We start from the raw sequence: 245257 nt of genomic DNA on the forward strand, positions 1-245257 counted from the left end.
CTTGGTATGTTTACCACTCCATTGATGTCATTGCAACTTTACTGTTAATTTTACTTTTTGTGTCATTTACTTTCATTTTAACTGTACGGTTATTTTTTAAGATTTTTTTGAAGAACAAAGTGAAAGCAGAATGACATGCTATGAATAATTAAATGCCGGCTGTGTCTGTGAAATTCTCTTTTCAAATTTCAACAAAATAATTATATAATCAATCTATGTAAGAAATTGGCCTTAACTGATCTATTGCAGTGTTTTTGCTTTGTACAGTGTGTGAAAATGATCATTTATCATAACAATAAAACAACTGGATTGTCTGTTTCCAAATCTATTGACACATAGTTAAAACACTGAATATGAGGTACATTGATTTTGTGTTATCAAATCAAAGTGTAAAATTTTCATGTCTTCATACAATTTTTGAAAAATGTTTTTTAATCTTCAAGAGAACACGACATTTCCTAAATTAAATAAAACAGCAAAAAGTCCAATACCTAGAGCCCAGATGCTTGATACAGAGTCACGCAAATTAATTCTTTATTTGTTTGTGCTTCAGTAATAACCATAAAATACAGTTCACTTTGGCCTTAACATTTGATCAATTCTGTCCCAAACTGAACTTTGTCCTTGACTAAAGCACAGTCCTACCATCATAGTGTGGTATGGTAGGTCAATGCAACAATTTCCTAAGATTTTCGTGCTAAAATAGATTTTCTTGCTGTTTTGGATTCAATATGAACCCGACTGTCAGAAAATGATGACAACTTGAATGACAAGTTGTTCACATTGTCTCATAGGATCCAAAAATGTAGTATTTTACAGTGTGGGTCATTTGGTTGGATAATTAAATGGCAAAATGTATCATGGTCTATGGGGATCACCAAGACTTTCCTGGATGTTGCAACGGGTGCTATCACCAAATCAGTTAAAATGCATTTTCTGCTTCAGTATGACAAGAGGAAGTATTTGACACCACTTTCAATAACATCTGAATATTTAGCTCAGGATGACCTTGAACCTTAAAGCCCTATGCCTGTGTAACTATTGGTTCGAACCTAGACAAACTATACCTTATTGTGATCCTCGCAACACAATGGATATATTGGTGTATATTTTAACATAATTTAATTTGATTTTCAGTTTACCCCTGTACTAACGTTTGCCCCCTTGCAGAAGAGAAGCAGGGGTCTGGAAATTGGAACCCCATCATTTTCTGACAGTCTAGGCCCTATTGAAACCCAAACAGCAACAAAATCAGTGTTAGCATGAAATCCTATGAGAGTACACATCCTATTGCACTATCATGTTTAATCTACAGTCACCAAGTTTGACCTTTCAAAGTCACCCAAGGTTAAAGGTCATGTGACCAATCGAAAGAAGACATACATTTGCAGCCTACTCAATGAAATATTTGTAGTAAAGTGTGTGGAAAAAAATGCACAAAATTTTGTACGTATTCATACATATTTTGAGCTGAATTCTGACATATCCATATTCTTTGGCTGGGAGGCTGTGATTTCAACAAGTTGACATGTCATCTGAGCGAAACAAAATGCTTGAAGTCATTGTGTACTTATCATTATTGCCATCCTAAGCCAAACCCTAACGTGCATTTCTGAATGCTAATGTAAAACGTGATGTGCATGCATGTGGAAATTTGTGGAAATTCACAAAATATTCCACTTAACTTTTAGTATGTTGCATGAAACGCATCATGAGAATATGTTGACATTTGACTTCATATTAGTGTTTAATAGTAACCATAGATGTATCTTTGAGCAATTACTTGAAGTTATCCTAAAGATCTCCTATGTATAGGCACTGTGGCAAAGGTTTGACAGTGGTGTATGACCTTGACTTTTAACCCATTTTTCTCAAAGCCCAGTTATTTTGTTCTTGGCTGAACCACAATCATTCAACCAAAACTGGGCCAAAACGTTTCAAAACCCATTAAGTCATGTTGTTCTCTCTCTCTCTCTCTCTCTCTCTCACTCTTTCTCAGAGGATGTAAAACAATATCACTGGATGCTCAGTGTTTGTACAGTCTAAGAAATAAAACACAGGGGTTTCAAATGTAATTAATACTATTATTTTCAATATACTTGCAGTTGTTAATTTTAGGGATTTAAGTAATAATGTTTCATTTGATTTAATTAATTTCAGCTACAATATTGTTTTGCACTTAATTGACAGTGTTATGTGGAAAAAGTTACCTTATCAGTTAAATTCAACTTTTTATTTCTTAGAGTATACTGTGTCGTTTGCAGACAAATGTGTACAATGTGGATCACTCTTTGTGACTTTGTGGACTCTACCATTGGAAATGTGTTTGTGTGCAGTGAAAGTGTTGAAATTTGTAGAGATATTCTCTTATTTTAGCAGTAACGTTCAAGTCTCTGGGTCCTCTGCCTTTGAAAGCATGAGAAGCCTGGGAAGAGCTTTACGGAGTCAGGAGATCACTGGATACAGTTGCTTGGTGATGCTGATATCCTTGCAGAAGAACGAAGATGCAAGAGCACAGATTTGTGCTTAAACTTTGTGCATGAACATTTCTCCACAAAGTATGGAATTTATCAGTTTGTACTTAAAGTGCATATCTCACTCCAGTCAGTGCTTTTTTTTTTTTTTTTTAAATGTACCAGATTATAAACCATTTCTTCTAAGTCTTTAACTTGTGCAGGTCCTGACATAGCTGATAAAAGTGCCTCAGTAGAATACACAACAGATTAACCCTCTGGAGTCCAGGGTATAATTGGCCGTTTTTGACTACTTTTGGTTTTACCTTTATAATTTATCTTTAAAAAGTGTTTACCTGGCCTTGTTTGGTGTCATTTTTTCAGCACAACCTCATTTTTGTGGCTTTACAGTTTCTCATTCATTCTGACCTACTGTATTAACACAATGTACCTAAAATCACACAAAAACATACAGTCCAAGTAGAAAAAAGTTGTTTTTTTTACTGTGAAAATCACAAACTTGTTTAACTAACTATTTTCGTAACTTAAAATGTAAATATAAATAGTAAATTTCAAAAAACGTACAAATGTAGCAAAAAAAAACAACAACAACAAAAAAACAAAGTTAAATACAACTATTTACATAAATGCAGGAAATGCTTCAGAAGTTTTTTTGTTTGTTTGTTTGTTTGTCTGTTTGTAGCCCTGCGACAGACTGGCATCCTGTCCTGGGTGTACCCCGCCTTGCACCCTATGACTGCTGGGATAGGCTCCAGCCCCCCGTGACCCTTAATTGGACTAAGTGGTAGAAGATGAATGAATGAATGTACAAAACAGCCAGATTTCACAATAAGATTTAGAATGTAAATATAAATTGTACATTTCAAAAACATATAGTGCAGGAAATGCTAACGCTAAACTATTTACAAGACAATCAGATGTCAAAATAAGATGCAACCCAAATTATTTGTGCCACTCAAAAAAACAATTCCTGTGCAATACAACACAGAGGGTCACATCACAGGCCTGACACTTCCATGGTGTGTCACTCCTCTTGTTGTCCACCTGAAGGCACTGTTGCCACCTCAGTCTGCCTTTTGTGGCTTTTGGGTGAGGATCTGTGCCTGTCACAATTGGCCCAGGAACGTGGTTCTGGCGCCTGTTCTGTGGGACACCTGTTTTGTCTGTGCCACACAGTTGACACACCAGCTCCACCATAAAGTCCTTGTGTGTCATGGGCTGCACGTGACACTGCTGATCTCACGATGCAAGATGAATGCATTTGTGGTTGCAATGTCAAGGAAGTGCAGCAACACTATCATGTACCAGTGTGCAGTTTTCCGATGAGTGGAGTAGTACTGGATGAGCTGGTCAGATAGGTCCACTCCACCCATGTTTTTATTATAAGTGAACACTGGGGTAGGAAAGGGAATGTCTTTCACCGTCCAGCGTCCATCCTTCACCCTTCTCTGCACTGTCTCACCCGAAAACGCATGATGGATGGTGGAGCACACCGACACCTCTTGTGTGTCCATCCACTTTACAAACACCAGAGGCCCCTCTCTTATCCATCTTATAGATCCTCTTTCAGATTTTTTTGTGAGAACATTTGCCCTCCCTCTGGGGCATCCTTGTCTGTTCTCCCTGTATGTGCCACATGCCACAAACTTCATGTTATGCAATGGAGATACGCACATCCAAAACACGTAAAAAGGCGTGCAAGACCAAGAAAAATATACCAAAGATAGAAATCAAATGATCCGCACAGCCACAAGGCTCCAATATAAAAAGGACTTTATTTAACACAACATGAAGGTAACGTTTCGGGCGACCAGCCCTTCATCAGATGCAGCTGAGACCCTTCATGTTTTGATAAATAAAGTCCTTTTTGTATTGGAGTGTTGTGGCTGTGCGGATCATTTGGTTTCTATCTTTGACAAACTTCATGTTAGCCAGGTCCATGAACAGTTTGGGACTTGTGTAAAAATTGCCCATGGAAATATGGTACCCCGTACCAAGCGAAGATGGCTGGATCAGGTTCATGACCACATTATATGGCAGCCCATGTTCACTTGTGGTCACAGTCTTGCCAGTGTAAATGGTGAACTTGAGTGTGTAGCCATTACTTGAAACAGCCAAAACAAAAGTTTCATGCTCCATTTTGTTGGCTTGTCCTTCAAATATTGAGTCATTCCAGTTTTTGCCTTTGTCACCACCATCCTTTCATCCACTGCCAGCTCCCTCCTCGGGTGGTAATAAGCCTGGCAGGCAGTGAGGATGTCATCATAAAGAGGCCTAACTCGAAACAGTTTGTCATGACCTGGTGTTCCGTTTTATTCTATTATTTTCTACATCCTCATCTGGATCACTTAGGTCAGGGGTGGGGAACTTCTTCCAGAAGGTGCCAAGAGGGTGCAGGTTTTCTTTCCACCCACTGACTTCACCAGGTGATTTCACTGATTAATATCACTTTGAGCAGATGGAATCAGTTAATCAGTGAAATCACCTGGTGGAATCAGTGGCTGCAAAGAAAACCTGTACCCTCTTGGCCCTTTCTGGAACAAGTTGCCCACCCCTGACTTAGGTAGATGTGCCAGAATATCCGTCTAAATCTGTCTCTGGACATTACTTTCATTGGAAAGGGCAGAGACAAAATATGACTTTGTTTCCAGTAGTCCTGGAGACTTGGCAGTGACACCAACGCCATGTATATCAGAAGTCCCAAAAAAATTGTACAGATCGTCTATTTCAATGTCTGTCCAGTTGTATTTTTTCCCTAATGCCTTTTTTTTTTTTTTTTGCAGCAGCAGCAGCAGCAGTAGCAGCAATTTTGTTGATGTTGGTGCAGATTGTTCTAATTGTAGAGATACCCTCTCTACTTTTAAGATTAGCCTTAAAACTTTCCTTTTTGCTAAAGCTTATAGTTAGGGCTGGATCAGGTGACCCTGAACCATCCCTTAGTTATGCTGCTATAGACTTAGACTGCTGGGGGGTTCCCATGATGCACTGAGTGTTTCTTTCTCTTTTTGCTCTGTATGCACCACTCTGCATTTAATCATTAGTGATTGATCTCTGCTCTCTTCCACAGCATGTCTTTTTCCTGATTCTCTCCCCTCAACCCCAATCCAGTCCCAGCAGAAGACTGCTCCTCCCTGAGCCTGGTTCTGCTGTAGGTTTCTTCCCGTTAAAAGGGAGTTTTTCCTTCCCACTGTCGCCAAATGCTTGCTCACAGGGGGTCGTTTTGACTGTTGGGGTTTTTCTGTAATTATTGTATGGCTTTTGCCTTACAATGTAAAACGCCTTGGGGCAACTGTTTGTTGTGATTTGGCGCTATATAAATAAAATTGATTTGATTTGATTTGAATTGTGTCAGCTGCAAAAAACAAAAGAAAAAGGTCTTTTGGACTTTGAGTGGAAAGTGTATCAACCTGGACTCCTGGTGTTGTCCGAGGCTGAAATCTGCTTACTGCTGGACCAGTGTCTGCATCCTCCTCCATGTTCCAGCAGTCAGCGCTGGGGCATGTCTCTGCTGCGCATCCGAGTGGAGATCTGGATCTGGAAACAGAAGTGCAAGCTCCAACCCTCTCTTCAGATCTCCGTGCACACGTTGGTGGATCCACCTGCTTTGGTTGCTCCTCCAGAACAAAAGAAGGATCATCTCTTTCATAACCAGAATCCTCACTGTCTGTTTCAGACTCTGATGATGCGCTGCATGCTCCATCTTCCTCCAGTTCAAAAAAATAACTGAAGCACTTCCTCCACATTCATAAAGCACCTCATTTCTGCCAAAAAAACAAACAACAAAATGCTAACCACATATGCTTTCCACCAGTAATAAAGAGAAAGCAACCACACAATCAGACCCACGTGGGGTGGGTGCATGGCCTGTGATCAAACACATGTGGTGTTAGTGAACACATGTGGGGTTAGTGACATCTGGTTGGTGTTAAATTCATGAGCCAGCCAACCAATGAGGAAGGAGTCATATTTCTTCCCACCGCTGTCGCTGCTGCAGTAGAGAAGGAAATGATCATTTTGGTTGCGTGTGTGTACATAAGCATGCAGCGAGAAATGACAATAATATTCATAAAAATGCATGCTGTAAAAAACACAAGTTATACTAGGCCTATTAGCAAAATTTAAAAAGTGCTATAAAGGTTGAAGTCTCCATGTTCAACACGCATTTAAAGGGAGCCTCAGAGTGCAGCAGATTGTTACATCCGCTTAATTAGGTCATGTGACTTTTTACACGGCGCATCATTTGACTCCAGAGGGTTAACTGACATTTTTATCCATAATCATTACATAACCTTGGGGACAGACTTTTAGCTGCCTGAAAGTCACTCTGCTTCGCCAGCATCCAGTTAGTTTCATGCTCGGCTTTACGCCAGTACGTTAATCCGGGTTGCTTTTAGTATTCAGACCCTCTTCCCCCACCCCATCAAATACATCAAAATAAGACTGTAAAACACACAGTATTAATAAATACATAGACTGAGAGATGCATCCAGCTGAGTTCTCCTCCTGTTTTCATACACAGCACCCATGTAGAATCTCACCTGGTCTGGTTCCAAAGCTGTTATCGCTTTTCAAAAAAACAAAAAAATTACAGGAGTACATGGTGGTCATTAAAGATCGGATCACCGATTGTCATGTTTGTGTTGCTTCCATCTGTCAAATTCACAGTCATTGATCCGGTAAGAAGGTAACACTGTTAAACAGGCTGGTCTGGAGTCCACAGCGTGTCTCTCGTGTTAAGATTGTAAAAGCAGTTACTTTATCTCAAAGTCTTCATGTTCCTACCTTTAAACACAGATAAAATCAGCCCAGCCTCACGTTTTTTTTGTTGTCCTCCCGTCACGAAATGATTCAAAGTTTCCTGACATGGTTTTTTTTAAACTCACTATTACTACTAACTCTACTTCTACCCCCAACCCTAACCTTAACCACTCCGACCCCCCCCCCCGCTGCACTTTTGATTACATGCAGCCATCACGGAATGAATCAGAATGAATTTGTGCTGCCATGTTGAAAATTTTGCACTTTTTGTGACAGTATGATGAACCAACAGATTAATGTATATTTCGTGCTGCTGAATCACGACAATCTGTGAGACTGGGTTGATCCTTCATTCTCTGCTACTCTGCCTCAAAGTAGTTTTTGAAATGCAATTCTCACTTAGCTGACCTACTTAAACCCTACGTACTGGCCTGGGTTCTGCGTTCTCAGGGTGCAGGGCTACTTTGCATCCCTAGGGTGAATAAAAAGTCTGTGGGTCACAGAGCTTTCTCTTATCGTGCACCTGCTTTGTGGAATGATCCCCCTGCGTCAATAAAACAGTCAGATTCTGTAGAGACTTTTAAGTCCAGACTTAAGACGCACTTATTTTCCCTTTTGTATGGCTAGCATACTGGCATAGTATGTTACTGTGCTTCCTACCCTTTTAATTAATTTTATTAATAAACAGAGTGGGCTGCAGCCTCAACTTTATGTAAACTTTGGGTCTTTTAGTGAAGCTTAGGGCTAGTGGCCAGCAGTCACCTTAGTATTTCTTCTGTTTGTTTTTTGTTGTTGTTGTTGTTGTTGTTGTTTAATACTGACAAATTGTACCTTATTTGGCTGCAGGTTGAGGGAACATCTCAGGGCATTTCAGCTTGTGAAGGAGCTCCGGTTTCATGATGACCGCTTCCAGGTGTATTTTCACCTGAGCAGGGAGCAGTTTGACCAGCTGCTGAGGGAGTCTGTTCTTGGATCTCCATGATCCAGACAAATTTTCAGTCCAGGGGAGCATCAGGCAATTTGTCTGAGGTGGGTATGAAATTTTAAAAGATCATTAGTGTATTGGCAAACGCTTGCGTTTCTTTTTGGGCTAATGTTAGCAGTAGCATGCAAGCTACACACGCTGCCTTGAGTCAAATTGGGCTCTAAATATTTTGTTTGTCTTGAATTCTGGGACTTTGTTTGCACTGTATGGTTTAGACTTGTAAACATTTTATAGACTGTTTGAAAACAGCACATACTTTGGCTTGATTGGAGATTTTGCGATAGTATTTATTTATTTTTTATCCAAATGAGCCAAAATGCGCCACTTTTTTGCGAGAGCGATGTTAAAACAATGTTTTAAAAAAATAAAACTAGGTTACAGTAAATAATTCTCTGCATTATCTGAAAATAGTGGTGGAAAAACCTTAAAGACAAGTCTTGTATCAACAATATATTCTTGTGGCTAGTTTCATTCAAATTCAGTAAACGGTGATTTATAAAATACATCTGAAACGTGACATGGGAAAGTTGCAAAGTGTGTGTGTGTGTGTGTGTGTGTGTGTGTGTGTGTGTGTGTGTGTGTGTGTGTGTGTGTGTGTGTGTGTGTGTGTGTGTGTGTGTGTGTGTGTGTGTGAGAGAGAGAGACTAACAGTTTGGGGTCTGTAATAGGTTTTGTGGTATGTTGGTGATTTGGGTAATTAAATGTTAGGTGGCATTACATTGTGGCTTTTATCAACATTTTAAAATGTATTGATATTTTTTAACTGTTCCATGTTTCTTGATATTTTAAGAAGTATATTTCTTCACTTGTTCCACATCAGGAACATTTCACCATTTGCTGTGCAGAGAACTTAAATACAAATGCACTTCAAAAACTTCAGTGATGGAGCGGAACACCAAAACCTGAAGGCCAGACAGAAGAAGATAACATCTCTGTTCTTCAAAATGTGAGGAAAACATCGCTAAAAACTCCACCAGAGGTTGAAGCTGCAGAGAAGACCTTCAGTTGCTTAAATGTCTGAGGGTCCAGCTCACCAGTGAGTGTCCAGCTCACCAGTCGTCTCTGAACACCTGCTGCTGCGCTTCTACATAAAACAAAGCATCTTTAAAGAGCAACTGTTTTACTCACTCATCCGGGATCGGATCGCGGGTACAACAGCTCCAGTAGGGGACCCCAGACTTCCCTTTCCCATGCCACATTGACCACTGCTGACTGGGGGATCCCGAGGCGTTCCCAGGCCAGTGTGGAGATATAATCTCTCCACCTAGTCCTCTTCCCCGGGGTCTCCTCACGGATGGACGTGCCTGGAACACTTCCCTAGGGAGCCGCCCAGGGGGCATCTTTACCAGATGCCCAAACCACCTCAGCTGGCTCCTTTCAATGCGAAGGAGCAGCAGCTCTACTCTGAGCTCCCCACAGATGACCAAGCTTCTCACCCTATCTCTGACATTATCTCCTGTTGTTTTTATAATAAATATTTATCTTTATTTATGGTGTCTTTTGTCCTGGTTGAAATGCAGATTCAAATGAATGAATGTACCAGACTTAAAAATGTATACATTATTTTTCATGCTATTTTGTCTAAAAAATAAATGCCCAAGGTTCCTTATAATGTTAATTAAGAAATAATCTCATCTGAAACAACAGGTAAGTTATGGTTTTAATATTCAGATGAACAAAGATTTCTAAAGAATCTTTTTTTTTTTTTACTTAAAACCATTTTAATTACAAGTTTTATAATGTAAGAAAGGCTTTTTAACTTCAAAATGTAGAGAATTAGAAAATCGTGAGGTAAACAAAACATTTGTAAGGATTTTCGTCAGAAAACTGCTGTGCATAAATGAGCATGATAGTCTCTAGTCTTCTTTGTTTTGAACTTGCCCGCGGCAGCTTGACAACAAGCGGCAATGCGTGCTCCCGGTGGAGCGGTGTGCCAGCTCGGTTTTGTCAAAAACGCAATGCTTCACTCACTGGCGGTCCTAGAGTGATTTACTCCCCGGGCGAAACCCCCAGCGTGCCCCCCCCCCCCCCCCCCCCCCCCCCCCCCCGCACACACTAACATGGCCACCACCTCCGCCCCACCACCCATGAAAACACTAACTTCGTCCAGAACACCCACAATCCCACAAATTAAGTCACAACAGCTATTTTCAAGAACAAATTTCCGGTTTTAATGACTACTGCAATAACAAACACAAAGAAATTGGCACAGTCTAATGTGTCATCATCCATGGACTTATCTGCAATGATCATCTCAAACGTTTGCAGGAGGGCATCATAATTGTTTGCCCCAGTGCTCACTATCCGTGATGTGAAATTCCATCGAGTAGGAGCATTTCTGGGCAACCTTGAGCAGCCTGCAGACTCAAGAAAAGACATCCTCTTTGTGGATTTTGAGAAAAATGTGGCAAACCCAGAGAGTGATGAAAAAAATATTCTGCACTCAGATAAGCATTTAGCCCCCTGAGACAGAACCAGATTCAGTCTGTGTGCATAGCAATGCACAAACATTGCACTGGGGGCTATTGCTTTAACTTTGGCCTGCAAACCATTGAGAGCTGAAGCCATGACAGCAGCCATGGCTTCTTCATAAGGAAGACTATCAAATGGCTTCGCCAAAATCCGGTCCACAACATTCAAATTGTCTGCCATTATGTGCAGCTTGCTACCTAGCTAGCTCGCTAGCTGGGACTGGCGCAAGGTTAGTGTGAAGTGTGTCCGTCTGTGAGTGCTTTGTGACGGTGGAGAGGCTCAGCAGCACCCGCTGCTCGGTAGGGACAGAAACTGCGATAGAAGTCAGAAAGAGTGATAGAAGTCAGTCTCCAAACACAAGCAGCTACAAAAAAAAAAAAACACCAGAAATAGAAGCTCGATTTGTCGCTAGTCGTTTTTAACAAAGAAAATGCCGCTAAGAGGATTAGGAAAGTCTCCGGTTCAACTCAGAAAAGAATGAAAATGCTCCCACGGATGTTTACACCAAAAGATCACTGATTCGCTCATTTCGCTGTCAATCAAAAAGGGATTCAGCCTCAGACAGATCATCCAATCATCATGCAGAAGCTGAGCGTCCCGGCCAGCCGAGGCCAGCCCACTGCCCCATAGACCCCCAGACACGCTGAGCGTCCAATGGGCGGGACAAAGCCCAGCATTTATCCAATGACTCGTTTCGTTTCGCTGCAGTCTTTGCTTCGCTACTGTTTATAGCACTGTGAAGCTGCAGGAATGAGTGAGAGGAAAGCCGCCATGGGACAGGAAGGTGGGGGCGCCGCTCTGCCGTAACGTAACGAAACCACAACCCCCCCACCCTGTTTTTTTTTTTTACCGTTTTTTTTTTTTCCGCACGGTCGTGCCACCCCCCTCTGCGATGCCACCCCGGGCGGCTGCCCGGTCAGCCCGCCTCCAGGACCGCCCCTGGCTTCACTCAGGGTCACCACAGCAGATCTAAAGTGGATCTGCATATTGATTTGGCACAAGTTTCATGCCGGATACCCTTCCTGATGCATCTCTATATTACATGGAGAAATGTGGCAGGGGTGGGGTTTGAACTGGCAACCTTCTGCATTGAAATCAAGTGTACTACTAACCACTTGGCCACCACCCCTGCTGAAAATATCGTCAGTGACCCTGGGAAAGGTTGGTAGATGTGTCGCTAGTTGCGTTTTGAAAAAAAAGTCATTACCGGGGTCTGAATACTCACTATATCTGTATTGGAGTCAGCCTCAAGTGGCCAATCAAGGAACCGCAACATCTTCCAATTGTAACAGGGCTGCTTCTGAGGCCATCGAAGTTTGCTGTTAAAGAATTTCTGGGATTATGTTCAGAATAAATCAGAGGGTGATGACAGAGCAATCAGGAGTCAGATGTGTCCATGCAGAGAGATTTATTTTTGGTTGAAGCAGTTATACAGATGCATCTGGAGAAGTCCCCGAAAGATACAGCATGCAGTGTATCGCCAAGAGCCTTCTGCCTTTCCCATTTCAGAGACCCCTAAGAAGGACCACTGCCATAACAAAATAAGAATCATAATACAAATATGACCTTTAGCCTGTCAGGATTGTGACTAGATGTTTAGTTGTAAATTGGAGCAACACAAAATGTGAAATCAACAAGGAGAGGGATGGCCCTGAGCCGAGTACAGATCCTCCTGCTCTGCAGACATGGGGAAAACAAACATTTTTCCCCAACATTTACCACTTGGGACCACAAACCCATAAACTGCATATACACTGGACAAGACCTGCATGATGTCACCCAGACATAGAGACCCAGAAGAGCCCGGAAGCCCAAAATTTGCTGCTCGAGATGTCACCATGTTGGCAACACTTATTTTGCATGTCACAACAAACCCATATTTGAATGAAGAGGTGTGGGTGATCATGTATGACCTTGGTGATAAGAATGAAGACTGAAAACACCGCAGCCCCCATCTTTGACTTACTGACACCCTAAGCTAACAGGCCAACCTTGGTTTGGGTGTGTATTAAATCATATTTGTTTTTGGACTGAGCATTGGTTGTCATAATGATTTGAAAGAGTGTGTCTTAAAGTTTTTGCTGCAGAGAAGACACGCACATCCAAAACACATAAAGGGTGTGCTGGATCAAGAAAAATTATACCAAAAACAGAAAGATCTGCACCACCTCAGACCTGAATCTGATAGAACATCTCTGGAGAGATCTGAAAATGTTTGTGCACCGACGCTGCCTATCCAACCTGATGCAGCTTGAGAGGTGCTGCAAAGAGGAATGGACAAAACTGCCCAAAGATAGGTGCACCAAGCTTGTGGCATCATATTCAAGAAGACTTGAGACTGTAATTTCTGCCAAAGGTGCATCAACAAAGTATTGAGCAAAGGGTGTGAATACTTATGTAAATGTGATTTCTTAGTTTTTTTTTATTTTAATAAATTTGCAAAACTTTCAAAAAAAAAATTTTTTTTCATGTTGGCATTATGGGGTGTTGTGAGCATAATTTTGAGGGTAAAAATGAATTTACTCCATTTTGGAAAAAGACTGTAACATATCAAAATGTGGAAAAAGTGCAGCACTGTGAATACTTTGCAGATTCACTGCAACTGTAGTGCCCTTGCAGGCAACCAATCACATAGAGTATCTTCATGAAGGCAAGAACTTTGTTTTTGGGCAACGTTCTGCTGTGGGAGGGTGAATATCAGTACATGCGAGACAGTGAGCGAAGTGCAGAGAGGAAGAGTTTTAGCTTGAGTGTGGAGCAACAAGTTTGGTGAAAAACACAGCTGTCAAGCCTCCTTGTCTCTCACTTCCGGTGCAGTACTGACAGTACCATCAGTTAACAGCAACATGCACACAACGTGTCATAAGCAGCAGTTGCTGGGAACAATTATACTGATGCCAATTTAAGCAACAGGCATCATCACAGACAAAAGAAATAATCAAAATTCAGTAAAAAGTGACAATATATGAATACATTGAATAAAAGTCATGCATATGTGCATTTAAAAAAGAACCTGATGTGGAGAAACTGCAGTGACGTTCAGAAGCAGAAATCACATTAAGCACATGAAAACACTGTCCTGTTATTTTCCTGTTGTGTTCAAACACTAACTTCTTAAAGCCAACAAGAGCAAAGCCCAGAAATGTATTTGATGCAAATGGGCTTCTTTCAAATTCTTCTTTCACTTTATTGAACAGTGTTTTTTTTTTTTTTTTTGCTTTCCAAAGCAAATCCTCCAAAAAGAAGAAAGATAAATAAATCAGAGATGATGTGAAATATTTTCTTTTTGTACATGTTTGATAACTGTTGGAAATTAATAGTCAGAATATTTGTTGTCATTGTGCTATCATTTGGGAGGTGATGACCTCCAGGATAAAGTGGTGGACTTTAGACCAGAGGATCCTCGGCTCAAGTCCCCATCAGACTGGGAAACTACTAAGGTCTTTAACCCCCTGGAGTTGACTGACGTTTCTCTGTGTCATGAGTCACATAACGTAATTAAGCAGACCAAACACCCAATCCTCTGACTCTCCCTTTGAATGAGTGTTGAACGTGCAGGTGTCAACCTACATATTAGTTTTAAATTTTTTTTATAGGCCTAGTAGAACTTGAGTTATGAATATTTTACGCAATGCGCTTTTGTGAATATTGTTGTCATTTTTGCTGCGTATTTTTGACAGGAGTGTCATTTCTTTGTGAAGCAAAGGCAGAGGCAAAGGTGGAAAGAAACATGATTCCCTCTTTTTCATTGGTGGAAAACGCAGAAGCTAACCAATCAAAAGTCACTAACTCCACATGTGTGTGAGCTCAGACCACCAACCCCACGTGGTCTTGCTTGTGGGTGCACGACAGGTAAAAAAACAAAAACAAAAACAAAAAACGACAAGTTAAAAAAACAAACAAAAATTTCTATTTATCCTTTTTGGAAAACAAACTACATAAGCCAATAACACACACACACACACACACACACACACACACACACACACACACACACACACACACACACACACACACACACACACACACACACACACACACACATCTTCAACCGTTTTGTCCAATTAAGGGTTTTGGGGGGCTGGAGCCTATCCCAGCAGTCACAGAGCAGGACAGGACGCCAGTCTGTCACAGGGCCATAAACAAACAAACACATGCACACCTATGGACAATTGAAAGATTCCAATTCACCTAACCCGCATGTCTTTGGATGTGGGAGGAAACCGGAGCACCCGGAGGAAACCCAAGCAAACACGGGGAGAACATGCAAACTCCACACAGAAAGGCCACAGGTGGGAATTGAACCCATGACCTTCTTGCTGTGAGGCAACAGTGCTAACCACTAAGCCGCCATGCTGCCCAAGCCAATAACAATGATACCCAATCCATGTAATTTTGTTGCTGAGGGAAGGAATAATGTGGGTGATTTCAGTGAGAGACAGCGATCAGAGTTTCGGTTTTTGCGAGATATTTGGTGTGTTTAGAGTGTGTATTAATCTGTGGTGGAGTGCATTTAGTGTGTGTGGTGTTTCTTTGTTTTGTGTGTCAAAATGAGGCATTTTATGGTTGTGGAACAGGCTCGCCAACTTTTTTTTTGAAATGGAGTAAGACTGTGCACAGTGCATCTTCAGAGTCTGAACCAGACAGTGAGGATTCTGATGATGGAGGGAATGATCCCTCTATTGTTGTGGTGAACAACCAGAGCAAATGGATCCACCGATGTGCACACGGAGATCTGCACAGAGGGTCGGCCCGAGAGCTTCTGTTTCCAGATCAAGGTCTCCACTTGCACACACAGCAGAGCTACGCCCCAGCTCTGACTGCTGGAACATGGAGGAGGATGCAGACACTGCTCCAGCAGTAAACAGGTTCCAGCCAAGGAGAACACTAGGAGTCCAAGTAGATACACTTTCACCCCAAAGTCCAAAAGACCTTTTTCTACTGTTTTTTGCAACTGATACAGTCCGGACAGTCTTCATCAACACAAATAAGAATGCTACAAAAACAAGGAGTTAGGGAAGAAATGCAAATGGACTGATTTTGAGGTGGAAGATGTGTTTCTTTGGGATTGTGATGTACATGTCATTGGTGTCACTGCCAAGTCTCCAGGACTGCTGGAAACAAAATCATATTTTGCCTGTGTCCCTTCCAGGTAAAATAATGACCAGAGACAGCTTTAGATCCATATTTTGGAATATTTGCCTGAGTGACCTAGATGAGGATGCAAAAAATAACTGAAAAAAATGGAACACTACTCCATGACAAACTATTTAGAGTCAGGCCTCTTTATGATGAGATCCTCAGTGCTTGCCAGGCTTACTGGGCACTGCAGTCTTGTTTAAGGGCAGGTGCTAAAGGGGTAAAATATCACACATATGATGTAATTTCTCCACTTCCGGGGACAGAAACATTGCCCTTTCTCTGAGATTCTGGGCAAATTACAAGCAAACAAAGTGAAAATGCAAAGAAAAATTGACAGTGTTATGGGAAAGTGGACATGTGATTTTTTTTTATGACCCGGAGCACAAACATGTCAAGGTGGTTTTGCAAGCAAGAGAACATAGCTACTCTGGTTAGCTGTGCAGGCTAACACTTGCAGACACGACCTCTCCCATTTGCCTCATCTTCCCTTCTCCCCTGGGAACTGAACAAAAAAAAAAACCCACTTTTTGCAGCTGCTTCAGTGATTGCAGCTAAAAACAAAACAGTACACCATTTTTCCAAACCGACTCTCTGTGAAGGATAGAAGAGGTGAGGTAAGTCAGCAGTTACAACCAATATCCTTCAAAAGACACACACCATCAGCAACACATTCAGGTCTGTATTTTAAGCTTTATGCAAATGAGCAGCCTCTCACAACAGGTGGAGGATCACTTGTCCGCACGCCACAGCAGTGAGAAGCGAGCTGCACAATTCTTATCACAATTCAAATCTACTGCGTAACAAAATACCAAGTTACTATCAACAAGTAGTCAAACAATTAATCACCTCTGATGTGTGCTGACAGCATGTGTCCCTCACCCTTCCTGCTTCACAGGCACGATGTGTCAAACCCAGGCGCGGTCCTCAGCGTCTCACAAACGAACATCACAAGGTCGAGTTCCCGGCAATTCTGCTTGAATCACACATGGCTTAAATGCAGAACGCCATCTAATTATCTGCTTCAGCTGAAAGTCTTTAAGGTTGCATGTGAGCACCATCCACAGGTGCTGCACATGATGTTGATGAGGGTGAAGGACTCTTCAGCCAGCACCTTCTCCACAGACAAATCAGTTTTCATACCACCTGGAGAGCAAAGAAAAGAAAAGAACACCAAAATGTCCAGCCACACCCCCCCAACACACAACAAGTAGATTCAGTAGATTCTCACAAATCCAACAAGACCAAGCATTCATGATATGCACACTCTTAAAGCTATGAAATTGGGCTATTAGTAAAAAAAAGTAGAAAAGGGGGTGTTCACAATAATAGTGTGGCATTCAGTCAGTGAGTTCGTCAATTTTGTGGAACAAACAGGTGTGAATCAGGTGTCCCCTATTTAAGGATGAAGCCAGCACCTGTTGAACATGCTTTTCTCTTTGAAAGCCTGAGGAAAATGGGACATTCAAGACATTGTTTAGAAGAACAGCGTAGTTTGATTAAAAAGTTGATTGGAGAGGGGAAAACTTATATGCAGGTGTTATATGTAGGCTGTTCATCTACATTGATCTCCAATGCTTTAAAATGGACAAAAAAACAAACAAACAGAGATGCGTGGAAGAAAACAGAAAACAACCATCAAAATGGATAGAAGAATAACCAGAATGGCAAAGGCTCACCCATTGATCAGCTCCAGGATGATCAAAGACAGTCTGGAGTTACCTGTAAGTGCTGTGACAGTTAGAAGATGCCTGTGTGAAGCTAATTTATTTGCAAGAATCCCCCGCAAAGTCCCTCTGTTAAATAAAAGATGTGCAGAAGAGGTTATAATTTGCCAAAGAACACATCAACTGGCCTAAAGAGAAATGGAGGAATATTTTGTGGACTGATGAGAGTAAAATTGTTCTTTTTGGGTCCAAGGGCTGCAGACAGTGTGTGAGATGACCCCCAAACTCTGAATTCAAGCCACAGTTCACAGTGAAGACAGTGAAGCATGGTGGTGCAAGCATCATGATATGGGCATGTTTCTCCTACTATGGTGTTGAGCCTATATATCGCATACCAGGTATCATGGATCAGTTTGGATATGTCAAAATACTTGAAGAGGACATGCCCTTGAAATGGGTGTTTCAACAAGACAATGACCCCAAGCACACTAGTAAAGAGCAAAATCTTGGTTCAAAACCAACAAAATTAATGCCTCGCAGATGTGAAGAAATCATGAAAAACTGTGGTTCTACAACTAAATACTAGCTTAGTGAGTCACAGGATTGCTAAAAAAGCAGTTTGAACATAATAGTTTTGAGTTTGTAGCATCAACAGCAGATGCTACTACAACCCCTGGCAAAAATTATGGAATCACCGGCCTCAGAGGATGTTCATTCAGTTAGTTTTGGGGATGAAAATTTACAGGGTGATTCCATAATTTTTTCCTCAGAATTGAGTGATTCCATATTTTTTTCCTCTGCTTGGTCTAAAAAAGTAACTGTTACTGACTGCCACAATCTTTTTTTCTTGATTTCTTATAGTGTTTCTTAAAGCCAGAAAGTTGCCATTTGAAATGACTTTAGTTTTGTGTCATGTCTGTGATCTGCTTTTTTTCTACAAAATTAAACAACTGAATGAACATCCTCCGAGGCCGGTGATTCCATAATTTTTGCCAGGGGTTGTATTATTGTGAACACCCCCTTTTCTACTTGTTTTTTTTTTTTTTTTTTACTATTAGCCCAATTTCATAGCCTTAAGAGTGTGCATATCATGAATGCTTGGTCTTGTTGGATTTGTGAGAATCTACTGAATCTACTGGTACCTTGTTCCCCATGTAACAATAAGAAATATACTCAAAACCTGGATTAATCTTTTTAGTCACATAGCACTACTATTATTCTGAACACTACTGTAGATGGACACATGGGAGGTGTCTGTGTGCTCCACCATATATCCTGCATTTTCAAGTGAGACAGTGCAGAGAAAAGTGAAGGATGGAAAGGATGGATGTTGAATTTTGAAAGACATTCCACGTCCTACCCCAGTCATGGTCTAATAAAAACATGAATGGAGTCAACCTGTCCGACCAGCTCATCCAGTATTACTCCACCCTTCAAAAAAATACAGGACAGTGTTGCTGCACTTCTTGACGTTGCAATCACAAATGCATTCTTCTTACACTGTAAGATAAGCAGTGTCAAGCAAGTGCAGCCCATGACACACAGAGACTTTATGGCGGAGCTGGTGTGTCAACTTTACGGCACGGACAGGACAGGTGCCCTCCCAGAACAGGAGCCAGAATCATGTTCCTGTGCTCACTGCAACAGCCACAAATCCTCGCCAAAAAGCCATCAAAGGCAGATTGAGGTGTCAACGCTGCTTTCAGGTGGACAAGAGTGACACACCCTGAAAGTGTCAGGCCTGTGATGTGCCCCTCTGTGTTGTGTTGGAAAGAAAATGTTTTTTTGAGTGGCACAAATAATTTGTTTTGCATCTTATTTTGACAACTGATTTCCAGAAGTCCATCGGGGTGGTGCTTATTCCTGAAAACACAGTGTGAAGCTGATGTTTGCCTGTGAATCCCCCTGGATGGGACACAGTCTTAGGTTACTTCACCAGCCTAGGCTGGGACCCTTTTACATCTGGGAGTCCTGGGATGATGCAGATGAAGTGCCAAGTTGCCTGACGTACACACCTGGAATTGATCCCCAGTCTTATTTGTATAATTCCTAGTCCCACATCAGGTCAAGCACAGTTATATAATATCATAGTAAGTACTTTGAAATTCTCCCTTTTGTTACATAAGTTTGTCATGTCCAAAACACACTTCAATAGAAAATTTGTCCACTTTAACCACTTGTCTTATTACATTTTCAGCTAAAGCTTCATAGGCTAAGAGTGTGTTAACTCATCACGTCAACAGTTCAAGCTTGAACTGGAGTTGTGAGCTTTTCAATATCATCATAATTCTCAACACAGTCATTATAGTTTTCTCCACTAAGGTCTGACTGTTTCAATGCTTGATATTTTGGCATAGTTTGTTGGAAAGCCAGATTACACTGTACAAATGTATTTGACACCATTCTGCCAACCATTGTTTTGATACAAGGGATCACACAACACATGCAAAGTCCAATCAGAATTAGGACTATAATAACTGGTGTCACCATTTTCAATAGTAACTGCCACCATGGTCCTGAAGTCAACCAGGACCAGGGATTCCACCGGTTCACGGCTAGGGTGTCTTTATGCATTGCATCACGAAGTTTATTCAGCTCTTCCAATGCGTCCTGCACATCCACTGAATGAATGGAGTCTGGGATGAAAGTACAGCATGTTGTGTTCAGCAGAACACAAACTCCTCTCTGTGAACCAGTAAGCAAGTCTAAAACCATGCGATTTTGCATCACCATGGTACGTAAAGCATCTATTTCAGTGTTTTGAGCTGCTACTATTTTCTCAGTTACATTCATGAACAGACCCAATCGATAATTCAGAGTTTCAATCATTAATGAATTTTTTACCACTCCTATCCAGGGGAACAGTGAATGTGCTATTTTATCTCCTACAGACCACAATTTTTGGTCCTTTGGTACATCCGAGCCCCACATGTGATCATGTGGTAACACATCTGGGTATATCGATCTCCTCCGTCTGGTGCTGCCATTCTTCTCTGTGGAGGTCCTTGGCACTACCACATATGTATGGTCAGTCACCTGCGTAGGTGCACACACACCACCCCAATTTGGTGGGAGACTCATGTACAGTCTGGAACCACAAAGCCAATAGATGTCATCATACACCGGAGTACCATTTACAGGTGGTAGCAAAACTTACTAACATAAGCACATGATTCATCCGTACCCCATGGACAGGAGCCTGTATAATTACATCCCCGTCCAATGTGATGAAGATAAGTACCATCCACATATTATGTTTTGGTTAGGCTTAAATTATTTGATAAAACATACGTTTGGGTACACAGACGTTTCTTAATTTTACCTACAGTTTTATTCCCTGTCCCGTAAAAGCAAATCGGGAATGGCCGTTGTGATGACAATTTAACATGTGATGATATTTTTGCGTTTCCCTTCAGTCTAGTCAATGGAGCAGCACTTGGGCACGCTTGCACGTCTTCTGTTGAAATCCCTATCATATAAGTGGTTGCACTGAGGCAAGTGGTGTTACATCTTATCAGATTTGCTGAGAACTGCTGCCCCCGAAATACAGTTTGATTATGCATCCGTATGATAAGACATTCTGTCACCCTAGCAGGGTACGGTTTAGCTGTCAGAGCTGGGTGTGTTGAGGATATAGGCATTTGCGAACAAACATAACAATTAGTAACATGTAATTCCATAGCCAATAAATGAACATATCTGTACCACATATTAGTATGGTATATATGAGGGTGTCCATCTGTTTCATTCACATTATGAATAAACCTCTTCTGACGTTGCTTGCGTTGTTCTCTGGCTCGGTCCACAGTGAGCTGCAATTCCATCAAAGGCAGATTGAGGTGCCAACGCTGCTTTCAGGTGGACAAGAGTGACACACCCTGAAAGTGTCAGGCCTGTGATGTGCCCCTCTGTGTTGTGTTGGAAAGAAAATGTTTTTTTGAGTGGCACAAATAATTTGTTTTGCATCTTATTTTGACAACTGATTGTTTTGTAAATCGTTTAGCGTTACCATTTCCAGAAGTCCATCGGGGTGGTGCTTATTCCTGAAAACACAGTGTGAAGCTGATGTTTGCCTGTGAATCCCCCTGGATGGGACACAGTCTTGGGTTACTTCACCAGCCTAGGCTGGGACCCTTTTACATCTGGGAGTCCTGGGATGATGCAGATGAAGTGCCAAGTTGCCTGACGTACACACCTGGAATTGATCCCCAGTCTTATTTGTATAATTCCTAGTCCCACATCAGGTCAAGCACAGTTATATAATATCATAGTAAGTACTTTGAAATTCTCCCTTTTGCAGCAGGGCACCACCAGGGAACCAACTTAATTTATCATCAATAATAATATTAAAATTTCAAACAAATTTGCTTGGTTGTTACGTGTTTTTTTTTTAAAATTGTTTTTATTCAGTTATATAGTTTGTATGAACAAAAGAAAGAGAAAAACACACAGAACCCCCTGCCCAGAGAAAGAAATAAAATTGCACACGTCAATGCCCAAAAAACAAGAAAAAATGAAATACAGGATGCATCATCAGAATCGCTGCATATAACATAAGGTGCCATTTACGCGGTGTCCCACACGAAAGTCATTGAATGATCACGCCAATTCCAGGTGGGAGAGGAAAGATTCACAAATGGCAGCAAACCGTGTGGAAGAATCCATTCTGGAAAGTCTCAGGTTCTTCATCTGTATGACAGATATCATGTCCACAAGCCACCTTTTTAAAAGATGGAGAAGTTGGCGATTTCAACTCGTAGAGGATGAGCCGTTTAGCGACCATCATGCCTAGCCCGAGAGACCACTGTGTAGCTTTAGGAAGACTCATAGAGGCCTTGGAGCAGCCAAGAATAGTAAATTCAGCATCAGGGGAGATGGAACACGTATAGGCCTTTTCATACCAATCAAATATTTTGGACCAGAATCCTGTCGGATGAGGGCAAGACCAAAATGAATGAGACAATGTGCTCTTAGAGACTTTGCACCTGTCACACAGTGGGGAAACAGCAGGATAGATTTTATGCAGCCTAACCTTTGAGTAATGAAGACGATGGACCACTTTAAACTGAATTAGGTGGTGCCTGCTGTTAACAGAGCAAGACTTTACTGTACCTAGGCTGGGTACCCTGGGAATATTTTGAGACTGTCTTGTGGATTACCAAGAAGCTGTTAAGTCAGCAAAAGCCCAGTTTGTGTCAAATTTTATTGCAAATAACACTCACAGGCCTCAGGTCCTTTTTAATGTACTGAATCGTCTTATTAACCCAGAATCTAAATCTGGTCTTGTGCTGTCTGACTCACTGTGTCACAGCTTTTTGTCATTCTTTGTTGAAAAAGTGTCACAAATCAGGGCTTCGATCTCAGTATCTCACTCTAATGATTTTAATTTAAACACTGAGTGCACTTCAGCCTTTGCTGAGTTTCAGCCTCTAACTTTAACTGAAATGCTCTAAGTGGTTCAGCAATTAAGACCTTCCAATTGTCTTCTTGATTCTGTTCCCGTACGATTTTTAAAAAGTGTTATTTCTATCCTTGGGCCATACATTTTAAATGTTATGAATGTTTCTCTTTTATCTGGTTGTGTTCCAGGAGTTTTAAAACATGCTGTAGTTCAGCCTCTCCTCAAAAAGCCCACCTTGGATCCTAATATTCTTGCCAATTATAGGCCCGTTTCAAAGTTGCCATTCTTAGCTAAAATCCTTGAGAAAACTGTCTATGATCAATTTCAGTCTCATTTGGATTCTAATGGCATTTTTGAAAAATTCCAGTCTGGCTTCAGATCACTTTGTAGTACTGAAACAGCACTGTTGAAGGTTTTTAATGATCTTTTAATTGTTGACTCTGGTTGCTCTGGGATTTTAGTTTTGCTGGATTTGACTGCAGCCTTTGACACGGTTGATCACTGTATTTTACTGTCCCGTCTGGAGTATTATGCAGGTTTTAAAGGCACAGCACTGGAGTGGTTTAGATCTTATCTTAGAGACCGTAGTTTCTCTGTGGACCTTGGGCCACACCAGTCCAGCTCAGCACCCTTAAATTATGGTGTTCCACAAGGCTCTGTTTTGGGTCCTGCTCTTTTTTCACTGAATATACTGCCACTTGGTACCATATTCAGAAAATACAACTTGGCCTTTCATTTTTATGCTGATGACCTGCAAATCTATCTGCCACTTAAGCTCCCATCAAATTCTCTGACTATTTTGGTAAATTGTCTGCAGGAAGTGAAAACTTGGTTGGGTCAAAACGTTCTAATTCTCAATGAGAAAAAAACTGAAATAGTTAGTTTCGGCCATGCATGGTCATCTGGCTAATATGATGTGCTTGGTCCTTTGTCTTCCTGTGTGCATGATTCTGTCAGAAATTTGGGGGTCATTTTTGACAGCTCCTTCAAAATGGACAAGCAAATTAATTTTGTGGTAAAGGCAAGTTTCTACCAACTTAGAATTTTGAGAAAAGTGAAGGCTTACCTCCCAGCGTGTGATTTTGAGCGAGTTATTCATTTGCTTATAACATCTCATTTAGATTATTGTAACTCACTCTACTGTGGACTGGACCAGTCATCTCTAAAGCATCTGCAGCAGGTTCAGAACGCTGCTGCACGACTGCTCACGGGGATGAGGAAACGAGAGCACATCACCCCTGTGCTGGCCTCGCTCCATTGGCCCCCAGTCACATTTAGGATTGATTTTAAGATCCTGCTGCTTGTGTTCAAGTGTTTAAATGGTTTGGCTCCCGAATACCTCTCTGAGCTTTTGACTCCTTATATTCCGGTCAGATCAGTGAGGTCAGAAAGCCAGCTTTTATTAAATGTGCCCAGATCTCGATTAAAAACTTGAGGTGATCAGGCTTTATCGGTGGCTGCATCTAAACTCTGGAACAGTTTGCCTATGCACATCAGAGCTGCTCCATCTCTAGAGTCTTTTAAATCTGTTCTTAAGACTCATTTTTATGCTTTGGCTTTTAATACAATTTAAGCTGTGTGTGTCTGGTTTTATGTGTTTTTGTATATTTTGGAATTTTAATGCTGTGTTTTGGTGGTATGGTTTTTGATATTGTTTTTACTGTGAAGCACTTTGGGCAGCTGCTGTTGTTGTAAATGTGCTATATAAATAAAATTGACATTGACATTGACATAGGCTGTTTTCCCATAGCTTGTCAGAGATGTTGATACCAAGTTCTTTTAACCAGGTGTCTTTAATTTTACGACTGGATACTGGTTCACACTCTTCAAAAGCGTTCACAAACTTGGACACTAGATGCCTAGAATCTGGGGAATTTTGCAGAATATCAAAAAATTGTGCTCCCTTTTGAGAGTCTCAAAGTTGGGTATTTTATATTGAATGTAATGCTTAACCTGCAGATAGCGAAAAAAAATGGATATGTGGCAAACTAAACTTCTCCCTCAGTAATTCAAAAAGATGTAAACTGTCCATCTATGTAAAGGTGTTTAACAGAAATCAGTCCTCTCTCTCTCTCCAGGAAACAAAAACCTTATCAGACCATGAAGCTAGAAATGAATGATTATAACAAACTGGTGTTAGGACAGAGGTCTCAGGCAAGTGCAGGACCTTCCTGAGCTGAATGAGAATCCTGACAATGTTTCAATACAAAGCTCAGTCTCTTTAAAACTCTTTCCTTCTCTAGTTTAGAAAACAATAACAGAGGTAAAGAAGAGTCAACAGCAGAATTTGCCTCCATTTTTAGCCACAGGGGGGCACCAGCAGTCAGATTTTCGGGGGCTCCCCTTTGCCAACACATGAGGGCCCTGATGTTAGCAGCCCAGTAATAGTGCCTATAGAGTGGCAGACCAAGCCCACCCTCAACCTTTGGCTTCTATAGATGAATTTTAGAAATCCTGTGGGTTTTGTAGTTCCAAACATAGGATAAAATTATGGCATCCAACTCTTTAAAGAGGGCAGACATAAGAAAAATAGGTACAACCCCAATTCCAATGAATTTGGGATGTTGTGTAAAATGTAAATAAAAACAGAATACAATGATTTGCAAATCCTCTTCAACCTATATTCAACTGAATACACCACAAAGACAAGATATTTAATATTCAAACTGATAAACTTTATTGTTTTTGTACAAATATTTGCTCATTTTGAAATGGATGCCTGCAACATATTTCAAAAAAGTTGGGATGGGGCAACAAAAGACTGGGAAAGCTGATGAATGTTCAAACAACACCTGTTTGGAAACAAGTGAGTGCCATGATTGGGTATAAAAGGACCATCCCCAAAAGGCTCAGCCGTTCACAATCAAAGATGGGGCGAGGATCACCACTTTGTGAACAACTGCATGAAAATAGTCTGTTGGGTTTGCACCCTGTTTTTAAAGAAATGAGAGGCACAGATACTGAAAAGAAACCAGCCAGAGAGAGACAAATATATATTTTTTGCTCTGCGCAGAGGAGGAGAACAATGAAGCAGCTTGTAAGTGCTCAGCTACAAAGCTCTCCTAAAATCTCCTCCTCTGGCCCAACCTTTTATTTAGTTCAACATGAGAAAAAACAAACAAGGACAGTCGGGAGAGGTTACACGAGTCATGTCTGCAAGAGGGTGATAGCAAAGTGAGGTAACAGCTGAAACCTTCCATTCCTGCAACATGAGCCTTGTGGCTCGTCAAAGCAGGATAAAGCAAAATTAAAAATAGTTTGCTCAATCATGAAGAATGCAGACAACAAGTCTTTCTTTCTAAAACCTCCTCTTCTCACAAAGAGGAAAAATAATAAGCATAAACTAAAGAAAATAAATGATAATAAGAGCATGAACTATATAAAATCCTTGACATAATCCTCCCTGTTTATCGTTTATTTACATAAGTTTACCATGTCCAAAACACACTTCAATAGAAAATTTGTCCACTTTAACCACTTGTCTTATTACATTTTCAGCTAAAGCTTCATAGGCTAAGAGTGTGTTAACTCATCACGTCAACAGTTCAAGCTTGAACTGGAGTTGTGAGCTTTTCAATATCATCATAATTCTCAACACAGTCATTATAGTTTTCTCCACTAAGGTCTGACTGTTTCAATGCTTGATATTTTGGCATAGTTTGTTGGAAAGCCAGATTACACTGTACAAATGTATTTGACACCATTCTGCCAACCATTGTTTTGATACAAGGGATCACACAACACATGCAAAGTCCAATCAGAATTAGGACTATAATAACTGGTGTCACCATTTTCAATAGTAACTGCCACCATGGTCCTGAAGTCAACCAGGACCAGGGATTCCACCGGTTCACGGCTAGGGTGTCTTTATGCATTGCATCACGAAGTTTATTCAGCTCTTCCAATGCGTCCTGCACATCCACTGAATGAATGGAGTCTGGGATGAAAGTACAGCATGTTGTGTTCAGCAGAACACAAACTCCTCTCTGTGAACCAGTAAGCAAGTCTAAAACCATGCGATTTTGCATCACCATGGTACGTAAAGCATCTATTTCAGTGTTTTGAGCTGCTACTATTTTCTCAGTTACATTCATGAACAGACCCAATCGATAATTCAGAGTTTCAATCATTAATGAATTTTTTACCACTCCTATCCAGGGGAACAGTGAATGTGCTATTTTATCTCCTACAGACCACAATTTTTGGTCCTTTGGTACATCCGAGCCCCACATGTGATCATGTGGTAACACATCTGGGTATATCGATCTCCTCCGTCTGGTGCTGCCATTCTTCTCTGTGGAGGTCCTTGGCACTACCACATATGTATGGTCAGTCACCTGCGTAGGTGCACACACACCACCCCAATTTGGTGGGAGACTCATGTACAGTCTGGAACCACAAAGCCAATAGATGTCATCATACACCGGAGTACCATTTACAGGTGGTAGCAAAAACTTACTAACATAAGCACATGATTCATCCGTACCCCATGGACAGGAGCCTGTATAATTACATCCCCGTCCAATGTGATGAAGATAAGTACCATCCACATATTATGTTTTGGTTAGGCTTAAATTATTTGATAAAACATACGTTTGGGTACACAGACGTTTCTTAATTTTACCTACAGTTTTATTCCCTGTCCCGTAAAAGCAAATCGGGAATGGCCGTTGTGATGACAATTTAACATGTGATGATATTTTTGCGTTTCCCTTCAGTCTAGTCAATGGAGCAGCACTTGGGCACGCTTGCACGTCTTCTGTTGAAATCCCTATCATATAAGTGGTTGCACTGAGGCAAGTGGTGTTACATCTTATCAGATTTGCTGAGAACTGCTGCCCCCGAAATACAGTTTGATTATGCATCCGTATGATAAGACATTCTGTCACCCTAGCAGGGTACGGTTTAGCTGTCAGAGCTGGGTGTGTTGAGGATATAGGCATTTGCGAACAAACATAACAATTAGTAACATGTAATTCCATAGCCAATAAATGAACATATCTGTACCACATATTAGTATGGTATATATGAGGGTGTCCATCTGTTTCATTCACATTATGAATAAACCTCTTCTGACGTTGCTTGCGTTGTTCTCTGGCTCGGTCCACAGTGAGCTGCAATTCTTGGGTCAACCACCGGGCCAGGAATCCGAGGAGCACAAAACACACTAAGATCACAACGCAACCGGCTGCCCTACCAACAGTCCGGCAGCGGCGGCGCTGAGCACGCCGCTCCGGGGTCTGCTGTAGTTCAGTCATGATTGCTAGGATACAGTGTTGTTAACCAACCTCACCTTATAGTGCAAGGATCTCCCTGCTTCACTGGCATTGAGACAATCTATTGCTAATTAAATAGACTCCCTTTGTAGCCAGACTTCCCCTTACACTGTGGAGGCAGCCAACACACGCTGTATCTTACAGTGACTTAGATGTATCCACGTTGATCTCTCCGCTATCTTTACTGCAGTTGGTGTTGTTAACAGCACTTGGTATGGACCTTCCCAATGAGGACTGGACCAGTTCTTCCTCTTAATCACTCTGATGAACACCCAGTCTCCTGGCTGGACTACTGGAAGGCCGTCCTGTGGAAGATCAAAATTATTCGGCAGTAAATGTGTTTAAGTTATCTCTTTCTGTGTTAATGTCTTTTTCATAAAATCTGCTAATGTTTGTTCCTCATCTGCTGTTTTAGTATCCATGTCAAAAATTGGTAGACGATATGGTCGTCCATAAAGTATCTCAAATGGTGTTAAACCTGATGGTGTTGGTGTTATTCTCATATACAATTTTACTAGGTCCAAACATTCAATCCAGGTTCGTTTTGTCTCTTCCATACATTTCCTTAATCTTATTTTTATTGTGCCCTTTGTCCTTTCCACTAATCCTGCACTTTGTGGGTGGTAAGCACAATGATGTTTTAACTTAATTTTCATGTGTTCTGCTACTCTTTGTACAACTTCATTTACAAAATGTGTTCCATTATCACTGTACAATGTCTCTGGTATTCCATAATACAGAATAATTGTCTTACACAATGCTTTTGCTACTGTTAAAGCATCTGCTTTTTGTGATGGAACAATTTCTACCCATTTTGAAAAGGCATCAATTAATACTAGACAGTATTGATAAGGTCCACATCGATTTAGTTCAATAAAGTCCATATGAACAATTTGAAAATGATACTATGGTTTTGGGAATTGTCCTCTCCGGGGTCTTATACTTCCCTGTGGGTTGTGTTTCAATCAGGTAACACAGGCTTTACAAAAATTTTTTTTGAGTATAAATTAAATCCATAGGTAGTAAAGTATTGGTCTACCATATATACCATCCCCCCTGTTGACACATGCGTTAACCCATGCGTCGCAATTGCGGCTGCTTTGAATAAGCTTTTGGGTAGGATGGGTTTGTTATGTACACAATAAAGTCCTTTGGGGTTTGGGGTTGCCCCATTTTTCAACCACAAATGTCGTTCCTGCGCTGGTGCCTGTTTTTGCATATCCAATAAAAGGTCAGAATCTATTAATGGTTCATTGTCTGTCTGAGCTGTGTAAATAGAAGAAGTACCATATCAACCAGCTGCTGCTTCTTTCGCTAATTTGCAAAGAACCAAATTGTTGAAAATGCATATTGACTACCTGTATAGACTGTCAGTTTCTGTCCTTTAGCCAAGATACAAGCTCTGGTTAATGCAATGAGTTCTGCAGCTTGGGCTGATTTAAAATGATCAATCTGTTTTGCTTCAATAACAGTATTTGGTAATTGATCAACAGCATAGCCTGTTAATGTCTGTCCTTTCTGATCTTTGAAACATGAGCCATCCACAAAGTAATGTAGTCCATCTGTAAATGGTTCGTCTGTTAAGTCTGGTCGAGGTAATTGTTGTTTCTGTGTGTCTGCCAAACAATCATGCGGTTCACCGTCTGTCTCAGTAGGTAGGAGCGTGGCGGGATTCAAGGTGTTGCATCTTTCAATGGTAATATGTGGCTGAGACAATAGCATTGCTGTATAAGCTATCTGTCTAGCAGGCGATAAGAATGTCATCTTTGTTTGCAGGAGTAACACACTGTGTGTGGTACTTTAACAGTCAATGGGTGGAACAAAACAACATCTGCTGTACTTTCCACTGCCATCGCCACTCCGCATACTGCTTGGACACAGGGAGGTAGGCCCTGTGCCACTGGATCCAAACGTTTGGAATAATAGCCAACTGGTTTCTTTTTATTACCATGTTGTTGTAGCAAGACTGCACACATGAATCCCTATTTTGTGTCCACCATGAGAGTGAATGGCTTGGCATAATTGGGCAGAGATAATACTGTGGAACTCACAAGTTCTTGTTTAAGAGCTGTAAACTGTTCTTCAGCTTCTTTATTCCACTGTATTTTGTCACTCATATCCATTGGTATAGAGTGTTGTGGCTGGCGTGCCTGGCTGGCTTTTGTGTGTCTTCTGTTTCTGTCTTTTGGTTTTCCTCCCAGGTGGTGCGCATTTGGGACTGAGTGGCTGTGTAGCTGAGTTTATCAGGACCTCACCCTGATCACCTGAGGCTGATCACGTGCAGCTCGTCAGGACTCACAGCTGTGGTGCATCTACACGGATTGGAACATGGTGGCATTTAAGTCTGGAGTGCACAGTGTGTGTTTGCCAGAGACCCGACCTTGTGACCAGACGGGTGAGATCGTCGTCTCTAGAGCCATCTCCCATCAGTGGATGCAGAGAACGTCCAGGTTTGATGCATGGTCTGTGAAAGAGGAGGGGGTGAGGTCTCACGCTCGTCAGCACACTTCCTGAGGTACGTTTGGTTTTGTGACTAACATTTATACAGTCAGTAAATGTGGTGTCCCTCACACCTTATTATATTGAGCTGTATGTTAGTCGTTTAAATCAGCTTCCACTGCAGTGGAGTTTTGTGAACGGGGTGTTCTATGCCTGCAGGGTGGGAAGCTGATTTGCAATTAAGCCAGGAAGTGTTTGCTGTTTGTACACCTTTGAGTGGTCTCTCTGTGTGTTGAGTGTGGACTCACATAATGATTTCTTCTTTCACAGACTCGGTTTGTCGCGGCCACCTGGGGGGTGTCGGCGGGGTCCTTGGGTCCGAACAGTTTTCTGGCTCCGGACCGTTAGCGCTGCTGGGAGCGCACCGCAATCCACCACGCCAGACCGCGCACTCTTTTGTTGTTTTCGTATCACTTCACTGTTATGTTTATTAAACTCTGTTATCATTTGTACCGTGCTCTGCTTATTTCATACTGGGTCCTTCAAACGCTGGTCGGTTCTCCGGGCTGCGTCCGACACATAACAGTAGTCTCTGGCCAAACATCACGGACCCAGCGGTAGCAGAGACGGTAACGCGCCGGGAAGGCGGCAACAGACGTTCAGAAGGTATCCGGATCAGTTGCGGGTGCTCTCCGCCCGGATGGTGCGTGTTTGAGAACCCATTACTGAATACTGATTTGTGCTCTCTTGCAGCCGTGTTTCCTGTGTTTGTGCCTTATCCGTGGGTCGTGGTGGAGTGTGACTGGCGATGGCTTCGCGTCACGCTCCGACCGGATAAGAGGTTTAAACGGGAGCTGCAAGAGTGTGTCTGTAATGGGTGAACACGCACGGCGGAGCTCTGTGGCACGGGTCGCTGAGCTTCCCGTGTTACAGTTGTAGCCCCGTTTCCCCGGATGAAGATAATTACTGCGTCTGTTGTGACAGCTCCGGCGTTATTTAGTTGAAACACATTTTGGTTGTGTGTTACACACAGCTGCGCACAGAAAAGCAGCTTGAGTTTGTTTTCTCTGTCGCCAAAGGGGTTTTTATTTTTAGCACTCTGGCTCCCTCTTTTGGTGACTGAGTCACATTACCGTTAAGCTCTTAAGTTGGAACAGGTGTGTTCCCTTTGTTTGAGCTTGACGGTATAAATCACTTATTAGTTTTGTGTTAGTTCATTTTGTGTGGGTGTTTTTTGAGTTGGTTTTTGTGTGGGATTATTTTTTACACTATTTAGTGTCTGGGGTCGTGACCCTGCAGTTCTGTTTGGAGCATGAAAAGGACCCAAGCAACTTTATGTTAGTCTGTTAGTCTTTCTTTTTATTTCTTTTAGTTTCACCTCCCAGGGTTTGATGGGACGGTCCCCTGGGGGGTGATGGGGGGGTAATTGGGTTGTTTTTTCTTTTTTCTTTTTTTTGTTTTGTTTTTTGTTATGCCCTCTCTTCTCCTCTGACTCCAGCCGGGTGAGCCGTAGAGTCGGCGTTGCTGGAGTGGTGCAGTTTGGTTATGCTGGGCGTTTCTCAGGTAACCTCTGCACCCGGGAGGGGAGGGGGGGTTTGGGGTATTTTCTTTTTATTCCCTCTCTTCTCCTCTGGCTCCAGCCGTGTGAGCCGTAGGTTGTCAGCGTTGCTGGAGTGGTGCAGTTTGGTTATGCTGGGCGTTTCCCAGGTAACCTCTGCACCTGGGGGGGGGGGGGGTGTTTTTGTTTGTTGATTCCCTGTTCCACCTCTGGCTTCAGCGCGCCTTTGAGCCGTTTGCCATCGGCGTGGCTGAGGTTTGGGGCAGTGGGATATACCCGCAGCTGGTGGCTGGTTTGGAAGTCGGAGGAGTGGCGCCGTTTTGTGCCATCTGCCATAACCGCTGTTCCACTCCTCCCGGTTGGCTTCTGGGGTATAGTCATGGTTGGTGACGCTGGACGTGCTTCCAGTTTCCACTGCGCCAAGGGGGTGGGGTTGGGGTTGTTTTGTTTGTATGTTTTTTTTTCTTTCCTTTTGTGTTTCCCCCCAGTTTCCGCCCTCAGGGTGTGACTGTGGTGTCCTCTGGGGGGGAAAGGGCTGTGGGTCCATCTAGCCATAGACGGCCGGGGCTGGGTCCGTTGGTCATGAGGGGAGGCGTCTCCTGGGGTTGATGGAATGGTCCTCTGGGAAGCGCTGGGAGTCCCCGTGGGTGACGTTGGATCCCAGAGGGACCTCGGCCGTGGTTATTACTCCTGGAGCTGGCGGGATGTCCTCTGGGGGGTGTTGGTCCCTACATGTCGTTGGGGGGGGGGGGGGTGTTAGCATTTTTATTTGCAAGCTTAAATTTGGGTTGTTTTTCTTTTCTCCCCTTCCCGGGGTTTGATGGGACGGTCCTCTGGGAGGGGGGGGGGGGGTGGTTTGGTTGTTTGTGTTTGTCTTTTTTGTTTTATGACTAATCAGACTGAACATGGTTGGACAAACGCTGACCGCACAGGTTTAAGAACTCCTGGCCACACCTGTGCTAAGTGACTGACAGAAACAAAGGCAAAGATGCAGCCAGAGGAGAAGACATCAACCGTTCTGTTAAATGAAGATTCTGTTGGAAGACGAATGCAGATACGGTTTCCAGCCATGGTCCCTGGAGGGGGGTGTTTCTCCTGGGCCAGGTTTGTGTGGTCGCCGGGAGGCTTCCCGTGAGGGTGGGGTGCTGTTGTGGCTGGCGTGCCTGGCTGGCTTTTGTGTGTCTTCTGTTTCTGTCTTTTGGTTTCCTCCCAGGTGGTGCGCATTTGGGACTGAGTGGCTGTGTGGCTGAGTTTATCAGGACCTCACCCTGATCACCTGAGGCTGATCACGTGCAGCTCATCAGGACCCACAGCTGTGGTGCATCTACACGGATTGGAACATGGTGGCATTTAAGTCTGGAGTGCACAGTGTGTGTTTGCCAGAGACCCGACCTTGTGACCAGACGGGTGAGATCGTCGTCTCTAGAGCCATCTCCCATCAGTGGATGCAGAGACGTCCAGGTTTGATGCATGGTCTGTGAAAGAGGAGGGGGTGAGGTCTCACGCTCGTCAGCACACTTCCTGAGGTACGTTTGGTTTTGTGACTAACATTTATACAGTCAGTAAATGTGGTGTCCCTCACACCTTATTATATTGAGCTGTATGTTAGTCGTTTAAATCAGCTTCCACTGCAGTGGAGTTTTGTGAACGGGGTGTTCTATGCCTGCAGGGTGGGAAGCTGATTTGCAATTAAGCCAGGAAGTGTTTGCTGTTTGTACACCTTTGAGTGGTCTCTCTGTGTGTTGAGTGTGGACTCACATAATGATTTCTTCTTTCACAGACTCGGTTTGTCGCGGCCACCTGGGGGGTGTCGGCGGGGTCCTTGGGTCCGAACAGTTTTCTGGCTCCGGACCGTTAGCGCTGCTGGGAGCGCACCGCAATCCACCACGCCAGACCGCGCACTCTTTTGTTGTTTTCGTATCACTTCACTGTTATGTTTTTTAAACTCTGTTATCCTTTGTACCGTGCTCTGCTTATTTCATACTGGGTCCTTCAAACGCTGGTCGGTTCTCCGGGCTGCGTCCGACACATAACATAGAGTGTACTAAATCCTGCAATTTCTGCACCTTCTCTGCATAACATGGAATCCAGGCTCTGCAATAATTACAGATACCTAAAAAAGTCATCATTTCCTTTTTCTGCTTCAGGTTTTAATGGATATTGTTTGATCCGTGGTCTCCAATCAGATCGTGGCTTAATTTTGACTGGCGGAATATTTTTCAACAGTCCTACATCTGTGGGTGCATTCACCCAGAGATGAGGAGGCAGTTTGGCCAATAAAGTCTCATCTTCCTGTGTCAACAACACAGATGTTGTTAAATTTCAATCGTCCAGATCTACTTCATGTATCACCGGTGTTGTCCAAGCACTTACAAACATGTATTTCCGATACAAGCCTGTGGATGGACTGAAATCCCACACCGACACTGCATCTGCTTCGTGCCAATCAGTTGCTTCCTCAGCTATTTTAGCAATTCCTCCAAGGTCCTTCCAGGACTGAGTGTCTGCCCTTGTCAGTGAAATATGCGGCACAGCCTCAGGTTTTCCTCTGTACCATTTGTCTGCACTTTGGGTCAGCACTACACTACACACAGAGGTGGTTTTTTTTCTGTCTGTGTATAGGTGTGCTACTGTCTGTAATTCTGATGGAATCTTCAGAAATCCTGCTCCATACCTTTCATCCTTTTGTGGAGTGAATAGCATAATTATGTGTAGATCTTTTGGTGACATCATTACTACATGTTCTCTGTTTTCACAGGTCATCAGACCTTCCTCCAATAATTGTTCAGTTTGTCTCAACTCCGGCAGATCCAAAGAGTACTGCCAGGCCTGGGCCAAATTTGTATATACAGTAGCGGGCTGCCTCACAGCTCTCATACCACCTACTGTTGGTGTGACTCCTATAGATAAGGCAGTCATCAAATCTCGTCCCAGTAAATTTACTGGACAATGGGGCGAATAAACCACAGAGACACAAGCAGTTTGGTTCGTTTCAGGATCTTCAAAATTGACAAACTTCAATATTTTCTCTGAATTCACCTGTCCATTTGCAGATTTTACCCAAACGACTTCTTTTGCAAATTTAGTTCCGGGAGGTCTGTCTGTTATCACTGTCCTACATGCTCCTGTGTCACAGAGAAAATCCATGTCCTGTCCATTTACCTTTAGAGTCACCCCAGGTCTTTCTTTCAGGAGTGGTAATGACCATGCTCCATGAATATCCACTGTGATTGTTATCTGTTTTTCTGGTAACTCATAAATGTTGTCACTTATTGGTGTGTTTGTTGTTACGTCCAGTATCTTAATCATATCATCTGAGTCAGTGGTCACATTGTGCTTTCTAATCCATGCACTAATTTCTGGCTTCAAACCATTCAGGAGGGCTTGTTTCAGCTGATTGTGATATGCTCCCGCTTGATCATCATTATGCGGTATACCGCTGTTTGCACGGAAAACTGTCCCTAAATGCTGATTATAATCATCCACATCCTCATCTGCCTTTTGTTTACACGCATTTATTTTACCATAGTCCGCTTTCTGTTTAAACTTGTTTTTAACTCTGGTCATTAGATCGGTTATTTGAGCCTGTAACGCCGCTGCCGGATTTTCCTCATTCCCGTATGGCAGGACCGTGCCGACTGCAGCACGTCCTGTAAATCCCTCTCACGGCCGTCTCATTATCTTCAGGTTTTACAAACATTACTTTCCCCTCTGACTTTCCTTTCTCATCTTTCTTCCTCTTTATGGCCTCTACTCTCATCCGTGCTTCACTGAGCCATAAAGCTTTTGCACTTTCTCTCTCTCCTTCTTTTCTTACTTTCCTGTTACCCTTTTTATTTGCTGCTGCTGCTGTAAGCTTTAACACCAAACCTTCACAATCTGGCATGACCAATTTACCTGAAAAGCCATATTTCTTTTTTCATTTAGTTATGTACTTCAGATTTTCCGGATTGCGTTTGTGCATGTATTTTTCGTCGCCCTGAAATAGGGGCTTATTTTCTGTGCATGTGTTTGCCATGTTGGTCACCTATTCCCCTTCACTCTGCAAAGTTCAGGTCAAGCTTCTACCCCGTGGGGCGGACCTTCCTTGGAATCCCCCTCTTTGCAGACTCGTCGGGAATATGTGAGTGTGGTGCATATGGACTTAAAATGACCTACTTTGCAGACAACGGCTCCACTTTTATCCCCTGATAAAATGGGATATCAAGCTGTCCGTGCTTCAGTCACTCACAGTCTCATTCTTTTATCATTACTAAGGAATACTCAGTCAAACAATACCACACATACAGTCCGACACTGTCACACACACACACACACACTCCCACAACCGCTCCAACTCTCACACATATACAAAATAAATTACAGATTTCATCAATGATTGCAATTACAGACAAGCCCTCATCTAAAAAAAAAATAATAATAATAATAATAATACATAAATAACACAACAAAATCCTTACAACAAAACAACAAAAACAGAATTTTCTCTCATTCATACCACAAACACACTTAGTTTCACTTTTGAAATAATCAATTAATTCGCGTCTCTCTAACTGCTTCTCCTGAAATTTATTCTTACTCCTCCTGTATTTCTCAGCCGGATGGGGACTCTAACCCCTCTGTCACCAGTGCCGGCAGGACCGGAGACTCTAACTCCCTCCCCCGCACTTTATTCCGGATGGGGACTCTAACCCCTCCGCCACCTGTGCCGGCAGGACTGGAGACTCTAACTCCCTCCCCCGCACTTTATTCCGGATGGGGACTCTAACCCCTCCGCCACCTGTGCCGGCAGGACCGGAGACTCTAACTCCCTCCCCCGCACTTTATTCTGGATGGGGACTCTAACCCCTCCTCAACATATTTTCCTCACAGGCAGGCAGTAATTACTTACGTTAATTTGTTGCGCCCCTCATTTGGTTCGGAGGCGTCGTCAATCTACTGCGGCGAGCGGAGGTGGACGTCTATAGTCACCGGCCCGACGGAGAATTCACTCCTCAGGACTTTCCTTCGATCCCTCTAGTGGAATCGGCTGTGCACGGTCTGCGGCGTGTCTCCCTCCGTTCGCTCGAGAAGATCTGTCGACGCCCCACGTTGGGCGCCAAGAAAAAACTGTTGGGTTTGCACCCTGTTTTTAAAGAAATGAGAGGCACAGACACTGAAAAGAAACCAGCCAGAGAGAGACAAATATATATTTTTTGCTCTGCGCAGAGGAGGAGAACAATGAAGCAGCTTGTAAGTGCTCAGCTACAAAGCTCTCCTAAAATCTCCTCCTCTGGCCCAGCCTTTTATTTAGTTCAACGTGAGAAAAAACAAACAAGGACAGTCGGGAGAGGTTACACATGAGTCATGTCTGTAAGAGGGTGATAGCAAAGCGAGGTAACAGCTGAAACCTTCCATTCCTGCAACATGAGCCTTGTGGCTCGTCAAAGCAGGATAAAGCAAAATGAAAAATAGTTTGCTCAATCATGAAGAATGCAGACAACAAGTCTTTCTTTCTAAAACCTCCTCTTCTCACAAAGAGGAAAAATAATAAGCATAAACTAAAGAAAATAAATGATAATAAGAGCATGAACTATATAAAATCCTTGACATAGTCCAACACTTCAAGAACAATGTTTCTCAATGTTCAATTGCAAGGAATTTAGGGATTCCATCATCTACAGTCCATAACTTAATCAGAAGATTCAGAGAATCTGGAGAAGTTTCTACACATAAGTGGCAAATCCGAAAACCAACATTGATTGCCCGTGACCTTCAATCCCTCAGGCGGCACTGCATTAAAAACTGACATCATTGTGAAAAGGATGTTACCACGTGGGCTCAGGAACAGTTCAGAAAACCATTGTCAGTTAACACAGTTCGTCGCTACATCTACAAGTGCAAGTTAAAACTCTACCATGCAAAGCGAAAGCCTTATATCAACAATATCCAGAAACACCGCTGCCTTCTCTGGGCCCGAGCTCATTTGAAATGGACAGACACAAAGTGGAAAAGTGTTCTGTGGTCTGATGAGTCCACATTTCAAATTGTTTTTAGAAATCATGGACGTTGTGTCCTCTGGACAAAATAGACCTTCCATATTATTATCAGTGCAAAGTTCAAAAGCCAGCATCTGTGATGGTATTGGGGGTATGTTAGTGCCCATGGCATGGGCAACTTACACATCTGTGATGGCACCATCAATACTGAAAGGTACATCCAGGTTTTGGTGTAACACATGCTGCCATCTAAGCAACATCTTTTTTAGGGTCATCCCTGCTTATTTCAGCAAGACAATGCCAAGCCACATTCTGCACGTGTTACGACAGCGTGGCTTTGTAGTAAAAGAGTGTGGGTACTAGACTGGTCTGCCTACAGTCCAGTCCTGTCGCCCATTGAAAACATGTGGCACATTAAGAAGCACAAAATACAACAGAGACCCCGGACTGTTGAACAACTGAAGTCGTACATTAAGCAAGAATGGGAAAGAATTCCACCTACAAAGCTTCAGCAATTAGTGTCTTCAGTTCCCAACCGCTTATTGAGTGTTGTTAGAAGGAAAGGTGGTGTAACACAGTGGTAAACATACCACTGTCCCAGCTTTTTTGAACCGTGTTGCAGGCATCCATTTCAAAATAAACAAATATTTGCACAAAAACAATAAAGTTTATCAGTTTGAACATTAAATATCTTGTCTTTGTGGTGTATTCAGTTGAATATAGGTTGAAGAGGATTTCCAAATCATTGTATTCTGTTTTTATTTACATTTTACACAACGTCCCAACTTCATTGGAATTGGGGTTGTATTACATCATCAGCATATAAGGTGATACGTGTCTCTACATCTCCCAGTTCCAGGCCAGCAATGTCAGCATGTTCACTTATTAGGGATGTTAACGCGATCGCAAAAAGTGCAGGCGAGAGAGGACAATCTTGCTGAACTGAGCGCTGAAGTGAGAATGCTGCTGATCGATCCGAATGAGTCAAAACTGAACAGTTTGGCCTGGCATATATTAATTTTACCCATAATAAATGTGTATTGACATAAATGTTTCTCCAAACCCAAAACTGCAAAGCAAGTCAAATATATGAGGCCACCTGTTCAAAAGCCTTATGGGCATCCAGGGAAAGAGTAGCCTCACAGGAAGTTTTCTGTCCTTCGGTGTACATCGTGTTAAGGAGACCTAATATTAAAAAAGGAATGCCTGCCAGGGATAAATCCCATTTGATCAGGATGTATGATGGATGGCAGTTGTTATTTAGTCTGCCTGCCAGTATCCTGGTGATTATTTTCCGGTCCACATTCTGGAGTGCAATAGGCCTATAGCTAGCTGGATCAGTTTCTTCCCTCCCCTTTTTAAGAAAGAGAAAAATGTTAGCCTCATACAATGTTTCAGGTAAAAAAAAAAAACTATTATTTTTGGAGTTTCCAGTTATTCTCAACTGAAGTGGGGCAAGGATGTCACAAATTGTTATGTAAAATTCGCAACCAAATCCATCTGGATGAGGGGCCTAGGCTGAAGGGAGTGAATTAATGGCTGATTGTATTTAATTTACTGTGAAGTCTGAGTCCAGTTCATCTTTGGCTACCTGACTTAGTTTGGGTTCAAAAAATTAAAAAAAAAAAAAAAAAAAAAAAAAAAAAATCCAAATCTGACTGGTCAGAGCAATATTTTGATGAGTACAGTTCGCTGTAAAATTCTTTAAAACAGTCATTAATTTCCTGAGGGTGAGTTAATAGGGTGCCTGTCCTGGATTTGATGTAATGGATTGACCTAGATGCCTGTGCACCCCCAAGCTGCCTTGTCAAAAGTCTACCGGGCTTATCCCCAAGTTCAAATTGTTTTTGTCTTAGTTTCAGGAGAGCATTTTTAACTTGAGCTCCCGTGATGCAATTGTACTCATATTTCAGTTTCATGATCTTGATATATTCTTCAGAGGATCTTGAAGCTTGGTATGCTGATTCCAAAAGTGGGAGGTAATTTTCAGTTTCAGATAAACGCTTTTCCCTTTTCTTTTTAATAGTTGACTCATATGAAATTATGTCTCCGCGGGTGACTGCCTTAAGAGTCTCTCATAATATGGAATCGGACACCTCATCATTATCGTTAATCTACAGGAAATTCTCCATTTTGTACTGATAAACTCTACAAATTCATTATCTGTTAATAGGGTGGGAGTTAAATGCCAGGGGTAGAACCGCTTAGGAAGGCAAAGATTTAAAGATATAGTTACTGGACTGTGATCAGAGATGAGTATATTGTGATATTTTGTATCAACGACATTGCAAATTAGCCGTGAATCCAATAAAAAGTAATCTATCCTGCTATAAGATTTGTGGACATGAGAATAAAATGAATAATCCTGATCAGTTGGGTGTTGAACCCTCCAGATGTCCACTAAGTTTCTAGACTTCATCAGATTATTCAGCACCTGGACTGAGGCAATGTTTGGTGGTGAACATGAAGATAACCTATCTAAATAAGGGTCTAAGTAACAATTAAGGTCTCCGCCAATTAAAATATAGGAGGGATCAGAGTCTGGCAGCAGGTGAAAGATTTTCCTGAAAAAACCTGGATTACCCTTAGCAAAAAGAAGTTTATTCAAGTGTACTATGAGTATACATATTTTTTACTAAAATTGAGGAAGTATACTTGAAGGTGACTTTTTATAAACTAGATTTTATATACTTAAGAACAGTATAGTGAAGTATACTTGGCTTATACTTAAAAGTATAAACAAAAGTCTAAGTCTAAGTACATTAATACTAAGACTTAAGTCGGGTTCACACGGCAGGATAATTAGGCCGATATCGGACCTGATCTTCCCCTTCCGACAATCTTAAGGACGCCCCGACAATCGTGACAACACTAAAGATAATCTTATCAGATATTCCTGCCGTGTGTGGTGTGTTCAGAGTGCTCTGATCTGCTCAGAAGGGCGTCAGGAGCGCTCCGATTGCAAATCGGGGATATTCAACATGTTGGATTTTTTTTGGCCCGATATCGCAGTGTGTGTCATGTCCTCCAAACAAAATGAGCTCACATCCTGCTGAATGTGACGTTCAGCCAATCAGAAAGTGAGGTGACGGATGCACGGAGCGGAAAATAAAATCAAAACAGCTGTTCTGATTTACCAGAAATTTTGGTGGTTGTGCTGTCTCCACTCCTTTAAAGAATGCCTTTTCTTTTTCCTTTTGTACTGTTTTTTTCCCTCTGTTTTAAATAGTCCACAAAGTACCTCCGTTTGTTTACTCTGAAGTCACATTTAATCTCGAGAGATTTTGCGAGATTTCCTGTCTGAGCTGTGAATGTCCGTGCGTGAAATCTGTTCGTGTGTGGTGGTGTTGTCCTCACCGTGTGGCTGAACACCACACGCTGTACGACCAAACCTGTTAGATCTATGATTTTTTATCTTCACGTGTATGGTCTCTCAGGTTTTGGAAACCTAAAGATAATTTTAAAATCCTGTCGTGTGAACCAGGCTTTACACTTATACTTTAATGCTAAAACTTACACTTTAGTATACTTTTTACATCTTTCTGCCACAAAGTACTAACACTTATTATGCACTTGGAGCAAGATATACTGTACGTGTTAATTTTGACAGCAATAACCCACAACTATTTCTCATCATCATGACGCAAGAGGGATCAATAAGCGGCCTAAACGTAACCTGCTGTTTTATATCGTTCTCACTTACCTACCTACATACCTTTTCCTCCGGTGAAATTCCCTGAACGCTCTGTCCCTCATCAGGTTCAACTTCCACCTGGTTCTGAATAGGGATGGGTATCGATAAGATTTTATCGATATCGATACCATTATCGATTCCGCTTATTGATCCGATTCCTTATCAATTCCCTTATCGAGACCGCTTGTGAATTTTTTGTGTACTAAAAGTAGGCTTTACACGTTTTCTATGTCAGTGGGTCAGAGAGCTTTTTCTTATTGTGCACCCGCTCTGTGGAACGGTCTTCCTGCGACCGTGAGGCAGTTAGAGTCCGTGGACATTTTTAAATCTAGACTTAAAACCTATTTTTATTCTCTTTCTTAAACCTATTTTAATTCTCTTTCTTATGAATTGTTTTTATTTTGTTATCTGTTTTATTCTTTTACTTCTGTTTTTAATTATGTATTTGACATTTTAAATTTGTATTTATTTATTTTAATTTTTTATGTTGAACTGTTCTATGTGAGGCACCTTGAGATGGCTTTTGTTGTGATTTGGTGCTTTATAAGCCGATTAAATTAAATTGAACAACATTTTATTGAGTTTTAAGTACAGTCACTTGCCCAGTTCCGGATCACTGTTGTAGCATTTGCGCCGCCGTTTCTTGTAATCAGCGCGAATAAGCTAATACCAATGGAAAGACTGATGTTTTGTCTACAAACGACCACAAGCTTGACCAGATCCAGCCATCTTTGTGATCAGCAGAGGAATCAAAACATCCGGTCTCCGTGGTGTGTGCGCGTTTTCTGACTCACTCATTCGTGCAAGTGTGAAAGTGACGATCTCTATTAAGTAGCAAAGGTGAGTTAGCCATTCTGTGTTTTTGGTTCTAGAGTGGGAAAATGCTTACTTACTTGGGTAGAAAATGTCAGTGTGTTACGTCTTGCTGTTTAATTGCTGCACATATTTATCTCCGACGTGAAAACCGTGCCGGTTGTGGATCACCGGAGCAGTAGCCTCGTGTCAGTATTTGTGAGTCGTGTGTGCTTTTGGCGTCATCTCAACATCATGAATGGGCATGAATGTGGGGCTTTTACTTTTTAATTCGGGAGAAATCTCACCTCCACACATTTAAAGCCCTCCTTTGCTCTCCATCTCTAACAATATAAGGTGCGAAATGATAGCAAGTTGGGGCATCTTGTGCTATCCTGACCCACTTCATTGAGGTAAAAGCTGAAGGGGAGATGTCAAAATCCAAGAATGTTTATCACCACAGATTTTATTTTATCTTCATTTATTAAGGAATGCCACCTAATTTGAGTAAACACTTCATTTTTTGCTTGTAAAAACGTATAACAGTGCCTTTTGAAACTAAGTAAATTCTCATTTAATAAGTATAATATCATTTTGTGTTCAAAACACATTCTCTGGCACAGTGTGTAGCATTCTGCATTAGAAGGGCTCCAGCCAGATGCCAGAAATGAGTGTCGTGATCCAGAACCTGGCAAAGTGATCCATTTCCGGCAAGTATTTGCATCACACATAATGTGGCTTCACACTTTAAGTAGAAGGGCTACCCCATCCAGACTTTTTCAGCTAAATAACATCCAAATACCCAATACAACAATACCCAATAAAGGATATTCAATTGCATTATGGCTTCGTATAGTGGGACTTTCAAAAAAGTGATCCAGAACTGGGCAGCTGACTGTAAATAAATATGAAATTGCTCACTGCATCCATAAACTTTGGACATAATAAACTGTACATGGTGGATCCTTGATCGCTGGACATAAATAGAAATAAACAAAATCTGTAGTCTTTGTCAAACGCATTTCCTTTCAGACATTATTGGCATGAATGTCTTTCCATACATCTGAGCTGAGCTCTTGCAGCTGTGCTGCACGTCAGGATGTAATTTATAAAGAATGCAGCACATCTCATTTTGCGAGGAAAAAAACATTTTAGTCGATTATAGTTTCTTTTCTGTATTACAACATTTGTAAGAGGTGTCATTTTATTTAAAGCGGCAATTCGTTTTGAATTCCGACCGGACTCTGTCTCAGCAGAGAGCCGTGCAACGTTTGGAGATGTGCCAACAAAACGGAGGACGATCCTCGTTTCTTGACTGCAACAAGACAAGAGTCCCAGTTAGTGACTTTAATCCACACAAAAGTGACTCACAATATTTTAATGGCTTTGAGAGGGGTTAAGAAGCAGACTTGCTGTTTCTGAAGAGCAGTGAATCAAAGAACCAACGAGCTAGTGGATCAAAGCATTGCTTCAATGGTTCACGCTTCAAAGTGGAGTTGCGCTGCAGAAACGGTTGATTACAGAACTGCTGCAGGGTCTGTAATCAATGTAGAGGAATGATCATTTTCCCGACAAACACACTCAAAAACAACGGCTGCTCTGAAGGACCAATAATGGAATCGTTAAGCAAAAAGGCTATTGATGTCGGTGGATAGAATCATTTCTTAACATACTCAAAAAGAACTGGTTCTCGATACCCAACCCGAGTTCTGAATCTTGGTCAGTGATTTAGTCCTTTGGACAACATTGCCATCAAACACATTACTGCTGCTGGCACCAGCTGCACTGCAGCCAAAAACTTATGTGAGCTTTTTACATTTTCATTTCATTACATTATGCCTTCTTTTATTTTAACTTTTCTCATCCACTTTAAACTGAAACCTCTGCCGAAACTAAACTACTCACTCTTCTTTGTTGGCTTTTAGGCCGGAATTTATGCTTGACAATTGACAAATTATCGTATTAGCGCCACCTGCTGACAGCAGGCTGCTGTTAGTTGATTATTGAGTAGACTGGACAGCCGTTCTGGACATTTCCAGAATGCACAGATTACTAGTCTGTCCCTGGGCACCACAGTAGATCCAAGATAGATCTTTATGTTGATTTGTGTAGTTGTTGAAACAAAATAGACCTGTTTCAAATTTATCTTTTAAGTACTAGAAAAGGTGATTGCTCAGGGCCCCATCACACTTAGCAAGAATGAGCATGAATCAAATGTAAAAAAAATCCACGTTAAAAAAAATGTGGCGAAGTGGAATCTATCTAGCTTGTGCTAGAGTTATTTGTTTGTTTATTCTGATTAGAAAGGAACTATAATCTAATTTCTATTTTGGAGAGAAGGGCCGACAACGCCACCCGGGGATATGGCCCCGGGACCAATCAAAGCCCAATTTGTAACAAACGGCTGCACAAGATTTGCTGCAGCCTGTGCGGTCGCAGAGGCAAAAACTCGGTCTGGGAGGAGTTCGGAGAGGCCATGGAGGAGGATTATTGGTCGGCCTCGAAGATATTCTGGCAAACCGTCCGACGCCTCAGGAGGCGGAAGCAGCTCTCCGCCAACACTGTCTATAGTGTGGGTGGGGAGCTGTTGACCCTGACTGTGGATGTTGTTGGGTGGTGGAAGGAATACTTCGAGGATCTCCTCAATCCCATCACCACGTCTTCCGAAGAGGAAGCAGAGACTGGGGACTCAGAGGCAGACTCGTCCATCACCCAGGCCGAAGTCACCAAGGTGGTCAGAAAGCTCCTTGGTGGCAAGGCTCCTGGGGTGGACGAAATCCGTCCTGAGTACCTTAAGTCTCTGGATGTTGTGGGACTGTCTTGGTTGACACGTCTATTCAACATCGCGTGGCGGTCGGGGACAGTACCCCTGGATTGGCAGACTGGGGTGGTGGTCCCTCTGTTTAAGAAGGGGGACCGGAGGGTGTGTTCCAACTACAGGGGGATCACACTCCTCAGCCTCCCCGGTAAGGTCTCTTCCAGGGTGCTGGAGAGGAGAATTCGACCAGTCAAACCTCGGATTCAGGAGGAGCAGTGTGGTTTTTGTCCTGGTTGCGGCACACTGGACCAGCTCTACACCCTCCATCGGGTGCTCGAAGGTTCATGGGAGTTCGCCCAACCAGTCCACATGTGCTTTGTGGATCTGGAGAAGGCGTTTGACCGTGTCCCTCGAGGCGCCCTGTGAGGGGTGCTCCGGGAGTATGGGGTCCTTTGCTAAGGGCTATCCGGACCCTGTACGACTGCAGCAGGAGCTTGGTTCGCATTGCCGGTAGTAAGTCAAACCTGTTTCCAGTACACGTTGGCCTCCACCAGGGCTGCCCTTTGTCACCGGTTCTGTTCATTACCTTTATGGACAGAATTTCTAGGTGCAGCCAGGGTGTAGAGGGGGTCTGGTTTGGGAACCACAGAATCTCATCTCTGCTGTTTGCAGATGATGTGGTCCTGTTGGCTTCGTCAAACCAGGACCTTCAACATGCACTGGGGCGGTTTGCAGTCGAGTGTGAAGCGTCCGGAATGAAGATCAGTACCTCCAAATCTGAGGCCATGGTTCTCACCCGGAAAAAGGTGCTTTGCCCTCTTCAGGTCGGTGGGGTGTCCTTGCCTCAGGTGGAGGAGTTTAAGTATCTCAGGGTCTTGTTCACGAGTGAGGGACGGATGGAGCGTGAGATCAATAGACAGATCGTTGCAGCATCTGCAGTGATGTGGTCGCTGTATTGGACCGTCGTGGTGAGGAGAGAGCTGAGCTGGGGGGCAAAGCTCTCGATTTACCGATCGATCTATGTTCCAACCCTCACCTATGGTCATGAGATTTGGCTCATGACCGAAAGAATAAGTTGAGGTGGCTCTGGCATCTTTTCCGGATGCCCCCTGGACGCCTCGCTGGAGAGGTGTTCCGGGCACGTCCCATCCCCTGGAGGAGCTGGGGGAGGTGTGTGTGGATCGGGAGGTCTGGGCGGCTTTGCTCGAGCTGCTGCCCCCGTGACCCGCCCTAGGATAAGCGGAAGAAAATGGATGGATGAATGGAAGGTTGCACAAGGTACAAGAAACAGAGAGGTCTGTTTATCACAAGGTAGATTTATTCGTTCAAATTTATTTAAAAATATAAATAAAACGTATCACAAATTACACATTTCATGGCACTGCTTTTCACATTCACCTTATATTGCACAGGCTTAAATTGTTCACCTTCAACCAGATTTTATATTGCACTTATCACAGAGTTAAATTGTTCAGTTTTCAACCAGATTAATATTGGGTGAGCAAGGGCCCAACTCAGGCATGAAGGAAAATAACATACAAATTAAATACAACAAACACTGCAAACCAAAACAACATAAAACAAACCAACAAAAGAAGCAACCAAAACCTGCATAAAATTAGGCAAAACTCGGCCATGGAGGAATAAACCCCACCATATTAATCACATCAGGTGAAGTCAATCCCATGTAGTGCACCAACCCCACCAGCAGAGGGCCCCCTCTGCAAAGCCATGTACACAGCTGTTGACGGCCAAAGAAAATGTGGACAAAGCAACGGCGGCAACTCAAACGTACACTCCGCGCACCGTGGTTCCTTGTGTCTAAATGAGAAACGCAGGGATAATTATAAACAAACAACCACATTACTCAGCCTATGTAGTTGAAATCTTACCTGCCAGTGTAGGCGCAGGCACACGCACCCGCAGACAGCAGGGGGAGGAGGGGAAAAGAGCCCACAACAACTCAGGCTTTAAAGCAGAATTTGACATTAGCTGTGGCACAGCACAAAAAGCCAGCAAGACAGTGAACGAACTTACCACAGGAGAAAGCCCCAACCCCACGATACGTGCCCGACAGCACGCACTCCCAACAACCAGGAAGCAAACATACACACACACACACCCCAGCCAGGCTGCTGGCTCCAAATGACAGACACAACCTCCACAATAGCTAGCAGCCGCATCGAGTGACCTCTATGACCCCTACAGTCATAGTGAAAGACGGAGACTTTTCAGCTCAGCAACTGTCACTCAAAGCAAACACATCACCAAATTTACAGAACCTTATGGCTTAAACATCTTAAATTAAGAAGTTATTAAAATGTTCACCAACCTTACAGTTGCCATGAAGGCGGAAACTATCTATAAAGACCAAAACTGTTTTGGTACCAGGCTGTAAACATGTTTATTTCTGTTCTAAAGTTGTACATTTTAACACAGAAGCCTATAGGAATGTGCCCTGTTTTGGAGGCAGCCTCAAGTGGTCAGTCAAGGAACTGCAGCTTTTTGTATTTCCACTGAGGCTTCATGTGAGGTTTATCCAAATTTATCACTTGTGAGAAACAAACATTTTAATTTATTACCTGTAGGGTTTTCTTTTTCTTTTCATTGTAACATTCATGAGAGCACCTTTTTATTTTATTTTGATCATGAATGTTTAGTTATGGCTGTTTGGCATGGTCCTCTGGCATGCTTCCTGGTAAATGTTTGTGTGTTTCTTCATGTTCATTAAGAAGTTTAAAAAATGTATCTGTATCATATTTAATTTGATTCGAACAGGCTTTATTGGCACGGGAAACATACATGGACTACCAACAAACTACCAACTGGGACATCTTCGCACAGGAGGACCTCACGGACTACACATCCACTGTACTGTTTTATATTAAAACGTGCATGGATAATGTCACGGTGGAGAAGAGGGTTAGACATTATCCAAATAAGAAACAGTGGATGAACAGTGAGGTCAAGCAGCTGCTGAGAGACCGGGACTCTGCTTTCAGGTCTGGGAACATGGAATTGTACAGGTCAGTCAGATCCAACGTGAAAAGAGGCATAAAACAGGCAAAGGCAGCATATGCGTATCTGGCAGGGCATTCGTGACCTTGTTAACTTGAACACTTCCTCTTCTAATGCTACCAACACCAGCACAAGCCTAGCGGAGGAGCTAAATCGGTTCTTTGCTAGGATTGAAGTTAGTGAGGAGGGGAGTGTCCCCATGCTGCCACCTGCTGACAATCTGGCCTTTACTGTCCAGGGGAGGGTATTGAGGGGCTGTGCAGACCAGCTGGCATAGGTTTTTACTACCATTTTTAACTCTCGCTGGCTGCCTGCACAGTCCGGAGCTGCCTAAAATCTGCCACTATCGTGCCCATCCCCAAGAGACAGTCGGTCAGCAGTCTGAATGATTACAGACCTGTGGCTCTCACTTCAACTGTGACGAAGTGCTTTGAGAGGCTGATGCTGAGGCACATAAAATCCTTACTGCCTCCCAGCCTTGATCAGCACCAATTCGCATACAGAGCCAACAGGTCTACAGGTGATGCCATCAACACAGCCCTCCACACAGTGTGTTAACATCTTGAACAGTCTGGCAATTATGCAAGGATATTGATCGTGGACTTCAGTTCTGCTTTTAACACACTTGTTCCAAGCAGACTGATGTTCAAACTGCACAGTCTAGGCATTGGCAAGCACACCTGCAGATGGATCAGAGACTTTCTCACCAACCGTCTGCAGTCAGTCAGGATGGGGTCCCACCACTCCTCAGTGCTGACAGTGAGCACTGGGGCCCCTCAGGGCTGTGTGCTCAGCCCCATGCTGTACACTTTGTACACCCATGACTGTGCACCAACCCACAGCAGCAACATCTTTGTCAAATTTGCGGATGACACTACTGTGGTTGAGTTGATTCACAACAACAATGAGACAGCCTACAGAGAGGAGGTCCTGAACCTCACTACTTGGTGCTCCCTGAATAACCTGGCACTTAACTCCTCAAAGACAAAGGAGATGGTGCTAGATTTCAGGCAGAAGAGGGAGGACCCCCCCCCCCTTCTCATTCAGGGAGACACCGTAGAGAGGGTGAGTGACTTCAAGTTCCTGGGAACATACATTTCTCAGGACCTTACATGGGGCACCAACACCAATGCCCTTGTAAAAAGGGCACAACAGCGTCTGTACTTTTTAAGGTCACTGAAGAAGGTCAACCTGTCCCAGGAACTGCTGCTGTCCTTCTATAGGTGTTCTGTAGAGAGCGTCCTCACCAACAACATCTTGGTGTGGTACAGGAGCTGCTCTCAGGCTGACAAGAAGGCTCTGGAGAGAGTCAGGAAGTCAGCACAGAACATCATAGGAGCGCAGCTGTCCTCTCTGTCAAACATCTATAACACCAGATGTCTGCGCAGGGCCAGAAGCATCAGCTTCGATGGTTCACACCCCGGGCACAGCCTGTTCTCACTGCTGCCCTCAGGAAAGAGGTACCGGTCCATCAAGGCCCGTACATCCAAACTCACCAACATGCTCTACCCAAGTGCAATACGGGTATTGAATGCACATTAGCCTTCAGTCTGCACTATTCATTGCATTTATTTTTTATAAAGGTGAATGCAATGAATAGTACAGACTTCTATTTATATACACCTACTAGCTCCTTTGTAAATACATGTATATATTCTTATTTGTCTTTTTATATTTACTTTTTATATGTTGTGTGGGCCGCCGAAGAGGAGGTACTGCTGGCCCACCACCAGAGGGCGCCCTGCCTGGTAGCAGGTTTCAGGCACCAGAGGGCGCAGTGGCCAGGCCAAATCCACCAGGTGCACCCGAGGCTGTCAGCAGCTGTCACTCATCACCACTATCCATAAAAGCCTGGGAGAGACAACTCTGCCGAGTTATCTGCTTAACTTTCAGGTAAACCAACTCAGCCGTTTTGTGTCGTTCGCACATTCATTGTTACTGAAGTCTTTGCAGTTGTGACTTATACTTGCAGCTTGTAGCCGAGTTTGTGGAAGTTGGAGGAGTTGGCGTCTCCACTCCTCACTTCTGACTTACTGAGTATAACCATTGACACTGCACGTTCTCCAGTTTTCCTCTGCACTCTGGGAGTATCTGGATTATTTCCTCCAGGAGGATTTCTGTGAGTTAAGCCGTGGTCACAACCCGCCGTACTTGCACGTGCGTGCAGTCTACTTGCAAAAACGTGGGCTGAATTTGGAGATCCGTACTTCGTAAGTACTGCCTCAGTACGAATTTAGGAACACGCAGACACACGCAGACACGCTGTAGAGGTTTTAGTGCATGCAGAACTTTCGCTGCGGTCAGGCTGCGGATTCACCAGCAGTGCAGATGACGCACGTTGTGAGTACTGCCTCAGTACGGATTCAAAGCAGCACATTTTCATTCAATTACTATTGAATTAACCAAATCTGTACGTAGGCAGTACGGATTTGGAGGCCGACAGACTTGCATGCACAACGCAGCTTCACACTTGAACTTGGACTTTATTTCCAAACGTCAGCAACACACACTCCACATCTTCAGTCTGATAACTCGCTTTAACTTTTCGAGGCAAGTAAACACTCGTACAACTGACCGCTGCAGGCTGGACATGCTCATGCATTGCCGACGCCGAAAAACACCTGCCGCTCCGGTCCCGCTCATAAAAAAGAAAAGTGACCCCCCCCCCCCAACACACACACACACACTGCATTATTGTCATCTCTCTTTATCATTACGCTCCTAGAGACGTGCGTTGAACGTACTCCCTCCCTCCTCTTGCTACTGCCTCCGTACGTTTTCACAAAAACGTAGTGGCCATGGCATCCGCAGAAAACGTACGCAGAAAAAAACGCACGGTGGGTTGTGACCGGGGCTTTACTGACTGTTTGCTGGGTGTACACCCACCCACCTTAACCTGTGTTTGTTCCTGCCAGCAGTACCGGGTCTGACAGCTGGAGCGGTGGCCACCTGGGGATTCAGGACTTGGCGGCTCTGGTGTGTTGCAGGTCTCTGTTGGCAGTGGAACTTCATGGGTCCCGGCTCTTCTCTGGATAGGCGTCTCCTACCCTCGGGCCTGCCCACGCGGCACTGTTTTGTAATTGACTGTCTAAAACATATTTGGGTTTTTGTGCACATTTGCAGAATAAATTATTTATTCGGAAATCCTATTGGCCGTTCATTTACGTCCCCTGGCGTGGGTCCGTGTACTTCACTTTCCCAACATTATACCTTTGCACTATGGGAGTTGTCTTTTAATTTCGTTGTACCTTGTGTATAATGACAGTTAAAAGCATTCTGTTCTATTCTATTCTATTCTGTTCTATTCTATTCTATTTTGCCAAAGCAAGTGTTCACACAAAAGTCAAATAAAAAAAATAAAATAATAATAACTACAGTATCTATCTTAGGCAAGATGAAGAAGAGGTGGATAACGTCAGACACAAGTGTCAAAGGTAAAAAACAAAAAAACGCTTCACCTGATTTATGCAACTAGTGGAATATAACAATTAACAAAACCATTTTTATCAAATAATTTGAGGCAATAAAAGATATAAAAAATTTTTTAAAATGTATGCGTGTGGGTGTGTGTACATATATATTTATATACATAAAGGGCTTTGTCTGTCTGTCTGTCTGTCTGTCCGGGATAAACTCCCAAACTATAATATATAGCCCTAAAAACTATATATATTCTGAATCCTCATGATATGGGGAACAAACTGCTACCATTTTTTAAAAAGTTGAAGTGAAAATTACCCCCAAAATAGCCATTTATGTAAGACCATACAGTGTTGTACCATGTACTTTTTATGCTGCCACTGTTGTGTGGGCCGCTGAAGAGGAGGTACTGCTGGCCCACCACCAGATGGCGCCCTGCTTGGAGCCACTGGGAGTGACAGCTGTCGCTCTTCATCAGCACCAGCTGTCACTCATTCAACCCATCACCATCACCATAAAGGCCGGACTGCAACTCCACCTCCTCGCCGAGAAATCATCTACCATACAGGTAATTTTCTCTGCTGAATCTAAACCGAACAATAGTCTGATCTCTTTTGCAGCCGTTTTCCTGTGACGGATTCCTTGTCTGCTGTGTTGGCGTTTGGTGTGGACTGTGACGGCTTCGCCTCCCACCCCACCCAGAAAAGTGGTTGTCTCAGGAGCTGCACGAGTGTGTGATTGGAGTTGGAGGTGCTCCCTCCTTACTGAACACAGACTGGGGGATTACTGAGTGTGCGTACTGTTGGGTATTTTCTCCTCCAAACATTTTTAAAACCTTTAACAAGACAAACAGAGTCAAGAAACACCAGTGAGACAGAAAGTCAAATTTTACGCGCGGAGTGCGGCCAGGCTGTACACCAAGGCTACACTAAAGTCTGGCCTGCTTTTCCGCTCTTTTTATTAAGAGACGCCCTCATCACATAAACAAAAAACTTGTCCTAAGGGTGGGGGTGATGACGCAAGACAAGTTTCTTCCCGTAACATAAACGCATACGTCAATAAGTGCAGCTGTAAGGAAGGACACTTTCTTTTACACAGGTCAGCACATCTCGTTCGTCTGTTGCAGTTATCAGCTGTTCTGCATCTGCCTGAAGTGTCCTGTCCTTCACACTCCTTCACACTAAGCACCACATCACAACAGTCAAAACGTTCTCTTACTCCCAGTCGTTAGAGGCTGCGGTAAACAAGTTATATTATAATAATAAGTACATCCAGCCCTTCATTCCCAGCTCAGATTGACCCCAGAGTGCTAAAACAAAATTGAATTCTCAGGCTTGGTTAAGACAGGTGCAAAACAGCACAACACCGTTCTCATGAGAAAGAAGACAAAGCTAAAACAAGGTTGAATAACACATACATTCTCAGGGTGAAGTGCAAACAGCACAACACCGTTTTCATAAGAAAGAAGACGAAGGTACAAATGTTTAACAGTGATAACATATATATATATATATAAAATCCTTAACATTTCCCACCTGTTTATCACCTGTTAAACATACAGTAGGCATCACCCAGCTTAGTTAGTTAGTTTATTAACTTAATCTATTCTGTCCACGTTTTTATTAATTGAACACCACCAACAGATGGAAGATTCGAATCCAGCTGCTATTTGATCAACCAGTTTATACTCGTCAGGCACTCCTCTGGGGACTCCTATTGCGTCAATATATGTTGGATTTCCTACTCCTTTCCAATCTCTTTTTACTCTATGTCTGGCTATGCCTTTCTGCCAATCCTCAGGAATAAGAGAGGCTGCATATGTCGTAACGTCTTCAGGGGTCATGGGTAACAATAATGATATTAATGCACAATAACCGACACATTCGTGGCAGTCTGTCAAAGATTCTGTTATCACCACACCACCACCATACATCACTCCTACCGACTGGTATAAATGAACTGTTTTTTCTGTATTATTCGACTACACCACTTGTCTTATTACTTTTTCAGCTAAAGCTTCATAGGCTAAGAGTGTGTTAACTCATCACGTCAACAGTTCAAGCTTGAACAAGCTCAAACTGTTTCTGTTTCTGCCAGCAGTACCGGATCTGACTGCTGAAGACAGTGGCCACCTGGGGCGCAGGGCTTGGCGGCTCCGGTGTTCTTCAGATCCGTTGGTGGTGGAAGCTGTGGGTTCCGGCTCTTCTATCACCAGACGTCTTCTATCTTCGAGCCTGCCACACGCCACCTTATGTATGATTGACATTCCGCAATATTGTTATTGTCTGTACTTCGTTGTGCGCTTCACAACATTAAATTGTTACTTTTTGGCTTATCCATTGTCCGTTCATTAACGCCCCCCTGTTGTGGGTCCGTGTCACGACACCTTCCCAACAGCCACTTCTGTCTGTCTTTCTGTCTGTCCGGGATAAACTCCCAAACTATCATATGCAGCCCTATATAATCTGAATCCTCATGACATGGGGAAGAAACTGGTACCATTTTTTAAAAGTTGAACTGAAAATTACCCCCAAAATAGCCAGCTGTGGGTATGACAAGGCAGATTCAAATTTCCAGCCCTGTATATGTGTTGGCCATCTCTGTTTATTTAATCCCATTCTACAGCACACTCAGCACAGCACAGCCACATCACACTCAGCAAAACAACAACATGCTTAGGCTGAGGCTGTGGGTATGACCAGGCAGATTCAAATTTCCAGCCCTGTATATGTGTTGGCCATCTCTGTTTATTTAATCCCATTCTACAGCACACTCAGCACAGCACAGCACATCACACTCAGCAAAACAACAACATGCTTAGGCTGAGGCTGTGGGTATGACCAGGCAGATTCAAATTTCCAGCCCTGTGTATGTGTTGGCCATCTCTGTTCAGCTACTTTGTTCTCATTTTTTTGTTTGTAAAACTGCAATGTAAAAACAGTGGAATACACCACTACCTCAATTTTGATTCATTGATATTTACTGTTACCTACCTTTTGTGTGTAATTTTGTTATAAATTTGATTGCAAAACAAAGTCTGCATGAAGGACTTCAAATGTGTTTGTCTTTTAACCAAGTATTTCCACTTAGTTTGGGGAGTCCACCTCATAATCCTGCTGGACAAACTTTAGCCCATTAACTATTACAAATGTAAAAAACAAATGTTGGGCAATTGTTTTGATTAAAATGATTGGTATTTGGCTTATGTCTAAAACAGGTTAACCCGGGCAGCGCCGGGTACCCCAGCTAGTATATAGTTTATGTGTGTGTGTTTGCCTGTTTGTGTGTGTTTCTGTGTTTCTGCATTGGGTAATACATGCAATGGAGTGTAACTAGCCAACTGAAACCACAGATATGTACTACTGGACTAACTTAATCGGAAAATTGAAAATTGTCTAAAAAATGTCTGTGGCGTCCATATATATATATGTATATTATATAATTTTCAGTTTTCTGATGCAGCCACACGCGGCTCCTGAGCTCTTGACTGTGCATGTCAGAGCACAAATCAAGCATGAAGTCAAAGGAATTATCTGTAGACTTCCAAGACAGGATTGTCTCGAAGCACAAATCTGGGGAAGGGTACAAAAACATTTATGCTGCTTTGAGGATCCCAATGAGCACAGTGGCCTCCTTCATTCATAAATGGAAGAAGTGTTGGGAAAGTGTAAGTACACGGACCCACAACAGGGGGCGCAAATGAACGGACAATGGAATAGGTCAAATAACACACTTTACTGTTGTGAATGTGCACAACAGTACAACAGATTACAATAATGGACAAAGTCAATTCACACAGGTGTCGTGTGGGCAGGCTCGAAGATAGGAGACGCCTCTCCAAAGTAGAACCGGAACCACACGGTTTCCTCCGCCACCAGACCCCGGGAATACTGGAGCCGCCAAGTCCCGAACTCCCAGGTGGCCACTGCCTCCGCGTGTCGGACCTGGTACTGCTGGCGAGGAACAAAGAACAATTAAAGGAGGGCGCGTTTGCACCCAGGAATCCGAACGGCAGGTAAGCTACCTCCACCTCTCGTTGGAAAGTACTCTCCAGAGCAATGCACAAAATCCAAAGGATACAATTCGTCAGCTGAGAGACGTTACCTTCTCGGTAGAAACGATATCTCGGCAAAGAGGTGGAGACGTCGTTCTACTGATATACTCCTGCCGATCAGATGATTGGTAACAGCTGTTGCAGGTGATGCGTGACAGCTGTCACCTTGGCTGCTCCTGTGAGGCGGCTGCGCCCTCTGGTGCCTGGAGCCCGCACTCCAGACAGGGCGCCTTCTGGTGGTGGGCCAGCAGTACCTCCTCTTCTGGTGGCCCACACAACAGAACCCCCCCCCCCTCAATGGGCGCCTTCTGGCGCCCGACCAGGCTTGTCCGGGTGGCGGCGGTAGAAATCGGCCAGGAGGGCCGGGTCCAGGATGAAGCTCCTCTTCACCCAGGAGCGTTCTTCAGGTCCGTACCCCTCCCAGTCCACCAAATACTGGAAGCCCCGGCCCATCCTACGGACATCTAAGAGCCGGCGCACAGTCCAAGCCGGCTCGCCATCGATGATCCGGGCAGGAGGTGGTGCCGGACCGGGAGTACAGAGGGGTGAGGTGTGATGGGGCTTGATCCGGGACACGTGGAAAACGGGATGGATCTGCAGTGAGGCCGGAAGCTGAAGCCTCACTGCGGCTGGACTGATGACCTTGATGATCTTGAACGGACCAATATACCGGTCCTGCAGTTTAGGGGAGTCCACTTGAAGGGGTATGTCCTTAGTAGACAACCACACTGCCTGCCCTGGCCGGTACGTAGGGGCCGGGGTCCGCCGACGGTCTGCATGGGCCTTCGTCCTCATCCGGGCCTTCAGCAAGGCAGAACGGGCGGCACGCCACACCCGACGGCACTTTCGTAGGTGGGCCTGGACCGAGGGCACACCGACCTCTCCCTCAACCACCGGAAACAAAGGAGGTTGGTACCCCAGACACACCTCGAAAGGGGAGAGGCCGGTGGCTGCCGACACCTGGCTGTTATGGGCATACTCGATCCAGGCCAGATGGGTACTCCAGGCCGCCGGGTGCGCGGCTGTCACGCAACGCAGGGCCTGCTCCACCTCCTGATTGGCCCGTTCTGCTTGCCCGTTGGTCTGGGGATGATACCCGGATGAGAGACTCACCGTGGCCCCCAGTTCCCGGCAGAAGCTCCTCCAGACTTGCGAGGTGAACTGGGGACCACGATCCGAAATGATGTCCGATGGTATCCCATGCAGCCGGATGACGTGGTGGACCAGGAGGTCCGCTGTCTCCTGGGCCGTCGGGAGCTTCGGGAGGGCCACGAAGTGGGCCGCCTTGGAGAATCGGTCCACTATCGTGAGGATGGTGGTGTTGCCCTGGGACGGCGGGAGGCCCGTGACAAAATCCAGGCCGATGTGGGACCAGGGGCGATGGGGCACGGGCAGCGGCTGGAGCAGTCCCGAAGCCCTGCGATATAATCCCGGACGTCGGCCTCTAGGGACGCCCACCAGAAGCGCTGCCGGACAACTGCCACGGTTCTTCGCACCCCTGGATGACAGGAGAGCTTAGAGCCGTGACAGAAGTCCAAGACTGCAGCCCTAGCTTCTGGTGGGACGTAGAGTCTGTTCTTCGGCCCAGTTCCGGGGTCCGGGCTTCGTGCCAGGGCCTCCTGGACGGTTCTCTCTACGTCCCAGGTGAGGGTGGCCACGATAGTGGACTCCGGGATGATGGGTTCCGGTGGATCCGACAACTCCGTTTTGACTTCATCTTCATGTACCCGGGACAAGACATCCGATTTCTGGTTCTTGGTCCCGGGACGGTAGGTGATCCAGAAGTCAAAACGGCCGAAGAACAGTGACCAGCGGGCTTGCCTGGGGTTCAGCCGCTTGGCAGTCCTGATATACTCCAGGTTCCGGTGGTCAGTGAAAACCGTGAATGGCACGGACGTTCCCGCCAACAGATGTCTCCACTCTTCAAGAGCCTCTTTCACCGCAAGGAGTTCTCGATTGCCGACGTCATAGTTCCGTTCGGCCGGGGTCAACCTGCGGGAAAAATAGGCACACGGGTGAAGGACCTTATCGGTCTTCCCGCTCTGGGAAAGCACAGCTCCTATCCCTGAGTCCGAGGCGTCCACTTCAACCACTAACTGGTGACTAGGATCGGGCTGCACCAGAACGGGTGCAGACGAGAAGCGCCGTGTCAACTCCTTGAACGCGGCATCGCAACGATCCGACCAGGTGAAGGGGACTTTTGGTGAGGTCAGGGCTGTCAGGGGGCTAACTACCTGACTGTAGCCCTTAATGAACCTCCTGTAGAAATTTGCAAAGCCGAGGAACTGTTGCAGCTTCCTACGGCTAGTGGGTTGGGGCCAGTCTCTCACTGCCGCAACCTTGGCCGGATCAGGAGCGACGGAGTTGGGGGAGATGATAAACCCCAGGAAGGACAAAGAAGTGCGGTGAAACTCGCACTTCTCGCCCTTCACAAACAGCCGGTTCTCCAACAACCGCTGCAGGACCTGACGTACATGCCGGACATGAGTCTCAGGATCCGGAGAAAAGATGAGTATATCGTCTAGATATACGAAGACGAATTGGTGCAGGAAATCCCGCAAGACATCATTAACCAATGCGGTGGAACATCGCGGGGGGCGTTTGTGAGGCCGAACGGCATGACCAGGTACTCAAAGTGACCTAACGGGGTGTTAAATGCTGTCTTCCACTCGTCTCCCTTCCGGATCCGAACCAGGTGATACGCATTTCTAAGATCTAGCTTCGTGAAAATTTGGGCTCCATGCAGGGGCGTGAACACTGAATCCAACAGAGGCAATGGGTATCGGTTACGAACCGTGATTTCGTTCAGCCCCCTGTAATCAATGCATGGACGTAGTCCGCCATCCTTTTTTTCCCACAAAAAAGAAACCTGCACCCATCGGGGAAGTGGAATTCCGGATCAACCCGGCAGCTAAAGAGTCCCGGATGTAGGTCTCCATTGATTCGCGCTCAGGTCGTGAGAGGTTGTACAGCCTGCTGGACGGGAACTCAACGCCTGGAACCAAATCAATGGCACAATCGTACGGACGGTGGGGGGGAAGGGTGAGCGCCAGATCCTTACTGAACACATCCACAAGGTCATGGTACTCCACCGGCACCGTCCACAGATTGGGCGGGACTCTGACCTCCTCCTTAGCCTGGGAACCGGGAGGAACCGAGGAACCTAAACATACCCGATGGCAGGTCTCGCTCCACTGAACCACTACCCCGGACGGCCCAACGATCCGGGGGGATTGTGTTTTAACATCCAGGGGACACCCTAAAATCACACGGGAGGTAGTAGGAGTCACAAAAACTCGATCTCCTCCCGGTGATTTCCTGACACCACCAGAGTTACTGGTGGTGTCTTATGTGTGATTGGTGGGAGTAGGGAGCCATCTAGTGCCCGCACCTGCACAGGCGAGGTAACGCGCCACCAGAGGGAGCCCTATCTCCCTGGCCCATCTGCTGTCTAACAGATTCCCTCAGAGCCGTGTCCCCCCAGTGCTGGGCCTTCAGGGTTAATCCTCATAAAGGATTGTCACTGGGAGTCGTGTGGCAATATGGGTATGTCCCACGTGAATGTTTTGGCCCACCCCTAACCCAGTGTTCTAGGGGCGGGCGTGGTGTTTTAACCGCTCGGGGCAGTCCCTTACTTGATGCTCTATTGAGCCACAAACAAAGCACGCTCCGCGGGCCAGCCTCCTCTGTCTATCTGGTGCCCTAAATTTGGCCCTGCTCGTGTCCATAGCTTCGTCAACAGGGGAGCTGTCACCACACGGAGCGTAGAGGCCGTGGAGCGTGGGGAGGGCGGAACTCGGTCGGAACCGGAAGGGAGAGGGACGGCGCGTGCCCGGCCACGCCCTTCGTCTCGTTCCCGACGGCGTTCTTCTAACCGATTGTCTAATCGTATAACGAGATCAATAAGCCCGTCTAAATCCCGCGGTTCGTCCTTGGCCACCAGGAGCTCCTTCAGGACCAACGACAGTCCGTTTACGAAGGCGGCGCGGAGGGCAGTGCTATTCCAGCGGACCTCGCAGCCGCGATGGCGGAAGTCGCTGCATAAGCAGCTGCGCTCCGGCGCCCCTGTCTCATTGACAGCAGCACGGCTGAAGCGGTCTCTCCTCTATTTGGGTGCTACGACACTGTTCTGAACTCCCTCACAAACCCATCATATGTCAGAAGGAGCCGTGAGATTTTTGCTCCCAGAGCGCTGTAGCCCAAGCGCGTGCCTTGCCGCGAAGCAGATTAATTACATAAGCTACCTTACTAGCATCAGTCGCGTACATGACAGGACGTTGTGCGAAGACGAGCGAACACTGCATAAGGAAGTCCACGCACGTCTCCACACAACCTCCGTACGGCTCTGGAGGGCTTATGTATGCTTCCGGGGAAGGTGGGAGGGGGCGTTGAACGACCTGTGGAACGTCACTGTTACGCACAGGGTCGACAGGAGGGAGAGCCGCAGCAGCGCCCTGAGGGCGTGCTTCCACCTGCGCGGCGAGAGCCTCCACCCTGCAGTTAAGGAGGACGTTCTGCTCGGTCATTAAATCCAACCGAGCCTTGAAAGCGGTGAGGATCCACTGCAACTCACCGATCATTCCTCCTGCGGACGCCTGTGCGCCCTGATCTTCCATTGGCCGTTCAACAGCCGGTTGATGCCCCTCGGGATCCATGACGATGGCCGAGATATCCTGTTGGGAAAGTGTAAGTACACGGACCCACAACAGGGGGCGCAAATGAACGGACAATGGAATAGGTCAAATAACACACTTTACTGTTGTGAATGTGCACAACAAGTACAACAGATTACAATAATGGACAAAAGTCAATTCACACAGGTGTCGTGTGGGCAGGCTCGAAGATAGGAGACGCTCTCCAAGTAGAACCGGAACCACACGGTTTTCCTCCGCCACCAGACCCCGGGAATACTGGAGCCGCCAAGTCCCGAACTCCCAGGTGGCCACTGCCTCCGCGTGTCGGACCTGGTACTGCTGGCGAGGAACAAAAACACAATTAAAGGAGGGCGCGTTCGCACCCAGGAATCCGAACGGCAGGTAAGCTACCTCCACCTCTCGTTGGAAAGTACTCTCCAGAGCAATGCACAAAATCCAAAGGATACAATTCGTCAGCTGAGAGACGTTACCTTCTCGGTAGAAACGATATCTCGGCAAAGAGGTGGAGACGTCATTCTGCTGATATACTCCTGCCGATCAGATGATTGGTAACAGCTGTTGCAGGTGATGCGTGACAGCTGTCACCCTGGCTGCTCCTGTGAGGCGGCTGCGCCCTCTGGTGCCTGGAGCCCGCACTCCAGACAGGGCGCCTTCTGGTGGTGGGCCAGCAGTACCTCCTCTTCTGGCGGCCCACACAACAAGAAGTTCAGATCCACCAGGACTCTTCCTAGAGCTGGCCTCCCGTCTAAACTGAGTGATCAGGCTGAGAAGGGCCTTAGTCAGGGAGGTGACCAACCATCTGATGGTCACTCTGTTAGAGTGCCAGCAATTCTCTATGGAGAGAGGAGAACCTTCCAGAAGGACAACCATCTCTGCAGCAATCCATCAATCAGGCCTGTATGGTAGAGTGGCCAGACGGAAGCCACTCCTTAGTTAAAGGCACATGGCAGCCCACCTGGAGTTTGCCAAAAGGCAGCTGAAGGACTCTCGGACCATGAGAAACAAAATTCTCTGGTCTGATGAGACAAAGATTGAACTCTTTGGCGTGAATGCCAGACATCATGTTTTGAGGAAACCAGGCACCATTCCTACAGTGAAGCATGGTGGTGGCAGCATGATGCTGTCCTTTAGTGGTCCAGCTAGATCTCAGACCTGAATCTGATTGAACATCTCTGGAGAGATCTGAAAATGTTTGTGCACTGACGCTGCCTGTCCACCCTGATGGAGCTTGAGAAGTGCTGCAAAGAGGAATGGACAGAACTGCCCAACGACAGGTGCGCCAAACTTGTGGCATCATATTCAAGAAGAGTTGAGGCTGTAATTTCTGCCAAAGGTGCATCAAGAAAGTATTGAGCAAAGGGTGCGAGTACTCTTGTAAATGTGATTTCTTAGGGTTTTTTTTTTAATTTTAATAAATTTGCAAAACTTTCAAAAAAAAAAAACTTTTTCATGTTGGCATTATGGGGTATTGTGAGCATAATTTTGAGTGTAAAAATGAATTTACTCCATTTTGGAAAAAGACTGTAACATATCAAAATGTGGAAAAAGTGCAGCACTGTGAATACTTTGCGGGTTCACTGCAACTGTAGTGCCCTTGCAGGCAACCAATCACACAGAGTATCTTCATGAAGGCAAGAACTTTGTTTTTGGGCAACGTTCTGCTGTGGGAGGGTGAATGTCAGTACATGTGAGACAGTGAGCGAAGTGCAGAGAGGAAGAGTTTTAGCTTGAGTGTGGAGCAACAAGTTTGATGAAAAACACACCTGTCAAGTCTCCTTGTCTCTCACTTCCGGTGCAGTACTGACAGTACCATCAGTTAACAGCATGTGCATGTGTTCAACATGCACACAACGTGTCATAAGCAGCAGTTGCTGGGAACAATTATACTGATGCCAATTTAAGCAACAGGCATCATCACAGACAAAAGAAATAATCAAAATTCAGTAAAAAGTGACAATATATGAATACTTTGAATAAAAGTCATGCATATGTGCATTTAAAAAAGAACCTGATGTGGAGAAACTGCAGTGATGTTCAGAAGCAGAAATCACATTAAGCACATGAAAACACTGTCCTGTTATTTTCCAAAAGTATTTATTTTAGATCTTTATCTAATGTATTTGTGTTATGTGTTCAAACACAATACGTGACTGAGGAGGGGGAAAAAATACAGGATAACTTCCATCACACTAAAATGATCTCCAGTCAGAATAAAAATGCAAAATTCAAAGTTATCAGGCTGCAACTATACGTTTTATTTATGTCAAAGTGAGTTACCTCTTATTTCATTAAAATATATTTATTTTCCAAAAATATAGGGAATCAAATCAGCCTGTGTTGTTCTGTCAATTTATTTCAAGGTATGACTGCACTAGTGTATTTTTTACCCTTCTTTGTGTGTGTGTGTGTGTGTGTGTGTGTGTGTGTGTGTGTGTGTGTGTGTGTGTGTGTGTGTGTGTGTGTGTGTGTGTGTGTGTGTATACACTCAACAAAAATATAAATGCAACACTTTTGGTTTTGCTCCCATTTTGTATGAGATGAACTCAAAGATCTAAAACTTTTTCCACATACACAATATCACCATTTCCCTCAAATTGTTCACAAACCAGTCTAAATCTGTGATAGTGAGCACTTCTCCTTTGCTGAGATAATCCATCCCACCTCACAGGTGTGCCATATCAAGATGCTGATTAGACACCATGATTAGTGCACAGGTGTGCCTTAGACTGCCCACAATAAAAGGCCACTCTGAAAGGTGCAGTTTTGTTTTATTGGGGGGGATACCAGTCAGTATCTGGTGTGACCACCATTTGCCTCATGCAGTGCAACACATCTCCTTCGCATAGAGTTGATCAGGTTGTCAGTTGTGGCCTGTGGAATGTTGGTCCACTCCTCTTCAATGGCTGTGCACTAATCATGGTGTCTAATCAGCATCTTGATATGGCACACCTGTGAGGTGGGATGGATTATCTCAGCAAAGGAGAAGTGCTCACTATCACAGATTTAGACTGGTTTGTGAACAATATTTGAGGGAAATGGTGATATTGTGTATGTGGAAAAAGTTTTAGATCTTTGAGTTCATCTCATACAAAATGGGAGCAAAACCAAAAGTGTTGCGTTTACATTTTTGTTGAGTATATATATATATATATATGGGCTGTGCTATCTTTATTTATTAATTTTAAAGGCCAAATGTATTATGCGTATTAGCCTGTTTTATGATGTTTTAGTTTTCAATGGTACTCCAGAACAATGTTTGAAATAATTGTTTCAAATTTTACGTAATGTTTCAAAGCAGTATTGCAGCTAACAGTACTTTGCAGTAATGACAAAAGTTTTGACACTGCGTTGTCTATTTTGTCTTTAATTTGCTGACATACTCCCTCCCAGAAGTTCCATCTTGGTCCTAGCATGACGTATTCTCTTCCAGAAGTTGGTGGGTCTCTGAAAGAGCAATCACTTCTATAAAAAAGAAAAGTGTGACATTTTGATCACAGTTCATCAGACAATGTGATACAAATTATAGAACAATCTTTGTGATAATGACAGTTAAATCTTGCTTTAAAATGTTTTCTACTTTTAACAAAATAATAACCAAAATCTACATTTGACGATAGACTATCCAACATGAACACTATTTTATTTCATAATATACAGTAGTGTTCAGAATAATAGTAGTGCTATGTGACTAAAAAGATTAATCCAGGTTTTGAGTATATTTCTTATTGTTACATGGGAAACAAGGTACCAGAAGATTCAGTAGATTCTCACAAATCCAACAAGACCAAGCATTCATGATATGCACACTCTTAAGGCTATGAAATCGGGCTCTTAGTAAAAAAAAGTAGAAAAGGGGGTGTTCACAATAATAGTAGCATCTGCTGTTGATGTTACAAACTCAAAACTATTATGTTCAACCTGCTTTTTTTTAGCAATCCTGTGAATCACCAAAACTAGTATTTAGTTGTATAACCACAGTTTTTCATGATTTATTCACATCTGCAAGGCATTAATTTTGTTGGTTTGGAACCAAGATTTTGCTCGTTTACTACTGTGCTTGGGGTCATTGTCTTGTTGAAACACCCATTTCAAGGGCATGTCCTCTTCAGCATAAGGCAACATGACCTCTTCAAGTATTTTGACATATCCAAACTGATCCATGATATCTGGTATGCGATATATACAGTGAGGAAAATAAGTATTTAAACACCCTGCGGTTTTGCAAGTTCTCCCACTTAGAAATCATGGAGGGGTCTGAAATTTTCATCATAGGTGCACGTCCACTGTGAGAGATATAATCTAAAAAGAAAAATACGGAAATCACAATGTATTATTTTTTTAATAATTTATTTGTATGTTACTGCTGCAAACAAGTATTTGAACACCTGTGAAAATCAATGTTAATATTTGGTACAGTAGCCTTTGTTAGCAGTTACAGAGGTCAAATGTTTCCTGTAGTTTTTCACCAGGTTTTCACACACTGCAGCAGGGATTTTGGTCCACTCATCCATACAGATCTTCTCTAGATCTTTCAGGTTTGGAGTTTCAGCTCCCTCCAAAGATTTTCTATTGAGTTCAGGTCTGGAGACTGGCCAGGCCATTCCAGGACCTTAAAATGCTTCTTACGAAGCCCCTTCTTAGTTGCCCTGGCTGTGTGTTTAGGGTCATTGTCATGCTGGAAGACCCAGCCATGACCCATCTTCAATGCTCTTACTGAGGGAAGGAGGTTGTTTGCCAAAGTCTCGCAATACATGACCCCATCCATCCTCCCTTCAATACGATGCAGTCGTCCTGTCCACTTGGCAGAAGAGCACCCCCAGAGTATGATGTTTCCACCCCCATGCTTCACGGTTGGGATGGTTTTCTTGGGGTTGTTCTCATCCTCTAAACATGGTAAGTGGAGTTGATTCCAAAAAGCTCTATTCTGGTCTCATCTGACCACATGACCTTCTCCCATGCCTCCTCTGGATCATCCAGATGGTCACTGGTGAACTTCAAACAGGCCTGGGCATGTGCTGGCTTGAGCAGGGGGACCTTGCTGCCCTGCAGGATTTTAAACCATGACAGCATCATGTGTTACTAATGTAATCTTTGTGACTGTGGTCCCAGCTCTCTTCAGGTCATTGACCACATCCTCCTGTGTCGTTCTGAGCATTCTCAGAATCATCCTTACCCCACAAAGTGAGATCTTTCATGGAATCCCAGACCGAGGGAGATTGACAGTCATCTTGTGTTTCTTCCACTTTCTAATAAATAATCACAACAGTTGTCTTCTTGCCTGGTGTCCTGTAGTCCATCCCAGCCTTGTGCAGGTCCACAGTTTTGTCCCTGGTGTCCTTAGACAGCTCTTTGGTCTTGGCTATGGTGGACAGGTTGGAGTGTGATTGATTGAGTGTGTGAACAGGTGTCTTTTATACAGGTAACAAGTTCAAACAGGTGCAATTAATACAGGTAAAGAGTGCAGAATAAGAGGGCTTCTTAAGGAAAAATTAACAGGTCTGTGAGAGCCAGAATTCTTGCTGGTTGGTAGGGGGTCAAATACTTATTTGCAGCAGTAGCATACAAATAAATTATTTAAAAAAATCATACATTGTGATTTCCGGATTTTTTTTTTTTTTTTAGATTATGTCTTTCACAGTGGACATGCACCTAAGATGAAAATTTCAGACCCCTCCATGATTTCTAAGTGGGAGAACTTGCAAAACCGCAGGGTGTTCAAATACTTATTTTCCTCACTGTAGGCCCAACACCATAGTAGGAGAAACATGCCCATATCATGATGCTTGCACCACCATGCATCACTGTCTTCACTGTGAACTGTGGCTTGAATTCAGAGTTTGGGGGTCGTCTCACAAACTGTCTGCGGCCCTTGGACCCAAAAAGAACAATTTTACTCTCATCAGTCCACAAAATATTCCTCCATTTCTCTTTAGGCCAGTTGATGTGTTCTTTGGCAAATTGTAACCTCTTCTGCACATGTCTTTTATTTAACAGAGGGAATTTGTGGGGGATTCTTGCAAATAAATTAGCTTCACACAGGCGTCTTCTAACTGTAACAGCACTTACATGTAATTCCAGACTGTCTTTGATCATCCTGGAGCTGATCAATGGGTGAGCCTTTGCCATTCTGGTTATTCTTCTATCCATTTTGATGGTTGTTTTCTGTTTTCTTCCACGCGTCTGTTTTTTTTTTTTTTCCATTTTTTTTTCCATAAAGCACTGGAGATCAGTGTAGATGAACAGCCTATAATTTTTTGCACCTGCGTATAGGTTTTCCCCTCTCCAATCAACTTTGTAATCAAATTACGCTGTTCTTCTGAACAATGTCTTGAACGTCCCATTTTCCTCAGGCTTTCAAAGAGAAAAGCATGTTCAACAGGTGCTGGCTTCATCCTTAAATAGAGGACACCTGAACACCTGTTTGTTCCACAAAATTGACAAACTCACTGACTGAATGCCACACTACTATTATTGTGAACACCCCCTTTTCTACTTTTTTTTTATTAATAGTCCAATTTCATAGCCTTAAGAGTGTGCATATCATGAATGCTTGGTCTTGTTGGATTTGTGAGAATCTGCTGAATCTACTGGTACCTTGTTTCCCATGTAGCAATAAGAAATGTACTCAAAACCTGGATTAATCTTTTTAGTCACATAGCACTACTATTATTCTGAACACTACTGTATTTTGGAGGTGATTTACAGTAGAACTGGTCAGATGTTTACCTCTTGGAGCTTCTGCACCTGGATCCCTGCCTTCTTCAATGGGCTGTTCATTTTTGCTGGTTTGGCCCTTATTTCTGCACCACACGCAGATTTTATAAATGATAACAATCAATACAACTACAAGGATGATAACAAGTCCAGTGAGCTAAACAACAAACCACAGAAAAAGAGCAGACAAGGACAAACGTGAAACCACACTGGTGACCATATTGTTACAGCAAATATTCATGTTTACTGACATATTCCAAAATGAAGCATTTTTAACACATCCAAAGTTTGCTCACCTGAGAAGCAGAATACCATTTCTGGGTTGACATCAATAGATCTGGTGGTGGATGTGAAGTGATATTTGGGTTGCACATTTTCTGTGGTTCACTGTCATGAATGATTACAAACTGGCCCCTCCAACCTGTCATTGCACAGGTAACGTATCGGCCGTCCAAGAAGAGCAGGGTGATCCATATAAGACTGGGCACCAAACGAAGAAAAAGTGCCTTCAAGAGCTCTACCACACTTTTGCAGGTAATGCCTTCGATGAACGTCATCAACAGAAAAATTCCAACTGCAGGAACCAAAAAAAAAAATACCACCAAACAAATATTTAATATTTGTTCACAAGGGCATGCAAACTCCATCTCCACTAACTTCTCAAAGCCAACAAGAACAAAGCCCAGAAATGTATTTGATGCAAGTGGGCTTCTTTCAAATTCTTCTTTCACTTTATTGAACAGTGTTTTTTTGCTTTCCGAAGCAAATCCTGCAAAAAGGAGAAAGAAATAAATCAGACAATGTGAAATATTTCCTTTTTATACGTTTGATAGCTGTTGGAAATTAACAGAATATGTGTTGTCATTATGGTATCATTTGGGAGGTGATGATCTACAGGTTAAAGTGGTGGACTGTAGACCAAAGGATTCTTGGCTCAAATCCCCATCAGACTGGGAAATTACTAAGGTCTTTAATACCAAAGTTGCACCCGGTGTGAAGAGTTGAGCACCTCGCATGGCAGCACACTGACATCAGCATGTGTGTGCCTGTGTATGGGTGAATGTAAAGCATCATTGTAAAGCACTTTGAGATTCTGCTTCAGATGGAAAAGCACTGCAGAAAAGCAGCTCATTTGCATTGATGATGTGCTGGAGGTTGTGGACATGTTAGCACTGTACAACATAACTTCATTGTCACAGCAGCAAAATTAATTGAACATCATCAGGATCATGTTTGCATGTTGTCTACTCCCTGTTATGACACTTCCCATATTATTTGTGCTCGGAAAAACATAGGTAATACTCACCTGTTACATTTGGAGATTTGTCTTTCAGCATTTCGAGCACCATGGTTGGTTGGTCAACTGCTCCCTGCAGACTGCAGGCAGTTCTTTCACTTTTGCCTTGTCTTCTTGAGGGTAGGGTGGAGCTTCCTTTTTAGCAAACATGAAGCACTTCGTAACTTTCAGTTCAGACAAGTTACAGAAGTAAGTTCTATGCAGACTCAGAAGTCCATCAGGGTGGTGGTTACTAAAAGCACAGTATGAAGCTGATGTTTGTCTGTGAATCCCCCTGGATGCGACACTGTCTTAGGTTACTTCACCAGCCTAGGCTGGGACCCTTTTACATCTTTGAGTCCTGAGATGATCCAGATGAAGTGTCAAGTCACCTGGAGTACACACCTGCAATCGAACCCCAGTCTTATTTATATAATTCCTAGTCCCACATCTGCTCCACAGGGCAAGCACAGTAATATAATAGTAAGTACTTTGATATTCTCCCTTTTGCAGCAGGACACCACAGCTGATCCAAGATGGATCTGTATGATTATTTGTGTGGTTGTTGAAAAAAATATAGACCTGTTTCAAATTTATCTTTTTATTTTTAAAGTGCTAGAAAAGGTGATTGCTAAGGGCCCCATCACACTTAGCAAGAATGAGCACGAGTCAAGCTGACCCAGGCAGAATGCCAAAAAAACAAAAAACAACCAACAACAACAACAAAAAAAAACAAAATTCATGGCACATCTGGGGGGAAATAAGAGTTGTGGTAGACGGCCTTCGAACTACTCAGACTACACCTCGACCCACCACGAATGATTCATGCACATGCCGTGCACATTAAGCCTCCGAACGCAGTACAAATGTTGGTGGAACACATTAGGATTACCCAGACAGCTGTCAGAATGCAGTGACAATATGACGAATGCAATTACATTGCCTTACGAGTAGGGTTGGGTATCGAGAACCGGTTCTTTTCAGGTATCGTTAAGAAATGATTCGATCCACTGACATCAATAGCCTTTTTGCTTAACTATTCCCTTATCGGTCCTTCAGAGCGGCCGTTGTTTATGAGGGCGTTTGTCGGGAAAATGATCCTTTCTCTACGTTGATTACAGACCCTACAGCGACTCTGTAATCAACTGCTTCTGCAGCGCGACACCGCTTCGAAGCGTGAATCAATGAAGCAGTGTTTTGATTTGCTGCTCTTCAGAAGCGGCAAATCCGCTTCTTAACCCCTCTCTAAGGCATTTAAAAATGTCAATCGTGAGTCACTTTGGTACAGATTAAAATCACCAACTGGGACTCTTGTCTTGTTGCAGTCAAGAAACAAGAATAGTCTTCTGTTCCATTCACACAGCTTCAAACGTTGCGCCGCTCTCTGCCGAATCACGTTACAGTCCAGCCGGAATTAATAACTTCAAAGCGAACTGCCGCTTTAAATAAAACGTTGTAATACAGACAATAAAGTACAATCGACTAAAATGTTTTTTCCTCCCAAAATGAGACATGCAGTAGCCAGCTGCAAAAGCTCAGCTCAGACATATGGAGTGACATTCATGCCAATAATGTCTGAAAGCAAATGCTTTTGACAAAAACTACTGATTTTGTTTATTTCTGTTTATGTCAAGAGTTTAAGGATCTAGTGACCAATTTCATATTTATTTGCTTTAAGACTCAATAAAATGTTGTTGACATAGAAAACCTGTAAAGCCTATTTTTAGTACACAGAAAACTCACAATAGGTACTGGTAAGGGAACTGATAAGGAACGAGAAGTGGAATCGATAATGGTATCGATCTCGATAAAATTTTATCAATACACATCCCTACGTACGAGTGAGGTCCGATTGCGGGTGGAGGAAATATATTCCAGCAGCACTCGAGGTGCGCTCATGGTGTGTTCAGGCACAATCAGGACATTCTGTCAGGATCCGAAATGGCAGATCATTTCGAACTGCCCCTTGAATGTGATCAGAATACTTTGAATGCCTCTTTCATGCTGTATGAATACTTAGATTGCAGTCAGACTGTGGTCAGACTGCACTCTGACCGCCGTTTGATATTTTTCCACCACAACTGCACCTCCGGGCGGCCACAGGAATTTCCAGACTGTTTTTCCCGACTGCTCTCAGAATGCCATCCGATGTCGACGAATGCACCTTGACACTTCTGGAGTGTGGGTCCAATTTTCATTCGGACAACATTTGGCCTCTAGTGTGATGGGGGTATAACCAACTCCTTGCCTATCTCTCTGAGAATTATCTTTCTGAGCCCCTACAGTCATCTTTCAGGGATTATCATTCCACGCAAACTGCAATTACTAGGGTGGTGAAAGATTTGTTGATGGCTATGGATGTGGGCTCCACTTCAGTGTTGCTGTTGCTCTTCTGATCACAGCTTTTATTACATTTCATTACAGTTTTTTGTTGGAGAGAACTATTTGGCTGTTTCTGGATAGGTGCTTTCATATTTGTTGGGCAGATTGCAGTGTGTTTATTATAACAACATATTTGAGTTCTCAACTATGAAATATAGATTACCTCAGGGTTCAGTTCTGGGACCACTATTGTTCTCTCTCGATGTTCTACCTCTTGGTTGGTCAAATTATATGCACCCATGGAATTAATTTCACTGCTATGCAGATAATCTTTCAGATGTATGAGATGCAATCATTCAAAAAATATCCAACCTTTGGCTGTGAAAAATACAATTACTCACCCACAGGTCTGAAGTGCTAATCCCTTTCAAAGTAGTTCCCTTGGGACTAACACTTCTCCCAGTGGTTCTTCCATTGTTGGGAACATTTCAGCTGGGCCACTGTGAGCTACATGATTTCTTGTCACGTCTCAAATCGAGTCCATTTTAGTGTTGTTTTGATCTTGGAAACAGTCAAAAATCAGAGGAGAGTAGGGAGGAGAGAAGGGAGCCTGACGAATCACAGTAGTGTTATATTTGGCCAGGAAAGTCTGAATCACCTGAGAAGCATGGGCGGATCCATTGTCATGATGAAGCTGTCAACATTTGCGGCACAAAGCATCACAAAGGTGATGTAGGAACTCTGGATTACACTCTTTATAAATTTTTGGCCTTCTGGTGTGTACTCTTTATTAGTGTAGCAGCGCCTCTGTGGGCTCTTGACCTTCGTGAAATATATAAAAAAAAGGGGAGACGGGACCACGGTGGACCGTTCAAGCGCAGCAACAGTGTGGCTCCTTTATTGCACGTTCTCGCGCGCGTTCCCATACACACACACACAAAAGCGGGAGCCCTTCGCTCCTGCCTCCCGCCTACGGCAACACAACAGTGCCAACATTAACCCTGTGCAGCTTCACAGTAAATAAAGGAAATAAATAAAGCAAAGACAAGTCTGTTACACACGTCCCCCCCTCAACACGAAACGTCCTCGTTTCTGGTACCACTGTAAACAAAGCACATACATCATAATAAACAAAAAAAAAAAAAACAGTATAACAGACTCCTGAATAATTGGATGTAATTAGCATCCACCAATCACTGTAAAATCATAACAAATGCGCTGCACTGGACTTAAAACCTAATAAAGTCTTTGAGGTGCGCCGGAGGTCGTACCTCTCTTCCCCCACGAGATCGAGTGGGCACCGATGCCCCCAAATCCCCCCAGAGTCCGTAATCTCCACTCGCAGCCTGAGACTGACCCTCCACATCCGGGGCCTTGACGACTGGCCGGATGGCACTGCAGGCCAGAGGAGCAGCAGGAGGCGTATGCGTCGGCAGCGGCAGAGTGTATGGCTTGAGTCTGTCATGGTGAAAAACCTGGGCTCGTTCCATCAAGTCCAGAGGGTTAACAATGCGATATGTCAGGGCATCTTCCCCACCTGAAGCTAACACCTGAGCAATCTGACAGGGGCCTTTCCAGTGTGGCGCCAATTTGGTTTGGTTTTCAGTGGGATTATTCAGCCACACCAGTGCACCCACACCATAGGCGCGGTGACAGCCACTTTCGTCGTAGTACAGTTTCTGCCGATCATGAGATTCTGCCAAATTGAGCCGAGCCAAGCCGAATGCGGACTTCAACCTCTCTGCCATAGATGACACATACTCCGCCTGCGTCCCCACGCCCCCGCGGTCTCGAATACCTGATGGTACATGCACGTCAGCTGGAACCCGCGCTTCATGCCCATGCATGAGAAATTAGGGGTGAACTGGGTACTGGAATGCTTAGAAATGTTGCAGGCAAAAGCCACTTGCTTCACATATGAGTCCCATTCACCCCCATGCGACAGCAGCATTTTAGCCAGTTGACCATTCAGAGTCCTATTATGACGTTCCACCATGCCATCAGATTTGGGGTTGTATGCTGTGGTGCGTGTTTTCTTCATGCCCAATCGCTGACACAGGCTCTGAATCACTTCTGCCTCAAACTGGTAGCCCTGATCACTGTGAAGGACTTCAGGGACCCCATGCACCAACACATAATCCTCAAACAGGCAGTGAGCCACCGTCTGCGCTGTCTGGTTTGGCAGGGCGTACAGATTAACAAATTTGGAGAAGTAATCCTCCACCACTAGAACGTATCTGTTCCCCCTGGAGGTCAAAGGTAACTCCAAAATGTCTGCCGCCATCCTCTGTAGTGGACGGGCCGCCTGAGACCCCCCCATAGGTGCTCTCAGTCTGGGAACAGGGCACCGGCGGGTCTGGCAGGCCTCACACTGCTCGCACCAGCATCTGATGTCTCTCAACATGAAGGGCCAATAGTAAGACCGTCGGGCCATCTCCCACACTCGCTCCGCCGAGAAGTGGGCCGCTGTAGGCTCCCCATGTAATTGTCGCAGGAGCTCAGGCACCATAGATGAGGGGACCACCACCTGAATTTGGTCCTCCCCAGGTGCTGTCGGCCGCACAGTCCGACACAGCAGTCCACCTACCATTTATAGGCGGCTGAAATCTGTACCAAGTTTCCTCAGTTTGGCAGAGGACCCCTTGAGTAGCCGACGAGGTAGTTTAGCCGCGTTCCGTTCCAACAAACCCACTATGGTGCTAATATCTGGGTCCTCCTGTTGCCGGGCCCGGAGCTCAGAGTCGCTTCCCGACAGGGAGTAGGCAGCCTCCGGACCTGAATTGGACACCCCAAGAGGTGATGAGCAGCCCGACTCTCCCACGGAGGCGACCGTGAGCTCCTCAGCCGGCTATCTGGGTCCCCTCGGGGGGAAGAAGCCGGTCGGCGCAACAGTGCATCCGCGTTGTTGTGCTGGACACCAGCCTTGTGAATCATGACCCAGTTAAACGGATTCAGCTCTAAAATCCACCTACTCCTACGACCCGTTGGGTCACTGTCCATAGCCATGTTCCTGATGCCCAACAGCGGATGATGGTCAGTTATGATAGAGAAAGTGGAAAGCCCCACATAGTGTTTGCACTCACGCACGGCCCACATGACCGCCCACAGTTCTCTATCAAAAGTGGACCACCTCTTCTGTGTTTTTGTGAGGGACTGACTGGCATATGCCACTACTCTCTCAACCCCCCCCTCATCCTGCGCCAACACCACACCCACTGCCTCACTGGAGGCATGGGTGTAAACTTTAAAGGGGAGTGTGAAATTTGGCAGTTGTTGTGTGTTGGGGGGTGTGGCTGGACAGTTTGGTGTTCTTTTCTTTTCTTTGCTCTCCAGGTGGTATGAAAACTGATTTGTCTGTGGAGAAGGTGCTGGCTGAAGAGTCCTTCACCGTCATCAACATCATGTGCAGCACCTGTGAATGGTGCTCATGTGCAGCCTTAAAGACTTTCAGCTGAAGCAGATAATGAGATGGCGTTCTGCATTTAAGCCATGTGTGATTCAAGCAGAATTGCCGGGAACTCGACCTTGTGATGTTCGTTTGTGAGACACTGAGGACCGCGCCTGGGTTTGACACATCGAGCCTGTGAAGCAGGAAGGGTGAGGGACACATGCTGTCAGCACACATCAGAGGTGATTAATTGTTTGACTACTTGTTGATAGTAACTTGGTATTTTGTTATGCAGTATATTTGAATTGTGATGAGAATTGTGCAGCTTGCTTCTCACTGCTGTGGCGTGCGGACAAGTGATCCTCCACCTGTTGTGAGAAGCTGCTCATTTGCATAAAGCTTAAAATACAGACCTGAATGTGTTGCTGATAGTGTGTGTCTTTTGAAGGATATTAGTTGTAACTGCTGACTTACCTCACCTCTTCTATCCTTCGCAGAGAGTCGGTTTGTCGTGTCCACCTGGGGGGTGTTTGGCGGTAACAGTGAGTCTAGAAGCACTGGGCTTCGATCCTTTTGGGCGCTGGAGAGCGTGCCAGCCTTCACTCCACCAGAATGACGCTGTTTTAGTTTCTACACTTTATTATGCACCAGAGGGTGAAAAAATAAATTGTTTTTGTTATTGGAACCGCTTTCTGGTTATTTTAGCGCTGGGTTCCGTCAGACGCAGGTCCGCTCCTCAACCCGCGTCGACACATAACAGCAGTGTTACCACAGGAGAGGAGGTCAGGACCCGCTTAAAGTAGGAAAAGGCCTCCTCACACTCAGTTGTCCATTCAAAAGGCACATTCTTACCCACCAGGTAACTCAGTGGGGCTGCATGTTTTGAGAAGTGGGGCTGCATGTTTTGAGAAGTCCTTCACGAACCTCCTGTAATACGAACATAGGCCCACAAATGCTCTCACCTCCGCCGAGGTACCTCACCTTGTCCGTATTACGGGGATCCGGTTGGAGACCCTGCCGAGAAACCACGTGGCCCAAAAAACCACATGATCCCTCATGAAATGGCATTTGCTTGGATTCAATTTCAGCCCAGCCTGCTGTATCCTGGACAGAACCTCCTCGATGTGGAGGAGATGATCGCCAAAGGAGCGGCTGTAAATCAGTATATCGTCCAGATATACCATGCAAATGTGCCAGGGCAGACCCCTCAGAACAAGCTCCATCATCCGCTGGAAGGTGGCCGGAGAGTTTGACAAACCCATCGGCATGGCCCGCCACTGGTAGAGGCCCCTGCCGGTTGTAAAGGCTGTCTTCTCATGGTCCTCCTCAGCTACCTCAACCTGCCAGTAACCATTAGAAAAGTCAAGTGTGCTGAACCAGGCCGAGCCTGCTAACAAATCAAGGCTGTCATCCACACGTGGTAGAGGGTGTGAATCTTTAATCGTCACCGCATTAAGGCGATGATAATCGATACAAAATCTCCACTGTCCCCCTTTCTTCCTCACCAACACCACCGGGGATGCCCAGGGACTGCAACTCTCCTCTACCACTCCGTCTGCCAGCAGGCTAGCTATTTGGCACTCAATCTCAGCCCTTTTCTCGGGATATGTGCGATAGGGCCATTGTTTAATGGGGGGATGGTCACCGGTTCTAATGTGATGCGACACCAATCTGCACTTGCCCGTGTTCCTGTCAGACAGGTTGAAAACATCTGAAAACCTCAGAAGGAGCTCTGAGAGCTCCTCCTTCTGCTGCATGGTAATGGGTGACTCATCTAAGATGAAGGTGCTCCTCGTTGGCGGAGGTGAGGCGCCCCCAACATTAGCAATACCGGGGAGGGCTACCAGGTCATCTCTCTCCACCGAGTGGAACTGACCCAGGTGCAGCCCCCGCTTCACTTCCACGGCTCCCCCAGATGGATTGAGAACACGTGATAATGTGACCCCATCTTTCACACTATTCACAGAGTGAGCTACCACAAGCCCTGTCGACTCTGGGGCATTGGGTTCCAGATACCCTTCAAAATCCTTAGCAGGCAACATAGCACCACCAAGAGAACCAATCGTCACTGGCACTAGGGCCTCACTTAAGGGGGGTATAGTCACAACATTCGCCACTGTCACGTTACAACAGTCGGGGGTGAGCTCCCCCCCTCGCAGCAGTGGCACCACGACATCCCATAATTGCAGTACCCCTCGCCCCACGTCCAGCAATGCACGGTTCCTAGTCAAAAAATCAAGCCCCAGTAGAACACTCTGAGTCGACTCCCTCAGTACATAAAAGTTATGCTGCCAGCAGGTCGGACCCAATCGGAATGTCACTTCAATAGACCCCAGCGTATCCAATATTTGCCCATTAACTGCCCGAGAACTAACATAGTTCTTTTTCAAAGGCTGGTTCCTCAAAGCGGAGACCGACATTCGAAAATCTGCACTGATCAATGAGACATTAGCTCCCGAGTCGACTAAAATAGGGATCTCGCAGCTTTCCACCACACCCCTGACGTAGGATGTGGGATGATCACAACTGTCCACAGTAGTGGTGCTCTCAGTCACGTCCTCAGTCATGTCATGCCGTACAGGGCCCTCGGTCTGAGCGGCTGGCGTCCGGGCCTCAACCCCAGCTACTGTCCGTTTCCCTGGTGACCGCCTTTCACAGATGCTTGTTGTGGAAAGAAAAGCACACCGCGTCTCCTCGACTCCTCCTCTCTGCGGGACCTCCAACCAGGACTGGGACTCCTGCCCCAGGATGGCCTGGCTGTTGGAGAAAAACCTCTGTCGCGAGGATAATCATGAGGCGGGCGGTTGGGAGAGCGTCCCAAGCGTCTGTCCTCAGACCCTCTGGATTGACATCCGGACTTCCCACAAGCACAGCTACAGCGCCCCCCAGATGAAGAGCGAGGACCACGATCTGTCCTGTTGGCATCTCTGGCTCTCAGTCTCTGATTCTCTCCGTACAACTCCCTCATTTCCATTCTCATTACACACATGTCCTCATTTAACTTCTCCACGGCCCTCTGAAGGCCATCCGTCACAGACACAGACTGGACAGTTGCACTCTGACCCAGGTAAACACCTGTGCTTGAACTCCCACCATCTCTCTGTAGTGCCGCCCTGGCATCCTCACAGCGCTCGGCCACAGTCAGGGCCTCATCAACGTCTGTTGCGCCCTGTTCCAGGCACTTAGCTTTCAACGCTGGATCTAGGCCGGCTAAGAAACGCTGAAACTTCTCTTCTCGCCGTGCATTGCTGCCGTAGTCTGGGAATGCTTCCGCCACCAGGCGGCTCACGTCCGCTGCGTACACCTCCAGGCTCTCCCCCGGAGCATGCACTCGAGCAGAAAGGCTGTCTCTGAAGCGGTCCAAGAGCTGTCTCTGCCCAAATGCTGACCCGAGCTTATCTTTAACAGCAGAATAATCTCTCTTCACCACATCAGGAAAACTGTCCCACAGCAAAAAGGCCGACTTACTGAGGCGAGTAGGCAGAATGCGCGCCAATTCATCATTACAGTCTCTGCCGACAGATGTCTCCCCGATGGCTACCTCCAGCTGCCGTACCCAGCTGTGAAAGCTCTGGCTCCCATCACCAGCAAAAGGAGCAGGCAGGTCCACTCTAACTTCTCCACCAAGTGAGCTCCTGGTGGTCCACGCCGTATAAGGCTTTGACGGGTCCTCATCCCCAAACCCCATGTTGCAGAAGCACTGAGCTCGTTAGCAGGCTAGCTAAACTGAAGCACTAGCTAACAAGGTTAAAACTCAAAATAACCGTTCAGCACAAACGCCAACACATGCAACAACCTGCACAAGCGGCCACCGCTGCCACCAATGTAGCGGCTCCTCTGTGGGCTCTTGACAGGCGTGAAATATAAAAAAAAGGGGAGACAGGACCACGGTGGACCGTTCGAGCGCACCAACAGCGTGGCTCCTTTATTGCACGTTCGAGCGCGCGTTCCCATACACACACACACAAAAGCGGGAGCCCTTCGCTCCTGCCTCCCGCCTACGGCAACACAACAGTGCCAACATTAACCCTGTGCAGCTTCACAGTAAATAAAGGAAATAAATAAAGCAAAGACATCAGAAAGTCTGTTACATTAGTTTTTGGCCTTCAGGTTAACATGTGATCTGACCCTCATGTGGATGTACACCAACGCTAAAAGTCATACTTTTGTGCATTGAAAATGCTTTTGCTCACAGTGTTTAGCTTTATTTTTTTGAGTGTTAAATTGTCTTCCAATAGTGCCTGTACTGGCAGGATGGTACGCATAATCCTGTTTAAAATCAGGCATGAAAATAAAAATTAAATTGACGAGGAAGAAAGCACATTGTGCATGATCAGTAAAGTTTTTCCAAGTGCTATATGCAAGAAAGATTTTTTTTTTAGCTGAAGAAACACTTAAAGATGTACAGCCTTGCAAATGTCACAAAACTGACAAAATTCAGTTTCTACCGAAATCCTTTTGTAACATGCTGCAAAATTTCAGCTCATTTTAATGGAGAGAACATATTTATCTGGGGGGGGGGAAATTTCATGGCAAATATTGTCTTTTCCTGCTAATTTTGTCGTGCAGACAGGTTGCAGGAGGAAGAGTGTATGCACATTAGGGATGCACCAATCCAGATTTTTTTCACTTCTGATATGATCCTGTCAGAGACCTGGACCCAAAAAAGTAGGACAAAATTGCGAGACTCTCTCATAAGCATTGTGTATAAAAAGCGTTTTACTGAGGATTCGAGCAGAGGTCATTACACGGGAAGGCAAGCCAAAATCAGCAACAGTTTCCAAAACATGAGACAAAAATTAGGTAAAAAACAGGCAAGGGTTTGAACACGGCTAAGCAAAAACAGACTAGATCAAGAGCAAAGAATAAGGCTGGAACAATGACACAAGGAACAACGATGTGTATGACTGGTGTGTATGACTTCTCTGGCAAGGCATGGTGTGAACAAAGGGCTTAAATAACAAGAGTGATTATGGTAAATGAAGAACAGGTGTGGAGGAACAACCAGGAAAAGGGCATGGCAAACAAGGTGAAGAAGGCACACCCAAATCTCAACCACCCGACAAGAAAGCACAGTTAACAAACCACCAAGTAAACCACCAACTGAACATAATGACCAGACATAGCATGAACATAATGAACAAACATAGCCACCCCACATGAGATGTGCAACCATGGTTGTCGAGGTACAGAAAGGGATGCTAATAAACCTGATGAGCTGTGAGTACTAGACTTATACATAGCACATAGTTGACAGGCAATTACATAGTCTCTGACACCACCCCACATTCCCAGCCACCAAAATTGCTGCCGCACTACAATAATGGTTTTATTTATTTCTGGATAACATGATAACTTATTTATGTGTGCTCATTCAATAACCTCCCCCCTGAGTGAGTCCACTACAAACAATTTATCCAACACACAACCACTGGGAGGCATGAGTGCCCCTACAGCCACTTTAACTTTGTCCTCTAGCGTGAGAATTGAGACAAAGCACTTCTCAGGAGGGATTGGTTTGGGTTTCCGGGAGTTCTCATCTAAGCAAAAACAGCGGGAAAGCGAATCAGGCTTCGTATTCTTTGACCCGGGCCTATAGGTCAGAACAAAATTGAAGCAATTGAAAAATAATGCCCAATGGGCCTGCCTGGCATTAAGATGTTTAGCTGACCATAAGTATTCCAGGTTTTTAAGATCAGTCCAGAACAATACCAGGGTTTGTACACCCTCCAGCCAATGCTGCAACTCCTCCAGGGCCACCTAGACTGCCAACAGTTTGCGGCCTCCAATGGCATAATTTCACTCTGCAGTGGTTAATTTTCTGGATAGAAATGGACAAGGATGAAGGTTGCCATCGGTGGGACTCACTTGAGATAGGACTGCCGCAATCACACTTTGGCTCCCTCTAGTGGCTCGAAGGCCGAAGCAAGCAATGGGAGGGGGTATCTATTTTTTACAGTAATGTTTACTCCTTTATAATCGATACATGGGCGTAATGTCTTATCCTTCTTCTCAACGAAGCAGAATCCTGCACTGACGGGTGATGAAGATGACTGAATCAATCCTGTGGTGAGTGATTCCTGGATGTACACGTCCATGGCTTGTTGTGGCCCAGAGAGAGAATATAACTTGCCCCTAGAGGGTGTGGCTCCAGGCAGTAGGTCAATAGCACAGTCATATAGGCGATCTATTGGCAAAGACTTGGCCTTGGCTTTGCTAAATGCTGTGGCCAAATCATGATAACAGACAGGGACATAAATGAGATCAGGATTAGCTGGTGTGTATGACTTCTCTGGATGAACCTGCCAGGTGAACTGGCAAGATGGACCCCATGACTGGATCTGCCCTGTGGCCCAATCAATACCAGTACTGTGTTTTTGCAGCCACAGCAGCTACCCCAATATAACAGAATGAGATATTTTACCAAAAATATGAAAGCTTGGTGACTCTTGAGTGTCCATCAGAAAATACCAGCTGCACCGACAATGAGCAGATCTGTCCTAATGCGCTGCCATCCACAGCATCAACCTCCATCTTGCATGGTAAAGGGTGCAACTTAAGGCCCAGACTCCTGGCAACAGAAGGGTGCAGAAGATTAGCATCTGCAAAATTAAAAACTTAAATTTAAGCATGCAAATACAACTGTCTCGTCAAAATTCTTATATTAGGAGACACTACTTTGAACTGGTCAGGAAGACCCCAGTGTCATTTTCCTTGAACAAGAACCGGAACATAACATGCTGACTGAGTTGTTTTTAATTGCTGAAATGTCAACTGTAAAGGGCAGAGAGCATCCTTCTGCAGAAATGTATGTGTGTGTGCATGCATGCAGATGTGTGGGTGTAATTTCCTGTGCACCAGGAACACAGATACTGTTTGATCTTTGCTCTTTTCCTGTGCACTTGCAGTAGATGCACTCTCTTTCATCTGAATTGTGTTTCTGTTTGAGTTGGCTGAAGCCAAGGGCTTTGGCCTCAGTGGCTCAAGTATCCTTTAGCTGTCGGGAGAGTGAAGCCTGTTGACTACTATATTCACAATGGCTCCTGCTGGCCTCCATCATACACTCTAAACCTAAACAAGTTTTAAAGTTGATGAACTCAAAATTCAAATATTCCAGAGCTTAAATATTTGGAGTATGTGTTAGTATTTTCAGTTTAATAAACTCAAAAGGACAATGAAGTCACAGTCATTTCAAATATTTGTGAGTAGATTTTTTTCTTCCTTTTTCAAAATTAAAATTGCTGTAATGAATCTAATTATTTTGAGCATTTGGATTATTGTAACAGTGTGATAGGAAGTGAAATAGCAGGATTAAGTATGGTTGTAATCAGATTTTGGATGTCCAATTCATAGGATCGCACTTTTTAATCAAGCCAAGTCAAGTCCAGTCACATCTGGGAGCATGCGCTGGTGCTGTGCTTTGCCACATCCACAACGCTACAGAACCACCTTCGGTCCTCGATGGCAACCACCTAGGCAGACAACCAGCACAATCTCACATCTCTAAAATAACCATCTATCTGCCTCACCCAGGTAAAATGTGGGTGTCCCCTTGGCCTTCTCCAACTACTAGGGTCCTCAACACTCAGGCACCTGTGTGCTGGATCGTGCACAGAGATACGGGCCACATGGCTGAAATGCCATACTTGACCTCACAATACAAGTGATACTCTTCATCTTAGTCTCTCTTAGTAACTGCTTGTTTGATACAATCATTCCAGCTAATCTGTGACCTATATTTGGTACTAGGTGTCTTTGAAGGATCCTTGGGTACTCAAGGATCCTTCAAAGATACCTAGTACCAAATATAGGTCACAGATTAGCATCCAAGTCTCTCGACCATACAGCAAGACAGGCAGCATCAGGACCTTAAAGACTTGGACCTCCATTCACTTGCAAAGACATCGGCATCACCGAACACTCCTGTCCAGCAACCTCAAGACTCCATATGCTCCTTCTAGGTGCCTCTCAATTTCAAAGGCTGAGGACCCACAGACATGTATGTCCAGTCCTCTGCGAGACTGCTGACTCTCCATGTGCCGCAGTCACAACTCAAACAGAGAGGTGACAGAGCTTTTGCAGCTGCTCCCCACAATTGTGGAACCAGCTGCTTTCAGATGTCAGCTGTGCCCCCCCTCCCCCCTCCATTTCTTCCTTTAAATCTAGGCTAAAAACCCATCTGTATTCTCTGGCTTTTCCAGCTCCCCCAATCTTTTAGTTTCTTGTGCCATTCTATGATTTCAATTTTCAGTTTATTTCGTTTATAAAAGCGCCATATCACGACAACATTGCCCCAAGGTGCTTTACACAAAACAGTTCAAAAACAGTTTAACATGAATTAAGAACAAGTGTAAAACACAATTAAAACCAAAATTTAAAACAATAAAATTTCAAAGAATTAAAAAGCAGAATAGCACACTATATTAACCAAAGTACTGATAAAAAAGTGTCTTCAGTCTTGACTCAAAAGTCTCCGCAGTATCGGACTGTCTTATTGACACTGGGAGACCATTCCACAATACTGGGGCATGATAAGAAAAAGCCCTTTGACTGACAGACCTTTTTTTCACCCTCGGGACACAAAGCAGTCCTGCATCAGATGAGCGCAAAGATAACAGTACACAGGGCTTAATCAAATCAGCTAAGTACATTGGTGCCAGTCCATGAACAACTTTATAGGCTAATAACAGAACCTTAAAGTGTGATCTCACAGAGACAGGTAGCCAATGGAGGGATTCCAGAACAGGTGTAATATGATCAAACTTTTGTAGTCTGTGTCAAAGGTCTGGCAGCAGCTTCCAGAACTAATTGGAGACCCCTGATCCTGGACTACAGCAACCCTGAAAATAGGACATAATCCAATCTGGAGGAAACAAAGGCATGAATCAGGGTCTCAGCATCAGCCATGGACAAAATGGGACGAATCCTTAAACAATTTTGTTGGGATGGGGTCAAGTAAACAGGTTGTGCTTTTTGTAGACATTACAGTTTTCCTCAGCACATCCAGTGAGATACCATCAAACTCTGTCTACATATAAGGTCCCACAGTTGACAGTAGATGTCAGAGCACAAACCAAGCATGAAGTCAAAGGAATTGTTGTAGACCTCTGAGACAGGATTGTCTCAAGGCACAAATCAGGGGAAGGGTACAGAAACATTTCTACTGCTTTGAAGGTCCCAATGAGCACAGTGGCCTCTCTCATCCATGGAAGACGTTCAGAACCACCAGGACTCTTCCTAGAGCTGGATGCCTGTCTAAACTGAGTGATCAGGCGAGAAGCATCTTAGTCAGGGAGGTGACCAAGAACCCGATGGTCACTCTGTCAGAGCTCCAGCATTCCTCTGTGGAGAGAGGAGAGCCTTCCAGAAGGACAACTATCTCTCTGCAGCAATCCACCAATCAGGTCTGTATGGTAGAGTGGCCTGATGCTAAGCCACTCCTTAGTAAAAGGCACATGGCAGCCCACCTGGTGTTTGCCAAAAGGCACCTGAAGGAGACCATGAGAAACAAAATTCTTTGGTCTGATGAGACAAAGATTGAAGCATGGTGGTGGCAGCATCATGCTGTGGGGATGTTTTTCAGTGGCAAGAACTGGGAGACTAGTCAGGATTTTGGGAAAGAAGAAAGCAGCAATGTACAGAGAAATCCTGGATGAAAACCTGCTCCAGAGTGGTCTTGACCTCAAACTGGGTTGACAGTTCATCTTTCAGCGGGACAATGAGCCTAAGCACACAGCCAAGATATAAAAGGAGTGGCTTCAGAACAACTCTGTGAATGTCCTTGAGTGGTCCAGCCAGAGACCAGACCTGAATGCGATTGAACATTTCTGGAGAGATCTGAAAATGGCTGTGCACCGACGCTCCCCATCCAACCTGATGGAGCTTGAGAGGTGCTGCAAAGAGGAACTGGCAAAACTGCCCAAAGATACTTGTAGGTGCACCAAGCTTGTGGCATCATATTCAAGATGACTTTTGTTTTTAAACTTTATGTTTATTTAAGTTTTAGTTTTTTCAAACATAACAAAGAAAACACAAATCATAATTAAACAACATAATAGACCGATTTTACCAAAAATAAGATAAATTCAGAAATAAAGAAATTGAAAGCCATCATACGTTGCATCATCTCTATGTATGTCTGTGTCATTAAACAATTGCTTACATCAAGAGTAAATATATGATGTCCATTTTTCCCAAAACAGTTTCCCTTTGTCCAAAGATTGTCTCAGAGAAAAAGTTATTTTTTCCATCTCGTATATTTCGTTAACAATGTTCGTCCATTCTGTAAGGGTGGGGAGTTCTTCTTGTAGCCATCTTCGGGTTATTGCTTTTTTGTTGGCTGCCTGTAATATCTGAAGGAGGTAATGATCCTTTTTTCTCATCCCGGTAGGTATATTTCCTAAGTAAAATACACTGAAAGTTTCATGTATTTGAAGTCTGGTTACAGTCTTGATTATTTTTATTATGTCTGCCCAATAGGTGGCGATTTTGGGGCAATTCCAGAATATGTGGTAATGTCCAGCTGATGACTGTCCACAATTCCTCCAACAATTGCCCTGTATATGGCTTTTGGTCTGATGTTCTTTGATTTTAGGTGTTGTAAAATATCTCATTGTGTTTTTCCACATAAATTCTCTCCACAAATCTGAGCTTGAGGTTGTCGTGATAGTTTTACATATATTCAAGATGACTTGAGGCTATTAATTGCTGCATAAGGTGCATCAACAAAGTATTGAGAAAAGGCTGTGAATACTGATGTACGTGATTTTTTTAGTTTGAATTTTTTAAATTTGCAAAAAATAAAAAAAATGTTTTTCATGTTGTCATTATGGAGCGTTGTGAGTAGATAGAATTTTGTGGGAAAAAATTACTTTACTCCCTTTTGGAATAAGGCTGTAACATAAAATGTGTATGATGTGAATCGCTGTGAATACTTTCTGGAAACACTAATGTTGAATTGTCTGTTACTTGTTACACATTATGCTGTGCTCTAGCAGTTTGAGCCAATCTATCTTTTGCAGTGAGGTAGTTAAACACTTGAAACCTACAAGTTGTCCTTTAGATGTTGTTCTAGCTAAGATGCTGAAAGACCTTCTAGATTGAACTACTGCAATGTTCTATTTTCTGGTTTACCACAGTCCAGGGGTTTCCAATTGGTTCAAAATGCTGCTGCCAGACTTTTGACAGGAAGCAGAAAGTTCGACTACATTACACCCATTTTGGCATCTCTGCACTGGCTTCCTGTCCTAGTGAGATCAGATTTTATGGTTCTGCTACTAGTCTATAAAATTGTTCACGGACTGGCACCTCCCTACCTAGCTGACCTAATTAAACCTTACGTACCGGCCCGGGTTTTACGTTCTCAGGGTGCAGGACTACTTTGTGTCCCTAGGGTGAATAAGAAGTCTGCAGGTCACAGAGCTTTCTCTTATCATACCCCTGTTCTGTGGAATGATCTCCCTGCATCAATAAAACAGTCAGATTCTGTATAGAGACTTTCAAATCCAGACTTAAGACACACTTATTTTCCCTTTCATATGGCTAGCATACTGGCAGTTCTACGCTTTTTACTCTTTTAATTCATTTTATTAGGACACGGATTGTGCTGTGGCCTCAACTTCACCTAAATTCTGGATCTTTTAGTGAAGCTTTGGGCTAGTGGCCGGTGTTCACCTTAGTATTTCTTCTGTTTTTCTTGTTGCTTAATGCTGACAAATTATTCTGTATTTGTTGTCTTTCCGATGCCTGGTTCTGTTTTTTCTCTCTGTTTGAAGTGCGGCTCCATCCAGAGATGGGTGTGGTGTCTGTTTCTGCAACCCTCCCGTCCTGTGCACTGGAAAAATTTCCTGTATATTCATTTTGTAAATTGTAAATGGTAAATAAATGGACTGCATTTATATAGCGCTTTTCCAGCTGCATCAGACGCTTAAAGCGCTTTACACACTAATGCCTCACATTCACCCCGATGTGAGGGTGCTGCCATACAGGGTACTCACTACACATCGGGAGCAACTAGGGGATTAAGGACCTTGCCAAGGGCCCTTACTGATTTTCCAGTCAGTGGGATTTGAACTGAGGATCCTCTGGTCTCAAGCCCAACGCTTAACCACTAGACCATCACCTCCCCCAAAACGTTTTGTAAATTGTGTCTGTTCATGAAGGGTTTTTTTTAAACTCACTATTACTAACCCTACTCCTATCCCCAACCCTAACCATAACCACCCGACCCCCCTGCTTCACGTTTAATTTCGTGCAGCCATCACGGAATGAATTAAAATGAATTCATGCTGCCGTGGTGAAAATGAGGTGCTTTTCATCACAATATCAGGAACCAATAGATTAATGTATACGAGGTCTATTAGAAAAGTATCCGACCTTATTATTCTTTTCAAAAACCATATGGATTTGAATCACGTGTGATTACATCAGACATGCTTGAACCCTCGTGGGCATGCGAGAGTTTTTTCACGCCTGTCGGTTACGTCATTCGCCTGTGGGCAGTCTTTGAGTGAGGAGTGGTCCACCCTCTCGTCGATTTTTTCATTGTTTAGGAATGGCTCAGAGACTGCTGCTTTGTTTGAAAAAAATTTTTTTTCAAAAACTGTAAGGCACAACTGAGTGGACACCATTCGATAAATTCAGCTGGTTTTCGTTGAAAATTTTAACGGCTGATGAGAGATTTTGGTCTGGTAGTGTCACCGTAAGGACAGCCCACGGCACCTGACGGCGATCTGCGCTCTGAGGCGGCGTCATCTCGCTCTTTCAAGTTGAAAACTTCCACATTTCAGGCTCTGTTCACCCAGTAAGTCGTCAGAGAACAGAGAACTTTCAGAAGAAGTCGGCATGAGGAGTTTATGCAGACATTCCACTGTTAAAGGTCATTTTGTAATGAAAGAACGTGCGGGCAGAGTCGCATGTTGGGCTGGACCCGACCGCGGGGGGTCGCGACAGGAAAAACACCTCCGTTGGAAACCTTAACGGACAAGTTGGAATATGCCCAAGCTGTTAAACAATTTCTCAGTTACTCACTTGTTGAAAGCCATCAAAAGCCGCCTGCATTTTACAAATGGTTTTCAACACGGAGGTGTTTTTCCTGTTGCGGCGCACACAGATTCGCAGCGTCGTCACGGAAATGATTCGGCGAATTTGCGCACACGTTCTTTCATTACAAAATGACCTTTAACAGTGGAATGTCCGCATAAACTCCTCATGCCGGCCTCTTCTGAATCTTCTCTGTTCTCTCACGACGTCCTGGGTCAACAGAGCCTTAAATTAGGATTAGGTTCCCCCCGGTTTGACTGCTAACGAGGAGCTAAAAGTTCCCCCCAATCTGATGGCGGTGCCTGAGGAGTACCATTATCTCGCTGATGTCTTCAGCAAAGATCTGGCGCTCACTCTTCCCCCGCACCGGCCGTACGATTGCGCCATTGATCTGATCCTGGGCGTTGAGTACCCATCCAGTAGACTGTACAACCTCTCACGTCCAGAGCGCGAATCAATGGAAACTACATCTGGGACTCGTTAGCTCCGAGTTGATCCGGAACTCCACCTCCCCGATGGGTGCTGGTTTCTTTTTTGTGGGCAAGAAAGACGGCGGACTCCGTCCATGCATTGATTACAGAGGGCTGAACGAGATTACGGTTCGCAACCGATACCCGTTGCCCCTGTTAGATTCAGTGTTCACGCCCCTGTATGGAGCCCAAGTTTTCACCAAACTTGATCTTAGGAATGCGTATCACCTGGTTCGGATCTGGAAGGGAGACGAGTGGAAGACGGCATTTAACACCCCGTTAGGTCACTTTGAGTACCTGGTCATGCCGTTCGGCCTCACTAACGCCCCCGCGATGTTCCTAGCTTTGGTTAATGACGTCTTGCGGGACTTCCTGCACCGATTCGTCTTCGTATATCTAGACGATATACTCATCTTTTCCCTGGATCCTGAGACTCATGTCCAGCATGTACGTCAGGTCCTGCAGCGGTTGTTGGAGAACCGACTGTTTGTGAAGGGCGAGAAGTGCGAGTTCCACCGCACTTCTTTGTCCTTCCTGGGGTTTATCATCTCCTCCAACTCCGTCGCCCCAGATCCAGCCAAGGTTGCGGCAGTGAGAGATTGGCCCCAACCCACAAGCCGTAGGAAACTGCAACAGTTCCTCGGCTTTGCAAATTTCTATAGGAGGTTCATTAAGGGCTACAGTCAGGTAGTTAGTCCCCTGACAGCCCTGACCTCCTCTAAAGTCCCCTTCACCTGGTCGGATCGGTGCGGAGACGCGTTTAGGGAGTTGAAACGTTGGTTTTCACCTGCACCAGTTCTGGTGCAGCCTGATCATAGCTGCCAGTTTGTGGTTGAAGTGGATGCCTCTGACTCAGGGATAGGAGCCGTGCTGTCCCAGAGCGGGGAGTCCGACAAGGTTCTCCACCCATGTGTCTATTTTTCACGCAGATTGACCCCGGCTGAACGGAACTATGACGTGGGCAATCGGGAACTCCTCGCAGTGAAAGAGGCTCTTGAGGAGTGGAGACATCTGTTGGAGGGAGCTGCGGTACCATTCACGGTTTTCAAGGACCATCGGAACCTGGAGTATATCAGGACAGCCAAGCGGCTGAACCCCAGGCAAGCCCGCTGATCATTGTTCTTCAGGCATTTTGACTTCCGGATCACCTACCGCCCCGGGACCAAGAATCAACGATCGGACGCCTTGTCCCGGGTTCACGAGGATGAAGTCAAAACAGAGCTGTCGGATCCGCCAGAGTCCATCATTCCTGAGTCCACTATCGTGGCCACCCTCACCTGGGACATGGAGAAGACCGTCCGGGAGGCACTGGCACGGAGCCCGGACCCAGGAATGGACCTGAAGAACTGCCTCTATGTCCCACCAGAAGCCAGAGCTGCAGTCCTGGACTTCTGTCACGGTTCCAAGCTCTCCTGTCACCCAGGGGTGCGAAGGACCATGGCAGTGGTCTGGCAGCGCTTCTGGTGGGCGTCCATGGAAGCCGACGTCCGGGAATATGTCCAGGCCTGTACCACCTGCGCCAGGAGCAAGGGAGACCATTCAAAAACTCAAGGACTTCTGCAACCGCTCCTGGTGCCTCATCGCCCCTGGTCCCACATCGGTCTGGACTTTGTCACGGGCCTCCCGCCGTCCCAGGGCATGATGACCATCCTCACGGTAGTGGATCGATTCTCCAAGGCGGCCCACTTCGTGGCCCTCCCGAAGCTCCCAACGGCCCAGGAGACAGCAGACCTCCTGGTCCACCACGTCGTGCGTCGGCATGGGATACCAACTGACATTGTCTTGGACCATGGTCCTCAGTTCTCCTCACAGGTCTGGAGGAGTTTCTGCAGAGAACTGGGGGCCACCGTGAGCCTCTCGTCCGGGTATCACCCACAGACGAATGGACAGGCAGAGCGGGCCAACCAGGAACTTGAACAGGCCCTCCGCTGTGTGACATCCGCGCACCCGACGGCCTGGAGTGACCATCTGGCCTGGATCGAGTACGCACATAACAGTCACGTGTCCTCTGCCACCGGCCTCTCCCCGTTTGAGGTGTGTCTGGGGTACCAGCCCCATTGTTTCCCGTGGTGGAGGGAGAGGTCGGTGTACCCTCGGTCCAGGCCCACCTACGAAGATGCCGTCGGGTGTGGCGCACCGCCCGTTCTGCCTTGTTGAAGGCCCGGATGAGGGCTAAGGCCAATGCAGCCCACCGGCGTTCCCCGGCCCCTGCATACCAGCCCGGGCAGGAGGTGTGGCTGTCAACAAAGGACATCCCCCTACAGGTGGACTCCCCTAAATTGAAGGACAGATACATCGGTCCATTCAAGATCCTCAAGGTCCTCAGTCCGGCCGCAGTGAAGCTCCAGCTCCCAGCTTCACTGCGGATCCACCCAGTTTTTCACATCTCCAGGATCAAACCACACCACACCTCACCCCTCTGTGCTCCCGGACCGGCGCCGCCTCCTGCCCGGATCATCGACGGGGAGCCGGTTTGGACGGTGCGCCAACTCCTGGACGTCCATCGAAAGGGCCGGGGGTTCCAGTACTTGGTGGACTGGGAGGGGTATGGACCTGAGGAGCGCTCCTGGGTGAAGAGGAGCTTCATCCTGGACCCGGCCCTCCTGGCCGACTTCTACACCCGACACCCCAACAAGCCTGGTCGGGCACCAGGAGGCACCCGTTGAGGGGGGGGGGTCCTGTTGTGTGGGCCTCTGAAGAGGAGGTACTGCTGGCCCACCACCAGAGGGCGCCCTGCCTAAAGTGTGGGCTTCAGGCACGAGAGGGCGCTGCCGCCTCACGGGAACAGCCAGGGGTGACAGCTGTCACTCATCATCTCTTGACAGCTGTCACCCATCTTCACCTCATCAATCACTCCATAAAGCCGGATGACATCTCCACCTCGCTGCCAAGATATCGTCTATCTACGAGGTAATCTCTCAGCCGTATTCTGTGCCTACCGCACTAATTCTGTATTGTTTGCAGGCGTACCTGTTTCTCCACTTACAGCTGAAGGCTGGGTTCGAAGCTGGTGACGGAGTGACGATCTCCACTCCTCACACTGAACTGTGATAAGTAGTGATTCAGGCGCTGCTGTTTTTCTGTGTTCCTCTTTCAGAGGTGGAGGTGTTTTGCCCACCATAAAGGAACTGTTGCTGACCGTGTTACTGGGTGTGCACACACCCACACCTAACTGTTTCTGCTTCCTGCCAGCAGTACCAGATCCAACAGCCGGAGACGGTGGCCACCTGGGGACTCGGGACTTGGCGGCTCCAGTATTCTCCGGGTTCGGTGGCAGTGGAAATCGTGTGGGATCCGGTTCTTCTCTGGACAGACGTCTTCTATCCTCGAGCCTGCCCACACGTCACCTTTGTACATTTGACTCTATCCAAATTCTGTATTTGTCTATATTTCATTGTGCACATTTCACAGAAGTAAAGTGTTGTATTTTTGGCTAATTTATTGTCCGTTCATTTACGCCCCCTGTTGTGGGTCCGTGTCACTACACTTTCCCAACAATTTGTTTTTAAAGCCATTAATGGCCTTGCACCATCCTACTTGTTTGAAATTTTAACTCTCTGCACGTCAAAGATATACAAATTAGCCATGTATATTTTGTCAGGTTCTGCTTACTTGATTTGCACCCATAGATAGATTTTGTTTGAAATAAACAACTCCTGCTCCTTTTTTTTTTTTTGCCAGCTTGCACTCGGCCGAGACGGACGCATTTTCTCTTCTCTCCCTCCCTCCTTATCTTTCCTGCTTCTGTGGCGTGTTGTCTGTGAGGCTCCAGTTTTTGCTCTTCTGAAAGGCGACAAAAATGGATTTGTTAAAGTGATCTCTGAACGCAATTGACACTATTTTTTCTACAAGACATTCGGGGGCGGAGGACCCGACCTGTCCTGCCGGGACGCATGTGATGGGGGCTACGTGATGGACTCGTGGAGGAGATGGCAGGTCATGTGCCTTTACACGCTGTCTGTGGAGGAGGAGGAGTATCTATTTGGCTTGGGAGTGACCGGCTTTCTGCTGTGTGGCGCGGGCATAGCACTGGTTTACTGGAAAATTTAAAAAGTGGAGGCTGTTTTGATTGGGCCGTCCAGATTGCCCCACTTGATTGATTCGATTGGAAGGACAGTGACTGCTCAGTCGGCGGGTGTTAACCGCACATTGGAAACCATCTCTGGGAGGATTGCAGCACTGAAAAACCGCCTTGACCGTCAGTAATGACCACATCCTTTCTACATTCAGATGCATTGAGAGCCACTTTGTTCTCAGAACTGTGGAATCTTTCTGGCGTCTGCTAATCAGACATTCATTTGGCTTCCGCAAGACAGCTGCACTTCAAGGCCACTGCGATAAAAAACCTCCAAGAAGATTAAACACTCAAGCCTCGCTTCCCCGGTCTCCCCCTCCCTCAGCTTCTCCAGCTCTGACGTTGACTGTGAACAGTGACTGCTCAGAGCTGAACCCCCCCTCCCTTCCAGGATTCAGTCATGGCCGTTGTTTAGCGCCAAAAAGGGCTGCTACCGGAGTGTTCTGATAAACTGGACTTTCAAATCTTGGCTGTCGTCCTGTGTTCTTGTTTGTCTGTGTGTTTACTGTTCTCTGTGCTGATAAGAGTTTTTTCCTCATATGAGGATATGCATATGACAATAAAATTCTTTTGAATCCTTTGAATCCTTGAATCCTCATCCATAGACACACATTTAGAAACAATACAAGCATTTGTTCTGTTTTTTTGGATACAAATCCTTCTCTGTTCCATTCTGAAGCAATGTCTGGTAGTCACATTCACAGTTCCTCCTCTAACAGAAGCAGATGCCATAACTTCTTCAAACATGTGTCATGGTAGCTTCTCTCACTTGCACTCTGACTCTGAACTGACTACTCCATACAGATTTACCATAGTGTTTTCTTAACTAGAAGCACTCGGAGAGCGCAAACCTCCGCCAAGGCCATAGGGTCACTGACGTCACATGGAATACCCTTTGGCAAAGAGACGTATTCCACGTCATTTCACGCATCTACTGTTATGTTTCAGATTCAGTGGTTAAACCCTTAGATCTTCAGCAAATGTATTTATAAAGAGAAACTGCATGAACTACACATTTTTTTTATTTTCTAATAAGTTTATTGTATGAGGAGAAACAAATGCTAAATTATTGTTGTGTCATAATTTTTGTTCAGCATTTGCGACCCGTCTTCATGAAGTTAGATGCAAAAATGTTGAAATTGGCCCTATCTTGCAATGATAAAGAATCCTTAAAAAAATTACTGGATCTGGATCATGTTCCGGATCATTACCAAAATTTAATGACTTCTAAGTTAGGCCAAGATACACCCCTGGTAAAAATTTCATTGAAATCCGTTGAGGATTTTTTGAGTAATCCTGCTAACAAACCAACCAACCAACCAACAAACAAACGTACATGACCGAAAACATAACCTCCCTGGCGGAGGTAATAACAGGTGTAAATGAACTCCAAGACATATAGTGACATGAAAATGTTGACGCATCCATTCCCTGATTTGCCTAAAGAAAACTGTTCATTAAAGTTATCTGCATTAAAAATCATCCTCATCTTAAATTGTTCAATTATTAATGGCCTCTGAAAACGGAAGCACTCCGGTCATAATTTTGAGGTGGTTAATAAAATATTTTTAGTTAAACCTCTTTAATTAAATCTAAAAGTCTACACTACAAGAATGCCTTGTTTCATTGAATTCCAATGTGCTGGTTTACAGAGGCAAAATTACAAAAACTGTGTCCAGACATTTATGGATCTGACTGTATAGGCAACGTTTACTGACCAGCCTGCAGATCATTGGTGCATGCTGATGTCATCACACTTCAGGGATTGGTTTTTGTAACAACATAGAGTATTGTTGCAGGTGTGAGGCTCCATTACTTCAAAGATAAATAGGATTAAAAGTCTGCTTAAAGTGTCAGGTGCTGTTGAGGTCAGGGCTTAATCAGCCTCTGGATCTGCTCCACATATGGTACTATTTAACGCCTGTGTAGGTTTGTCCATTCAGCTTTTCGTCTGGAATTGATTGGCATCATATAAATTGTGGTAACTCACACAATAAATACACATTGTCATCATCAGTTGGAGGTGTTTTTTTCTTCCACCCTATTTCACAAAGTTATGCTGGTGTTTTCTGGAGTTTGACGATGTGCTCATATGGAAGAGGCTGTTTTAGCATCTGATGTGTTCCAAAGTGCAGTATCCATCTCAGTGCTTCAATAAATCCTGCCCACTTCCAAAGTGTCCGATTAAATCAGTCCCATCATCATTACTTCAATTGGAATTGATTCACAGCACAGAAAACACTCAAGTATACCAATACTTCCAGCAGGTGAATTTGATGCAGGTCACTTCCACTGAGTAATGCATGGTGTCCAAGAGACACCACAATTATTAACAATTAAGACATAACTAGCAAATACAAAAACAAATAAAAAAACCCTGCATCAATTCTACATTATGTAGTTACAAAAAATACGATAAAAACATCTTGCAAATTGAGAAAACACAAACAGATAGAACACAAAAATAAGCTGTACAACACAACCAAAGTTTTTTTTTTTTTGTACTTGCATGTTTTGGATTTGCCAGTGTTGTGTTAATTTGGAGTTGTTGTGCTCTCTGTTGGCCACCGTTGTAACACTTCCGCAATAGAGGGCAAACAATACAAAAATCAGTAGGAAAAAGTGAACTGCATGAAGCTGCAGCAGGAGACATATACTCTGACTTTTTTCTGAATTGGGTGAAGTATTCAGTACAGTATTACATATGATTCCATTGATAATTTACAAGGGGAGGAGGCTCTTATGATAAAACTGCCTTTAAATAAACTGCAGAAATGCCCTAAACAAAAAGCAGATAAACAAGGAGTAGCTGGATGCAGAGAAAATCACCAGGTAAGTCTGTTCAAAAGAAGTACACTTTATTTTATCCATTAATTTCCACCAGCACTTTGAATGTTAAATATTTTAAAGATTTGCTCACAGTGATCGGTTGAGTCAAAATTTACATCGTCAAGCAGGATGTTTCTGTTTAGTCTGAATGCCGTATTACAACTGCTTCATCAAATCTTTAATCACAATTTTGATTAGCATGTGAGAGGAAGATGAAGTATTGAAGTATTTCCATATATACTGTATGTGCGGCATGGTAAATAAGGTGAAGAATAATGATACTTCACCTACCTTAAGAACCTTAATAATGTGCACGCATATATATAATATATATATATATATATATATATATATATATATATATATATTATATATACAGTGAGGAAAATAAGTATTTGAACACCCTGCGATTTTGCAAGTTCTTGTTGTGTGGGCCGCCTGAAGAGGAGGACACTGCTGGCCCAACGCCAGAGGGCGCCCTGCCTGTAGATGGGCTTCAGGCACCAGAGGGCGCAGTCGCTGCCAGGAACACCAGGAACTCTGACAGCTGTCATTCATCAACTCATCATGCCACCCATAAAAGCCTGGAGAACACACCACACCTCTGCTGAGAAATCGTCTGAATCATTTAAGTAGACACTCAGCCGTAATATTAAGTTGTGACGTCTTTCACATCTGTATTGGTAGCTAATTTACCTTCTGAGTTGGCAGCTGCTCCACTGTCTGCCGAGTCGAATGGAGTGGTAAGAGGTGGCGTTCTCCACTCTTCACTCTTATACTTGTGTAGTGGAGTCTGCACGGATAACCAGAGGAAGTAGTGGGATTGGGAGGTGGTGTTTTCTCCCTTTATCAGGAATACTCAGCTGACTGTTTTACTGGGTGTGTGCACACACCCACCCTTGACTGTTTTCTGTTTCCTGCCAGCAGTACCCGATCTGACAGCTGGAAACGGTGGCCACCTGGGGACTCAGGACTTGGCGGCTCTGGAGTGTTCCAGATCTGTTGGCGGTGGAAATCGTGTGGGTCCCGACTCTTCTCTAGACGGGCGTCTCCTATCCTCGAGCCTGCCCACACGACACCAACTTTATAATTGACCTTAGTATTGAATTGTATCTGTATCCGTTGAGCACATTTCACAACATTAAAAGTGTTACTTATTTCCATTGACCATTCATTTATGCCCGCTGTTGTGGGTCCGTGTCATTACACTTTTCACAACAGTTCTCCCACTTAGAAATCATGGAGGGGTCTGAAATTTTCATCTTAGGTGCATGTTCACTGTGAGAGACATAATCTAAAAAAAAAATCGAAATCACAATGTATGATTTTTTTAATAATTATTTGTATGTTACTGCTGCAAATAAGTATTTGAACACCTGTGAAAATCTATGTTAATATTTGGTACAGTAGCCTTTGTCTGCCATTACACAGGTCAAACGTTTCCTGTAGTTTTTCACCAGGTTTGCACACCCTGCAGCAGGGATTTTGGTCCACTCCTCCATACAGATCTTCTTTAGCTCTTTCAGCTTTGGAGTTTCAGCTCCCTCCAAAGATTTTCTACTGAGTTCAGGTCTGGAGACTGGCCAGGCCACTCCAGGACCTTGAAATGCTTCTTACGGAGCCCCTCCTTAGTTGCCCTGGCTGTGTGTTTGGGGTCATTGTCATGCTGGAAGACCCAGCCATGACCCATCTTCAATGCTGTTACTGAGGGAAGGAGGTTGTTTGCCAAAATCTCGCAATACATGACCCCATCCATCCTCCCTTCAATACGGTGCAGTTATCCTGTCCCCTTTGCAGAAGAGCACTCCCAGAGTATGATGTTTTCACCCCCATGCTTCACGGTTTGGATGGTTTTCTTGGGGTTGTTCTCATCCTCTAAACATGGTAAGTGGAGTTGATTCCAAAAAGCTCTATTCTGGTCTCATCTGACCACATGACCTTCTCCCATGCCTCCTCTGGATCATCCAGATGGTCACTGGTGAACTTCAGACGGGCCTGGACATGTGCTGGCTTGAGCAGGGGGACCTTGCTGCCCTGCAGGATTTTAAACCATGACAGCATCATGTGTTACTAATGTAATCTTTGTGACTGTGGTCCCAGCTCTCTTCAGGTTATTGACCAGGTCCTCCTGTGTAGTTCTGAGCTTTCTCAGAATCATCCTTACCCCACAAAGTGAGATCTTACATGGAATCCCAGACTGAGGGAGATTGACAATCATCTTGTGTTTCTTCCACTTTCTAATAAATAATCATAACAGTTGTTTTCTACTGAGCTGCTTGCCTGGTGTCCTGTAGTCCATCCCAGCCTTGTGCAGGTCTACAGTTTTGTCCCTGGTGTCCATAGACAGCTCTTTGGTCTTGGCTTTTGTGGACAGGTTGGAGTGTGATTGACTGAGTGTGTGAACAGGTGTCTTTTATACAGGTAACAAGTTCAAACAGGTGCAATTAATACAGGTAAAGAGTGCAGAATAAGAGGGCTTCTTAAAGACGAATTAACAGGTCTGTGTGAGCCAGAATTCTTGCTGGTTGGTAGGTGTTCAAATACTTATTTGCAGCAGTAACATACAAATAAATTATTTAAAAAAATCATACATTGTGATTTCCAGATTTATTTTTTTTAGATTAGATTATTTTTTAGATTTTTTTTTTTTTAGATTTTTTAGATTATCTATTTTTTTTAGATTACAGTGGACATGCACCTAAGATGAAAATTTCAGACGCCTCCATGATTTCTAAGTGGGAGAACTTGCAAAATCGCAGGGTGTTCAAATACTTAATACAGTGAGAAAAATAAGTATTTGAACACCCTATATATATATATATATATATATATATATATATATATATATATATATATATATATATACGTGTGTGTGTGTGTGTGTGTGTGCATTATGGTAAACTAGGTGAAGAATAACAATACTGTATAATGCAATTTAAATCTCATGGGGTTTTTTTTTAATTCTGATTACATTAAAACAAATCATATGTACGATTATAGGTCATTTTAACTTTTTAAAAATTGAATTTCAAGGAAGCCACATTTCTCCATGTAATGTGGAGTTGCGTCAGGAAGGGCATCCGGCGTAAAACCTGAGCCAATTCAACATGCAGATCCATCTTGGATTTGCTGTGGCGACCCCGAGTGCAAACAAGGGAGCAGCCGAAGGGACTTACTATTCTTGAAATTGCCCACCTGCAGTACCTTTGTGGCCCACTGGGGGATTGCAGCCCACCTTTTGGAATCACTGGATTAGAGTATAATTTTACTTAAGTGAGATTAAATATATAGACTGTTCATCCATTTATTCATTTCCTGCCACTTATCTAAGTCCAGGTTGTGGTGGCAGCAGATAAAGCAGCTCAACCTGCACTTCCCTCTCCCCAGCTAAGTCCTCTTCTTGGGGGGTCCTGGGGTGTTGCCAAGCCAGTTAGGAGATATAATCACTCCAGCATGGCCTGGGTCTTCCCCTGGAAAAGCAAAGGTGCAATTCTTAGGTCACCAAACTGGACACCCTCCATTCCCTGACTGCACTTTGAAATCCTCACCATGAAAATCATGACCATAGACCATTAAAACAATGTTTTTTTTTAATGGTTAAATGAGTTTATGTTCTTGAATGTTTTTTTAAAGGTTCAAAGTAAAAAGTTGTAACAGCCATCTCATCTCTCAAAAAAATACAAGTTGTACAAGCTGGTCAAGTGGTTAGTGCACTTAGTTTTATTGGGGAAGGTTCCCTGTTCAAACATCACCCCTGCCATATTCCTGTATGTAAAGTGGAGTTGTGGGCATATGGTATAAAACCTGTGCCAATTTAACATGCAGGTCCACCTTGGGACTGCTGTGGTGACTCAAGGGAGAAGCTGACTTACTTTGTATGGTTAAAAGGCTTTGATTACATATTTATACTTTTGAAACATTCAAAGTAAAAATTGTTACAACAATACCTCATCATCAATTTCTAAAGGACACTGTTGGGAAAGTGTAGGAACACGGACCCACAACAGGGGGCGCAAATGAACGGACAATGGAGGAAGTCAAATAACAACACTTTACTGTTGTGAATAAGCACAACAAACACAACAGATTACAACAATTGACAAAGAAGTCAATTCACAAAATGTGTCACGTGGGCAGGCTCGAAGATAAGAGACGTCTGTCCAAAGCAGAACCGGAACCACACGATTTCCTCCGCCACCAAACCCCGGGAATACTGGAGCCGCCAAGTCCCGAACTCCCAGGTGGCCACTACCTCCGCGTGTCGGATCTGGTACTGCTGGCGAGGAACAAAAACAGTTAAATGTGGGTGCGTTTGCACCCAGCAACCCGTATGGCGGGAAAACCACCTCCACCTTTCGTCGGAAGAATGTCTGCTATTTAACGCACAAAAGTAACAAAGTGTTAATGTCAAAAAGACAACACAGTCGGCTGAGTACTGTACCTCCTAGGTAGAGCGATATCTCGGCAAAGAGGTGGAGATGTCGTCTTGCTGATATACCACTGCTGATCAGATGATTGGTGACAGCTGTCGTAGGCGATAAGTGACAGCTGTCACCCCAGCTGCTCCTATGAGGCGGCAGCACCCTCTGGTGCCTGGAGCCCGCACTCCAGACAGGGCGCCCTCTGGTGGTGGTGGGCCAGCAGTACCTCCTCTTCAGCGGCCCACACAACAGGACCCCCCCCTCAACGGGTGCCTCCTGGCGCCCGACCAGGCTTGTCCGGGTGGCGGCGGTAGAAATCGGCCAGGAGGGCCGGGTCCAGGATGAAGCTCCTCTTCACCCAGGAGTGTTCTTCGGGTCCGTACCCCTCCCAGTCCACCAAATACTGGAAGCCCCGGCCCATCCTACGGACATCCAAGAGCCGGCGCACAGTCCAAGCCGGCTCGCCATCGATGATCCGGGCAGCAGGCGGCGCCGGACCCGGAGCACAGAGGGGTGAGGTGTGATGCGGCTTTATCCGGGACACATGGAAAACAGGATGGATCCGCAGTGAGGCTTCAGCTTCCGGCCTCACTGCGGCTGGACTGATGACCTTAAGGATTCTGAAGGGACCGATGTAACGGTCCTGTAGTTTAGGGGAGTCCACTTTCAGGGGAATGTCCTTTGTGGACAACCACACCTCCTGCCCTGGCCGATACGCAGGGGCCGGGGTCCGCCGACGGTCTGCATGGGCTTTTGCCCTCGTCCGGGCCTTTAGCAAAGCAGAACGGGCGGCGCGCCACACCTGACGGCACTTCCGCAGGTGGGCCTGGACCGAGGGCACACCGACCTCTCCCTCAACCACTGGAAACAACGGGGGCTGATACCCCAGACACACCTCAAAAGGGGAGAGGCCGGTGGCTGAAGACACCTGGCTGTTATGGGCATACTTGATCCAGGCCAAATGGGTACTCCAGGCCGCCGGGTGCGCGGCCGTCACGCAGCGCAGGGCCTGTTCCACCTCCTGATTGACCCGTTCTGCTTGCCCGTTGGTCTGAGGATGATACCCGGACGAGAGACTCACCGTGGCCCCCAGTTCCCGGCAGAAGCTCCTCCAGACTTGCGAGGAGAACTGGGGACCGTGGTCGGAGACGATGTCTGTTGGAATCCCATGCAGCCGGACGACGTGGTGGACCAGGAGGTCCGCTGTCTCCTGGGCAGTCGGGAGCTTCGGGAGGGCCATGAAGTGGGCCGCCTTAGAGAATCGGTCCACTATCGTGAGGATGGTGGTGTTGCCCTGGGACGGCGGGAGGCCCGTGACAAAATCCAGGCCGATGTGGGACCAGGGGCGATGAGGCACAGGCAGCGGCTGGAGCAGTCCCGATGCCCTGCGGTGGTCAGCCTTGCCCCTGGCGCAGGTGGTGCAGGCCTGGATATAATCCCGGACGTCGGCCTCCAGGGACGCCCACCAGAAGCGCTGCCGGACAACTGCCACGGTCCTACGCACCCCTGGATGACAGGAGAACTTGGAGCCGTGACAGAAGTCCAGGACTGCAGCCCTGGCCTCTGGTGGGACGTAAAGTTTGTTCTTCGGCCCAGTTCCGGGATCCGGGCTCCGTGCCAGGGCCTCCCGGATGGTTTTCTCTACGTCCCAGGTGAGGGTGGCCACGATAGCGGACTCCGGGATGATAGGTTCCGGTGGATCCGACAACTCCGTTTTGACTTCGTCTTCAGGCATCCGATCTCTGGTTTTTGGTCCCGGGGCGGTAGGTGATCCGGAAGTCAAAACGGCCGAAGAACAGTGACCAGCGGGCTTGCCTGGGGTTCAGCCGCTTGGCGGTCCTGATATACTCCAGGTTCCGGTGGTCAGTGAAAACCGTGAATGGCATGGACGTTCCCTCCAACAGATGTCTCCACTCTTCAAGAGCCTCTTTCACCGCAAGGAGTTCTCGATTGCCGACGTCATAGTTCCGTTCAGCCGGGGTCAACCTGCGTGAAAAGTAGGCACACAGGTGAAGTACCTTATCGGTCTCTCCGCTCTGGGACAGCACGGCTCCTATCCCTGAGTCAGAGGCGTCCACTTCAACCATGAACTGGCGGCTAGGGTCGGGCTGCACCAAAACTGGCGCAGTAGAGAACCGTCGTTTCAACTCCTTGAACGCGGCTTCGCACCGATCCGACCAGGTGAAAGGGACTTTTGGAGAGGTCAGGGCTGTCAGGGGGCTAACTACCTGACTGTAGCCCTTAATGAACCTCCTATAGAAATTAGCGAAGCCGAGGAACTGTTGCAGCTTCCTACGGCTTGTTGGTTGGGGCCAATCTCTCACCGCCGCAACCTTGGCCGGATCAGGGGCGACGGAGTTAGAGGAGATGATAAACCCCAGGAAGGACAAAGACGTGCAGTGAAACTCGCACTTCTCGCCCTTCACAAACAGTCGGTTCTCTAACAACCACTGCAGGACCTGACGTACATGCTGGACATGGGTCTCAGGATCCGGAGAAAAGATGAGAATATCGTCCAGATATACGAAGACGAATCGGTGCAGGAAGTCCCGCAAGACGTCGTTAACCAAGGCTTGGAACGTCGCGGGGGCGTTGGTGAGGCCGAACGGCATGACCAGGTACTCAAAGTGACCTAATGGCGTGTTAAATGCCGTCTTCCATTCGTCTCCCTTCCGGATCCGAACCAGGTGATACGCATTTCTAAGATCCAGCTTAGTAAAGATTTTGGCTCCATGCAGGGGGGTGAACACGGAATCTAACAATGGCAACGGGTATCGGTTGCGAACCGTAATCTCATTCAGCCCCCTGTAATCAATACATGGACGAAGTCCGCCATCTTTCTTGCCCACAAAAAAGAAACCTGCCCCCATCGGGGAGGTGGAGTTCCGGATCAGCCCGGCAGCTAATGAGTCCCGGATGTAGGTCTCCATTGATTCGCGCTCAGGTCGTGAGAGGTTGTACAGCCTGCTGGACGGGAACTCAGCGCCTGGAACCAAATCAATGGCACAATCGTACGGATGGTGCGGGGGAAGGGTGAGTGCCAGATCCTTACTGAAGACGTCAGCAAGATCGTGGTACTCAACCGGCACTGCCGTCAGATTGGGAGGGACTTTGACCTCCTCCTTAGCCTGTGAACCGGGAGGAACCGAGGATCCTAAACACCCCCGATGGCAGGTTTCGCTCCACTGAACCACCACCCCAGACGGCCAATCAATCCGGGGATTGTGCTTCAACATCCATGGGATGCCCAAAATCACGCGGGAGGTAGAAGGAGTTACAAAAAATTCAATCTCCTCCCGGTGGTTTCCAGACACCACCAGAGTTACTGGTTGTGTCTTGTGTGTGAGTAAAGGGAGGAGGGTGCCATCTAGTGCCCGCACCTGCAACGGCGAAGGAAGCGCCACCAGAGGGAGCCCTACCTCCCTTGCCCATCTGCTGTCTAGCAGATTCCCTTCTGACCCCGTGTCCACCAGTGCTCGGGCTTGAAGGGTTAAATCCCCGCTCAGGATTGTGACTGGGAGTCGTGTGGCAATTTGTGTGTGTCTCACTTGAATGTTTTGACCCCCCCTTAGCACAGTCTCTAAGGGCGAGTGTTGTCATTTTGGCCGTTTGGGGCAGTTTCTCTGTGTGTGCTCAGTTGAGCTGCAGAGAAAACACTCTCCACGGATCAGCCTCCCCATTTTGGCCCTGTGCGTTTCCCTAACAACGTCAGCAGGGGGAGCTGTTGCCCCACAAAGCGCTGCGGCTGTGGAGCGTGGGGAGGGCGGCCCCTTTTCGAACCCGGAAGGGAGAGGGGCGGCGCATATCCGGTCACGTCCTTCACCTCGCTCCCGACGGCGTTCCTCCAACCAATTGTCTAACAGTATAACGAGATCGATAAGCCCATCTAAATCCCGCGGTTCCTCCTTAGCTACCAGCTGCTCCTTCAGAACCAATGACAGTCCGTTTATGAAGGCGGCGCGGAGCGCAACGTTATTCCAGCCGAACCTCGCAGCCGCGATGCGGAAGTTGACTGCATAAGCGGCTGCGCTCTCGCGTCCCTGTCTCATTGACAGCAGCACGGTTGAAGCGGTCTCTCCTGTTAGGGTGATCAAACACTGTTCTGAACTCCCCCACAAACCCAGTGTATGCTGATAACAACCGTGAGTTCTGTTCCCAGAGCGCCGTAGCCCAGGCGCGTGCTTTACCCCGAAGCAGAGCAATCACATAAGCTATTTTACTAGCATCTGACGCGTACATGACGGGACGTTGTGCGAAGACGAGCGAACACTGCATAAGAAAATCCGCGCACGTCTCCACACAACCTCCGTACGGCTCAGGAGGGCTTATGTATGCTTCAGGGGATGGTGGGAGGGGTTGTTGAACCACCACTGGAACGTTTATATCCTGCACAGGGTCGACAGGAGGACGAGCTGCAGCAGCGCCCTGAGCGCTCGCCGCCATCTGTGCGGAGAGAGCCTCCACCCTGCGGTTCAGGAGGATGTTTTGCTCAGTCATTTGATCCAACCGAGCCGTAAAGGCGGTGAAAATGTGCTGCAGCTCACCAATCACGTCTCCTACAGACGCCTGCGCTCCCTGCTCTCCCATTGGTCGTTCAACAGCCGGGTGACGCCCCTCGGAGTCCATGACGCTGGCCGAGATATCCTGTTGGGAAAGTGTAGGAACACGGACCCACAACAGGGGGCGCAAATGAACGGACAATGGAGGAAGTCAAATAACAACACTTTACTGTTGTGAATAAGCACAACAAACACAACAGATTACAACAATAGACAAAGAAGTCAATTCACAAAATGTGTCATGTGGGCAGGCTCGAAGATAAGAGACGTCTGTCCAAAGCAGAACCGGAACCACACGATTTCCTCCGCCACCGAACCCCGGGAATACTGGAGCCGCCAAGTCCCGAACTCCCAGGTGGCCACTGCCTCCGCGTGTCGGATCTGGTACTGCTGGCGAGGAACAAAAACAGTTAAATGTGGGTGCGTTTGCACCCAGCAACCCGTATGGCGGGAAAACCACCTCCACCTCTCGTCGGAAGAATGTCTGCTATTTAACGCACAAAAGTAACAAAGTGTTAATGTCAAAAAGACAACACAGTCGGCTGAGTACTGTACCTCCTAGGTAGAGCGATATCTCGGCAAAGAGGTGGAGATGTCGTCTTGCTGATATACCACTGCTGATCAGATGATTGGTGACAGCTGTCGTAGGCGATAAGTGACAGCTGTCACCCCGGCTGCTCCTGTGAGGCGGCAGCGCCCTCTGGTGCCTGGAGCCCGCACTCCAGACAGGGCGCCCTCTGGTGGTGGTGGGCCAGCAGTACCTCCTCTTCAGCGGCCCACACAACAGACACCCGATGTAGTGTGTTTTTTTTTCAGTACTTGTCTATTCAGGTCAAGAGTCATGGGAGGTGGTGGTGGGGGTATCTGGAGCCTGCATCAAACAATAGCCGAGGTATACCTTGGACAGGCCAGTATAATGGAAAACACTCACATACGGTCAGTTTAGAGTCACCAGTACACATAAACTGCATGCCTTTTGAAGTGGTAAGCCCGGGCACCTCCATACAAACATGGGTAGAACATGCAAACGTCACACCTAAAGGACCAGGTCAAAAGCAAACTTGGGACCTTCGCTGTTCTGTTTTTTTTTTTTTTTTTTTGATTGTATAGTTAAAAGTATTTTTGAAAGCTTCAAAGCAAAAACTGAAACTATAATTGCCCACAGTGAACCAGTGGCGGCGCCAGGAAATTTTTGTTGGGGGGGCTGAGGGGGCGCTGGGGTAAAAGTTGGAGGGGCTCCACAAAATGTCGTTGAAATGAACAATATATAGTAAATTGCTTTATAAATACCAAGGTATATGTTTTAGTCACCCGTGCTCCTCTAAAATGTAGTATCAATGCACACGCACACATCACTTAGAATGATTGCCGAACAACGATATACAGCTTCTGTATATTCTGTGATCATGCACGGCTGCGGCCGTCGTGCTTGATGAATTCCTGCGCACAAAGTAGTTTCCAGATAACTGTAATATATTCCTGTGAGATAATACGTATTTCTCATCTAAATCAATTCTAAAATTTACCAGTAATAAAATTATAAAGATAAGTGAAGTTTTAAGAGTGGCCGTAATAAATATTTAGGAAACCTAAATTTTTGGAGTATGGAGTTAAATTTGTCTCATTAATACAGTACTTGCAAATGCACAGCAGGTGATTTACAAATATCCTTTGATTTGTATACGTCCTTTGTGATCCACAAACACAAATTTCTGATTTGTAACTTGTGTGTGGGTTTTTACAAATAAATGTTTATTTGCAAAACTGAAAATTCTGTTTGTGAATGGTGATTCAGCATCAGTGGATCACCGAACACACTCATTTATCACTTTGCTCAGTTTTGCAATATTGAGATATTCTCACAGGGGCGTAGCACCAAATTCTGGGCTCTAGGTACTAGCCATATTGAAGACTCCCCCCCCCCCACACACAGTTATGTTCTTTTTTTATTAACGCAAACACCAAATTTCTAATGTGTAGTCAAATCAGGTCTAAATCATGTATACCTTAGATCACACCTGGGAGTCAGAACCCTTTTTAAAGTTGGGGGAGCAATGCACCAAACTGCACCATTTTCTAGAAAAATGGTGCAATTTGGTGCATTCCCGTCTGTTAAAATGCACAGGAATACACCAAATTGCACCATTTTTCTAGAAAATCCTGTTTGCGATGTGTGTGTGTGGGGGGGCAGCGTGCCGCCTGTGCGCCTGGACCATTGTACAACTGTGCAGGGGTGGGAAGGGTCCTAAGAGACCTTTCAATATTATTGTTAGAGCAGAATTATGTTTTGCAACATTTATACATTCATTCAAATTATATTCTTTTACAACATGAATTGTATGAACATTAATAACATGCAACACAAAAATATATTTAATGCCAATTTTTTGTGGGCCTCCCCCATGCTCTGGCTACATAGTACCCTTTACCCCCCCCCCAGTCCGACGCCCCTGCATTCTCATTCTCAGAGATCCACAAATACAGTATGTCAGTCGCTATTCACATTATTGGCAGAATTATTGGGGGGCTGAGGGGGTTTAATTGGCTCATTATTGGGGGAGCTTAAGCCCCCCAAGCCCCCCCTTGGTGCCGCCACTGCAGCGAACAAAATAGTTCAAATTTTGTCATCCTTAATTTATAATGGAAATCCTATGTTTTTATAGTATAGTTAAAAGAGTTTTATTGTGTACTTCTTTTGTTTTCAAATGATTCAAAGCAAAAACTGGAATATTAAAAATTCTAATAGACTGCAATAATCATGCCCCCCCTCCAAAAAAAAAAAAAAAAAAAAAAAATTGTAGAGAACATCCTTTTTTATTGTGTGGTTAAAAGAATTTTACTGAGCACTTTTTATTTGTTTGTTTTAACCACAGACTGTGTATGAAGTACCGGTGTCCCGGGGGGGCGCCTCTGAGATCTCGCGTAACTTCAGATCGGATTGGACGGGTGCTTCCAACAGGGAGGAAAAAAAATATATAAATAATTAAAAAAAAAAAAAAAAAAAAGAAAGAAAGAAAGAAAAGGAGGTTCCCTGGCTGCGCAGGGGTGGCGGTAGAGGACTGCACAGGTATTCGGCAGTACCCGGTGTGTGGGTTCTCACGCAACCACGTCGGAAGGGCTCCAGGTGTCCGGACGTGTGAAGTTGTGCTGCCGCGGTGCTCGAGTCACCTTAGCGCGCGACCGTCGGCGTCTTTCATCTCAGCTGTCAGATGATACCTGTCAGAGCCGCAGTCATGTCCTTCTCGGTAGCGATTTTTGGAGCGCTGATGCTGCAGTCCGTCTCCTCTCAGAACGGTAAGGAATACGGCAATCTTTACAGAACATACGTTTGTTTTTTTAACGAACCGTGTTCCTTCGTGTTTATAGCTGCAGCGCTGAACCGTCGTCTGCAAAACGTTGCCTTTAAAAGGAACATCGAGTGCGACGGTATTTATCGCTTTCAGCGTTCAAAATCGAGGCCATTAAATTATTAATAGGCTGCAATATGTTTGTGCGAGGCTGAAGTGGGCCACACGCAGGCCTGTGCGGTGTCCCTAAAATGTCCTTTGAAATGTGGACCGGAGCAGTTCCCTCAGTGAAGGACCAGTCAAGCCAATTAGTAGTGGAATAACCATAGGGATTGACTTGGGAGGGGGAGGGAGGGGTGATGGCGAAATCTGGTAGTGTCAGTTAGAAAATCTAAGCCCTGCAAAGATATGGCAGAGGGATCATGCAGTGGGACTCCTGTCTTCCCTGAAACACGCTGCATGTAATGAGATGGAGGACCTTAGATGTGCAGCTCTGTAAATAGCATTAGTCCATTTTGCTGTATGCTTCTATTTTTAGAGCTGATGCTGCGCTGGGAACCATGGCTTTAATGTCTTCTTGCAACAGTGGATCCGTTGAGTCTATGCTGAGATGTGCTGCACTGCAGAATGTCATTGATTTCGCAGCACAGTTCCACTTGCTCAGAGCTCCTTGAATCTTTAATATCACCGAACAAATGAGGTCAGTTTAGTTTATTTGCAGTTACAGATGGGGATGGTTTGAGAGTGCATACCTCCGCCAAACCTCAAATTTTGTATATAATAAAATGTTGTTATTGTAATTAACATTGCCAAGGAAATTTGAAGTGCTTATTGTCTTTGGTGGCGGAGTATTGACTGAGAAGGTCAGACAAGATTGTTCAAGGATCAGCAAAAGTGCAACAGTTTGTCAGTCGACAGTTTTAGAAAATCTGACTTATCCTTCATTATTAAATGAAGTTTTTAAAGGTGCTGAATCTCCCTCTACACTGAAGTAACTTTCCTTGTCCAAAGGGCTGTCTCCCCATATAGTCCAAATCTGTCCATTACTTTTTTCAGATGTATCTCTAACTCTACTAGAGGACTGCAGTCGTAGAGCGCAAACCTCCGCCAACACTAGTTTCCAATTTCACAAATTTTTACCTTGGAAAAAATTTTCAAGGTCAAAGTCTTGTTAGAAGTGTCTTTTCATAAGATAAATTAGATGTGATCAAATGTCAGGAGTATGTATTTAGTTCATGCACTTGAATGGAAGTTTTTTTTTGTGTTGGTGTCAGGTTTGTTTGTTTTTTCCAACTTTTTGGTTTCTGAATTCTTTTCCAGTTAATTTTCATAGAACATTGGTTATCTCTGCTATGCACAACTTGTCATTGCTTTTTGGCACTTAGTTTCCGACTGATAACTGGAAGACACACAAACAGGCATAACATTGGAACCTCCATGCAATTTTGGTGGTGTATGTAAATCCATAACAGAAACATGAGAATGACTGAGGCACATTTGACTGAGATATAATACAAAATGCACACCGAATGGGCTTTTCAGTATTAAATTCAAATGTCCACAAAATCCACAGTCTGGATCAAACTTTATCAGGCAGTAGTGAGTGTCAGTCTGCACCTCATTTTCAAATATGATAGTGATTGGGGCACGTTTGATTAAGCTATAATGTAAAATATACATTAAATGGTGTTTTCAATGGCCACAAAATCCACAATCTGGATCAGATCCAGATCAAACTTTGTCATTCGATTAAAGTATACCATCCTACATAATGTTGTCAAATATGAAAGAAATTCAACCTTTTTTGACAAAGTTATGAATTTTTGAAAATTAATTCAATGTTAAAGGATAGGGATTTTTCCAAGATTTTTTCTGACTTTGATCTTTGACCTACTGGCAAAATTGCAAAAATTTTACAGAATGACGGCCATCTTGAAAATGGCATATTCAGACCTTTTGAAGTCACATATCATTTGTAATATCCTTTTTACATTAAAATGTATACAAAACAACATTTTAGGTAACTAAAACATAACAGATTAAACTTTTTGAAAAATGTCAATTTTCAGGTGGCCATTTTGAAAAATGTTATTTTTGACAGAGTTAGAGTGCTCCGGCCACGTGTTTCAAAATCTTGTTTTAAAGACCAAAAAATGTCAATGAGAAGGCAAATTTTTTTTTCTTTTTCAAAAAAATGCACTTTTTTTCCCTATTCTTCCAGACTGTCAGTTGTCTCTCGCTGCTTTACAAACACTGGATGTGTACAGAAAGCTGAATTTTTGATGCCATGCAGCTACTTTGATAACCTTGATGCACGTTTACTCAGCTAAAGAAATATAGCTGTGCATATGCTAAGACAGCATCATCTGGGGAAAAAAGACTTTGCTTGCAAAGGCATGATGTTCCATTCAGAAAAATTCAGTTGAAGTCTCAACTTTACAACAGCAGGTTCTTGTCCTTCCAATTCTCATTCGGACTTCAGTTGAAATGCCACTAAATGCTGTCGCTGGCCGAATCAGTATACAGGAGAAAATCAATAATGCTCTGGCACACCTCAAATTAATTTAAATTGTCTAAAGTCTCTGCACAACAATTGTATGGTTTACATTTATTACTATAAGGCGTTTTAATTAAATTTTAATTTTATCTTATATATATATACACAGTGAGGAAAATAAGTATTTCAACACTGCGATTTTGCAAGTTCTCCCACTTAGAAATCATGGAGGGGTCTGAAATTTTCATCTTAGGTGCATGTCCACTATGAGAGACGTAATCTACAACCCCTGGAAATAATTATGGAATCACCGGCCAAGGAGGATGTTCATTTAGTTGTTTAATTTTGTAGAAAAAAAGCAGATTACAGACATGACACAAAACTAAAGTCATTTCAAATGGCAATTTTCTGGCTTTAATAAACACTATAAGAAATCAGGAAAAAAAAATTGTGGCAGTCAGTAACGGTTACTTTTTTAGACCAAGCAGAGGGAAAAAAATATGGACTCACTCAATTCTGAGGAAAAAATTATGGAATCACCCTGTAAATTTTCATCCCCAAAACTAACACCTGCATCAAATCAGATCTGCTCGTTAGTCTGCATCTAAAAAGGAGTGATCACACCTTGGAGAGCTGTTGCACCAAGTGGACTGACATGAATCATGGCTCCAACACAAGAGATGTCAATTGAAACAAAGGAGAGGATTATCAAACTCTTTAAAAGAGGGTAAATCATCACGCAATGTTGCAAAAGATGTTGGTTGTTCACAGTCAGCTGTGTCTAAACTCTGGACCAAATACAAACAACATGGGAAGGTTGTTAAAGGCAAACATACTGGTAGACCAAGGAAGACATCAAAGCGTCAAGACAGAAAACTTAAAGCAATATGTCTCAAAAATCAAAAATGCACAACAAAACAAATGAGGAACGAATGGGAGGAAACTGGAGTCAACGTCTGTGACCGAACTGTAAGAAACCGCCTAAAGGAAATGGGATTTACATACAGAAAAGCTAAACGAAAGCCATCATTAACACCTAAACAGAAAAAAACAAGGTTACAATGGGCTAAGGAAAAGCAATCGTGGACTGTGGATGACTGGATGAAAGTCATATTCAGTGATGAATCTCGAATCTGCATTGGGCAAGGTGATGATGCTGGAATTTTTGTTTGGTGCCGTTCCAATGAGATTTATAAAGATGACTGCCTGAAGAGAACATGTAAATTTCCACAGTCATTGATGATATGGGGCTGCATGTCAGGTAAAGGCACTGGGGAGATGGCTATCATTACATCATCAATAAATGCACAAGTTTACGTTGATATTTTGAACACTTTTCTTATCCCATCAATTGAAAGGATGTTTGGGGATGATGAAATCATTTTTCAAGATGATAATGCATCTTGCCATAGAGCAAAAACTGTGAAAACATTCCTTGCAAAAAGACACATAGGGTCAATGTCATGGCCTGCAAATAGTCCGGATCTTAATCCAATTGAAGGAAATTGAAGAAAATGGTCCATGACAAGGCTCCAACCTGCAAAGCTGATCTGGCAACAGCAATCAGAGAAAGTTGGAGCCAGATTGATGAAGAGTACTGTTTGTCACTCATTAAGTCCATGCCTCAGAGACTGCAAGCTGTTATAAAAGCCAGAGGTGGTGCTACAAAATACTAGTGATGTGTTGGAGCGTTCTTTTGTTTTTCATGATTCCATAATTTTTTCCTCAGAATTGAGTGATTCCATATTTTTTTTCCCTCTGCTTGGTCTAAAAAAGTAACCGCTACTGACTGCCACAATCTTTTTTTCTTGATTTCTTATAGTGTTTCTTAAAGCCAGAAATTTGCCATTTGAAATGACTTAAGTTTTGTGTCATGTCTGTGATCTGCTTTTTTTCTACAAAATTAAACAACTGAATGAACATCCTCCGAGGCCGGTGATTCCATAATTTTTGCCAGTGGTTGTAAAAAAAAAAAAAAAAAAATCCGGAGATCACAGTCTATGATTTTTTTTTTAATAATTTATTTGTATGTTACTGAAGCAAATAAGTATTTGAACACCTGTGAAAATCAATGTTAATATTTGGTACAGTAGCCTTTGTTTGCAATTACACAGGTCAAACGCTTCCTGTAGTTTTTACCAGGTTTGCACACACTGCAGCAGGGATTTTGGTCCATTCATCCATACAGATCTTCTCCAAATCTTTGAGGTTTCGAGTTTCAGCTCCCTCCAAAGATTTTCTATTGAGTTCAGGTCTGGAGACTGGCCAGGCCACTCCAGGACCTTGAAATGCTTCTTACGGAGCCCCTCCTTAGTTGCCCTGGCTGTGTGTTTGGGGTCATTGTCATGCTGGAAGACCCAGCCATGACCCATCTTCAGTGCTCTTACTGAGGGAAGGAGGTTGTTTGCCAAAATCTCACAATACATGACCCCAGCCATCCTCCCTTCAATACAGTGCAGTCGTCCTGTCCCCTTTGCAGAAGAGCACCCCCAGAGTATGATGTTTCCACCCCCATGCTTCATGGTTGGGATTGTTTTCTTGGGGTTGTTCTCATCCTCTAAACATGGTAAGTGGAATTGATTCCAAAAAGCTCTATTCTGGTCTTATCTGACCACATGACCTTCTCCCATGCCTCCTCTGGAACATCCAGATGGTCACTGGTGAACTTCAGACGGGCCTGGACATGTGCTGGCTTGAGCAGGGGGACCTTGCTGCCCTGCTGGATTTTAAACCATGACAGCATCATGTGTTACTAATGTAATCTTTGTGACTGTGGTCCCAGCTCTCTTCAGGTCATTGACCAGGTCCTCCTGTGTAGTTCTGAGCTTTCTCAGAATCATCCTTACCCCACAAAGTGAGATCTTGCATGGAATCCCAGACCGAGGGAGATTGATAGTCATCTTGTGTTTCTTCCACTTTCTAATAAATAATCATAACAGTTGTTGTCTTCTACCAAGCTGCTTGCCTGGTGTCCTGTAGTCCATCCCAGCCTTGTGCAGGTCTACAGTTTTGTCCCTGGTGTCCTTAGACAGCTCTTTGGTCTTGGCTATGGTGGACAGGTTGGAGTGTGATTGATTGAGTGTGTGAACAGGTGTTTTTTATACAGGTAACAAGTTCAAACAGGTGCAATTAATACAGGTAAAGAGTGCAGAATAAGAGGGCTTCTTAAAGAAAAATTAACAGGTCTGTGTGAGCCAGAATTCTTGCTGGTTGGTAGGGGATCAAATACTTATTTGCAGCAGTAACATACAAATAAATTATTAAAAAAATCATACATTGTCATTTCCGGATTTTTTTTTTTTTTTTTTTTTTTTTTTTACATTATGTCTCTCACAGTGGACATGCACCTAAGATGAACCTCCATGATTTCTAAGTGGTAGAACTTGCAAAATCGCAGGATGTTCAAATACGTATTTTCCTCACTGTGTGTGTGTGTGTGTATATATATATATATATATATATATATATATATATTTCTCTGTAATGGTAAGATAACCTTTTATTTTGTCCTGTTATTTTCTTATCTTTCTATCCTACACCTCTGTTCTCTTTTGCTATTTTATTTCTGCTGACGCTGCTCCGCCTTAAACCTCTATCACCACCAGCGGGCTTTGTGAAATCACCTCTGTCTGAGACTAAGCTCACAGGAGACAACTTTGAGCTGTACTGTGGTGTGGTGGGTAACCCCACTCCAGAAATCCAGTGGTGGTACTCTGAAACCAGCCAAGCTGATTCCTTCAGACAATTGTGGAATGGTGTACGGAAGCGTCGGGTGTACATCAGCACTGCCTACAGTGTCAACGTGATGAGTGTGTTTGGTGTTTCTAATCTCACCCTGGATGATGGCGGGATATATGAGTGTAGAGCCAGCAATGACCCACGAAGTAACCACCTGCACCAAAACCTGCTCAGCACCTGGATCCATGCTCAGGCAACTATAACGGTGCTGCAGAGTGAGTGGTTAGTTTAGAGGAAAATGCTGCTTCCTCTGTGAATCCACTTCCCCCAGACCTCTCCAGAGATCCACTAGCCTTGTCCTTTAAAGCCATTCTCCTTCTTAGATTTCAAAATGTAGAACTCAAACATCAGATGAGTGGGTGAGGACTAGAGGCTGCTCTCTAGCATTTGTCAATAAATTAAGTGCAAAGGCTGCTATGATATAATTACATCAGTCACTCACAGGTGGCAGTACTTAACTTTTATTTTCCTGTGGAACTAAAAATAGGAGGAAGCAGACCCCACTAACTACAGTGCGCCTGCAAAATATTCACAGCACTGCACTTTTTCCACTTTTTTGTTATAGCCTTATTCCAAAATGGATGAAATTCATTCTTTTCCTCAAGATTCTACACACAATAACCCATGATGACGATGTGAAAAAAGTTGTTGTTGTTTCTTTAGATTTTTACAAATTTATAAAAAAAAAAAAAAAAAAAAGAAATCACATGTACATGCGTATTCACAGCCTTTGCCATGAAGCTCAGAATTGAGCTCCAATGCATTCTGTTTTCACTGATCATCCTTGAGATGTTTCTACAGCTTAATTGGAGTTTACCTGGGGTAAATTCAGTTGATTGGACATGATTTGGAAAGACACACACTTGTCTACATATAAGATCCCACAGCTGGCTGTGCATGTCAGTGAATAAACCAAACATGAAGTCAAAGGAATTGTTTGTTGACCTCCGAGACAGGATTGTCTCAAGGCACAAATCTGGGGAAGGGTACAGAAACTTCTACCTCTTTGAAGGTACCAGTGAGCACATTGTCCTCCTTCATCCATAAATGGAAGAAGTTAAGATCTGCCAGGACTGTTCCTAGAGCTGTCCGCTTGTCTAAACTGAGTGATCGGGGAAGAGGGGCCTTAGTCAGGGAGGTGACCAAGAACCCAATGGTCACTCTGTCAGAGCTCCAACATTCCTCTGTGGAGAGAGAAGAACCTTCCAGAAGGACAAACATCTCTGCAGCAATCCACCAATCAGGCATGCATGGTAGAGTGGCCAAACAGAAGCCCCTCCTTAGTAAAAGGTAGATGGCAGCCCACCTGGAGTTTGCCAAAAAAGAACCTGAAGGACTCTCAGACCATGAGAAACAAAATTCTCTGGTCTGATGAGACAAAGATTAAACTATTTGGTGTGAATGCCAGGTGTGTTTGGAGGAAACCAGGCACCATCCCTACATTGAAGCATGGTGGTGGCAGCATCATGCTGTGGGGATGTTTTTCAGCAGAAGGAACTGGGAGACTAGTCAGGATTGGGGGAAAGATGAATGCAGCAATGTACAGAGACATCCTGGATGAAAACCTCCTCTTGACCTCAGACTGGGGTGATGGTTCATCTTTCAGCAGGACAGTGACCCTAAGCAGACAGCCAAGATATCAAAGGAGTGGCTTCAGGACAACTCTGTGAATGTTCTTGAGTGGCCCAGCCAGAGGCCGGACCTGAATCCAAATGAACATCTCTGCTGAGATCTGAATCAGCTGTGTAGCGACGCTGTCCATCCAACCTGATGGAGCTTGAGAGGTGCTGCAAAGAGGAATGGGCAAAACTGCCCAAAGATGGGTGCACCAAGATTGTGGCATCATATTCAAGAAGACTTGAGGCTGTAATTGCTGCCAAAGGTGCATCAACACAGTTTTGACAAAAGGGTATGAATACTTATCTACATGTGGTTTCTTTTAAAAAAAATATATTTTTAATGTGTTTACAATAATTTCAAAAATACTTCTTCATGTTGTCATACTGGGGTTTTGTGAGTAGAAATTTGAGAAATTTGGGTGCGTGGGGGATGAATTTACTCCATTTTGGAATAAGGCGGTGACATAGCAAAATGTGGAAAAAGTGAATCGCTGTGAATACTTTCTGGATGCACGGTATGTGATGGGGTGAAAGTTGCTGACTTACCTATGTGTGATTTTTTTTTTTTTTTTTTTTTTTTTTTTTTTTTTTTTTTTTTTTTTTTTTTTTTATATGCTCTAAAATTCCAGAGATTTATTCTTTTTGAATTTCATCTGTGTTACAAGTTGCTTTTAACATGATGCACAAGATTAGATGGTGCAAAATGTAATTTTTTTTGTTCTTCGCCCTATTATAACAGGGTTTTGAATAAAGATTTCTCATCAAAATTGTTCACTGATTCACAGTTTGGCAGATCTATTGGCAGGGGTGCTCATCTGCTTCAAATAATGGTTGCAAACTTGCACTTGTGTTCCTGTCTGACAGTAACAGTTCAAGTTTTTTCCAGATTTGTTGGTCCCAGAACCTACTGTCTACAGAAGGCAGGAATTTTTGAACCAGTTCTTCTGAAAAACTTGTTTTGTGGAATCGTAGGCTGGTTCTCATCCACTCAGATCGTGTTTTAACTTTTTGCAATCACAGCTGATTATGTGGATGTGTGCTCATCCCTTCAGCGTCTCCTGTCCTTTGTATTTAACCTCTGTGATGTCATGTATATTTCTTTAAACCTTAATCTTTTCACATTTTCTGTGTTGAATGTCATTGTTTCGTTTCAGATTGTCTTGTTATTGATGGTGTCAGTGTTAGTTTCTTAGAGAAGCTTTCAGACTACTACACTTAACACATATAAAATGATTTATTATTCAGTAATTTGCTTGACTGATCCTGTGACATCTTGTTTGATAATTCAAACAGATCATATTTCTAAGACTTATACGCTGTGGTGCAGCAGGAGTGGCACTCTTGCCTCACATCAAGAAGGTTTGTGGTACTACAGTCTCCTTGTAAATCTGAAGTCGTGTCAGGAAGGGCATCTGGTGTAAGACTTGTGCCAAATCAAAACTCAGGTCTGCACTGAATCCACTTTGATAACCCAGAGAAAAAACAGGAGTAACTGAAAGAATATTATGAAGTGTTTTACCATTTGTTGTTTTTTATTTATTTATTTATTTATTTGGGCTATGACTGATGATTATTTTTGTTATTGATTAATCTATTTTTTTTTTGTTTAAAATTTTTTAATTGCTGTATTTGTGATTAGTAGATTTAGTTTATTTGTCAGTAAATCATAAATACATTCTCCCAGTAACTTTCAACCTTGACGTTGCATTCAGATATTTAATTTAAAATGTATTTATTTTCCAATTAAAAAGGAACATGTAAAGTGCCAGAAATGAAAAAGGCATTCATGGAAATAAATATGGAAGAAAATGTTGCACACAGCTTTGCCTCTTCCTGAAATACAACAAGACAGAAAATAAAATCCTAACTTATTTCTTCAGGCTGCTAGTAACACTTAAACCTTGGTCTCACCAAATAATAAAGCCATGAATAATGAGCCACGTATGGATTTGTCAGTGATTATTCAAATAATGATCCACGTGATTCTTCTCCCTGGCTTTATTTCTCCCGTGGCTTTACAGTCATTTTGACACCGGTGAGTCCAACTTTTCACTTTGTGTTCGTCTGTTATTGTCTGCAAAATCACTCTTTTGCGAGCTCATGTTCTGCGTAAATGCTCGTCTTGAGTGCAAGTCATTGCGTCAGCACGCACAGAGCGCGCCTCATCTGATCCATTACAACAAGATGTTAAATCTATCATAAACATACTTTTACAGCTGCTTATAAAGAAGGAATGAACATGCGACTGTTTTATCAAGCTATTAAAGCATTACAAATAATTACCTTTTAGACTGTTCCAAATATGTTCTCCACTTCAGTGCACGAAACAGAGAGAGGAAAAAAGCTGCAAATGAAACAGTCCTCTGTGATTCCAGAAACGATTAGAGGTGTTTTCAACATCCAAGCTCTGACAAATTATTAATATTCCACTACAAAATAATTTTTATATACAGTGTTTGGTGCACAAAGCAGGTGGGATTGTAGTGCACAAGAAGGCTGAGCCAAAATAGCCTGTCCTGTCCTCGTAGCCACCAGGTGCGCAGATAATGGGCTTTTAACAGCTTCGTCCTCACCACAACCAATCCTCGTTTGTCCTCATAGTACCTCGTACACAAACTGCCCCACGCTGTTGTTGCAAAATTTTGAACTTCTTGAAATTAGCGCCACGCTCAGAGATGAGTCTCATTAGCTGAATATTCTGGCTCTCAGAGCCACTATTTTCCCACAATTGTTGAATAACTGGACTCGTATAAAAACAAAACATGCTACGTGGCTCATTATTCATCCTTCATTATTCAGTGGAGACCAGGGCTTTAATTTAATTATCAGTTAATCTGTTGATTCTATTCTGGATTAATTCATTAGTTGTCTGCCATAAAATGTTGAAAAAGCATTGATCAGGATTTCTTGAAGCCACGTCCTTCAATATCTTACTTAGTTCACATAAGAATATTCAAAACAGTTGATTTTTAATTATTTAATAATTGATTGATCAGTTAATTGTGACGGCTCTAATACAATTAATGTGAGGCAGGTGCATCTGTATCATAAATTATCTTGTACCAGAGTCTGAAATGAGTATAAAGTAGCTGGAAATAAAGAACATCATTAAAAATGCTGACATGTCTTCAATAATACGCTATATCTTACAAACATTCATACTGTGCTGAATGTGTCACAAACATGAATTAAACTTAATTGTTTACAGGTGCATTAGATTATCAAGAACCTTTTTATGAAATCATAAGGCAGACTAAAATTAAATTCAGTCAATTCAATTCTGATCTTGCATTCACCTGTCAATGGTAGAAAAAGAATTTGTAACTGTCGACAAATTACTGGAATTTGTGCAGCAGCAGACACTAAATGATTGATGGCAATGAAGTAACTTTCCAGTGATAATTACACATTAAAAATTATACATAATTGACAGATGGAACAGCGTTTGAGTTTTTTTTTTTTTTTTTTTTTTTTTTTTTTTGCACAATCTTACAGTAGGAAGCTCTGGCTGTAATTTTTGTTTGAAGATTTGGACTCTTTGTGAAGTTATTTCACTGTGTAATGTCACAGTTGTTCCTGTTTATCTGTATAAACTGGGTGTCTCGTGGTGGTAATTTCTTGCTGTTTATCTTCGACCATCACTGAGGGTAAATCAACATCCTCTTTGTTCGTGCAGCTGCAGTAAGTGGGGAAAGTTTAAAAATATATTCTTGTGACAGCATATTTTGGACTCTTATCTCTCTGTGTGGAGTGTTGTTCTCAACCAACAGTGGCGGAATCATCTGTTGTCTTATCATTGAAGACAGTAGAATGACCTGTTTCCTCTGTCACCATGATTGGTGTAGCACTTTTTCATGTCATAAGGTTGGATCTTCAGAAAATTGACAAAAACCTTTCTTACAATGTTTAAAGAGATAAAAGATTTTAAATCAAATCCATATGTCCTTTAAAATTTTAGTAGCTCTTTTCAGATCCAAGGACCAGCTCTTCCACCAGTTTCATCATACTTTGTTTCTCAGGTTTGGGTTCTCAGACCATTTTTTGCATTGTTCTATCAAGTCAATGTAAAAATATAGCCAGCAATACTCAAGTGTCCTTCTTAATAAAAGTTTTAATGACTCACGGCAAGGCGACAGGATCAGGAGCACAGATGCGTTTTGACTAGGTTTAATGTCGCCTTGCCGTGAGTCATTAAAACTTTTATTAAGAAGGACACTTGAGTGTTGCTGGCTATATTTTTACATTGACTTAGTTTTTGAGCCGTGTATCTCCACTCCTGGTCCCTGCGAGTGCTCGTTTTTTCTCTGCTTTGATTGTTCTGTCAAGACCACAGCCGCTTCACCTCTGACATAGGCAACCTGTTCGTCTCTTGTAGAGCCTTTAATCATCTCTTCTGAACACATCACTCTTCCGAAGGAGGGTTTCAGTCCCCCGGTGACTCTGCAGTGCAACCTGACCACCATTTACAGTGTCCACCAGGAGAGTTTCTGGATGAAGAATGGGGAGGAGATCCCAGAAACACGCAGCCCAAACAGGAACACAGAGTACAAGTAGGCGTTACATCAAAGACAGCGTGCCTTTTATATGCATAGTAAATGAACCACGGCATAATATGAGGTGTGTTTCTGTTTTGTAGGCTGAACAAACCAAGAGGCGATGACACTGGAGTGTACACGTGTGTCTACACCTTTGAGATGACTCCTTCAGCCAACGCCACCATTGAAGTTAAATGTAAGTGTTGCTTTGGGATTTCAGCTCACTGGAGATGCTGTCAGTAAAAATGACCTGAAAGAGTACTGTGATTTCCAGTGGCTCTACCGGTTGCTCGGAGGCAGCAGTCACCCATCATACCTCCATCTAATCAGTGCCCTGCTCAGTGGCAGCAGATGGTGACTTGTCTGACTCATAGAAAGCGATTATGCCTGAACTGTAAAACGTGGTCGCTGCCTTTCTGCTCTCACATTGTGGAATAAAATTGATTTTAGAGCATTACTTTCATTATGGGCACAATGATTTATAATGGTGCCTCAGTATTCCATGCAAATTAATGACACAGAACATCATTTTGAATTGGCCCACATTTTTTTATATAATTATTACAATCTTTCAGGATTAATTGAATGACTTCTGACAAAAGGTTTTCTCTGCAATTACCAGGGCAGTCATAGGCATATTGGCGATAGGTAGTGAATTTATGAATTAGCATTACAGCATTCTGGTGACCACTTTGGCCAAGCAAAAGGGCTCCTTTACAGGACATTTTTGCTTTGTATTTTTGGGCATAGTCATTCACTCTCCTGCTGGCGTGCACTCACATTCCTGTGCGTGTTCTGAGCCCGACTATGTCTCTGTGTCAACAGAACATGACTTATGTTTTGATGACACAGAGCACTCTCCCACACACCACAATAATTTAATGTGTCACTAAAGTCTATTAGTCTATTCAGATGAAGTTAGTTTTAATATGGGGAGGTGAAATAATGCAGAGTTTATTATGAATAGATAATTGGTTAGACCATGTTTAATAACCTAGATATAAATGACAGAGATGGGAGTGGCTGCTCAATCAGGTCAGACACATGGCCACTGCTCCTCAAAAACAAAAACAGGATTCTGGATTTTTTTTATTTTTCTTTGTTCTCAGTTCTGAAACAATGCATTTGTCAATCAGTGGCTGTTCTACACTGAATTACTCCCTGGGCGAGACCCCCCTCTGAGCGCCCCCTCCCCTCCCACAAAAAAACCCCCACAAAATTTTGCACAAATAGCACAGTAAAATTACCAGTGTTAAATTAACACTGACAGTGAACCTGTGGTCTCACTCTGACCAGAGTGGGACCATATGTACACTGGCCATGCCAATTTAACACTGTCAGTGTTAGTTTTGCACTGGTGATTTTACTGTGAGCAATTTTTAAAAATTATTATCTTATTATTTTTAATATTTTAGAAGTGCCCCTGAAATTGCAATTGAAATTGCCATCAAAAGACTACAGGCTACAATATAACTCGTATGCAAAACATTCATGAATAACAAATTTCAATAAACATGCCTTTACATGCTAAATGTCTGTCAATAGATGCTATATTAATGTCTTTCAGGGAGGAACAATTGGCTGCTAAGTTACTGCCTTGAATTCTACACTTGCCACACTCTTAGTTATGACTGGTTAAAATATGCTTTGTCATGAAATAGGGCTGTAGGAAATGCCAAATGTTTGTCTTTAAAACTACCTACAGATATGAAAATTCCGTTGGCTAATTACAGGGCCCAAAGTTAATCGAAATGATAGATACAAATATTAACTGAACGTGTAATAGATTTGTTGCAAAGTACAATCTTATGGCAAAATTAGATCTTATGATTGTTGATTTAAGACCAAATTATTGTTGTATAACCATAGCAAGCATCATAGCAAGAACGCTAACAAACATGTTATACCATCAATTATTAGCCCTTCACCGTAATCATACAGAGAGAACACATTTGCATACCTTTATCCTTTGGTCGTTTCTCCTCTTGTCTTTTTTCCTAAATTGCGCACCTTATGGCTTTGACCTTTTTCTGTCATCTCTGTTTATTTGGCACTCAACAATCAACTTACCACCAAGTTCACCTGGGTGACCACATAATCATTTTGTGTCACCTATTTTTATCATTCACCTATTTGTATTAGCCATTTAAAGTAAAGGTCCACTTTTGAAGACTTTTTTTATACAACAGCATCAGTAGTGGTGATGAATGTATTTTTAACACCTAAAATGTCATTCAGTCGCTATTACTCTGAGTGTCCTTGTTTTACTACTACAGTTTTGTGTAATTTAAAAGTGGAATTTATATGGCTGTCAAAATAACACGTTCATGTAGATTAATTACAGCACCTATAGTGCTTTAATTTTTAAAATCTGGATTAATCACACTTTGATCCTTTTTGTTTTGACCTCAATAACTTGGTCTGTAAATAAAGACTGTTTTTGATCGTAATAACTGGTTTGGATGTCCATGCTGTTGGGCATTTTTTGTTGTTGTTGTTGTTGCACAGTTTAAACAACAGTACCAGACCATCTTTTTTTTTTCTTTTTTTTTCTTCCAAGAAGAAATAAAGCTATCAGTATATCCACAGCGCACAGATTATCTTGGTGTTGCTTGCTGATGCCAGCAATAAAAGAGCCTCGTTAATGTTTCCTGCTGCTAAGCGATATACAGAGCTGAAATATCTGTTAAATACTTACTACCAAAGTAACTTGTTTTCATAACTGTCATCTCAAATGTGGATTTTTTTTGTCTGTGAATGATGCTGATTAGACTTTAAAGTCACGTTCACACCGGGCGTGAAATGCTACTAAATGTAATTTATTTAAATTAATTCATTGAAAATCTTGTAATAAATAGGGTAGTCTTATTTGAACCCTGCGTGATATCACAGGATTTGTCTACTTATGGGGGCTGCTGGTCCCATTGTGCAATATATACAGAGCGTAACTTCACATGGAAAAATGGTGTATTATTTTGTTTTCGGCTACAATCACAGAAGCAGTCGCAAAAAGTGTTTTTGGTTTCCAGTGGAGAAGGGAAGACAAGGCGAATGAAAGACGTTGTGTCACCGAGTAGCTGCGTTCTCTCGCCTGCAAAGCTGCCTTGACACATTTGAGCTCCGTGTCATAAACAAACTGCAACACATGTCCACTTTCCCACCGCATCATCACTTTTTCTTTGCATTTTCACTTAGTTTGCATGTTTGCCTAAAAACTCAGAGAAAATGTTTTCCAGAAGTAGAGAAATTACATCACATGCATCATATCTTTCCCCTTTAGCGCCTGCCCTCAAACGAGACTGCAGTGCCCAATTAATTTTATTATTCTTTTAATGGGCTGACACCACTTTATGAACCATATAAAAATGTTTCAGAGTATCGGCAGATACTCAACACTGAATAACTCAGATTGGGAGCAAAAACAAAAACCCTCATTGGGACATACCTAATTTAATGTGTGATTTATTGTGTTTTTAATCATTGTACAGAGTTGCACTCATCACACTCCACAACATGTATGTGCCATACCTGAAGAGGCACAGTGAGGAAATCACTAAGAGCTGAGGCACTCACATGAACATGATGACAAAATTTCAGAGTCTTCAGACAGAGATAGATAGATAGATGCATACTTTATTAATCCCCTAGGGGAAATTCAGGTGTCCTGCAGCTCACAGGTATAGACAAAAGACAGCAACAGCAACCAAGCATTAAAAGTCAAAGGTGAGCAAACGGTGATGACACACGCACACGCACTCATCTTCAACCGCTTAGTCCAATTAAGGGTCGCGGGGAGCTGGAGCCTATCCCAACAGTCACGATGATGACAATGACGATAAAACATTACAAATATTAAAAATGTGATACCCGATAGATTTTAGCTATAATATGTGTGAAAAAACTGATGCAAGCATTTTATGTAAATAAATCTCAAGTATGAATGTCAAATCTCTGTTGTTGCAGTATAATTGGCTCCCAAATTTGTCCTTACACACCTTCGTACTTGCGATAAAAGGCTTAAGAATGATTTTCCACGTGGTATTACTGACATTTCTGTTCACACAGGATCAATAAAACCTGAGGTTACAGAAGTTAATGGCCCCTTCAAACATAACATGATTGAGGCAGAATGGCACTCATGGAAAACCAGAGCTGCACTCGAATGCCTTGTACAGCAGTCGCTACATCCATTCAGGCATGGCACATGCACTCTATATTTGCATGCTGCTCATGCCGGAAAACCATTCGAACGATGGCTAAGATGAGGTCGTGCTGCCATCTGATCGTGTTAGAAAAGGCTGGGTCATTTGTGCTGCCAGCACGAAAATAGAGAGCAGGTGATCACTTTTGAGCTGGCTGTCTGAATGGCCCCACATTTTCTAAGTCCCCCACAAGTGTTTTACACCCTCGCCCACAACACAAATGGCATACGAGTGTGTGGTGTGCCCTTCCCCTTCGCAACACAGATGGCGTGTGAGTGTATCATTCCCCCCCACACCACACCACAAGCCTATAGGACAGGTGTTGCTGCAGTGCAATGTGATTGCGGTCAGCAAAGCGCACACAGCTGGATGGCTGTCATGTCCATGATGGCGCAGCTGACAGCTGTGTCATATCGCAAACCCACACCACCACAACAGAGATGAAAATAAGAACCCAGCCCAGCTGCGTGTCACCGAACCAGTGTGCCAGCCAACCGGACAGGCACATCATGTGACACACAATTGCAACGTCCACACAGTCTGTCCATCATGTCACAGCCTGACTGACAGCCTCACAGAAAAATCAGCGTGGCCAACTCAATTGCCCCACAGGCTGGAGCTGTGAGCCCATCTATGTGAGTGTGTTGCAATGGGAAGGTGGGCGTGTCGCATATCATCATATATTGATTGACACGGTCACATGCACACATACGCACAACAGTTATGCGTATGTCAGGGGGCCATGGTTGGCATGTAATCACGTCATGGGTTGAATGGTAAGACAGGTCCTGACATTAACACATCAACGGCCGGACGCTTCCCCCCACACCCCCCACCCCATTGCGCACACACACGCAGCAAAGTGATCAGCTGTGTAGGAGCACACACACACACACACGCAGCTGAGCAATCATTTGATCCAGCCGCACGCATGCGCAGCAATTTGTTCAGAAGAGGGAGCCTCAAGCAGGACCTGCAGTGCGGTCAGGTGATCAGAGCTCACACACCGCAGCAGTTCAAGCAGATGCGAGAGCCCCATGCCTTCCCTCTCTCGAGGATATTACATCCATGAGCTGACCACACTGTGGTTCACACATGTACCCTGAGAATCAGTCAGTGCTTCAGACTGTGCAGAGCTGGTGATCGCTTGCTACATGCTGTGATACGCAGCGGGGCGTCGCACCATATGGGAATTATATTTTGTGGTGGACGAGGCATGTGAAAGCTGATGTTAGCAGCTCATGGTGCTGGCAGGATGAGAGAGTGGTCACCACAGGCTGCAGCTCCCGCTGGTGTATGCCCTACGCTATGAAATGCACCTGGAGCCGTTTTGAAGGTGAGCTTTTATTTCTGTTTATCTTGTGAAGGGTTGGCGAACAAGTTGCCCATATTCCTCCTACAGAGGTACATGGTGTTCATGTCATGATTGGTGTGTTACAGCTGTCTCATCCCGTTCAGCTGCGTTGTGACATGCATTGACTTGCTGTGGGCCAGCAATTCAATGCGTCGTGTTACAACCGTGATGATCATATTGTTTCACATACATTATCTAACTCATGGTAGAGAATGACAATGTATTTGGAATATAAGGTTTATAAGGTCTGGGAATTTGTGGCTAAACTTTCAGGTCTTCTTTTTAAGAAAATCCTTCTCCATACCACTTCATCATGAAGCTGTATAACCGGTGATACAAAATGAAGTCTGCGGGTCACAGAGCTTTCTCTTATCGTGCCCCTGTTCTGTGGAATGTTCTCCCTGTGTCAATAAAACAGTCAGATTCTGTGGAGATTTTCAAGTCCAGACTTAAGACGCACTTATTTTCCCTTTCATATGGCTAGCATACTAGTACAGTTTTGTTTTACGTTTTTTACTCTTTTAATTCATTTATTAGTTATTGGAGCGGGCTGCGGCCTCAACTTTACCTAAATTCTCGGTCTTTTAGTGAAGTTTAGGGCTAGTGGCCGGTGATCACCTTAGTATTTCTCTGTTTTTCTTGTTGTTTAATGATGGCAGATCATACAGTATTTTTTGTCTTTCTGATGCCTGATTCAGTTTTTTTCTCTGTTTAAGGCGCAGCTCCATCCAGAGATGGGAGTTGTATTTGTGTTGGTGACCCTCCTGTCCTGTGCACCAACAGCAATTCTTGTATATTCAGCCGTGAATTGTTCTGTGAATTGTTTCTGTAATTTATGTTTATAGCATGGCCCAAGCAGAGGGTCACCCCTTTGAGTCTGGTCTGCTTAAGGTTTCTTCCTCAGAGGGAGTTTTTCCTTACCACTGTTGCTCTGGGGGTTGGTAAGGTTAGACCTTACCTGTGTGAAGCGCCTTGAGGCAACTCTGTTGTGATTTGATGCTATATAAAGGAAATAAAAAAATTTGGCCCAAGCACCTAGGAACAAACATTTCTGAAATTATAGTACAGTTATATAATAGTTAACAGTTTCTACCTGATTAAAACCAGACTTTATTTTTATTACACTCAAGTGATTAAAAAGCATTGATAAGTTAATTTCCTATCTGAAAACTGTAAGAGTGGGTTTTTGTGAGTTGCACTAACACTACATTTTTGTTGTTTTCTTATTTTTAGCTGTTCCTTACATCACAGGCCATAAGCACAGTGAGAATAAGAATGAAGGTCAGAATGCTATGCTTTACTGTAAATCTCTGGGGTATCCTCACCCTGTCTGGACCTGGCAAAAATATGACAACGATGTTTACGAGTACACGGTAAGTCACATTCATGTGAGTGTAAATCAGAAAATATTTGTTTAATATACTTGTGTGCAGAAAAGATGTGTAGAAGTTGGAGCCTGACCAATCTATCCATCGGCCGATATGAGCCTTTCACAAACATATCGATATCAGCGTCATTTTTGCAGATGTGATAACTTTTATTTTCCTGAATAAATAATACAGCAAAACACTTTGGCTGTTGGAAATGGTGTCATTACATATACTCAACAAAAATATAAACGTAACACTTTTGGTTTTGCTCCCATTTTGTATGAGATGAACTCAAAGATCTAAACCTTTTTCCACATACACAATATCACCATTTCCCTCAAATATTGTTCACAAACCAGTCTAAATCTGTGATAGTGAGCACTTCTCCTTTGCTGAGATAATCCATCCCACCTCACAGGTGTGCCATACCAAGATGCTGATTAGACACCATGATTAGTGCACAGGTGTGCCTTAGACTGCCCACAATAAAAGGCCACTCTGAAAGGTGCAGTTTTTTCACACAGCACAATGCCACAGATGTCGCAAATTTTGAGGGAGCATGCAATTGGCATGCTGACAGCAGGAATGTCAACCAGAGCTGTTGCTCGTGTATTGAATGTTCATTTCTCTACCATAAGCCATCTCCAAAGGTGTTTCAGAGAATTTGGCAGTACATCCAACCAGCCTCACAACCGCAGACCACGTGTAACCACACCAGCCCAGGACCTCCACATCCAGCATGTTCACCTGCAAGATCGTCTGAGACCAGCCACTCGGACAGCTGCTGAAACAATCGGTTTGCATAACCAAAGAATTTCTGCACAAACTGTCAGAAACCGTCTCAGGGAAGCTCATCTGCATGCTCGTCATCCTCATCGGGGTCTCAACCTGACTCCAGTTCGTCGTCGTAACCGACTTGAGTGGGCAAATGCTCACATTCGCTGGCGTTTGGCACGTTGGAGAGGTGTTCTCTTCACGGATGATGCGAAGGAGATGTGTTGCACTGCATGAGGCAAATGGTGGTCACACCAGATACTGACTGGTATCCCCCCCATGAAACAAAACTGCACCTTTCAGAGTGGCCTTTTATTGTGGACAGTCTAAGACACACCTGTGCACTAATCAGCATCTTGATATGGCACACCTGTGAGGTGGGATGGATTATCTCAGCAAAGGAGAAGTGCTCACTATCACAGATTTAGACTGGTTTGTGAACAATATTTGACGGAAATGGTGATATTGTGTATGTGGAAAAAGTTTTAGATCTTTGAGTTCATCTCATACAAAATGGGCGCAAAACCAAAAGTGTTGCGTTTATATTTTTGTTGAGTGTAGGTTGTCCAGCAGAGAATGCTTCAATAGCATTGTTGCTGTCAAGCATGGACCTCTACCACCCTTCGGTTATATTAGCGACAAGAGACAGAGGCAAACCGACCAGCTGTCATTCATTACCAGAGACCAGTATATGGCCATCGGATATTGCAAAGACATTGTGTCTTTGTGACTTTGTGCAGCAGTGAGAAGTTGGATGTCTAGAAACTTCCTACTTTTAAACTCTGATAAGACTGAAATGATGGTTCTTGGTCCAGTGAGACATCGGCATCAATTTGACCAGTTAACGCTCAGCCTCAGCTCGTGTGTCATACATCACACTGACAAAGTGAGGAACCTTGGGGTAATTTTTGATCCTTTGTTGTCCTTTGGCCTCCACATTAGAAATATTACTAGGACTGCTTTCTTCCACCTGCGAAATATAGCGAAGATTCATCCCATCCTGTCTATGGCTGATGCTGAGACCCTGATCCATGCATTCATCTCTTCTCTTCTAGATTGGACTACTGCAATGTTCTATTTTCTGGTTTACCACAGTCTAGCATTAGGGGTCTCCAATTGGTTCAAAATGCTGCAGCCAGACTTTTGACATGAAGCAGAAAGTACAACCACATTACACCCATTTTGGCATCCCTTCACTGGCTTCCTGTCCCAGTGAGATCAGATTTTAAGGTTTTGCTATTAACCTATAAAATTTTTCATGGACCGGCACCTCCCTACCTAGCTGACCTAATTACACCTTACGTACCGGCCCGGGCTTTACGTTCTCAGGGTGCAGGACTACTTTGTGTCGCTAAGGTGAATAAGAAATCTGCGGGTCACAGAGCTTTCTTTTATCGTGCCCCTATTCTGTGGAATGATCTCCCTGCGTCAATAAAAGTCAGATTCTGTGGAGATTTTCAAGTCCAGACTTAAGACGCACTTATTTTCCCTTTCATATGGCTAGCATACTGGTACAGTTTTGTTTTAAGTTTTTTACTCTTTTAATTCATTTATTAGTTATTGGAGCGGGCTGTGAAGTTTAGGGCTAGTGGCCGGTGATCACCTTAGTATTTCTCTGTTTTTCTTGTTGTTTAATGCTGGCAAATTATACAGTATTTTTTGTCTTTCTGATGCCTGACTCTGTTTTTTCTCTGTTTAAGGTGCAGCTCCATCCAGAGATGAGAGTTGTATTTGTGTTGGCGACCCTCCTGTCCTGTGCACCAACAGCAATTCTTGTATATTCATCCGTGAATTGTTCTGTGAATTGTTTCTGTAATTTATGTTTGTAGCATGGCCCAAGCAGGGGGTCATCCCTTTGAGTCCGGTCTGCTTGAGGTTTCTTCCTCAGAGGGAGTTTTTCCTTACCACTGTTGCTCTGGGGGTTGGTAAGGTTAGACCTTACCTGTGTGAAGCGCCTTGGGGCAACTCTGTTGTGATTTGGTGCTATATAAAGGAAATAAAAAGAATTGGCCCAAGCACCTAGGAACAAACATTTATGAAATTATAGTACAGTTACATAATAGTTAAGAGTTTCTACCTGATTAAAACCAAACTTTATTTTTATTGGGTTTCTTCCTCAGAGGGAGTTTTTCCTTACCACTGTTGCTCTGGGGGTTGGCAAGGTTAGATCTTACCTGTGTGAAGCGCGTTGAGGCAACTCTGTTGTGATTTGTGATATAAATGAAAATAAACTGAAAATTGAAATCAAACTGAAAGCATCGTGTGTATTATCTAGGGTTGGGTATCGAGAACCGGTTCTTTTTTGGTATCGCTAAGAGATGATTTGAACTGCTGGCATCAATAGCCTTTTTGCCTAACAAGTCCCTTATCGGTCCTTCAGAGCAGCCGTTGTTTTTGAGGGTGTTTTTTGGGAAAATGATCATTTCTCTACGTTGATTACAGACTCTGCAGCAGGTCTGCAATCAACCATTTCTGCAGCACGGATCTGCTCTGAACCTTGAACCAATGAAGCAGTGCTTCGATCTGCTGCTTCATTGGTTCTTTGCTTCGCTCCTCTTCAGAAGCAGCAACTCCCCTTCTTATGCCCTCTCAAAGCCATTAAAATATGTAAATCATGAGTCACTTTTGTTTGGATTAAAGTGACTAACTGGGACTCCTGTCTTGTTACAAGAAAGAAACAAGAATCATCCACTGTTCGGTTGCTCCAAACGCTGCGCGGAGTTAGAAAGATAGAGTCCACTCAGAATTTACAACTTCAAAGCGAATTGCCGTTTAAATCAAATGACATCTCTTTTGAAATGTTGTAATACAACCAGTAAACTGTCATCAATCAAAATGTTTTTTTCCTCCCACAATGAGATGTCCTGTGCTGACATGCAGCAGCCCAAAACTGTATGGCTGCAGACCTGCAGACTCCAGCAGCCGTCTGAGTTCAGCTCAAACGTATGGAGAGACTTTCATACCATTAATGTCTGAAAGCTAATGCTTTTGACAAAAACTACAGGTTTTATTTATTTCTATTTATGTCCAGAGATCAAGGATCCATTGACCAATTTCATATTTATTTACTTTAAGACTCAATAAAATGATGTTGACATAGAAAACCTGTAAAGCCTACTTGTACAGGAGGTATCGATGACGGAATCGATAATGGTATTGATATTGATAAAATCTTATCCATACCCATCCCTAGGGTGTTGGTGTTTTACTCTTAATTGTGATCGTCACTGAGTTTTTAAAATGCCTTTCGAAAAGCGTTTTTTTACGACATCGTGCAAGTTTTATAAATCTGCGGACACTGATCTGTATAACAGATACAGAAAAATGGCTTATTCAAAGCGTGGCTGTCACAACAGTTGTCGTAAAGCAGGGCCAGTTGGTTGCTACGGTGATGCAGTGTGCCTCCTGCTGGAAGACGCTATTTTTAAGATAAATATAGCATGTGGACATTGCATACTTGATAGAGCTATCAAGTTTTTAAAAGAAAGTGTCTGTGTCACGGAGCGATGTCGGACAGAGGGAAGATGCAGAGAAAGACTGTGTCAAAAAGTTGGATAACAAATCAAGAATCCATGGAATTGGTGCTTGCTTGAATTTAAAGTAGTCTTCATGAACTGTCCAAATGTCTGTCCCTCCCGACTGCGCCTCGAAACTTGGCTTTTTTTCCCCATTCTGGCTGATTCGGACGGATCCCCGCTCATTCGTGGTAATTGTGATGGCGCCCTTATGTTTTGACCAATATGCACATACTGAACTGAAATAACTTCTTACAGAGATCCCCTTTAATTTGGTTAAATTGATGAAGCCCCCAAAACACCAAACTGACATAGATAAACTGCAGAAATCACCAAGAAGTACAATCCAGTAACCACAGTGTTTGTGGGGACATCTTTATTGGTCATAGAAGCTCTTTTTCACTGTATTTAGAAAAGTTGACATGTTTCCATACATACCACTGAGCTCCTCAGCAGCTCTTGCTCTGCTCAGCGGTGTGCTGGCAGCTCCCTTGCCAGTCAGAGCAAGGTGCTGGGAGTCTACTCTGCCCCCTTCAAATGACATGGCTCTATTTGGGTGTCACATAAAAACAAATAATGAATGCTTTCCCTAAAGGCAGTGGAACAAATGTTTTCCTTTGTTTGCAGATGGAATATTTCATTCAGTTTGGCTGATGCCTCATTGAATAGAACATTTGAGTTTTCAACTCAAGCAAATGTTCTTATGGTTACCCCCATAAGCATTCATTGTTTATATCCTATGAGTGCAACTGGCTTGAAAAAACCCAGATACACACAATGTGGAAACATTTAAACTATCATAGATAAACACGAACAGATTTAGCCACAAGAATGACTGTGTAGCACTTTAATACTTACAGTATAAGTTCAGGTCAGTGCTAATGTTTTTAGTGTTATCATTTTTAACATTTAATATCGAAGATTTGGCCTCCATTGGGATGTTACCAAGCATGTTAATTCACAGATAATGGCATGCTAATGTTGGGGATTTTCTCACTGGCTCATCCCCTCCTGGTAATTTAATGTAGGGAGCGAACTCGGAAGACGACTCAAAGTCTGACAGGAAACGGACTTCAATTTTAGATTTCATATTAAAAGATGCCTTCACTGAACAGAGAGTTGCTACGACAGCTTGCAAGCTCCCCTCACCCCATGCTCTCTACCTCTTCTGTCTGTTCTTGGCTCACCCCCAGGTGGGCGTGGATCAGTAACATTATATTATTGGTTGAAAGAGTGCTGCATTTGACATTTATATGCGGTGACTGCTCATGTGGTATGTAAACGGTATGTGTAAAAGTAAAACTGTGTTTTGTCTGTGTAGCGTGGTAAGCAAAGGACAGTATGCATCATGGCGTCCATCGCCCCAGAGGAGATATGAAGTTATCAAATAGGCCGAGGCCAGCGTCATTAGACATACTGTCCAACACTAACTATGCTCACAATTTTGTTATGTAGGAACTTGTGTAGTTAACCTGCTAACACTTTGGATGTTGAGATAAGGATTAACGTTTATGTGCTGCACCATCAAACACGATTCATGAGCATGTGGTTTGTCAGTGTAATATTTGTTAGCGTCTTGGAACTTTGCTGCCAAAGTTACTTAATTGAATAGCTACAGTATGATGATGGTTCTATTTGTTTATGAACAGGAGTTTGAAGTGTCAGATCATCCACATCAGTAAGGCAGCCAGAGGACATGCACCTTGTCCTTTCGTAACCCTTTTCCTAATTATTTCCACTACTAGTGTTAAAATGTTGATTACATAGCAAGTACGAACAAAATGCCACTTGCTGTAAACTTTTCAATACTTTATCACTTATCTGGATGAATGAAAACCTTCCATAGACAGGTTTCCACCTCAACAGAAAAACTGCTGCTACCCTCAGATTTGTATGTCGTTGAACGACTCAAAGAATGGAAACTTCCAGAAACAATATAGTCCTCTGACTAAGGATGCAGTGCAGGTAATGTGATGCAGGTTCAACAATGAGGTCCAGTACAAGCTAAAAACTGAAATACAAAAATATATGATGCAATCAGAGCTGGAGAAATTCATTTAAATATCACCAAATCACAACTAAAGTTACACAAAGGTGCTACATATAAGGAAAAACTTACCCACTCCCTGAACAAGCACATTGGCAACAGTGATAAGGGAAAAACCTCCCTCAGGCATTTTTGGATTATAGGAAGAAACGTCAACCTTAGACTCAGTGGGATGACCATCTGTGCTGGCCATACTAATAAATAAAACAAAAGCACAACAAGGAATTGTCAAGCAACCACATACGAGTCCACTGATCACATTGAATTCTTAAAAGACAAGCACGAGGTGAAGAGAATAGTGTCACTAAATTGGACTATGTATAATTGACAAGTCAGTGATTCTACTGATGCCATATCAGTTATTAAAATAACACATTCTCCAGTTTTCTCCCCAGTCCCAATACATGTCTGACAGCCCCCTCCTCATATGATGCCTAGCCAATCCGCATGCTAATTTTGAAATAGCTCCCATGTAGATGTCATACATCCCAGTACTGCCTCAGGTATTTACAACTCCTTCAGTCTTCACAGGAACTCACTTACACACTGTTATATTGTTCATTAATATGCTGTGTTTGGCTGGTCAAGCATACCTTTGCAATAATAATGTCATAGTTGTACAGATACAATTTACTAATATTTGTGATCCTTTTTCTGCAGAAACGGTCACCTTTCACATGGCTGTTCCACTGTGGCAACATCCCATCTTATTTTTTTTTTCTTTTCCATTCAGGATATTGACAACTCATCTGGGCGCTTCTTCATCACTAGCAGAGACAACTACACTGAGCTGAACATTATCAACCTGGATATTGCTTTAGATCCAGGCCAGTACCAGTGCAATGCCACCAATGTGATTGGGAACTCCACTGTCACCTCTGTGCTGAGGGTTCGCAGCCACTGGGCGCCTCTGTGGCCTCTTCTGGGTGTTTTGGTTGAGGTCATCATTTTGGTCATCATCATTGTTGTTTATGAGAAGCGTAAGAAGCCAGAGGACTTACAGGACGGTGAGTCACAAGCTGTGTCGGTTGGGCTCTTGTTATTACTTTGTTCTTTTTATTATTACACTGTGGAATGTAGAGGAGGAAAAATAGCTTTATTGATTTACTGCATATATATCCTGTGACTTTTTGAGACTATTTCTTTTTGCATTCAAATTCCCCATGAGTGTGGAGTTAAGAGGAGTGACGCTTTCTTTTCTTTTCTGTGTCTGCTGATGGTCATTCATTTTCCAGAAGCACAGAAATCTGACACTGTGTGACACTGCTGTGCCTGTTTTCAATAATTCAGTGTGCTGACGTTAACCCAGCAGGCAGGCACTGCCACAGGAGATGACGCCTTCTCAGGGCATTTTCACCAGTTAATATTCATGAGAAATATGATGCTGCAGTGTTTGTAACAGGTGGACAGTTCTTGATAATTTGTGGCTTTTCCAGGACCTTTCATGTCCTGTAGCTCCTCCAGGCTTAACTGTAGTGTATCAGTCGATATCAAATGATTTTTACAAGACCTCATTAACAGGAGTTGTCAGTTACGCACTCGTGGTATTTTGATGACCTTTGTCTTTTCAAATGAATGCTGGATGGTGTGACATGCTGTTTAAAATATCCAGTGAAAGTTCACGTGTGAAATTATGATTGTGATATATTTTCATTTCTAACTTTTAAACTGACAGAATTGAACTTGCAGAAATCTTAGTATCTGTCGAAACTTTGAATACAAGGTTTTAGTGATCGCATATTGCTGAAATCACATATCAGAATACTTGCATGAATTGTTAATTCATATAGTACATGTAGTACATTGCTTTAAATCAGAGGAGCTTTGGCTGTTGAATATTTTAACAGATTGTTGTAATGTTTCTCATCCTTCCCTTTTTCCAAATTGCGTAACCTAAACCGTGTTTGTGGTAAGTGTGAGATGCTGCATGCCTCATTAATTTCAATAAGCATTCAGTTTCATCTCCTTCCAATTTAAAGCTTGCATACGGCATTATTCTGTTTGACCTTTTTATGTTTATTACAAATGTTCAGCAGCATTTCTTGCTTGATTTGAAGATTTTACTCGAGAAAAAGATTTGCCACACATTTGTTCAAGTGGCACTCTGCTTTCCACGGTGCAAAGGCATGCAAGTTAAATGAATGAATGAATGAATTCAAATTATGTTATTTTTCCGCACTGCTTCAGTGATGTTATTATCTCCAGCAGAAAGCTAATTTTTGATGGGCCTGCTTTTCGCTATTCAGTGTTTCCCCTATGATAGTACAGGCTTGGCTGGCCACCAGACCAGTGAAACCCCCTCAGGCCAGAAATATTTTTAAAATAACATCAAAATCCATTTAGTTAGACATCAATAATCATTTTGGCATATCTGCAGTGCAAGCATCACCACTGCAATGCTGTATAAGGCTACTCAATTTTTATTTCCTTTTTTGCTGTGCTCCACACATAAGTCAAACACCTGTTAATTACTTTTTGTTGTGGAAGTCACTCACTATAAGGTCATTTTCACATGACGGCATAACAGTTAAAGAAGTATAGCTGAAATGTGATTCTGTTGTGTGAACTGACAGTCTTTTGCGCTGCAGACTCATTTTACTTGATCACTAAATATCATGTATTTGTTAAACATGTAAAACTGTGTAACAGGCTTTGATTCATGTAGTTTTTCATGCAGGTCTTAATATCCAAGGAGCAGATTTGAAAATGAAAACAGAGTTGATCAAATAAGTAAATAACTATTATTTAGGGCACCTTCACACATAGTACAAATGTGGTCGAAGTGCACATGAAGCAGAAATACGTGTAAAATTGTAACTGCCTCCAATGCCTCGTACACCTGTTGCAACAACTATTTGCACACACCAGCGGCTGAAAGACAGTGTGTGCGCTGTGATAGCCCATCGAACCCTCTCGTGGCAGGTGTTGGCCAAATTCCAGCTGGCACACACGAATGTCTAACACCGCTCGCTTGGCACTTAGAAAATGTGTGGCCATTCACACTATTAGCACAACAACCGTCAGAAGACGGTCACTGTCAAGCTGGATGTGAAACTTGTCTACGTGCCCCCACGAGTGTGGCTTTGCAGTCAGCAACACACATGTGGTCTGCATGTGTATTGCCACGTGCGTGTGTCGCGCTCCCCTTGTGCCCCCCCAGAACACATGTGGCATACGTGTGGTTCACGCCCCCGCTCCCCAACACATGTGGTGTGCCAGGAGGGGGGGGAGCACACTTGCATAAAATGCTGATATACAGTTGTGCTCAAAAGTTTAAATACCCTGGCAGAATTTTTGCTTTTTTGGCCATTTCTAGAGAATATGAATGACAATACAAAAATTTTTTTTTACTCATGGGTAGTGGTTGGGTGAAGCCATTTATTGTCAAAAACGGTTTCCTCTTTTTAAATCAAAATGACGAGAATAACCCAAATGACCCTGATCCAAAGTTTACATACCCCTGTTCTTAATACTGTGTATTTCCCCTTTAACATCAACGACAGCTTGGAGTCTTTTGTGGTAGTTTTGGACGAAGCTCTCTGATGGTAAAGCTGCCACTGAATATGTCTTGGACTTTATTTACATTAATTACAAAGAAATACAAACAGTATGGCACTTTATGGTAAATCTGCATGGAGTAGACAGTTCTCAAAAACTGAGTGACTGTGCAAGACACACAGACAACCCAGGAGAAGTTATGGGCTTATGTGCCTGTGATTGGAGATATTGTGCACAGTGCAAGCTTTGCATTTTGCATCACTACTCTTAGCTTCATAGTGGAGTAGAGAGAAGGATTTTCTTTCACCAAAATAGATCCAGGCTTGCATCTCAGATGTACTTTCTGGCAATTTGTAGCTAAACGTTCAGGTCTTCTTTTTAAGAAAATCCTCCTCTATACCACTTCATCATGAAAATGGATAACTGGTGATACAAAATGTAAAGCTTGCACTGTGCATAAGTTCTCCAATCACAGCCACGTAAGCCTATAACTTCTTCTGGGTTGTCTGGGTGTCTTTCCTCACTCTTCTCCTTCTTGCACAGTCACTCAGTTTTTGAGAACTGTCTACTCCATGCAGATTTACCATAGAGTGACATATTGTTTTTCTTTGTAACTGATGTAAATAAAGTCCAAAACATATTCAGTGGCAGCTTTACCATCAGAGAGCCTCGTCCAAAACTACCACAAAAGACTCCAAGATGTCATTGATGTTAAAGGGGGCAATACACAGTATTAAGAATAGGGGTATGTAAACTTTGGATCAGGTTAATTTGGGTAGTTCTCTTGTCATTTTATTTAAAAAGAAGCAACACAGTTGTTTGACAATAAATGGCTTCACCCAACCACTAACCATGAGTGGAAAAAAGTTTTTGTGTTGTCATTCATATTCTCTTAAAAATGGCCAAAAAAGCAAAAATTCTGCCTGGGTATGTAAGCTTTTGAGCACAACTGTATGTCACATGGGGGCCGGACAGGCAGGTTAGAGCGCACACAGCACAGCGAGGTGCCTGTCAGCTGCTGACCAGAGACTCACTGGCAGCTCACATAACACAGACAGTGACACGGTGGTGTGTGCGCTGAAATCATGGGGTGTGTCCGCCCGCAGGAGCGGCTGTTGAGATCTCTGGTTCTTGACATCCCAGCTGGAGAACACGTACCGTGTTTGGATGGACATGAACTAACAGCTCCCCACTGTGAGGCACGTGTGTCTGCTTGTTGTTGTCATGCAGACATACATAAAAACCTATATTGATGTTACAGTGGGCTGCAGCGAGCAAGCGCACGCCACACACATTGACATGTTGCCCAGGTGAAACGGATCGTCAGATCATAACACACATAGGGCAATCTGAATGTCACGTCACCCACGTGAGCTCTGTTCCACATGATGGGGTGTCTGTCCTGTGGCGCAGTGTCCACAAGACATGCGTGTCGGGCCAGACACACCGCCAGCAGATGTGGACATAAGAGCGCCATGCTTCATCATTCATGTTATTTCATGACTGTACATCTGTTACCATGGTCATCTACAGAGGAACAGATGGATCATACTTGTATTGTCCACTTGATAAGAGGGATTCAATAAAATGCGGTGTTTTTATATGGTGTGTAGTTTTGTTTTTTAAATACGTCCATGTCCTTCTTGATATCTGGCATTTTCTCACACCTTTTACAGGACAGTGATGGTAGCTCAGTGGTAAAGTTTCTGGGTGCCAATCAGAGCTTTTGGAAATTGCAGGTTCGAATCCTGTGGGTGGCATGGATTTTTTATTTTTTTTAATTTTCACAGCAGCTGCGCGATGTGGTTGCATGCCGTTATGATGCCGTGAGAATATTCAGAATGCAGTTAGAGTCCACCTTGACTGCTGTATGATATTTTTCCACCCCAGACGCACCTCGAAAGTAGAGAGCATGTGCTCTATATTTGGGCTGGCCATACAACTGTCTCTGACTGTTTGGAATGCCCTCAGAATGCTGTAGGAAGTTTTTGAATGCGCCTCAGTCGACTTTTCATTCGGACAGCATTTGGGCTCATTCGGCCTTGGTGTGACGGGGTAGAACAGAAATACCTCCCAAAAGCTTTAATATTACCTCATATTATTAAAATATTTCCCCAAATTAAATGGGATTATCACTGTATTCCAGAATTATTAAAAATAAACACCCTGATATACTAAGTGAAAATTGTAACATCATACAGCAATACCACCATAATTGAGGTGATAAAAATGTTGTAAAAAATACACTTTGTAGTGCAGCAATAAATCATGTTCATGATGTTCTATTTTTAGAAGTTCATATATTTGTTATTGTTTTAAATGAGAACAAAGTGTTTCACTTGTGTGTTTTGTGCCTCTTGAGTACCTAACAATTTTCTGCACTGTGCATGACACAATTTGAGTGTTTTCCTGTAAGTAACACTGGGCCTGGAAAAAAGAAAGAAATTCTAGGGGAAACACTGTTATCCTCTTTAAGTGAAATTTGTGAGCACTTTTTGTATGCGCATAGTGGTGCTTTTTAAAAATTATTTATTTAAATATTGCCTGTTTGTCACTTGTCTGTTTTTTGCTGCTGAGTTTTATTGCACTTTGCATGAGACTGATTTTTATGTGGTATGATAGACTATTTCCAGTTTTGCCTTTTCAACTATGCTACGTTGTCATCTTGTAACAGTCTGTACATACACTGAAAAAAGAAAATACTTGAGCCAACTTAATTGGATTGTGTCAACTGGTAACACCTGAATGAATTAAGTTCTTTGAAATTGAGTTAATAAGTTAGATTAACACATGTTCATCTAATTTATTAACTTAATTTCAAAGAACTTAATTAATTTAGGTGTTACCAATTGACACAATTCAATTAAACTGGTTCTATTTTCAGTAGAGCAACTGCAGTACATCTGGACCAGGTTAACCCTCTGTCAGTCGCAGCTTCTATACATGTTGTCATTCTGAGTACTATCTGTAAAACCCAGTGTCACTTCATCATCGTGTGCAACATCCTTGTGATTATTTTGTTCATCATTTCTCCATATTTTCCCTTGTTGCCTCAGATGATGACCCAGCTGGACCAGTGTAAGTATAAATATTGTACTATAACTATAGCAACACTGGTAACTTGGCAAAGTGTAGTTAGTTGTAGCTCATCATGCTGTATCTCCTCTTGGCTGTCTGCGGAGGTCTGTGTGTGCAGGATACATCAAGTCTGGGTCCCAGGTACAAGCACCATGTGCCATGCATTGCTACATTCTGAATGTGATTAATTACAATAAAAGCAAAATGTTTCCAAGAGTTTGCAATTGGCAGTTTGCCTGCTACAATGGTGTCCTTGTTATTTAATCACCGCACTTGATGCTCAAAGAACTTGGAGTGTTGTCAAAGGAGTTTTTAGGATTCTCATAAATGAAGAATCACAAAAAAAAAAAACACATCTTGCTTATACAAAAATTTTAACACAGTTACATTCACTTAATTATAATCAGTAAAATAAACTACAGCTCTATAATTTGATGTTTCATTAAAGTAACTGTAGATATAATCATTAAGGCAAAGGAACAGGAAAGAAATGTCAAAGGAAGCAATGCCACCTGTACTGGTCATTTTCATTAATGTGACCCAGGTCTGGTGTATAACTCCACACCGAAAACTAGTTTGTGTGTTTGATGTACACCATAGCTACATATTATTATTATTCATGAAGAAGAAGAATATATGAATTATTTTGTTATATTAACTGTTTAACTATGTAATGTTTAAAATGTCTGACTTTAGATATATTGAGATGTCTTTTATGTATTTTCTTTCCTAATTTTGTTTGCAACTTATTTTGATTTAGAGTATTTCGACATAAAGCATTTGTCTGTCCTGAAAGTGCTCTTAAAGTGCTACAAATTATGTGTGTGTGTGTCAGTGTGAACAATAGTAATTTCCTGTGGACAACATACAAAATGCATAAACACAGGAAAACCAAAATCAAATCAACATTTTTTTGTCTATGGCCACACTTTGCCCTTTAAGCAACAGTTCTACTTGGTACACGGTGCGTCTGAAAAGTATTCACGGCACTTCACTTTTTCCACATTTTTTTTTGTTGCTGCCTTATTTCAAAATGGATGAAATCCATTTTTTTCCTCAAAATTCTACACACAATACCCCATAATGACAGTGTGAAAAATGCGTGTTTTTTGACTCTTACAAATTTATAAAACAAACAAACAAAAAATAAATCACATGTACATAAGTATTCACAGCCTTTGCCATGAAGCACAAAATTGAACTCAGGTGTGTCCTGTTTCCACTGATCATCCTTGAGATGTTTCTACAGCTTAATTGGAGTCTACCTGGGGTAAATTCAGCTGATAGTACATGATTTGAAAAGGCACACACCTGTCTACATATAAGGTACCACAGTTGACAGTGCATGTCAGAGTACAAACCAAGCATGAAGTCAAAGGAATTGTCTGTAGATCTGTAGAAAGGATTGTCTCAAGGCACTAATCTGTGGAAGGATACAGAAACATTTCTGCTGCTTTGAAGGTCCCCAATGAGCACATTTACTTTTGCGCACATCCAATCTTATATTAGACCAGGTGCACAATAATCAGGAATTCCAGATAGAAAAAAAGTTGCCTGAAGAAGACCTTGTGGTCAAAACGTTGCTTTTTCAGTCAATAAAAAATTTTTGGGCACTTTAAACCAGTGTGCGGATTTTCCCTGTTTTCTGTCTGTATGGTAGAGTGGCCAGACAGAAGACACTCCTTAGTAAAAGGCAGATGGCAGCCCACCTGGAGTTTGCTAAAAGGCAGCTGAAGGACTCTCAGACCATGAGAAACAAAATTCTCTGGTCTGATGAGACAAAGATTGAAGTCTTTGGTATGCATGCCAGGCGTCATGTTTGGAGGAAACCAGGCACCATCCCTACAGTGAAGCATGGTGGTGGCAGCATCATGCTGTGATGTTTTTCAGTGGCAGGAACTGGGAGACTAATCAGGATTGAGAGAAAGATGAATGCAGCAATGTACAGAGACATCCTGGATGAGAACCTGTTACAGAGCGCTCTTGACCTCAGACTGGGGCAACTGTTCATCTTTCAGCAGGGCAGTGACCCTAAACACACAGCCAAGATATCAAAGGAGTGGCTTCAGAACAACTCTGTGAATGTTCTTGAATAGCCCAGCCAGAGCCCAGACCTGAATCCGATTGAACATTTCTGGAGAGATCGGAAAATGGCTGTGCATCGATGCTCCCCATCCAACCTGATTGAGCTTGAGAGGTGCTGCAAAGAGGAATGGGCAAAACTGCTCAAAGATAGGTGCGTCAAGCTTGTGGCATCATATTCAAGACGACTTGAGGCTGTAATTGCTGCCAAAGGTGCACCAACAAAGTATTGAGCAAAGGGTGGATGAATACTTATGAACATGTGGTTTCTTAGTTTTTTATTTTTAATAAATTTGCTAAAATTTCAGAAAAGCTTTCATGTTGTCATTATGAGGTGTTCTGAGTAGAATTTTTAAGGGGAAAAAATGGTTTTCTCCATTTTGGAATAAGGCTGTAACATAACAAAATGTGGAAAGAGTGAAGCGCGGTGAATACTTTCCGGATGCACAGTATCACATAATCAGATTTTTGTTGTGTGGTTCTGTGTATGATTAAACAGTTATACTAAAAAGGTGCTTCTGATGAACCGTGTTAATCTACACAGCAGTTTTATTTTAGGTCTTAAACCTCCTTCCCTCTCTATCTATCTATCTATGGTATATATGGTTGCTATGGTTATGGTTAGAGTTAGGAGAATGGGAAGATTATAAATAGCAAAATAAAGTATCACAAAAAGCGGGCGCTGGATTTTTGACACAGAACGGCCCCGGAATGTTCTCTGCTTTATGACGCCGAAAAATTGGACCGGAAACTTTCAATTATTTTTCTCAGTTTGCAGGTTTTTTGCGTTTCACTTTGACTTTGACTTTCACTTTGTGCACAGCTATTTCATTTGTGATGGATTTTCTCATTAATGGGATAACCAAATGGCATGACATGTTTATGGATGACCTCTGTCCGTTTAAGTGTAATGTAACACATCATGTGATTTTCAACTTCCGGGTCCAAACAAAAAAGGCGCACTGTCATTAACATTGAGAACTGCACTGAGACGCTCTGATCAGGCTGCACTTAAACCGTTGCAAACGGACAACAGCATTAAACATCGCAACATAAAACTCTTTGTATACGAGGTCTGTTAGAAAAGTATTGGACCTTTTTATTTTTTTCAAAAACCATATGGATTTGAATCACGTGTGATTGCATCTGTTGTATGGCTGGGGGGGCCTGGCTGCCTTTTTGTTTCTGTCTTTTGTTTTTCCTTCCAGGTGGCTTGCATTTGGGACTGAGTGGCTGTGTAGCTGAGTTTATCAGGACCTCACCCTGATCACCTGAGGCTGATCACCCGCGGCTCGTCAGGACTCACAGCTGTGGTGCATCTACATGGATTGGAACATGGTGGCATTTAAGACTGGAGTACACAGTGTGTATTTGCCAGAGACTCGACCTTGTGACCAGACGGGTGAGATCGTCGTCTCAAGAGCCATCTCATCATCAGTGGATGCAGAGAACGTCCAGGTTTGATGCATGGTCTGTGAAAGAGGAGGGGGTGAGGTCTCACGCTGGTCAGCACACTTCCTGAGGTACGTTAGATTTTGTGACTAACATTTATACAGTCAGTAAATGTGGTGTCCCTCACACCTTATTATATTGAGCTGTATGTTGGTCGTTTAAATCAGCTTCCACTGCAGTGGAGTTTTGTGAACAGGGTGTTCTATGCCTGCAGGGTGGGAAGCTGATTTGCAATTAAGCCAGGAAGTGTTTGCTGTTTGTACACCTTTGAGTGGTCTCTCTGTGTGTTGAGTGTGGACTCCCATAATGATTTCTTCTTTCACAGACTCGGTTTGTCGCGGCCACCTGGGGGGTGTTGGCGGGGTCCTTGGGTCCGAACCGGTTCTGGCTCCGGACCGTTAGCGCTGCTGGGAGCGCACCGCATTCCACCACGCCAGACCGCGCACTTTTATATTTTTCACATCACTGTTATGTTTATTAAACTCTGTTATCCTTTGTACCGTGCTCTGCTTATTTTATACTGGGTCCTTCAAACGCTGGTCGGTTCTCCGGGCTGCGTCCGACACATAACAGCATCAGCCAAGCTTGAACCTTCGTGCACATGCGTGAGTTTTTTCATGCCTGTCGGTTGCGTCATTCGCCTATGAGCAGGCTTTGAGTGAGCACTGGTCCACCCCTCTCGTCGTTAAGGAAATGGCAGAATGATTTTGAGCTTTGCTGCATCAATTTTTTCCTGAAACTGTGAGAGACCTCCAGGTGGACACCATTCAGAAAATTAATATGGCTTTCAGGGACGATTTTTTGGGGATTACACAGATTAAGGAGTGCTCCAGCCGGTTTAAAGACCGCCCACAGCGTCTGAGAGCACGGCGCGCTCCGAGCGCCGATCCACATGCTGACACCCCGCTGAAACAACCAGATCATTTCCAACGTGAAGGCTTTGTTGATCCGGGATGTTGTCTGACTTTCACAAAAAGGCAGAAGGCATGGACATCAGCACTTTATTGGCACATTCCACTGTTACAGGAGTTTTTTTCATGGAAAAAGAAGCAGATGAATGCGCCACCGTGCCGTTCATGGCGCGGGACAAAACCACCTCCGTGTTGGTCTCAGGACGGCTTTCAGGTGGCTTTCAGACGGCTTCCGGTTGCTTTTCAGTCGTGTGAATATCCGAGAAATTGAGCATGAGCTGGACATGCCCTAACATGTCCTGTGAGGCTTCATCACGGCGTTGCTTTGCGCCATGTGGCTCTGCCGCGACGCGCGGGATTCCTATGCTCCTCTTTATATATATATATATATATATATGATGTTTGAAATTCGGTTTGCGTTTATTAAATTCCACGCAGATTAAACATAGCAGACACGGATTATTTGGAATATTTGTTTTAGCAAGTTTTCAGGGTCTCATGCATGCAGTCTCTTATTAACATTGATGAAAAGCATAAAAAAATTACATTTTAGTAGTACAGTGGAACCTTGATTGACAAGTTAAATTTTTTCCATGACCAAGCTCGTAAGCCAATCTGCTCAAATTTCAAACAAATTATCCCCCTTGAAAATAACTAAAATAATTTTAATCCGTTCCAGCCTTGTAAAACATCCCCAAATCACTCTAAATTCTGAAAAAAATTATTTTTTTGTTAACAAACAAACATGTATGTTTTACCTGTGCATAATAAAATATATAAAGTAAAAGAAAAGTTTTTTTTTTTTAAAGTGTTCTTACCTTAGAAACAGACGAGGTGGAGTTAACAGTTAACGGAGGTGGAGGCGGAGAAGGGAGGGACAGAGGTTTCAGCACACTGTAAACACAAACTAAACTTAAACTGTAGATCCTCTGTTGTTATATACGTCCTCTGTGGCATTTTTTTCCAGAATAATCCAGTTTTGTCACAGTTAAACACTTGTTGCAGGACATAGCCTTCCTTGGCAATAGCAAAATCTGTTGCCTTAACGTCCACACTAGAAGCGTCTCCCCCTTCTTCTCTCCGAAGCGTGACCTGTAACTCAGATTTCTGCTCATATTTCAAACAAAAATATGGGCCAAGCAATGGCTTGTATTTCAAAAAACTCGTATGAGGTTCCACTACAATTGTCGACATTGTCTTGTTTTGACCCCGAAACAGATTTATCACGTGATGCGTTACATCAGAGCTTAACAACAGGGTTGAAACCACAGTATAAATTGTGATGGAACTACGCCAGTAGATGGCACTACAAAACTTTTTTTTTAATTTCAGAGCTCAAACATGCTCCAAAATTCATGTAGATCTTGCCTGAGAGACTTACAAGGCTTCTTTCTGCGCCCCTGGATCTGTGGTAGTGGGGGGGATGCTTGGAACCTTAATATTTGCTTGCAAATATAGTTTAATTTTAGATTTATTTGATAACCAGTTGTGGCCTCTTAACCCTAACCCTACATATCAAAGGTTGTGGAACATTTTTTGTGTTTGATTGTTAAACTATATCAATCTTTCAATCAACATTTATTTATAAAGTGCTTTACAGCGCCAGATGGTGTTCACAGTGCTAAACAGTAAAAACAGAGATTCAGAGAAATAAAATACATACACAGTAAAATTTAAAACAGCACATAAAAACACAACATGTCACCTCCCCACTAGGTGTTGAAAGCCATCTTAAATAAATAAGTCTTTAACTTAGATTTTAAAAGTGCTATGTCAGGAGTAGTGCATAAGTAGCTTGTTCCACAGTCTGGGGCTAGCTACCGCCAAGGAACAATCACCCCAGAATTTATATTTTGACCTTGGAACATCTAAGTAAAGGTGGCCAGATGACCGTAATGTCCTACTGTAAGTGTGCAAAGTTAAAGTTTCAGACAGGTAAGGAGGTGCAAGGCCATAAATAGCTTTAAAAAAACAAACATTAAGATCTTAAAATCAATTACAGCATTAACTGGAAACCAGTGAAGTGAATACAGGACGGGCGTAATATGCTCACGTCTAAAAGTGTTTGTTAAAAGACGAGCAGCAGCATTCTGCACCAATTGGAGACATGCAAGAGAAGACTGGTTATGCCAGAATAAAGTGTATTACAATAATGAAGTCAAGAGCTGATGAAAGCATGAATGGCTGTCTCAAGATCATGTCTACTGAGGAAGTGCTTTACTTTAGCCAGAAGACAAAGCTGGAAAAAAAACTTGCTTTGACAACAGAGTTTATCTGTTGATCAAACCTCAAACAGCTGTGAAATATCACTCCCAAATTCTTGATAGCTGGTTTTATATAATTAGCCAGAGCACCAATGTTTGGTGTGACAGCATTCGGTATGCCAGAATGCTCAAGCACAATGATCTCACTTTTACCATCATTCAGGTAAAGGACATTTTGGGACAGCCACTGCTTTACATCACGAATACAATTAAATAATGACAATGCATCACTCCCATTAGTCCTCACAGGCAGATAGATTTGCACATCATCTGCATAGCAATGAAAGGACAGGTTGTATTGAGCTATAATTGACCCCAAAGGCAAAATTTGCAAAGAAAATAGAATAGGCCCAAGAATAGAACCCTGTGGCACTCCACAACACAGGGGAGCAGTTGATGAGGAGAGGTCACCAATCTTAACAGAAAAACTCCTTTCAGCCAAATATGATCTAAACCACTTACGTACAGTACCTTGAATGTCAATAAAATGGTGTAACCGGGAAACAAGTAATGTGTGATCCACAGTATCAAAAGCTACTGTGAGGTCCAACAGAACCAGCACAGCAGGATTCCCTGCATCCACCGATAAAGTGATGTCATTATGTACTTTAAAAGTACAGACTCAGTGCTGTGTCGTGATCTAAACCTGAATTGGAATTTTTCAAAGATGTGATTGCCTTCTAAAAATAACTATCTGTATAAAGACAACCTTTTCTAAAACCTTAGACAGAAATGGCAGATGTGACACAGGTCTAAAACTGACAAGTCCAGGTGAGGTTTTTTAAGAAGGGGTCGAACCACAGGATGGAACAGACGCTAATCTAAGACAAGCGTTGATAAAACTTAAGAGACCTGCCTCAACAGTATTAAAAACCTCCATGTAACTTGTAGACACAACTTGTAGATTTTGTGTTTCACAACTTCACCAAGGGATGAAAAAAATGGGCTCAAACTGCTAGAGCACAGCAGAATGTGCACGAGTAACAGACAATTCAGCATTACAGTTCTGATCAACCTTCTGTCTAACTGATGAGACTTTGTCAATAAAAAAACTGAAGAAACTCCTTACAGGTTGTGGTTGTAGCGTCCAACAAAACAGAGGTGCATGGATTCACAACTGAGTTATAGTCTGAAATAACACACTGGGACAATGACAACTGCTAGAAATAATATGAGATAGATATTACACTTTTGCCTCCTTCACAGCCTTCTGATAGGCAGTTAAACTGTCCCTCAGGATACCCATGCCAATATAAACATAGTATTGATAATATGTACAATAATGTATTTCATTTGACAGGTGTCGTATCTCACATTGTCCCACAGCAAAATTGAAATAGTGTAGATAAGTGTACAATGTTTTCTGTTAATTTATTCTATTAAATGTTTATTTCATTCATTAAACATATTAATATTCAGTTTTATTATAAATTATTGAACATACAGTTGAATTTAAAGTTCCCTTAATGGGAAGAGATCCACATTCATTGACATATTTGAACATTTTTTTTTAAAGTAACGCAATAGGTATTTCCCCTGGTAATTAATTAATCTTATAATGCTGTAACTCAGTTACTAACTCTGTTACTTTTTTCATGGACGTAACTAGTAATTATAAATAATTGCTTTTTGAAAGTAACATGCTCAACACTGGGTACGATTTACTGCAATTTCATTCAGTACCATTTTTTGTTTAATGTTAATTCATCTTCCATGATAAATTGGAAAGAGTCACAAATGGCACTGGTACTTTATAACACAAGGGGAGGGGTGCGATAGAAGATGAAATTACTTTTTTTTTTCATCAAATATTCTGTTCTTGTTATAAAATACAAATCTGTACCAAATGTTTTATTTTAGATTTCATGATATGACCAGGCTTGGGAAAATCTGTTGCTGATCTTTGAATTTTTTTTTTTTTTTTTTTGACAATTTTAAGATTTGAAAAGGACCACAACCAAAGTGGGTCAGTGATCACTTCATGTGCTTGTGCACAGCACCGTCGCAGCAGGAATACAGTGCAAGCAGCTCGAGCGTATGGAACAACATCGCACAGCTGCTGTGGCAAAAAATAAAAAATACATGCCACCCGCGGGATTTGAACCTGCAATTTGCAAAAGCTGTGATTGCCAGACACAAACTTTACTACTGCGCTACCATTGCTGTCTTATAAAAGGTGCGTAAAAGGCCTGAAATCAACAAGAAGATAAATGTATTAAAAAAATGAAACCACACACCATAAAAACACCACATTGTATTGAATCCCTCTTACCGAGCGAACAATACCAAGTATGAACCGTCTGTTCCGCTGTAGATGACCCATGACCACAGACGTACAGTCATGACATAAATGAAGCAGTGCAGTGTTATAATGTTCACATTTGCTGGCCCGGTGTGTCCAGTCAGCCTCACGCGTGTGGATGGCGCACCACAGGACAGACACAGCGTCATGTAGAACAGAGTTTAAGTGGGTGACGTCACATTCAGATCACCCGCTGCGTGTCATGATCTGATGGTCCATTTCACCTGGGGCAGCCTGTCAATCCGCGCTCCGAATTTACACGTATTGCATACAATTCCTGCTTCATGCACAATTCGGCCACATTCCTACTATGTGTGAATGGGACCTCAAGCAGGACACACATAGGAGAATTGACGTTGTTTAAATGGCAGAGTTGGTCATATGCTTTGTATGTTGTTGATTGACAAACTAAAAACAATTTACGGCGTTATTTTTGAAAGCCTCCTAACTTTGGAGCATTTTTTTTTAACAAGGGACCATAATTTAATGCAGAATACTATGTATAATGGAATGAAACACAGATGAACAGATGACTTTGATTCTAACAAATAAATGCTGCAGAAAGATCACGTCTAACTTATTGGCTCACTTAACAGATTTCACTTTTGAGACTAATGGACACATTTCATTTACTGTTGAAGGAAAACTAATTCAACTAACAACCACAAAGACAAGAACCTTCGCCAGAGGAACACAAACTGAGCAGCCTGTATGCTAAGTAAGTGTTAAATTATTTAAAGGAGAAAGCCACCTGGCTGACTGGAAATTTGTACATTTGTAAATTTGTTGCCCTTTAAACAACAGTTCTACTTGGTACACACGGTGCGCCTGAAAAGTATTCACAGCACTTCACTTTTTCCACATTTTTTTATTATGTTACAGCCTTATTCCAAAATGAACGAAATTCATTTTTCCTCTTTAAATTCTACACACAATATCCCATAATGACAATGTGAAAAAATGTTTTTTGGAAGTTTTTGCTAAATTATTAAAAAAAAAAATTAAGTCACATGTACATAATCCTCTCCGGGAACCATCACCTTATCGTGGTGGAGAGGTTTGTGTGCCACTATGAACCTGAGAGCTATGTTGTCTGGAGTGTTTGTGCTCCTGGTAAGGTCTCCCATGGCAAATTAGTCTCTGGTGAGAGGCCAGACTAAGAATGGTTCACAAGACACCATGATAGAACGAGGTAGAGGAAATGTGACCAGGCCGGAGGAAGCCCGCGGCCCTCATCTGGAGTCAGGCCTGGATGTAGGGCCATCAGCGAGTGCCTGGTGGCTGGGATTGCCATGGAGCCCAGTCGGGCTCAGCTCAAAAAGGCAACATGGACCTTCCATCTCCACCCTATGGGCTCACTACCCGCAGGGGGAACCACTGGTGTTGGGTGCGCTGTCCTTTGGGTGGCAGTGAAAGTCGAGGGCCTCGACGGACCAGACCCGGGAGGCAGGGGCTAGCTCTGAGGGTGTGGAACATCACCTCGCTGTGGGGGAAGGAGCGATACCAGTTACATCTGGTGGGCCTCACCTCCACGCACAGCCTCGGCTCTGGAACCACTCTCCTTGATAGGGGTTTGACTGTTGTTTGTTGTATGCACCGAACAGCATTTTGGAGTATTCGACCTTCATGGAGTCCTGTATGGGGCTCTGGTGGGGGACTCCATTGTTCTGCTGGGGCACTTCAACGCACACGTGGGCAATGACAGAGACACCTGGAAAGGTGTGATTGGGAGGAACAGCCTCCCTGATCTAAACCTGAATGGTCGTTTGTTATTGGACTTCTGTGCTCGTCACAGACTGTCCATAATGAACACCATGTTCGAACATAAGGATGCTCATAAGTGTACATGGTACCAGAGTACCCTAGGCTATAGATCGATGATCAATTTTGTGATCGTGTCATCTGATTTGAGGCCGCATGTTCTGGACACTCGTGTGAAGAGAGGGGCAGAGCTGTCAACTGTTCAGCATCTGGTGGTGAGTTGGATGAGAGGATGGGGGAGGACTTTGGACAGACCTACTGTAGTAAGCCCAAACAGATAATGCGGGTGAACTGGGAACATCTGGTGGAGCCCACTGTCCGACAGATATTCAACTCACACCTCCAGCAGAGCTTCTCGAGGATCCCTGTGGAGGTTGGGGACATTGAACCAGAATGGGCAATGTTCTAAGCTTCCATTGCTGAAGCTGCAGCAGGGAGCTGTGGCCTGAAGGTCTTAGGTGCCTCAAGGGGCGGCGACCCTCGAACACCATGGTGGACACCGGTGGTCAGGGAAGCCGTCCGACTGAAGGAGTCCTTCCGGGATATGTTATCTCAGATGACTACAGAGGCAGTGGGGGAGGCAAAGCAGTGGGTGTGGGAGGAGCTCGGAGCAAGCATAGAGAAGGACTTTCGGTCAGCACCAAGGTGCTTCTGGTGGACCGTGAGGCACCTCAGGAGGGGAAAACAGGGAACCATCCAAGCTGTCTACAGTAAGGATGGGACTCTGTTGACCTCAGCTGAGGATGTAATCCGGCGCTGCAAGAAACACTTTGAGGAACTCCTGCATCAGAACGGAGCACCCTCTGTAGTAGGGGCAGAGCTGGAGGCTGATGGAGGATTTTCATCAATTTCCCTGGTGGAAGTCACTGAGGTAGTCAAACAACTCTGCAGTGGCAAGGCCCCGGGGGTTGAGATCCATCCCGAAATGCCGAAAGCTCTGGGTGTGGAGGGATTGTCTTGGATGAGACGTCTCTTTAACATTGCGTTGAGGTCTGGGACAGTGCCTAAGGAGTGGCAAACTGGGGTGGTGGTCCCCTTATTTAAAAAGGTGGACCAGACAGTGTGTGCTAACTACAGGGGCATCACACTACTCATCCTCCTTGGTAAAGTCTACTCCAGGGTGCTGGAATGGAGGGTTTGGCCGATAGTCGAACCTCTGAAGAGGACCAGTGCGGGTTCCGTCCTGGTCGTGGAACAATGGACCAGCTCTTTACTCTCACAAGGATCCTGTAGGGTGCCTGGGAGTATGCCCACCCAGTCTACATGTGTTTTGTGGACTTGGAGAAGGCGTATGATCGGGTTCTCCGGGAGATACTGTGGGAGGTGCTGCAGGAGTATGGAGTGAAGGGGTCCATTCTCAGGGCCATCCAATTCTCAGGAGGTTGGCCTCCGCCAGGGCTGCACCTTGTTACCAATCCTGTTTGTGATTATTCATGGACAGGATATCGAGGCATAGTTGAAGGGAGGAGAGTTTCCATTTTGGTGGGCTCAGGGTCTAATCACTGCTTTTTACAGATGATGTGGTCCTGTTGGCTTCATTGGCCAGTGAATCCAACACTCACTGGATCGGTTCGCAGCCGAGTGTGAAGCGACTGCGGATCAGCACCTCTAAATCTGAGGCCATGGTTCTCAGCAGGAAACCGATGGATTGCCTACTCCGGGTAGGGAATGCGGTCTTGCCCCAAGTGAAGGAGTTCGAGTACCTTGGGGTCTTATTCACAAGTGAAGGGATGATAGAGCGTGAGATTGGCCGGAAACTCGGTACAGCAGGGGCAGTATTGCATTCGCTCTACCGTACTGTTGTGACAAAAAGGGACCTGACCCAAAAGGCGAAGATCTCGATCTACTGGTTAATCTTCATTCCTACTCTCACCTATGGTCATGAGGATTGAGTCATGACCGAAAAAACTAGATCATGGGTACAAGCAGCCAAAATGGGCTTCCTCAGGAGGGTGGCTGGTGTCTCCCTTAGAGATAGGGTGAGAAGTTTGGTCATTTGTGGGGAGCTCGGAGGAGAGTCGCTGCTCCTTCGCGTTGAAAGGAGCCAGCTGAGGTGGTTCGGGCATCTGGTAAGGATGCCTCCTGGGTGCCTCCCAAGGGAGGTGTTCATGGCACGTTCATCTGGGAGGAAAGCCCGGGGAAGAGCCAGGACTAGGTGGAGAGATTATATCTCCACACTGGCCTGGGAACGCCTTGGGATCCACCAGTCAAAGGTGGTCAGTGTAGCACAGGAAAGGGAAGTCTGGGGTCCTCTGCTGGAGCTGTTGCCCCCATGACCCGAACCCGGAAAAGCGGTTGAAGATGAATGAATGAATGATGAACATGTACATAATTATTCACACCCTTTTTTGATCAAGGTCAAAAATGAGCTCAGGTGCATCCTGTTCAACCTGATCATCCTTGAGATGTTTATACAGCTTAATTGGAGTCCACCTGGGGTAAATTCAGTTTATTGGACATGATTTGGAAAAGCGCACACCTGTCTACATATAAGGTCCCACAGTTGACAGTGCATGTCAGAGCACAAACCAAGCATGAAGTGAAAGGAATTGTCTGTAGACTTCTGAGACAGGACTATGTCTAGGCTGAATCTAGGGAAGCTCCCAGTGAGCACAGTGGCCTCCAACATAAGTAAATGGAAGATGTTTGGATCCACCAAGTCTCTTCCTTGAGCTGTCCGCCTGTCTAAACTGAACGATCGGGGAGAAGGGCCTTAGTCAGGGATGTGACCAAGATCCCGATGATCACTCTGTCAGAGCTCCAGCATTCCTCTGTGGAGAGAGGAGAACCTTCTAAAAAGACAAGTTAGAGTTTGCCAAAAGGCAACTGAAGGACTCTCAGATCATGATAAACAAAATTCTCTGGTCTGATGAGACAAAGGTTTAGCTTTTTGGTGTGAATGCTAGGCATCACAGGAGAGGTGAGGTGATGGTCTAGTGGTTAAAGCGTTGGGGTTGAGACCAGAGGATCCTTGGTTCAAGTCCCAGCCTGAACAGAAAATCACTAAGGGCCCTTGGCAAGGTCCTTAATCCCCCAGTTGCTCCTGGTGTGTAGTGAGCGCCTTGTATGGCAGCACATCGGGGTGAATGTGAGGCATTACTGTAAACATTTGAACGTCTGATGCAGATGGAAAAGCGCTATAGGAGGAAACCAGGCAGCATTCATCACCTAGCCAATGCCATCCCTACAGTGAAGCATGGTGGTGGCAGCATCATGCTGTGGGGATGTTTTTCAGTGGCAGGAACTGGGAGACTCGCCAGGATTGCAGCAATGTACAGAGACGTCCTGGATGAAAACCTGCTCCAGAGCGCTCTTGACCTCAGACTGGGGCGATGGTTCATCTTTCAGCAGGACAATGAGCCTAAGCACACAGCCAAGATATCAAAGGAGTGGCTTTAGGGCCCAGCCAGAGCCCAGACCTGAATCAGTTTGAACATCTCTGGAGAGATATGAAAATGGCTGTGCACCGACACTCCCCATCCAACCTGATTGAGCTTGAGAGGTGCAAAATTTTGGGCAAAACTGCCCAAAGATAGGTGCACCAAGCTTGTGGCATCATATTCTAGAAGACTTGAGGCTGAAATTGCTGCCAAAAGTGCATCATCAAAAGTATTAAGGAAAGGCTGTGAACAGTCATGTACATGTGATTTATTAGTTTTTTTTATTTTTAATACATTTGCAAAAAAAAAAAAAAAAAATTAAAAAATCATATTGTTGTCATGGAGTAATGTGAGTAAAATTTTGAGGGAAAAAATGAATTTACTCCATTTTGGAATAAGGCTGTAGCATATTCAAATGTGTAAAAAGTGAAGTGCTGTGAATACTTTCGGGATACACTGCATAAACATGCCTGTGGCCACAACTGACAAGACGATTAATGAACCCCAGAAGTTGTTGTAAGCCAGAATAAGGAAAAGGCGATCAGACTGCTAACAAGTTGATTTCCATTTGTCTGCAGGTCTTATCACAATATGCATTGACCATGTGAAGGTAAAAAGGAAGAGGATCCATAGTCATTAATAAGATGTATTCCAGTAAAAGTGTGATTATTAAGGAGATCATTGAGGCATGCCTTATGATTTTATTGTTAGAGAACAGACAAGATTAAACCCATGACATAATACTCAACATTATAACCATTGTTGCTGCATGTGGTTGTTGACATTTAAGTTTTTTCTCTTATCCACAAATTAATTTTTTCTTTTGTTTTTACTTCTAAAGAAATGCATGCTAAGATGTCAACCTTCTGTTTTATACAGAAATGGCTATATATATTTTTTCTTTTTGTTTTCCAAGAGTGGCTTTATGTAGATATTCTGTTCATTATAGATGAAATCAAAACTTGGCAATGTAAAAGAATTTACCACTGTAAACTGGTATGACAGCTGTGTACAGTTTTATCATTCTGCTGCATACCATTTTCTAAGTTTTCTCATTTTATGAGAAACTATCTATTTAAGGGCTTTGCAGTGTCCCTATAAATTTTAAATGTACTGTATGTAGAAAACCACCATAACTATGTATCTGATTACATTAATATAAAGATTGTTCATATATGATGCACTTAAATGTTGACAATAATGAAAAACTGTATAAATCTACTTTAGGAAATCTGTACTGAAAACATAATAGCATTGTTATATAATTATGTGTATTGTACAGCATGGCTATTACCCTATGCAATTATTACCCCTATCAGTATATTTACAATCATAGCAGCATTTGAGTTCTCTGTGATGAAGCTTTAAATTAGTAGGATCACTATATAGCATTGACAGTTTATTGCACAGCTGCATGGATTCTCTCCAGCTGATATGGGAGATGGTTAAAGAAGGCCCACGTCAGGACAGATGCAATTCCAAGATCCCAAGTGATTTTTAAGAATAAACATCTAAAAAAAAAAAAAGATGTCTGTTGATGTGGTTTCTTAACAAAACGCACATGTACGAAAGTGTTTATAGACATCATGTCATGTGGAGCCTATATCCAGGTTGTACCCTGCTTTTTGCCCAGTGACCACTGGGGTAGACTCCAGCCCTCTGTGATCCTTAACTGCAATAAAAAGGTTTAAAAACTTTATTTTGGGTCAAGGATGAATGCCGCCAAAATGGAATGTTGATAGGACTAAAATTTTTGGAGAAACTATGGATATTAGCTATTATACTTGTATAATGCTTAAATAGATCCATTCAACTTGGCTGCACCTCGTTGAAGGGAACATTCATTCCAACACCATTCATTCCATTCACCTCATGAAATATTCTTACCATTGCACTCATAAAAATTCATTATTTGTATAACACTGAACAATGGACTCATGCTATTCCAGCAGAAGGCAGCACATCATTTATATATTAAAACCATACACGCATGTGTGATTTTATTTAGTAAGTTCAATGTAAGTACATGTAGCAAATATTCAGGCCTCACACGGGAGCACCAGAATAAATGTAACATTTACAAAGCCTCGCGTAATGAATTTGGTCAATTCTAGATCGGCTTGCACTGGAGCACCAAAATAGAATGTAGTGAATAAATAGTTAAACTCCCCAAATTGAATTAGATTGGCCTAGACCATTTAATGGGTCACTAAAATAATTATCAATTTTAGGAATTAATAATTATTATTTAATTTGCTCGGGGCACCACTTATTTGAAGCATAGGTACTTTAATTTATACATTCATTCATTTATCAGTCTTAAATTAATCCATCAGTTTCAATTGAATTATCAGTCTCTGGTCTGAAAGTCTGAATTCATGATACGATTGACCAAGGGTTTCCTTCTGAACACCAAATGAACCACAGTAGAAATATTTACAATTTATTTACAATTATACAAGAAATGAACAGTTTACTGAGTGATTAAATAAGTTCATTTATGGACACAATTCTTACTAACTCATGAGACGTTGAAAGAGAGAGAGATAAAGCTTAAAGACTTTAAGTAGATAAATCTGATTAGAATTTAGTGATGAAATTTGAAGCCAATTATTTTAAAGAAAATTATTAAACAAACATATGAATATGTTTAAAGAAGAATAATAATAAGGAGGAGCCACTTTGTATCCATTAACAACAAACCCTTTTTCTGGAACCTTTACTGGGTCACTTAGCTGGTCCGTTGAAAAGGTGGTTCGGACGGCCCGTCCGTCCGTCGTTGATGTAGGCTCTTTGCAGCGTGCTCACTTGGGTCAGGAGTTAACTCAGTGGTCTCCCCGGGTGATCCCAAAGGCTTGTGTGGGCTGGTTTTACTGACAGGATGGCTGCTTGCAGTCAGGTTTGAAATCAGCTCCGTTGTCAGCTGCTGGGCCCCAGAGGTGGAAAGTATTTGTTGAAAATGATTTCTGGTAGCTTTTTAAAATTTGTTGGAGTCAGATTAAAAGTCTTCATGAATTTGGAAAAAGTAAAACTTTAAGAGCGTCGGGAAATTACAAAAAAGGAAAAGTCGCTTTTCTGTAAATTCACTATTTTGAAAAGTTCAGCTCGGAAGTTCTTTTAAAACTTCGAAAGACTTGACGCACGCAAAGCGTCAGGTTAAAATTCTCAAAAGTTGAGACAAGAATAAAACAAAGAATGAATGCCATGTGTCAGCTTCAGCTAGGTTAGCTTAGCATGGGGCCTTGTTGACCCAAAAACAATTAAGCATTTTGGAAAGGAAGAGAGGGGAGAAAGGAACAGAAGGGGTGAGAAAGAAGAGAAGCACTCTGTTCTAACTTTTTTAAGGGGACTGACGTCACCAAATTAGACGTCCAACGCCCATTTAGGTTGTGTAATCTTACAGAGAACTTCATGTCATCACAGGGCAGACCCAAATGATTCAACTATTTAAACACATTAACTATTTTGTTATACTATTGTTCTAAGACACTCGAATGGATACACACTATTAATCATCACTTAAACACATCCTTTGGATAAACAGAATACTTCACCATCAACATATTGATAATGCAGAAAGATCACACTTAGACACATATCAGTTACAAGGAGCATATGTCAATAAAATGGAATGATTATATGCAAAGCATTTCATTTGATTAATCAATATTAGAAGTCTTTATACATATGAATAAAATAATACTGGTGCAGTTCTTTTATTTTAAAAGAATGTCTTTCTTCACTTAGACATACAGATAATAGCTGTTATCAAGACAAAGTTTTATGGCCATGTGTTTTGGAAGGGATATTGTTTTGCAGTCTTGAGAGGGTCTGGCCTTGGCGTGAGGTCATAAAATTTGGGTTCTCCTGGCCTGGAGAAGCTCAGATTCTGACGTGAAGCCATTTTAATGTCATGTAATGCATAATGACCGGAATTTAACCGATAAAGCAGGCAAGGGCTCCTTTTGAAGAACTTCGATTTACATTCTGTTTCTGCTGTGAAGCTCAGTGTTGGCCCATGGGGGGATGTCTCCAAGCTTATCTGAAGATAACCAGATGACTTAGGAATTTCTCAACTGAGTGAAGACACCGGCTCTGTCTGCAGTTCAAAACTCAGGTTTCGTTGAGACAGCATTAATGTATTTATTTAATTAGGGTGAATCGAGGCCAGGCGCTACATTCCCCCCATTTGATGGAGAAATGGAAGGATGTCCAGTTCTTTCATCACAAGGAAGAAGCTGGCCGAGTGTCATCGGTGGCTGATGGTGGATGAGGTCCTCCCAGGCAGTGTTTGCTGTAAAGGCTGATGTCAGAGGCACAAAGTGGCTCAAATAAACAAAACAAAGCAGAGCATTTTGTTTCTAGATTGGAAAGCCTCAAAGAGTGTTTTCTTGGAAGCTGTTCAGGGTTTGACCTGTTTCAGCAGTTTGGAGACCCTGTAGATCTGCAACATTTATCCTATTATTTGTTTCGATTGCAATTGAAGATTGCTTTAAATTTCTTAACATAAAAGTTAATTGAATAGTTTTAAGATTAGTTCGTATAATTTTGAGCTTGCAGATTCTCCTCCTGTTTGTGGGTCCGTCTGGTGTTACAGCTTCCTCCCACATTTAAGGACATGCAAGTTAGTTGAATTTTAAATTTTAAATTGGCCCAGGTCTACCTGGTACAAAAGATCTCAACTTTAGTGGAGTTATCCTGCTTGAAATCAAATTAGAATTGAGTAAAATTTGAATTAGATAGTGTTCACCCTCCATTGGATTGGCTTGGGTGGCTCAATTATTAGTGTAAAACTATGAATGCGTCCCACTCAGTTTTAGCTTAAATTCATTCTAATTCATTCCGTGATGGCTGCACAAGATTAAAGGTGAAGCGGGGGGGGGGTGTTTATGGTTAGGGTTAGGAGAAGGAGTAGGTTAGGTTGTGGTTAAGTTTAGGTTTGGGGGTAGGAGTAGGGTTAGTAATAGTGAGGTAAAAAAAAGCCCGTCACGAAAATTTGACTCATTTCGTGACGGGAGCACGAATAAAAAACGTGAGACTGGGCTGCCTAGGTACAAAGGCAGAAGACCAAGAATTGACTTGTATTTCAAAGTATACCAATGAGTGAGCCTCCAGGTGTCCAGAGCAGGCCATCCTACCCAAGAATATAACTCACAATGGTGTGTCAAAGGTTTAAAGTTAGCAATGAACCTCAAAGAAGTATGATAAGCAGTGTAAACCATACGAAGACATTGAACAGATATATTCATATACACCAGATCCCCATAATCCAAAACCGATAAAAAGGTGGCAGCAATAAGTTGCTTCTTTACATTAAAAGAAAAACACAACTTGTTTCAGAAAGGAAAATCCAATTTTAGCCTCAGCTTCTTTGCAAGTTTCTCCACATACAGCTTGAAAGTTGAGTCATCATCCAAACCCCAGATATTTATACATGTGATCCACCTCTATTTCATATCAGTCAAGAGTGGTCACTGAGGGGATACGTTGTGGCCTCTTCGCCATAAGCTTGATCTTGTCTGCATTGAGAACAAGTTTCAACTGAAAAAATATGTCTGGGACAGCAACAAAGATATTATACAGGGATTCAACGTCCTGAACTAGAGTTGAACTGCAACAGTAGATAACACCCCCTTATGGACTGTCACAAAGTCAGAACATAGACTATTAAATTTAATAAACTGAGACTTATTACTGAGGTGAACCAAGCAATTGGATGCTTCGAGAATCCTGATTGAAGAAGTATAAGTTTTAAATGATCATGGTCAACAGTAAAAAGGCTCTGAATCCCATGCCTTGTGCTTGATGTAAGGGAAAGGTTTGGGGAGGAGTGGCTGGAATGGTTTTGATTTTGAAAATGGACTTAGTCTAGTCACATCTAGTCAAATAAAAAATAATTTAGCGCACCTCAGACACAACAGGACTTAAAAAAGACAAAAAATGAATTCGCTATCATAGGGACAATTGCATTTCCTAGTATTTTTTTGATAAATCAACAGTGTCCTTACATTCAAACAGAGATGCAATTTTACTCTGTCTTAATTGTCCATTCTTATTTCATCTATTAGATGTACAGCTGTCAAAATTTAGAGTAACTAACTACACCACAGAACCACCTTGAGTCCTGGATGGTAACCACTCAGACAGACAACCAGTCCATTTCCATATCTCTAAAATGACCATCTATCTGCCACAGCCAGGTGAAACTAGTGTAAAATGTAACTTAGATATCTCATATGTATTAATGATGACAGACAGATTTGCCAAATTTGTGAACAAGTCAGGCGTGATTGAAAGGTCACGTTTCCCTTGGGGTGTCTGGGGGGATGCCCCCAGAAAATTTAAAAATTTTAGGTGCCATTTCCTGCACTTTGTTGCATATTTCACCAAAACAATACACCACAGAAGAAGAAGAAGAGGAGTGTCTCTCCCTTATTTAGCAGGAGTAGGGGAAAAACTACAGAGGATCTTCAGACAGCACAAAATCCCAGTTTAAACCGGTTAACACCTTGAGACAGAAATTAGTTCACCCTAAGGACAGGATCCCTAGTTACAAACAGAGCAATGTAGTGTATTCTATCAGATGTCAGGAAAACTATAACGAACACTACATCGGTTAGACTAAGCAACCTTTACACAAAAGGCTACACCAGCACCGCAGAGAGGGCGCCAGTGGACCTCAGTCTGCAATTCATCTCCACCTTAAAGACACTAACCACATGTTTGAGGACAAGGAAGTTAAAATATTAACCAGAGAGAAGAAATGGTTTGAGAGAGCGGTCAAGGAGGCATTCTTTGTGAAACGTTTGAAACCCAGCCTTAACCAGGGAGGGGGTCTGAGACACGCTTTATCCCCTGTTTACAATGGGGTACTCAGGTCAAAGCAGTTTCAGTCTTTTGTTCATGGTAATGAGTCATTCACGTCATCAGCAGAGTCGTCAAGGGAGCCATCAGGAGAGGGTCTGTCCCATCATTAGGAGGGACAGCTGCCCTGTCATTAGGAGGGTGCTAACTAGAGCACAATAGGTGCTAATTAGAGCTATTGTTTAGTCACTAGCCTATAGCAGTCTGCCTCTCGGTAGGAGGGGTCTGGTTAGGTTTAAAACTCCAGCTTTTGTGACTTCTGATTATTCTTCTCTACAAGAGTCAAGACAGAAGTCAGACCACCAGAGCAAGAATTTTAGCTGAGGAAGCTTCTGCGATTTGAAGCAAAACGTCCTCGCGTCAAGCAACCCAGTCCAGTCGAAGATTCAAGCTTCTCTACAATACACCACAGAGAAAATATACTTCATAACCTGTTTTTATTCATTTGAATTTGTATTGTACAATCTTGAATGTGATCCTATGACATCATCATGACAAGTAATAGGGTAGCGCAGTCTTGTTTGAACCCCTGCATGATATCACTGAATTTGACCACTTCTGGGCACAGCCTCCTTTTAAACAATAGTAACACAGCATAACTTCACACGTATAAATGGTGTACGGTTTTGGTTTTGGTTGCAATCACTGAAGCAGTCGCAAAGAAGTGAAGTTTTTTCGGTTCCCAGTGGAGAAGGGAAGACGAGGCAAATGGGAGCGGTTGTGCCGGTTGTTAGCCTACACAGCTAACCAGAGTAGCTATGTTCGCTTGTATGCACAAGCGCCTCAACATGTATGAGCTCCGGTATCACAGACTGAAAAATTGGTCCGCCCTGCCTTGCGCATGCGTCATTTGGGATCACAGCAGCACATCTGAGTCTAACTCTCTACACCCAAAGCATTCAAATAAATTAATGGGATTATTAACCATCAGATGACAAGGTTAAACAAGGTGATAATTGGCTGGTCCTTACTGGCGCTCTGAAATGATGTAAGTGCCACAGCAGCTGCTGTGCGCTCTGATCGGTCCACCATCTTTTGTTATGAAATAATGCTGAATTTATGGGGAAATGATTGTTGTACAAAACCTTCAGATATCCAGTGGTGGGCACAGCTAACCAAAAAGTTAGCTTCAATAACTGCTAATCAGCTAAATGAAAAGTTATCTTTTATAACGCTAAACTGATAAACCACCAAAAAATTTATCGGAAGCTACAGCTAACCGATAACTTTCAGTATTGTCTTTGGTACACTCTCAGCTACTAACAAGCTGATTTTGAGTTTAAACACTGCCAATGCTTTTGATAGAATCAAAGGCATTCACAAACTCAAACACAGCCAATGAGTCAGCGCTTCTGTCTTTGTGCACCCTGCCCACTGCTGTAAGGAAGAGTCATTTACCTTCACAGTATACAGTGGTCCAGCTGTGAGGTGGACTTCTTGAATAGGAAAGCAGGATTGATTTATGGTTTTGATTTATAAATCAAATTAATCTGGATAGAATAACTACATTAATGTCAACTCTTAAAATGTACAAAGTGAAAATATAACACATATCTGTTAATTTTAAAATAATGGACTAATTCTGAAGATTTGAACATTAACACACAGATGCCTAAAGGGATTATGGGTAAACTGAGCCTCTGCTCATACTGACTGGTTGACTAATTCATTCTATGTAAATGCGGCGTTCCCTCTCCTTGTGCGGACAAGTGACGGCTGTGAGAAGCATGGTAATGAGATTGCAGCACACAAGCGAAGTTCTGCTCAAACAGGTGAGTGTGAGGCTCTGGCTGCTGACATCGCTTACTTTGACATTAGTAATTGTATGAATGTTATAGAATGTGCATGCAGTTTACATTTTTCCATAGACAGGTATCGCCGTGATGACCTTCATCTCAGGTGTTATTATGTTACTACGCTGGGTAGAAAAAGTCAGCTCATTCCTGATGAGGTCAACCACAAACATTATCCCTGCATCATCAAGCCGATAGTGTGTTACTGAATCACTGTCATTCAACAAACGGAGACTATCTCTCCTTCCTCTCTGTCGTTCCGCCATCTTCTCTGATTAAGATACACTTAAGCTTCTTAAAATTCCACCTCCCTCCTCTTAACAGTTTGGCACCATAGGAGCTCTCTTAAGGCCTAATATACTTTGTGAACAGTGTTTATCTTACCAAGTGCAAATTCTAAGAAATATCTAAGAAGTTGAGGAATTCTAAAATCTTTCTTAGAATGATGTCACTATGAGCTACTTTTAGCCTTAGGATGCTTCGTGGATACGGGCCCTGATATGTAGTAGTGTGTTTAAAATGTAGTCTTTTGATATAGATGACAGTATATCTTGAAATTATTTTAACAGTTTGAAAATGTGTGTACTGTATGTTTCTGATACTTCAGGATGTTTTGACAGACGTCCGGTTTATAGAACTCAGAAGAGGGTGGAAACACATGTTCTGTGATGGTGTAATTTTATGTTATTTTTCTGAAGTGCAGTTGCACACTAATGAAACGAATGGATGAGCTAAATGTGATCCATGGACGGCACAGTGGCTTATAACACCGTTTCCTCACAGCAAGAAGGACCGGGATCGTTTCCCACTTGGTCCTTCATGTGTTGAGTTTGCTTGTTCTTCCCGTGTTTGCGTAGATTCCCTCAGGGTGCTCCGGCTTCCTTCAGCTTCCATGCAAATTCTGTGAATTGGACTTGTTAAAATTGACAGTGGGGTGAGTGTGAATGTATTTGTCTGTCTACATGTGGCCCTGCAGTATACTGGCTTCCTGTCCAGACTGCTGGGACAGGCTCCAGCCCCTCCTTGACCCTTGATTGGAGGAAGTGGATATAGAAAATGAATGAAATATTGATTGTAAACATTAAATAGCATGCGGGAAATAGAACAGTAGTAATTGTACCAGCTCAGCAATAAGGGGCGCTGTTGTCTTGCATATTCTTAGTCAATGATAATGAAATGTCTGAAACTCTTCTTGGCCATGGTAGGTCAGTCTCTAACTTTCATTTTTGTGCAGCAACCCACAATTATAATGGTTTTGTAGGAAATGTGTGCTTGATCAAGAATATCAGTGTCCCCATACATGATGCTCACAAATTCATAATGTCCAGTTAACAACAACACTGGCATAAGTGAAATGTCAAGTGTGTGTGTGTGTGTGTGTGTGTGTGTGTGTGTGTGTGTGTGTGTGTGTGTGTGTGTGTGTGTGTGTGTGTGTGTGTGTGTGTGTGTGTGTGTGTGTGTGTGTGTGTGTGTGTGTGTGTGTGTGTGTGTGCATGTTTACACTATAATTTGAGTGTTTGTCTGTTTGTTCCCCTGCTCCTCTCAGGTCCTTTGGCTGATTATCTCTAAACTTGATATGCAAATGACAGTCAACGCCAGAATGTCTCTTGTAGGCTTTGTTTTGGCATTCAGAGATGGCTGACCTTGACCTATTCTAATGGGTGAAAAGGTCACAATCTTTCTACACACTCTTCATGATTACATGCTGCTCATACGGTTGAAGATATTTTAGCATTGTGTTATATTGTTATATTTTATGTTTTGATCCTTTTTTATTATTTTCATTTTTAATGTGTTTGAGGATTTATTGTATTTTATGTGGCAGCATGGTGGCTTAGTGGTTAGCACTGTTGCCTCACAGCGAGAAGGTCGTGGGTTCAATTCCCGTGGCCTTTCTGTGTGGAGTTTGCATGTTCTCCCCGTGTTTGCGTGGGTTTCCTCCGGGTGCTCCGGTTTCCTCCCACATCCAAAGACATGTGGGTTAGGTGAATTGGTATCTTTAAATTGTCCGTAGGTGTGTGTGTGGGTGGGTGTGTCTGTGTTTGTTTGTCTGTTTGTGGCCCTGCGACAGACTGGCATCCTGTCCTGGGTGTACCCCGCCTCGCGCTCTATGGCTGCTGGGATAGGCTCCAGCCCCCTGCGACTCTTAATTGGACTAAGCGGTAGAAGATGAATGAATGAATGTTTTTTATGTGGTGAAGCACATTGCTTTTGCATGTTCTATCTATCTATCTATCTATCTATGTATACACACAGTGTGTTGTGAAAGTGTAGGAACATGGACCCACAACAGGGGGCGCAAATGAACGGACAATGGAGGAGTCAAATAACACTGTTTTTACTGTTGTGAAACAGGCACAACAAACACAGCCGATTACAATATTGAAATTAAGTCCAATTACAACGGTGTCGTGTGGGCAGGCTCGACGATAGGAGACGTCTGTCCAAGTCGAACCGGAACCAACCCGATTTCCTCTGCCACCGAACCCCGGGAATACTGGAGCCGCCAAGTCCCGAATTCCCAGGTGGCCACTGCCTCCGCTCGTCGGATCCGGTACTGCTGGCAAGAAACAGAAACAGTCAGGTGTGGGTGCGGCTGCACCCAGCAACACGGAGGGTGGAGAGTCCACCTCCACCTCTCATCAACAACAATCAAGGAGTGTAGGAAGGTGAGTACTTATCCAAATGCTGTCCGGTAGTCAGCTGTCCTACAAATAATCAACAAGAATACAATTATAGTCACACGTATGTGTAGGCGGAGATTGTTACCTCTTTGGTAAGGCGATATCTCGGCAAATGAGGTGGAGATGCCGTCCTGCTGATATACCTCCTTGTTGATTGGGATCAGCTGTCTCCAGTGATGGGTGACAGCTGTCATCCTGGCTGCTCCTGTAAGGCGGCAGCGCCCTCCGGTGCCTGGAGCCCGCACTCCAGGCAGGTCGCCCTCTGGTGGTGGTAGGCCAGCAGTACCTCCTCTTCAGCGGCCCACACAACAGGACCCCCCCCTCAACGGGCGCCTCCTGGCGCACGACCGGGTTTGTCAGGGTGGCGACGGTAGAAGTCGGCCAGGAGGGCCGGGTCCAGGATGAAGCCCTTCTTCACCCAGGAGCGTTCTTCGGGGCCGTACCCCTCCCAGTCCACCAGATACTGAAAACCCCGGCCCATCCGTCGGACGTCGAGGAGCCGGCGCACGGTCCAAGCCGGCTCCCCGTCGATGATCCGGGCAGGAGGTGGCGCCAGACCCGGAGTGCAGAGGGGTGAGGTGTGATGAGGTTTAATCCTAGAGACGTGGAATACTGGATGAATCCGCAGTGAGGCCGGAAGCTGGAGCCTCACTGCGGCGGGATTGATGACCTTGAGTATCTTGTACGGACCGATGTATCGTTCTTGGAGTTTTGGGGAGTCCACTTGTAGGGGAATGTCCTTGGTGGACAACCACACTTCCTGCCCAGGACGATACGTGGGAGCCGGGGCCCGCCGCCGGTCTGCATGGTTCTTCGCCCTCGTCCGGGCCCTTAACAAAGCAGAACGGGCGGCACGCCACACCCGACGGCACTTCCGTAGGTGGGCCTGGACCGAGGGCACACCGACCTCCCCCTCAACCACCGGAAACAACGGGGGTTGATACCCCAAGCACACCTCGAAAGGGGAGAGGCCGGTGGCTGATGACACTTGACTGTTGTGGACGTACTCGATCCAGGCCAGGTGGGTACTCCAGGCCGTCGGGTGCGTGGCTGTCACACAGCGTAGGGTCTGCTCCATCTCCTGGTTGGCCCGTTCTGCTTGTCCGTTGGTCTGGGGGTGATACCCGGACGAGAGACTGACCGTGGCCCCCAGTTCCCAGCAAAAGCTCCTCCAAACATGCGAGGAGAACTGGGGACCGCGATCGGAGACGATGTCTGATGGTATCCCATGCAGACGGACGACGTGGTGGACTAGGAGGTCCGCTGTCTCCTGGGCCGTTGGTAGCTTCGGGAGGGCCACGAAGTGGGCCGCCTTGGAGAATCGGTCCACTATCGTGAGGATGACGGTGTTTCCCTGGGACGGCGGGAGACCCGTGACAAAATCCAGGCCGATGTGGGACCAGGGGCGATGAGGAACGGGCAGCGGCTGTAGCAAACCCGAGGTTTTGCGGTGATCGGTCTTGCCCCTGGCACAGGTGGTACAGGCCTGGATGTAACCCCGGACGTCGGCCTCTAAGGACGCCCACCAGAAGCGCTGCCGGACGACTGCCACGGTCCTACGCACCCCAGGATGGCAGGAGACCTTAGAACCGTGACAGAAGTCCAGGACTGCAGCCCTAGAGTTTGTTCTTCGGTCCGGTTCCGGGGTCCGGGTCTCGTGTCAGGGCCTCCCGGACGGTCTTCTCCACGTCCCAGGTGAGGGCGGCCACGATAGCGGACTCCGGGATGATGGGATCCGGGGGGTCCAACGACTCCGTTTTGACCTCATCTTCGTGTACCCGGGACAAAGCATCCGATCTCTGATTTTTGGTCCCGGGACGGTAGGTGATCCGGAAGTCAAAACGGCCGAAGAACAGTGACCAGCGGGCTTGCCTGGGATTCAGCCGCTTGGTGGTCCTGATATACTCCAGGTTCCGGTGGTCAGTGAAAACCGTGAATGGCATGGACGTTCCCTCCAACAGATGTCTCTACTCCTCAAGAGCCTCTTTCACCGCAAGGAGCTCTCAATTGCCGACGTCATAGTTCCGTTCGGCTGGGGTCAACCTGCGGGAAAAATAGGCACACGGGTGAAGGACCTTATCGGTCTTCCCGCTCTGGGACAGCACGGCTCCTATCCCTGAGTCCGAGGCGTCCACTTCAACCACTAACTGGCGACTAGGATCGGGCTGCACCAAAACAGGTGCAAACGAGAAGCGCCGTTTCAACTCCTTGAACGCGGCTTCGCAATGACCCGACCAGGTGAAGGGGACTTTTGGTGAGGTCAGGGCTGTCAGGGGGCTAACTACCTGACTATAGCCCTTAATGAACCTCCTGTAGAAATTAGCAAAGCCTAGGAACTGTTGCAACTTCCTACGGCTTGTGGGTTGGGGCCAGTCTCTCACCGCCGTAACCTTGGCCGGATCAGGAGCGACGGAGTTGGAGGAGATAATGAACCCCAAGAAGGACAAAGACGTGCGGTGGAACTCACACTTCTCGCCCTTCACAAACAGCCGGTTCTCCAACAACCGCTGCAGGACCTGACGTACATGCTGGACATGGGTCTCAGGGTCCGGAGAAAAGATGAGTATATCGTCTAGATATACGAAGACGAACCGGTGCAGGAAATCCCGCAAAACATCATTAACCAACGCTTGGAATGTTGCGGGAGCGTTTGTGAGACCGAACGGCATGACCAGGTACTCAAAGTGACCTAACGGGGTGTTAAATGCCGTCTTCCACTCGTCTCCCTTCCGGATCCGAACCAGGTGATACGCATTTCTAAGATCAAGCTTGGTGAAAATTTGGGCTCCATGCAGGGGTGTGAACACTGAATCCAACAGGGGTAACGGGTATCGGTTGCGAACCGTGATCTCGTTCAGCCCCCTATAATCAATGCATGGACGAAGTCCGCCGTCTTTCTTGCCCACAAAAAAGAAACCTGCGCCCATCGGGGAGGTGGAATTCCGGATCAACCCGGCAGCTAACGAGTCCCGGATGTAGGTCTCCATTGATTCACGCTCAGGCCTTGAGAGGTTGTACAGCCTACTGGACGGGAACTCACTGCCCAGAACCAAATCGATGGCACAATCATACGGACGGTGGGGGGGAAGAGAGAGAGCCAGATCCTTGCTGAACACGTCAACAAGGTCGTGGTACTCCACCGGCACCATCCCCAGACTGGGCGGGACTCTGACCTCCTCCTTAGCTCGGGAGCCGGGAGGAACCGAGGAACCTAGACACACCCGATGGCAGGTCTCGCTCCACTGCACCACTACCCCGGACGGCCAATCAATCCGGGGATTGTGCTTCAACATCCAGGGAAATCCTAAAACCACATGGGAGGTGGCCTGGGTCACAAAAAACTCGATCACCTCCCGGTGATTTCCTGACACCACCAGAGTTACAGGAGGTGTCTTATGCGTGATCGGAGGGAGTAGGGAGCCATCTAGTGCCCGAACCTGAACAGGCGAGGTAAGCGCCACCAGAGGGAGCCCTATCTCCCTGGCCCATCTGCTGTCCAACAGATTCCCCTCAGAGCCCGTGTCCACCAGTGCTGGGGCCTTCAGGGTTGAGTCCTCATAAAGGATCGTGACTGGGAGTCGTGTGGCAATGTGGGTGTGTCCCACGTGAATGTCTCGGCCCACCCCTAGCCCAGTCTCTAGGGGCAGGCGTTGGAGTTTAACCGCTCGGGGCAGTCTCTCATATGGTGCTCTATGGCACCACAAACAAAACAAGCTCCGTGGGCCCGTCTCCTCTGTGCATCCGGTGCCCTAAATGTTGCCCTACTCGTGTCCATAGCTTCGTCAGTAGGGGGAGCTGTGGTCCCACGGAGCGCAGGGGCCGTGGAGCGTGGGGAAGGCGGAGCGCGGTCGGAACCGGAAGGGAGAGGGACGGCGCGTGCCCGGCCACGCCCTTCGTCTCGTTCCCGCCGACGTTCTTCTAACCGGTTGTCTAACCGTATGACAAGATCGATGAGCCCATCTAAATCCCGCAGTTCGTCCTTAGCCACCAGGTGCTCCTTAAGAACCAACGACAGTCCGTTTACAAAGGCGGCGCGGAGCGCAGTGCTATTCCAGCCGGACCTCGCAGCCGCGATGCGGAAGTCGACTGCATAGGCAGCTGCGCTCCGACGCCCCTGTCTCATTGACAGTAGCACGGTTGAAGCGGTTTCGCCTCTATTAGGGTGATCGAACACGGTTCTGAGCTCCCTTACAAACCCATCATATGTCAGAAGGAGCCGTGAATTCTGCTCCCAGAGCGCTGTAGCCCAAGCGCGTGCCTCACCGCGAAGCAGGTTTATTACATAAGCTACCTTGCTAGCATCGGCCGCGTACATGACTGGACGCTGTGCGAAGACGAGCGAGCACTGCATAAGAAAATCTGCGCACGTCTCCACACAGCCTCCGTACGGCTCTGGGGGGCTTATGTAAGCTTCAGGGGAAGGTGGGGGGGGTCGTTGGACGACCACTGAAACATCGCTGTTACGCACAGGGTCGACGGGAGGGAGAGCCGCAGCGGCGCCCAGGGGGCGCGCTTCCACTTGTGCGGCGAGAGCCTCCACCCTGCGGTTCAGGAGGACGTTCTGCTCGGTCATTAAATCCATCCGAGTCGTGAAAGCGGCGAGGATCCGCTGCAACTCACCGATCACCCCTCCCGAGGACGCCTGCGCGTCCTGGTCTTCCATTGGCCGTTCAACAGCCGGTTGACGCCCCTCGGGATCCATGACGTTGGCCGAGATATCCTGTTGTGAAAGTGTAGGAACACGGACCCACAACAGGGGGCGCAAATGAACGGACAATGGAGGAGTCAAATAACACTGTTTTTACTGTTGTGAAACAGGCACAACAAACACAGCCGATTACAATATTGAAATTAAGTCCAATTACAACGGTGTCGTGTGGGCAGGCTGGACGATAGGAGACGTCTGTCCAAGTCGAACCGGAACCAACCCGATTTCCTCTGCCACCGAACCCCGGGAATACTGGAGCCGCCAAGTCCAGAATTCCCAGGTGGCCACTGCCTCCGCTCGTCGGATCCGGTACTGCTGGCAAGAAACAGAAACAGTCAGGTGTGGGTGCGGCTGCACCCAGCAACACGGAGGGTGGAGAGTCCACCTCCACCTCTCGTCAACAACAATCAAGGAGTGTAGGAAGGTGAGTACTTATCCAACTGTTGTCCAGTAGTCAGCTGTCCTACAAATAATCAACAAGAATACAATTATAGTCACACGTATGTGTAGGCGGAGATTGTTACCTCTTTGGTAAGGCGATATCTCGGCAAATGAGGTGGAGATGCCGTCCTGCTGATATACCTCCTTGTTGATTGGGATCAGCTGTCTCCAGTGATGGGTGACAGCTGTCATCCTGGCTGCTCCTGTAAGGCGGCAGCGCCCTCCGGTGCCTGGAGCCCGCACTCCAGGCAGGGCGCCCTCTGGTGGTGGTGGGCCAGCAGTACCTCCTCTTCAGCGGCCCACACAACACAGTGGCCTGCAAAAGTGTTCAGCCCCTTGGTATTTCACGCATTTTAATTTGGTTATGGCATTTCAAATACAAAAAGTAAATCAGGCTTCTCAATATAAAAAATTCTAAAATTATCTTATTTAGACTCAAACTGAAAGTAAATTTGATATAAATTAATTAAAAATATAAAAGCCAAGATGATGGGTTGCATAAGTAATCAGCCCCTTTGATATAATACCTGTAAATAATCAGTTTAATTTCCAGTTTTCTTTAGACAAGTCAGGCGATGGATACATGAACATTTTCAAGTCACTGAATATGTCTTGAACTTTATTTGCATCAGTTATGAAGAAATACAAACAGTATGGCACTCTATGGTAAATCTGTGTGGAGGAGACAGTTCTCAAAAACCGAGTGACTGTGCAAGAAGGAGAAGAGTGAGGAAAGCCACCAAGACACCCAGACAGCTTCTCTGCCTGTGATTGGAGAAATTATGCATAGTGCATATTTTGTATTTTGTATCCACAGTTATACAGCTTCATGATGAAGTGATGTAGAGGAGGATTTTATTAAGAAGAAGATCTGAAACTTCAGCCACAATTTGCCAGAAGGTACATCTGAGATGTAAGCCTAGATTTGATCTTTTGGTGAAAGATAATCCTCCTCTGTCCCACTTCATCATGAAGCTGTATAACTGGGATACAAAATGCAAAACATGCACTATGCACAATTTCTCCAATCACAGCAACAGAAGCATATAACTTCTTCTGGGTTGTCTGGGTGTCTTGGTGGCTTTCCTCACTCTTGTCCTCCTTGCACTTGAGAACTGTCTACTCCACACAGATTTACCATAGAGTGCCATTTTGTTTGTATTTCTTCATAACGGATGTAAATAAAGTTCAAGACATATTCAGTGACTTGGAAATGTTCATGTATCCATCCCCTGATGTGTCTGAAGAAAACTGGCAATTAAACTGATTATTTACAGGTATTATACCAAAGGGGCTGATTACTTATGCAACCCATCATCTTGGCTTTTATATTTTTAATTAATTTATATCAAGTTGTAGAGATTTACTTTGTTTTGACGCTAAGGAAGATAATTTTTGAAATTTTTATATTGAGAAGCCTGATTTACTTTTTGTATCTGAAATGCCATAAATTAAAATGCATGAAATACCAAGGGGCTGAATACTTTTGCAAGCCACTGTATATATAAACTAGCTAATTACCTGCCCCCAGGTGGGGTTTGATTCAGAGGCTATTGAGCACTTTAGTACTACTACTAAAGTGCTCAATAGCCTACATCACGTCAGAGTCATATGTGTGCCAAGTTTTGCTCAGTTCTGCAGCACCAAAGTATCTCTCCACTTAACTACTACTACTAAAGTACTCAGTAGCCTATATCACTCTCCTTATGTCAAATTATTTGTGTGCCAAATTTGATTCAATTCTGAGGTGCCGTTTGGACAGAAGAGGCACATATACCCACATACAGTTATCAGAAGAAGAAGATTTTGCATTGACTGAAGATCTTCAGGATTATGTTTACTGCATTAATGTGGTCACTCCCCACCTTCCACAATAAATCTGAGTTTGAAAATGTGCAGACTTGTCATCATTACTGAGGTCCTCCTGCCTGACTCTAAATTTTATGAACTATCGATCACTCCACATGTCCTGGCCCACTGTCACGCGTGCGCCACCTTTAGTAATGACATTATTAAGGGGCAGCAGGGTGATGGATGAGTGATGTCAGCTTTGGTGTTGCCATCTGTGTGCCACCACCGCGCACTCTGGGGCATGTTCTGGGGAGGTGGATGCTTTGTCATTGAGCCGCTCCACAGCATCCTTCAGTATACCGCATCCTGATGCGCTCTCCTCTGCGCTTACCTGCATTTACGTGCATTTTGCCTTTTTTCCTGCCAGAGGCGGGTGCGTGCCGTTGACGCACGTCAGTGTTTGAACCCGGGGGGAGACAGGCACATCGCAAGTGTCACTTAAAATACGACCCGTCCTGCGGATGCGCCGTTTCTGTTTTGCCTCCAGCGGCAGCCCATCAGTGAGCTTCATGATTCATCCACTCCGTTAGAGCGCGTCTCTCCGGTGTGGACAAACTACAGTCCAGCATGCGCAAACGGTTGTACAGCTTGCCGCAACACATTGCGCAAACCCCCGTGATCGATGAAGGAGGCAACTGCGACAAGGACACTGAGAGGAAAAGTATTCGGCTGAAACATTTGCCGTCTCCTGCCAGCAGTTGCGGGAGCAGTGACGAGGACCGGAGCGGGGACTTGGAAAAGGTGGTCACTGTGAGGACCAACTTAAACGGAAACTGTCGCATATTTAAAGGCAGCATCTCCTCCATCACTGGGCGGCTGCAACCCGGTTCGGATCCGGTGCAGAGGCGGCAGCTCCTGCCCGATACGGACGCCGGCGGGGCGAGTGAGAGTTTCCTCGGAGAGATCCGTCCCGGGGCTCTGCAGGCTCTGTGCGCCGCGGCCGGCCAGACCGCCCTGTTCGACCACTCAAGTTTCATCAAGTTGGATTGTCCTGAGCAGATCATTCCCGAAGATGACAGGCTGTACCCAGCCGGCTTCATGCACCGGCAGTTTGGAGCGATGCTACAGCCGGGAGTCAACAAGTTCTCCCTGCGGATGCTGGGCAGCGAGACGGCCGTGGAGCACGAGAGGGAGCGCGTCAAGTCGGCGGGCTTTTGGATCATCCACCCGTACAGTGATTTTAGGTAATGCGTGTGCGGAAAAAAAACAGTTTACATACGAGTGCCGCAGAAATCATATTTTTATGTCTTACACAAAATTGATGTTTTGGAGACATAAGACAAAATGCAATAATTTTACTTTAACAGGGGTCATGTTGTGCACCATTTCAACAAGATGTCACAGATTTTAAAGCTTGCAGCCAGAATACTACACAGACACTGAAGTGATCCATCCTGGAAAGAACTTATTTTCACTAGACACTAGTACACTAAATATTTAAACTAATTACACACAGAAAGTTGAAGTAAATTTAACAGGATATTCTCTCCTCTGTGTGTGTGTGTGTGTGTGTGTGTGTGTGTGTGTGTGTGTGTGTGTGTGTGTGTGTGTGTGTGTGTGTGTTTTAAAGTTTTTGTTAGTCACTTGTCATGTGCAAACTCTGCTTGAAATTGTTCCATATCTAAAAAAAAAAAAAAAAAAAGGAGAATGCTTTAATTTATTGGTTTCACATCTCAGAACAAATGATGCAGATGTTACCTCTTATTCTTCACCTCCTTTTCATGGACTTGGGACACAAATAGGATTTGAACTACCATTGTGTCACCTAATGGATTTCTTTTGAGTTGCGTTGGTCCAGGAAATTTTAGTTTGGAGAAACACTCCAGTTTTGCTAAGAGAGTTGTGGACTTATCTTTTTCAAGACTTTGTGACTTCAGGTGACTGTCTGGGGCTCAGATGCTGGTCAGTTACCCATTAATTAAGGAGATGTCAGTTCAGTTCCCACTTGTGTTCAGATTTCCTTGGGTAAGGGAGGAGAGGAGACTAAAGTTCCTGGGGTGAGTGGGCATGATTCCCTGTACAGCAAATCTGTGTCAATTTGACACACTTCATTAGATCTGGCAGAGTGGAAGTTTGTCCCTTCAGCTGCTCCTGTGTTGCACTCGGATCATCACCAATCCGAGATGGATCTGCATGTTGAATTGGCACAAGTTTCACACCAGATGCCCTTCCTGATGAAACTCCACGGAGAAAGGTGACAGGGGTGGGGTTTGAACCAGGAACCTTCTACACTGAAACAAATTGCACTAACCATTTGGCCACCACCCCTGCTCTAGAGCCGGCACAATTCTGGAGCAGAATTTAGGAATGACAAGTGAGGAACATTTACTGACTTAGATGAGCGAATATACACATTTAATTTACTCAGAATTTGTGTGTGGGAATTGTTGCCCAGCCTTTTTGTTTGTTTTAAAGTAAAGTGAAAACAGATTTATTGACTTGACATAACTCAGTCAGGTTATCATCTTGCTTTGACTGAAATACATTGTCAGTAGTAAGTGTCAAAGTTTCACCCATGTCAGGTTAGGACTTTCCATTGACAAACTTCATTAGGTCCATAATCATTTAGACAGTGGTGTTGTGAAAGTGTAGGTACACGGACCCACAACAGGGGGCGCAATGAACGGACAATGGAGAAAGGTGAATAACAAGTTTTACTGTTGTGAAAAGAGCACAACCAATACAACAATTAATAATTTGGAGTTTGAAGCCGAAATCTGCTGGTGTCGTGTGGGCAGGCTCGAAGGTAGGAGGCGTCCGTCCTAGTCGAACCGGAACCACCCAGATTTCCTCTGCCACCGAACCCCAGAAGTACTGGAACCGCCAAGTCCCGAATTCCCAGGTGGCCACTGCCTCCGCTCGTCGGATCCGGTACTGCTGGCGGGAAAGAGCACAAACACACAGGTATGGGTGCGACAGCACCCAGTAGACAGAGAGGGGAGAAACCGCCTCCACCTCTTGTTACAATGAAGCAGGAAAGGTGAGTACTTATCCAAGCAAGTAGCTTTCTGTAGTCAGCTGTCCTGAAAAGGTTTACCAAGGTTTATCAGAGTCTTCAATATGAGCTTGCAGAGAAGGTTACCTTAATCTCAAGGCGATATCTCGGCACTGAGGTGGAGACGCTGTCCTGCTGATATACCTCCGTCCTGAGTGCAGTCAGCTGTGTCCAGTAATGGGTGACAGCTGTCACCCTGGCAGCCTTCGTCGGCGGCAGCGCCCTCTGGTGCCTGGAGCCCGCACTCCAGGCAGGGCGCCCTCTGGTGGTGGTGGGCCAGCAGTACCTCCTCTTCAGCGGCCCACACAACAAGTGGCACATTATTCATATATTTGTGTCTGTGAAAGAAATAAGACAAACAGTCAATATGAGGTTGAAGTGTAGCATTAAACTTTAATTCAAAGGTTTCAATGAGAATATCACATTACCCATTACAGAATGACAGCCATTTTATATATGGTCCATCTGTTTTCAGAGGCCACAAGCAATTGGACAGACTACTGGCAGATAAATAGATTTTTCATAGAAAACATCACTTTTACATCTAGTTTTCTTTAAACAGGGCAGGGGATGGATACATGAACAGTTCCAAGTCAGGAAGTATGTTTTCAACTTCATTTGCATCAATCATTAATCAGAATCAGATTTAATTTTCCAAGTATGAATGCACATACAAGGAATTTGTCTCTGAACTCTCTTTGCTCACACACGGAATAAACATAGGTAGACACCAACAGAACCCCCCCCTCCCCCCGTGACCCTTAATTGACCCTTAATTTTTTATATATATATTTAGGAGTACCTTAGTATACATTAGAAGAGTTCCACCTTAGATTTGGAATGTATAATAGAAGATATACCTTACTGAATTTTCATACACACACACATATATATAAAACAAGAAATACAGTGTATCCAGAAAGCTCACTTCACTTTTTCCATATTTTATGTTAAAGCCTTTCTCCAAAATGGAGTAACTTAGGTTTTCCCCTCAAAATTCTACTCACAACAACCCATAATGACAGCATGAAAAATGTTTTTTGTTTTGTTTTTTATTTTGGCAAATTTCTTAAATATAAAAAACTAATAACTCACATATACAGTTGTGCTCAAAAGTTTACAAACCCTGGCAGAATATTTATTTATTTATTCAGTGGGGCCATTTTTCAGAGAATAAAAGATAACACAAAAACTTTTTTCACTTATGGTTTGTGGTTGGGTGAAACCCTTTATTGCCAAAAACAACTGTGTTTACTCTTTTTTTATCATAATGACAACAGAAATGACCCTGATCAAAAGTTTACATACCCCTGTTCTTAATACCGTGTGTTGCCCCCTTTAACCTCAATGACAGCTTGGAGTCTTTGGTGGTTGTTGTGGATGAGGCTCTCCGATGGTAAAGCTGCCACTAAATATGTCTTGGACTTTATTTACATCAGTTACAACGAAATACAAACAGTACGGCACTCTGAGGTAAATCTGCATGGAGTAGACAGTTCTCAAAAACTGAGTTACTGTGCAAGAAGGAGAAGAGTGAGGAAAGCCACCAAGACACCCAGACAACCCAGAAGACGTTATAGGCTTATGTGGCTGTGATTGGAGAAATTATGCACAGTGCAAACTCTGCATTTTGTATCCCCACTTATACAGCTTCATGATGAAGTGGTGTAGAGAAGGATTTCCTTAAAAAAAGACCTGAAAGTTTAGCTACAAATTGCCAGAAGGTACATCTGAGATGTAAGCCCAGATCTTGCCTGTCTTTGCTCTACTCCACTATGAAGCTAAGAGTGGTGATGTAAAATGCAAAATTTGCACTGAACACAATTTCTCCAATAAGTCCACTGTCAGGGTCTTCAAATTCACAGGGAGCATTCTTGGAACATAGCTCTTGGACATGTTTAAAGATGATAATAACCTTGACCTATTCTAAGTGGTCAAAAGGTCACATTCTTTCTATACACTCTTTCATTGATTACATGCTCACACGGCTGACAGCATTTTAGCACTGAATTGTATTTAACCTTTTAAAATGTTATTTATGACTAGTATATAACATTAAATGACATGAAATATAACACAAAACAATGAAATATGAAATTTGCATCCCATTTAAGCTTAAGTTGAATTGGCTCCAGTTGTCACTCCAGAGACAATAGATGTAAAAAATGTTGCAAATTTTGAATTTATTTTCATTTTATGTCTGAGAAGAGCTCATCATATGGACAAAATAGCCCATCGGCCCACACCCCCTTCAAAAATATGAATCACTGATTTAGGATTTAATTTTTTCACTTTTCAGTTCCAATGTTAAATATTCTATCTATCTATATCATCCAGCAAAGTTCATCATGACAGGTCTACCACTCCATCAATGTTAATTCCAAGTATTTGGGTGCACTTTGGATTGTGTAATATCCCGGGTAAGAAGGAGCTCAATATGACCAATTCAATGTACAACTGTGCAAAATGAAGGTAAAGCATTTCAGAAACACAACAAATGCTCAGCGGCATAGAGCACGTCATCACTCCAAGTTGAAACAAGTCAAGCAGCTGCAGCAGAATCAAAAATCAATTTTAAATCAAATCGTGACCCCGTGAATCATGAGAAAGATTCACACCCCTCGTACATACAGCCATATTCAAATATGAAACATCTCCATGATCTGCGCCTCACTGCGCGCTACATGGGTTCTGCCCATCACTACTATTTTTTAATTAGATTTTTCTTTTAACTTTGGGACTCACTGTCATCAATTTACAAATCAAGCTTTTTTGTGATTCAACGAGAGCAGTGGATTACAAAAGCAGCATCAGGGGTTTGGAAATGGGGTAATCAAAATAGGGTAACATGACCATTGGAAATATTAGAAGCAGACATCAGTGGAGATTATTACAGTACAATTAGTTTAATGGAGTTGAGACGGTGTGGATTGGGAGGGGACAGAACATGAAACACGGCACAGAGACAGGAAAAGAGATTGAAATGAAAATGACATGAGGAATCAGGGAGGCCAGCTGTTGTCTCTGTGGTGTGTGTATGAGGTGTCAGCACTTCATATTTAGTTAAAGTTGCACTTTATTGCTGTAGCACAAGCTCTGTTTTGGTTCCTGTGAGGCCACTGAAAGATGACGGCATTTTTCTGTAGATTCTGTTGCACATGCTGGATGTGACATTTTTCACTCTTGAACATTATTTGAGTGTTTGTGGTCAGTACACAGTAAAATCATCAGTGTGAAATTAACACTGCCAGTGTACATATGGCCCCACTGCCAGGATGAAAGTGTACGTGCCCAAACCCACACACACACAGACACACACACGGTCAGCCTTATACGGGTGATTCTTAGACTACGGGCACTTTTATGTCCCTTGATCATATTTTATGAAAAAAAGAAAAAAGGGGAAATTTCACACTTTTATAGTTATCTTTACAATGAAAGTGTTTTAAGAAATTTGTCCTAGTAGTCTATGATGACTTTTTCACCTTTTTTCAGCATCATTATATGCAAATATTGCCGTTTTGTGCTTGTCCCACAACCAGACTTATGATCTTCAATGATGAAAATGAATAGTAAAAAAACGTTTTTTCTAATGTTTTAAAATATCTCTGAATAAATATCAGTAAAATAATCAAAACATAATTGGGGTATTCAATGTCATACAACTGTTGTGATTTTTTTAAACGAAATGTAGTTGTCCCACACTATTACCGTAATTTCCACCACAACTATAATGTCCCTTTAAAAAGTTTGTATGAAAGATTGTTTGGGTAGTTTCTATGGAGATAAACAGTGACATCAGAGCACATGTATATAGCGCCAAATCACAACAAACAGTTGCCCCAAGGCGCATTATATTGTAAGGCAATGGTGTGGTGGAAATTACATTTACAAGGCCAATAGTGCCCGTAGTTAAAGAATCACCCATATATTAAATCCGGACCCACTGCTGGAGCCCTTATTTTTGCAGTTCATGTGATACTCAGGTCAGGTAGCATCACACTTTTTGGCGGCTGGCTAAGGTGCAACTTAATTAGAATCCAAACAGGCCAGCGCGCCGTGTGCCTGTTAAAGCGCATGTTTTTTTTCAGTTAAAATGTGCCTGCTGTGTACAGCATGCCAAAGCATTGCAGTGATATGACATGTTATCGCCTTTTTATCATTATTCACTTCAGTCTTATGAATGTCACAAATTGCTCTATGAAAATTAATGATGACAACATACACACAATGCATGCAACTTACTATACCTTAACTGAATTGACATGAAATGATATGGCTAAAATTCATCTCTATTACCAGTGCGTAGAACGAGTAACTCAGCTACTAAATAAATAAAATCTAGCATTCTGTTGAATTAAAAAATCAGAATTTCAAATTTAAAACCTCATTTTCCAATTTAAAAAATGTTTTAAATTTCTTTGTAGCTGTATTGTGTGGTGCATTACGAGTACAAACACAGCTGCTGCTGTTAACTCGATAATACAATGAATATAAAATTAAATACAAGCTGATCTTACAAAAATCAGGAGACCACCTGTCAGAGTTGTTCAGAGTTGGACTGAAAAGAACAATTCAGTTAACACAGAAAATAATCACGCAGGAGACACTGAATCTCTTTGCGTGATCAGGATAGAGCAGATCGAGCTTAACCCTCATCACCAACCGTCCCGTCAGCTCTGAAGGGCCCCGCCCATCTCCCTCCCATATTTATTAGAATAAAATTACATACAAGCATATGGAAGGACAAAATACCAAAACACGTTAGCGACACGAAGTCTGGTCTCACATCGATATGAAATTGTTATGGCTTTAAGCCTCCAGTCTCACGAAGTAAACAGCGTAACCCTGAACTAATATGCAGGTCACACCGCTCCCTGCTCAAGGCTGGACTGTTAATTAAAACATACATCTGTGCTCAGCAAAAACATGATCTCAGCAAAACAGTCTGCCCTCTCACTGAGCCAAAATTCATCTCTTGTGAGCAGTTTAATGATTACTTAAACAGTTCAGTGAATATAGTGAATATGTATGTATCAATCAATCAGTCAATCAATGTAGTGAATATAACTACTTTAGCAATTCAGTGATTAACAAAGAGTAATATTAAAATGAAACACATTGATATTGAATTGAAACATGTATATAAATGTGTATGTGGAGAATGAGATCAAAGACAAAATCAAAGACAGCAAATCAAAGTAAAGACATTAATAATTGATAATATATTGAAAATTCCTGACACCAGCTCAAACAATTTGTTTTAAAAAGCCAAAAGTGAGCACTCAGTTTAATTATCATTTTATTTTGTTATAATTGATATTTTGCAGGTCTTTATTCATTTAAAACATTTTATCAGCAGTAAAAGTAACTCACACTTTTGCACTTTGTAAAGATTTCTGTGAATGGAACAGCAGTCTGTGAATCGACGATGTGGTTGATGTGATTGCTGATGCACCGTACAGGTGTGTGTGTGTGTGTGTGTGTGTGTGTGTGTGTGTGTGTGTGTGTGTGTGTGTGTGTGTGTGTAGCCACTGAGTTGTGTGCAAGCTGTTGTGATTCAAATGCGCTCTGGCAGAAAGAGATAAGTATCAAATGTGATCCCTTTTTTCAGCTGTCCTGATTGATCTAAGCTCCTTTAACCATTTTAAGCCTTTTCTGTTCATTATTGCTCGTGCGTCCCCTCTGATTTGTGTGCTCATGCTCTTTAACGTTGATGCACTCTGGTCCCAACAGTGCAAAATTCTTTTCTGGACAAACTGAAGATGCTACAACTGTCAGTTTTACTCCACCAATGGAGTTGGGGCTCTTAGCGCAGTCAGCTTACCATCAGGCGGGAGGGTGTACTGTAATGTGCCGTCCCTCGCAGATGTATTTTTTTTTCTTACCCAGCTGTTGTAATGTTCTGCAGCACAGTGATGTGTGCAGAGCAGTAATGCTAACAACTCAACATCTGGCTGATGGAGGCTGACTTCTAGAGATGACATGGATTCCCAGGAGATAATGGAGGATTTAGTCAGAGCAGGAAAGTGCAATTAGTACCGGTGTGTCACCACAAAAGTGACAGGCAGATGAGGAGAGCAATGCAAATGCTTTGTTTGGCAGAGAACAACAGAAAGCGGATTATAACAAATGGCCATTATGCTGGTTACATATTTGCATGTTGTTCTCCTGTGTAGTTTCATTCAATAAAACTGCTGGGAGTCTCAGTTTCTGCATTACAAGGTGATTACCTCTGCTTTATGTTGTTTTTTTTTCTTTATTATCGTATAGTGATAATGGGACATCATCCACAGACATCCTTATCGCACACGCTGTCGTATGAAATTGTGTCTGCAGGCATGATGAGAGTTTGTTCTGTCATTACATTTGGAGATATTTTAGATGACTGTTTTCCGTAAGGGCTGGTGTTTGGGTCAAACAGGGTTGTGGACCGGCGGACCGGCGTGAAGTTAGACAGTAGACAGTAGTTCATTATTCAGACAGTAATTCGCGATGAAGCAGTTCTGGTTGTATTATGGGCAAAAAAATGTTTTTAAAATGGAAATAACCATGCCCTGTTGAATACTACCTTTAAAAAAATCCAAAATAAAACAATGATTTGGTTTTGATGCTTAAACTAAAAATACAATGACAGAATATGGAAAGCGTAAACAGACATATACTCATTTATTCGGCTTGTGCTTTGAATTAAATCTGTCAACTCCTTACACCTCACTCTAGTCACAACTTTAGTTAAAAAAAAAGTGCTGCAAAAACAATTATGAAAAGAACTGACAGTTACACATCAAAAAACAACAACTAGAAATAAAAGAATGACAAAAACAATTTAAAAATTTAAAAAATAGTCAAGATGACAAGTGACTACTATACAAATAATATTTTGAAAATTCTGATTTTCTGCGCTGAATAACTGTCCACACTTAAGCAGTAATAGCTTTTACACGGGCAAGTGCATTTTGATGCCACCTGCCCAAACATGTCGAGTGCCCTTGCCCCATGCCCATCAACCTCCATTTCACCCCTTCCCACCCCTCAATTTCACTGTATTTAATGATATGGCGAACTACTGTCTGGAATTTGAATCACTGTCCAGAATCTGAATAACTGTCCACATTTAAGCAGTAATAGCTTTTACATGGGCAAGTGCATTTTGGCGCCACAGGTTGGTGGGCATGGGGCAAGGGCACTCGACATATCTGGGCAGGTGGCACCTGTCTTTAGGTCTGTCAGGTTCCTGTTTGATTGATCTGTAGCTAATTACATTTTGATCGGATATAAAGTTGCACACAATCATGTTTTCAATTCACTAGGAGTGTGTGATTTCATAAAATGTTTTTTCCAGGAAAATATGAACACAGCCTTATTAGAAGGAAGATCCTGGTGCGAGTATGACTGATTATTAGGCATCACACCTCAGTGCTTCAAAGATGTTCTCAGCAGAAAAGGGACTAAATAAGCTTTGCAGTAGCTTTACATAGTACTGAAGTAGAATTTACTAATACAGAGTGAAAAGGGGAGGTGATGGTCTAGTAGTTAAGTGTTGGGCTTGAGACCAGAGGATCTTTGGTTCAAATCCCAGCCTGACTGGAAAATCACTAAGGCTCCCTTGAGCAAGGTCCTTAATCCCAGAGTTGCTCCCGGTGTGTAGCGAGTGCCTTGTATGGCAGCACCCTGACATCGAGGTGAATGTGTGGCATTATTGTAAAGCACTTTAAGCGTCTGATGCAGATGGAAAACCTTTAATTGGAATGCGCGGGTATAGGCAATGAATGATTGTGGCGGCTGCTCCTGAATCACAGCGATTGAAGCCTTCAGTTAGCTATGTTGTGTGTTTGATGCATTTCAGGTTCTACTGGGATCTAACCATGCTTCTGCTGATGGTGGGGAACCTCATAATCATCCCTGTGGGAATCACCTTTTTTAAGGATGAGCACACACCACCCTGGATCGTCTTCAACGTAGCATCTGACACCTTTTTTCTCGTGGACCTGGTTCTCAACTTCCGCACGGGTATTGTCAAGAATGACAACACAGAGATCATCCTGGACCCCCAGAGGATCAAGATCAAGTACCTGAGGGGCTGGTTCCTTGTGGATTTCATTTCTTCTATACCTGTGGATTATATCTTTCTCATCGTAGAGACCCGCATCAAATCAGATGTTTACAAGACGGCTCGAGCCCTGAGGATTGTTCGATTCACCAAAATTCTCAGTTTGCTGCGACTGCTGCGACTTTCCAGGCTAATCCGCTACATCCACCAGTGGGAAGAGGTAGATCCCACAGGGCTAGATTCTGTAATTCATATTAGACACAGACAGGATGCTGAGAACTCCATTGCACACCAAGTTCAAAGCATTGCATGGTGCAAAGTAGCACACAGTGCCATGTTTCATTGCTAATATGAAATTATAATTTTGAAGCCCAAAGGGAAAGTTATTTAAATAGCAAATTGACTTAATACTCATCTGTATGCCCAAGGTCTTGGGACACAGACTTTGGATAAGTTCACAGATGGCTAACCTTGATCTATTTTAAGTGGTCAAAATAACACATTCTTTCTACATACTTTTTCATTCATTACATCCATTCTCTGTTGTCGCAACAGAGAGAATGGATGTTTACAGGGTGTGAGCTCAGGATAATGAACCTGCAGGACATTGAAGGTAGCCGAGCTTGGCCTACTTTCAGGATCAAAAGGTCACATTTTATGTTGGGGTTTGTCCACCAGGGCAGTATATTGGTACTGCTGCATGAGTTGGCCATGTGAAACTATATGTTGCTTTTCCTATTTTTATGGTCATATGGCCAACCGTACTTTAACATTGCATTCTATATTTTAACACCACAGTGTGACACCAATGTGGTGTAAATTTAGGTTGAAATTGACACCTGAATCCACTGACATGTCTAAACCTTAGACATTTAACACTGACAAATTTGGTGTGTGACTTATTGCATATGCTCATAATGCAGAGGGGCACTGACTCTTTGCATCATGAATGTAAATATGTGATAAGCTGGGAGTAAGAATGTACAAACATGCACACACAAGCACTTATTTCCCTCAATAATCATATTTTTACCCGAGGCCAATATGGCCATTGGGTATTGCGAAGGCTTTTCATCCATCTGTCCATCCGTCCATCTGTCCATGTGTCTGCTCAGCACAAGTCCAGTCCTATTACTGCCAGACTCTTCACAGGGAACATTTTTGGGACACAAACCTTGGACAAGTTCAAAGATGGTTAACCTTGATGTATTTTACGAGGTTAAAAAGTCACATTCTGTTTCAATCTGATCCATTTCGTGTTTGAGTGACACAGGTGACAGCCAATCAGAGTAGAGCTGCACTGTGACGTCAGTTGCTGGTCTCTTCAAAACCGCTTCATTTTGTGTGTTTATATACATGTTTCTCATATGTTATGTAAAGGCTAGTGATAAATAAGTGCTTCTAAAACTGATAATGCTGGTTTTGGAACCTAATAACACCTCTGAACTGATTTACAAGACATTTTGAGGAGGTTAGCATGGTGACGTCACTTCCTGGTGTAACTACTTGTTAACAGCTTAGTTTCTTGTGTATTATGTAAAAGCCAGAGAGAAATAAACACTTCTAAAACTAAAAACGCTGTTTTTGTAATGTGATAATACCTCTGGAGTCATTTATAAGACATTTTGTGGACATTAGCTTGCACGTTAATTTTTGCAAACTCAAAGCTAACATACTATGGCGTTAAATTTGTCTCATTGATAACTGCAAATGCACAGAGGGTGATCTACAAATATTCCTTGATTTGCACAACATGAACAAATGATGATTTGATTTACATATGTACAAACTGTATGTACAATAGGGTCTTAATAATTAATTAAACAACTGAAAATTATAAAGAACACAATGCTCATATGGCTGAGGGTATTTTAGCACTGCATTATGTTTATAATTCCAAATAAATCCATTAATATCGCTGACAGATGGCTGAAAAACAGTGAAACAGATCCTTATTGTTTGATGCACTGTCACATGGTATAGAATTCTTGCTGTTTCTAGCCTGTATTTCAAATATTGCAGAGATTTATTTACCACTTTGCTTGGATGGTTTGATTCATTAATGTTGATAATTTGTGTCACAGGTTTTCCACATGACCTATGACCTGGCTAGTGCCATGGTGTGCATCATGAACTTGATTGGTATGATGCTGCTGTTGTGTCACTGGGATGGCTGTCTGCAGTTCCTGGTTCCCATGTTGCAGGATTTTCCTCCTGATTGCTGGGTCACGAGGAATAAGATGGTCGTAAGTGGAATGGTTTTGCTTTGGTTTTTTTGTTGTTGGTGTTTAAGTCAGGGATCGTCCTACTGTGTCCCTGTAAAATCCAACTCAGTAATCATTTTTAATGCCAGACAATAAAGGATCTTATTCTTTTGAGCTTATAAAATGGTTTTTAAGTGAAAATGGACAGGCGCATTAGTAGGGCATTTTGTGCAAAATGCAAATCCAAAATCGGTAATCAATGATCATCTTTTGTACCAGTGTTAGCTCTCTGGTGCATAGAAAACAAGGTCTGTTGGATTTACATGATTTATGTACATTGTTGCACATGAACAAATTTGTCCCAGTAAAATAATTTTATTATGTATTTAACTGAGCTACATAAGAAAATTGTTATTTGATTATATTGTGTTCATGTGTTAGGGTTAAACCCGAGAGAACAGAGTTTAGGACCCAAAATGCATAAAGCAAGCCAAAGTACAAAACAGAATGATTTATTGAAATACGAGGTCTGTGAGAAAAGTATCCGACCTTTTTATTTTTTTCAAAACCCATATGGATTTGAATCACGTGTGATTGCATCAGCCAAGCTTGAACCTTCGTGCGCATGCGTGAGTTTTTTCATGCCTGTCGGTTGCATCATTCGCCTGTGAGCAGGATTTGTGTGAACACTGGTCCACCCCTCTTGTCGTTTTTTTATTGCGAATAAATGTCTGAATGATTTGGAGCTTTGCTGCATCAATTTTTTTGGAGCCACATGGCGCAAAGCAACGCCGTGATGAAGCCTCACAGGACATATTGGGGCATGTCCAGCTCATGCTCAATTTCTTGGATAATCACACGACTGAAAAGCAACAGCTGTCTGAAATCCACCTGAAAGCCGTCCTGTGAGACCAACACGGGGGTGGTTTTGTGCCGCGTAATGAACGGCTCCATGGCGCGTCCCTATGCTTTTCTTTCCATGAAAAAAACTCCTGTAACAGTGGAATGTGCCGAAAAGTGCTGATGTCCACGCCTTCTGCCTTTTTGTGAAAGTCAGACGACGTCCCGGATCAACAAAGCCTTCACGTTGGAAATGATCTGGTTGTTTCAGCAGGGTGTGAGCTTGTCGATCGGCGCTCGGAGCGCGACACGCTCTCAGATGCTGTGGGCGGTCTTTAAAGCGGCAGTAACACTCCTTAATCTGTGTAATCCCCACAAAATTGTCCCTGAAAGCCATATTAATTTTCCGAACGGTGCCCACCTGGAGGTCTCTCACAGTTTCTGGAAAAAAATTGATGCAGCAAAGCTCCAAATCGTTCAGACATTTATTCGCAATAAAAAATGATGAGAGGGGTTGACCAGTGCTCACACAAAGCCTGCTCACAGGCGAATGACGCAACCGACAGGCGTGAAAAAACTCACGCATGCGCATGAAGGTTCAAGCTTGGCTGATGCAATCACACGTGATTCAAATCCATATGGTTTTTGAAAAAAATAAAAAGGTCGGATACTTTTCTCACAGACCTCGTATATTGTGAGTGTTACAAGCCAGGAAGCCAAGCACAGGAGGAGGGAGAGACTGCTGGAGCTAACGGGAGGCAGGAACGTCACACCCAAACACCACTTGTCTGGAACCAGCACAGAACAAGACCAGGTGGCACAGTGAAGCAGAGGGAACCAGGAGCTCTGAGGATGCAGGAAACACAGAGTTAGTTTAAGCCACAGAACCATAGAACAGACAATAATCCAGAGATGAGGCCGAAGAAACCCGTTGGCAAACTGAATTTCTGGCGTCTGAGAGTGTGGAGAGATGTGGTATTCATACAGGTGGTTAATGAGTGTGAGCAGGTGAATCCAATCAGTTCCTCAGGTGGCTCCAGCAGACACAGGAAGGGAGGGGGAGTGAGGCAGAAACAGCAGCAAACCAAGGCAGCACAACATCATGTGCAACTGATGTACATATTTAAGTCATATTTCCTTTGTTTCAGTGTAGGGTGCTCGTCAAACAAACAACATGAAAAAATAAGAAAACATCATCACCTGCAAACTTGACTCGGCGACAGCTTAGGCCCCCTGCTTTTCTCCCTTTATATAGCACCGCTTGGACACATATTGCGGCGCTTTGGGATTACCTTTCACTGCTATGCTGATGATACTCAGTTATACATGCCGATAACTGCTGGTCATCTCATCCACATAAAATCCTTAGAAGATTGCCTTGTGTCAGTGAGAAGCTGAATGTCTAGAAACTTCCTACTTTTAAACTCTGACAAGACTGAAATGATGGTTCTTGTTCCAGTGAGACATCTGCATCAATTTGATCAGTTAACGCTTAGCCTAGGCTCGTGTGTCATACATCACACGGACAAAGTGAGGAACCTTTGTGTAATTTTTGATCCTGTTGTCCTTTGGCCTCCATATTAGAAAATTACGAGGACTGCTTTCTTCTGCTTGCGAAATATAGTGAAGATTCATCCCATCCTGTCCCTACCGAGCTGACCTAATTAAACTTTATGTACCGGCCCGGGCTTTGCGTTCTCAGGGTGCAGAACTACTTTGTGTCCCTTGGGTGAATAAGAAGTCTGCGGGTCACAGAGCTTTCTCTTATCATGCCCCTGTTCTGTGGAATGATCTCCCTGCGTCAATAAAACAGTCAGATTCTGTAGAGACTATCAAGTCCAGACTTAAGACGCACTTATTTTCCCTTTCGTATGGCTAGCATACTGGCATAGTATAGTTCTACGCTTTTCACTCTTTTAATTCATTTTATTAGGAAACGGAGTGTGCCGCGGCCTCAACTTTACCTAAATTCTGGGTCTTTTAGTGAAGCTCGGGGCTAGTGGCTGGCGATCACCTTAGTATATCCTGTTTTTCTTGTTGTTTAATGCTGACAAATTATACTGTGTTTCTTCTCTTTCTGATGCTTGATTCTGTTTTTTCTCTCTGTTTAAGGTGCAGCTCCATCCAGAGTTGGGTGTGGTATTTGTGCTGGAGACCCTCCTGTCCTGTGCACCAACAGCTTTTCCTATATATTTGTTTTGTGAATTGTTCTGTAATTGATGTCTGTAGCATGGCCCAAGCTGAGGGTTGGCCCTTTGAGTCTGATCTGCTTGAGGTTTCTTCCCAGTAAAACTCACCTAAACTGTTGTTGTCTAAACCAGATATTCACAGTCACGGGACAAAAAAGTCCCAAAGTTTTTGTATTGTTTTCCATGTAATAAACATCTTATATAACAGATTTTCACTCATCGGATAAAATGTCCCGTCCGATTGCAATGTGTTTCCATTAAAAACCCCTCACATGTGGGACCGGAGTCATTTCCATGATGAAAAGCCAGACTGTTTATTTTTTTAACCCCATGCTCAAACTCAGAGCCACAGCCTGGACATGTGCATCAGGCTGCAGGCTGCGCAGTGAAAGCAGTTTGCTGCTTTCACTGCTTCTGTAGTGCGCACACCGTTTACATTTTGATAATGGATCAAATACATTTGGCAGAGAAAAATTTCAAGGATTCAAAGGATTCAAAAGGAGTTTATCGTCATATGCACATAAGGAATATGTTCCCTGCACAATGAAATGTTTACAGCATTTTACCCATCCTAATTGCCAGTTAGGAGTTTAGAGGAAATTTTGACCCAGTCATTCAATGAGGTGCACAACCCGATTCAGGATTCAACGTAGATGTTCAGTGCCTCCTGACTGTAACTAATCTGTTACATACATATCGCTCACATCGGATAAAATGTCCCATCCGCTCGCATTATATTTCCATTAAAAACCCAGAGCAGTCTGGATGTGCAGAGGTACAAATTAAAGTTCAGCGCTCTGACACTCACCGATTTGAGGAAAGTGGAATTGGACTCATTTCCCTGCATTAAAAGTCCGACCGTTTTTTTTTTTTTCAAACTGCGTTCAGACTTGGACCTGAAACCTGACGTGCACCTGTTAAATCAGACACAAACGGCTGTGATTTAACAGGTATCCGCTTTCAGTCCTTCGTCTACCATCATATTATGATAGTTTTTGCGGTACGCACGTTGATTACAAATGGATCAGAAAAGTCTGCAACTTTACAGCATAAAGTTGGTAAAAGAGGAAAATGTACAGCTTACCTTTGATTTGGAGGTGATGATTGTAGAAAGAAAAGCTTGCTGAGGGTCAAATTAGTCCAGAATAAACCATAATCCAGCAATGGAGAACTTTAAAACTGTCAAGCACAGCATTGCATGACACAAAGTTACAGCTGTGCAGCTGCTTAAATCAGGCTTTAAATTAATTAAATAAATCATCATGAATTGTAAATTTGATAGCTTAACTATTTTTATATTTATGTTGATAGCACCTGTACCTGAATGTGTTGCAGCATGTGGTTAAATGATTTTTAAAAAATTTTGAAAACATTAAATGTTCATTCAGTAGTTCAGTGAGGTTAGACCCAAAATGGCGTCATGTTCTGAGTTGATGCCATGCTCTCCATCTAGGCACACTACTTTGCCCCCTCTCCCCCCATAAAAATTGACTCATAACGTCCCATAATGACAACATGAAAAAAGTTTTTTTTAATTTTTGCAAAGTTATTAAAAATAAAAACAATAATAAATTACATGTGTATAAGTATTCACACCTGTTATGTGTCGGACGCAGCCCGGAGAACCGACCAGCGTTTGAAGGACCCAGTATAAAATAAGCAGAGCACGGTACAAAGGATAACAGAGTTTAATGAACATAACAGTGCTGTGAAAAAATATAAAAGTGCGCGGTCTGGCGTGGTGGTTTTGCGGTGCGCTCCCAGCAGCGCCAACGGTCCGGAGCCAGAACCAACCCGGACCCAAGGACCCCGCCGACACCCCCCAGGTGGCCGCGACAAACCGAGTCTGTGAAAGAAGGAATCATTATGTGAGTCCACACTCAACACACAGAGAGAACGCTCAAAGATGCACAAACAGCAAACACTTCCTGGCTTAATTACTAATCAGCTTCCCACCCTGCAGGCATAGAACACCCAGTTCACAAAACTCCACTGCAGAGGAAGCTGATTACACGACCAACATACAGCTCAATATAATAAGGTGTGAGGGACACCACATTTACTGACTGTATAAATGTTAGTCACAAAATCTAACGTACCTCAGGAAGTGTGCTGACGAGCGTGAGACCTCACCCCCTCCTCTTTCACAGACCATGCATCAAACCTGGACGTTCTCTGCATCCACTGATGATGAGATGGCTCCCGAGACGATGATCTCACCCGTCTGGTCACAAGGTCGAGTCTCTGGCAAATACACACTGTGTACTCCAGTCTTAAATGCCACCATGTTCCAATCCATGTAGATGCACCACAGCTGTGAGTCCTGACGAGCCGCAGGTGATCAGCCTCAGGTGATCAGGGTGAGGTCCTGATAAACTCAGCTACACAGCCACTCAGTCCCAAATGCAAGCCACCTGGAAGGAAAAACAAAAGACAGGACAAAAGACAGAAACAAAAAGGCAGCCAGGCCCCCCCAGCCATACAACACACACCCTTTGTTCAATACTTTGTTGATGCACCTTTGGCAGCAATTACAGCCTCAAGTCTTCTTGAATATGATGCCACAAGCTTGGCGCACCCATTGCCCATTCCACGCATAGCAAGCTTGGCAGCTTTGTCCATTCCTCTTTGCAGCACCTCTCAGTCTCCATCAGGTTGGATGGGGAGCATCGGTGCACAGCCATTTTCAGATCTCTCCAGAGATGTTCAGTTGGATTCAGGTCTGGGCTCTGGCTGGGTCACTCAAGGACATTCACAGAGATGTCCTGAAGCCACTCCTTTGATATCTTGGATGTGTGCTTAGTGTCTTTGTCCTGCTCAAAGATCTACTGTCCCTCCAGTCTGTCATCAAGAGCACTTTGGAGCAGGTTTTCATCCAGATGAATGCAGCAATCTGCATTCATCTTTCCCTCAATTCTGACTAGTCTCCCAGTTCCTGCCGCTGAAAAATATCCACGCAACATGATGCTGCCACCACCATGCTTCACTGTAGGGATGGTGCTTGGTGTTTTCCAAACATGACACCTGGCATTCACTCCAAAGAGTTCAATCTTTGTCTTCTCAGACCAAAGAATTTTGTTTCTCATAGTCTGAGAGTCCTTCAGGTGCCTTTGGCAAACTCCAGGCGGGCTGCCACTAAGGAGTGGCTTCTGTCTGGCCACTCTACCATACAGGCTTGATTGGTGGATTGCTGCAGAGATGGATGTCCTTATAGAAGTTTCTCCTCTCTCCAGAGAGGAATGCTGGAGCTCTGACAGAGTGACCATCGGGTTCTTGGTCACCTCCCTGATCAAGGCCCTTCTCCTACAATTGCTCAGTTTAGACAGCTCTAGGAAGAGTCCTGGTGAATCTCAACTTCTTCCATTTATGGATGATGGAGGCCACTGTGCTCATTGGGACTTTCAAAGCAGCAGAAATGTTTCTGTATCTTTCCCAGATTTGTGCTTCAAGACAATCCTGTCTCAGAGGTCTACAGACCGTTCCTTTGACTTCATGCTTTGATTGTGCTCTAGCATGCACTGTCAACTGTGGGATCTTATATGTAGACAGGTGTGTGCCTTTCGAAATCATGTACAGTCAGCTGAATTTACACCAGGTAGACTCCATTTAAGCTGTACAAACATCTCAAGAATGATCAGTGGAAACAGGATGCATCTGAGTTCAATTTTGAGAGTCTTGGCAAAGGATGTGAATACTTATGTACATGTGATTTTTTTTTTCTTTTTTTAATAAATTTGCAAAATCTACAAGAAAATTCACGTTGTCATTATTTGGGTATTGTCTGAATAATTTTGAGGAAAAAAAATGATTTCATCCATTTTATAATAAGGCTGCAAAAAAAAGGAAAAAGTGCAGTACTGTGAGTACTTCCTGGATGCACGGTAGGTTGGGGTTGAGTAAGTTAAATAATGAGAATTATCTATTGTAATTTCCTTTAGTCTAAGTTGTCATTTTGTCTTATTTTGTCAATCTTGTTCAAATATCAGTTCAACAATCAAATATATTGAATTTGGAGTGATATAAAAGAGAGCAAATCTCACATTGATTAAACTAGAAGCTGTGAATGATTTCTATTTTTCCTTTGAGTAGTTTATTATCAGTGTAAAGCGTTGATTAATTTTTGGCTGATCATCTAATCTTTTACTTAAATTAATGTTTCAGCTCTGACCAGAGTCTTAATCTCTGAATTGGCTCACAGAGATGTGTTATAGGATAAATGTCATTAATTCTGATTATGTTTCTCTTTTCATCCCTTACAGAATGACACATGGGGTCAACAGTACTCCTATGCCCTGTTCAAGGCCATGAGTCACATGCTGTGCATTGGTTATGGCCTATACCCCCCTATAGGTATGGTTGATGTGTGGCTCACCATCCTCAGCATGATTGTGGGTGCTACCTGCTTTGCCATGTTTGTAGGACATGCAACAGCACTCATTCAGTCTCTGGACTCATGCAGGAGGCAGTACCAAGAAAAGGTGTGTGTCTATTTACATGAATGACTGAGATATGCCACATATGTTGTGTTCTATTACACAACATATGCAGTTAATGTTATAGCTGTAGAAAAGTGTCACTATGACATAGTGGCAAATATGTCATATATGAGATACAGCGAGTAAAATCAGTATTGAACACGTCACCATTTTTCTCAGTAAATATATTTCTAAAGGTGCTATTGACATGAACTTTGCTCCAGATGTTGCTAACAACTCAAGTAATCCACACATGTAAAAAACCCAAACTATAGATGTCCATAAACTAAGTTATGTGTAATAATGTGAAATGACACAGGAAAAAAGTATTGAGCACCTGAAGAAAGGGAGGTGCAAAAAGGCATGGAAAGCCAAGACACCTGTTGTGAAAGTGTAGTGACACGGACCCACAACAGGGGGCGCAAATGAACGGCCAATAGATGAGCCAAAAGGTAACAATTTAATGTTGTGAAATGTGCACAACGAACATACAGACAATCTCAGAATATAATTACAGTCAATCCACAAAGGTGACGTGTGGGAGGGCTCGAGGATAGAAGACGTCTGTCCTGAGAAGAGCCGGAACCACACGATTTCCGCCGCCACAGAACCTGGTGAATACTGGAGCCGCCAAGTCCCGAATTCCCAGGTGATCACCGTCCCCGACTGTCGGATCTGGTACTGCTGGCGAGAACAAAGACAGTCAAGTGTGGGTGTGTGTACACCCAGTAACAACAGCGGTGGGAATGCCACCTCCACCTCTCACTCAATAACTGCAGAGTACTGTAGATTCCTCAGGGAAAAAGAGTGCCTTCAATGCTCTCTCAGCTTTCACCGACGGAGGTACCAGTACTCCTGCAAACACTCACAATATACAAATATTGCAATCACAAATGGCTGAGGATATTACCTCCAATGAAGTATGATATCTCGGCAACGAGGTGGAGATGACGTCTGGTCTTTATGGAGTGAGAGGACGTTGAGTAGATGGGTGACAGCTGTCAAGAGGTAATGAGTGACAGCTGTCACCCCCGGCTGTGTCCATGGCAGCAGCGCCCTCTCTGCCTGAAGCCCGCACTTCAGGCAGGGTGCCCTCTGGTGGTGGGCCAGCAGTACCTCCTCTTCTGGCGGCCCACACACAACAACACCAGCTGAAATCTGTCTGTAATTAGACAGCAATCCTGCCCCTTGTCAGTGCAAATTAATATAAGATACTTCAGTCCCAACTGATGGCCTACTAAAAGGTCATAATCAAGGTGTCACACAAGAAACATCTCATGATGGATAAAAGCAAAGAGCTCTCTCAAAATCTTTGCAACCTTATTGCAGCTTCAGAAACACCTGGAATTAGCTGGTACAATTACTTCAAAGGAAACAATAAGTAATGCACTCAACCACCATGGCCTTTATGCACGCTCACCACACAAGACTTCATTGCTGATGAAAAAGCATGTTGGAAGGTTCTTTAAAGTTTGCTGCGCAACATTTAGACAATAAGTAGAATACTGGAACAATGTAGTCTGGTCAGATGAGATCAAAACTGAACTTTCTCGATGCTATAATACACACCACAAATGACACTGCACATCACCCCAAAAACTCCATACCAACAGTTATATTTGGAGGTGGGAACATCATGGTGTAGGGCAGTTTTTCAGCATCTAGCACTGCCAAACGTTATATAATTGAAGGAAGGATGAATGGAAAAATGTACTGAGTCATTCTTGATAAAAATTTGCTAGGATGATGAAAATGGAAAGAGGGTGGACATTTCAGCAAGACAGTTAACCCAAATACACAGCCAAGTAAACTCTCAATTGGTTTCAGAGAATGAAAATAAAGCTGCTAGAATGGCCCAGCCAATCACCTGACTTCAATCCAATGAAAATCTCTGGAAATAACCAAAGATCAGAGTTCATAGAAGAGGTCCACAGAACTTTCAAGATTTGAAGACTGTCTGTCTGGAAGAATGGGCCAAATTCACACCTGAGCAATGCATAAGACTAATTTGTCCACGCAGGAGGCATCTACAAGTCGTCAATACCAGCAAAGGCGTTGGTTCAAAGTTAAATCTGGGAGGAGACACCGGGGAAGACCAAGGACTAGGTGGAGAGATTATATCTCCACACTGGTCTGGGAATGCCTCGGGATCCCACAGTCAGAGGTGGTCAGTGTGGAACGGGAAAGGGAAGTCTGGGGTCCCCTGCTGGAGCTGTTGCACCCGCGACCCGAACCTGGAAAAGCGGTTGAAGATGAGTGATGAGTGAGTGAGTGTTTAATTTTTTCCCTGTCATTCTATTTTAATACACATAACTTCTGTACTTATTGTTTTGGTTCCTTTGTATGTGTGGATTACTTGGGTTGTTAAAGACGTCTAATGAAAATTTTATTTCAATAGCACCTTCAGAAATACATTTACTGAGAAAAATGGTGGCATGCACAATACTTAATTTTCCCGCTGTATAAATCCAAAAGTGGATGTGGACACACACTCTTTTGGTTTGTGGTAGAATTAAAAAAACATTTCCTCAGAATGGCACATGACTGGCAAATTAGCCAAAGGCCCATGTAGACATTAAGGGCCCGAACTTGATGGTGGCTGCAAAAATGATCTCTGCAGATTGCAAAAATCCACTTGAGGCATGCCCAAGCACACATTATTTTTTAAGAGCAGGCTATATCATTTGTAGATGAATCCTTGGTGATCTAGCCAGTCAAGAGCAAGGAAAGATGAAAAATGTGCTTGTTAGGGATTCCTGAGGACCGGAACTGGGAACCACTGATCTAGGGAAAGTGGCTGCAGGCCATAAAAATGACGACTGCTTCAGATGGAAGCCAGTAAGGACACGTGTTGTGTTGTGCACTGGATTTGCGCTGGATAGAAGATCAGGCCCAATGATTCTGAACATCACTGTAAACATGGCTGTCAGTATCTGGCACTTAGTTGTAGCGGCTAATACAAGGTTTTCATAACCTACATAATAATACTGTTTAAAATGCTGATACAGTAGTGTTCAGAATAGTAGTAGTGCTATGTGACTAAAAGGATTAATTCAGGTTTTGAGTATATTTCTTACTGTTACATGGGAAACAAGGTACCAGAAGATTCAGTAGATTCTCACAAATCCAACATGACCAAGCATTCATGATATGCACACTCTTAAGGCTATGAAATTGGGCTATTAGTAAAAAAAAAAAAGTAGAAAAGAGGGTGTTCACAATAATAGTAGTGTGGCATTCAGTCAGTGAGTTTGTCAGTTTTGTGGAACAAACAGGTGTGAATCAGGTGTCCCCTATTTAAGGATGAAGCCAGCACCTGTTGAACATGCTTTTCTCTTTGAAAGCCTGAGGAAAATGGGACGTTCAAGACATTGTTCAGAAGAACAGCGTAGTTTGATTAAAAAGTTGATTGGAGAGGGGAAAACTTATACGCAGGTGCAAAGAATTATAGGCTGTTCATCTATAATGATCTCCAATGCTTTAAAATGGACAAAAAAACCAGAGATGCGTGGAAGAAAATGGAAAACAACCATCAAAATGGATAGAAGAATAATCAGAATGGCAAAGGCTCACCCATTGATCAGCTCCAGGATGATCAAAGACAGTCTGGAGTTACCTGTAAGTGCTGTGACAGAAGACGCCTGTATGAAACTAATTTATTTGTTAAATAAAAGACGTGCAGAAGAGGTTACAATTTGCCAAAGAACACATCAACTGGCCTAAAGAGAAATGGAGGAATATTTTGTGGACTGATGAGAGTAAAATTGTTCTTTTTGGGTCCAAGGGCCGCAGACAGTTTGTGAGACGACCCCCAAACTCTGAATTCAAGCCACAGTTCACAGTGAAGACAGTGAAGCATGGTGGTGCAAGCATCATGATATGGGCATGTTTCTCCTACTACAACCCCTGGCAAAAATTATGGAATCACCGGCCTCAGAGGATGTTCATTCAGTTGTTTAATTTTGTAGAAAAAAGAAGATCACAGACATGACACAAAACTAAAGTCATTTAACTCATAACGTCCCATAATGACAACATGAAAAAAGTTTTTTTTAATTTTTGCAAAGTTATTAAAAATAAAAACAATAATAAATTACATGTGTATAAGTATTCACACCTGTTATGTGTCGGACGCAGCCCGGAGAACCGACCAGCGTTTGAAGGACCCAGTATAAAATAAGCAGAGCACGGTACAAAGGATAACAGAGTTTAATGAACATAACAGTGCTGTGAAAAAATATAAAAGTGCGCGGTCTGGCGTGGTGGTTTTGCGGTGCGCTCCCAGCAGCGCCAACGGTCCGGAGCCAGAACCAACCCGGACCCAAGGACCCCGCCGACACCCCCCAGGTGGCCGCGACAAACCGAGTCTGTGAAAGAAGGAATCATTATGTGAGTCCACACTCAACACACAGAGAGAACGCTCAAAGATGCACAAACAGCAAACACTTCCTGGCTTAATTACTAATCAGCTTCCCACCCTGCAGGCATAGAACACCCAGTTCACAAAACTCCACTGCAGAGGAAGCTGATTACACGACCAACATACAGCTCAATATAATAAGGTGTGAGGGACACCACATTTACTGACTGTATAAATGTTAGTCACAAAATCTAACGTACCTCAGGAAGTGTGCTGACGAGCGTGAGACCTCACCCCCTCCTCTTTCACAGACCATGCATCAAACCTGGACGTTCTCTGCATCCACTGATGATGAGATGGCTCCCGAGACGATGATCTCACCCGTCTGGTCACAAGGTCGAGTCTCTGGCAAATACACACTGTGTACTCCAGTCTTAAATGCCACCATGTTCCAATCCATGTAGATGCACCACAGCTGTGAGTCCTGACGAGCCGCAGGTGATCAGCCTCAGGTGATCAGGGTGAGGTCCTGATAAACTCAGCTACACAGCCACTCAGTCCCAAATGCAAGCCACCTGGAAGGAAAAACAAAAGACAGGACAAAAGACAGAAACAAAAAGGCAGCCAGGCCCCCCCAGCCATACAACACACACCCTTTGTTCAATACTTTGTTGATGCACCTTTGGCAGCAATTACAGCCTCAAGTCTTCTTGAATATGATGCCACAAGCTTGGCGCACCCATTGCCCATTCCACGCATAGCAAGCTTGGCAGCTTTGTCCATTCCTCTTTGCAGCACCTCTCAGTCTCCATCAGGTTGGATGGGAGCATCGGTGCACAGCCATTTTCAGATCTCTCCAGAGATGTTCAGTTGGATTCAGGTCTGGGCTCTGGCTGGGTCACTCAAGGACATTCACAGAGATGTCCTGAAGCCACTCCTTTGATATCTTGGATGTGTGCTTAGTGTCTTTGTCCTGCTCAAAGATCTACTGTCCCTCCAGTCTGTCATCAAGAGCACTTTGGAGCAGGTTTTCATCCAGATGAATGCAGCAATCTGCATTCATCTTTCCCTCAATTCTGACTAGTCTCCCAGTTCCTGCCGCTGAAAAATATCCACGCAACATGATGCTGCCACCACCATGCTTCACTGTAGGGATGGTGCTTGGTGTTTTCCAAACATGACACCTGGCATTCACTCCAAAGAGTTCAATCTTTGTCTTCTCAGACCAAAGAATTTTGTTTCTCATAGTCTGAGAGTCCTTCAGGTGCCTTTTGGCAAACTCCAGGCGGGCTGCCACTAAGGAGTGGCTTCTGTCTGGCCACTCTACCATACAGGCTTGATTGGTGGATTGCTGCAGAGATGGATGTCCTTATAGAAGTTTCTCCTCTCTCCAGAGAGGAATGCTGGAGCTCTGACAGAGTGACCATCGGGTTCTTGGTCACCTCCCTGATCAAGGCCCTTCTCCTACAATTGCTCAGTTTAGACAGCTCTAGGAAGAGTCCTGGTGAATCTCAACTTCTTCCATTTATGGATGATGGAGGCCACTGTGCTCATTGGGACTTTCAAAGCAGCAGAAATGTTTCTGTATCTTTCCCAGATTTGTGCTTCAAGACAATCCTGTCTCAGAGGTCTACAGACCGTTCCTTTGACTTCATGCTTTGATTGTGCTCTAGCATGCACTGTCAACTGTGGGATCTTATATGTAGACAGGTGTGTGCCTTTCGAAATCATGTACAGTCAGCTGAATTTACACCAGGTAGACTCCATTTAAGCTGTACAAACATCTCAAGAATGATCAGTGGAAACAGGATGCATCTGAGTTCAATTTTGAGAGTCTTGGCAAAGGATGTGAATACTTATGTACATGTGATTTTTTTTTTCTTTTTTTAATAAATTTGCAAAATCTACAAGAAAATTCACGTTGTCATTATTTGGGTATTGTCTGAATAATTTTGAGGAAAAAAAATGATTTCATCCATTTTATAATAAGGCTGCAAAAAAAAAGGAAAAAGTGCAGTACTGTGAGTACTTCCTGGATGCACGGTAGGTTGGGGTTGAGTAAGTTAAATAATGAGAATTATCTATTGTAATTTCCTTTAGTCTAAGTTGTCATTTTGTCTTATTTTGTCAATCTTGTTCAAATATCAGTTCAACAATCAAATATATTGAATTTGGAGTGATATAAAAGAGAGCAAATCTCACATTGATTAAACTAGAAGCTGTGAATGATTTCTATTTTTCCTTTGAGTAGTTTATTATCAGTGTAAAGCGTTGATTAATTTTTGGCTGCATCATCTAATCTTTTACTTAAATTAATGTTTCAGCTCTGACCAGAGTCTTAATCTCTGAATTGGCTCACAGAGATGTGTTATAGGATAAATGTCATTAATTCTGATTATGTTTCTCTTTTCATCCCTTACAGAATGACACATGGGGTCAACAGTACTCCTATGCCCTGTTCAAGGCCATGAGTCACATGCTGTGCATTGGTTATGGCCTATACCCCCCTATAGGTATGGTTGATGTGTGGCTCACCATCCTCAGCATGATTGTGGGTGCTACCTGCTTTGCCATGTTTGTAGGACATGCAACAGCACTCATTCAGTCTCTGGACTCATGCAGGAGGCAGTACCAAGAAAAGGTGTGTGTCTATTTACATGAATGACTGAGATATGGCCACATATGTTGTGTTCTATTACACAACATATGCAGTTAATGTTATAGCTGTAGAAAAGTGTCACTATGACATAGTGGCAAATATGTCATATATGAGATACAGCGAGTAAAATTCAGTATTGAACACGTCACCATTTTTCTCAGTAAATATATTTCTAAAGGTGCTATTGACATGAACTTTGCTCCAGATGTTGCTAACAACTCAAGTAATCCACACATGTAAAAAACCCAAACTATAGATGTCCATAAACTAAGTTATGTGTAATAATGTGAAATGACACAGGAAAAAAGTATTGAGCACCTGAAGAAAGGGAGGTGCAAAAAGGCATGGAAAGCCAAGACACCTGTTGTGAAGTGTAGTGACACGGACCCACAACAGGGGGCGCAAATGAACGGCCAATAGATGAGCCAAAAGGTAACAATTTAATGTTGTGAAATGTGCACAACGAACATACAGACAATCTCAGAATATAATTACAGTCAATCCACAAAGGTGACGTGTGGGAGGGCTCGAGGATAGAAGACGTCTGTCCTGAGAAGAGCCGGAACCACACGATTTCCGCCGCCACAGAACCTGGTGAATACTGGAGCCGCCAAGTCCCGAATTCCCAGGTGATCACCGTCCCCGACTGTCGGATCTGGTACTGCTGGCGAGAACAAAGACAGTCAAGTGTGGGTGTGTGTACACCCAGTAACAACAGCGTGGGAATGCCACCATCCACCTCTCACTCAATAACTGCAGAGTACTGTAGATTCCTCAGGGAAAAAGAGTGCCTTCAATGCTCTCTCAGCTTTCACCGACGGAGGTACCAGTACTCCTGCAAACACTCACAATATACAAATATTGCAATCACAAATGGCTGAGGATATTACCTCCAATGAAGTATGATATCCTCGGCAACGAGGTGGAGATGACGTCTGGTCTTTATGGAGTGAGAGGACGTTGAGTAGATGGGTGACAGCTGTCAAGAGGTAATGAGTGACAGCTTTCACCCCCGGCTGTGTCCATGGGCAGCAGCGCCCTCTCTGCCTGAAGCCCGCACTTCAGGCAGGGTGCCCTGTTGTGTGTGGGCCAGCAGTACCTCCTCTTCTGGCGGCCCACACACAACAACACCAGCTGAAATCTGTCTGTAATTAGACAGCAATCCTGCCCCTTGTCAGGTGCAAATTAATATAAGATACTTCAGTCCCAACTGATGGCCTACTAAAAGGTCATAATCAAGGTGTCACACAAGAAACATCTCATGATGGATAAAAGCAAAGAGCTCTCTCAAAATCTTTGCAACCTTATTGCAGCTTCAGAAACACCTGGAATTAGCTGGTACAATTACTTCAAAGGAAACAATAAGTAATGCACTCAACCACCATGGCCTTTATGCACGCTCACCACACAAGACTTCATTGCTGATGAAAAAGCATGTTGGAAGGTTCTTTAAAGTTTGCTGCGCAACATTTAGACAATAAGTAGAATACTGGAACAATGTAGTCTGGTCAGATGAGATCAAAACTGAACTTTCTCGATGCTATAATACACACCACAAATGACACTGCACATCACCCCAAAAACTCCATACCAACAGTTATATTTGGAGGTGGGAACATCATGGTGTAGGGCAGTTTTTTCAGCATCTAGCACTGCCAAACGTTATATAATTGAAGGAAGGATGAATGGAAAAATGTACTGAGTCATTCTTGATAAAAATTTGCTAGGATGATGAAAATGGAAAGAGGGTGGACATTTCAGCAAGACAGTTAACCCAAATACACAGCCAAGTAAACTCTCAATTGGTTTCAGAGAATGAAAATAAAGCTGCTAGAATGGCCCAGCCAATCACCTGACTTCAATCCAATGAAAATCTCTGGAAATAACCAAAGATCAGAGTTCATAGAAGAGGTCCACAGAACTTTCAAGATTTGAAGACTGTCTGTCTGGAAGAATGGGCCAAATTCACACCTGAGCAATGCATAAGACTAATTTGTCCACGCAGGAGGCATCTACAAGTCGTCAATACCAGCAAAGGCGTTGGTTCAAAGTTAAATCTGGGAGGAGACACCGGGGAAGACCAAGGACTAGGTGGAGAGATTATATCTCCACACTGGTCTGGGAATGCCTCGGGATCCCACAGTCAGAGGTGGTCAGTGTGGAACGGGAAAGGGAAGTCTGGGGTTCCCCTGCTGGAGCTGTTGCACCCGCGACCCGAACCTGGAAAAGCGGTTGAAGATGAGTGATGAGTGAGTGAGTGTTTAATTTTTTCCCTGTCATTCTATTTTAATACACATAACTTCTGTACTTATTGTTTGGTTCCTTTGTATGTGTGGATTACTTGGGTTGTTAAAGACGTCTAATGAAAATTTTATTTCAATAGCACCTTCAGAAATACATTTACTGAGAAAAATGGTGGCATGCACAATACTTAATTTTCCCGCTGTATAAATCCAAAAGTGGATGTGGACACACACTCTTTTGGTTTGTGGTAGAATTAAAAAAACATTTCCTCAGAATGGCACATGACTGGCAAATTAGCCAAAGGCCCATGTAGACATTAAGGGCCCGAACTTGATGGTGGCTGCAAAAATGATCTCTGCAGATTGCAAAAATCCACTTGAGGCATGCCCAAGCACACATTATTTTTTAAGAGCAGGCTATATCATTTGTAGATGAATCCTTGGTGATCTAGCCAGTCAAGAGCAAGGAAAGATGAAAATGTGCTTGTTAGGGATTCCTGAGGACCGGAACTGGGAACCACTGATCTAGGGAAAGTGGCTGCAGGCCATAAAAATGACGACTGCTTCAGATGGAAGCCAGTAAGGACACGTGTTGTGTTGTGCACTGGATTTGCGCTGGATAGAAGATCAGGCCCAATGATTCTGAACATCACTGTAAACATGGCTGTCAGTATCTGGCACTTAGTTGTAGCGGCTAATACAAGGTTTTCATAACCTACATAATAATACTGTTTAAAATGCTGATACAGTAGTGTTCAGAATAGTAGTAGTGCTATGTGACTAAAAGGATTAATTCAGGTTTTGAGTATATTTCTTACTGTTACATGGGAAACAAGGTACCAGAAGATTCAGTAGATTCTCACAATCCAACATGACCAAGCATTCATGATATGCACACTCTTAAGGCTATGAAATTGGGCTATAGTAAAAAAAAAAAGTAGAAAAGAGGGTGTTCACAATAATAGTAGTGTGGCATTCAGTCAGTGAGTTTGTCAGTTTTGTGGAACAAACAGGTGTGAATCAGGTGTCCCCTATTTAAGGATGAAGCCAGCACCTGTTGAACATGCTTTTCTCTTTGAAAGCCTGAGGAAAATGGGACGTTCAAGACATTGTTCAGAAGAACAGCGTAGTTTGATTAAAAAGTTGATTGGAGAGGGGAAAACTTATACGCAGGTGCAAAGAATTATAGGCTGTTCATCTATAATGATCTCCAATGCTTTAAAATGGACAAAAAAAACCAGAGATGCGTGGAAGAAAATGGAAAACAACCATCAAAATGGATAGAAGAATAATCAGAATGGCAAAGGCTCACCCATTGATCAGCTCCAGGATGATCAAAGACAGTCTGGAGTTACCTGTAAGTGCTGTGACAGAAGACGCCTGTATGAAACTAATTTATTTGTTAAATAAAGACGTGCAGAAGAGGTTACAATTTGCCAAAGAACACATCAACTGGCCTAAAGAGAAATGGAGGAATATTTTGTGGACTGATGAGAGTAAAATTGTTCTTTTTGGGTCCAAGGGCCGCAGACAGTTTGTGAGACGACCCCCAAACTCTGAATTCAAGCCACAGTTCACAGTGAAGACAGTGAAGCATGGTGGTGCAAGCATCATGATATGGGCATGTTTCTCCTACTACAACCCCTGGCAAAAATTATGGAATCACCGGCCTCAGAGGATGTTCATTCAGTTGTTTAATTTTGTAGAAAAAAGAAGATCACAGACATGACACAAAACTAAAGTCATTTAAAATAGCAACTATCTGGCTTTAAGAAACACTATAAGAAATCAGGAAAAAAAATTGTGGCAGTCAGTAACGGTTACTTTTTTAGACCAAGCAGAGGGAAAAAAATATGGACTCACTCATTTCTGAGGAATAAATTATGGAATCACCCTGTAAATTTTGGTTATTGGCGACTCTGTTTTGAGAAATGTGAAGTTAGCGACACCAGCAACCATAGTCAGTTGTCTTCCGGGGGCCAGAGCAGGCGACATCGAAGGAAATTTGAAACTGCTGGCTAAGGCTAAGCGTAAATTTGGTAAGATTGTAATTCACGTCGGCAGTAATGACACCCGGTTACGCCAATCGGAGGTCACTAAAATTAACATTGAATCGGTGTGTAACTTTGCAAAACCAATGTCGGACTCTGTAGTTTTCTATGGGCCCCTCCCCAATCGGACCGGGAGTGACATGTTTAGCCGCATGTTCTCCTTGAATTGCTGGCTGTCTGAGTGGTGTCCAAAAAATGAGGTGGGCTTCATAGATAATTGGCAAAGCTTCTGGGGAAAACCTGGTCTTGTTAGGAGAGACGGCATCCATCCCACTTTGGATGGAGCAGCTCTCATTTCTAGAAATCTGGCCAATTTTCTTAAATCCTCCAAACCGTGACTATCCAGGGTTGGGACCAGGAAGCAGAGCTGTAGTCTTACACACCTCTCTGCAGCTTCTCTCCCCCTGCCATCCCCTCATTACCCCATCCCCGTAGAGACGGTGTCTGCTCCCAAACCACCAATAACGAGCAAAATCTATTTAAGCATAAAAATTCAAAAAGAAAAAATAATATAGCACCTTCAACTGCACCACAGACTAAAACAGTTAAATGTGGTCAATTAAACATTAGGTCTCTCTCTTCTAAGTCCCTGTTAGTAAATGATATAATAATTGATCAACATATTGATTTATTCTGCCTTACAGAAACCTGGTTACAGCAGGATGAATATGTTCGTTTAAATGAGTCAACACCCCCGAGTCACACTAACTGCCAGAACGCTCGTAGCACGGGCCGAGGTGGAGGATTAGCAGCAATCTTCCATTCCAGCTTATTAATTAATCAAAAACCCAGACAGAGCTTTAATTCATTTGAAAGCTTGACTCTTAGTCTTGTCCATCCAAATTGGAAGTCCCAAAAAACAGTTTTATTTGTTGTTATCTATTGTCCTCCTGGTCGTTACTGTGAGTTTCTCTGTGAAATTTCAGAACTTTTGTCTGACTTAGTGCTTAGCTCAGATAAGATAATTATAGTGGGCGATTTTAACATCCACACAGATGCTGAGAATGACAGCCTCAACACTGCATTTAATCTATTATTAGACTCAATTGGCTTTGCTCAAAATGTAAATGAGTCCACCCACCACTTTAATCATATCTTAGATCTTGTTCTGACTTATGGTATGGAAATTGAAGACTTAACAGTATTCCCTGAAAACTCCCTTCTGTCTGATCATTTCTTAATAACATTTACATTTACTCTGATGGACTACCCAGCAGTGGGGAATAAGTTTCATTACACTAGAAGTCTTTCAGAAAGTGCTGTAACTAGGTTTAAGGATATGTTTCCTTCTTTATGTTCCCTAATGCCATATACCAACACAGTGCAGAGTAGCTACCTAAACTCTGTAAGTGAGATAGAGTATCTCGTCAATAGTTTTACATCCTCATTGAAGACAACTTTGGATGCTGTAGCTCCTCTGAAAAAGAGAGCTTTAAATCAGAAGTGCCTGACTCCGTGGTATAACTCACAAACTCGCAGCTTAAAGCAGATAACCCGTACGTTGGAGAGGAAATGGCGTCTCACTAATTTAGAAGATCTTCACTTAGCCTGGAAAAAGAGTCTGTTGCTCTATAAAAAAGCCCTCCGTAAAGCTAGGACATCTTACCACTCATCACTAATTGAAGAAAATAAGAACAACCCCAGGTTTCTTTTCAGCACTGTAGCCAGGCTGACAAAGAGTCAGAGCTCTTTTGAGCCGAGTATTCCTTTAACTTTAACTAGTAATGACTTCATGACTTTCTTTGCTAATAAAATTTTAACTATTAGAGAAAAAATTACTCATAACCATCCCAAAGACGTATCGTTATCTTTGACTGCTTTCAGTGATGCCGGTATTTGGTTAGACTCTTTCTCTCCGATTGTTCTGTCTGAGTTATTTTCATTAGTTACTTCATCCAAACCATCAACATGTCTATTAGACCCCATTCCTACCAGGCTGCTCAAGGAAGCCCTACCATTATTTAATGCTTCAATCTTAAATATGATCAATCTATCTTTATTAGTTGGCTATGTACCACAGGCTTTTAAGGTGGCAGTAATTAAACCATTACTTAAAAAGCCATCACTTGACCCAGCTATCTTAGCCAATTATAGGCCAATCTCCAACCTTCCTTTTCTCTCAAAAATTCTTGAAAGGGTAGTTGTTAAACAGCTAACTGATCATCTGCAGAGGAATGGTCTATTTGAAGAGTTTCAGTCAGGTTTTAGAATTCATCATAGTACAGAAACAGCATTAGTGAAGGTTACAAATAATCTTCTTATGGCCTCAGACAGTGGACTCATCTCTGTGCTTGTTCTGTTAGACCTCAGTGCTGCTTTTGATACTGTTGACCATAACATTTTATTACAGAGATTAGAGCATGCCATAGGTATTAAGGCACTGTGTTGCGGTGGTTCGAATCATATTTATCTAATAGATTACAATTTGTTCATGTAAATGGGGAATCTTCTTCACAGACTAAGGTTAATTATGGAGTTCCACAAGATTCTGTGCTAGGACCAATTTTATTCACTTTATACATGCTTCCCTTAGGCAGTATTATTAGACGGCATTGCTTAAATTTTCATTGTTACGCAGATGATACCCAGCTTTATCTACCCATGAAGCCAGAGGACACACACCAATTAGCTAAGCTGCAGGATTGTCTTACAGACATAAGGACATGGATGACCTCTAATTTCCTGCTTTTAAACTCAGATAAAACTGAAGTTATTGTACTTGGCCCCACAAATCTTAGAAACATGGTGTCTAACCAGATCCTTACTCTGGATGGCATTACCCTGACGTCTTGTTGTGAAAGTGTAGGAACACGGACCCACAACAGGGGGCGCAAATGAACGGACAATGGAGGAGTCAAATAACACTGTTTTTACTGTTGTGAAACAGGCACAACAAATACAACCGATTACAATATGGAGATTGAGCTTAATTACAACGGTGTCGTGTGGGCAGGCTCGACGATAGGAGACGTCTGTCCAAGTCGAACCGGAACCAACCCGATTTCCTCTGCCACCGAACCCCGGGAATACTGTAGCCGCCAAGTCCCGAATTCCCAGGTGGCCACTGCCTCCGCTCGTCGGATCCGGTACTGCTGGCAGGAAACAGAAACAGTCAGGTGTGGATGCGGCTGCACCCAGCAACACGGAGGGTGGAGAGTCCACCTCCACCTCTCGTCAACAACAATCAAGAAATGTAGGAAGGTGAGTACTTATCCAAATGCTGTCTGGTAGTCAGCTGTCCTACAGATAATCAACAAGAATACACTTAAAGTCACACGTATGTGTAGGCTGAGATTGTTACCTCTTTGGTAAGGCGATATCTCGGCAAATGAGGTGGAGATGCCGTCCTGCTGATATACCTCCTTATTGATTGGGATCAGCTGTCTCCAGTGATGGGTGACAGCTGTCATCCTGGCTGCTCCTGTAAGGCGGCAGCGCCCTCCGGTGCCTGGAGCCCGCACTCCAGGCAGGGCGCCCTCTAGTGGTGGTGGGCCAGCAGTACCTCCTCTTCAGCGGCCCACACAACAGGACCCCCCCCCCCCCTCAACGGGCGCCTCCTGGCGCACGACCGGGTTTGTCAGGGTGGCGACGGTAGAAGTCGGCCAGGAGGGCCGGGTCCAGGATGAAGCCCTTCTTCACCCAGGAGCGTTCTTCGGGGCCGTACCCCTCCCAGTCCACCAGATACTGAAAACCCCGGCCCATCCGTCGGACGTCGAGGAGCCGGCGCACGGTCCAAGCCGGCTCACCGTCGATGATCCGGGCAGGAGGTGGCGCCGGACCCGGAGTGCAGAGGGGTGAGGTGTGATGAGGTTTAATCCTAGAGACGTGGAATACTGGATGAATCCGCAGTGAGGCCGGAAGCTGGAGCCTCACTGCGGCGGGATTGATGACCTTGAGTATCTTGTACGGACCGATGTATCGTTCTTGCAGTTTTGGGGAGTCCACTTGAAGGGGAATGTCCTTGGTGGACAACCACACTTCCTGCCCAGGACGATACGTGGGAGCCGGGGCCCGCCACCGGTCTGCATGGTTCTTCGCCCTCGTCCGGGCCCTTAACAAAGCAGAACGGGCGGCACGCCACACCCAACGGCACTTCCGTAGGTGGGCCTGGACCGAGGGCACACCGACCTCCCCCTCAACCACCGGAAACAACGGGGGTTGATACCCCAAGCACACCTCGAAAGGGGAGAGGCCGGTGGCTGATGACACTTGACTGTTGTGGGCGTACTCGATCCAGGCCAGGTGGGTACTCCAGGCCGTCGGGTGCGCGGCTGTCACACAGCGTAGGGTCTGCTCCATCTCCTGGTTGGCCCGTTCTGCTTGTCCGTTGGTCTGGGGGTGATACCCGGACGAGAGACTGACCGTGGCCCCCAGTTCCCGGCAAAAGCTCCTCCAAACATGCGAGGAGAACTGGGGGCCGCGATCGGAGACGATGTCTGATGGTATCCCATGCAGACGGACGACGTGGTGGACTAGGAGGTCCGCTGTCTCCTGGGCCGTTGGTAGCTTCGGGAGGGCCACGAAGTGGGCCGCCTTGGAGAATCGGTCCACTATCGTGAGGATGACGGTGTTTCCCTGGGACGGCGGGAGACCCGTGACAAAATCCAGGCCGATGTGAGACCAGGGGCGATGAGGCACGGGCAGCGGCTGTAGCAATCCCGATGTCTTGCGGTGGTCGGCCTTGCCCCTGGCGCAGGTGGTACAGGCCTGGATGTAACCCCGGACGTCGGCCTCCAGGGACGCCCACCAGAAGCGCTGCCGGACGACTGCCACGGTTCTTCACACCCCAGGATGACAGGAGAGCTTAGAACCGTGACAGAAGTCCAGAACTGCAGCCCTGGCTTCTGGTGGGACGTTGAGTTTGTTCTTCGGTCCGGATCCGGGGTCCGGGTCTCGTGTCAGGGCCTCCCGGACGGTCTTCTCCACGTCCCAGGTGAGGGCGGCCACGATAGCGGACTCCGGGATGATGGGATCCGGGGGATCCGACGACTCCGTTTTGACCTCATCTTCATGTACCCGGGACAAAGCATCCGATCTTTGATTTTTGGTCCCGGGACGGTAGGTGATCCGGAAGTCAAAACGGCCGAAGAACAGTGACCAGCGGGCTTGCCTGGGATTCAGCCGCTTGGCGGTCCTGATATACTCCAGGTTCCGGTGGTCAGTGAAAACCGTGAATGGCACGGACGTTCCCTCCAACAGATGTCTCCACTCCTCAAGAGCCTCTTTCACTGCAAGGAGCTCTTGATTGCCGACGTCATAGTTCCGTTCGGCTGGGGTCAACCTGCGGGAAAAATAGGCACACGGGTGAAGGACCTTATCGGTCTTCCCGCTCTGGGACAGCACGGCTCCTATCCCTGAGTCCGAGGCGTCCACTTCAACCACTAACTGGCAACTAGGATCGGGCTGCACCAGAACAGGTGCAGACAAGAAGCGCCGTTTCAACTCCTTGAACGCGGCATCGCACCGATCCGACCAGGTGAAGGGGACTTTTGGTGAGGTCAGGGCTGTCAGGGGGCTAACTACCTGACTGTAGCCCTTAATGAACCTCCTGTAAAAATTATCAAAGCCGAGGAACTGTTGCAACTTCCTACGGCTTGTGGGTTGGGGCCAGTCTCTCACCGCCGCAACCTTGGCCGGATCAGGAGCGACGGAGTTGGAGGAGATAATGAACCCCAAGAAGGATAAAGACGTGCGGTGGAACTCACACTTCTCGCCCTTCACAAACAGCCGGTTCTCCAACAACCGCTGCAGGACCTGACGTACATGCTGGACATGGGTCTCAGGGTCCGGAGAAAAGATGAGTATGTCGTCTAGATATACGAAGACGAACCGGTGCAGGAAATCCCGCAAGACATCGTTAACCAACGCTTGGAAAGTCGCGGGAGCGTTTGTGAGACCGAACGGCATGACCAGGTACTCAAAGTGACCTAAGGGGGTGTTAAATGCCGTCTTCCACTCGTCTCCCTTCCGGATCCGAACCAGGTGGTACTCATTTCTAAGATCGAGCTTGGTGAAAATCTGGGCTCCATGCAGGGGTGTGAACACTGAATCCAACAGGGGCAACGGGTATCGGTTGCGAACCGTGATCTCGTTCAACCCCCTATAATCAATGCATGGACGAAGTCCGCCGTCTTTTTTACCCACAAAAAAGAAACCTGCACCCATCGGGGAGGTGGAATTCCGGATCAACCCGGCAGCTAACGAGTCCCGGATGTAGGTCTCCATTGATTCGCGCTCAGGCCGTGAGAGGTTGTACAGCCTACTGGACGGGAACTCACTGCCCGGAACCAAATCAATGGCACAATCATACGGACGGTGGGGGGGAAGAGTGAGAGCCAGATCCTTGCTGAACACGTCAACAAGGTCGTGGTACTCCACCGGCACCGTCCCCAGACTGGGCAGGACTCTGACCTCCTCCTTAGCTCGGGAGCCGGGAGGAACCGAGGAACCTTGACACACCCGATGGCAGGTCTCGCTCCACTGCACCACTACCCCGGACGGCCAATCAATCCGGGGATTGTGCTTCAACATCCAGGGAAATCCTAAAACCACACGGGAGGTGGCCTGGGTCTCAAAAAACTCGATCACCTCCTGGTGATTTCCTGACACCACCAGAGTTACAGGAGGTGTCTTATGCGTGATCGGAGGGAGTAGGGAGCCATCTAGCGCCCGAACCTGAACAGGCGAGGTAAGCGCCACCAGAGGGAGCCCTATCTCCCTGGCCCATCTGCTGTCCAACAGATTCCCTTCAGAGCCCGTGTCCACCAGTGCTGGGGCCTTCAGGGTTGAGTCCTCATAAAGGATCGTGACTGGGAGTCGTGTGGCAATGTGGGTGTGTCCCACGTGAATGTCTCGGCCCACCCCTAGCCCAGTCTCTAGGGGCGGGCGTTGGAGTTTTAACCGCTCGGGGCAGTCTCTCACATGGTGCTCTATGGCACCACAAACAAAACAAGCTCCGTGGGCCCGTCTCCTCTGTGCATCCGGTGCCCTAAATGTTGCCCTACTCGTGTCCATAGCTTCGTCAGTAGGGGGAGCTGTGGTCCCACGGAGCGCAGGGGCCGTGGAGCGTGGGGAGGGCGGAGCGCGGTCGGAACCAGAAGGGAGAGGGACGGCGCGTGCCCGGCCACGCCCTTCGTCTCGTTCCCGCCGACGTTCTTCTAACCGGTTGTCTAACCTTATGACGAGATCGATGAGCCCATCTAAATCCCGCGGTTCGTCCTTAGCCACCAGATGCTCCTTAAGAACAAATGACAGTCCGTTTACGAAGGCGGCGCGGAGCGCAGTGCTATTCCAGCCGGACCTCGCAGCCGCGATGCGGAAGTCGACTGCATAGGCAGCTGCGCTCCGACGCCCCTGTCTCATTGACAGTAGCACGGTTGAAGCGGTTTCGCCTCTATTAGGGTGATCGAACACGGTTCTGAGCTCCCTCACAAACCCATCATATGTCAGAAGGAGCCGTGAATTCTGCTCCCAGAGCGCTGTAGCCCAAGCGCGTGCCTCACCGCGAAGCAGGTTTATTACATAAGCTACCTTGCTAGCATCGGTCGCGTACATGACTGGACGCTGTGCGAAGACGAGCGAACACTGCATAAGAAAATCTGCGCACGTCTCCACACAGCCTCCGTACGGCTCTGGGGGGCTTATGTAAGCTTCAGTGGAAGGTGGGGGGGGTCGTTGGATGACCAGTGGAACATCGCTGTTACGCACAGGGTCGACGGGAGGGAGAGCCGCAGCGGCGCCCAGGGGGCGCGCTTCCACTTGTGCGGCGAGAGCCTCCACCTTGCGGTTCAGGAGGACGTTCTGCTCGGTCATTAAATCTATCCGAGTCGTGAAAGCGGCGAGGATCCGCTGCAACTCACCGATCACCCCTCCCGAGGACGCCTGCGCGTCCTGGTCTTCCATTGGCCGTTCAACAGCCGGTTGACGCCCCTCGGGATCCATGACGTTGGCCGAGATATCCTGTTGTGAAAGTGTAGGAACACGGACCCACAACAGGGGGCGCAAATGAACGGACAATGGAGGAGTCAAATAACACTGTTTTTACTGTTGTGAAACAGGCACAACAAATACAACCGATTACAATATGGAGATTGAGCTTAATTACAACGGTGTCGTGTGGGCAGGCTCGACGATAGGAGACGTCTGTCCAAGTCGAACCGGAACCAACCCGATTTCCTCTGCCACCGAACCCCGGGAATACTGTAGCCGCCAAGTCCCGAATTCCCAGGTGGCCACTGCCTCCGCTCGTCGGATCCGGTACTGCTGGCAGGAAACAGAAACAGTCAGGTGTGGATGCGGCTGCACCCAGCAACACGGAGGGTGGAGAGTCCACCTCCACCTCTCGTCAACAACAATCAAGAAATGTAGGAAGGTGAGTACTTATCCAAATGCTGTCTGGTAGTCAGCTGTCCTACAGATAATCAACAAGAATACACTTAACGTCACATGTATGTGTAGGCTGAGATTGTTACCTCTTTGGTAAGGCGATATCTCGGCAAATGAGGTGGAGATGCCGTCCTGCTGATATACCTCCTTATTGATTGGGATCAGCTGTCTCCAGTGATGGGTGACAACTGTCATCCTGGCTGCTCCTCTAAGGCGGCAGCGCCCTCCGGTGCCTGGAGCCCGCACTCCAGGCAGGGCGCCCTCTAGTGGTGGTGGGCCAGCAGTACCTCCTCTTCAGCGGCCCACACAACACCTCTAGTAATACTGTGACAAATCTTGGAGTCATTTTTGATAAGGATATGTCATTCAATGCGCATATTAAACAAATATGTAGGACTGCTTTTTTGCATTTGGGCAATATCTCTAAAATTAGAAATGTCTTGTCTCAGAGTGATGCTGAAAAACTAATTCATGCATTTATTAAATCTAGGCTGGACTACTGTAATTTATTATTATCAGGTTGTCCTAAAAGTTCCCTGAAAAGCCTTCAGTTAATTCAATATGCTGCAGCTAGAGTACTAACGGGGACTAGAAGGAGAGAGCATATCTCACCCATATTTGCCTCTCTTCATTGGCTTCCTGTTAATTCTAGAATAGAATTTAAAATTCTTCTTCTTACTTATAAGGTTTTGAATAGTCAGGTCCCTTCTTATCTTAGGGACCTCATAGTACCATATCACCCCAATAGAGCGCTTCGCTCTCAGACTGCAGGCTTACTTGTAGTTCCTAGGGTTTGTAAGAGTAGAATGGGAGGCAGAGCCTTCAGCTTTCAGGCTCCTCTCCTGTGGAACCAACTCCCAATTCGGATCAGGGAGACAGACACCCTCTCTACTTTTAAGATTAGGCTTAAAACTTTCCTTTTTGCTAAAGCTTATAGTTAGGGCTGGATCGGGTGACCCTGAACCATCCCTTAGTTATGCTGCTATAGACTTAGACTGCTGGGGGGTTCCCATAATGCACTGAGTGTTTCTTTCTCTTTTTGCTCTGTATGCACCACTCTGCATTTAATCATTAGTGATTGATCTCTGCTCCCCTCCACAGCATGTCTTTTTCCCGGTTCTCTCCCTCAGCACCAACCAGTCCCAGCAGAAGACTGCCCCTCCCCGAGCCTGGTTCTGCTGGAGGTTTCTTCCTGTTAAAAGGGAGTTTTTCCTTCCCACTGTTGCCAAGTGCTTGCTCACAGGGGGTCGTTTTGACCGTTGGGGTTTTTCCGTAATTATTGTATGGCTTTGCCTTACAATATAAGGCGCCTTGGGGCAACTGTTTGTTGTTATTTGGCGCTATATAAATAAATTGATTTGATTGATTTTAAATTTTCATCCCCAAAACTAACACCTGCATCAAATCACATCTGCTCATTAGTCTGCATCTAAAAAGGAGTGATGACACCTTGGAGAGCTGTTGCATCAAGTGGACTGACATGAATCATGGCTCCAACACGAGAGATGTCAATTGAAACAAAGGAGAGGATTATCAAACTCTTAAAAGAGGGTAAATCATCACGCAATGTTGCAAAAGATGTTGGTTGTTCACAGTCAGCTGTGTCTAAACTCTGGACCAAATACAAACATGGGAAGGTTGTTAAAGGCAAACATACTGGTAGACCAAGGAAGACATCAAAGCCTCAAGACAGAAAACTTAAAGCAATGTCTCAAAAATCGAAAATGTACAACAAAACAAATGAGGAACGAATGGGAGGAAACTGGAGTCAACGTCTGTGACCGAACTGTAAGAAACCGCCTAAAGGAAATGGGATTTACATACAGAAAAGCTAAACGAAAGCCATCATTAACACCTAACCAGAAAAAAACAAGGTTACAATGGGCTAAGGAAAAGCAATCATGGACTGTGGATGACTGGATGAAAGTCATATTCAGTGATGAATCTCGAATCTGCATTGGGCAAGGTGATGATGCTGGAACTTTTGTTTGGTGCCGTTCCAATGAGATTTATAAAGATGACTGCCTGAAGCGAACATGTAAATTTCCACAGTCATTGATGATATGGGGCTGCATGTCAGGTAAAGGCACTGGGGAGATGGCTGTCATTACATCATCAATAAATGCACAAGTTTCCGTTGATATTTTGGACACTTTTCTTATCCCATCAATTGAAAGGATGTTTGGGGATGATGAAATCATTTTTCAAGATGATAATGCATCTTGCCATAGAGCAAAAACTGTGAAAACATTCCTTGCAAAAAGTAACTTAGGGTCAATGTCATGGCCTGCAAATAGTCCGGATCTTAATCCAATTGAAAATCTTTGGTGGAAGTTGAAGAAAATGGTCCATGACAAGGCTCCAACCTACAAAGCTGATCTGGCAACAGCAATCAGAGAAAGTTGGAGCCAGATTGATGAAGAGTACTGTTTGTCACTCATTAAGTCCATGCCTCAGAGACTGCAAGTTGTTATAAAAGCCAGAGGTGGTGCAACAAAATACTAGTGATGTGTTGGAGCGTTCTTTTGTTTTTCATGATTCCATAATTTTTTCCTCAGAATTGAGTGATTCCATAATTTTTTCCCTCTGCTTGGTCTAAAAAAGTAACCGTTACTGACTGCCACAATTTTTTTTTCCTGATTTCTTATAGTGTTTCTTAAAGCCAGAAAGTTGCCATTTGAAATGACTTTAGTTTTTTGTCATGTCTGTGATCTGCTTTTTTTCTACAAAATTAAACAACTGAATGAACATCCTCCGATGCCGGTGATTCCATCATTTTTGCCAGGGGTTGTATGGTGTTGGGCCTATATATTGCATACCAGGTATCATGGATCAGTTTGGATATGTCAAAATACTTGAAGAGGTCATGTTGCCTTATGCTTGAAATTGGTGTTTCAACAAGACAATGACCCCAAGCACAGTAGTAAACGAGCAAAATCTTGGTTCCAAACCAACAAAATTAATGCCTTCCAGATGTGAAGAAATCATGAAAAACTGTGGTTATACAACTAAATACTAGTTTAGTGATTCACAGGATTGCTAAAAAAGCAGTTTGAACATAATAGTTTTGAGTTTGTAGCGTCAACAGCAGATGCTGCTATTATTGTGAACACCCCCTTTTTCTACTTTTTTTTACTAATAGCCCAATTTCATAGCCTTAAGAGTGTGCATATCATGAATGCTTGGTCTTGTTGGGTTTGTGAGAATCTACTGAATCTACTGGTACCTTGTTTCCCATGTAACAGTAAGAAATATACTCAAAACCTGGATTAATCTTTTTAGTCACATAGCACTACTATTATTCTGAACACTACTGTATAATGCAAATTATGCATTATCCACCTACTATAGTTGCATATATTTATTATTATGACCTGGTAAGCCCCTATGTACCAGCTCGGGTCCTGTGTTCTCAGGGTGCAGGACTTCTGTGTGTTCCCAGGGTGAATAAAAAGTCTGCCGGTTACAGAGCTTTCTCCTACCGTGCCCCAGCTCTGTGGAACGATCTCTCGGCACACATTCGGCAGTCGGATACTGTGGACACTTTTAAGTCACGTTTAAACACTCATTTGTTTTCCCTGTTTTATCATTAGTGTTATGATGTGTTTTTATTCTTGTATTCTTTTATGGTTGTCTTTCTTTTATGGTCGTCTTTTTATTGTGTTTTAAATTTTTAATTGTTTTTTTTTATGTTGTGTGAAGCGCCTTGAGACGATTTCATCGTGAATTGGCGCTATATGAATTAATAAATTTGATTTTGATTTGAATTTGATATCAAATCAATTTTATTTATGTAGCGCCAAATCACAACAAACAGTTGCCCCAAGGCACTTTATATTGTAAGGCAAGGCCATACAATAATTACGGAAAAACCCTAACAGTCAAAACGACCCCCTGTGAGCAAGCACTTGGCTACAGTGGGAAGGAAAAACTCTCTTTTAACAGGAAGAAACCTCCAGCAGAGCCAGGCTCAGGGAGGGGCAGTCTTCTGCTGGGACTGGTTGGGGCTGAGGGGAGAGAACCAGGAAAAAGACATGTTGTGGAGGGGAGCAGCGATCAATCACTAATGATTAAATGCAGAGTGGTGCATACAGAGCAAAAAGAGAAAGAAACACTCAGTGCATCATGGGAACCCCCCAGCAGTCTAAGTCTATAGCAGCATAACTAAGGGATGGTTCAGGGTCACCAGATCCAGCCCTAACTATAAGCTTTAGCAAAAAGGAAAGTTTTAAGCCTAATCTTAAAAGTAGAGTGGGTGTCTGTCTCCCTGATCTGAATTGGCAGCTGGTTCCACAGGAGAGGAGCCTGAAAGCTGAAGGCTCTGCCTCCCATTCTACTCTTACAAACCCTAGGAACTACAAGTAAGCCTGCAGTCTGAGAGCGAAGCGCTCTATTGGGGTGATATGTTACTATGAGGTCCCTAAGATAAGATGGGACCTGATTATTCAAAACCTTATAAGTAAGAAGAAGAATTTTAAATTCTATTCTAGAATTAACAGGAAGCCAATGAAGAGAGGCCAATATGGGTGAGATATGCTCTCTCCTTCTAGTCCCCGTTAGTACTCTAGCTGCAGCATATTGAATTAACTGAAGGCTTTTCAGGGAACTTTTAGGACAACCTGATAATAATAAATTACAGTAGTCCAGCCTAGATTTAATAAATGCATGAATTAGTTTTTCAGCATCACTCTGAGACAAGACATTTCTAATTTTAGAGATATTGCCCAAATGCAAAAAAGCAGTCCTACATATTTGTTTAATATGCGCATTGAATGACATATCCTTATCAAAAATGACTCCAAGATTTGTCACAGTATTACTAGAGGTCAGGGCAATGCCATCCAGAGTAAGGATCTGGTTAGACACCATGTTTCTAAGATTTGTGGGGCCAAGTACAATAACTTCAGTTTTATCTGAGTTTAAAAGCAGGAAATTAGAGGTCATTCATGTCTTTATGTCTGTAAGACAATCCTGCAGTTTAGCTAATTGGTGTGTGTCCTCTGGCTTCATGGATAGATAAAGCTGGGTATCATCTGCATAACAATGAAAATTTAAGCAATGCCGTCTAATAATACTGCCTAAGGGAAACATGTATAAAGTGAATAATATTGGTCCTAGCACAGAACCTTGTGGAACTCCATAATTAACCTTAGTCTGTGAAGAAGATTCCCCATTTACATGAAGAAATTGTAATCTATTAGATAAATATGATTCAAACCACCGCAGCGCAGTGCCTTTAATACCTATGGCATGCTCTAATCTCTGTAATAAAATTTTATGGTCAACAGTATCAAAAGCAGCACTGAGGTCTAACAGAACAAGCACAGAGATGAGTCTACTGTCTGAGGCCATAAGATCATTTGTAACCTTCACTAATGCTGTTTCTGTACTATGATGAATTCTAAAACCTGACTGAATCTCTTCAAATAGACCATTCCTCTGCAGATGATCAGTTAGCTGTTTTACAACTACCCTTTCAAGAATTTTTGAGAGAAAAGGAAGGTTGGAGATTGGCCTATAATTAGCTAAGATAGCTGGGTCAAGTGATGGCTTTTTAAGTAATGGTTTAATTACTGCCACCTTAAAAGCCTGTGGTACATAGCCAACTAATAAAGATAGATTGATCATATTTAAGATTGAAGCATTAATTAATGGTAGGGCTTCCTTGAGCAGCCTGGTAGGAATGGGGTCTAATAGCCATGTTGATGGTTTGGAGGAAGTAACTAATGAAAATAACTCAGACAGAACAATCAGAGAGAAAGAGTCTAACCAAATACCGGCATCACTGAAAGCAGCTAAAGATAGCGATATGTCTTTGGGATGGTTATGAGTAATTTTTTCTCTAGTAAGTCCCTTCGGCTGCTCCCTTGTTTGCACTCGGGGTCGCCACAGCAAATCCAAGGTGGATCTGCATGTTGATTTGGCACAGGTTTTACGCCGGATGCCCTTCCTGACGCAACTCCACATTACATGGAGAAATGTGGCAGGGGTGGGATTTGAACCCAGAACCTTCCGAACTGAAACCAAGCGCATTAACCACTTGGCCACCGCCCCTGCATGAGTAATTTTTTTCTCTAATAGTTAAAATTTTATTAGCAAAGAAAGTCATGAAGTCATTACTAGTTAAAGTTAAAGGAATACTCGGCTCAATAGAGCTCTGACTATTTGTCAGCCTGGCTACAGTGCTGAAAAGAAACCTGGGGTTGTTCTTATTTTCTTCAATTAGTGATGAGTAGTAAGATGTCCTAGCTTTACGGAGGGCTTTTTTATAGAGCAACAGACTCTTTTTCCAGGCTAATTGAAGATCTTCTAAATTAGTGAGATGCCATTTCCTCTCCAACTTACGGGTTATCTGCTTTAAGCTGCGGGTTTGTGAGTTATACCACGGAGTAAGGCACTTCTGATTTAAAGCTCTCTTTTTCAGATTAGCTACAGCATCCAAAGTTGTCTTCAATGAGGATGTAAAACTATTGACGAGATACTCTATCTCACTTACAGAGTTTAGGTAGCTACTCTGCACTGTGTTGGTATATGACATTAGAGAACATAAAGAAGGAATCATATCCTTAAACCTAGTTACAGCGCTTTCTGAAAGACTTCTAGTAAAATGAAACTTATCCCCCACTGCTGGGTAGTCCATCAGAGTAAATGTAAATGTTATTAAGAAATGATCAGACAGAAGGGAGTTTTCAGGGAATACTGTTAAGTCTTCAATTTCCATACCATAAGTCAGAACAAGATCTAAGATATGATTAAAGTGGTGGGTGGACTCATTTACTTTTTGAGCAAAGCCAATTGAGTCTAATAATAGATTAAATGCAGTGTTGAGGCTGTCATTCTCAGCATCTGTGTGGATGTTAAAATCGCCCACTATAATTATCTTATCTGAGCTAAGCACTAAGTTAGACAAAAGGTCTGAAAATTCACAGAGAAACTCACAGTAACGACCAGGTGGACAATAGATAATAACAAATAAAACTGGTTTTTGGGACTTCCAATTCGGATGGACAAGACTAAGAGTCAAGCTTTCAAATGAATTAAAGCTCTGTCTGGGTTTTTGATTAATTAATAAGCTGGAATGGAAGATTGCTGCTAATCCTCCCCCTCGGCCTGTCCTACGAGCGTTCTGGCAGTTAGTGTGACTCGGGGGTGTTGACTCATTTAAACTAACATATTCATCCTGCTGTAACCAGGTTTCTGTAAGGCAGAATAAATCAATATGTTGATCAATTATTATATCATTTACTAACAGGGACTTAGAAGAGAGAGACCTAATGTTTAATAGACCACATTTAACTGTTTTAATCTGTGGTGCAGTTGAAGGTGCTATATTATTTATTCTTTTTGAATTTTTATGCTTAAATAGATTTTTACTGGTTATTGGTGGTCTGGGAGCAGGCACCGTCTCTACGGGGATGGGGTAATGAGGGGATGGCAGGGGGAGAGAAGCTGCAGAGAGGTGTGTAAGACTACAACTCTGCTTCCTGGTCCCAACCCTGGATAGTCACGGTTTGGAGGATTTAAGAAAATTGGCCAGATTTCTAGAAATGAGAGCTGCTCCATCCAAAGTGGGATGGATGCCGTCTCTCCTAACAAGACCAGGTTTTCCCCAGAAGCTTTGCCAATTATCTATGAAGCCCACCTCATTTTTTGGACACCACTCAGACAGCCAGCAATTCAAGGAGAACATGCGGCTAAACATGTCACTCCCGGTCCGATTGGGGAGGGGCCCATAGAAAACTACAGAGTCCGACATTGTTTTTGCAAAGTTACACACCGATTCAATGTTAATTTTAGTGACCTCCGATTGGCATAACCGGGTGTCATTACTGCCGTCGTGAATTACAATCTTACCAAATTTACGCTTAGCCTTAGCCAGCAGTTTCAAATTTCTTTCAGTGTCGCCTGCTCTGACCCCCGGAAGACAATTGACTATGGTTGCTGGTGTCGCTAACTTCACATTTCTCAAAAAAGAGTCGCCAATAACCAGAGTTTGATCCTCGGTGGGTGTGTCGCCAAGTGGGGAAAAACGGTTAGAAATGTGAACGGTTTGGCGGTGTACACGGGGCTTCTGTTTAGGGCTACGCTTCCTCCTCACAGTCACCCAGTCGGCTGCTTTCCCGGCTGCTCAGGATCTGCTGGAAGGGAACTAACGGTGGCTAAGCTACCTTGGTCCGCACCGACAACAGGGGCCTGGCTAGCTGTAGAATTTTCCACGGTGCGGAGCCGAGTCTCCAATTCGCCCAGCCTGGCCTCCAAAGCTACGAATAAGCTACACTTATTACAAGTACCATTACTGCTAAAGGAGGCCGAGGAATAACTAAACATTTCACACCCAGAGCAGAAAAGTGCGGGAGAGACAGGAGAAGCCGCCATGCTAAATCGGCTAAGAGCTAGTAGCTGCGCTAAGCTAGCGGATTCCTAAAAACACACAAAGTGAATAATGTGTAAATAATTTAGAGGTAATTCAGCAGAGGGAGTGCTTTAGTTAAGGCACGTGAAGATTACACTGTGAAACAAATCGTTATCTAGTTATCTAGATCAATCTAACTGCGCAGATTAAACAGCTAACAGATACAGCAAAACACCGCTGTGCTCCGGAACAGGAAGTGATACAATACCGCAGTGAGAGCCAACCACCAGTAGAGGCCAAGCACGAAGTCAGTAAAAGACTATCACTGATGTTTTGCATTAAATAGTCCCAAAGTCCTACAGTTCTATGACACTGAGTAGAGATTTTCAGATGCTATAAGCAAAATTTGTTTTGAAACAGCTCATTTTAGACTTCTGTTAGATATGACAAAGGACTCAATATCGGGACTCTGACTAGTCCTGAGTTTTGCTCAATTAGCTGGTCTAGTTCTGTGTGACAAACCCACATGGTCTAAGACAGAAAGACTAAGAAATGCAACCTTTCATGAGGGATAGTGTGGGTTTATGCCCAGTTGGTTCATTCCCAATGTGTCTACTCTAAGATTTTACGCTTCTTCCCATTTTATCTGTTGTCTTTTTTTTTGTTTAATTAAATACACATTAATATACATTAAATAAAACTTGAAAACCAAAATTGTAATGATTTAAGTGCTAAATAACAGAATAACTTGTAAGGCAATAACCTTAACCCCTAACCCTAAACCTTAACATTTTTTGTGCATTGGCTGAATAACTTAGTAAATGACAAAGTAGACAAAATGGCACCGTTGTCCAGTTTAAAAGTAAATGAAATGGGAGTAGACCAACTGAAATATTAACATGGTGTGGACATCAACACCTTTTTATTTAGAGACCTGAAAATAGGATGTTTAGGATGCAGCTTATTTCTGCTTATATTGTATTCTTTGCCTATTTTTGGTGACCTGTATTGGATTGGTGAGAAGCTGTATAGTTTGATCCATGTCAGATAAAATCTGTGTTTAAAGATGTGTTTAGATAATGAACTGCAGCTAAATAGAGACAAATTAAGATGCCAGTTGCTAAAATGTGCCTACAGGCACATTTAGGATGTAATACTCATCAGCTGGGTCCAGAGACTGGAACTACAGTATCCTAGACTGATAGAGTACGAGGTCTGTTTGAAAAGTATCCAACCTTTTTATTTTTTTCAAAAACCTGATGGATTTGAATCACATGTGCTTGCATGAGCCAACCTTGAACCTTCATGCGCATGCGTGAGTTTTTTCACGCCTGTCGGTTGCGTCATTTGCTTGTAAGCAGCCTTTGTGTGAGGATGGGTGTAGTCTCTCATCGTTTTTTCTTTGCAAGGAAATAGCGGAACGACTGGAGCAGCGCGACTGCATCAAATTTTGCCAGAAACTGGGCAACAGCCAGGTGGAAACCATTCGGATTATTCAGCCGGCTTTCGGTGAGGATCCTGTGGGCATCACACAGATTAAGGAGCAGTACAACCGGTTTAAAGATGGCGCACAACCATGGAGAGTGCGCATCAACATGCTGAAATGACCAGATCATTTCCAAAGTGAACGCTGTGGTGATGCGGGACCGTCGTGTGACTATCCAAGAAATTGCGGAAGAGGTGGACATCAGCACTTTTTCGGCACATTCCACTGTGACAGAAGATTTTGCCATGAAAAGAGTTGCAGCGAAATTCATCGGCACGAAGCTGATGGCGCAGCAAAAGCACCTCTGTGTTGAAGCCTCACAGGACATGCTGGGACATGCCCAGCTCGTCCACAATTTCTTGGATAGTCACACGACTGAAAAGCCACCGAAAGCCGTCTGAATCTTCCGAATGGTGGACGAGCTGGGCATGTCCCAGCATGTCCTGTGAGGCTTCAACACGGAGGCACTTTTGCTGCACCATCAGCTTTGTGCCAAAGAATTTTGCTGCAACTCTTTTCATGGCAAAATCTTCTGTCACAGTGGAATGTGCCGAAAAAGTGCTGATGTCCACCTCTTCCGCAATTTCTCGGATAGTCACACGGCGGTCCCGCATCACCACAGTGTTCACTTTGGAAATGATCTGGTCATTTCAGCATGTTGATGGCCGCCCGGAGCGCAGCGCGCTCTCCACCATTGTGCGGACGTCTTTAAACCAGTTGTACCGCTCCTTAATCTGTGTGATGCCCATAGGATCATCACCAAAAGCCATCTGAATAGTCCGAATGGTTTCCACCTGGCTGTCGCCCAGTTTCTGGCAAAATTTGATGCAGTCGCGCTGCTCCAGTCGTTCCACTATTTCCTTGCAAAGAAAAAACGATGAGAGACTCCACCCATCCTCATACAAAGGCTGCTTACAAGCAAATGACGCAACCGACAGGCGTGAAAAAACTCACGCATGCGCACGAAGGTTCAAGGTTGGCTCATGCAAGCACACGTGATTCAAATCCATCAGGTTTTTGAAAAAAAATTAAAAGGTCGGATACTTTTCTAACAGACCTTGTACACTGCTGAAGGGCACAGTTGATAATGTTATTATCAGCAGCCTGCAGAGCTGCAGAGTGTTTGTCAGATGGGTCAGAGGCACAATATTACACTGTACGCAGGAGTCACAGATGGTCTGACAGTTGACTGATAACATAATGAATGACATTATGACCAGCCAGTGTCCTGGCACATCAGACACATTCATCTATTATTTGTTACTGATGCTAGAAGCCACTCCATCATCATCACAAATTCTTGTATATTTCTTTTGCCTCTAATACCACTCTTGTCTTTGCAGTATAAGCAGGTAGAGCAGTACATGTCATTCCATAAGCTGCCAACTGAAGTACGTCAGAGGATCCATGACTATTATGAACACCGCTATCAGGGCAAGATGTTTGATGAGGAGAGCATTTTGGAAGAGCTGAGTGAACCACTGCGAGAGGTCAGATGTTGTTACATCTACCATTGATACTGTTTTTGTTCATGTTTGGCTTTTCGCTGGCAGTATTACTCTAAAACTAATAAACCCATATTAACATGAACATATGGAAGAGCCGGTTTGAGAGGTTTGGAGAAATGGCTGTTAATGTGCAACTGTGGTGTGGTGCTAATGTGTCACAAGTATTTATGCATTTATTCAGGATCAGTTTAGAAGTAAACCAGATAAGGAACAGGATTTGGCCTGTGACAGCCATGTTGTCTTGTGTGATCTGGTTCAACTAAAAAGCCAGAGACTGAGCAGTGGCACTTGGAGATCTATTTTTGGTTTATTATGATTTATTAATAAACCTTGGCATCATAAATACTGTATGCTAAAAGCCACGTTATTGCCATTAGAGTCCCAAATGTTAGCTAGCATCTAAAAAGCTTGTGTATTTTACAGGAGATTATCAACTTTAATTGTCGTAAACTGGTGGCCTCCATGCCTCTGTTTGCTAACGCTGACCCAAACTTTGTCACCTCAATGCTGACCAAGCTGTGCTTTGAGGTTTTCCAGCCGGGGAACTACATCGTCCGAGAGGGTACCGTGGGCAAGAAGATGTATTTCATCCAGCATGGTGTAGTCAGTGTCCTTACCAAGACCAGCAAGGACACCAAGCTTTCTGATGGCTCGTACTTTGGAGGTAATGTTTGCTGTCATTGCTAAGAGGCTTTCACACCTGCCCTGTTTAGTTTTCAGTCCAATCGTGATGCATTTATTAGTGTTTGTATAGTGTGTGGAGGTGAGAAGAGGCATTCACACTTGACCACATATCAAACAAGTATACTGTAAAAAGCCTAAAAACTTGGGACTTGGAGACAAGTGAACTGTGAGAATGCCACCCAACCCAGCAAACCAAATATCTGATGCATAGGTTGAAAAGTTTTCATTTTTTACCTTCCTGCCTGGTATGGCCACCTAAATTGTGTCAATGGCAATTGAAATAGTTGGCAAATCTCTAAAGAATTTGTCCCAACTTTTTAACTGAAAGGATGAAGAAGGGAGAGTTATACTGGTGAATAGTTCCTATCTGCTCTTTAGCCAGTTTGAACAGTGAGCTCTGGAAGCTGCTATAGAGTCCCTTAAGCAACCAAAAACATTTTTAAAAAATGCTTCTTTCTAAATGCCTTTAACATTCTCAACTCTACAAAGTAACTGACCAGATCTAACCCAGAGCCTCCTGAATCAGTTTTCGTTGTTTTAGTGTTTGATGTGCAATGTGTCTTTATTTGCATCTTGTTATTGATAGTTGTGTCCTTTTTGTTGGTGAGACAAAGACGATTTACATGACTTCATGATTTGCAATTACAGAATGACAAATGATATGCTAGGAAGCAGTTTTTGTGTCTCAATGTATGATAAATCCACATTGTGAACATTATTTAAAGCTGGAATCTGAAATATGAAGAGGAATTACAACAATGTTTACTTTAATGTTTTTGACCCCCACCGTAGATTTGGGTATAATTATGTTAATATTCAGAACTACTAACATAAGGGTGATTCTTAGACTACGAGCACTTATTATGTCCTTTGATCATATTGTATGAAAAACAGAAAAAAGGGGAAATTTCACACTTTTTTAGTTATCTTTACAATGAAAGTGTGTTAAGAAATTTGTTCTAGTAGTCTATGATGACTTTTTCACCTTTTTTCAGCATCATTATATGCAAATATTGCGGTTTTGTGCTTGTCCCACACCCAGACTTTTGATCTTCAATGATAAAAATGAATGGTAAAGAAACATTTTTTAAAATATCTCAATAAAATATCAGTAAAATAATCAAAACATAATTGGGGTATTCAATGTCATACAACTGTTGTGATTTTTTTTAAACAAAATGTAGTTGTCCCACACTATTGCCATAATTTCCACCACAACACTGTAATGTCCCTTTAAACAGTTTGTATGAAAGATTGTTTGGGTAGTTTCTATGGAGATAAACAGTGACATCAGAGAACATGTATATAGCGCCAAATCAAAACAAACAGTTGCCCCAAGGCGCTTTATATTATAAGGCAATGGTGTGGTGGAAATTACATTTACAAGGCCAGTAGTGCCCGTAGTTAAAGAATCACCCATAAACATAAGATTAAAATGGTAACTGAAGGACAGAAAATATATGTTTAAAACCAAACAAGATGCAAAAAGCCATACAGTGCCCTCTAAAAGTATTGGGCTGCTTGATAATTCACACAATTATAATTTTAAATACAAAAAGTAAATCTGGCTTCTCAATATAAAATTTCTAAAATTATCTTCCTTAAACTCAAACTCAAAGCAAATCCCTACAACTTGATATAAATGAATTAAAAATATAAAGGTCAAGATGATGGGTTGCCTAAGCAATGAGCCACTTTGATGTAATACCAGTAAATAATCAGTTTTATTGCCAGTTTTCTTCAGACAAGTCAGGGGATGGATACATGAACATTTCCAAGTCACTGAATATGTCCTCCGCTCCTCTTTCCATGACAAAAACTCCTGTAACAGTGGAATGTGCCGTTCATTTCCAAACTGGACGCTGTGTTTTATCCGGAACGTCGTCTGACTAGCACAGAAATTGTGAAAAGATGTGGACATCAGCACTTTTTCGGCACATTGAGACAGACGTGCGGAGGAATTCCACGCATTGCGGCGGTGCCGCATGGCGCAAAGCAACGCCGTGATGAAGCCTCACGGGACATGTTCTGGCATGTCCAGGCACATCCACAATTTCTCGGATAATCACTCGATGGAAAAACCACCAACAGCTGTCTGAACGCCATCTCAAAGCCGTCCTGTGACACCAAAACGGAGGTGTTCCTTTGTCTCGCTCCATCAGCAAATCAGTCGTGACGCGCGAAGCCTCAGCTCGGCTTTCCATGACAAAATCTCTTGTTAAAAGTGAAATCTGCCAGAAAATGGCTGATGTCCAGCTCTTGTGATATCCAGAGAAAGTGCACACGACGGTCCCGGCTCCACAGAGCCATCCGTTTAGAAATGATCCGGTGGTTTGTGGCTCTCGATGGCGGCACTGAGCGCGGCGCGCCGGGCGTCCTTAAAGCTGTAGTAACAGTCCTTATTCTCTGTGAAGCCCATAAAATTTTCACCAAAAGCCAGATAAATTTTTCTAATGGTTTCCAGGTGCCAGTCTCTAACAGTTTCTGAAAAAATTCTGATGGAAAAAAAGCCCAAATCATTCCGCCATTTCCTGACAATGAAAATCCACCGAGGGGGTGGACCACTCCTCACTCAAAGCCTGCTCACAGGCGAATGATGCAACCGACAGGCGTGGAAAAACTCACGCATGCACATGAGGGTTCAAGCTTGTCTGACGCAATCACACGTGATTCAAATCCATATGGTTTTTGAAAAAAATAATAAGGTCGGATACTTTTATAATAGACCTCGTATATCAAGTTGTAAAGATTTGCTTTAAGTTTGAGTTTAAGGAAGATAATTGTAGAATTTTTCATATTGAGAAGATTGATTTACTTTTTTATTTGAAATGGCATAAACAAATGAAAATGTGAAATATCAAGCAGCCCAATACTTTTGGAGGGCACTGTACTTCAGAAATCTACATAATTATGTTTAATATAAAGAATAAACTGATAAATGGGACAATCTCGAGTGTTTGCTTGTGTCTGTGTCCTCAATATGTCTGACCTGAAAATGATTATTACTTCGTAAATGCTGTATTAATGTATTTTTCTGCTCTGGCACGAAACAGTGTAAGCCGCAGAAATTGTATTAAGTGCTCCATCTGTGGGGTTCAGAGGAACAGGTTTTTTCATGTTTTTTAACCTCTTATACAAATACTTTTTCTGTCCTTTTATGAACTGATGTTGCTGTCATGTACCATACAGCGATTATAGAAGGCAACTCATCACTGTACCGCTTCCAAAGTAACGTCCAATTGATTATAATTTTGATGTTCCACAGCTATGTACGTAATACATAGGACATTACATTATCATACTTGCATCTGCCATGTGAACACATTAATAACATAGTGGATGTTTGATGCTTACAACATAAGTAACCATTAGAAAATAAATAACCTTATTATATGGAGTTGTTTGGTGCACATACTCATATGTATTTGCCTATGAACAAGGATGGAAAAATTTTATTTTTAGAATTTGTTATTAGAGAATGCTTTATGGTAGAGATTTTACATTCAGAATGTATGAAAGTTATTTTGACACAAATAGGATGCCATAAAGTTCATTCCACAGAATGTTTTGTAATGACAAAGATATGACATATATCCATCCAGCCATCCATTTTCTAAATCAGCTTATTCCACTTAAGGGTCACGGTGGGGTGGAGGGTGGTGTACACACTGGACAGTCTGCCAGTCAACCACAGGGCCAACAATATATATATATATATATATATATATATATATATATATATATATATATATATATATATATATATATATGGATATGCTAATGCAGGTGCTGGTTTGCAAACACTACTTTTTAAAAATCAAAGTGTAGCCACACTGTGACGGACTGAGTAATTTGATTAGTAACAACTTGAAAAAATTTGTCCGGTGGCAAAACTGGCCAAATCTGTTGATTTCCTGTGAATTTATGGCACTGATGTAATGAGGGAACAACAACAAAATGCGGATACGCAGTGCTTCGGGACACAAACAGAAGACGAAGAAATAACGCACAGAAAAAAACAAATGTCTATGGACGTGCACTGGCAAGCTAATGAACAAGTACAGCCATCGGTGCATCAGCGATGCAGACATGAGAGAGCTCTGTCTGATGTCCCATCACAGCTTTCAACATGCACAAAACTTTTCAGTGGACTCACTGGACATCAGCTGACAAGGAACACATTTAACTAATGAGAAAGGGATTTGTATAGAATGAAAACAGACACGAATGGATATCAAAATTTCATATCTGTTACTCATATGTTTCCTCAATCCTTCACAGTGTGACTTAGACTGAAGACTTGGTGAGATATGAGGCAATAAAACTTCCTCTTGTTTTAATTGTTCATGCAAAACATTTTTCATTACGCCTGCAGAGATCTGCCTTCTAACAAGAGGGAGAAGGACAGCCAGCGTGCGAGCGGATAACTACTGTCGCCTGTATTCTCTTTCGGTTGACAACTTCAATCAGGTGCTGGAGGAGTATCCCATGATGAGGAGGGCCTTTGAGACTGTTGCTCTCGACCGTCTAGACCGCATTGGTGAGTGCTTTATTACTGCATAAAGCCTGTTTCCACAGCACTAGCAACACAATATTGTCTTTTTGCACCATACTCACAAATGATTGATGTGCGAATTCACGCTGAGTGACACGTATTTAAGGGGGGAAAAGCAACTCCACATCATAAAATGTAAAGCCACAGATGGCTTTGAACCACAAACATTTGTGTTGCAGAGCATGTGCACTTCACTTTTTCCACATTTTGTTATGTTACAGTCTTATTCCACAATGGAGTAAAATTCTACTCACAACACCCTGTAATGACAATGTGAAAAAAAGTTTTTAGAAATTTTTGCAAATTTATTAAAAATTAAAAAAAAAAAAAAACTAAGAAATAACATGAACATAAATATTCTCACCCTTTGCTCAATACTTTGTTGATGCATCTTTGACAGCAATTACAGCCTCCAGTCTTCTTGAATATGATGCTACAAGCTTGGTGCACTTATCTTTGGAAAGTTTTGCCTATTTCTCTTTGCCACACCTCTAAAGCTCCATCAGGTTGGATGGGGAGCGTCGGTGCACAGACATTTTCAGATCTCTCCAGAGATGTTCAGTCAGATTCAGGTCTGGGCTCAGGCTGGGCCACTCAAGGACATTCACAGAGTTGTCCTGAAGCCACTCCTTTGAAATCTTGGCTGTATGCTTAGGGTCATTGTCCTGCTGAAAGAGAGCCTTTGCTCCAGTCTGAGGTTGAGAGCGCTCTGGAGCAGGTTTTCATCCAGGATGTCTCATTGCTGCATTCATCTTTCCCTCAATCCAGTTCCTGCCGCTGAAAAACATCCCCAGAGCATGATGCTGCCACCACCATGCTTCATTGTAGGGATGGTGCCTGGTTTCCTCCAAATATGATGTCTGGCAATCTTTGTCTCATCAGACCAGAGAACTTTGTTTCTCATGGTCTGAGAGTCCTGCAGGTGCGTTTTGGCAAACTCCAGGCAGGCTGTCATGTGCCTTTTGCTAAGGAGTGGCTTCCGTCTGGCTACTCTACCATACAGGCCTAATTGGTGGATTGCTGCAGAGATGTTGCCCTTCTGGAAGATTCTCCTCTCTCCACAGAGGAATGCTGGAGCTCTGACAGATTGACAATTGGCTTCTTGGTGACCTTTCTGACTAAGGCCCTTCTCTCCCGTGAATGGGAGAGAAGGGCCTTAGAAAGAGTCCTGGTGGATCTGAATGTCTTCCATTTATGGATGATGGAGGCCACTGTGCTCATTGGGACCTTCAAAGTAGCAGAAATGTTTTTGTACCCTTCCCCAGATTTGTACCTTGAAACAATCCTTTCTTGGAGGTCTACAGACAATTCCTTTGACTTCATGCTTGGTTTGTGCTCTGACAGTTTGTGCGCTGTCAAAGGTTGTGAATACTTGTGTACATATGATTTCTTAGTTTTTTTTTTATTTTTAAGAAATTTGCAAAAATCTCAACAAAACGTTTTTCACATCGTCATTATGGGATAGTCTGTGTAGAATTTTGAGGGAAGCAATGAACTTCATCCATTTTGAAATATGGCTGTAACATAACAAAATGACGAAAAATGTGAAGTGCTTTGAATACTTCCCAGATGCACTTTAACTCCAGTTACCAACACATAATATTTTGTAGATGTTGTACACTTAATTGTGAACCACATCAGTGTTGTTTGTCACAGCACAGCGGTGTGCCGGCTGTGCACTGGCTTTGTAGCATGACAGTCAGCGGTTTGAAGCCGTGCATGGTTAGGTTTGAGGTAGGTGTAAAATAAAGTGGTCACAACAGTGGAGCACTTGTCGTTTTGAAGAAATGCCTGTCACTCAAGACAAAGCCATATTCATGACTATGATATGAAAACATGTGACACCGGGTGACAACTGCACTGAGAGTCAGCTGAAAAGTTCTGCCTACTTTCAAGAACAACCAAGATAGTCACATGAATCACATATCTGCTTAAAGCTTGGAATGTTCTCTATGAGGCTGTGTCACTAATTTTCTACAGAGTCAAATTGTTATGTTTCGGACGCGGTCGGAAGACCGACCCAGCGTTTGAAAGGAGCCAGCATAAAATAAGCAGAGCACGGTTCAAAAGATAACAGAATTTAATAAACATAACAGTGTAGTGATGCTAAACAACTAAACAGTCCGCGGTCTGGTGAGGTGAAAACACGGCGCGCTCTCAGCAGCGCAAACGGTCTGGAGCCACAGCAGTTCGGACCCAGGGACCCCGCCGACACCCCCCAGGTGGCCGCGACAAACCAAGTCTGTGAAGAAAGAAAACATGAGGTGAGTCCAACTCCACACAGAGAGACACAACTCAAAGGTGCACACAATCAGCAAACACTTCCTGGCTTAAAGCTATACATCAGCTTCTCACCCTGCAGGCACAGAACAACTCAGTTCAAATCTCCACTGCAGCAGAAGCTGATTAGACAATTAGCATAACGTGACAGCTCACTAACACAAGGTGTGAGGGACACCTAATCCACTGTCATTACTTCATAAAAGTCACCAAAACCAAATTACCTCAGGAAGTGTGCTGAAGAGCGTGAGACCTCACCCAATCCTCCTTCACAGAATGTGGCGTCAAACCTGGAGCGGTCTCTGCGTCCGTGATGGTGAGATTGTTCTCCTGACGTCGATCTCACACGTCTGCTCACAAGGTCGAGTCTCTGGCAATCACACACTGTGCATTCAAGGTTTAAATGCAGCAATCTCTGATTAGGACAAAATACACCACAGCTGTGAGTCCTGATGACCTGCACGTGATAACAAGCTTTAGGTGTTCAGGGTGAGGTCCTGATGCTCAGCCACTCAGTCCTGAATGCATACCACCTGGTGGGAGAAACAGAAAACAAAAACCAAGCCAGCCAAACACCCCAGCCCACAACAGTACCCCACCCTCACGGGAAGCCTCCCGGCGACCACACGGACCTGGGCCAGGAAAAACAAAGCCCCCCTCCAGGGACCATGGCTGGAATATTGGCTGGGAACAAAAAGCACCTCCTGCAGCTTCAGCTCCTTGTACTGACGATCCAGCTGGGAAAGGCCCGTCTCCAGGAGCTGTGCATTACTGTGCTCTGATGACAGCTCCATCATCAGCTGCTCCACCTGCAACGTTAATCTCTTCATGCAGTCATTGATCATCTCAATGTTGAGCCTCTCCAGCTCTTCCCTCAGCTGGATAACGCACGCTCCCAGCTGCCTCTTCTCTGTCAACAGGGAACTCCGTGCCGAGACCATCACTCTCATCCTGGAGCCCGTCCTATCCCATCCTGAGCCTGTCTGCAGCAGACTGCTCCGCAGCTGACACTCCAGTGCAGAGACATCCCTTGTTGACTTGAATGGTCTTGCCCTCTGTTTCATTTAGCAAACCTGTTAGAGTCTCCACCTTTGCGTTCATTCCTGTCGACTCTTGCTTTAGTTCACTTTGCATAAGTTTGGCCAGGAGTTCTTAAACCTGTGCACTCAGCCTTCTTCCGACTATGTGTTAAAGTCTGCTTAGTCATAAACAAAAAAAACAAACAAACACAAACAACCATACCAACCCCCCCTCCCCAGAGGACCGTTCCATCAAACCCCGGGGAGAAAAGAAAAAACACAACCCAAACTTAAGTTTGCAAACAAAAAAAAATGCTAACACCCCCCCCCCCCCCCCCCAGACGACATGTAGGGACCAACACCCCCCAGAGGACATCCCGCCAGCTCCAGGAGTAATAACCACAGCCGAGGTCCCTCTGGGACCCAAAGTCACCCACGGGGACTCCCAGCACCTCCCAGAGGACCGTTCCATCAAACCCCAGGAGACGACCCCCCTCATGACTAACAGACCCAGCCCCGGCCGTCCACGGCTAGATGGACCCACAGTCCTTTCCCCCCCAGAGGACACCACAGTCACACCCTGAGGGCGGAAACCGGGGGAAAAACAAAAAAAAACATACAAACAAAACAACAACCCCAACCCCACCCCCTCAGCGCAGTGGAAACTGGAAGTATGTCCAGTGTCACCAACCACGACTATACCCCAAAAGTCAACCGGGAGGAGTGGAACAGCGGTAATGGCATACGGCACAAAACGGCGCCACCCCTCCGACTTTTAAACCAGCCACCAGCTGCGGGTATATTCCACTGCCCCAAACCTCAGCTACGCCGATGGCGTACGGCTCAAAGGCGCGCTGAAGCCGGAGGTGGAACAGGGAAGTAACAAAAAAACACCCCTAAACCCCCCCCCACCGGGTGCAGAGGTTACCTGGGAAACACCCAGCATAACCGAACTGCACCACCCCAGCAACGCCAATGGCAAACGGCACAGAGGCAAGCCAAGGCTGGAGGTTGTAAAGGGAATTAAAAAAAATACCCCAAACCCCCCACCCCCCACCCCCGGGTGCAGAGGAGACCTGGGAAACGCCCAGCATAACCGAACTGCACCACCCCAGCAACGCCGACAACGTACGGCTCAAACAGCTGGGGCCGGAGGAGAAGACAGGGAATAAAAAAAAAATACCCCAAACCCCCCCCCCCCCTCCCGGGTGCAGAGGTTACCTGGGAAACGCCCAGCATAACCAAACTGCACCACTCCAGCAACGCCGACAACGTACGGCTCACACGGCTGGAGCCAGAGGAGAAGAGAGGGCACAACAAAAACAAAAAAAAAAGAAAAAAGAAAAAAACAACCCAATTACCCCCCCATCACCCCCCAGAGGACCGTCCCATCAAACCCTGGGAGGTGAAACCAAAAGAAATAAAAAAGAAAGACTAACAGACTAACATAAAGTCACCTGGGTCAAACTATGCTCCAGACAGCCTGCATTTTCAACTCCACCAGACCACAGACAGTGCTTTAAAAACCCACAAAAACAACAAATTAACCCCTGATAAAAACACCTCATACTAAAACAAGAAACAGATAATAGACCAATAAAAAAAAAACTACCATTGGCCTACATCGTCAAGTGCAAAGAATGGAAAAACATTGTTTTCCATCCTTTGAACCTGAACGGTAATGTGACTCTGTCACCAACAGAGGGAGCCAAAGTGCCAAATAAGAAAATCCCCGTGGTACCAGAGTAAAAACCAATACACACTGCTGCAAACGACAGCAGGTTATAACAAACAGCTTAAAGTGCAAACTAAATACCACCGGGGCTGCTACAACAGGCGTCGGAGCCCGCTGCACAGGAGGAGACGGGGCTACAGCCGTAACAGCGGGGTGCGACGCGACCCAAGCTGTAAACTCCGCCATGTGCGCGCCAACGCGCACAACCCGGGCGGAGCGCACCCGCAACTGATCCCGGATCAGCTCCAACATCTGCTGCAGCCTTCCCAGCAAAAATACCGTCTCTGCTTCCGCTGGTCCATTGTTAGATGGCCAGAGACTACTGTTATGTTTCGGACGCGGTCGGAAGACCGACCCAGCGTTTGAAAGGAGCCAGCATAAAATAAGCAGAGCACGGTTCAAAAGATAACAGAATTTAATAAACATAACAGTGTAGTGATGCTAAACAACTAAACAGTCCGCGGTCTGGTGAGGTGAAAACACGGCGCGCTCTCAAGGTCGAGTCTCTGGCAATCACACACTGTGCATTCAAGGTTTAAATGCAGCAATCTCTGATTAGGACAAAATACACCACAGCTGTGAGTCCTGATGACCTGCACGTGATAACAAGCCTCAGGTGTTCAGGGTGAGGTCCTGATGCTCAGCCACTCAGTCCTGAATGCATACCACCTGGTGGGAGAAACAGAAAACAAAAACCAAGCCAGCCAAACACCCCAGCCCACAACAGTACCCCACCCTCACGGGAAGCCTCCCGGCGACCACACGGACCTGGGCCAGGAAAAACAAAGCCCCCCTCCAGGGACCATGGCTGGAATGTTGGCTGGGAACAAAAAACACCTCCTGCAGCTTCAGCTCCTTGTACTGACGATCCAGCTGGGAAAGGCCCGTCTCCAGGAGCTGTGCGTTACTGTGCTCTGCTTCCGCTGGTCCATTGTTAGATGGCCAGAGACTACTGTTATGTTTCGGACACAGTCGGAAGACCGACCCAGCGTTTGAAAGGAGCCAGCATAAAATAAGCAGAGCACGGTTCAAAAGATAACAGAATTTAATAAACATAACAGTGTAGTGATGCTAAACAACTAAACAGTCCGCGGTCTGGTGAGGTGAAAACACGGCACGCTCTGAGCAGCGCAAACGGTCCAGAGCCACAGCAGTTCGGACCCAGGGACCCCGCCGACACCCCCCAGGTGGCCGCGACAAACCAAGTCTGTGAAGAAAGAAAACATGAGGTGAGTCCAACTCCACACAGAGAGACACAACTCAAAGGTGCACGCAATCAGCAAACACTTCCTGGCTTAAAGCTATACATCAGCTTCTCACCCTGCAGGCACAGAACAACTCAGTTCAAATCTCCACTGCAGCAGAAGCTGATTAGACAATTAGCATAACGTGACAGCTCACTAACACAAGGTGTGAGGGACACCTAATCCACTGTCATTACTTCATAAAAGTCACCAAAACCAAATTACCTCAGGAAGTTTGCTGAAGAGCATGAGACCTCACCCAATCCTCCTTCACAGACTGTGGCGTCAAACCTGGAGTGGTCTCTGCGTCCGTGATGGTGAGATTGTTCTCCTGACGTCGATCTCACACGTCTGCTCACAAGGTCGAGTCTCTGGCAATCACACACTGTGCATTCAAGGTTTAAATGCAGCAATCTCTGATTAGGACAAAATACACCACAGCTGTGAGTCCTGATGACCTGCACGTGATAACAAGCCTCAGGTGTTCAGGGTGAGGTCCTGATGCTCAGCCACTCAGTCCTGAATGCATACCACCTGGTGGGAGAAACAGAAAACAAAAACCAAGCCAGCCAAACACCCCAGCCCACAACACAAATTCCCTTTCCACAGACTTACGTCCATGCTGGACAAGTTTTTGCATCCTGAGCTCTAGACTGTATGGCGGGAGTAGTAAGATTTGAGCTACTGCTGTAGATCCTGTGTTTGTTGACTCTTGTGTGGACGAGCATTGTCAGTCTGAAGAACTGTGTCTTTTTCAAGACTAACCTGTTTTAAGCGTGCGCAGAACTTTTGCAAAGTGTACACATATTGGTCCAGAACCAGGGGTGGATTAAAGTACAGGTTTGCCTGGGCTAAAGACCACTGGCCCAAAAGTCGCATAGGGGCCCAACAATACTGTGTTGGGCCCCTACAATATGTTTTGGAGAACAAGCATAACATGAATACAAATAATGTTTTGGGATCTGCTTAAAACAGCATTTAAACTTTACATTTCACACACTTGGGAAAAAAATATGCTTGTCTTGAATATTGTTTTGTGCATTTCAACTTCCCATCTGGCTATTTGGTGACACCAATTAGCCATAGTGCTAATAGAGAGAACCCCAGAGCACCCACACTTGGTGCTGTGGATCTGTAGCTGTTATGGAACGCCTGCTACGGGCCTGGTTACGCAGGCTGATTGTGGCTGTATTTTCGCCTTTCAATCTCCTTTCCCCACTGACATCTGCATAGACGCTGAAGAATATCCACGCGTGCACAGCCCTCCATGTCAGGCATTGAGTAACAGTGCGTTGTTTCAAATGCACATCCATGTACATCGCCATTTTTTACTAACTAATGTATGCATGTTTTACGTCGAAGGCGATTCTGCGCATGCCTGAAATCGAAGCCAAATAACGTTAACATGTATTCTCGTACCAATTTCACTTTGATATCTTGCTTTTTATTAAAATAATCATGTTGGAGGCAGAACTTTTCCAATGACCCTCGTATAAACATCCTTGTTAAAAAAGGCGGGATATTATTCTTCCAAATTCAGTCTGCATGATCTCTGAAAGAAATGATAAATCCTTTTCTTCACAGGGAAGAGAAGCTCCGTTCTACAACACAAAGTCCAACATCACCAAAGTTCTGGTACAGTTAACATCCACGAGAGTGAGATCATCCAAAGAATAGTGCAGCATGATCGTGACATGGCCATCACTGCACAGAACTTAAATCCTCCCCCTTTTTCATTGGCAAACTCGGTCATCTGGGCTCCGCTGATACAGGCGCCACTTCAAGCAGCTGCTGCAACCACACCACTGGCTCTTGCTTTGGCCCAACAATCCCAACTGCCACCCATCTTGGTAAATCCCCTCCTGCCCCCGGAGTAAAAAAAAGTCCATGTTGGGGCAAATACATCTGGTTGCTGTGGTTCAGGGTCTGGTTCTCCCGCCATCTCTGCACAATTCGACACTTCCTCACTGGCATGCCTCAGGACGCAGCGCCTCTCCACTGTGTCACTCATGTCACCCTCCCAGCCTACTTTCAGTAGCAGTCTGCCCCCTTTGCCTACACATCAGGCTCAACCAGTTCCTCCCCAGTCCAGCATGGCCTCAATCTACTCCATTAGCCAGGCCATTGTCTCATGCACTTCATCCTCCCAGCTCCTCCCAGTGTCCTATCATGGTGATATGACTATGCCTCCCCAGCCAACAGGTGTATATCAGCAAGGGGCAACATGGGGGTTAGCAGGTAGGTTTGTAGCTCCCTCTGCTGCCACCATAAGCCCTCTGATCTCCAGCTCCATCAGCTCCATACTCAACCCCCTGCAGCACACCATTCAACCCAACGTGCAGCAAATGCAGTCCAACCAGGACAAAACAAGCAGGATATCCAGGGGTCCAAACTTGCCCAATTTTCCCTTCATTACCAGCACCCAGTGCTCCAGTGGATTTTTTCAGTCAAAGGCTGGTGCTGGTTCTGGGGTCACAGCCTCTCTTGCAAAGCACAATTTGTCTGGCCTCCAGTGTATTTTCCTGCCACATGTTCACCTTGAAAACTCAGCACTCGCCTCACTGGCCCAGTATGGTTCAGATGAGGGTTTGCCCTGCTGTACACCTCCAGCCCACAGTCCCAGGATAGTTCCTGTGAGAGGAACTGCAGCTTCCCACATTGAGCTCCCTGTCACCATCTCTCACAGCCCCTTGACCACTCAGACCTCCTGCTCTGTAGCTGAGTCCTCAGAGGATCACTTTAGCCAGGTAATAAAGACAATCTCAGGCTCTCAAGAGAGTATTCACCAGGAAAGGCCTTTGGCCATAGGCGGCTCCTCGGAAGTGTTAGCAGGGACATTGAACACCTTGACTGTCTGTAAACCCTACAGTACTATCCCAGGTCAAGCCGCCCTTGTGACTCAGACACCTTCAGGGCCTGGAAGTCAAAACCAGGCCACGGCTGCACACTGTTCTCAAAGCAGATCCCCTACAAGAATATTAGAAACAGAACATAAACAGTCAGACCATCCCTCAAACCTGTGAGACTCAGACGCACCCTCCTTTTAACACCTGAGCAAAAGCAAGTTCATCTCTTTGTTGGCATTGTCTCAGCCTTTACTTTTCCAACATTTAGCAGAAAGAGTGAGTGTCAGTGTTAAAAACAATCACAGCAAATATCAGTGGTTTCAAAGGAAACTCCAGGATTTTTCAGCTTCTGCCCTATTTATTTATTGAGGGGTTGTCAAGATTTTACTCGGGCCTGAAACACAAATTAGTCCAGTTTTGAGTTAATATGCTAAGACTTAATGGACTAACCACCTATACAATGTCTATGGAGCAAGCTAAAAGAAAGCAAAAATAAAATTAGACTGCTCCTTGTCATCAATGAAGTCAAGTCTGGGAGCTGGTGCCATGTGCCGAATGAAAAACTGAACCCCAAAACATTTAAAAACAGGGCAAAAGTTGAAAAATCTCAGCATCCCCCTTTTAAATGATGGTGGACAGTGATAGGTTTTGTGTGTGTGTGTGTGTGTGTGTGTGTGTGTGTGTGTGTGTGTGTGTGTGTGTGTGTGTGTGTGTGTGTGTGTGTGTGTGTGTGTGTGTGTGTGTGTGTGTGTGTGTGTGTGTGTTTACTGCAGGATATCATTTCCTTGGACAAAGCCTGTTGTTGTGTATGTATAGCACCTCATGACAATACCAGACATTCCCTGTAACATATTGTAACACCACTGCATAGTTTGCATAAGGAATTGTTTAAATCCTCCTGTCTGAGTTACAATATGATTTCATTACCTTTTAGCAAACCCTTTCAGTTGGAAAACAATAAATGAAACCAAAAACTGCTTTCCTTTTTTATATCCTGTCCTACAGTTGTGTGAATGCGAAGTTATTCTAAAGATGCTCAAGGAGAGACAGACTGCACTTTTCTTGTTGCAGAAACCACCTGCTGTAAGAGCTTGATGACTGCATGTCTTCTCCGATACTGTTTCGGCAATATTGCACACAGTGGAAAAAATTGCAAGTAATGAATGTAACGTGTAATGTTCTGCTGAACATGAGTGCAGTGATGACGAGAATTATCATTTAGCCGCGGGCACATCTGATAGTTTCATTCAAATAAATGAGTTGGCAGAGAGCGAATAAGGACATAGAGGCAGATTTCTCGATCTGCAGCTGCTGTGGATTGTGATGAGCAGCTAATGCCAACTCATTTCACTCTGAGAACAGATGCAGAACATACACCTGAGCCAAGGCCTGTGTGCTGTTATCTCAGTATGCAATAATCTGTTTTTCTTTATAAAGGTACTGTAAATCTAAGCACTTTTGATTTCCAGTTGGGCAAGATGGTAAGAGAGGCTGTTTTAGTGACATCACAAAAAGCTATGGAGTTGTAACACAGCAATTGTGGATCATTGCAAATAGAGAAGTCATGATGCAATAAGACTGCACCAGTCAACAAAGGGCTAAAAGCAGTTACACAGACAAATGGCTAAAATGTAACCCTAAACGGGTCATATTGCTGCATATTTATCACTTTTGGTTGGATATTGATTGTAAACTCTGGCTTTTGTTGCTGAACATGAACATGCAGATTGTGATGTGTTGTTTTAATAAGAACTCTGTCACAGATTGCTTTTGTTTCTCTCAATGCACCAATAGAGACATCGCAAGTCCCTGCACATGTTAATAAATTATGTTTCGTTGTGGACCTGTAGCCAGAGCTAGGAACACCTGGTCACCAGGTTAACCCATCAGCTGTCTGGTTCTTGACCTGGCATGGAGGTTTTCTGTTGCTTTAATCCTGCTCAGTCAGAGATATGCTGTCAATGACTTGTCAGTCAGCCGTCAATGGGATTGATCAATCCTTCATTGCTTTTCTGAGGCAGTGGCTCACATTGAGTGTAAGGTTGAGTGCATTCATTTTATCTTATCTTTTTTTTTTTTGCTGCCTTTTAATCACCAATTGATCAAGTTAATTGTGTATGTTGAGAATATTTATGTTAGCTGCTGAATTCAATGCAATAAAACAACAATGTCAAAGATGACCTCTGTAGTCATTTTTCTTTTTGAGGGCAGTGCGTGGTATGAAGGAGAATCTGATAAAAATATATTGAAGTTGCAGACTAAGCCGGATTATAAATCATTCAGAACTACATGGTGTCATTTAGTGCTAACATTGAAAATAGCCAGGATTAAACTGGCCCATTAATTTTACTTTGCAATACTAAGAAAATCATCTACCATGTTCAGGTTAGGTTAAGTCGGGGAGCATGTGCTGGTGCTGCACATTGCCGCATCCACCACACTGTGTACATGGGCCATGGGTGGCAACCACACAGCCAAACAACTGGTTCATCCCCACCTCTTGAAAGTAGCCATCTGTTTGCCAGAGCCAGGTGAAATGTAGCCGTCTCCTTGGTCTTTCCAGCTGCTGGGGTCCTCAGTGGGGCACCTGCATTCTAGATCATGCCCAGAATGTAACTGAATGGTAAAAATGTCATTGCTAACATTCCCACATAATGGAAGTGATACTTCTCATTTGAGTCTTGGTAAGTAACCGCTGGTTTGACATAAAATCATTCCAGTGGTACCTGAAGATTCACTGAAGAGACCTAGTACAAAAGACATCTAATTATTGTCTTAGGTCACTAGTTAGTGTCCAAGTCTCACAGCCATACAGTAAGGCACAAAGCAACAAGACCCTAAATAAATGGACTTATTTCTTCTGCAAAGGTATCGGCATTACCAAACAGCTCTATTCAACAAGATCTGTTCTATGAGCTCTTCACAGGTGTCTCTTAATGTCAAAGGCCAAGGATCCAGACACAGGAACATCATTGCAGAGATGAGTGAATGTCTCTACTGTCTACTGTCTTTCACCTCCTACACATACACTTCTTATGGCCAAGTCTGGGGAATCACTGAAAGCCTGGACCTTAGTCTCAGTGCAACTGCAAACTCATCTTAACTGCTGCGATTAGGGTATCCATTGATCACAATGTCATCTGTGACATTAAAATCAGTAAACTTTTCCTTGCTAACAAAGGCACCAAAGCAACAGCCCCACCCAACACTTCGTCCATGCAAGCACTGGACAATGGAGGAGCCAGAAGACATCCCTGACAAATGCCTGAAGTCACTGAAACAAAATCACAGACTTTGCCCCTGCTCTGCACAGCTCCCACAATACCTGTGTAAAGGCTGGCTATGATGTCCAGCAACATGTTGAGATCCTGAAATTTTTCAGGATATCCAAGACAGCACCCAGTCAGCTGAATCAAGCACATTGCAAAAATCAGCATAGGCTGAAAAGAAGCACTACTGATCCAATCAACACATTCATGGGGGGGGGAATCAGTTCCAAATAATCCTTGCAAGCACCTTTCCAGCACAGACATCTGAAAATTAGCAGAAAGAAAATTATTTTCTTTTCCTTTCCAAAGAGGGACAATGAGTCCTTTATTCCAGTCCATAAGGATGATGGTGATGTGATGGTAATTAAAAACAGCTGTTCCATTGTCCCACAACAGGGTAAGATTATACAAATATAATGCTTTTGACCTTGTGCTGTCACATCATTTTAGATCAACTGTTTCTTTCTCACATTATTCATGCACTTAAGAGACAAAGTTCGAAGTCCTCACAAAACAATAATTTTTACTCTGTGGTATTGACATACATTCAAGTTATGAATTCTTCTTTCCAAGAGCTTTATATGATGAAACTAATCTGGAGCTTCTGTGTACCTCTTGTGTATTATGATTGCACTGAAGTCACAGGACTAAGTATCTGTTGTTCTAAAGGATTAGTCCAGAGAGATTTCAAAAACTCAGGGCTTTGAATAACACTGCCAGCTGCTTTCAGAGTATTTCCACAATTATCTTCTGTCCATCTAAATTAAAAGGCACAATGTCCTCTGCACGAATAAATAATATGTAACCCACAGAAAAGCTGCAACTCAGCAGATATTAAAAGAGATTTTTATCTAAAACACTGTACATGATTACCAAGTTGTGTGACCTCCACCTTTAATTTTACTGTTTTTTTATAGTGAATGTGGGCATTTTCAACATTACTGCAAGACAAGATCACTTTTCTCTTCATGACAGATGTACTAAATATTAGTTGTGACATAGTACTTGATGGAAAGTAAGTACATTTCCTCAAGGACTGTACTTAAGAACAAATTTGAGGTACTTATACTTGAGTAATTCTATTTACTGTTATTTCATACTTGTGCTAATTGATGATTGACCTTTATTTATTTCAAACAGTTTCAGTTTGTCATGTCAAATTGGCAACACACAAGAGCAAATTATCAGACTGCCTTTGACTGGACAACATACTGGAGTTTCAGTGTTTCAACGATGTGACTGAATCTACAATTGCCTGTGATGGAGAATGTCTGTAGATGTTTGGCGATAAACATTTCCAGTGCTTTAAAGGTATCCAGTCATTTCCCACTCGTGTGCGTTATCTCCTGATATGAGTTCATTTTTGCTTAATAGAAAAGTTTCAATGTGAAGCCATTCCGATTTATGGGCTTAGTATCTCTTATTCCCCTGTTTTAGAAATTATTTTGGTTCTGTGTCACAGCCCACGTGTCTGTTTACATAAGAAGACCACATGAGCGGGGGTTCAGTCTTGGTGCACGCACAAAATTTCACAAATCAGAAGGGAAGTAGTTGAAACACACACACTGGAAGCTCTAGAAAGTGCAAATTCTAAAATAAAGTGCTAAGAAGCAAAAGAAGGCATTTGATTCCAACAGGATTAAAATAGTATTCAAAACAAAAAAAAAGTATTCAAAAAAAATTCTGAGTCTTTCAGGTGCCTTCTGTCAAACTCCAGGAGGGCTGCCTTGTACCTTTTACTAAGGAGTGTCTTCTGTCTGGCCACACTACCATACAGGCCTGATTGGTGGATTGCTGCAGAGATGTTTGTCCTTCTGAGAGGTTCTCCTCTTTCCACAGAGGAATGCTGGAGCTCTGACAAATTGACTGTCAGGTTCTTGGTCACCTCCCTGACTAGTTTAAACAGGTGGACCGGTCTAGGAAGAGTCCTGATGTATCTGGACGTCTTCCATTTATGGATGATGGAGGCCACTGTGCTCACTGGGATCAGCTGGATCACCTTATATGTAGACAGGTGTGTGTCTTTCCAAATCATGTCCAGTCAATTGAATTTACACCAGGTGGACTCCAATTAAGCTGTAGAAACATCTCATCGATGCTCAGTAGAAACAGGATGCACCTGAGCTCAATTTTGAGTTTCAGGGCAAAAGCTCTGAATACTTAAGTACATGTGATTTCTTAGTTGTTTTTTATTTCTTTAGTTTTTTAAATAAATTTATAAAAATCTAAAAAAAACTTTTTCACATTGTCAATCTGGGGCATTGTGTGTAGAATTTTGAGGGGAAAAATGAATTTCACCCATTTTGGAATCAGCCTGTAACATAAAAAATGTGGATACATTCTGGATACACTGTATAATTCATTTAACCACCCCCCCAAAAATGATTTCCTATGACACTGCTCCTTCAGTGTATCCACAACCATAAACTGATTGGATTATAATTTTAACTGATATAGCAAACAAAAAATTATTATGAAATTTAGGCCTCATAGAATTCTAGTATAAGTAGGACAAAGCCAGCCTATGTTCCCCCTTTTTATAAATGTAGCCAGTATTGTTTATCCAGTGTAATTTGTCTTCCACCAGCAACCCTAGGTACTAAAGTGTCCATTACATCTCCCTCAACCCAGTCTATCTTGACTGTCCATGGGCATGGTCTAGACTTCCTAAAGTCTGTGACCAACTCTTTAGTTTTTGTAGTGTTCAGCTACATGTGGTTCAAGTGCCACCAGCTGACAAAGTCCTTGACCAAACTCTTCTATTTCTTCTCCCAGTCATCCTTAATGTACCCCATGATGGCTGTGTCATGAACAATCATCTGAGTATGACACGGCTGATAATTACAGTAAACCCTGCTGTTTAAAGGGTGAAAAGAAGGGCACCATCCCCTGAAGTACGGCGGCGCTGCTGACTACAGCATCAGATGTGATGTTTATGAACCTGACAAACTGGTCTGTGTACTTAATATTACCTAGAAATGGACAGAGTACATTTTTAAATCTAACTTTCAGCCCATCTGTTGTTCCATGTTGTTCCCATTGAATCTGGTCAGTTTTCATCACTGCTCAACTTGACTTCAGAGATGTAATGAGACCAAACAGCAGATTTCTAAAAGATTTCCTGTCTTCTGAAAAACCAGTGTAAAATTCTTGATTAGGTGGTCTCATTATTCTTCTCATCAAGGGAGCACATGATAGGTTGTGCCAGACTCCTCCTTAGATTTTACATCATTATTGGCATGTAAGGTCAACTGGATCACTGCTGCAACCATGGGATTGGATTTATACAGACTATTCTGTCGAGTCCTTGGACATCAAATACACAGTGGACATACATCATATTTCGAGGATTGTGTTGCGTGGTACATTTTTACAATAATCATTATGCATTTAGTATAAATTGTTTCCATTGGTATTCTTGATTACATTATTTTTTTAAGTTGTGCTTTTTGTATCACTTTTAAATATCAAATTTATTAATTTATATAGCACCAATTCACGAGGAGATTGTCTCAAGGCGCTTCACACATCATTTTTTTCCTGGTTCTCTCCCTCAGCCCCAACCAGTCCCAGCAGAAGACTGCCCCTCCCTGAGCTTGGTTCTGCTGGAGGTTTCTTCCTGTTAAAAGGGAGTTTTTCCTTCCCACTGTAGCCAAGTGCTTGCTCACAGGGGGTCGTTTTGACTGTTGGGGTTTTACATAATTATTGTATGGCCTTGCCTTACAATATAAAGCGCCTTGGGGCAACTGTTTGTTGTGATTTGGCGCTATATAAAAAAATTGATTGATTGATTGATAATAAAAACAGAAAAAAATGAATTAAAAATTTAAAAACACAATAAAAAGACAAAACCATAAAAGAATACAACTTGAACTTGAACTTGTTCACTCATATGGCAATAAAACTTTTCTGATTCTGAACCTCAGGATCAGAAATTATGGAGTTGGAGACATCAAATAGAAATGCGACATCAGCAGATTTAAGAGAGCACTGAATCACCGTGACATAAAAAAACCCCTAAAACCTATGTACAAGTGGGTCAAAACATTTAATGTCAAAGCCTGCACTCATCTTGGTGTGTATAAACTGTTGGGCCACTGGCAATAGTGCCATAAAAAATGAAATAAACCTTATAACTCTCATGTTAAAATAAAGTACACCTTCTAATTGACTTAACACAGAGA

The 245257-nt window shown here is 43.7% G+C and overlaps 3 protein-coding genes across 3 annotated transcripts in view; all 3 read left to right on the forward strand.

Moving 5' to 3' along the window:
• The window catches only part of LOC117515608 (UDP-glucuronosyltransferase 2B31-like), a 2222-nt gene extending 1912 nt beyond the window's left edge, over positions 1-310 (forward strand). The window contains exon 2 of the mRNA XM_034176244.1: positions 1-310. This exon is cut by the window's left edge and continues 1475 nt beyond it. Within this exon, the coding sequence (XP_034032135.1) occupies positions 1-134 (134 nt within the window). The 3' untranslated portion in view covers positions 135-310.
• A 106492-nt stretch (positions 311-106802) lies between these two features.
• nptna (neuroplastin a) lies at positions 106803-154749 on the forward strand. The gene is made up of 8 exons (XM_034176245.1): positions 106803-106927; positions 119150-119324; positions 119411-119505; positions 126099-126238; positions 133305-133578; positions 139138-139147; positions 148800-148876; positions 153878-154749. The coding sequence occupies exons 1-7, from the start codon at positions 106843-106845 to the stop codon at positions 148858-148860; spliced, it is 840 nt and encodes a 279-aa protein (XP_034032136.1). The 5' UTR covers positions 106803-106842; the 3' UTR covers positions 148861-148876; positions 153878-154749.
• On the forward strand, positions 149451-239984 carry LOC117514898 (potassium/sodium hyperpolarization-activated cyclic nucleotide-gated channel 4-like). The gene is made up of 9 exons (XM_034175470.1): positions 149451-149545; positions 172171-172824; positions 182485-182908; positions 184773-184934; positions 192181-192399; positions 223277-223423; positions 223865-224105; positions 228501-228665; positions 236543-239984. Exons 1-9 carry the CDS (start codon positions 149451-149453, stop codon positions 236833-236835), a joined length of 2400 nt encoding a protein of 799 aa, XP_034031361.1. The 3' UTR covers positions 236836-239984.
• The last annotated feature ends 5273 nt before the right edge of the window (positions 239985-245257 follow it).

This window comes from Thalassophryne amazonica, chromosome 8, assembly GCF_902500255.1.
Source record: "Thalassophryne amazonica chromosome 8, fThaAma1.1, whole genome shotgun sequence".
NCBI classification, from domain to species: domain Eukaryota; kingdom Metazoa; phylum Chordata; class Actinopteri; order Batrachoidiformes; family Batrachoididae; genus Thalassophryne; species Thalassophryne amazonica.

Bases quoted from the DNA above. Each gene is read 5' to 3' on its own strand.
- nptna (XM_034176245.1), top strand. From the start codon at position 106,843: ATGATACCTGTCAGAGCCGCAGTCATGTCCTTCTCGGTAGCGATTTTT. The intron at 106,928-119,149 runs GTAAGGAATACG...CGTCTCTTGTAG, and splicing joins GTCCGTCTCCTCTCAGAACG to AGCCTTTAATCATCTCTTCT. The intron at 119,506-126,098 runs GTAAGTGTTGCT...TCTTATTTTTAG, and splicing joins CGCCACCATTGAAGTTAAAT to CTGTTCCTTACATCACAGGC.
- LOC117514898 (XM_034175470.1), top strand. From the start codon at position 149,451: ATGGAGCCCAGTCGGGCTCAGCTCAAAAAGGCAACATGGACCTTCCAT. The intron at 182,909-184,772 runs GTAGATCCCACA...TTTGTGTCACAG, and splicing joins ACATCCACCAGTGGGAAGAG to GTTTTCCACATGACCTATGA. The intron at 223,424-223,864 runs GTCAGATGTTGT...TGTATTTTACAG, and splicing joins TGAGTGAACCACTGCGAGAG to GAGATTATCAACTTTAATTG.